This window comes from Malaclemys terrapin, chromosome 13, assembly GCF_027887155.1.
Source record: "Malaclemys terrapin pileata isolate rMalTer1 chromosome 13, rMalTer1.hap1, whole genome shotgun sequence".
Lineage (NCBI taxonomy): Eukaryota > Metazoa > Chordata > Testudines > Emydidae > Malaclemys > Malaclemys terrapin.
Genome location: NC_071517.1, coordinates 13815390 through 14061555, shown reverse-complemented (window position 1 = coordinate 14061555; position 246166 = coordinate 13815390). Strand labels below are relative to the sequence as shown.

The window sequence follows — 246166 nt, the reverse complement described above, 5'->3', positions numbered from 1 at the left end:
GCATTAGACCCCCAGCAGCTGATAGATGGTCATACGGCAGTGGTGACCAGGAGTGTTTTTTACCATCTGTAACTCAGCAGGAGATTGCTACCATGGATCCAGGCCTTTGTCACCTCAAAGTAGGATTATTACAATATGCTCTGTGTAGGGTAACAATTTAGACCAAACTGAAAATTTAAGGTAATGCAGAATGCTGACGCCCTTTAAGCTTTGCTTCTTGGTGGCAGCACATGTCACTGGTGCTTCATGAACTGCCCTGGCTTACTGTTGGTTTCTGGATTGAATTAAAGTGCTGGTTTTGATCTGTAAAACCCTAAATGGGTTCAGACCTTGTTACTTAAGAGACTACCTCCCTCCTTGTGCTGAACTACCACAGATGCAATCAGTGGGGATACTTGAGTTGGCTCGCCCTCAGTTTAAAAGAAAGGGGGCTGGCACTACAGGGTTCTCTTAGAGGGCTGACCTTCAAAGCTTGGTGCAAGGCCCATTTGTTTATATGGGTAGCTGTGATGGTGAGCGATTGAGAGAAATCAGGCGGTCTAAGGATGTGCAGATGATATATTTCCCCCCTGTAAATTTGTCAGGAGCACTTAGAGCCTGGGATCAACACCTCTTTTTTGTTTTGTAAAGAAATCTAATAATAAATCCTAAAGGCCAACAGAGTTTTGCCGTTCACTTCAATAGAAGCAGGATCAAAATCAGGGCCTTAAATAATAGTAAGGACTGATTAATCGATCTACAACCTATCCTGGAAAATGATCCCTCACTCTCACAGACCTTGGGAGACAGGCCAGTCCTCGCTTACAGACAGCCCCCCAACCTGAAGCAAATACTCACCAGCAACTACACACCACACCACAGAAACACCAACCCAGGAACCAGTCCCTGTAGCAAACCTCGTTGCCTACTCTGTCCCCATATCTACTCTGACGACACCATCAGAGGACCCAACCACATCAGTCACACCATCAAGGGCTCATTCACCTGCACATCTACTAATGTTATATATGCCATCATGTGCCAGCAATGCCCCTCTGCCATGTATATTGGCCAAACCAGACAGTCCCTCTGCAAAAGAATAAATGGACACAAATCGGACATCAGGAATGATAACATACAAAAGCCAGTAAGTGAACACTTCAATCTCCCTGGTCATTCTATTACAGATTTAAAAGTCACTATTATTGAACAAAAAAACTTCAGAAACAGACTTCAAAGAGAAACAGCAGAACTAAAATTCATTTGCAAATTTAACACCATTAATCTGGGCTTGAATAGGGACTGGGAGTGGCTGGCTCATTACAGAAGCAGCTTTTCCTCTCCTGGAATTGACACCTCCTCATCTATTATTGGGAGTGGACTATATCCACCCTGTCAACACTGGTTCTCCACTTGCAAAGTAACTCCCTTCTCCCCATGTGTCAGTATATAATGCCTGCATTTGTAACTTTCACTCTATGCGTCTGAAGAAGTGAGATTTTTACCCACGAAAGCTTATGCCCAAATAAATCTGTTAGTCTTTAAGATGCCACCAGACTCCTTGCATCTTGCATCTGAAGAAGTGAGGTTCTTACCCACGAAAGCTTATGCTCCCAGTACTTCTGTTAGTCTCAAAGGTGCCACAGGACCCTCTGTTGCTTTTTACAGATTCAGACTAACACGGCTACCCCTCTGATACCAGACTCCTTGTTGTTCTTGTAGATACAGACTAACACGGCTACCCCCTGATACTTGATTAATCACTGTATATTGCTTTGAAGATGGAAATAACTACCCTTACTAAAATCCCTAGGAAAGATACAATCACAACTAACAAGTCATATTCCTTATTGAAGAAAAAACTTTATGTTCTACGCTGATGGCCTAAACCCTGTGGTATCATCAGCATGCCAACTTTATAATAATAATCACAGGACTCTGCATTCCTATAGCACTGTCAAGCTAAGGACCTCAAAGCCTTTTATAATAATAATGAATTAATCCCGGGGCCCCGTGATATATTGTTATCCCCATTGTACTCACTAGGAAACAGAGGAACACAGATTGTCAGTTATGGAACATGCACCATTCCCATTGATGCTGGTAATACACAGACGTCAATGGGACATTGCAATTGATTTCAACGGGAGCAGGATCGGGGCTAAAATCAGGTCAGAAGCATGCCTCCCAATGGTCTCAGGATTTGTGGGTCTGTCCCGCTTTGACCCCTCCAGACCACCCTGTCCCAGTTGAAGGAAAAATTTCCCACACTGACAGCTGCCGGGGGAGGGGACATGAAAGGGCCCCTAAACCTAGAGGCATTATGTTCTGGCACAAGTATGAGCTTGCAGTGCCACTCATAGAGGGGGTTGGACAGGTCAGACCTCGGTGATGCTGCATCCTACTTTAGCCACTTGAAATGTTAGGAGGCTTTCCCAAGGTCAAACAGGAAGTCAGTGTCAGCGACAGAACCTCAGTCTCCTGATTCCCAGCCCCATGCCCTAGTAACAATGCCCAGGCTGGGGATTTAGGGGATTTGTGTGCCTAGCTATGTGGGACAATCAGGGTGATCCTCCCCCATGTGTGGGAGGGGAGGTGAAACTTGCACTGGAATAAGTGTGTTTGGGACCAGTCCCCTCTGGCTCCCACTCCACCACCAAACAAACCAGCCCGCCCCACTGCCCCGTCTCTATGGTTCTTCCTAGCTGGGAGAGAGCGGCAGACGCTGCCTGGTTATATGTACTGGAGGATAAACCATAGAGACGGAACGGCCTGGGAAAGGGCTCTTCCTCTCTAACAGGCGGTGTTCCGGGTGGGCGTGGTCACGCTAATTAAACCGTTGCCAGGTAATTGGTTCGTGAGTACGTGGGGGCGGATCTATGCTAATCAAAGGGGCTTTCCGCCATGTGATTGGCTAACGCGGACGCAGGGCGGAGTCGCTTTGCTGCCTGGCCGCGGGGCCGGCGGGGTGGCGGCAGAGGGTCTTGTCTCCAGGGGGTGGGGTGCTCCTGGCGCGCTCCTTTAGCATGGGTTCGAGCTGCGGCCGCGTCTGCTGGAAGTGGCGGTCTCCCCTCCGGCGCCTCGCGGGTAAGGGAGCTGTCCGCTCGCTGGGCTGGGGCTGGAGAGCGGGTGCATGGGAGCCTGGCTATAGGGGAACTGAGGGGGAGGGTATGGGCCCCTGGCTACAGGGGGACTGGGCTGGGAGGGCATAGGAGCCTGGCCTGGCTATAGGGGAGCTGGGGTGCGGGTATGGGAGCTGACTTTAGAGGGAGTGGAGGAGGGCATAGGAACCTGGCTATAGAGCAGTGGCTCTCACCCTTTCCAAACTACAGTACCCCTTTCAGGAGTCTGATTTGCCTTGGTTACTCCAAGTTTCACCGCTCTTAAAAACAACTTGTTACAAAATCAGACATACAAATACAAAAGCGTCACTGCACTATTATTGAAAAATTGCTGACTTTCTCGTTTTTGCCATATAATTATAAATAAATCAATTGGAATATAAATCTTGTACTTCCATTTCAGTGTATAGTCTATAGAGCAGTATAAACAAGTCAGTGTCCGTATGAAATTTTGTGGTACTGACTTTGTTAGTGCTTTTTCTGTAGCCTGGTGTAAAAGTGGGCAAATAACTAGATGAGTTGATGTAACCCTTGGAAGACCCCTGTGTACCCCCAAGGGTATGTGAAACTGTGGTTCAGAACCACTGCTATAGAAGGACTGGGGAGCCTGGCTATAGAGGGACCTGGGGGGGGGGGGGGAGATGGGAGCCTGGTTAGAGAGGGACTGGGGAGCAAAAAATGGGGGGGGAGGGGATTGTTGGGGTAGGAGCTGAGCTATGGAGTCAGTGACTTGGAAATTTAGGGGTGCAGGGGAATGGGGATTATGTAGCTGAGGGAATGCAAGGAGCAATGTGACAATGAGATGGAAATGGGAAAGAAGAGGCGAGAGAACCACCTGACACTTTGATATCCAGGCCCTTAAGAACGTCATCTGGTTGTGAAGCCTGGGAAGTAACTAAGGTGAAGCCTGTGTTCATGAAAGGTGCTTGGGCCGATTCCAAGGATGCCTGAGCCTTCACTCAGGGAAGTGATAGTCCAAGGGAAGGACAGAATAGAGCTACACTGAAATGGCCAAAACACAGATCCTGTCCCCCAAATAAAGTTGTGCCCTTTAAGTTATTTGCTCTCGGAAAGAGTTAATAAAGCAGAGCCCCCCCTTGAGGCCCCTTTGGGCCTGTTTTTTTTTTTTTTTTTTTGAAGAGCTGAACACCTGCAGCAACTGTTGATTTCAGCTGGAGTTGTGGGTGCTTTGCACTTCCATAGTCAGGCCCCATGTGTCTCAAGTTAAGTAGCCACAGTCCCTCCTGGAAATGTGGTCCTCCGTGATGTAGGAGTGGTTAGCAAGACTGCTGATGACATTAAATTGTTTTAGCTGATTAAAAACAAAGCAACCAAAACCACTGCAGACTTGTGAGATGGATTTGGACACAATGTGGGGGAGTGAGCAATGTAAGGGCAGATAAAGTTCAACTGGATACATATACAGCAATGCATATTGCTAAAACTACCTTAAACTTCTCATCTGCGGTTAGGCTCTGAACTTGCAAGACTTTTTCCAGAAGAAGATTTGGAAGTAAAGGGAGACAGAGCTCAATGCAGATATCTGTCCTGTGTTGAGTATCGATCTAATTAAAAACAATAATACTAAGACGCTCAGTGTTCTGTTGAAGGGAGGAGACCTATTTAAAAAATATTGTATCAAACGATACATGCTGTGCAGTCCAGTTTATTACCTCAGTTTATGAAAAAAAGAGCAGAGATGGAAAAGATCCAGAGGGGGTAAAAGAGAGAGGTTTTGAGGGACTTTTATGCAATGAAAAATATAAATACTAGAAGTTAGCCATAAACTACAGTAGATTTAACTATGACTTTCAAAGCTATGATCAATTCTTCCTTTTATTCCTGTCCTGTAACTTGAGTGCAAAAGACCACTTTCTTTAAAGTAACCCTGTCCAATAAAAAATAGTGTTGTAAATAAACCACCAATTTCCTGATGTTAGTAACATCTGGGGTGACTAGAAGTAAAAGTATTCTGTAGTGATGCCTGTTTGAAAGACTCCACCATATCCGTTAGCCTTTGGAGAGTGAGAGCCCCCTTCCTTGTTAAACACATGTACATTTGGACACAGGAGTGTGTGCCTTGGTGGGTTGTTTGTTAGTAGGATACAGAGACCCATTGCTGGTTTAAGATCAGGTCGATAGTGACTAAATTGTTGCCATCTGACTACTGCTGAAAGGCCTTGGCAGAATGAGCTGGGTTAGTCCAGTACACAATGAACAAATAGCCATGATGGTGGTTTTTGAGATATGGACAATACTAAATTGGGGCCCAGGTCTGCAGTTTCAGCAGAGAAGCCAAAGTTTGAATGGACCATGGAAACTGAACTACTTTGTCCTTCTAGGTCAGGGTGGAATGGGGAGGACACTTGCATTGCCATTGCGTGTGCCATAGCTGTTTTGTAGAGAGAGGATTTCAGTCTCCAGGGACATCTGGCTGCCGCCATTCACTAGGCGTAGATTCACGAAAAATTACCCACCCCTGCAAGCATATACCCTCCTCCTTTCTGAGAAGAAAATTCTGTTCCTATCTTACACTTCTGTCATGCCATTCCTCTGAAGTCATCAAAGTGCTTTAATTAAAGTATTAATTAATGAAGTCCCAGTTCCCTTGTGAGGTAGACAGGAATTGCCCCACCTGATTTACAGGTGGGCGAACAGTGGCACCAAGAGGCAAAGTCCCAAGGCAAGCCAGTGTCGGAGTCTGGAATGGAATCCAGGACTCTTGACGCCTACTCCTCTGTGCTAACTACCTTCCCCAGACACACTCCATTTCTAAAAGAGTCCAGTTGACTCTACAGGTACAGTGTGAGTGGAGCTGGGTAACTGCTTCCTAAAATAGATATAAATATCAAGGGCACTGAAGAAAAATATCAGGGTTTGGCAGGGAGTTGTAGTCCCCGGCATTTGACCCTGATGCATTTTTGCTTTGAATGTCTTTGTACTTAGTGGAATAAAACTTCTCAGCTGACTGCCAAGGCTGTGCTGGACTATGACTGAAATCACTATTGTCTCCAGCCCTTCCGGTTGCTGTTTAATCGGATCACGTTAAACTTTATCGATGACCTGTTCTCTGAATAGCCTGCAGTGTGGGGAACGCGAAGCGCTAGATTGCCGTGACAGCGAGATCTTTTGTTGGGCTTGTCACTCGGGAAGAAAATCTCAAGTGGCGGGCAGCAGGATACTTTCCTCCTAGCCCCCACCTGATAACAAAGTCAGAGGTGGGAGGGGAAGTCATAGTATCCAGTCCGCTGTGCAGAATGGAGTGCTGAAAGGGACTTAAAAGATGAAATCATCACAAGGGGAGGAGTCCTATGCCCCCTTTCAGTAAAGAGTCCCTTTGAAAGGGGAGGTCTGTTACCTAGCAGAATCCCTGGGCACATCCCTGATGTTTTCCTGTTGGTGGCTTTTCTTTCCATGGTATACGTGTTCCTAAGGGTAACTTCTACCCTTCCGTTTTAATTGGTTCTAAGTCCTGTGTTTGCTTAATGCAGAAGGACTAGCTCTTAGAAGCCTTTAGCACCCCTCCCAGTTCTGAGGTCCAGCCAGCGTGCATCGGAAATCCTAGCAGGATAAAGGCATTTGTGTCAAGGATGGTATTTTCTCTGTTCACTGACTCTGCTTTTGTGCTCTTTGCTCAGGTTTCAGCAGGCTGCTTTCGACAGCTGCTCTCGCTCCTCAGATATGTGTTGTGGGGAGTGGACCTGCTGGGTTTTACACCACCCAGCACCTCCTGAAGGTAACTGGCTTCCGTTCAACATAAGAGGAGATATTCAGCCTCTTGCTTGCTGGCATATGGGCCGTAGACATCCCATAATTCAGGGGACGATTCTCTGGTGCCTGCACTGTGTTGGGCTGTCTCCATCAAGCCTATAAGGCTGTCACTATAAATTAAGGCAAAACTATGCTTCTGTAATAAGATACACCACAAATATCTATCTACTGGGCTTTTAAAATTTTTAATCCACAAAATGCTGGTAACATTCATCTATAAATATATGGACACCAGGGAGAATTGCTTTAGGTCCTTCTCCATATTGACTAAGCCAAACAAATGAACAAACAAATGTCACGTAACAATAAATGTCAGAACCTTAGTCGATCAGTTATTGGTCTGGCGATGAGAATAGACTACAAAACCTGCAGAAAGTGCTGCTAGTGATAAGTCACATCCATAGTTGCTTAATCAAGTGAGGTCACTTGCTTTTTGCTGTCTCTGAAGTACCCTTGAGCATGCTGGGGTATAATACTCTGCATGTTAGCCATTAATGAACTTCAAGGACAAATTTCAGGGCTACTTAATCTCCACAAATAGCATGAGAGAGAGAGACGCTATCTCAAAATACTAGCTGCTAACGAAGTACTTAAAGCAAAAAATCTGACTAAAATACATACCAGCTACAAACCTAAAATGTGTTTTTAGGATCTCGGCCGGCATTGTTAACTGCTGTTGGGGGGGCAAAAGGGGTTAAATCTGGGGCATCTTTCACCCAATATACATCTGCAGCAATTGCTTAAATCCCCAGTGCCAAACTCTCCATGATGGGCTGGTCAGACATGGATCTCTGCAGGCAATGTGTTGCAGCATCTCCTATTCCTTTCACTGACCTAGTGGGCATGTCCTAAGATAAAATAGTTATTGCACAAAAAACAAACCAGCCACAGTCTCTAGCTCAGTATGGTGTTCCTATTGGTGCGAGTTAATGAATCTTCAGGTCAGAAGGTAGATTCTCTTGTTAAGTTTCTTTAAATAATTCCTTTCCTCTTTCTATTGGGGCAGGCTGGCAAAACCCACAGTATCCCAACCTGAGAATGTGGTTTAGAAGAACACAGGAGAGTTTTGCTTGCAAGCCTGAAATATACTAGAAACATACAATATTTTGTATCTGGTGCCCACATACTAATTTTTTAAACATTCAACAGGGATGGGAATAGACCGGCCGGTCTAATTTCCTTTATTCTGTGCCAGCACTCTGTGCATTTCAATTTACTTTTATTTAGGTGATTGTCTAGAAAAGGTGAGTGTTATTGTGGCAGCTATTCCTATACAATCAGCCTGTTTTTGTCACCATTGTATGCTCCTCCTTGCTATCTGAATGCAACACCTTACAACCAAAATTAAACTAAAATACAGCTGCGCTGATGTGTATGTTCTTGCCCCAGCTGGATTTACCAGATGTTTTGTGATCTGTGCATTAAAGTAAAAGAAGACCCTTGATAAAGACTGTAGAGGACACAGAGGATAGGCGATATCTTGCCTTCCGTCCCTGCATGATGATGATCCCAGTGTTCAGGGAGTTTAGCTGGGTGCCACTGACCTACAGACTCCCAGCACGTCTCTCCTTGTTTTTTCTCATATGCCAGAGCTCTCTCCTGAATTGTTTGCTGTGCCTGCAGATTCAAGAAGATCAGTGTCTCTTGATGTACAGCCAGTTTCCGCAGCAGACGGTTGATGTTGGGCCCCTGTTGTTAGCCACTTAGCTTGTGTGCTTTTGTTCTCGCTTGATTGCTTATATTATAACTGTGAACTTGCTCTTCTTCTCTAGCACCACAGTCTGGCCCGGGTGGATATTTATGAGAAGCTGCCAGTTCCCTTCGGCCTTGTTCGTTTTGGAGTGGCACCAGACCACCCTGAAGTCAAAGTTAGTACTGGCTTTCCCCTCGCCTCGCAGGGTCAAGGTAGGGTGACCAGATGTCCCGATTTTATAGGGACAGTCCCGATTTTGGGGCCTTTTTCTTATTTAGGCTCCTATTACCCCCCCGTCCCCTGTCCCGATTTTTCACACTTGCTGTCTGGTCACCCTAGGTCAAGGGGTGGTGGAAATGGAGAGTCCATGTTGATAGCTTTGTCCAAGAGTTGTGAACTGGGTGTGGTGATCCACTTACACCACTGTGAGCCGAGGCAAGTCGTAGGTCCTCTCAAGAGAGGTATAAGAAATGCCAGTGTTGGGGTGCAATTCTTGTTTGTAGGGGATTCTCTGTCATGGGGCCTGTTTTCTGTTGCCAGGCCAGGTGTGGTCAGGCATTCCAAGGACAGAAGTGACGTTTGCCGAATAGACAAGGCTACTGGGAAGCAGAGGCGTTGGCGACTAAAGTGAGGGGGAAAAGTTTGGAAATGGGGGGGGGGGGAGGTGCACAGGGCCATCCTTACCCATACGCAAAGTATGTAGGTGCGTAGGGCACCGGGAAATTTGGGGCACCAAATTTCCTGGTACCCTACGCAGCTGTGTGCTGCTCCAGAGCCTCCGCCCCAGCCCCATCTCTTTCCGCCCCTCCACCTCTTCCCCAAAGCCCCCACCCCTGCTCTGCTCTGCCCTGCCCCTTCCCACCCCTGCTCCACTCCAGCTCCGCTCCCACGCCCCTGAGGACTCCAGAAGCGGTCGGGCTTACCCGCACCGGTAAGTAGAGCGACCTGGCCCCAGCCTGCTCCGCTTTCCTGGCTCCCAGCCATGCCACTGGCGAGTGCTGGGGGGCAGTACCCCCTGACCCCCCCAAGCCTGGGAGCCAGGGGAGTAGAGCAGGCTGGGGCTGGGTCACTCCACTTCCCGCAGGAAGTGGCCAGCCTCCCCATGCAGAGGCCTGGGGCCAGTCTCCCCCACCGTGGAAGCCTGGGGCAAGGCCCCACACAGCCCCCACTGTGGGGGTGGGGGGCTGCATAGGGCACCAAAATAGCTAGGGACAGCCCTGGAGATGCATATAAGAATGAATTGCTGAACAGTCTGATTTCAAGAAAGAGCTTTCATATTAAAAGCTGGGAGTGTCAGGCAAGGATATCTGCGGCAGAAGGTCAGTGCTGGGATTGTTCAGTAGCACTGAACATAAGAACGGCTGGAACTTTGATTTGTTCCTCTTGATGTTGGTGAGGGCTGTTCAAGGGGCACAATTCAAGTTAGCAAAACTTCCAGCCAAGTGTTTTTTCAAATGGGCAACTCGTACTAGCAGTGAATGGATCTTTTTTTTGTTTCTATTTTTTGCCATTTGTCGCTTCCTTTTGACAAATCTGACTGGTGTGGTGCCAAGCCGTGGATAACTGTGTTTATTTTAAAATGAAATATTCAAGCCTTTGTCAGATAAGAGCTATGCGTCCCGGAACAGCCAGCATGAATTAGAGGGAGACACTGACTTATAGCTTCAAGGCCACATGGGGGCGTTGGGGACCTGTACATCCCCAGACCATGCCACTGTCTCCTCTCTGGCTGGGCTTTGTAGGACGTGCTGTGTGGCTGTTAAATTTAAACCCTTTAAAACTTCTTTTGACCCAACAGAACGTAATCAACTCATTTACTCAGACGGCGCATTCCGATCGCTGTTCCTATTATGGGAACATCACTATCGGAAAGGACGTGACGGTGAAGGAGTTGCAGCAGGCTTATCACGCGGTGGTTCTGGTGGGTTAATGGTCTGTGTGTCTAGTGGGGAAAGGACTGGGGTGGTGTCGCGATCAGATCCAGCACGCTTCACTCCTTCCTTCCGAGTTTTGGTGTTTAGCCCTTCCTGTCAAGTTTGGTTTTTAAGGGAGAAGGAATCTGTCTCTCTTAGGTTTTTATATGTTCTCCATCATTGTAGTGTCTTAGCTCCTCACAATTTTTTAATGATTTATCTTTACAACACCCCTGTAGGGCAGTGCTGGTGGGAAACCAAGGCACAGAGAGGCTAAGTGACTTGCCCAAGTCACACAGGAAGTCTGAGGGTATGTCTTCACTACCCGCAGGATTGACAGGCAGCGATCGATCCAGTGGGGATCGATTTATCGCGTCTAGTCTAGACGCGATAAATCGACCCCTGACGCTCTCCCGTTGACTCCTGTACTCTACCACTGCGAGAGGTGCAGGCGGAGTCGACTCACCGAGGTGAAGACACCACAGTAAGTCGATTTTAAGTACGTCAACTTCAGCTACATTATTCATGTAGCTGAAGTTGCATAACTTAAATCGATGCCCACCCTAGTGTAGACCAGGGCTGAGGTAGAGCAGGGAACTGAATCCCCATCTCGCTGGTTACAGATGAGTGTCTTAACCAATGAACTGCCCTTTCTCCTGAGCATGAAGTGAACAGTGTCAGGTCTGAGGTGGTGGGGGATGAAATTCGCTCTATTTCGGCTAGAAAAGAGGGTGTTTGAATCTGTGAGTAGCTGTGCTGGTGAATATTTCCTGTAGTCATACAGCCTGATGTGTACATCCCATAGCGTGTTGCTGATCTGGGGACGGTTTACCTCTGTGGTGGACTGTATCCCGTCCTGTCCTGTAGAGAAATGGCTGAGCTAGTAGCAGGGAAATGTCTGTTCCTTGTTTTCCATCGCAGAATGGAAAGAAACTCCCCTCCTGACTGGAACTATTGTTCTGAGTCCGGTGCCCTGGGGAGCACATGTGTCTGTGGCATAGTCCACCATAGTTCTCCTTGCTGCCAAGACGCTGGAGAAAATAGCTGCTAGTCTAAAAAGCAACAGGCTTTATGGCTATTTGGGCAGCGAGAGGCGGTTCCCAGAGGAGGAGATGCAGTTACCATTTCTTCAGGTTCACGTTGCCCTTGCCCTAAAAAAGCAGCTTGAAAGCCCCGCTCTCCCTCGCCACACCTCTGTGTCTGTAGTCCAGCCTGGCTAGACTAGTGTGATGAGCAGGGCGTCCTGCAAGCCGAGAAGAGCCGATAATTCCACAAAACTCACTAGGGTCTTTGCTGTGCTGATCTGCTATCCCAGGAGGTGCCCGGATATTATGGTGATTGGCAGCAGTACGTTATCCAAGGGATGCAATGGCTCCTCTGTGTTGTGTTTGTGGAGCTGGAGATTTGCATGGTGTGTGATATTTGTCCCCGCATCTAGTGGCATGTGTATGACTATGGGAATGTTGCTTCTGTCTCTGCAGAGCTATGGTGCTGAGGATAACCGGATCCTTGGAATCCCAGGGGAGAACCTCTCTGGGGTTTATTCAGCAAGAGCGTTTGTGGGCTGGTACAATGGACTGCCTGAGAACAGAGATGTAAGGGTTTGTTTTTTCCTCTCTAAGCCTTTGCACTCTCCGTGCATCTATATGCAGTCCTCCAACTCCGGATTAGTGCCTGCCTGAAAGGCTTGCAATTGAAAAAGATTAGCAGACGCAAAATTAAATCCTTCTCAGATGTTAAAAATGTGAATAATTTTCACGTCAGTAAGAGAGGATTAGCCAGCTCTGTAGATTGGCAGCACTTCTTGAAGAGGACATAAGGAAGCCCGAAAGGGACACTTTTAGGGCTGGGGAGATTAAGCTGGCTTGTCAAAATAGTAGACACTCAGAGATTCCCTTTGAGAGATATGGGAATCCAGAAGACCTACAGGAGTGGGGGCCCAGGATGCGCTGAAAGAGATGCAGGCTGGGGAAATAACTGAATGTGTTGTAAACTAGCCATTCTGACAAAGCCACACTAGGCAACTGCATCTGAGGGAGTGACTTTTCAGCATACCTGGGCCCTTTTACCTGGGTTAGAATGGCAGCTAGAGTGAAACAGGAGGCCGAAGAAAACTTCTGCCTTTGTAACAAGGAGGGGATGGAGAGAACCAGCCTTAAGTGTGGTGAAGATGCCAGGATTGACCGGGTGTCGAATGTACTATTCAGTGGGATCTCTCTCCCCATACAGCTGAAGCCCGACCTAAGCAGCGAGACAGCCGTGGTCCTGGGGCAGGGGAATGTAGCTCTGGATGTTGCTCGAGTTCTGCTGTCTCCACTTGATATACTCAGGGTGAGTTGAGGAGGCCTTTAAAACATAGAATGCAAGGTGCAGAGTTTGTATGAAGGGCCAGAAATCTACTTCAAATTCATTAGGGTTTGATGTAAGAGGGAAACCCAGACAAAATAGCTGATTAAAACAACCACATGTAGACTCATCTGTGGGTCTTGTTTTCAAGCAGAGCCTTTCTCCCTCATAGCCTGCTTCCCCTCCTGCTCTTCCCTGCAAGGGAGTCCTAGTCCTAGGTTTGTAATACCCAAGCGTTGCTATGGGAGTGATCGGGGGAGTCACGGATTCAGCATTAGGTTCTGGCTGATGGCACCAGCAGCTGGGCTGGTGGAAAAAGCATATTTGGTGCTTTTAAAAAAAAAAAAGGCAAAGAAAGCACCATGTTCTAATCCAGTCTACAATGCTCTAGAGCTTTCCCCAGTAAGAAACGTTCTCCTTACGTACCCGAGAGCTAGAGAATGCAGAAATAGGGCTGGGATTCTCCCAGAACCAGCTGGCCTCTTCTGTAGCACTCAGGGCCCTTCATGGCATGGAGTTCATCACTTTATTTTGTCCCACACAACCTCAAACTCAGTTTTTTAAAGGCAATGAATGAGGTTCTGGCCCTTTCTCCTTGTAAGCGACAAAGAGGGAACTGCAGCCTGCCCCCTGCTGGAGCTGCTGGGTGGTCAGAAGTTTAGCCTGGGTTTCTCTTTTGGAAAGGGTGCGCCTCTTCCCCACGCATCTCTGCTTCCCAGGGTCTTAGTGATAGCAACAGCCTCAGCAGTACCCGATGTGCCTGCTCTCCAGCCTCTTAGATCTTTTCCCTACCATGCTCCCAGTTCGATAGCTGGAGGCTTGTTGGCAGCAGCTGCTGCCCCAGATGTTAGCAGCAAGGACCTCCCAGAGCTTTCTGTCCCTCCGGAACTGAAAAGAGGCTGATTGAAACTCAACTACTACCTCCAACATTAATGGCTAAATTTAAAAAAGCTTGGGACTTTGCCAATGTTTAGAGGCCTTACATAGTTACACTGATTGGGAAGTGAGAGCTGTGCTTCAAATGATGTGGTCTTTGGGACCAGAGGCGGTACTCAGCCCCGGTACAAGGGGGACATGGCACTTGTCTATGAAGTGCAACGTTCCCAAAGCCGACTCTGTGCCTTTGTCAGATTTGCTCCTTTTTTGTGCTGAATGTAGGTTCTTCCCCGCTTTTCTCTCTGTGGAGCTAATCCCGCTACAAGCGAGTGAGTCTGGAAGTTTGTTGCACCTTGGGCATCATCAGTAAAACTGTCAGCGAGTTCTGTTTGCAGAAGCTTTATCTGAAGGGGGAAGGAAGAGGCAGAAAAGAACCCTGCTGAGCTTTTCACATTGTCTAGCTTGTGATGCTGACGGTTAGGGAAAACAACGTGTTTTGACTTCTGAACTGAGCAAATCAGATTTGGAACCCTTTGAGGTATAGTCCAGTGGAATCTCTAATTAGTCTGCCCTCCTGAGTAGCATGGCCCTTCTCATTTCTTTTCTGTTGTAAGGAGGCTTCGCTGAGCGTTTTGGTCTACAACCCTCAGCCACGTTTTTCAGTGATGCTGGTATAGATCCCATCACAGTCTAAGTCAATAGGGGAGTTTCCTCCATTGCAGGGAAGAGTAAAGGGGCAAGTCACAAAATGCCCCTGTGTGAATCCCTACAGCGGAGGAGATTAGAAAGGTGAGGTTCCTCGCGCTGTTGGCCCCAAGCTTTAAATGGCTGACTGGTTTGGGGTTGTGTGTGTGTTGTTTAATTTTTTTAGCATCCTCTTAAAAGGCTTTTAAAGAAGCCTTGCATCTGAAGAAGTGAGGTTCTGACCCATGAAAGCTTATGCTTCCAGTACTTCTGTTAGTCTCAAAGGTGCCACAGGACCCTCTGTTGCTTTTTAAAGAAGGGAGATTTCCCTTTGAGCCTGCTCAGTAAGGTGTTACTTTGTTAACAGTGTAACGACTGCAGACAGTATTTTCAGTGAGTGCTGTGTTAAGGCATTAGCTGTGAAAACCACCTCATGCAAAGGGAGGTGGCTTTGCCTGGGCAAGCAGATGTCCCGCTGTTTGCAACTTCCTGCGCTGTGCCTTCCTATCTCTCCCACCACCCTCCTTCATGGTCCCATCTTTGTCTTGCAGAAGACTGATATCACTGAAGGCTCCTTGGCAGCCATAGCCTGCAGTAAGGTCAAGCGTGTGTGGCTTGTTGGGCGGAGGGGGCCCCTCCAGGTAGCTTTCACCATAAAGGTAAAACTTATTCGTTTGAGCTTAAGGATACTGTAATGTAACAGGATTCGCTGTGACTGTAAATCTAACCCTAAGCCCCTCTTCTGTGGGTCTAGTTAATTCAACATGAGCTGTTGAATCCACTAATTGTGGCTTCCAGGGTCTACAAGAAGGCACGTGAATGCCGGCATCCTGGTTACTGTGCCCACATGCTGAATTCAGCCTCCCGCCTGTAAAGCAGGAGTTGCTAGCCTGTGCCGCCGGTATGGTGGGAATGGCTTCTCTTTTGGATCTGTGCTGTTCTTATGGCTTCTCTGCCTTATCCACACACGGCACAGTGAGGCATCACGTCTTCCTGTCTGACGTTCCCAGGAGTTGCGGGAGATGATAAACCTGCCCGGTACCAGACCTCTCCTGGCCCCTGCTGACTTTACAGGCCTTGGCGATGTTATTAAAGGTGAGGAAAGTCTGCCCAGCACAATGCAGGTTGGATGGTGAGATTTCCATGGTGGGGTAAATACCCATGGGTTCTATCCTGGGGAGCTCTTGGAGATGAAGGACGAGGCCAGGGGGCCTTGCCCTGCTTTCCAATCCAGTTGCTAAACTAAAACAAAACCAGTGGACAACTTTACCCTCCCCTCATCGCCCTCGCATCTTGGAAACCAGTCTCTGATTCCTGCCTTGCTCTGTGTTGTTACCTGATCGGATGCAGTTGTTATGGTCTATTGGGTTGTAATGAGAGAGATAATTTCTTCTTCCCCTTTGTCCTCACTCGCTTGCTAGACCATAAGACTTCAGAAAAAGCCTTGCAATGCCCTGATTGACTAGCACATGAGTTCCACCTGGCTGAGCCACAGTGACCAGAAGGTCAACGGGCTGAAACAGCAGCACGGTTGTCCTGGTGGCGAGTATTCAAGGATGGCTAGTAGCAGGAGAGCTGCAACACCACCTGTATCTAGAGGAAATGGACGTTCAGCTCTTACCTGCTGCACGTTCCAGCGTAGTTTGTCTGCTCAGGCTTGTATCAGCATCACATGGGCTGTTGGGGAGATGGATCGTGAAGGGCAGGGTCAGTGTGTGACTTTCAGTGAAGGAGAATCCAGGTCTGAAAGCCCATGTTCCGAGCTAAACTGGAAGGAGAGTTGGGTTCTAAGGTGCCCTTGGACTTTCTTCTCACTGTTGAATTCAGAGGCTGTGGCTTTTGGAAAAGCTGTTCCCAATTGTCCTGCTGTGCCTGGCACCAGCTATCTGCCTTATTCATGGTTTAGAGCAGGGGTCGGCAACCTTTGGCACGTGGCTCGCCAGGGTAAGCACCCTGGCGGGCCAGGCCGGTTTGTTTACCTGGCACATCTGCAGGTTCGGCTGATTGTGGCTCCCACTGGCCTCGGTTCGCTGTCCCAGGCCAATGGGGCAGCGGGAAGCAGCGGCCAGCACATCCCTTGGCCCGCGCCACTTCCTGCTGCCCCCATTGTCCTGGAGCGGCGAACTGCGGCCAGTGGGAGCTGTGATCGGCCGAACCTGCGGATGCGGCAGGTAAACAAACCGGCCCGGCCCGCCAGAATGCTTATTCTGGCGAGCCGCGTGCCAAAGGGTGCCGACCCCTGTTTTAGAGGCTTGCAAATGCTGAGCATTAACTGTACGTTGGTCCAGACTCTCTCCTCCTTGCGTGGTCCCTCTTTAGAGACTGATGGACCTTTGTTCAGGGTTCCTTAGGCTCCTGCTTTGCTCCTTTAATTTTAGATGTTCCCAGACCCAGGAAGCGTCTGACCGAGCTGATGGTCAAATCGGCCCTGGAGAAACCTGGTGAGAAAGAGGCCAGTCGTTGGGCCTCAGCAACCAAAGAGTGGGGCTTGAAATTCCGGCGCAGTCCGCTGGAGGTACTGTCCACTGCTGACGGGAAGCAAGCAAGAGGCATCCGAATAGCCGTCACCAGGCTGGAGGTATGGACTCAAAGTTCTCTCTTTCGAAGGATTTGCCCTCCCCATGCTTGGCTGTCTGTGTTGCTGGGAGATGAGTAAAAGTCTGTTGCATCCATTTGGATCTGGAAATCTCTGGGGAACCCTTCTACGTTAATCTAAAGACAGCTTGATACTCCTGGTCTAATTAGAACCAGCAGAACTGCCTGCTGTCTGAGCAGCTGGAATGGCAGATTCTTGGGAAGTCAGCCCAAGGGCTCCCCCAGGAGCTGTTTCTGATACAAGGGGAACTTTCTGTCCATTGGTATTCATCGTCGCAATTGGAGAACGCGCCAATAACCCAGCCTACGAAATATTCAGTAACGGGATTGCCGGTGAATCCAGGAGGGAGAAGGGAGATGTTGCTGTTTCTCCTGGGAGAGAAAACTCTCGATTGCATTTGCATTACAGGCTCTTTAACTCCTTTTTTTTTTTTTTTTTTTTTTTCTTTTTTCTTTCTTCCCTCTCCCTCCCGGGGTTATGTAGGGTTCAGGCGAGTCTGCCAGAGCTGTCCCCACTGGAGAAGTGGAGGAGCTCGAATGTGGGCTGATCCTCAGCAGCATTGGCTACCAGAGCCTCCCACTTGACTCGGCTATACCATTTGACCCCAAACTGGGGATCATCCCCAACAGCCTGGGCAGGGTTCAGGGGGAACCAGGTTAGTATGAACACTCAGGGTTGAGGTTTCCTCATGTATAGTGTTTGAGTACCAGAGCTTACGAGTGTGTGTGAGCGGCGGGGGAACATGCCTATAGGAAGATGGAAGGGTCAGTGGCCAGGAGGTTTGTGTGGATAGGAGTGAATGGGAGGGTATGGGCTTGTGTAAAGAACAGGTCTGGGAACTGGGTTCCATCCCTGTCTAGCTCACAGGCTTCCTGTGTTGACCCCTCCTTGGGCAGTTCAGTTATCTGTGCGTCGGTTTCCCCATCCATAAAAGTGGTGTAATGCCCGCGTTAAAGGAGCGTTGTGAGGCATAAGTCGTCAGCATCTGGAAAGCACTTTAACATCCTCGGACAGAAATTGCTATTGACTTGTCAAGTATTGTAGGACTTGGGCCATTTTGTGTCCTTACCAAAAAACCAAAAGGTTACAGTTTTAAAGACCTGTCTCGTATCTTGTAACGTTAATAGCTCAGATACATAAATGATCCAAAAGCATGCTGTAATTGTTATTAGTTTATTAAAGAGAGATGGCAGCCAGCAATGGCTTCTTAGGGGTAACATTCTTGAGTCACTAGAAACTCCCATAGCAGCTCTACAGTGGGGAGGACAGCAAGGTTGAGACGATGCACTCTCTGCTACGGGGAGGGTAGATACTACCCGAATATACCCCACTGAGCAGATGCTACAGTGATCTTGGTAGTGATCTGAGTGTGACGTATCTTGGTGTCAGCTGTTGTTAACAGTGGCCAGCTACATCTGAGAGGGTGTGGGTGTAAAACTACGGTGGATAAGGAAATACAGATCTATATCAGGGGGTAGCCGTGTTAGTCTGTATCTACAAAAACAAGGAGTCTGGTGGCACCTTAAAGACTAACAGGTTTATTTGGGCATAAGCTTTTGTGGGTAAAAAAACTCACTCACCTGAAGTGAGGTTTTTACCCACGAAAGCTTATGCCCAAATAAATCTGTTAGTCTTTAAGGTGCCACCAGACTCCTTGTTGTTTTTATAGATCTATATCTAACTCTTGAGTCCCTTCAAGCTGAAGAGACAACTGTTGGGGAGTTGGCTGGACCCTATCCCTACATGTGTACTGGGGATTGCGTCGGAGCATGTCAGACTTCGTGTAACATGCTGTTACAGGTCTGTACTGCAGCGGCTGGGTGAAGAGGGGACCCACAGGGGTGATTATCACCACCATGAACGATAGCTTTGACACAGCCCAGTCCGTGCTAGAAGATCTCCAGACGGGGGTGCTGAACCTTTCAAGCTCCAAGGACGGCTTCAAGTCTGTGAGGAGCATCCTGCACAGTCGAGGTCAGTGAACGTGCATACATGAGTCCTTGTATGTGAGCATCTGTAGCAATGTGGGAGCCAGCCAACCTCCTTCCAGCAAACTCACGCCAAAGTTCTAGGCTGGGACAATGGGTTCATGAACTGTCTCCTGAAATCTGGAGCATGGGCTCTAATTTGACTAAGGAAAAGGGTTTGATCTTGTCTCAGTCTGTAGTGGACGTTTCTCTTCCCCTTATCTCCTGGGGGGCGGTGGGAGAGAACAAATGCCACACGCGCTGGTCTGACTGTCAGTCTCTGCATGGGACGTGTGCACTAATAATAAGATCACAGTGCTGAGAGTCAGGATTTAATTGCATGGGAAAGGCTGAGTGGACAAAGTTTGCACAGCGTGCTCTCTATTCCGGGTGCTTTTCATTTGCGTGGACACTCCCATGCAGGGCCGGCTCTAACTTTTTTGCCGCCCCAGGCAAAAAAGAGCGCCGCGCTGCTGAAATCCCCGCCCCCCCAGCACCACGCAACCCGAAGCCCCGCCCCCCTTCCAAGTGCCGCGCCGCCCAAAGCCCCAGCCTCCCCTCCGAGTGCCGCACCAGCCCCCAAGCCCCCGCCCTCCCTCCGAGTGCCGTGCCGCCGAATCCAAAAAAATAAAAAATAAAATAAAAAATCGAGCGCTGCCCTGCCACAAGGTGCCGCCCCAAGCACGTGCTTGGTCGGCTGGTGCCTGGAGCCGGCCCTGTACCCATGTTTAAATTCCACCCACTCCCACTTAGCATTCGTTTTTGTAAAGTCTGGGTTAGACGTCACTTGCTGATTAGACATATGAAGCATTTCTCGAGTCTCTTTATCCTTTTCACTTTTTGCTGGGAACAGTCTTTTAAATTAAAAAAATAGTATGAAAATTATATGATGCATTTTAATTACAATTTACAGCACTCACTGAAGCAATAGTAAGGTGGACTGCCTAATGGTGCAGAATATGGAGAGACCTAGCTGGGTGCTTGCAGCGCACCTAAGGATTGCTATTTTGAGCACCTCTGCTTATTGTTAACAAAACGAGGAACCTTGTATATGAAGTTTTTGAGCGGTTACAGTGAATATATTGCGGAGAAAGGTGACAGTCCTGGGTCTGAGATTCTGTTACCCACTGGTCGGTTCAAGGACAGCACGAGCTCCCCACCAATGCTGCACTTCCATAATGCTTCAGTCCTAATCCGGAGGAACCACCTCCAAGAATGTGAGAGGAGTTCGTTCCATGGGCTGCTAAACCCTTCGTTTCGCTGCTGAGGCGACCAGAGAGGGTGCTGGTTGTGCTGCTAGATTCCTTGGTGTGAATACAAATCCATTTCATAGATGATACCCGATAGTCCTCAAATATAGCTCCCGCTTTCTACTAATCTAAACCATATTCAAGTCAGCGATTTAGAGAGAAATTTCTACCCTCGGCCTGTTCTCAAAGTCTTTCCTATGACAGATCTCTCCTTGAGCCCTGTTGCACTTAGGCTCATAGGAATGATCACACCAGTTCAAGCCAGTTATCTTACTCCAGTACCCTGTCTCTTGCAGTAGCAAACACCAAATTGTGCAAGTAACCTCCTACTAGGCCATTCCATAACTGCCTATCTGGAGGAAAATTTTCTTCCTAACACTTTGATTTATTGTTGACTTAGAAACCCTCATACTTCAGGGCATATCCTTTAATTTTTGCATCCCGTCTAATGTAACTATAAACAGTTTTTATTCTTCATACGAATGATTAATCTCTGTTTGAATCATACTAAACTCTTAGCCTCTATCTTGTCAGTGATTTCCACAGGGTATTTATGGGAGCAGAGTGCGTAACACAATGTGTCTCCGACCCCGCATTTTATTACTAAAAAAAAAACAAAAACCCCACAGGTGGGGGACTGCAATTCTCTTAATTTCAATGTACCAAGGTTTGAAAGTCGTTGCAGGGCAGCGCACGGTTGCTAGCCAAGGGCCATTTAAAAGCAGCACGGTCCTTGGGTAACATGTCATTGTCAGCTGCATAAACAGCTATTGAATGGCTTTCCTAGCAATCCTTCCAGGCACATTTGGGGACAGATTAAAACACCCCAGAGGGTCATTTACGGCTGCTGTATTTAAAGGCTTTCGGTTCAAGTGTGCTTCCCTCCAACAGTTCAAGACGTTTGAAGTGAACCAAGGCCGTTTCCCCTACACGAGTGCTGCGCTGAGTATTGTTATGGCTTGCAAGTGTCTGACTAGTTAGATTGGACTGGATCTCTGGAGCCTGTCTTTTAACTGCCTTCATGCTGCTGAGTTTTGAAGGTGCCTGTGTTTGCAAGGTCCTGGTTCTTCTGTTTGCTTGCATGTTTCATTCTTGTTCATTTGGGAGAGATGGACCTGTCCTTTCTCTTTTGTTGTAACACCAGGGGTCCATCCGGTTACCTTCTCAGACTGGGAGAAGATAGATGCTGCTGAAGTGGCAAGAGGCAAGCTGGCTGGCAAACCTCGGGAGAAGATAGTGGATCTTCAGGAGATGCTGCAGTTGATCAGTCACTGAAGATGCCTATGCACAGCCCTCTGGGTCTGAGAAAGTGACAGATCCACAGTGTATCCCCTGCATCTCCTCGGCAAGTTCCATTCGCTGCTGGCCATGCCTGCCATGGAGGATTGGCACAGTCAGAACTGATTGATGTTCTTGGAGGCATGGGAGAAGGTGGGTGGCTCCAGAGGCCTGTGGAGCTGTCCGGTAGTGAGCTGGAACTGACTCTGGCTTCTCAAAGCGAACATGAGTTTACACAAGGCCACGTGCTATTGACTGACTCCAGGTCTTTACAGCCTGCAGTCTTGTCTCCAGCCACCTTCCCTCCTTGGGTCAGCCCTATAGGGGGGTCACTGCAGTCATCTGGGAGCTCGTTGTAGATTGAGTCACTTGGGCGTTAACTGCTTAGTTGGACCGGGTGCCGCTTAGAGTGAGAGGCCCTGGCTCGCTGCTCTCTGATCATTACAAAGAAATTTTACTGCACCTTTGAAGCCAGTGAGAGGGAATGAGTGACTGTCACCTTTCCATTCACACCAAAAGCCTGAAGCCAAATGGCTTTATTTCCTTGTAACCTGCGTCAGAGTCTGAGCAAGTTTTCTCTCTTTAAATCACCTATAAATAAGCCCTTTCAGGAAGAGGAAGGTGAAGTTGGAGCTACAGTTTGAGTCCAACCTCTTAATCTCTGTCTGCATTAATCTTAGGGCTGGCTGGCCAGCCTAGGCCTGCAGATAGCCTAAGAGCTGTGCAAATGCAGGGTCGTGCTTCTCATCCGCTGAGTGAGTGTTGCTTTCTGTCTGTCTGCAAACTTTACTAGGCAGTCTGTGTCCATAAATCCTGCAGAGTCCTCATCTGCTCAACAGCACTTAATAATGGAAACCTAGACCGGGCCCGGGTTATTTTATTTTTTTAGCCGTGGGATGGGAAATTAGTAAATATATAATTGATTTGTCCCAGAATATCCAGAATCATCTGTGCATTAGTATTTCAGAGGTGCAGCCTGCCCTGATTGTGACTAGCACCAACCTCTTGGCCTTTCTGCTTTTTTATGTAGTCTGTATGTTTTGAAGATTATTAAACTGTCCCCTTTTCCTCTTTGACCAAATCTATTATGTTTTAAATGATTCCAGGTTTTACTGCTAGACCGAGAGCCCCTAATATCCTCTGTTTAGCTACAGAAGAAGTATAGCATCATGCAGACTTCCTTGCTGCTCTGTTAATGTGCTTTCTCCTTGACCTGTAGGGCTACCTGAATGGCTGAGACTGCAGTTGTCACATGTAAACTGTTCAGATCCGTTTTTTTATGACAACATCTGCAGATCCCCCTTGTAAATGTGTCTATTGTAGACCAGGCCTCTGGGTGTTAGGGGAGTTAAATCTCTGTCCTCATGCAACCCTTGGTGTCTCTGCTAAAATGTATCAGTTGTGGTGCTGTTTTGTTGCAATGTGGACACCTGTCTGCTGGGAGGTTCCAGATTGTATTTCCATGCTCAGCATTTAGCCCAATTCTAGACAAGACAGATCTGGGCCTCATCTCTTTTTAAATCTCATTTGCAAACTCATTAAGAAACTCAGGAAATGTGATGATTGCTGGAAACATCTATGCAAATTAGCAATAAAGCTTGTTGAACAGCTGTTTGTGCGATGTGACTCCTGTTATGTCGTAAGGATGATGCATTTCTAACTCTGAGCTGGAGATTACGTGGATTCTGGATTTGGAAAGGTGATTAAGCTTTTTTTTGGCAAGGCTGTTGACTACAAGGTAATGAAATTGCTCTCTGTCCTGCTGGGCATACAGGGACATAACAATAGAGGAAACAATTGAAATGCATTGTGAGTGATGTATTTGCCTGCGACATGATGTGATGGGCCAGACCTTGCTTGTCTGTAGTGTGTGGTGGTAAATGCTTTTTGTTCATGTCAACAGAGTTCACCTTGAATATTAATCCCAGAGCACTGTGCTGGCTCTGTACATGGTACGGGGAGCACACACTTGCCTGTAGGATGGGTGGCAGTAGTCAGTTCTGTACAAGCAGGGCTCCATGCCAGTTTTTAGGAAGGGACAAATAACTGAGGGGGATTGAATGCTGTTACTTAGATAGGAATTTGGCCCAGGCCTGGGGCTAATGCCCTCCGGGAAGTGCCATAGGACCATTAAGGATGCACAAGAGGTCAAGATCTAGGTTTTAATATCTTAGGCAGATGAAGGACTTTTACTGAAGATTATGTCAATTCCTCTCATGTTCGCTGTTCCTTTGAACTGCCCGTTCCATAGCTGGCTGCATGTCATCTGTCCCTGACCGAATTAATTCATCTCAGGATGGAGAGCTGGCTTCCTTTCCCCTTGTCTTCACTCCGCTCTTTCATCTCTGTCTTCAGGGACCAGGGCAATTAAATGTCTCTGGTAAACTTCATTTCCCAATTACAGTCTGTCCATTAGGTGGCGCTGTGATGCCAGTACCGTAACTCCTGAGAAGTACAGCAAGTGCAGTAGAGCCTTCCTAGGGCTGAGTGACAACCTACATTTGATGAATGGTGATGGCTGGCCTGCAAGAGCAAGTGGCTCATTAGCCACCTTTGTCTCTACTTTGTCTGCCGGGAGACTCACCTCTCCTGCGGAATTAGGTGGCCAGCCTAGGAGAGATGATTAAAAGATTTTCCTGTGTGCGGGGCGGCTGCCTCCCTCTGTCTGAAATGATGCCCTGTCTGCTTCTGCTTTCGTCCCCTGCTTTCTTGGTGCTTTCAGCTGTTCAGAGTTCAGTGCTGCACTTCAAAGGAGCTCACCTGCAGTGAGGTACAGTGGCCTGGTTTCTTACTCCTCCCCTTTCCACCTCCCACGCACCAGTAGCCATCTCAGACTCAGTTAATTCCCAGGTTTTAAAAATCCCTTCAAGATACCGTTAAAGTAGGGAGTATTAATCAATTTAAAAATACCCTTATTAGACCATTGGGATCATAAACCTTTGAAAGCCTGGACATTTGAGGGTAAGAATCCACAACCAACCTTAGCTCTCCCCAGATATCTCTGTCGTGTCTGTCCTCCACTTCTAGCTGGGTACCTGAGTCAATCACGTGTGAAGGGGAAGGATGGTTCAGTGGTTAGGGCGCTGGCCTAGGAGGTGGGAGACCCACATTCATATCACTGCTGTGCCACAGACTCCTTGTGTGCCCTGGGGCAAGTCACTTGATGTCTCTGTGCCTCAGTTCCCCATCTGTACAATGGGGATAACAGCACTGCCCTGCCTCACATGGGTGCTGAGGATAAATCCATTAAGATTGTGAAGTGTTTTGAGATGGGAAGAAAAGCACTAAATGAGACTTATTTGAATAGCTAAAATAAAAATATCAGTAATACAGGAGCGTGGGGTCAGGCAGATGGGGCTCCGCATTCATAGCGGAATGGTGGCTGCAAGCCAATTTTCTGCAATGTGTATGTGGAAGGATAGGAGACAAGCTAGAGATGTTTCTCACTCACTGTGGATGGAGGAATGAACGTACGACTCACCCACGTCCTCCCTCTGCTCGGAACAGGGTGGAGCTCTGTAGCAGAGTTCCCTTTTGTGGGTTGGTGCCGTGTGGAACTGGTTTTATTGGTTCTGGGCAGAATTAACCTTGCAGATACTTGCCGCTCCAAGTAGCAAGTGCCATGGAGGAGGCTTGAGCTACACCTCAGAGAAGGGGCTACGTGATAAAAGCTTTAGAAAACCTGTCCTATGAGGAAAAGTTGAAAATTGGCCATGTTTAGTCTTGAGAAAAGAAGACTGGGTGGGGGAGACCTGATAAGTCTTTGAATACATTAAGGGCTGTTATGAAGAGGACTGGGAACAATTGTTCTCCATGTCCACTGAGAGTAGGACAAGAAGTAATGGGTTTAATCTGCAGCAAGGGAGGGTTAAACTCTGGAATAGGCATCAAGGGAGGCTGTGGAATCCCCATCACTGGAGGTTAAGAACAGGTTGGACAAACACCTGTCAGGGATGGTCTAGGTTCACTTGGTTCTGCAGCAGCACCGGGGGCTGAATTAGATGATCTCTCCGGGTCCCTTCCAGACCTACAGTTCTGTTCTATGATTCAGATACCTCCCACCCTTGCTGCAATGCTGTTCCCAAATGTGCGTGACATGAGCAGTAAGAAATCCTGCTGCTATGTTTGAAATGTTTGCCCAGCAGGTGGCGATGGTGAACATTGCAGGAGAGTTGCCCCCTGCTTCTTCCTCTCTTGAAAGTGGCACTGAGCTAGCAAGAGAAGCTACTGATACAAAAAAAGTTAGTTTCCTTTGTCACAATTATGTGTAATGGATAAGAAGCCAGGCAATGCAAAGCTGAGCATGACGCACCTGCCTTTCCCCTCCTGCTTCTGAAGGGGGAGAGAACTGAAGAGCTTGAAGTAAAGATAGTACTGGCCTTTAAGTTAAATTTCCCTGCGTTGACAATTTGTGTCATAGCTTAGCCTCAGTGAAACAGGATAAAACAGCTGAGGCCGATAAAAGACTAGAATGTGGAGAGGAATGTCCTTTATTTTAAGAGCCCATCTAGATGACACAGCCCAGGTCCCCTCACCCAATTACACCACATCTGTTGTTATGTAGGCCAAACCATGGCCCTGCTCTGGAAACTGGCTAACTCTCTGGGCATGTCTGAGTGTTCAGTCAGATTACACGGCCCAGTTACAACAGTGAAAAGTCCCTTCCCTGCAAGATGCTGTACATTTTAAAGTTGATGCATCCCGGTCCCCTGACTCAGTTGTGTTTTGGGATGTAGACAAGATAATGCCACTTTTCTAGTAGAGGAGAAAAACAACTGGCTAGAGCAGGTTAAGATAGCTGGTTGCTATTCCTGGGTACTCCTGAGCAAGTCATATAACCTCTCCGTGCCTCAGTTTCCACATCTGTGAAATGGGGAAGTTGCTACATTTCCTCTGCCATTTGGCAGCATCTAGAAGGGGGCTGCGTTCTCGAGCTGTTCTTGCTTTCAGCCTCAGGAGGGATTTGCAGCTCTGATATCATCCCCTGGAAGACATGCTGTCACCACGCCTAGTGCCCAGGAAGTGACGCCACGTCCCATGGAGGATGGTCTTTCCTTTGTCATGGGGCTGCTTGGCAAATTGATAAAGATGCAGCATACGAAAAAATCAAGCAGGTTCCCAGAAGCTCCTGCCCCAGTTGGCCCTGGTGGCACTCCTGCCATTCCAGGGTCATGCTTTTCCAGGGTGGGGCATGGAACTGTCAGCTGGCACTTAAGTCTGTCGCTTTCTTAGCACTGTGTTTATAAACACATTTTCTTTCTCATGAGCATCAACTGGGCAGCCTCCTGCCTGCTTCACTCACACACTGTTTATTGAAATGTGTATTTAAAGTGACGAACCACCTGAGGGCAATGCTGCCTTGAAACCTGGTTATTTAATATCCATTACAGCCGAAGGGAAAGGTCCCGCATTACATTTACATTCCAGTGGGGAAGAGGAATGGCATGATTTAAGATCGAGTTAGCGAGACCGGAGAGGCATTGTTTAAAAAGCTATTTGTTTAATGAAATCATAAAAATGGATTTAGATGAATTTCCCCAATTACTCTGTCGGCCGAGGCAACGTCCCACTTTGAAAGTTCCCCCGACGTTAATGCATATGAATCACCCCGGGCAGCATCCCTTCTTCGAGGCTGCGTGACTCTCTGTCTTTTAATGGCTGTTGGTGTCATCTGTTCCCAGACCCAAAGTGTGCTGACTCCAGCAGCAAAACTTTCTGAGAACATTGGACGCAGCCACGAAACCCTACTTGTCCTTTGGGAACCTTGTGATGTTTTTCTAGCAAAAATTACTTGCTGTGCATGGACTTAAACCCACCTCTCTCAGAATGCAGGGCATGGGATGGCCTATGGCCAACATGACCGTAAAATTGGCTTCCAACCGCCCTGCCCCGAACTCTCTCAAAATGGGGCCATCTGCAGGGCTAATTAGATGCAAAATTTTGATTCAAGGGTCAAAGCCACTTTTGAGTTGGAACAGTGTGGGGGGGGGAAGATGGTGAGGCATGAGGGGAGGAAGGAAGGAAGATTCCACATTCCCTTTGCATCCTCCACGTCACCAGTTGGTCTCTCTACCAGATGCTTGCTGCTCTCCTGGGATGTAGCTAAAGTGGTCAGGGGTAGCTAACCCCAACCAAACGTCAATCTGTAAGTTAACATCTTTAGCCTCAAGTTAGCTGGTTGAGGACCACTCTAGAGGGAAGCTTAAATGCCCTGTGTGTAACACACCCGTAGCACTATCAGGTCAGGAAAAACTTCCATTAGGAAAATTTCATCCCTTTGGCTTTCAGTGGAGCTACAACTCTGAGGTGAACCCCTCTATCAGATCAATATATATTTGGTTCTAGACACCTAGTATGGCTGAATGCCTCAGCTTCTCTCTATGCCTGGCCCTGATGCCCAAAGCCCTCCATACTCTGCTCTGATAGCAGTGGAAGTGCATTGTGCACCTTATCAACTCTCATCTCTTCTTGAGAAATCCCAAATGGAAGCAGAAGGGGGCGCTATTGGCTCTCACGTGCAGGCAAGAGTGCTCCATAGCTCCAGTTTCCATCATTGGCAGTAGGTTTTTTTTCCTTCATGTGTGATAATTACTTTGGCATAACAGGGCCTCCTGAACAGGTTTCCTAAGGCTAGAAGGGGAATAGGATAGAGTGAGATGTAAACCTGCAACAGCTGCTTTGAGGAGCTATTTAGGGACGTGATGAAAAGCAACAAATAAAGTTGTCCAGGTTGGAGTAGCTTATTTTTGTTGAGTAACTCGCTATTTCTTCCCTCCGTGGGAAATTTCCCTTACTGTGATTAGAAGGTTTTTAGTTGCCTCATCCCCAGCTTACCCAGTGAATATAAATGAATGCAGGGCACTGTGTCCATGGATCAGATGGTCCCTATTCATTTCACTGGGTCGTTTCTTTTTTCAATTAATGTAACTGGACACTGCATTTCCGGCATGTGCCATAAGGTGCGTACCATTCCAGAGCTGAGAGAGAGGGAGGGGTACAGCAGCCTTGTGCTGTATGTCCAGCTCTCATGGACATGGTACTTACCCTTTCAGATCTCAGTCAGCGGCGCATTTCTTTTTGTAGTCCTCTGTTTTGCCTCAATTGTTCTCTCTCCTGGGTTTCTTGCCTACATTTCCATTACGTGCTCACCTTCCCTACTCTGCCTGTCTGCTCACCTGCTTCTGCGGCTAACGCCAGCTGGCACTCCCTCCATGCTATGTTTAGTGGAGGATTGCCGCAGCTGAGTTGTTTGCTGGGGTCATGGACAATCGACTCCATTTTGGGGCTTGCAGGAGCGATGAATGAGGGGCATTTACATAAGCATTGGCCCTTCCTTATGTGGATCATCCTCCCCCACTTAATCCCCCATGAGCAGCTTGAGCATATTTGTGTGGATTTGTTGGGAGACTAGGGTGCAATTCACACTTCCCTCTCTAGGAGCAATGACTGGATGTGTGGGGTGAAACCCTCGCCCCATTGATGTCAATGGCAAAATTTCTTCAACAGGGCCAGCATTTCACCCAGCATGCTTTGCTTGTCACTGTGCCCAGGGTTGAGGTTGGCACTGATGACTCTGAAGCATGGTCCTGACCAATGTATGTCAGGGGGACAGGATAAGGGGGGGAAATCATTGTGGCGTGTCTGCCATCCCTGCCAGAGAAGGAAGAATCAAAGGGAAAGGATTTGACAGGCTGCCCGCTACCTCCGGTAGGACTCAAGTTGGCACTTGGAGGCATTGATTAAGGATTGGCAGTGTGAGGCCATGCTGTTGAAGGCAGCAGTTCATGACCGGGAAGATGAGACTGATGGTAGTTTAAAGGGACACTGCACAGGTAAGTTAGCCCCAAGGTAGGAGGGTTCTGTCTTGCAAGTATTTTTGCCTACAAAACCTCATATTAACAAACATTTTTCATAGATTAAAACCAAACAATCAAAAGGATTTTTTTTTTAAATGAATCCTTGCAGGATTCGCAACCCAAAGGCTGGAACTGGACGCTAAATCGAAGTTGACTCTAGAGTCTAGTTTCATTGGCCATGCTGAATGAATTGTGCAAAACAACCAAACCGCATAAATGATGAAATGCTAAACTAGATGTTAAACATTTTATCCGGTTTAATTCTTGAGTATTGTTAGAAACGTGGACAAGGGAAACAGCGTTTGGTTTTAAGTAGTGGGCCAGATTCTCGACTTTGCTGGAGCTCTTCCAGCTTCACACTGATTGAAACGGAGATCAGAATCTTAGCCCCTGCTTTAGGATGTAGTCGGGTTAAAAATCATTTGCCAAGATTCCAATCTCTGTTTCCCTGGTGACAATACAGAGCAGCTATCCTAATGTCAGCCGAGTTACTTGGGATTTGCACTCCGGGCTGGAGATCCGAACCTTGGCCCGCGATTTTTAACATGACTGCTTGCTTTCTAAACAAATGAAAGCAACGTTGTATTTGAATTGCACTCTGACGCACACAGGACTCTGCGCAGGAGGCATGTCCGATCGGAGGGAATGATTACAAAAAGTGAAGGGTGCTTTTGTAACCTTTCCATTTATAGGTTCCTTGCTTCAGTTGTTTAGGGGATCTAATGTAATTGAACCTCTGGAAACTGTTCTGTTGTCTTCTAGAAGGACTTGTCTGCTGCCTGCACTTGCTTTGTGAATAACTGCAAATATAAAATATTACATTGTAAAGCCAATCACTGGTTTGATCTGTCTGATGCAGCTAAACCCTGGATGTAACCACTTCCCGAGGGAGGGATGCGGTGTGTAAATGCAGCCCTTCTGCGTTAGGTTGTGAGCTAGCAGGACTGGGACATTACTTGGCTGGCAGGCCTCTGGGAAGACCTATCAGATGATAGAAGTGGGATAGTGGCACACTACCCTGGGAGTCAGTATTGGATCACTAGCCACCATGGTGTTGGAACACTGTGCTGCTGGAGACGGTGTGTTTCTGATGTGAAACAGAAACTTGACAGCTTGCTCTTTTCCGAAAGAGTAACCGAGGTGTCCTGCCCAAGTTCTAGTGTTGGTAATTACATCCTCCCTATCTACGCCTGCCCCTGTATTTTCAGGTGAACAAAGTATCCTTATGGTCCTAAACTCTCCTGTCCTGTTCATCAGCAGCTGCTTTGCATTCCCAAAGTGACTTGCGCATCAGGGAACTCTGTTACACTTTACAAATACTGTTGGAGTCTCCTGGATGAAAGGCCCCTAGAAAGGTAATGTTAATATCAAAGCAGGAGCTGTCCTTTTGGTGGAGCCATTAGAAATATGGCTCTTTTACTGAGCAAGACGTGTGAAGAGTCCAGGCATGGGTGTTGGTATCTAGATACTATGGTAATGGATACCTTACAAGTGCCTAAGATAAACAGACAAGGTGGGTGAGGTCATATCTTTTACTGGACCAACTTCTGTTTGGTGCAAGAGACAGGCTTCTATGGGTCATGTGGGGAAGAGCTCAGTGTGGCTCGAAAGCTTGTCTCTCACCATCAGAAGTTGGTTCAATAAAAGATGTGACCTCCCCCACCTTGTGTCTCTAATATCCTGGGACTGACACAGCTACAACATAAGATAGATAAAGCGTTTGGAGGTGCTGGCTACCCACAGACTAGATTCACTCACTCCTGCAGGTGGGTACAAATTGCTGGCTTAGACTTGCTGGGGCCTGGGGCTAAAGCCAGAGCCAGAGCCCCACCGTCTGGGACTGAAGCCCAAGCCCTGGGGGCCGGGGCTCAGGTTACAGGCCCCCTGCCTGGGGCTGAAGCCTTCGGGCTTTGGGTTTGTCCCCCGCCCCAAGGGTGGTGTTGGGTTCGAGCTTTGGCTTTGCCCTTCCCCTCCCCACCCCCACCCAGGGCAACACGGTCTGGGCGGGCTCAGATTTCGGTCCATCCTGCTGGGGCCGTGTAGTTATTTTTGTTGTTAGAAGGGGGTCACAAAGCAATGAAGTTTGAGAACCCCTGATCTAGTCTGACGTCCTGTATACCACAGGCCACAGAACTCTGAAAGGGACAGATTTTGACTGAAAGCGACTTGATGTTTTTGTTTTGATTGCATTCCCAAACTGGGTGTGTTACGCTCTCATCTCTGCCATCCTCTGCCTTCCCCAGCTCACACAGAGCAGCAGTAATTTAAAATTCAAGTTCTCTGAATTCATTGGTGGAAACATCTGTATAAGGGACTCGGGCACTGTATTCACACTAACAAGGAGAAGGAACCGCCCCGAGAACATCTAGAAAGTGTCTCCATTAGACTCCCCTGCTAAAAATCAAACCTTCAAAGTGTTACTTTGGGACAACACTTTGTTGTCTTGGTAAGTGAATAATGCTGATTGGGGTCACTAGGAGTTATGCAGGCAGCAAGGAGATGGCATGAACTAGTGTATAAGGCAATGAACCAAGAGTCGGGAGACCTGCATGCTCTTCCTGACTCTGCCACGGCGTCTGTGTCTGTTTCCCAGTTGCAGTATATGGCCTGGCTTTATTTTCCTTCCACCTTTCCCCATCTGTTTCTCATGCCATGTCTACCCTATAAAATGATGTTGGCCTAACATATGTCGGCACACAGCCACTACAATTATTAAATCGCTTGTGTGTGCGCACAGTTGGCTCCTTGTGTTGGCGGCGCGGTCCTCACCAGGAGAGCTTGTATAGATCGTATGGTCAGTGCGGGATGGCTCCTGAAAGCTGGTAGCAATGCAATGTCTACACTGACACTCCATCGACCTAATAATATTGATCGTGACCCTACGCCTCTCGGCGAGGTGGTGGTGTTAAATTGGCGTAGAGAGGCACTTAGACAGACAAGAGCCAAATTTAAGTGAAGACACTTCCACAGCTAGGTCGATGCAAGGCAGCTTACGTTGACCTAACCATGCAGTGTAAACCAGACCTTAGTCTAATTTCTCCTGATCTCTCAATGTCCCTTTTCTTTCTCCACCCCTGTATCTCTTTGTTCTCTTCTCCCGCGTCTGTCCAGTCCCATTAATTCCTTCCTTCCTCGACTTCTCCATCTAATCTCTTCTCTACCTCATGGTTGGCCCTTGCTTCTTCCTTATTTTCTTCCCCACCCCTCGGTCTCTTTCAGGAATCTCCTTTCCACTCGCTCTGTCACTGCTCCCCCTAAATCCATCCGATTCCTCCCTTCTCCCCCATCTCTGGTCCCTGGCTGCTAGACACCCCCACACGTGTCCCCTCCAGTATCTGTCCCTCCCTTCCCCACCTGCTTGCTTGCTGGGTCCTGGAGGGCAATGCCCCTTTCAGCACATTGGCTGCTGGATGATAACGCTGCTTCTCTCCTTACTTCTGCACTTTGGCTGTTGGCTGCTTTTCCCACACCTTGCACTTGCTGCCTTGTATACACAGCCTGGGTGATCCTCTGTTTGTTCCCCTCAGGGAAGAGGAGCAGTACAAGGGCCCAGTGGCAGTGTTGCCAACTTTCACCATTTTATCAAAAGTCTCGGGATATTTCAGGTCCATCTTTCTTGAAGCTGCAGCTCCGGGAGTCATGTAACTACATGAACATCTCTGCTTTCCTCTGATTTTTAAAAGGAAGTTTCTAGCTCTCATGGTGGTGGAGAAAAGTTTGTAAATGTGACCCGGGTGCACCTTAAAGGCTTAGAAATCACAGGGCAAAGAAAAAAAGCCCCAAATGTATTTTTAAAACAAAGCTTCTTATTTTAAGCCATTCTCATGATTGTAGGGGGGCTGATGAATATTTGAACAGCTGCAACTGGCAAAACAGAAGTAGAGTCTGTTTTCAGCTCTGGCAAGGTCAGCAGCTGAGTGATGGTAGAGGGAACAGGCGCAGCAGCTGAGGGCCCGGGGTGCCAAACCTACAGCCCACTGACTGGATCTGACCCCCCAGCACCCTTCCCTCCGCTCTGGAGATCCCTTTGGAATGAACAGAGGGATCCAGCCTCTTGCCACACAGCCTGGAAGAGCTGAAGCTTGAGTGGGTGGAGCTGAGGAGGGAGCTGGTGCCTGATGGGCGACAGGCACCTGAGCCCCTCCCTGTCCAGGCTGCAATGCCGCAACACACAGCGTCCTGGGGACCAGAGGAGGCTCCGTCCTCTCCTGCTTCTGCCTCACTTGTTGTCCCTGTTGCTTTAACGGGCTCCTAGAAGAGGGGAGGACTTCTTTCCAGCCCCATAGTGTCAGGAAAAGGGCTGCTGCTTTCCCCTCCCAGGGATGGAAACCATCCACAGGGGAGAACCCCACAAAGGATAGAGGGGAAAACAATGTTGAGAAGCGGAAGAGGGTGCCCCAAATGGGGCAATGGTGTAGGGAAAATTCACCATAGGAAAGGAGGTGACTGGTTGTGGGGGATGCATAGAGGGGTGTGATGTGGGGGAAAGGGAGGGGTCTCAAATGCATTTATTTGGTAATGACTAGAGCTGGCCAAGAAACTGTTCTCCTGCCCTTTGAGAATTTTGAGATTTTTTTTTTTTTAAATTGTATCCTGAATCTGGAGGAAAAGTCCATCTCCTATTTTTGCCAACTGATCTGATCAGAAATTTTGGGGCAGATTTTCAATCAAAATATTTGGTGTCAATTTTTATTTTTTTAATTTTTCCCTTTTTGCTATAAATTAACTTCAGCTTAAAAATAGTCATTTTGACCTGAAAAACAGAACTCTTTTTTGTTTTGAAAATGTCAAAACATTCTATTTCGGCAATTTTGAATTTCAAAATATTTTAGAATATTTTAGAGATTTGTTGAAATGGGCCTTTTCCCATGAACGGTTTTAGTTTTGGTGCATTCACATTTTCTGATGGGAAAAAACGTTTGGCTGAAAAATTCCTAACCATCTCTAGTTACTAAGCCCTTAATTGTCTTTAACTATAGGGTTTAACTCTGGTACTCGTGGACAGGGCCGCCGAGAGCGGGTTTGGGCCCCAGTGAAAAAATTTTTTCAGGCTCTCCAGCAAGGATAGATCAGCTAAGCAGGGACGACGAAGCCAGGCCCCGGGTCCCCTTCTGGACCGCCGGGCCCTGGTAATTTGTACCGGTTTCCTTCCCCCCCCCTCGTCGGCCCTACTCACGGACACGCACTCTACAGCCAGGCAAGGCTGCACAGTGCCTCTTGTCTGTGAATTCCTTACTTCTACCCCAGGGTCCCTGACTGACACTGGTTAACTTGACCCTCATCTCAGAACTCGCTTGACATCCCTGTGTTAGGGGGGAGACTTAGCAAGAGAGATGAGGTGACAATTAGTTTTGTTGCCGCCTTGGTCTCCCTGGCTGTCTGCTAGCTGCCTCACACTATTCTGTTCTATAGAGGTTCTTCTAGTGTGATCATCAATATAGCATCTGAGTGCCTTCCAGTACTCTGTTAAGCAATGTAACATCTGTGATGTGATTTGTTCTCTCACCCTCTCCCTAGGGGGAATGGGTTGGACAGTGGGCTCGCCTCATAGAGCCAGACTTTGGGCCAAATTGTCTGCTGGTGTAAATTGGTGCCTTTCAATGCCAGTTTGCACTAGCAGAGAATTTGACCCTTTGAGATCACCTGAGCTCTTGTCCATCTTGGGTACAGAGCTGCACTGAATCTGCCCCTATAAAGTATCTGCAGTTAAACACACCAATGATATTGCATTAATAGAAAGTACTTGCATTTAATGTGAAGGTTGGGAAACCAACAAAAGACTGGGGTTTCCAAAACTGCCCCTATTAACTCTGCCATGTGGCATCACAAGCAGCATTTTCTGTACCTGTTGTCCTTTTTTTAAATGTAGACAGTATTGTATTGTGTTTGATTGTATATGCCTTGCATTCTCAACCAAGGGGTCGCAAACAGATGTCAAGGGGTCACAAGCACCCCATATTGCTAAATGTGGAGCCTGGCTTTCTGGTACAGAAACGGGGAATCTGACATGGAAAAGGTAAATATTTGGTATACACTAAGAACATACAGTTCCTAGGATATGCTATTTGGGAAGTTGAAACCCTTGGGGACTGACTCCACCATGTGACAATGTCCAGGTTGCCAACACCACGGGGGAGCGCAAATCCAACCAAGAAACAATGTTTTCATTGAAATAAAATAAATCATGAAACCATTTCATTTGTAAATTTACTTTTGCAAAGATTTTAGGCACCAATGACCCATCACTGACCCCTTTAAGCTTATTCCTTCGTACAAGTAAGAAAGTAAAGAAAGAAAATAGGATGCAGCAGCATCAGTTAATCTGGGTGTCTCATGTTAGAGGAATCCAGGCCCATGCAATAGCCAGTTGTAATATGCATAACAGGCTTCTATATTCCTTCTAACTGTTAAAATGAAAGACTTTTTACATTTGTCCTGCTCTATAAGTAGGGCTCCTGGGTAGTATGATAACACAAACCATCACTTTGACTTTAATGGGATCAAGCCCAGTTAGCCCGAGTGTCAAAGGTATTTAGGCACTCAAAGATGTCTAGTGAGATGTTTTACAACAATACCTAGTCCACCGCTGTGAATTAAGGATGGAGTGAATGCTATTTCTCTCAGTGTTGATGGGTTTAGCTCAGAGCTTTTAATGCCTCAGTAACTGTTTTTAACTTGAGTTGACTGGTGTAAAGTCCTGAAACCATTCAAAGGTTACTGTGGCTAGTCACAGTTCCTCCAGGTGTTACAAGCAGTTTTGTAACAGCAACAATTCCCCAGGAATGGGTCGTTTCCCATTAGAGTGTCAGAGTATAGTTTAGACAGCGAATAGTTAACTAACAAAGTCAGGGTCATTACATAAGCTGCTGTCTCTTGAAATGCCAGGTGTCACTTTCAGAACCCAATGATGTTCTCAATAGTCTTCTCTGTGTGTTTTCCTTATCGGTTTTAACCAGAATAGAATCTCATTTTTATGAACTGGTGTGTGACTGAGAAATGTAAGTGAAGCTTGGTTTGTGCACAATACCAGCTGAGATTATGAACCTGATCATATTACATTGTATTTGTACATTTTTATTGTCACAGACTTCACATATATAAGAGTTGGGTGGGTGGATTTTAAAAAACTGAAATAAAGTATATTGGAAATCTTTGTACATCTTTTGAGATATTAAAATGTTGTTTCATTGCTTCAAGGCTTTAACCTTTTGTTTTTAAGCTTTCTCTCTTAGAAAGGCATGAGGGCATTATTGGTAACACCCTCAGGTGAGAATGAGTCCCTATTGTGCTAGGTGCTGTACAAATATATAGTAAGATGTAGTCCCTGCTTTCAATAACTTACAAATCTAAATAGATGAAACAGAGCCAGGATCAGAGAAGGAAGTATTAGCCTAATTTTACAGATGGGGAACTGGGGCCCAGAGAGAGATTAAAGATGACATTTTCAAAAGGGCTCTGCACCTACAAGTGGGGCCAGATTTTCAAAAGAGCTCAGCTCCTACTTAGGCACCAAACTCAATGGCCAGATTTTCAGAAGAGCTCAGCAGGTGTGGTGCATGGTGCATGCTGAGCTCTTTGGAAAAGGTGGCCGTGCCTGGTTTGCCCACACGGCCACACAGCAAGCCTCTGGCAGAACCAGCACATGACCCCAGAACTCGTTAGTTCCAGGCCAATACCTCAAGTGAAAAGCTATGATTCCTTTGTAGGCTGAACCCTGGGTGCTCCTAAATTCTATACCCTACTGGGCCAGGGATTCACTGCAATCTGATCCTGAGAGGAGGGGCCCACCCTCTGTTCCTGTTGGCATCAGCTCCACTCACAGTCAGACTCAGGCCTTCTGGAAATTGGCCACCTAGGGCCAGCGCTGTGAGGTGATGCCACCAACAGGGGTGGCAGGTACTCGCTACCTCTAGCCCACAGCTCTAGTGTGGGGAATAACACTGGGGAGAGGGGCGATGTGAAGGTTGGCAAAGCCCCCTCCCCTTCCTAAAACTGCCCCTTCCCCTCTCTCACACAGAGGAGCAGGGTTTATTTTAGAGCCTAGTAAAGCTTTTTTAAACCAGAAAGTTGGGGTGATGCAAACCCTGAACACCAGCGAAGGGATCCCTTAACCTCCCACCCCAGTGGGGTTTTTCCTTCCTTTGCAGGATTTCCCCCCGTGGTTTTTATTATTTATTTATTGGTAAATATTCTCTAAGTTAAGCACTGACCATTAATACTGGGCCCAGGCCACAGCTGGAGGCTGCGGGCTGCCAGAGCTTCACTGCCTGTTACCCCTTCCCAAGCTGCCCCAAGCCCCGCCCACTAGTGCCACCCCCCACCCCGGCCGGGGAATGGGGCTCCCTTAAAGGGCCAGGCTCTTGCCCTGTCGGACTCCACTGAGTTGCTGGCATGGAGTTTGGGCCAAAGGGGGGGGGGGGACTGGGAGCAGAGGGAGTAGGGGCCAGTAGGTGTAGGTAGAGAGGGTGGGGAGTGGGGCAAGAGGATGGGTGCAGGGACCATGAAAAGAGGGGGGCAGAACTGGGAGAACTGGAGCGTGGGAAGGGAGGCAGGAGCGCCCCGAGGGGGGGACCACCCCTCACAGCCCCCCCCCCGACTGGGATGCTCCAAGCCCCCCTGACGGCGCCTGCTCCTCCTGCCCCCGATCTCGTGGCTCGCCAGGACGCGTGGGGCGGGGGCTGTCCGGTCACGCGGGGAGTGGGTCCCGCGCGGGCTGGGGCGGGCAGAGTCGCGCGGCTTAGGGCTGGAGGCAGGACATCTGCTCCGTCCACCCCCCCCCGGGTGGGGCGGGGACACCTGCTACAAGCCGGGGCTCGCCGCCACCCCCGTCCCCGCCGCTCTGCTCCCGTAACGCGGCCGGAGCCGTGGGGCTCTCCCCCCACCTCCGCCATGAGGAGTCCTCCGGCCCCCCCGAAGGCTGCGCCTGCTGCTCCGCCGGGGGGAGCCGGCAGCCCCAGCGAGCCCTCGCCACCAGCCCTCTCTGCCTGAGCCCTCTCTGCCTGAGCCCCTGCTGGGGAGGAGGGACGGCGAGCCCGGCACTTGCTCCCAGCCCAGGAGGAGACGAGCCACGGGGACAGAGCCCGGGACCCTGGAGCGCCCAGACCTGCCTTGACGAGCCGGGGCTGCCGCCTGCCCGCAGTTCCCCTCTAGTAAGTAGCCGCGATGCCTTTACACGGGCCCCCGCTGACCCGTTTCTCTTGCCTCGACTCAGGTCGGCAAGCGGGGCTGTAGCTGGGCGAGCGATCCCTCGTCTCGTCGCAGGCAGGGAGGGCTCCAGCCCCGCGAAGGGGACTGACACCTGAGGACGCAACTTTTGTCGGTGGAACTTAGCCTGCAGGGCTGGTGGTCCGTCTCCAGTGATCTCCCTTAACCTTTTCCCTCCAGCCGCCCCCACCCCGGCACTCTTGCTCAGATCCCCTCTGCCTGGCGCTCCAGAGCACGGGGCTAGCTTCCTTCCTCGGCTGAATCCCTAGCACCATGTTGAATGCGTTGACAAGAAGCGATTAAGTGGACGAAAATGAGGTTTTAATGTGTCCTTTAAAAATGACTCCCGCTGTCGATATTTACATCCCCATCTAGCACCTTGCGTAACATAGCATGAGGCAGGACACTTTGCATTTATTTTTGGTTAATCCATATTTGACCTTTTTAAGCTGCATATTTCTGTGTGTGTCTGAGCCCGAGCCTGGCAAAGGAGGCGCCAAGCCTCGGGGAGAAATATGTCCATGTTGCCTCTGCACTCCTGGCATTTGCCTGGCAATGATTATTGCTCTGTCTTCTAATTGTTATCGAGAGGCTCCCCGTCTCCAACTGTTGCTGCAGGAGGAGCTAGGCAAGAAAGGGAAAAAATGTATGTCGGATCAAGGTTGAAAGGAGACATAGCTTGACTGAGAGGAGTCTATGAATTGCAACTCATTTTCCATCTGGAGTCCCAAGAGAGGGGGGAAAGGAGTGGGGGGACTGGAAGAAAATGGCAAAGAAAGTAAGGGGGGGCAGGAGGGAAGTTGGAATATCTTCCTTTTGGGAAAACTTACAATCCATTGCAGCTTTTTCCTCTTTTTGTCTCAGTCTAGACTCCCATCATTTGCTCTGCTTGATAGATCCCTCTCACTCATCCATGCAATGACAAACATATAGTAATAGTCTTCCCTTCCTTCTGGCTTTCCCCTTCTCCTCTTCCTCCCCCAGTCATGCTTCTGTTCAGTATTTCTCACCTGAGGGTTGCATTGATTTCATTACTTTAAATATATCAACAACTCTCTATGTTCCCTCTCTCCCCCCAACACTGCACATTTTTCACTTGCATTCTCAGGTTTGGAGGTTTCTCTAATTAAGATTTTTTTTAAGTAGCAGGACCCTTTTTTATTTAATCCCTCAAGTCAAAATGTCTGCAAGAGCTTTTCTCCATGTCAGACTCCAACATTCAGCATTTGGGGGGGAACAACAGGGAGGCTTAAAAAACAAGTAATGTTCACCCATCGCATCAATTAAAATAAACAAACAAACCTGTATGACTTTAGGATGTGGAAGTATAAGAAAAACTCAATAGATTGTTGCTTTTAAAATGACATTTTGCAGGCACTTGGTCTATAACTTGCAATGAAGGCATTTTTTTGTTTTGTTTTCTGTTAGTTTAAAAGCAAACACCAAAGCATTAAAATGTTTTGTTTGCTACCCTTCCTCCATTCATCTATTTCCATATATGATGATGTCAACCACACTATGTTCTGACAGTATGGTAAATACAAGTTTTCATGGCAGACCCTAAGGAAATAACCATTGCGGACTTTAAGCTCAATAATGTGATCATAAAACAACTGTTTGCAAGAGTGGGTTGGAAAAATGTTTGGAGCCATATTGTTTCTTAAGGCAGAGCTGACAAGAGAGAGAATGCGACACTGTTTATTGGATCAACAGATAATGCAGAATACACTGAACAAGCTTTCGGGTCTCCGAAGGCACCATCAGTACCTTAAGCAGGACCCAGAGCTTGCGTGTTCATGATACTTGGTATTTATATAGTGGTCTTCATCTTCATAGAATCATAGAGTATCAGAGTTGGAAGAGACTTCAGGAGGTCATCTAGTCCAATCCCCTGCTGAAAGCTCAAATCTTCAAAGTGCATTAAGCTCAGGCTTTCTCCCATTGCAATCTGTGGCAAACCTCTTGTTGGCTTCCATGGAAATGGACTCAGGCCTATTCATTCTCTTTCCCCCCGCCCCTTCCCCGGTAGGAGGTAGGCGTTACTACCCAAGTTTTACAGATGTGGACACTTATTCTGTGGTCCCCCAGTCTCTCCTTGTCCACAAATGGGCCACATGCTTTGACCTGCCACCCATCACACAGCAGCAGCCAGCCTCCCTCAGGCTGCTAATCTGCCTTTTAAATAATTTTCCTAAATAAGTACTTATGTGATGCTTATTTAGAGGCTTTTTAAAATGTGGATTAGAGGGACTACGGGGTGTGTTTGTGTGTGTGTGTGGGGGGGGGGGGGTAGTACTAACAGAAAATCCACAGCTTGCACCAAACCAAAAACTAGCCAACTGAGCAAAGATGACCCTTTTCTTTCAAAGATGACCCTCCTCCCAGTGTAAATAACCATAAGGATGAGGCACAAACTGACCCAAGATGGGAAACTATCCTTGTATTCACCACTCTGTGCCTGGGGATGCAATCAGATCTATCTGGGATGTAAACACCCGAGCACAGGGTCTTGCCAATGCCAAAGAGCGGAGCCTGAACATTAGCTTTTAATTTCCTGGGCTTTTCTTAGCTTTGCTGCAGCCCTAGATGTTGCTTTGATGCAGTTTTTTCATAGTTCAGTTTTGTTTTGCCTGATTTCCCCCCCCCCCCAACCTTTCTACCATCAGTCTTTTTAGTGTGTGCCATTCCTGATATCTTTTATTAATTCATTCTCTCCTTCCAACAATGTTTCCCCCCCACCACATCCTCTCATGCTGGGGTACATACTACTAAAACTAAACCAAATGAGATGGGTCTGACTCCTTTCCTGTTTAAAATAAACATAATTAGCATTTATTTCACTCCTTATATGGAGAATCTCAGAGCACTTTACGATCAGGAAGTCTTGCAATATCCCTGTAAAATAGGTAGGTACAAGCTGGTATTGATGGGATAAAGAGATCTAGCTCTTCAGAACAGGGACTGTCACATATGTGGTGTGTGGATAGTGCCTTGCACCAAGTAGCCCTAATTCCTGATAGGGGACTCTAGATAATAGTGAATAATAATAGATCAAAGTATTCCTATATACATTTTACAGATCAGGAAACTGAGACAGAGGCCAAGATCACATAGCGAGTCAGTGACGGAACCAGGCATAGAGTTTGAGTCCTGATTCCTTCCCTTCATGCCCACCGAGATCATCCAGCGATTTCAGTGATTGATCTAATTTACTCCTTTTGCTTAAAAAGCGTATTTCCTGGGATACAGTGATGGCATCTGCTAAGTTTACACAAAGTTGGCTTTGGAGGGGGGCAGGTGGGCAGGAGATGCTTTTGCCTTTAAAAAAAAAAAAAAAAAAAGAGTACATGTGTCACCTCTACCGGCCCTGGGAGGGGCAGGTTATGGAGGTGCAAATTCAGACTGGGGGTGTTTGGTGCCCTGGTCAGAAACTTAAGTATCTCCTGCTCCACAACTCTCCCCCTGCAAGGCCCTGCTGTGCCCACCCTGTTGGCTGCTGGCCCCTTACACTCAATCCAGCCACTGAAGCCAATGTAGTTTATCAGTGCCGCTACTTTATCACCCAGAGGAGTGGCTGTTGAGCAACGCCAGCCAGTCCCCTGGACCACTTCCCCCCCCCCCACACTGAATTTGCACCTCCATAACCTGCCCCTCCCAGGGCCAGTGGAGGTGACACATACTTTTTCTTTTTTTTAAACGAATACATTTTTGGGCGAGATTTGAACTCAGTGAGATTCATTTTGCTGGCAATGCCTGTAAAATTGGCAAGAAGAGGCTCCCTGATGAGATAGGCTTCGCTCAGTGGCTCTCATTGGTTTGGCTGGAGGGAAAGCTCCCTTTTGGCTTACTTGGGAGAGCTGCTGCTTCAGGGCCTAGGGTCTCGGCTGCAGTCCTGTGCAGGTTGCATGGCCAGTGAAACCTCTGGATGGGGGAATGCATTCATTCGGTTAGCCCCCTTCCACTTGGCAGGCACAGCCAACAGCATGTAACCAGCCTTGTAAGTGGACGCTTCTTCAAAATAGTAGTATGGCTGTTCCCTTCCTTCGAAAACTTATATGTGATCACCAGGGAATGACAGGAGCCATTGGCTGAGAAACTGCACCATAAGCTAAAAAACATCCCTTTATCCTGGGGGCTTCAATTGTTGGTGGAGGAACCTAGAGACTGTTGCTGTTGTCTTCATTACCAGACCCGCGGAAACAGGGTTCTAGGGAGTTCTGGCAAGCTAAGCAGGGTTGGCCCAGGTCATGACTTGGAGGGGAACCCTCCTCTGGTGATTCACAGGGGGATGCTCCTTTCCCTGATGTGGCTATGCTAGATGGGGCTGATTTTGTGAAATGGCTTGTGCAGTGGCTCACCCACCTGATGGCTTAGTGCATCTGCACGAGGACATTTTCCTGACAGATCCATTTCAGCACCTCCTCCGGGCACCTTATCGCCATGGTTGTCCCAGTGCATTCAGAGACTCCTGAAGCACCAGTCCCGTCATTCTCCGGAACTGTGGTTGGGAAGAAGGGGCTTTGGGGTGACTTCCAAGCATGAGGCACTGCATTCTGAGGGGAGGGGCTAAACCAGGATAGCTGCAAGAGTCGGGGGATGCCGCTCATGCTGTGGAGAAACCAGTGCAGATTGCACTGGTTCAGCTGGGCCTACAGGAGGAACCTTCTCCTTGGCGTTGAAGACAGATGGTACAGCAAATGGTCCTAAAACGCCAAGGATGGCAGTGACATGGTGTTGCAAACTCCAGGTGTTCCAGCCAGTGGTCAGGAGAGGATGAATGTCCCAGTGTGAGGAGGCATGTACCATTCCCCTGTGTCGGAACTGAATCCCAGTTTGGGGCTTGAGGTCCCCTCTTCATAGGAGATGTAAGAGGGGAGGAAGGTCCTGCCAATTACTGCAATTAAAGATTCCATAGCACTTGCCTTGTAAGAGTAAGAGTCTGGCCAAGTTCCAGTTGAAATCATTGTATTCTGCTGACCTCAATTTCCCCCTGCAGTCAGAACTGGAGAGGGTATTCTCAGTCAGAGTCTGTCCTTGGCTTTTAAGCAGCTGCTACGTTCCAGCCTAGCCCTGGATGCATTTCAGCAGTGGGTGAGTTAATTCCTGTGTTTGTGTCAATCTACCCACCTTTATCATCTCAGTCAGGGTGCTAGCTGTGGGGTGGTGGGAACATTTGCCACTTTAGGGCTCCATCCTGCAAGGTGCTGAGCACTTTGGACCCTATCCAGCAAAGCACTTCAGCGCATTCAGCAGGTGAACAGTCTGTTTAAAGTCAATACTTAACCCACCTGCATAAGTACTTTGCTGGATTGGGATTAGAGTGCTTGGCACGTTCCGGCATTGCCAATCAGGATGTTGGCTTTGGGGAGGATGCTGGAGCAACAAGGAGGGGTCTGCTACCAGCTCAGGCAGGGTATCAGCCATGGAGGGAGAGAGAGGACTCCTTCCACTGCAGCCAGCCCACAGGATGGAGGGGACTTCGACCATCTGTGGGGCTGCTAATGGTTGAGCCATGATGAGAAGTTGATTATGTGTTAGTGATGTGTCAGGTGCAAACCAATCTGATCAGCAGCTGTGAGGACAAAGTGCTCCCTAAAGTATATTTAAATGTCCTTGAGGAGAAATTAAAGGGGCAAATCACTGTTTTTAAGAAAGGCTTTTTCCTCGGCTCAGGTAGTTGATGCCATATTCCCTATGAATTATTTATTGCAGGACTAAAAATACCTGAAAATTCACAGCAAGAGTGTAAGAGATTCTTCCTCCTCCAGCCCAGGCGGGTGGGTGGGGAGACTGGGTGGGTGGTGTGCTAGGCTGGGGTCAACTATCTGTTTTCCTGTGGCAATGAGTGTAACGGTGAACCCTAGAACTGTGGGAGAGTCCTAGGTTTCCATAGCCAGGTATTAAGGCATCACTTTGTTCCTGCCGTTCCCTCCGCCTAACCCTTAAACCTCAGCTGTTACTGAGCCGTGTGGGTTATCTGGAGAGGGTTTGGGGATTCAGTCCAGTCCTGGCCTGAATACGAGCAGATGCTGGAGAGAGTTGAGTGGGTGAGTTGGTTCTCCTGCTGGATTTGACCTAAACTTCTCTTCGAGGACAGAAAGCAGATTTGAGGCAAACTGCTGTTCTCCTGTTCTCCATTGGCTCCCTAGCAAGGAGAAAACTGCAGGGCCTTCCCCCCCCAGTCACTGGATGGGGGTAATCAATGATCCAGCAGTGCTCACATTGTGCCCATCACTCTAGTCTAAGGACAGAATCACTGGCTTCCCTGTCTGGTCTCGCTGCCAGGCTGTGAGATTGGGCCACGCATTAGTGTTGCTTCTTGACACAGGACCTTACGCTTATTGGCAACAGCACACCAGGTTCCCCTGCTAGGTGGGGAGGATGGGGCTGTGACTGTACAGGTTGCTGCAGGGGTCACTGTCCTGCTAATGCTTAAAGCCGACCTGGCTTCTCATTCCCAGAGGAGATTCAGGAGAGTCCAAGGGGGCGAGACCTTTTGCATGTTATTCTGTAAGAGCCGGAGATGAGCCCTGCTCTAGCCTGTGGTGAGAGAACGAAGATGAAATATAGTATTTGTGTTATTGTAGGGCCTAGGAGCCAGGCCTGGCCCAAGACCCTGTTGTACTAGGTGCTGGACAAACACAGAACAAAGACCGTCCTTGCCAGAGCTGACAATCTTGACCAACAGCTGGTGCAGCAGGGGTGCAATTCAATAAGTGCCTCTGTTAAAGATGGCTCCTCCTCTGCTAGAAACCTTCCAGTTGGGCTTTAATTATATTAGCTATTGTAATTATGTGGAGCAATTCTACAAACCCGAATCCTCCCAGCCATCCTCTGTAACTTGACTCATGCCCCTTAACTGGAGGGAGAAAGTGTATTTACATAGTCCAGAGGTGGCGCAGAAGTTAAGTGACTTGCCCAAGGCTGCAGAGGGAGCCAGTGTCAGAACTAGGAGTAGAACTTGGGCAGTCCTGTCTTCTAGGCCTGTACTGCAGGCTCCGCTTCCCACCTTTTTTAACAATGAAACAAAGCAGGGATGGAGTGCGAAAGGAGAGGAGTAAAAGCATGAGGAAAGGGAAGGGCCTGGGATGTGAAACAGTGTGTGCAGCCCAGCAGGCTGCAGGTCCCCTGGTGGGAGGTGCTCCTCCCTGCAAAGATGCGTTGGGAATTACAGCTTTTAATTACAATTGGCATTTCCAAGACTCCTGCTGGCAGCCAACATCTTGCTGCAAAAGTGACACCAGCGTTTGTGTCAGTAGCAGGGTGGGAGGCTGGTGTCAACGTGTAAAGGAGCCTCCCTCTTGCTCCGTTCCTGCTCTTAACATCAGAAGACGGTCAAAGATCTCCTTTCATTACTCAACCATTAACGATCCTCTCTGGATTGGTCAGTCGGCATTGCATGTGGAAGGGAAAGGTTCAGTGGGGCAGCCTTGCACTTAAAGCATAGCGCACAGGGGTTTGGGTTCTGTCCCTGACCTGCTGGGTGACCTGAGGCAAGTCAATCCATTACCATGTGCCTCAGTTTCCCCTTTGTGCGAGGAGGATGATATTACTGACTGACTTTGCAGTGGAGGGTGAGAGTCTTTGCTAAGGTTTGCAAAGCATTTTGACGTCTTCTGATGGAAAGTGCTACAGGAAGGCAAAGACAGACTGGAAGCTCTTTGAGCCAGGAACTGTGTTTTGTTCCGTGTTTGTACAGTGCCTAGCACAGTGGGGTCCTAGGCTCTACCATAATCTAAATAACGCAGTGACATAATTGGATCCAAACACCCCAATGTGTCGGGGGAGGGGAGGACATCTGGCATCTAGATCCAAATGTAAACTTTGCACATGGGCCCAACCATGTGCTAACCCTCCCTGGTTAGCTGAGTCACTAGCTGGCGTCTGTTGTTTCTATCAGGGTGGGGCCTTCGGGTCACAGGCCCAGTTGGGATGGGCACAATACACCCACATATTGCAAAGACAGTGCCTGCCCCAAGAGCTCAGTCCCCCACATGGGGCCACTTCTCAGCAGGATGCACCAGGGAACACCTGTCGGCGTGGGAGCAGGAGACTGTTTTGGACAGTGCAGCTAGAGGCCGGATGCCTGCTGTGTTGCCCCATGAGAGGGGGCAGAAAGCTCAGCAAGGATCTCTCCAGCCATCCTGCTGGGGTTGCAGCGTGGGAGTCTCTGCTCCCCCCCCCCAGCCCAGGACGAGCTGTGGGGCCAGACCCCAAACCCTGTGGCTCCCCTGGGATCCACATGGGTATGAGGGGTAAAGGGTGGGAAGAGAGGGGTTAATGGAGATGGCACTGGAGATCCAGAGCCCCTCAACTGCTCCCCTGCAGTGCAGCTGCATTGGCACCATGCTGCCTTTGGGACCCCCATTAAGCCGTGATTCCCTGCCACAGAGGGTGTATGTAATGTAGCCTCCAGCCAGGGAATTTCCACTCTGAGCACTATGGGGCTGATGTGGAAAATGATGCACATCCCTCTCCCCACAAAGCCAGCCTTCTCCTCCCCTGGTGCGATTCCTGGACCCCCAGAGTACCTTCCTCAGAGTCTGGTGAAGGATGGGCTGGTGAGTGGGGAAGTGCTGCTGCAGGTGTGTTTGAAGCTCCTTGCTGTTTGAGAGGTAGATCTAGGCATGGAACCTGGAGGCATAATTGGGGCCTTCAGTGACTTAGGACCCAACCCTGTTTCCATTGCAAACCATGTGGCTTCATTGGGAACAGAACTAGGCCCTTATAAGCTAAGCTGTTGCCTAGAATTATTGTTCTATATCAGATGGAAACCCAAGAGCAGCTCCATACGTTCTGCGTGCACATCTCCTATTAACTTCACCCTGGAACTGCTTGGAGGGGTGGGGGAAGCTGCCATCACTCAGAGGTCTCCCCACACTAAGACTGCCAGTTGTAAGAATCTTTGCAGGTTTGGCTGTGTGATTCATGGGTGGAGGGGAAGGATACTGTGGAGCAAGGGACCAAGGTAAATAGTGCATCAGAATCAGAGAAGACTCTGAACAAAAGCCCCAGAGCTGACGAGCCCCAAGGAGGCAGGTTCAGATTTTGATCTCTTTTGACTCAGCCTTGTTTCTCGTGGAGCCCTGGGAACTTAATGGATAAGGCACTGGCCTCCTGAGCTGAGGATTGTGGGTTCTAGCCCTATGTAGGGTGGAAGATGCTTGTAATCCCTCTTGTTTCAGTGCATAAAATGACTTAAGTGACTGGGGTTAGAAGAAACTTCCCTTCTGGACAGGCTATTTTATAATTCCCCACTTTGGAATTTCTTCCTCAAAAGGATCTGGCTACTGTCAGACAGGGTACTGCATCAGGCTGACCACTGGCCGGATCTGGTGCCAATCAAAACCTATTTGGCAAATAATAATGAAACCAACATACACAGGGCAGGAAGGGAAGAGGCAGTCCCTGCCAGACATCAATGGGCCCTTAGAGCCAAGGATGGCTAGTTTTGGGGGAGGGATACTTAGCTTCCTGTCCTCACCGATAAGTTCCCTAGGTTTAGCCCATGTGTCCAGCTTCCAGCTGAGCTGAAGTTCACGGGAATTAGAATCTCCCTGAACTTTGCAGGGCTTTGTCACATGTCGTCGTTTTGTGGGATTAGCTGCCTAAACCTCTGCCTTCTCCAAAATACTTACAGCTCATTTTCTTCCCCTCAAATGTTTAAATATTTTATTATTACCCTGGGTACTTAATCTTTGAGTTGATGGAACTGAAGGTGCCTATCAGCCTGTGAAATACATTTCTTTTTTTAAATTTAAAACGGCAGGCAAGCAGTTCTCTGGTAACTGACAGCCCAGGGATGGCGGGAGCTGGGGATGGGGAGGGAATGGGAAAGTGGAGACAATATTGCTGCTCAAGATCATTTAAAATAATATAAAAACGTTCGAGGGCGCCTGGAGCCTGAGTTGCTGAGGAACAAAGGGCACCAGGAGGAAAGGATGGAGACAAGGAGAACTGTGCTTTTATTTAACCCCTTCACCTCTGAATTCTCTAACCACATGCAAAATGTACCACAGGGGTGTGTGTATGTGTGTCTGTCTGTCTGTCGGGGGGCTAACGTAGTCTATTGTCTGACTGAAATATGAAACTCATTCCACCCAGGTGGGCTCTGATGTATTGATCTAGCAAGGAAGCGGGGGGGATCAGATGATTATAAAATCCAGCAAGGAGAGAGAGCTGCAGGAGGATCGGGCACTGAATGGGGAGTCCTTGACTTCCGCCAAGTCCCTTCCCCTCTTTGTGCCTCCGTTTCCCTCTCTACAAGATGGAGATGATGACGGTTCCTGCTCAGCTTTGCAAGGTGCGTTAAGAGCCACCCGTGAAAAGCTACAGAAGTGCTAAGTGTTCCTGCATACCATCGCTGAGACTGCAATGCTCTAGATAGGAATAGCATAGAGTAGAAGATCAGAGAGAGCTTTCAGGAGGCCTGTTCCATACAAGGGACATGGGGACTGTGAGGCTGTAACGAGTGTGACTGTGTGCTGCATATATGGCACCAGTCCAACTGCACACCTAGCATTAGGGCTAAAAATTGGGGGGGTTGAGCTCCCCAAACTCAGACCTCTGCCATGTCAGCTAACGGGGCTGGAGGCTGCAGGCCTGCCTCCCCAGCCCAGCAAGGATTCACACCATGCCCAGAGGCTGTTCAGGCCCTTTTGCCCAACAGTCTTCAGTGAACCCCAGTTCCACGTAAATCCAACAGTTGCTTTTCCCCAGAGCCAGTGGTTTCCTTGCCACAGCCTCCCTGCTCCTCCAGGCAACCTGCCTGAGAACCGTCCTGCTCCAGGGCCTGTCACAGGGCAAACCTTCTTTCTCCCTGCAGCTCTCTCCCCCAACTGGCCTCCTTGTTGGCTTTTATAATCATCTGATCCCCAGCTGATCAGTTTCAGCTGGGAGGTAGCTGATCCATCACAGGTGAGACTGGGCCCAACTTCCCCTTAAAGGGCCAGCCACCCTGTGACAGGTATCATCGCTTAGCTCAGAGTAATACAGTGCTAGAGTTTTTATACTCTCTGTGGGTGTCACAGTTCAGGGCAACTGCACCTGTATTCCTCCTCCATGGCCCACTAAGGGCACCCACTGTAGGCTCCTGGCTCCTCAGCCATCACCTCTCTTGGTCGGAGATCCGCATTTCTCTCCCTCCTGACCAGGGGCTTTTCAAGGCTGCACTGTTCCATGTCTACACTGTGATATTCCCAGCAAGCCAGACTGCCTAAACAGGCCAGCGTCTGCGCTGTGCTTTCTCTCCAGAGGCTATGCCTAATGTATTGCCTGCAGTTATAAATTACCACACAGCTCTTTGTAAGCAAGCACATTTATTCTTAAGGTGAAAGCATTATAGAAAAAACATATTCGAAACAATAGAAGAACTTACACATATGGTAAAAAGCTTAGCAGAGGTCACCCCAATTCCAACCTAGAGCAGGTGTCAGTCCTTCAACTCCCCAACTTGGTTTTCCCCATGGAAGTTTATGACTGTCTCAGATTCAGAACCAGGCTGGACAGTTCATCTGTTTCTTCTACAACTCAGGCCTTTGATCTCGTCTCCAGGAACAGGTAATCTACAGACAGTGATCCACTCCTCAGGGCATAGCTTTAAAAGACATCACTAGAGATGGGGGAATTTGCAGTAATGTCTCCCTGGGCATTCCCCAAGAAATCCACTTCATGCTTATTAGCCCAAAAGTCCATTCTCGTCTGGCACATTTTCAGTGTAATCTTTTGGACTCCCGGGCCTCACCTCACATCTCCCCCAGAGAGGTCACATGCAGTCCTGGCCCACAATAATACACAAGCTTTGCAATTAATACAATGGACCCCAAAGACAGTTAAGCTTAAATCAATAAGTTTTCCCAAGGATATGCCGGAAATTGCCCTATCTGTCATAGTGGGCTTCTAATCTGATCTTCCACTCAATCTAGTATGGGGAGAGGAAGCCCCAGCACCGTGTGAGGCTAAGGGCACCATTCTCCTGCCAGCAGTGTCAGCAAGTGTGGAACGTGCCGTAGAGACCCGCAGTGCAGATGAAAGAGCTGTTGGATGGATCGGCTGGGAGAATGTTGACTTTAAATCTTTGAAGTGATTGTCAGGTGTACAAAGAGCCAGGCAATGTAGCCTCCAACTCTTTGCATCTTCTGCCTCTTTGTCCACCCCCTCTTCATGTGTGATAAAACAAAGCTATGAAAAACTGGGGAAGTAAAAGGAAATAAAAAAGGAATTTCACAGCAATAGTAGCTTACAGAGCAGCTAGGGAGCTTGCACCCAGAGTGAAAGGAGCAAGCAAACACTAGAGCTATGGGGTGGGGGGTAGGCTGGAGGGAGCGGTGGGGGGGGCACTGGGAGATTGGACCGGGGGGGAGCCGTGGTAAGGTAGGGGCACTGGGATGGGTTGGGGGTTGGGCTAGGAGCAGTGGGAAGGGGGTCATTGAATATCAGGGATCTGATCATCCCATACATTCTGCATGCACCCGTCCTATTGACTTCAGCCAGTGTGTGGGAGGGCATTGACCCACCGTTGATGGGAAGGCATCGGTTGTTGGCCTTGAGTGACACCCTTTCCCAACCCCAGGAGCTGGGCTGACAGGCTTTCTCAGGAGCTGCTTCCACCCCCTATGGCTGGATGGTGCCCAAAGAGGGGCATTTGAAGGAGTGCGGTGTGACTGACTTGCTGAGTCTCTGCTTGGCTTTGGCGTGCGGGGTGCAGAGCATGCCAAGCAGGGAGGGGCTGGAAACCTCCCTGCTGAGGATACACTCAGCCCAATGCATGGGGCTTCAGCCTTTCATCTCCTCCGAGCGCTCGTCAGAGCCGCGAGATGGACGCCCCGTGGGTCAGCTCAAGAAAAGTGCCCCACAGCCAGGAATGCTTCAAGCCAAGTCCAGGCCCCTGGCTTTGACATTTCTGAACAGAAGAATCCAGAACTTCCTGAGCTTGGAGCTGCCCCTCGAAGGCTGAGCGTGGGGCTGATGTGCGGAGGAGAGCTGGCCTGCAGGAGTGTGGGTAACTCATGGAGCACAGGATCCCAGGTGCTAGCCGTGTTCCTAGCCCTCTTGCCAGGGCTTCTGCTGGCAGGCCCCTCTCTCCCTGTTACCAGGCTCTAAGCCCCTCTCCTGCTAAGTTCTTGTTCTTTCTCCCTGCTCCCTCTCCGGGCCTCCCACCCCCTCCGCATTCAGGTCTGTCTGTTGCCCATTCCCACCCTGGTTTCTGTTTGCTTTGGGTTTCAGGGACTCGGTGGTGGACATGGGCAGAGCTCTGACGCACACTCTGGTACTGTCCATGGTGCTGGGCTGTTCAGCTGTCATAATGGATCTCCTGCTGCCAAGCCCTGGGGAGCCAGTGGTAAACGTGGCCGTGGTATTCGGGGGCTCCTCATACCCTCTCCACATCCGCAGCCGTCTGACTCACCAGAGCTTCCTGGACTTACCTCTGGAGATCCACCCGGTCACGGTGATTGTGAACGACACCAACCCCAGCACCCTCCTGACCCAGATCTGCAACATCCTCGCCAGCACCAAGATCCACGGCATCGTCTTTGAGGACAACATCGGCACAGAGGCTGTGGCACAGATCCTGGACTTCATATCCTCCCAGACCCAAGTCCCCATCATCAGCATCAGCGGGGGCTCTGCCGTGGTCCTGACCCCCAAGGTGAAATCTCTTTGTTGGTTATTTCTGGATACGGTGAGCGGGAGGAGGAGGGGGAATTAGGGAGACTCATGAAATCCTCTAACTATATAGGCCCAAATCCCCAGCTGGTGTAAACAAGCACCGCTCCATAGAAGTCAACCAATCTGTGTCAGTTGACATCAGCTGGGGATCTGGCCCTGATGTGCGTATATAAATTTCCAATCATTTTATTTTCAGGAAAGAACAAATCACTACAATGTTGTCTAAAGTGTCTGCAATGCTCAATAGGCAAGGAGCTATCTGGTGATGGGGAACTCTTTGCCAGAGGATGTTGTGAAGGCCAAGACTATAACATACGCCTCTACCCCGATATAACGCGACCCGATATAATACAAATTCGGATATAAAGCGGTAAAGCAGTGCCCCGGGGGGAGGGGGCTGTGCACTCCGGCAGATCAAAGCAAGTTCGATATAACGCGGTTTCACCTATAACGCGGTAAGATTGTTTGGCTCCCGAGGACAGCGTTATATCGGGGTAGAGGTGTAGTTCAAAAAAAGAACTAGATAAGTTCAAGGAGGATAGGGCCACTAAAGGCTATTAGCCAGGATGATAGAGGGATGGTGTCCCTAAATTCTATTTGCCAGAAGCTGGGAATGGGTGACTTGGGGTGGATCACTTGATGATTATCTGTTCTGTTCATTCCCTCTGGGGCACCTGGAATTGGCCACTGTCGGAAAACAGGATTGTAGGCTAGATGGACCTGTGGTCTGACCCAGTATGGCCGTTCTTATGTATTTTAAGACACAAGAAATGCAGACCAGAGTTTGAATGCATGGGGAAGCAGGAGAGTGTCATGGTGATTGTAAGAGAAGATCTATTATTATTATCAGTTTCTGGTAGTGCCCTCTATGAGCAAGGTGCTCTTCAAACATTCAGAAAGAATGGTCCTGGCTCCGATTAGCTCACAATCTAGGGCAGGGATCGGCAACCTTTGGTACGCGGCCTGTCAGGGAAATCCGCTGGCGAGCCGGGATGGTTTGTTTACCTGCAGCGTCCGCAGGTTCGGCCGATCGCAGCTCCCACTGGCTGCGGTTCGCTATTCCAGGCCCATGGGGGCTGCAGGAAGCGGCATGGGCCGAGGGATGTGCTGGACACCACCGCAACAGAGACTGTGAGGACATTGGAGGGGTTTGTTAAACACGGTTCTGAGAACTCCTTCAGTGGCTGTGTATGTGGCGGCCTCTCGGAATGTAACTCACGCAGTGCAGACAAAGTAGGCCCAGCAAGGCAAGCTTGGAGCCTGGCGATAGTAGCAGATGAAACTCCTCTCACTCAAAGTGGGGAAGTCGGGGCCAACCCTGCCCACACCGAGTGAGGGGGCTCCACTGAACTAGTGCAGCTTTCCTTTAGGACACTGGTGCTGAGAAATGGTCACTGAGCCCCACAGAAGTGTCTCAGGATCAGGCCCTACAGTCCCCTCTTTCGGGTTTTGTATAAGTAATGACACCCCCTTGGCCTGCCATGGGTGTCAACAGGGTTTAAATCTGGGAACTTCAGCACTAAAACATGAATCTCCCTCACCTGAACTAAAGGAGGAACTCAATTAGCTGGCAGCAGTAGTAGGCTGGTATCCTCTTTGGGTGTGTCGTATCGTCTATGGGTACATCTACACTGCAGCTAGGAGATGTAACTCCTTGCTCAGGTAGAGGTCTATGTGCTATTTCTGATCGAGCTGCCTGAGCACAGTCCTGAGACCCTATGCATGTCTCCAGGTGACGAGTCCGAGCCACCACCTGTGCAGGTGTGGCCATGCCGCTACTTTTGGCTAGCTTGATCAGAGCTTGTGTGTGTATGTCCACACGACTGGGCGCTACAGCTCCAGCAGCAGTGTAGACATAGGCTATGTGGAGAGGGCCCAAGAGGGATACACATCGTGTGTTATGTGTGGTTAGGGGAGTGTGCTGAGAAGGCAGAGTTCATTGGAGGTGTAAGGAGAAGAGCTGGGGAGAGGGAACCGAGGTTCTGAGTGACACACAAGCTGGTAGGAGATGGGAAATGGAAGGTGCTGAGTGGAGCTGAGTGAAAACACAGCCATCCCTTGACCCTGCTGGTGTATCTCTGCGCCCTGGGGAGCCAGGGGAGGGCAGGACAGTCCCAGGGACTGGTCCCTGAAGCTCTCCTGCCAAGATCCTGGTCCTGCAAGTGCTGAGCACACACTGCTGACTCCAGTGGGAGTTAAAGGTGCCCAGCACCTCGCAGGATGTGGTCCTAAGTCACCACAGTCCACACAAAGGCTCCCAAGACAGATGGTGTCCCCGCCAGGCCCATTGGGATTCAGCTCAGGCTGGTGAGGATGGAATCCAGCCCCATGTTTCATGCCAGCAGCGGTTGTGTCTTAAATCACCAGCCCAAGCTGGCTGAACATGCATTGCCTAGGCTGCTGCAGGGCGCTGCGATTTCTTACAGGTGGACTGCATGCTGGGTAATTATTTTTAGCTTGTTTGCCCATCGCTGGGTGTCAGACGCTGTTACTGTCATCTGCTTGCAGGGAAATGTGTAAAGATTTCCCTGAGCCTGGTTCACTGCAAATGCGATCATGTTTGTTTGTGGAAGTTTGATGCCAGGTTCTCACGGGCAGTTTATGTAATCAGCAAATCTTTAAGAGCCAATAAAAAATACATCATCGTCCCATCGAAGAGTTGAGGGAGGAGGAAGAGCTTGAGAAGAGACTGTGCCCAAGTGCTTCTTTATGGGAAACACTGTACATTATGGGTCCTAGCCTGGCCTGCCCAGAAGCAATGTCTAAAATCCAGATCTTGAGCCCCTTCACCAGCCACAGTGAGCTTGAAGTTTGGTATTAACATGCCCAGCTCCATCTGGGAGAGATCTACAAGCTAACTCAGGAGAGGCAGCAAAGAGCGGCCAGAACCCCTGACTGGAGGAAGTGGCACTATGATGCAGGGCCTTAGAGGCGGAGAATAGGTTTGGGGGAGGGGGGTTAGGGCACATAGGAAGAATGCCCCCCAGGCTGTTTTTAGTGTGGGAGATCACGACGATATAGCTGTGTTTTTATTTGGGACAAAAGACAACCCAGTCCAGTTCTCAGCACTGGCTCTGTTACTCATGCAGCCAGGACATGGGGTGTTGCAGAAGGAGGGGCTCAGCTCTTCGGACAGGGATGTGTAGGTCCCCTAACGCTGACATTTGGTTTTAAGGAGCTGTACTGACAGCGTATGAATGGAGTCCCATCTAATCCTCTTCGTCATGGACCCAATTTCCAAACCTTCCATGGCCCTGCTCCAAACAGTCTCCTGTACCTTATCTCTATCTCCTAGGGTGACCAGATAGTAAATGTGAAAAATCGGGATAGGGTGGGGGGTAATTGGCACCTATATAAGAAAAAGCCCCAAATATCAGGACTGTCCCTATAAAATCGGGACATCTGTTCACCCTACTATCACCTCTCTTCCCTCCACTCTTCATAGCACCAGCCTCTCTGCTCCACTGCATGCAATCTGGCCGCTCTTGGTGCAATAGTCTCCTTCAAGGGTCCTTCCATGTCAAACAGCCTCCTTGCATCTCTCTGCCTCGTCTGATCTTCAACTGATTTCACAACTCCCCGGTGAAACCCCTTTCTCTGCCGGCTGCACCTCTGAGCTCCCCTCTGCTCATGTTTATCATACCCATGTAAGTCTGGAAGGCGTGTTGGGATGCAGTTTGTGTGAACGTCATCTCTGTGCAAAACCAGGCCCTGATCCTGCTAGCCCTCTGCGAGTGGACTTCTCTTTGACTTCAGTTAGAGTTCTGTGCATGGAGAGTTTGCAGGATTTCCCCCCTAGAAATGCATTGTACTAAGTGGGAAACACAGAACCCTAGAGCTGGTCTTGATCTATTCTAACCCTTCACATGTATTTTTTTTTAGCAGTTTGGAATCTCTTTTTGGGCCTGATGTTCAAAAGGGCCTTAGCCTGTTTTCCATTTCTGTGGGTGCAGATTTGTGCCTGCAGATCATACTGCCTGAAATTTTGTACCAGGACCAAATGACCCTGTTTGCATGTGTAGCTACCTGACTTATGGGTGCCATCAGAAAGCTTTGTGTGTGTAACTTGCACCTGCAGTACATTGTGGTGCAAATTTATGCCCACAAAATCATTAACCATTGAGTTTGATAGGACTGCTAGAGTGTAAGATACTACTCATGATTAAGGGTATCAGAATCAAGCTCCAAATGATTACAAATGGGCCTTGAACTTGCTGTGCTCTGGACCCGGAGGGCTGCAGCACTTTCTCTGCTTCCTCCCATCTCCTTCTAGTGGATTCTCTTTATATATTTTACAGAGGGTTTAATTCCTGCAGCAGTGCTAGGGTTCTCATTCATTTGCAGGGATGTCCTCCGTTTCCTCCTTGGAGCAGTGCTAGGGTTCTCATTAATTTACAGGGATGTCCTCCGTTTCCTCCTTGGAGCTGTATGTCTCTTGGTTGCAAACTCCTCTACAACAGGCTTCTCAAATCCAGGGTAGTCTCCCCCAAGACAAAGTATCTACCTGACAACTCTGAGTTTACCTGGGAATTCATCTCCAGGGGGACTGATCAACGTTTCCCTGGAAAAACAATTCAATGGAGATTATGGCAGTTTGCATCAAAAAATCCCACTGCCTTCTCTGTGACCTTCTGCAAATTCCATTTGATAAACCATTTAAGATGGAATCAGATCAATTAAGATTTGCTAATGAGGGGGACAGATGGTTGGGGTGGTGTGGGAGAGAGGGAGCCAGCCAGTGGGATTCTTGAAAAGGTAATGTGGGTATTGGACAGGTGTAAATGAAGTTTAATGGCATTAATTCACCAGGCAGATTTTTTTACTCCAAATGTTTCATTTTTTCATAATTGTAAAGCAAAATGTTGGTCTCTTCTGAAGTTGCAGAAAAATTAAATTGAGGATGAATTTTGGTCAAAGGAAGAGTTAGTCAGAGAAACTAAGAATAAAAAAGGCCTTTTCTGTCATCTAGCCCATCCCTCTCAGACAGGATAAAGCATCAGTGACTATATTATAGGGGGAAATCCTAAACTGGCTAATTTTATATATCCCAAGCAATGGGGTTTCCACCACCTCCTGGCACTGCTGAGAATATCTCTTCATACTGACAAACTTTAAGGCCTATGGGATCATAAATAAAATGTAGGTTTTTGGAATGGGCAGTCTGGGAGATACAGGGCTGAAAATGGAAGGGCTCAGAATGTACAAAACGAGGCATGAAATATAATTGAGAATTGGAATTGTGAAAGTTGGAGATCCCTGATCCTGTTGGATTGGGAAGCAGATATTCAACATCCAGAATCAGGAGGGGAGATGAGTGATAAACCATGGAAGATATGATCCCAGGGAAAGGTATATAAAGACGGGGCTGAGCAGATATGGGATAAGACTCAAACTATCATTTGTAGGCCACCAGTGGTCTGTGGGGTCCTCCCTTGCTCGGCAGAGTGAAGCAATTTGAAGAACCACAGGAATAAGAAATGGGGGCAGGGAAGGGAGGGTTGGGAATGGAAAATACTTGACTTGGAATAGCAGATAAGTGTTTGATGCCGGACTGCAAATAGCAGCAATAATAATCCTCGGCATTTCGATAGCACTTTTACAAACATTAATTAATTCATCCTCTTACCAGCCCTGGAAGTTATGTAGCTGGTTTTTATCCTCATTGTACAGTGTGGGGGTGGGGAAGAATTGAGACACAGCAGGATGAAGTAATTTATCTGAGGTCACCCAATAAGCCAATGACAGAGGTGGGGACAGACCCGGTTTCCTGACTCTTAGCCCTGAACTGTGAGCACAAGACTGGGCAGTCTGTCTATGCCAGTCATAGGGCTGGGAGCTGGGATGCTGGATTGGTGGTGACCTCTTCAGCCTGTGAAGGTTTCTAAGAGAGGAAAGGTGAGAAGACTGGCACCCTGGGGCTCTTTGCACTTAACCAGTTGCTAATCCATTTTCTCTATGGCGGGTGGCTTTCTCTTCCAGGAGCCCGGCTCTGCCTTCCTGCAGCTGGGAGTCTCCATTGAGCAGCAGATCCAGGTGATCTTCAAAGTCCTGGAGGAATATGACTGGGGCTCCTTTGCGGTCATCACCAGCCTGTATCCAGGGCACAACATCTTTGTGGACGTTATCCGTTCCTTCACAGACGCCAGCTACTTTGGTTGGGAACTCCAGGACGTCCTGACCTTTGAGATGACCCAGGATGGGAGCAACTCCAAAACCCAGCGGCTGCTACGGCAGGTCGATGCCCAGGTGATGATTGTGTACTGCTCGCGGGAGGAGGCTGTGTACCTCTTCCAGGTGGCGGAGCAGGCGGGCTTGGTCGGGCCCGGCTACATCTGGATTGTGCCTAGCCTGACGGTGGGGAACATGGAGATCCCGCCTGTCTCTTTCCCCGTCGGCCTCATCAGCGTGGTGACTGAGAGCTGGAAGATGAGCCTGAGGCAGAAGGTTCGGGACGGCGTGGCCATCATAGCCACGGGGGCTGAGAGCTACTTCAGGACCCACGGGTACCTCCCAGATGTGGGCAAGGACTGTAAGACGCCACCTACCACCACCGCTAACAGCACTTTCTACAGGTCAGCCTGGGAAAGCTGCTCCTGGGTAACCACCAGCAGTGCTGGGACTTAGCGATCTGCATAGTGGGGATCAGGAAAGAAGGGGATAAAGCTCTCAGAGAGGCCTGGAGGTACCCTCCCTTGGGCGGGGGTAGGTTGGCAGTATCCACTCAGAGATACTGAACTCTACCAGTTGGGGAAATCCCCCCCTGGACCTCCTGAAAGTGTTTGTGTGGGGGGGGAATCACCATCAGAGAGCTTGAGGGCCCAGTAAATTGATCAGCTTAACGATGCTGAGCTCCACCTCCTGGCTGATAGAGGGGTGCTTCCTGTTCAGCTCTGAGCTGCCGGGACCGCCCTTTCCTGGGGGTGAGAGAACTCTGTCTCCTTCACTTTTCCCCATACCCCTTAAAGTCCTACAGCAGGGAATGTTACCTTGCCCAGGGTCACCGACAAGGTCAGAGCCAGGAAGAGAACCCAGGTGTCCAGACTCGAGGGCCAGTGACTTGCCCATCGCGCCCCACTGCCAGATAGACCCTAGAGAGATGGGTCTAGAGGGAAAACTCTCTCTCTTCCTCCAAGTGCTCGCTCAGGGCAAAAGCAGCAATGTGGTCACCACCAACATGGAGTGTGCAGCAAAGGAGGAGGACGATAGACAGAAGGAAAGTGCAGGAGGCAGCGGGCACAAAGGGCAAGAGGAGGAGATGGAGGGCCAGGCTAGAAAGCCTGAAGGACCTGTCTGAGCGCAACATTTTTTAATTAACTCTCCTGGAGTGTGACCCTTGGCTAATTGAGCAAGGGGCTTTGGCTCTGGGTTTGGAAAATCCTGTGCTGCTTGGGTGATATAGTCCCACAGAGTCACTGACTCACCGAGCGGCAGGGGAGGGAGGGAGGGAGCTAGGTAAAGGGAGGAAGGAGACCGAGGGGCAGAGAGTGTGCGATGAGAGGGAAGGGCGCCTGTCTGAAGGAATGACACCGAGGGTGAGTGATACCAGTCACCAGGCTGCTCTTGTGCGCTACAGCTGAATATGCCAGCACCCGGCTCGCACACGCAGGCATGGTGCCAATCCAGTGACCTTGCTGCCGCTGCGTGCCCAATGCTCCCCTCCCCCATGCACCTTGTTAACTGATTTGGAATGTTCTGTCCGTTTAGCTCGTTAGCCTGTTGGCAGACCGCACTCTCAGGGAAAATAAAGGGGGGGTTTAAGATCCTGGGATGTCAGCTATGTTTTGTGTGTCTCTAAATCGCTGGAGCGCTGTCTGGCTTTGCCTCTGTGCCTCCCTCTGGTTCCTGGACTGTGAGGGAGTGGGGTGTAAGCTCTGGGGGGGCTAACTTGTCGATCAGTCACGTAATGTACTGCCAGTATCTTGGGACTGTGGTGATAGGCTCGGTGTAAAAGTGTAAGTCAGGTGGAGCTCTCCCTCGTCTCCCGCCATCCCAATCCATGCAGACTCCTTGCCTTTGTTTCCCTTCAGGTTGCTTTTGTCTGGGAAGCCTTGTTGCACCCTAGACCTGGGACTTATAACTGTGGCCCATACTGAGGAAAGGATAACAAAGCTCCACTATGCCACTTGTATAGTGCTTTCCGGCCCTACATCTCAGAGCATGCTGCCAAGAAAGGGGATCATTATCCCTCTTTGACAGGTTGGGAAACACAGGCAGGCAGCGGTGAAGTGACTCTCCCAAGGTGACTCAGCTAGTCAGTGGCAGAGTCAGGCATAGAATCCAGATTTCCTCAGTTTAGGGCCTTGTCTGCTAGACCAGGCTGCCAGATGGTCCTAGAGGCAGTGATGGGAAGAGAGGCCAGGCTGGAATCTGAGCTCTCTGAGTTAGCCCATGCTGGTGATGACGTCTGTGGGAGGGAGAGAGGTTGCTAGCCCTATTTGGGAAGCTCCCACCTTCCCGGGCTACAGTGCTTCTCGTTTCCACCCACAGACACCTGCTGAACGTGACGTGGGAGCACAGGGACTTCTCCTTCAATGAAGGTGGCTACTTGGTGAGGCCCACCATGGTGGTGATCTCACTGAACCGGCATCGGCTCTGGGAGATGGTAAGGGCTGCTTTTCCCTCCAGCACCCACGGTCGTCACCCTCCCTTTTAAGACGTGGCCACTCAGGAACACCTCCCCCTGCAAAGCACAGCATCCACTGGGTGCTATAGGTTAAAACCAACATGGGAAGGGGCCGGGGAGAGAAGAGGCTGCTGTACAGAGATAACATCCTACTAAAGAGTTACGTAGGAACCGTACCACACTTTGCTGCTCTGTCTGCTCCAGACTCTTTACGACTTCTGAGCCCTCCTCATGTCATGCCTCAAGACAGGGTTCCTCTGCCTCCCTGGACACCTTTGAGGAGCAGAGGGCGCTGTCCAGGGTTCTCTGTTCCATGTCTCCCTTTGGATCCATGATTTTATCCCTGTGACCTTCACTCCCATCCCTGTTTTTCATTAATCCTGTGGATTTAGTTCATGCCTGGGTCCTGTGGCAGCTCCTCCCCTTACTGTGGGGGGCTTTAGCAATGGGCAGTCTCACACCCACCCATCTCCAGTGCCTCAGTATCTCCAGACTCTTTACCCGATGGCTTCTCCCCCTCGAGGTTCCAGATCCCCTAAGACCTGTGACAAGCTCTTTTATACTCCTCTCCCATTGGCAACCAATCCAAACATCTTCTTTAGGCACCCATAGTGTCCTTAACACCCCCATCCCCAGGAACACCTATATGCACTTCTTAGGATCCCTCCACCATGTGCTCTGGAGACTGCCACAAACTAGCCGCCAAGCCCCCTAGCTCCTTTAGAGGTCCCATGTTCTCCTGCTCCTCTGCTTGGAGGCTTCCATGTGCTTTTACTTCTCCCACAGACTCTCGGTTGGCTCCTACGCCACCTTGACCACCCCTTTAGAGACTCCCCATACTCCCGTTAGATAACCCCTTCTATTCTCTCCGTCGAGCCCCCTGGTGCTGCTCCTTACTCCCAGTTATGCTTCTGCAGCCTGAGATCCCCATTCTCTGGTTGCTCCCATTAAATACCACTGACAACTCCCCCTGTAGGCCTCCCAGACCCACCCCGAGTCCTGCTGCTGCTATTTGAAGTTTTATTTCCCACCAGCTGGGATACTGGGGGATTCTCGCTCTGAACTGCAGTGTTTAAAATCAGGCTAGCATTTGATGTGATTAGTATTGAGAGTTCTGTTCCCAGCATTCAGGGGTTGGAAGCGCAGGAGTGTGTTTGCACCTGGGTCTGATATTCTTTTAGACAGGCTGCTTTCTTCTGAGAGGGTGAAAAGCACCAAGGTAGGAAGCAGCCTTCAGGCAAACCCGACGACAGCCCAGCCCAAGGTGGTGTGGTGAGCTCTCAGGGAATGATCAGGGTCAGAGCTGGAAATGGAGCAACTTAAGAAAACCGAGAGGCTGCAGTAAGTGGCTTTAGTGATTTAGGAGGGATGCTCTTCCCTCTAAGCCACCGCCCCAGCATGGTTTGGGGCGGGGAACATGCCGTCTTTGGCATGAGCTGTATAACAAAGAACCACTAGAGATCACTAAAGATCCCACAGATCTTTTTGCAAGAGCCGGGGAATTAACTTTGAGATGCTGACCGAATGTAGCTAATTACATTCAGCCTTCCTAAAGTAAAGCTGCAGGATAATTGGACGTGGTGTTGCTGCGTGCTGCATCCCGCCCCAAAGGTGGTGAGCAAAGCAGCTGACTGGTTTGTAATAGCGGATCGATCCAAGGGGGTCTGGATCTGTTCACAGGCAGAGGGAGAGGCAAAATGGGTCATTTGTTATGTGCTGTTTGCCTATCAGAGCTCTACTGTCCATTCAGGGCCAGGCTGCCCCGATATCCAGACCCACCTGTAACTTCCCCGACGTGCTGTCTCTTCCTCTAGTTGAACAGCAGTGCTGCGAAGGTGGTGATTGTGGGAAGCCAAGGGCCTGCATTGACCCTCCTCCCCAGGAATAACCTCATGTTCACCATTGCCAGGCAGTCGCGGGCATTTCCCCTGTTGCGTGGACAGTAACGCTGTTCTCCGATCTTGGGCAGGTGGGGAAATGGGAGAAGGGGATCATCCACATGAAGTACCCAGTGTGGCCCCGCTATGGCTCCTTCCTGCAGCCCGTGTCGGACAATCGCCACCTCACCGTGGCCACCCTTGAAGAGAGGCCCTTTGTGATCGTGGAGAACACGGACCCGGCCTCTGGCGTCTGTGTGCGCAACACCGTCCCCTGCCGGAAGCAAACCAACTACACCGACAGGTAAGCAGGCAGGCAGATGGGCTGCTGGAGGTGCCGTGCCGTGCTGCAGCCCTCATCTTCAGCTGCCCCAGGTGTGCTGGAGCAGGGTTAGACATGCCCGTGCTCTGCTTCTCACAAGGCTGGTAGAAGGGAACGTCAGGTGTTCCAAGCCCTGCCCAAGAAAGGAGCAACCTCACTATAATATAGTGCTTTCTGCTCGGGTAGTGCTTTCTGAGTGTTTGCAAACAGGAATGTGGCTGGTGTGGGTTTAATGTGGTGCCAAGATTCAGTACAGGAATTTTAGGCAGGATTTCTTATGCTGGCTGTAATAGCTCTGACTTCAGGCCTGATGCTCACAGCTGGGAGATGCTGCATAGAACTGGGCTGCAGTCCAGTCCCGATTGTCAGAGCTGGGAGCCTCTGGCTCACGGTAGACTTTAGTTCCGACACAGCGAGAAGTCCCTGGAGCAGACTCTGAGGCATCAGTTCAGTGTCTATAAATGCTGTGTTTTCCCACCAGACTGGCTGCTGCCTTGGCCCATCAATTACAGTTTCAGGGCTGTGTGTGTGGAGAGCCAGCCTGTATATCCAGAGCTACGGCCCAGGCTCCCTCGAGACAGCCTTCTGAAAAGGTGGCCAAGGAGATTGGCCTGGAAAGTGCCCCCGGAGGGACATAGCCAGGCAGGCCTGTGCACGCTCATTAATCACTTGCCTATGGCTGACCTCTGCAAGTCTCTGATCAAGTTTGTGTCAGACAGCCTGTTGGAGCGTCTCTCTCACTTCCCGGCTGGAGCAGCCCCCCCTGTTGCCTTGCCATTTCCACAGTTCCCTCTCTCCATCCCTCCTTCCTTCCTTCCTTCCTTCCTCAAGTGGAAGGATACACCCTCCTCCCACTGGGAATCGGGAGGTGGGGGGGGCTATTCTGCAGCTAGGTTTCCCCACACAAGGGATCACAGATGTTACTCAGAAGCTTCCCTCACCCCCATGTGGAGAGACGTGTGCTCCTTTCCCAGGGGAGCAACAGGTATTCTGCAGCTACCCTCTTAGCCCCCTGGGAAGTTATTCTTCCAGCTGACTGGCAAGGCCACCTCTTTCCTTGTAATTTGGACTTGGTTTGTGGTCCTGATTCCTCACTGCCTAACCGTACATTGGGTCTAATTCCCCACCACCCTGCCCCTTGTGCAGTCACATACACCAATGCAAAGTTGAGTCTAGAGTGGGTGTAAAATGCTACCAAGTCAGATCAGACCAGTAGCATATCGCACGTACTTTGCATCAATTTTAACCTCTACATGAGGGGCAGGGCAGCAGAGAATCAAGCTGCTTATATTGAGATTTTGCTCTTGTGAAAAGTGCATTTGAAACATCATGGCTGGTGGCATGTGAGGGGAGAATTCTGGCATGGTAGCATTTTACACTCACTTTGCATGGACGTGAACGATGACCCAACATGCAGGGCTGTGAGAATCAGGCTTAACAACCCTACTGCTGCTTCCTGAGCACTGTGTGGACTAGTCAGGCCCTGCATTTGCCTACAATGCTGCATGAGGTGGCATAGGTGGTGGAATGGCCTTGGCATTACCATGGAGATCCTCTGAAGGAAGTGACCGATGTCTGTGTTGGTTTTTATTTTTAATGTCCTGGTTCCAGTGGGGATGGACCTGTGGACCCCTACACCAAACTCTGCTGCAAGGGCTTCTGCATTGATATCCTGAAGAAGCTGGCCAAGGCAGTGAAGTTCTCCTACGACCTCTACCTGGTAACCAATGGAAAACATGGGAAGATAGTGCGTGGCATCTGGAATGGCATGATTGGCGAGGTAGGGGGACAGGTGTGACCCATTCCCACAAGGCACCTTTCCTCAAGGAGGGCCATGCCTGCAATCAGTTTACCAAAATATTTGCAGGAATGATCTGAACTAGGAGTCTCCCATTTGAGTTGGGTCAGAATTTCAGTGTTTGGAGGCAGTTTCTGATCCTTGGCCATGCTTGGGTAGGGCACAATATGACCTGCATGATGCTGGGGCTGTAATTGTTGGCAAAGCTGGGAGTACTGCCTAACATTTTGCATTATGATTGTTTTCAGTTGTTTATAACTTTTCCAAACTTTAACCGTGTGGGCTGAAATTTGGGTGTCTGCCTTATGCTGAATGTTTTGGGGGAAATTTTAGCTAAAATGGTTGAGATGTTTGAGATTAGGGAAAAGTACATTGTTTTGTCCAAGTTTAAAAAATTCATACTATCATTGAAGCGCTAGTGCCTGCGTGCTTTGGAGCAAGACATTTACCTTACCATCAGTGATATGCCTTGTGCTGTTCCCATAACCTGGACCAATCTGGGTACATTTTTATTAGCCTCAAAAAAAAATCTCAGTTAGCACATGCTCACGAGAGACCTGTTCGTTTGGCAGCTAAATTCTCCAAAGATTCCATCTGTACTGAGCATGTTCCAACCTGGGGCTCCATTTCCTGCAATTGCTCCTCCCATCTGCCAGAGGCCACTGTGGTGCCAAGCACCAGAAGTGAGAGTAAGGAGACTCTCTGCATGTGCTTTCAGTGCTCCCCTGGTAGTTCCCAGGCAGTGTGGGGGAGGATGCACCTGAAGGGAATGCAGAGGGGTGGGGGGGACAATGGAGGAGTAGGATCAGAGGAGGGGTAGGAGCCAGGGTGATATGGGGTGGGGGGCAGGAGTCAATGTAGGGGAATGCATAGCAGCATGGGATGGGGGCAGGCAATGTGGGGGTGCAGGAGGTTGGATAGGAGAAGAGTGGGAGGGAAAAAGGAGGCAGGCTATGTAGTGAATGAGGCTGTTGTCGGTAGATCCTCTGCTGTGTTTGTTGCAGACATTGGAAGGTGTGTAGTGAATGAGGCAGGGAACTGAAGGAAGAGAAAGGCTGGTCTCATGGTTAAAGTTGAATACTGGCTGGAGAACTGGATTTTGTCCCTGCCTCTCTGATGCTGGGCAAACCACTGAAACCAAAATGTTCCTAGTTGGTCATTGTACGTTCATGATTTTCTGGGTGCCCGGCAGGCCACCTGGAATCAGCTTTGCAGAAGTGCTGAGCAATCACAGCTGCAGCTGAAGTAGATTGAAGCTGTGCTGTGAATATACAAATTGCTATAAAAACGCTGAGCACTCTGAAAAACCAGGCCCTAGATGGCTCAACGTGGCCACCCAAAATTAGCGGGCACTGTTGACAATTTTGGCCTTAATGTCTTTGTGCCTCCATTTCCCAGTTGTAAAATGGGGACACCACCAACACCTAATTTCCTGGGTGTGGTGAAGATACATTTATTAATGTTTGTGAAGCACTCAGGTACTATGGTGAGAACATCATAGTCATGCCCAGGAGGACATTTTGTATTCAGTATGGAGTTTGGATGGTGTGCCTGGGGCCACACGTTGAATGAGGGTAAAAAGACATATTGAATGACTATCTTTTCACTGACTGAGGCAGGAGTTTTGTGGGAAAATAGGATATGCTCACATAATCAAGCACAGTATCATAATGCATATGCACAAGGGGGCGAAATTAAGGTTGCACAGGTATCCTTAACTCTGGCATTTCCTAACTTTTAAGTGCTTGATTTTGCAACCTTAACTTTCTTTAACCTAGTATGTGTGTGTACTATTTACATTTATTGGGCCCGATTCCCTGGTATGCTCAAGCTGTTTTGCATTGATCAGCAAGGCCAAGTAGTTGTAAACCTGGCTAAAATAGATTTAAGCTGATATGTTTCACTGAAGCAGCACCAAGCAGCCAGAGCATGCTGATGCATATGGTCTATCTTTTTTCTGGTGCAAGAGGAAAGCAAGAGGAGCTCAGAGGTGGTGGTCAGTCTATTGAGGCTGCCTAATTGTATAGCTTTGCAGCCATGAGTCACTGATGTTGTGTTCTTACTAATTTCCAGAGCAGTGTTATTTTCATGTATTTTTTGTTTATTTTATTGGATACTTTTGCATTAGCAGGAAATAAGCTCCCTTTCTCCCAGACAGGTGTTATCTGAAAGAGCTGTTTGGGAATTTTTTTGTCTAAATAGTTTGTTGGAAAATGCTGTTTTCACAAAATGGAAATTTTTGGCAAAATCACATCAACTTCCATGAATTTTGTTTAGGAAAAAATTCTAAATGTTATGTCAAAGCTAAAATTGCATTTCAAAATGTATTTTGTTTGCTTGTTTTTCCATTTTTTTTATTATTTTGACAAGATGTCGGGACATGTCAGGCATAGTAGCGCATAATATGACATTTCCCGACATAAGGTCAAAATTATAAAAGTAATGGAAAAGCACAAACAAAATAAATGTTGACAATGTAATACAAAATGATGGGGTCTAAATTAAGTGTTGCCACTCAGAGAGCTTTAGTCATTGTGGATAGTTCTGTGAAAACATCTGCTCAATGTGTAACGGCAGACAAAAAAGCTAACAATGTTAGGAACTATTAAGGGACAGAAATATCATAATGCCACTATATAAATCCAGGGTACACCCACACCTTGAATACCGTGTGCAGTTCTGGTTGCACCATCTCAAAAAGATATATTAGAATTGGAACATGATTAAGGGTCTGGAACAGCTTCCATCTGGGGAGAGATTAAAAAGATTGGGACTGCTCATCTTAGAAAAGAGACAACCAAGGGGGGATATGATAGAGGGCTATAAAATCAGGACTGGTGTGGAGAAAGTGAATAAGAAAGTGTTATTGACTCCTTCACATAACACAAGAACCAGGGGTCACCCAATGAAATTAATAGTCAGTAGGTTTAAAATAAACATAAGGAAGTACTTCTTCACACAACGCCCAGTCAATCTGTGGAACTCATTGCCAGGGGATATTGTGAAGGGTTAAAAAAAAGAATTAAATAAATTCATGGAGGATAGGTCCATCAATGGCTATTAGACCAGATGATCAGGGATCAGGGATCAGCAATCCCATATTCTGGGTGTCCCTAAACTTCTGACTCCTAAAAGCTGGGACTGGACAACTGGGGATGGATCACTTGATAATTGCCATGTTCTGTTCATTCCCTCTGAAGCATCTAACACCATCCATGGTTGGAAGACAGGATACAGGGTTAGATGGACCATTGGTCTGACCCCCAGTATGGCCATTCTTAATTTTAAAGCAAAACTTCAAAATTTCTGCTTCATGGGATGTTTCAAAAATATTTAGTCGCTCTGATTTGGAACAAATTAATTTTTTTAAAATGTTTGAAATTTCCTGCAAAACAGAAATTCCAGTTTTTGACCAGCTCTTGTTATTTATCTGGGGTCCGAGGTCCCTATGTACATTCAGTCCAGACTTTCACTGACTGCTGTGGACCAGGGCTCGGCCCAGTGTGTCGCAAGGCAGGAATCCAGTGAGTGGGAAGGAAGGAAGGAGGTAGTTGCGGAGTGTGAGTCTGACCTAGAGGCCAAGGACCTGAGTCTGTTGCTCCATTCCTGTGCTAAGGGCTAGGGAGGGGCAAAGGTAGCTTGTGCAGGGGCCTTGCTGCCCTGTGGTACCATTGGCTGCTCTAACTCATATGCTGTGCATCCCCTTGGGACTCCCGGCAGCAGAGGAGAGCTGTTGTGCAGTGCGCTATAACCATGCCCCCAATCTGCCCCCTACGTCTGGGAATGGTAGCAAGGCTGGCCTAGGGCCTTTATCCCAGTTCTGCAACAGCCAGGGTGGCCCTGTGGGGGCCGTATCCACCCATTTTGTGTTGCCAGAATGGAGTCAAAGGGATGTGGGGTCACTGAGCATCAGGCCCTGAGCTTCTTAGGGGAGAACCAATCGGGAAGGGAGGCATCTTTCCTGTGCAGCCAGTCTCTGAAGCTGGGATGGGGAAAGGGGGAGTGGGTCACCTTGGGGCCAGTCTCTCTGCCACTCAGCTAGCAAAGGGAGGTGGGATTAGACTGATGGTTAGCCATGCTGGAGCTGGGTCCCCTGTGAATTGCTGGCGTGCAGTTTTGCTCGCGTAGCTCCAGACTCACCTGGCTGCTTCCTTTGTCGTCCTCTAGGTGTACTACCAGCGAGCGGACATGGCCATAGGGTCCCTCACCATCAACGAGGAGCGGTCTGAGATTGTGGACTTCTCTGTGCCCTTTGTGGAGACCGGCATTAGTGTCATGGTGGCTAGAAGCAATGGGACAGTCTCGCCTTCTGCCTTCCTAGGTGAGCAGAGCCAACCTGGTGCCAGGGTGGATGCTTGTTCTATGCGTGGAGCTGCGGGTGAGCACGGTGCGTTCAAGGAGGGGAAAAGCATAGAGTAAAAATGGAGGGTTAAGGCAGGCCCAGCTCTGGAGTCTCGGGTGAATCTCAGTGGGTCTGGGCTTGGTGAGGCCATGGGGAGCCTAGACTACGCTCTGTGTAAATGTGGTGGCTGTGGGCCATTTTGGTACCAAGGAATGTGCCTGTCATGTGGATTCAGATGGTGAGGAGTACCCAGAAGCAAGGCTGAGCCAGAGAGGTGCTTGATTTCTCTGGGACGAGACTTACTGCTGATGCCATCAAAGGGCTGATATTCCTGTCTGGGCTCAACTCCCCTCCCCGTCATGTCGGGGTATTTCCATTCTAACCTGTCTCTTGCTAGGTAGGGGGATTGGGGGCATTCTGGACTTGTGGATTCTATTCCTGGCTATGCCACAGACTTGCTGTGTGATCTTGGGCAAGTTACTCAATCTCTCTGCCTCAGTGTCCCCATTTTGTAAAATGACTATAATGGCACCCACCCCACAGGGGCCTGGGGAGGCTGAACTAATTGTCTGATGGGGCACTTGGCGTTCTTCTGATGAAAGGTGCTATGAAAGTGCAAAGAACTGTCATTACTACCCATGCATAGGAATAGCTCTCCAAACTTTTTTTGGTGGCTGAGCTCCTTGACAGCTGCCAGATGAACTTATCATCCCGTGATTTTGATAGGACATTGGCTGTGCTGCGTTTTCTGTGTAGGATCAGCAATGGAAGAGTTAACTTATGAGATGCAATTCATTTTATCTTGGCAAAGCCAAGAGTGTCCTCTGCATACAAAGTCGCTGCTTGGCCATGCATTGATTGAGGGCATCACTTTCAGTCAGTGTCAAAACGGAAGCTTAGATTCCACTTCTCCAGATTCTGACGGGTTGTGCTCATTTCCTGTATCCCATGGGCCTTCTTCTCTGTGTCCCTCTAGGCTCCCCCTGGAACCTAGGGGAGACTGTCTGGAGTTTAATATATTGGTGTTATATTGGTGCCTGTGTTATAGGGGCTTGTAGATGGGACACTGATCGCAAGACCAGGAAACTTTGAAGTCCAATGAACCAGTGATTAAAATGGAGCAGGGTAGTTTAAGGGCTAAACTGCTATAGAGACTTTTACCACTGGTTTGACTATGGGCCAGATCAGTGGAAGTCAAAGCCCATCACTGCTGGTGGTTTTTCACTGGCCTTTGTGAAATGAATTGGTGAGTCTCAGACAAGGTCCCAGGGTATAAGGGTCCATGTCACAAAAGTCACCTCCACAAATTGGCACTGATCAGTCTCCCTGCTGGTGATGTCATTACAGGCCAAGGTCTGGGCAGGCCCCAAGACTGAATTCCTTTCTTGCTCTAAGCAAGTGGCTGAGGTTGTATGCAATAGTTATTTTATTAAACTGAATCAGGGACTTGTTAGGTGGAGGCCAAGCTGAGCATGTTCTTGGGGGGGTTCGTTCCACAAATCCAGTTCTTGCCTCTTCTGCACTTGAATTTTGTAATTACGGTTAAAAAAAAAAACGAAGATGATTGATTTTGAAGTGCTTTCCAGAAAAATAACCTGTAAGTTTAAATAAGACAAAAGTTTGTGTGTGGATGGATGTTTAATGCTGTATGTGAGTGTGTGTGAATTTGATTAGCAGTGCATGTTGCATGTTTGTGTTTACGTGAGGATGAGTGTGTTTGCAGTTCATGTTGTGTGAGTCTGTCCCTGTATGTGCACACGTGTTTCACATGTGAATAACTGGCTAGCCAGCAGTATTGTAGAAAGGGATCTAGGGGTTATAGTAGATCACAAATGGAATGAGAATCAACAGTGTGATGCAGCTGGAAAAAGGCAAATGTCGTTCTGGGGTGTATTACTGGGAATGTTGTACGAGAGACATGGGAGGTAATAGTTCTGTTATACTCGGCACTAGTGAGGCCTCAGCTGGAGTACTGTGTCCAGTCTTGGGCACCACGCTTTAAGAAAGATGCAAACAAATTGGATTCCAGAGAAGAGCAACAAGAATGATAAAGTTGTAGGAAACATGACCTATTAGGAAAGGTTGAAAACATGCCCAATTCTTAGTCTTGAGAAGAGAAGGTGGAGGGGGGACCTGATGATAGTCTTCAAATATGTTAAGGAATGTTATAAAGAGGACAGTGATCAATTTTTTCTCCAAGTCCTCGGAGGGCAGGTCAAGAAGTAATCGGCTTAGTTTGCAGCAAGGGAGATTTAAGTTGGATATTAGTAAAATCTTTCTAACTATAAAGATAGTTAAATACTGGAACAGGTTACCTAGGGACGTTGTGGAATCCCTGTCATTGGAGGTTTTTAAGAACAGGTTAGACAAACACCTGTCAACGATGGTCTAGGTTTACTTAATCCTGCCTCAGCACAGGTGGTTTGCATAGATGACCTCTGGAGGTCCCTTCCAGCCCTACATTTCTGAGTCTACATCTGTGTTTGTGTTCAGTACGTGTATGTGATATGCAGGAGTGTGTATTGCATGCATGTGCCAGTTTCGCTCTGTGTGTGTGTAAAAGTGTGAATAAGTGTGTGTAACTATATGTTGCTACACGTATGGGTACGTCTGTGGTGATGTATTTGAGTGTGCGTGACAAAGAATTCATGTCTTCATGTTGCGGAGGGTATATTTGCTTTGTGTGTGTGTGTACATATGCACCTTTTGTATGTGAGTACCTGCTGTTAGGAAAGTGTGCGTGTGTGAACATGTGGATTGTTGGCTGCATGTGTGAACTGTTCCATATAAGTGTACATGTATGTCTGTGTGTATGTACAAGCTTGCATGTCAGTGTGTGTATGCAGAATGTCTACGAAAGGGCATGTGTAGCACAATGTGTCTGGGTATGCCTGCTTATGTTTGTGCATATGTCTGAGCTTGTCCTTGTTCTGTATGTTTGCACACATGTTGGCATAAGCCTGTATATGCTTTGAAGGCCTCTTTAAACTGTGCGCTGTCAAGTCAAAGCCGTTCTGCTGCCAGAGGCTACGAGTGTCTCCTCCTCCCCAGAGCTTCCTGTCTCCTGTGCTGTGGGATTGCAGGAGAAATGTACAGGCTCCCCGGCACTTCATAGTAGAGTGTATCTGCTCCAGAGGGAGCCAATGTCACCACCTTCACTGGAGGACAGATAAACTCAGTGCCAGGACACTGGAGTGAGCTTATGGAGACAGAGGGGCAGCAAGCCCCCCTGGCTCCGCCCCCCCTCCAGAAAAGTGTTGCTGTCCCCTAACTCCAGCCGAGTCACCCTCTCTGATTTCAGTTACTTGAAGAATCAGGCCCCTGGACTTTAATTCTCTGCAGTCTTCAGATCTGGGCCTTCTCTTCCTACTGCACAGTCATCTCACCAGCAAACTGTGTGTAGGAAAGCTAAGCCCAGGGGGAAGCCAGGGTCAAAGGTTCCTTCTCTCTTCCCCCGCACCCTCCCCGCACCTCCCCCCCCACCCCCCCCACCCCCGCTCGCCCAGCTCCCTCCACATGCTAATGAAATGCATCTGATGCCATCAGATAAAGTTTTTCTCCTCCCTGACAGGGAAGGACATGCTGACAAATGGGCCTCTGCTGCTGTATTTTGAGGGCCTGAATTAATCCCATCCTTCAGCCTGCCCTTTAACGACAGAGCTCTATCACTCTGGGTGTCTGCTGCTGTCACCCAGCAACTGCCACTGTCTCTTCCGCTTGGTCTCTCTCTGCCTTGAGTGCCTCTTTCTGTTCACACCTCTTCCTGCCTTCTTGATGTCTCTGTCCCTCTCTTAGCGTCTCCTCTTCTTTTGTAAAAAGAAGAACAGGAGTACTTGTGGCACCTTAGAGACTAACAAGTACTCCTGTTCTTCTTTTTGCGGATACAGACTAACACGGCTGTTACTCTGAAACTCTTCTTTTGTGTTTGCCTTGTTCTTTCTCCACATCCCATTCTCTCCCTCTCTCTATATATCTCTGCCCTGGCTCAGTAAATTTAATAACGTATCTGATGTATTTTGTCCTTTTTTTTCTGTTGGTGAATGTTTCAGCCATGAGATTGATTATTTGCAGAAATTATTCAGGAAAGAATTCTAGACAATGAGTAAATTCCAGAAAAATCAGCGTTCTCAATCTGCAGCTGGTGTGAGAGCAATTCCTCCCAAGTATTGACTTCCTGAGCTGTTTTGGCTGGACATGTAGGTTACATGGCATGTTTCTGTTCCCTGACTGGATTAAAGTAACTCTTAGGATCAGGTTTTTGGAGTGAATACTCGTGATTACAACTTAAAAATTCACTTTTCACTAATGTTCTGCAATATCCACTTAAAATGTTTTGTTTCCACAAATGTTCTTGCCTGGAAGCTCATTCACTGATGAGAAAATGAACACACACAGGATGTGAACACTGTTTCTTGAATAAATGATGCATTCAAACAAATATTCATGGACAGATGTTTGCAGTGTTCACTCAGTTCTAAACTCAGCCTTGCAAGATTCTATTCCACTCAGATTAATTTTAGATTGTGAACTCCTTTTGTTCTGTCTTTGTACAGCACCTAGCACAATGGGACCCTGGTCCTTGAGTAGGGCTCCTACGTCCTATAGTAATACAAATAATAAACAATACTTAAGGCCCTACTTTGGATGATTGTCCAAAAATTGCAGCTCAGTTGGGAGAAGCCATGGAAAATCACGGAAAAGTAATAATGGACCTTATTACCGCAAATACGTTTCCACGATTTTCTGCCGTGGGCTCTCACTGTCAAATTGCAGCGGAAGCCTAATATTGCGGGATCCACAATATCACAAATGAAGTAGGGCCTTAACAATACTACTACTAATAAACATACACCTGTTCACCCGTGCTACTTGAAAACTTTCTGACAGGTGAGTAATGTCTCATTAGTTTTTCCTGTGTCACTATGTTATGATCAGGGCAGGTGAGTAGATTTTATGCCTGGGCTGGTAAATTTTCATGACGGTTTTACACGGCTGGTTTCTCTCTCTCCCAGCTGCCCTTGGCTAATTTCTCAACCTGCTTACATCAGGTCTGAATTTAGCTCTTTCTGTGAGTGAGACTCTCCCTTTTACTTCCCTCTTTCTCCCACTCTGAGTTACTTAATAAATAGCAAGACAGGAGTATTTAGCGTGTGCTCAGTCTGTAGATGAGGACACCCAGGAGCTATCGGTCATCTTTCAGTGTAATCCTGATGCCCTTTAGATCCAAGGGCACTAATAGGATCACCACAAATGTATTGTGTTGGGAAGGGTATATCTGTCTCTATAGGGTCACATGATCCTGTGTGAAGCTTGAGGGGGATTTTCCCTGAGGCTCTAGGTTTGGGTCCTGCCGTATTACTCGGTGGGAGGGTCCAGTCGCCTATAGTGACACACGCATGGGACCAGATGCAGCACAACTGGAGTTGACTGCCTCCCTCTTGCCTTGCAGAGCCCTACAGCCCGGCTGTGTGGGTGATGATGTTCGTGATGTGTCTCACTGTGGTCGCCATCACCGTCTTCATGTTCGAATATTTCAGCCCCGTCGGCTACAACCAGAATCTAACCAGCGGCAAAAGTAAGTTGCTTAAAGGAACCACGAGCAAATGTTGCGTAATGGGACGGTGCCCTTTGTCACAAGCACCCTGCCCCTCCCCACCCCCCACACACTTAATGCAGGCAGCTGCAGTCTGTGAGCTCTGCTTTATGAGGGGGAAGGCACCATAGTAATGCCATGGGTTCTTACAGCCCCTCACGTCCTGGGGAAGCATTGGCTCATCCCAGGGTCATGTTTCCAGCCACATCCGTGGGTTACAGTGCGGGGGGGGGGGGGGAGGGAACTGATTCCCAGTCTCTTTCAGCAGAGCTTCAGCCTTTGCAAAGCAGACCCCAGCCTCCATCAACTGGGCCTCATCCACTCCCCAGCCTCTGTTATTGGGGGAGGGAGTCTTCCTTTCCTCAGCAGGCCTCTGAGAGTCTCTTTGCCTAGCACCAGGTACCAAAACGGTACCTGCAGTGTCTTCTACTTCAACATCAACATGGGAAACTGAAAAGCCATAAAATACCCCTCTCCTTAACTGTGCACACGCTTCTGTCTTTTCCCCCATTGCTCTGCAATACAGGATGCCAGCCGGAGATTCCTCGGGCCACTTCAAGTTGACGTGGGATTTTTGCCAATGCCCATTGTGGAGATAGATTCATAAATTCCAAGGCCAGAAGGGTCCATGGTGACCATCTAGTGAATCCAATTCCTTCCAGACCTGTTGTCTGTGGCTGTCACCAGCAGGACCAATCAGCCTATTACTTTGCTGTCTGCTCTAGCTAAGAGCTCCCACATCCGAGCTAGCTGGGGAGATTTTTCTCGCATTTGTTTTGAGGAGCTGTCAGCCCCAGGCCAGGGTGCCATCTTTGCCCTTGATGAATGTTCATTAAAGCACATCCATCCTGACGGGCGCATAATGAAAATGCTTCTTGAAGCAGCATCAATGACTCCCCTGTGCACCAACACTCCAGGACCAAACCTCTCCCTGCTCTAGTTTCAGAGATCCCGGACAGTTTCTCAGCGTCAACCTTGGAGGGTTTGCCGTTCAGTCAGGGATTAGACACTGGGAGGAAAGGAGAGTGTCAGAAGGAAGCTGGTATCTACCAGGAGGGAATAGCCTAGAGCCCACAGTAAAAATACACAATCTATTTTTAGCTTTCATCTTCCAAATGAAAAAAGGCTCCAGCAGAACTCGGCCAGCCGGAACCCTGCTGCTCCATTCCTCTCACCAGAGAGCGCTGGCTTGTTCTCGAGTCTCGTGCCTCATTTCTCATTTTGTCTCCTTCTTTCCCCCTAGTTTTAATTTTTTGGTACGTTGTTTGGAGGTGGCAGGGCAGCAAAATGCATTTCCATTTCACTCTCTCCTGCAGAGAGCGGCAACCATCCAGCTATTTCCGGAGGTGAAGTCAGAAAAGCTGCTACATAGTAGGTCTCTATGTCTCTGTGCTGAAGTCCAGTCTTGGATCCTCACCAGAAATGGGTCTGGCAGATTTCCTTCACAGCCCAGCCAGAACCTGCCTAGGCCACATACTCTGTCCTGGCAAGATTCCTCTCGCGCTTTCTCACCAGGACTTTGGAACAAAACAAGCACCAAAGAATCTCTACCAGGTTTTCTATAAGACTCAGTGCCTGGATGCTGCAAGGACTAGCGCTATAGCAATATCTACAACAGATCAGATGTTGGGACAGGCTCGTGCTGAGATGCTCAGTGTAGGTCGGGAGAAGCTCAGTGTTCAGACTGACTCCTGTTGAGACAGAACCGGCGCTTGTTGGGACACGGCCCCGAGATATTTTAGTTTTAGGTGAACAGCCAGCTTTTAATTGGCTCCACTCAACAAAGCAGGTAGATCTTTACATTAATAGGGAATCTCTGACAGTCATTTGAAGGTCCCTGAAACACAGCCAGCCTTACCTGCTCCATGTTAGGGGTAGGATGTGGGCCCAGAAAGGGTTACCCTGTTTGTGGTGTCTGGGCTTCAGGCAATACTTCCTCTCTCCATATACCGAACCCACCAGTGAATGCAGGAATTAAGGAAGGAAAAAAAAAAAACTTTCCCCAAAAGCAAACCTGGGCCCATGTTGTTTGGTGGTGAGTTACACGTATAAAAAGGCAGTAGCATAACTGAAAATCTCATTTATCTACAGCTCAAGGCTAAAAGCCAGGAGGAATCGTCCCTAGTTGTTTTCCAGGAAACATAAGTTGGGGCAGCAGCATGCCTGAGGTTGGAGAGCCGTGTTGTGTTTATCAAAAGGCCCAGGTTCATTCTGAACTACCCAAAGCCTCTCTCCTTTTCTCCTCCCAGAGTCCGGCGGGCCCTCCTTCACCATTGGCAAATCTATCTGGCTGCTGTGGGCCCTGGTCTTTAATAACTCGGTGCCCATTGAGAATCCAAAAGGCACCACAAGTAAGATCATGGTGCTGATCTGGGCCTTCTTCGCAGTGATCTTCCTGGCCAGTTACACAGCTAACCTGGCAGCCTTTATGATCCAGGAGCAATATATTGACACCGTCTCTGGGCTGAGTGACAAGAAGGTGAGGAGGACTCGCAGAAAATAACCACAGTTTGGGAGGGGAAGCGTGGGGGCATAACCATGGCTGGGTATGGAACACACAGAATGAGTAGGGTAGGTATGTTAGGTTAATCAAGTAAGGACTGAAGAGAGCTGACTTGCTTTGCCTTCTGAACAAGTCAGGCTTCCATAGCGTGGACTGCTGGTGGATACCAGCAATAGGAGCAATGTGTAGAATCCATTAAGCGTGGTTACTGCTTACTCTGAATGTGTGTGCCTCAGTCTGACAGTCGTGACACCCCTCCGGGGCAGAGCGGGACTAGGAGCCCATGGTGTACATCCTGAACAGGAAGAATATGGTGGGATAAGTGTGCGTTGAGAGGGCGAGGCGAATGGATGGGGTTAGGGCACTATTCCAATGGTGGTTGGGTTGAAGATGAGGAGTTTAATGGAATCACAGTCTTGAGGGAGCAAGAACTCCTTTTGCCTAAGGTTGAACAGATTTGAAGGCTGAATGGTCGGAGTGTGGGGTGGAGGGGGAAGGAACAAAAAAGAGGCTGAGAGAAGTAACCTGGGAGAAACCAAGATGGAGAGCTAGCAGAGTGACCAGCAGAGAGAGACTAAAACCAAAGAGAAGAGCAGAGAGAGGAGAGCAATGTTCTAATGCAGAACCTGACTTGTGGGCCCTCTTCTCCCACCACAGCATACAAGTATTGCCCACAGAGGTCAATAGGAGATTCTCGTGTTCTATGATAGAAGTGGACCCAGTAGCTTTCCTGTGTGTCCCTTTCTCCTCTCCACTAAGCCAGGCTCTTGCTAACAGAGCACAGGCAGGTCTCCAGCTAGGAACACCTATTAATAAATCTAATGCCTTTGGGGGGCAAGTGCCAGGAAATAGGGTTCCTGCACTCAATGGCTAGGGTTTGTGGGACTAAGGGTCACGAGGCCTGGGTTTGATTCCCAGCTCTCCCATGGACTTGTTCCACCTTGGCCAAATCGAACCAATTTTGACAAAGTGGGAAACTTTTTGTGGCAGCATCATCCCACTTTTCAGCCAGTGCTGGTGCTGATACAGGTTGACAGTGACAAGGTGGGAATAGATAGAAGGGGTAGAAATGGAGTGGAAGCTGGGCTCAAGGTGAGGGTGAAAACAGAGCCTGGGTCTATCACTGGGCTAAGTAGAAAATCCAGGAGGAGGCCCGGAGTGCAATGCTGGGCCTGTTTGTTGGACCAGGCAATTGATTGTTGTTCGTGGTGATTGCTGTTCTAGTTCCAACGGCCCCAGGAGCAGTATCCCCCATTCCGCTTCGGCACCGTTCCCAACGGCAGCACGGAGAGGAACATTCGGAGCAACTATCCAGATATGCACACGCACATGGTGAAATACAACCAGCGCTCGGTGGAAGATGCCCTGACCAGCCTCAAAATGGGGTACGTCTCCCTTTAAGAGCAACTCTTCTGAAACAGGAGTGTGCCTCCATAGCTGGAGCATGCATAGGCTTCTACCCCCAAAATGCCTGGGGTGGGGCAGGAAGGGACCGTCATCCGGTATTTACGTTATCAGAAACGTGGGGGGATGGAGATGAAGTCAGATCAACATGCCTGACTTTAGGAGACTACTCCAGGTAAGAGCTCCCACCACCTAACACAAGCATACAGGGCCAGGTCCTCCACTGCTGTGAGGGGGGTGTAGCGCCATAGAAGTAAAGAAGGAGCTGTCCCAAGATCTCCATCTGGCACCTGGTGCGTGTGCGTTTTCGATAGTGAATCAAGTAATTTAAGAATGCCTCATCCTCTTGCACGATAGCCTTTAGCTTTCAAAGGGGATGAGTGGGTAGGAACTAGGGAGTGAGAGAGAGAGACACAGATTGTCCCTGCAGAGAGCATCAGGTAAGAAATCCACCCTCTCTTTGGGTATCTCCTGAGTACCTATTCCCTCCCGGCACTACCATCTTCCAGATGAGAGGGCAGACTGAGGTCCTGACCGCTTGTAGTCCTTACTGAGCCTATGGCACTTCTCATGAGCACAGGCGTGTTAACAACTGTATCCTGCTGCTGCCAAATTTTAGCTCAGGCTTGTCTACACAGCGGCACCGCTGCACCACTTTAGTGCTTCAGTGCAGACACCACCTATGCCAAGATGCGGGGTTCTCCATCAGTGTAGGTGATCCACTTCCCCAAGAGGCAATAGCTAGGTCAAGAGAAGAAGTCTTCCATTGACCTAGCGCTGTCTACACAGGGACTTTGGTCAGATGAATTATACTGCTCAGGGGTGTGGTTTTTTTACACCCCTGACCGACCTAGTTAAACTGACCTAATTTTCTAGTGTAGACCAGGCCTCTGCTGATTACAGGCTGTTGACCTGAGGATATGCCTACACTGCAGTCAGAGGTGTGACTGCTGCACATGTAGACACACCCAAGGTAACTTCGATCTATCTCCCTTGAAGAACAATAGCAGTGAAGCCATGGCAGAATGGACTGTACAAGCCTGCCTAGACCCTGGGTATGTAACTCTCGCAGGTAGCCCATGCTGCCGCCCTTACTCCCACAGCTTCATTATGATTGTTCTTCAAACTAGCCAGATCAAAGCTAGCGGGGGTATGTCTACACAGACTGCCGTCATATCTCTGATTGCAGTGTAGACATCCCCTAGATCACCTCTTCAATTTCAATGGAGGACAGGGTTTTTTCCCTTCATTTTGTGTCCTTAATTGTTATGAGTGTTGCTATGTGATGTTAAACAGCTGCCACCTTTTACCTCAGAGGTGGCTGCCTTTCAGTGGTGTGCAAAGTGATCTTTATAGATATGTCACTGCCTTTAAAATGATATTGGCCTGAGGAAAGCATTTTGTTGGGGGTAGCCTTCTCCCATTTGGAGCCAAAACTCTAGTTGAATCTGGGCTTGTTGACCATTTAGCTGCTGAGCCTCAATACCATTAGCTGCTCCTCCTTGTTTAGAAAGGGAAGCATCCAAGTTTCCTCCCCGGCTGTCTGACATGAGATGCTGAATCCAAAGCCCCTGTGGATACTCTGTTTCCTCCCTTCCCGGTATCTCCTCACCCTTTCCCTTCCCCAGCCACTCCTTTCCCATCTCCTCTGTTGCTGTCCTTGCCCTGAACTCTCTGTTTGGTTCCAGGAAGCTGGACGCCTTTATCTACGATGCTGCTGTGCTGAATTACATGGCTGGCAAGGACGAGGGCTGCAAGCTGGTGACCATTGGCAGCGGGAAGGTCTTTGCTACCACCGGCTATGGCATTGCTCTGCAGAAGGATTCCAAGTGGAAGAGGCCAATTGACTTGGCCCTTCTGCAGTTCCTGGGAGATGGTGGGTATTTCTTTCCCCGCTCAGCACTGGGGAGTGGTGTCACTCCTCTGACTGGGTGACCGTGTTAGCCTAACCCTTCCCTTCTTGCACTTCTTTCCTTGCAAAGCTGGGGAAACAGCGTTACCCAAGAATCAGACACGCACAAAGGTGGCTCTCCTATCTCTCACCTTCCCTTACTTATTTACTCTTCCCTTTTCCTCTCCTGTCTCTCTCTGGCACAAACATGCTGCTGTTTTATTTAAAAATGTATTTATCCATTAAAACTGGAAGAGGATCAGACAGTCCATCAAAACCAGCACTTACGTTGCGAATTAACCCAGACATCTAGGGCTCCATCCCTGTAATCTAGGGGCCAGATCCTCAGCTGCTGTAAATGTATACCAGCTGGGAATCCTGGCCCTAGCTTTCTCCTCCACCTGCCACATGCAAGTCATCTATGGCACGCAGCTTTGAATCTCTTGGTCTCCTAGTACCTTAGGGAGCCCTGGCTGGACTCTGTGTAGTCAAGCAGTCAGTCTGTGGTCTGAGCTGTGCATTAGGGGAAGCATCAAGAAGTATTCAGAGAGCTGTTCTTCTCTGTCAGGTTGTTTGTGGTTAACATTCAATTGGGCCCAGCCTCTCCTGGATGTTATTCTCTCTGCAATCTCTCTCTTCCCGCTAATAGGCAATAAAACTCTCCTGGCAGCTTTGAGACCTTAAGTGATCTGTGTGCAAAGTATAAAGGCATGCGGGGGAGAGGAACGGGACGTTCAGGAGTAAAACCTAACAGAGCTAAGGGGGGAAGAGAGGGGGAAAGAGGCAGATCAGGACAGAGGAAGAGAATTATGGGGAGAAAAGAGATGGGTGTGGAGGGGAAGAAATCAAGGAGTCAGAAAAAGGCTATCACACGTTCAAATCTAGGAGAGTTCGGTGAAGGCACAAACTGGGGAGAAATCCTAAAGGCTGACTAGAGGAGAATTCTATTAATAACTTCTGGGACGCAGTGGATTTCTTTTCTGCTCCTAAAACAACGTAGACATTAGACTGTGAAGTGAGGGGGTCGGTGCCTCATGCTGCAAGGGCACAGGATGCATCTGGCTAGAATCTCAGTCTGTCCCTGTGTGTGTAATTGTTTCCCAGGGGAAACCCAGAAACTGGAGACCGTCTGGCTGTCGGGGATCTGCCAGAATGAGAAGAATGAGGTGATGAGCAGCAAGCTAGACATTGACAACATGGCCGGGGTCTTCTACATGCTGTTGGTGGCCATGGGGTTGAGCCTGCTGGTCTTTGCCTGGGAGCACCTGGTGTACTGGAAACTGCGCCACTCTGTCCCCAAGTCGCACAAACTTGACTTCCTTCTGGCCATAAGCAGGGTAAGTGCCCTCCCCACACGTTTCCACTACGTGGCCATGTTCCCCCCAAGTCGCTCTTTATTGAGCTTATTTATTCAGGAGGGGCTAGTTTGTCACCAGGAGCAAGGGCTGAGTGGGTGTCTGGTAATGGGATGCTGAGTATTTTGCCTCCAGGCTACTGATCAGAATACGGTCCTGATGAGTAACCAAAAGCTGCCAACGTCTGCTGGCTCTTTGGTGGCTGCGTGAGAGGGATATGTGGGCTCGGTTCTGCTCCTTGGGGATAACACTCTGAATCAAAGATCCACTTTCACAACTGGCCCAAGAACTGACTGGGCCTGGCCTCTCCCCCTTAGAGATGTCCTTCCAGATCAAGTCAGAGGCACATTGCTGGGGCAGGAGGGAGGAAGCTTGTGCTTCCCACAGTGTCTGTGTTCTGTGGATAAAAACAAGCCTCTTGTCTGAATGGCTGCGGGGTTCTCTGGTGGGAGCCTTTTCCCAGCCCTAAATTCACATGAAACAATCGAGCACCAATTAAAAGCGCACCAAAGAAATGAATAATGAATGGATGCGCCAGTCCCTGGCCTTGTCACTTTCACATTCCTAAGCCAAGATAGCTTATCGCATGTGAAATGCCTTGAGTTTAGTATATGGCTTGTGCTCCAACAAGCCCTCACCTCATCTGGTGTGAAACCAAAGTTAATGGGGATGCTGTTCAAAGCGAGGCTGGTGAGTAAGTGAGAGAACTGAGGGAAAGACTAAGGTCTGGGTTTCTCTAGGCAGGAGGAAGACATCGTGGAGACATGCTTGTTGGCTAGGCCTGGGGATGGATGGTGTTCTGCCCTCAAGTTCCACTGCTGATCAAAGTGCTTGTTCTGGGGATGAGTCCACTGGGTCACTAGTGGGAGGAAACTATTCTAAAAAGGGAAGATGTTTGGAATCAGGGTATTTGGAAGTAATACAGAGATCTTTGCACAGTAGACAATACTCCTGGCCCACAGCAATGTGACCTCAGGCCAGTCCTGGGCTGCTCTCCATCTCAACTATGGGTGTTTATCATTGTTCTGTAATTTATCCACTTTATCCTGCATGAACATGGAGCTTGTACATGAGTGATTGCCCTGGGTCATCCCTTCCAAGGACCCAAGATGCACTGATTTATCATTCTTCACCTCCCTCCCTGTGCCCCCTGCACTCAGGGTTGCTCTGCCCACTTTCTCTCTCTCTCTGCTTTTCAGGGCATTTATAGCTGTTTCAATGGAGTCCAGAATCTGGAGAGCCCTGTTCGTGTTCGCACTCCCGATGTCACCGCTAACTCTGCCCAAGTCAACGTGCTGAAGATGCTGCAGGCTGCCAAGGACATGGTGTCAACAGCCACTGTTGGGAGCTCCCTTGAGAATGCCACGCGCACCATCGAGAACTGGACGAACCGGAGCGAAAACCTCCAGACCACGTTCTCCCTTAGAACTCCTCAGCTTGTTGTCCAGAACACCAGTGTGTCCAACAGGCCACCCTACTCCTCCAATATGGCCACAACAGAGAAGCTTGGGCGGGACTGTGCCCAGAGGGCTGTTCCACCACCCATCTCTGTTCCCCAACAGCCCTTTGTGGACTCTAGGCTGCCAGCTAATGAAAACTGGAGGGCAGTAAATGAGCAACCTCCAATACTTCACCCCTTAAAGTTTAGAGGAAGCTATTCTGGGGATAAAGTTCTTCCAGGTTCCACCGTGGGTGGCTTTCCGCACCTCCTGGTGAGGACCATGCCTCCATCCCATTTCGGGAGCCGCGTGCCCCTGGGAAACCATCTTAGCACTCCCCTCTCACCACTGAAAACTCAAAGGGAGCTTCCCCTCCCAGACATCTACAAAGAGCACAAGCGCCCTGTTTCCAGGGGAGAGGAAAAGGAGAAGCTCCCACCAAATGTTCACCTGGTGTATGGGGAAGGAGGACACGGGGGCCCAGCCCAGCTGGCAAAGCTGTTCTCCACTTCCGAGAAGAGCCCTTTCTTGCCTCCTGACTGCATGCACAGCTCCTTCTCAAAAGCCGACAGGCCTTGCAGACCTTTAGTTACTGTGTTCAAGGAACTGGAACCAGTGGAGCTACCCCTTCTGGGCAAGGAGAAGCCGAACAGGAGAGCCAGCCTGCTGAGGTCTGCCTGGGAGCAGAATGAGAAACACCGTTCCCTAGGCATCCGGAGATACGACGGCAAGTCTTCCGCCCGAGGAGATGTGCCAGATCTCTTCCCCAAAGCCGGTGTGGCACTGAGGCAGACACCAATGTACTATCCCACTGAAGCCCTCAGGCCCAGTGCTTTGTGCAACAGAAAACGCGTAGAGGCAAACTCCAGGCTCCCTTGGAAAGGACAGCGGCTCCTGCACTCTCAGGCGGCGAGGCTGCCCTCTTACGGGGAGGCATGCCTGCAGAATGCCACCGGCGTGCACCGGGCCTCCTCCACTGTGGTGCACAAACAGTACGCCTACATGAACTCCTATACGAACCTGCCCATGTACTTGGGGCGGCTTTACCAGGGGCCTCCCCCGCTCTGCGAACACTCCAGGACCAGCCAGCGCTGTGTCAGTCAGGCTCCCTGGGCACCCAGGAGCAGGGACTACTTGGTCCAAGAGGACAGCCGGAGGACCATGTACTTTGACAGCATGTACAGAGACTGTACAGAGCGAAGCAGAGCAGAGCCGTCCTTCCTCCAGATGGTCAATACGGAGAGGAGGGACCTCCTGGCAGCCCAGAGAATGAACAGTCCTTACGCTGCCCGGTCCTGGAGACGAATCTCTAGCCTAGAGTCCGAGGTGTGAGGGTACAGAGGGGGGCAGGGTTAGGGCTATCGTTACTTGGCCTATATCCATGTTACTGCTGTCACACACCATCTGGAGATAACCACTTCAGGTGGAACTCTTGGGGATTGATCCCATAAGGGAGACTCTAAAATCTCAGTCCATGAGTTTCCCCTGCTCTTTGGCACCAGCCAGAAGATCTTTTCCCATTTCCTCAGCTACTGACGGACCAAAAAAATAATAAAGCAGCAGCTATTTGATACGGGGCACAAATCTAACTGTAGAAAGCACTTTAATGTGTGAATTCTGAAGTCTTCCATTGCTGGGCACTGGGACTTAACATGGGCAGTGCGATGCTCTTGGTTGTGTCTTGTCCAATTGAAATGCTCAGTCATATGTGGCTATAGCTATAAAGTATCCAGTACAATGTCCATCCATTTATTTTTGGTTCCAGTTAACTGGGGGCGCATGCCCACAGCTTTGCTCTCTGTGAAAAAATGGGGACATCTTCCAGCCCTGCTCTCCACCCCCCAACTGTGACTGTCACAGCTTGAAATGGTCTGCTAATGAATGGGGACCACACCAGGGCCAGGAACACCCCCATTTCTTAGGATAGTTTTAATAGTTTTCTTCACATTTTGGTTTCTTAAAGCGAGAACTCACAAGGCCATGCCCAGGTCATTAAAGAGATGTTTTAAATCTTATTTCTCTAATTCTGCCATCATTCTGAACCAAACTCAGGGTCATTTTTGCCAAGGTTTCTATTGCTATCTAACATGCAGAGAGCCGCCTTGTCATCCGGGAGGCCTGCAACTGGTTAAGTAAATGAGTCAGATTCTCAGCTTGTGCAAATCAGCTGAGCTCTGGTGAAATTGGTGGATTTACTCATGCACACAAGCTGAGGATTCAACTAGAATCCTGCACTTGAGTCTCTCCAGCCCGGTCCTGGGGCCTGCACCTACCTCCACTGACTTCAGGAGCAGGGACCAAGTCTCTGGTTTCCTGGGGGAGGGTGTGTGTGAAATGGTAACTGGGATACAAGGTGGTAGCCGTCCAACAGGAAGCTGTGCCAGAGGTGCTGTCTTTGAGTTGTCAGGGGGAGCTCAACCCCCGCTCTACTCCAGGTCCCACCCCCACTCCACCCTACCTCTTCCTGCCCCTGCGCTGCCTCCCTCCCCTCCCTGGCTCCTCTCCTGCACTCCACAGAACAGCTGATCACCGGTGGCCAGGAGGTGCTGGGAGAGGAGCTAATGCGGGGGTGGCTGCCGGGCTGTGTGTGTGCTCCATCCCCGTAGCACCCATGGAGTCAGCACCTATGGTGTGCAATCGTGTTGCTGGGTGCTACTTGCCAGATCTGGGCTCACTTGGTAAATATGCAATGAGGGGAACTCCTCTGGAGATGCTACACTCCCTGATGGGTTTTTAACTCGGTGTAAATCCTCACAGGCACACTCTATTTGCCCATGTTTAGTTAACACGATAATTCAATCCAGCCACTGCCTGGCCTTTTTTCACACCCAAAGCTTGATGCGAGGAGAGTGGAGCTGTTGAATAGAAATCAGGAGAAGTGTATTTAATTTAACTCCAGAGTGTTTAGAAAAAGCCCTTTGCTATTCTGTATCTTATTTCTATTAACTCCCTTGTGTTCAGTCACTTGGTCTCATTATAGTCACAGCAGGATCAAAGGCCTCCGGAGGAGACATCACCTACCTGCTAATTTTTCATTTACTGTCACAAGCTAGCCAGGGGTTGGCGTGACTAATGCGTTTCCTCATTTGCCTTCTCTCGCTGAGCTGCCACTTCTCCCGGCTCTGGCAAAAGAACAGTGAGGTGTTTTGTGCAGAGAGAGATCACAGCTGTTGCCCTGCCCAGGGGCTGCTGCGGGAGTGAAGATGCTTCAGGCCTAGTCTCATCCCTGCCTCTGGATGGCTCATGTACTAACCTCAAATGTTGTATCTACAGCGACTAGCAGGCAGGGTTCCTAGCACAGCAACTGCACAAGGAGCCCAACTCATCTTCCTGGACATAATAAATGCAGTTACTACTTAACCCTCTTCAGCACTAGATCTTGGTGCCTTTTCCTGGACAGAGCGGTGAGGTGTCATAACAAGTCACTGGCAGAGGTGGGAATAGAACCCAGGCGTCCTAGTTCCCCACCCCTCCACTAGAGTGCAGCTGTTTTCAAAAACTTGGGGAACATTCAGAATCACACCAATTTATTTTTCTCTTGCTGATCTGTCTGTCAGGTAAAGGGAACGGTACGGAATCTTTCCCCTAAAGGGGTGTGGCTTGATGTCTGCATGGGCGGAGGTGGGCTTTTTTTTTATGCCATGCATCAGTGTGGGCATGTGCCGTCTCAGCAAGGGTTTTACAGAGCCCCAGTCAGGAAAGCAAGCCTACCCCCCCTTCTCCAGTAAACACAAGTGTCAAAATGCCTGGGTAGCAACTGAGAGCATGTGGGCCCTGTACTTGTTCTCCTACCTGAGGCTACAGCCAGTTAAATACAACAAAATGAAATCCCAGGGAACTAATGTGCAAACAAATAAAATGCTGTGAAGGAAAAGTACAGGATTAATATGAGCCTCTGGGACTTATGGGACATGAAATTAAATCATCATCACTGAAAATTTAACTTTGGCTGGGGCAGGAGGGCAGAGGGCATGAGCTCTGCCTGTTCTAGCCTACCTTCTTTTCTCCAGGCCATGCTGCACTGCCTGTGCTCCCTCCCCTACGACCTGAAACAGGAGCAACTAGCACTTAATTATTTGCCCTTGGGAACAGCTACTGAGCCATAAGAAGGTAAACACACACCCACACACACTAAAGCCAAGAGGAGATGTTCTGGTTGGTATTGTTTGCTAGGTTCCCAAGCAGAGCTGTTGTCTCCCTGCCAGATCACCCCACCATCCTCCCAGGAGCAGTCGCTAGAGTCTTCTGACCTGAAACTGCCGACGTTTCATTTCTTCCGTTAAAAATCAATTGCGCTGGGGGTTGCAGCCAGCTGAAGTGGTTATTTGTACTGGCCACTCAAGGTTCTTTTCCTGGGCAAGGGCACAAGTGTGCAGAGCTGCTTGGGCAAGGCGGAGGGGAATAGGGTAGCAGCGCCTGGGTGAACCTCTGCCCCTACTGAAGTGACTGACCAAACCTCGCTAGTGGTGGGATTCGCTCTGGCTTCCGATTTTTTGAAAGTGCATGTGGTGCTGGAGAGAAGTTAGAGCCCTGCTGCCTGTGGGCCGATCCTTACCTATGCTATTGCCCTGGGACCATAGAAAAGGTGTCATTGACCCCTTGAGAATACTCTTGGGCCAGAAGGCTCTGCCAGGAGGGGGCAGAGCAGGAGCATGACAGGAATATGCTGTGCTCTTGCTATTATCTCCTGCCCGGGGCCCTGGGAAGCAGAGTAAGCAAGAGCAGCCGTGAGGGCCTGGTCACAGGATCGAGGGACCACCAAGGTCTCTTAAAGATGCTTTTCTCCTGTTCCTGTGTGAGAGAGGAGAGCAGAATAACCGGGAATCACTCCCTGCAATTCTGTTGCCCCTTAGAACAAGTTGACCATAAGTACCCTCTACTCTGCTGATGGGCCATTGTCCTGCCCTGAAGGGACATCTACCAAGCTATGCTCCGGGGTGGAGTTGTGGGGGAGGTTAGCCTCCCCAAAGGGAGCGTTCATGTGCCGCTCATGCTAACAGTGTTAATTTTCTTCTACGTGCTAAGGCCCAGAGCCTCAGAGGTATTTAAAGACTCTTCTCCCCCCGCCCCCCACCATCCTCCATTGAGTTCAAATACCTTGGGGAGGTGATAATGCTCTGAGGCTTATTGATAATTCATATTATTCTTATCCTGACCCACGGGTCCTATTTCTGCCTGGCTCACAGCTCGCAGCGCTGGAAAATACACCGTGTTGGTCCTAGGCTATTAGAGAGACAAGGTGGCTGAGGTTACAGCTTTCACTGGCCCGGCTGTCGGTGACAGAGCCAAGCTTTCAGGTGCACACAGAGCGCTGCCTCACGCCTGGGAAAGTGCTGGACCAGGTGCCCTGGGGGAGCTAGTTCTCCTCCCTTTTCTGCCGCTGCCCCCACCATCTTCCCCCCCACCCCAAGAGCCACACTCAGCCCATGGGCTTTGCACCTTAACCACCCCTTGGCCGGCAATGGGGTTTGGCATCCACGTCCCACTGCTGCCATGGGCCCGGGGGGGTTTAATGTAGTCGCTCCTTGGATAGCGTGCGGGCCCTCCCTCGCCCCAGTATAGTCCATTATTCCAGTTCCCAGCCCTGTTGGGCCCATTTCGCCCAGGGGCTGGTTTAAATTGCTTTTTGTTAACGGTCAGGGCTGTTACGCCTCGTTCTCATGGGCGGGAGGTGAAGTTTCCCATTGGGGAGGCGAGCCCTGGTGCCCCATCTCTTCCAGCCAAGGCCCCGCCTCTTCTGGCTGAGGCCACACCCCTCACTGCTCTCAACCCCCCCCCACCACCATAGGGGCGAGGAGCTGAGTGCTTGGACCCTTCCCCCCACCCCCTCCATGGCCCCGGATGGGGGTTAGTGGAGGTGGTGCTGAGAGCTCAGCCACAGCTGGGGTCGAACTATCAGCCTCAGCCAGGACTGCAGCGGAGCCACCAGCCCTGACTGGAGCCCCTCTTCCCACTGCCTCACCTCTGTGGCGCTTATGGCCTCGCCCCATTCCACCCCCCCAACCTGTTCCCCCCCCCTCAAAGCCCTGCCCCCTGTTCACTCCTTATGCTGCTCCCCCAACCCCCCTGCAGCCCCATGACCGGAAAAGCTCTGTGCCCCCGCGGTGGCCCTGGGGCTGTGGTGGGGAGTGACAGCTCCTCCAGCCCTGAGGCCATGGCGGGGGGGAGATTTTTCCAGGGGCTCCAAATCCACCTCCGGGGGGGCTTATCCTCCACTACGCACTGCCTGTGCTGGGTCTAGCATTCCCTTCCCCACCTGGATTTATTCCCACCTCTTCACACTACAGGGTGCTCTCGCACCCCCCCCCCACTTCTGTGCTCGTGTCATCTAGACCTACAGCTTACACCCCCTTGCCTGCCTCTGTGCATGGACCATAGGTTCCATCAGCGCTCACAGCTTCATAAAGACCGTGAAGCAGAAGGATCCAACCATCCAGGGCTCGTTGGCTGCTACATCAGGGCTGATATACTGGGTTATGCCTCTCTTAATGGGCACATATAACATTGTCCTCCTCCGCTGACATAAGTAGCCTGTTCCCTCGGTTAGGAGATGAAAGAGACTCACTGAATTGATAGTGCTAGGCAAGCAAAGGGGACTCTATGACCTGGGAGTAAAAGGAAGGGGCCGATGGATTCACACGTTGCCAGGGAACAGCAGGAGCGCACAATAGTTTTGTCAAGGATCAGGTGTATTTATCGAGGCCAGCGGGTGTCCTTGTAGCTGCTTCCCCATTGAGAATCCCTGCCTTTCAACAGCTAGCCACGCTTCTCCCAAGGGCATTGGCCCTGCGGGTATGCCAGGAGGTAGCGTCCAAGCCTTGAGTCCTTTTCAAACACGGTTCAGCAGCATCTGCTTAGCTAAATGGGCATTCCCAGTGGGTATCCCAGGCCATGTTGTCTATTTAAGACTAGCCCTCAGGCTAGTTGGAGGCATCCTATAGCAATCCCAGCCCTGGAATGGAAAGCTGCTGCCAGCTCGTTCTGACACCTAGGGACAGTGCTGTCACCTGTGTGGTGGGGTGAACACCAGAGAGAGACCAGCCCTTGCCAGAGAGACTGGAGAAGACTGACTCTGGAGGAGTGCGAGGCTCCTGGGCTACTCCACACAGGTTCTTGTACTGTACTCATCCCTTCCAGGAGTGCATTACACACCATGGCCAACAGCTGTCCGGTGTTTGTTCTCCCAGCCTTTCCTCAGAGAGGCAGCGGGCGCAGTGGTTGTAGAGGTGTTTTGGTTTTTAAATCTACAGGTGGCTAGGTTAGAGGCAGTGAGGCTCAAAGAGCCACGCCCTGCCTGCGGCTGGGAAGGGTTGAGGTTTGTGATAGTGCTGCATTCTTGAGGGGGGAAGGGGGAGTGTCATTCCTGAGGCAGCGCTGCCTTCCGCACGGACAAGCTTTGCCCTTAGCGTAGCTACCTCCTGGGCTGTAGCAGGAAGTGCTGAGCCCACCCCTGCAGCTGTGTAAAAGAGTTTTTACACCCGGCTGGGCTGATTGTACAGTCAGTTTGCTGTCAGAGGACTGACCTGCGTGTGGGTGGACCCCTCAGCAGCCATGGATAGGGGCAATACATTTTCTGTCTGTAATTAGAACATGAGAACGGCCATACTGGGTCAGACCAAAGGTCCATCCAGCCCAGTATCCTGTCTACTGACAGTGGCCAATACCAGGTGCTCCCAAGGGAGTGAACCTAACAGGTAATGATCAAGTGATCTCTCTCCTGCCATCCATCTCCACCCTCTGACAAACAGAGGCTAGGGATACCATTCCTTACCCGTCCTGGCTAATAGCCATTAATGGACTTAACCTCCATGAATGTATCTAGTTCTCTTTTAAATGCTGTTATAGTCCTAGCCTTCACAACCTCCTCAGGCAAGGAGTTCCACAGGTTGACTGTGCGCTGTGTGAAGAATTTCCTTTTATTTGTTTTAAACCTGTTGCCCATTAATTTCATTTGGTGGCCCCTAGGTCTTATATTATGGGAACAAATAAATAACTTTTCCTTATTCACTTTCTTCACATCACTCATATTTTATATATCTCTATCATATCCCCCCCTTAGTCATCTCTTTTCCAAACTGAAAAGTCCTAGCCTCTTTAATCTCTTCTCCTATGAGACCCGTTCCAAACCCCTAATCATTTTAGTTGCCCTTTTCTGAACTCTGAATTACGCTGCAATATGATCCTGGTAGTGAGGGCCACAAAAGCGACAGCGGAGCTGTAAAGGCACGTGGGAGGGCTAAGGGGAACGCTATGAACCGTACCCTGAGTTCCAAGCACCCTAGCCCCTGCCTGAGCTTTAAATGGAGTTTTAGAGGCAGCAAGAGGTCAGGGGAGACTATAGCTTGGGAAAGTGCAGCCTTCACTTCGAACTGCTGATAAACATTCAGCCCCAGCCTACACGCTGAGCTGTAGATCAAACAGTGTACGTTTCTTCTCACTGGAAGTGAGCTGGCTCCCATGTGGTATCAGAAACCATAAACTGAGAAGAGGAATGAAGCAGCAGCAGCCCTGGGGGAAATGAAGGGGCAGATTACCTGCGGGAGCTGGGGGCGCGTTTCTGATCTCTGGGAAGGGGAGGGGAGGCTTTCTGACGGTCGTTCTCTGATGGAGTCAGTGGTTTCCACTTTATGCTTGTGACGAGACACGGCTGGGGCTGTGCAAGCCAAACCACTCTCAACTCTTTTAAAGACTGATTCCTGGGAAGTACAACTTGGTACTGGTCTTCCATTTCTAGCCTGAGAAGGAGCAACACACCCAAACCACCACTGAAACAGTGCCCTGGGCCCTGTTAGGACAGGAAGTGACAAATACTGCATCCAGCTGAAAACTACAGGGAGCATAGATGAAGGCAGAATGGAATTCAGCCAGGTCAGCAGAGTTGACACTCCTACTCCTATAAACTGCCATAGGTTCTTCAGTGACCGCATATGGTCGGGACCTCCAGCCTGAGGCTCGTCTTCTCTCCTCCAGCAGGAGACTAGACCTAGTCTGGGCACTTGGTTCATTGTGGACTCAGGGAGAAGGCGGCTGGGTAGTGAATCATCAGCACCATTGTCTCTAGCAGCTGGATGTTCCTGACAGGGTTTCCCTGAAAGTACTAACCTAGCTCAATGCTTGTGTGGGATCATAGCATAAGATGGCATGTTCACCTTGAGCATGTGTGAGACCTAACTTCCTTAGTAATTCACTCAACAGAGCCGATGCGGCTGGTTTCTCCCAAGAAAATACCTTTTCACTCTCAGTCCTCCAAGGAAACCCCCAGCAAACAGGGAAGCTATTTCTAAGCGCTAAAACACATAAAGTTAGTTTTCGGTTCTTCTTTATTCAACTCTATTTATCTCCCTTCCCCCCACGTCACTTTTTACCGTGATCTAAACTGACGCTATTGAGTAAGATGTGCCTCAAGGCTGGGAACGAAATCAAGCTGGTGGGAAGAGGCGTCGGGATGCTAAATAGTGACTATGTTTTTCATTTGTTACAATCCATCATTCTGCCTCAGAGAACTTCATAACAAAACACCAGGCACCTTTTTCCGTGGCACTCACCACAGATGTGTCCCCTCCCCTGCGGCTTGGTACGAAGGGTTAACTCATCCTGCAAATGCCTGGGGCCCAGCAGAGCCCACTGATGCCTGGATGGCTGCAGAAAGGCACAAGGGGCGTGCCTCAGCAGGACAGCTCAAAGTGTGTGAGGGAAGAGGCACACATGCCTACTGGCAGCCTGGCTGATGATGCTGGGAAGCAATCCAAAGACAGGCAGACGTCACCGCAAACGAAGCGGGAAATAATTGAGCTTCCTTTGCCAAATGGGAACGGACCACAGTGGTGGGAGAAGAGCCAACAGGTTAATGCCAATGACCGAGTGCTAACAACTAGAGATGGGCCCACATCCCGGTCTTTGGATGTAGATCCAAGCGTTCCCCAAATGTATAGGGGGCAGGGACTCGGTATTTTGGGTTGGCCCATGTCAGAGAAGGGTCTGAGTATCAAATTCAAGGTTTACAGCCCTGGGTGGAAACGGGTTTGCAGCAAGGCCTCGGGTCTAAAACCAAGTAACTCCCACCCTTTCCATCTCCCTGGACTCCTGAATGGCCACCTACTGGGCCATTGCCCATCAGCACCCGCTGGTTAATTCATATTACTTATCTACTGCTGCAGTTCTCTTAACGGCTTCCATGTCACCACCCCAAACATCTCAGTGAGGGGGAGGGGAGAGCATGCTACAGCCAGGAAGGGAATACAGAAAAATCAGCATGATTGTTTTAAAACAGAGGGGCACATGGGTTGCTGGGTGGGGCAGGCCATTGGCCCAGTCAGCTCTTGTGGTGAGAAGCATGTCTAGCATCAGCTAAATACCGAAGGCATCTATTTAGCCAAGCACTTGAGCACCTGCTTAACTGCACGCGGGAGACTAATCCCCTCTTCAAGGCTTGCTTATATCCCTGCAGAACTACGCACGTGCTTAAAGACGCGCTCAACGTTTTGTGCCTTGCTGAGCCACAGTCTAATACATCTTCTCCAAGGGGAGTCCAGCGGGTCCTGGCAGGGGGATGGACTCAAGGAGCTAATAAGTAGATTTTCCCCATCACTCAGCTCTATGGTCCTCCTAGCTGGAGCCAGAATCTGATATGTCAGCGGATGGGGCTCTCCCTTCCAGGTGGACCTTGATTGACTTCTATGGTCAGTTTAGACCACAGACAGGGCCCTAGACAGTGGTTTAGCACCGGAGCTGAAGTGGAAGGTTCCTCCCTGACACTCCCATCCCCATCTTCAAAGTAGCCGCTGAAAACCTCTAATTAATTCATTGCACTTTTCTTACAACTCACACCCAAGCCTAATGGATTTGCATTGTATTTTATTCATCAGGCTTTGCTTTGGGGCTCAGCCTGAGACTGCCGCAGACCAAACCCTGCCTGCCATTACACCGAAGTGAATCCAGAGTCGAGCTGCGGAGCTCAGTCGGACGATGCTGGGTTTGTCCGGAGAGGATTTTTCTTTCCATGGCGCTAAACACCTTGGAGATCAGAAAAAGGTAGCACTGCCCCCAAGCCACAGCATGCAGACTGAGCGCTCCACCCACCGTGGCCATGGCCCTCACCCCAACTGGCTTCCAGCAGGGCCGACTTGGCTACAGCTCCCCCTTCCCCAGGCGGCCGGCTTGTTGTGGTGGCGACAGAGTGGTGACGAAAGGCTGGGGCTGGAGCAACGCTGGAGTCATTTGCATATCTTATTTATATGCTAATTGGGCAGCTTGTTTCCAGGTCCTCCCGTCCTTGTGCATGCGTGATAATTAGATTCATCTGGGTGAGGACTGGTGTGGATGAGAGAGCAGCTGCGGTCCCTGCAGGCCTGCTTGCTTCCTGGGAGATCAGTGACGGGCAAGTTTCTTGAAGCCCCATGTCCCTTACTGTGTTTTATTTCAAATTAATGACTCGCCAGGCTACCAAGGAGCCCCTGTGAGCGCTGGATGAGGAGACAGCTGCCCGCGGTGCCCACTACACATGTGAATTCACTGATTAGCAGGGCAGGAAATCCCTTCCTCATTAATTCACAGCGAATGCAGCTGGCCTTATGGGTAAGGCACTGGACTGGGACTTCCGAGATCTGAGGTCAGGTCCCTTCTCCGCTACAGCCTCCCTGTGTGACCCTGAGCAAGTCACTTCAGCTGCCTGACCTCAGTTCCCCATCTTCAAAGCAGGGATGGTGAGACACCGTCTCAGCCACGCTGTGTGTGGGTCTCGTCTATTTCAATTGCAAGCCCGTCAGGACAGGGGCTGGAGTACGGCCCAGAGGCTCCAGCAGTCACAGAAGGAGATGAGGCTCTCAGCTCCCATGCAGTAGTAAGGTTCCACCCATCTGGGTGGGAAAGAAAAGCTTGAAAATGTTGACCTGACGCAGTGAGCTGGAGACGACAGCTCGGAGAGGCACAAACTACCCCCTTCATGTCGACGGCGGTGGGGAATAACCCACAAGACCCACTGCTCTGGGGAGTCCCTACCCCAGCAGGGGACTCTGAGGTATGTCCATACTACACCCTAAAAGCCCAGGCTCCAACTCAGGGTTTTGCTGCTCGGGGCGGGAGGGGAAAGGGGGAGATGTGGGTGTGTGATATGGAACAGACCCTCCCCTCTCCCCCCATCACTGCTGCTGACATCTGCCTCGCCAGGTGGGGATGGGGACATGGCGCAGGGATGGGCCACGTCTTAGGGCCCTGGACTGCATTAACCTAGCCCTGCCCTGGCTCTTTGCAAACACAACAGGGACCTTAGCCCAGCTGGCCCCACAGGCGCTACCGTAATACTAAGAGTCATCGCACGCTCGGCTTTCTAGGGGCTTAGGAACCTGTTGGGTGCGAGGGGCCCATAGGACAAAACCTCGGGCCGGGCTGGTTTTCCAGCACTATCACAGGTGAGCCTCTCCTCCCCATCTGCAAACAGGGGCTTAGGATACTAGTCAAGTGATTTCCATGACTGCCGGTTTGCAGCACCCATGGCAGGGACAATGCGGCCACCCAGGAGAATATAGCCTCTTTTGTGCTGGCTCCTGCACCCAAGCAATTCTTTCAAGTAGCCACAGTGGCACTGTCGCCCTTGTGCAAAGTGCTTTGAGATCCTTGGCTAGAGTATAACTATCCTAGTGATCTGGGCCCTAGCTTCACTCCGCCAAACCAAAGCCCCCCCCTTCCCCACAGCAGAGATGAAGGATGAGGAGATTGTCTGAGTCACCAGCAGGCACTGACAGCAAGCACCTGGGGAGACATCAGGGCCATATCATGCCTTGGATGTGCCAAGAGAACTCCCCAGCCCTAGCAGAGCATTCCTGTTAAACAGCTCTATTAGGTACTGGCTTTTGAGGGTGGCATGGGGCTGAAGGTTTGAAACATCCCCTCTGCACCTGGGCTTGCTCTTCTGCATACAGGGCCCCTACCTCTCCCCCTCTGTGGGGCTGGCTTGTTTCACTCACATCCTGAACCAGCTCTGCAGCATCTCCCCCCACCAGCAGCCCCCAAACTCTTTCGGCTCACCTCCCGCCCTCTTAAAACATTGATGTTGGAATACAACATCCTGGTGTGCACATTTCTTTTAGGCCTTAAGAGGCTTGATTTAAGTATTTATGTGCTCACAGTGAGATAGGTGTTGAAGCTGGCTCCTTGGAGGAAATCAGGAGAGAAGGGAGCCTGGCTGGGGAAGTCCGGTGGAAGTGGTAGAGGACATGAGGTTAGGAACGGGTCAGGAATTTTTCAAGAAAACAGGAGTTGTAGAAACCAAAACGTTTTGCAGGAATGTTCCTGTTTCAAGGAAGCTTTCACTGGGAGAGATGGCTGAGGTCCAGCCTGGGAGCTCTGGCCAAACCCAGAGACCCACGCAGAACAGGCTGGTGGTCAGGGGATGCACCTGAGATGAGGGAGACCCAGGTTCAATGATACTGAAGGACCATCGGTGCTGGGCAGCGCAGTGCCCAGAGGGAAACGAATACAGAAGAGAGCCAGCCCCTTTCCACTGGACAAATGTTGGGCTGGCAGGGACCTTGAGAAGTCCTCCTGTCCAGCCCCCATCCTGAGGCAGGACCAAGAAAACCTAGAGCATTCCTGATAGGTGTTTGTCCAACCTAGGGGCAGTGGGGGCACTGTGGTGAGTGATAGGAGACAGCCCCCGTGCACTGGGGGATGGAGGGACAGTGGAAGGATTATTGCAGCAGGCATGGACTCTTACCAGACAGGGGCTTGGGGGTTAGGTTGACCAATTCCTGGTGGGTAATGTTCATGGCCATCCAGGCACATGGGGTTAGCTGATCCCCTGCCTGGGCAGAAATCACAGTATGGGGGTAGGTGGCATAAGTAGGTGGCAGGAGAGCACAGGGCAGCATCCTCTTGGCCAGGCTGGTGCCTTGCGGCCTGAAATTTTGCTGCTCAGAGCCGCTCCCCTTGCTTGAACACAAACGCTGCCATTCAGAGAGTTAAACCCGGACCTCTTTGGCAGCAGGTACGTGGCTGGTTTCAGCGTCGCACTCCTGTCAGTAGATGGTGATGAATGCCTCGGCCTCCGTTTCATTTGTCAAATATTTTCCCCCCTTCTCTGTGACAGGCCAGTTTATAACAATGGCTGTTCTGAGACGTTCTTACGGCACAGACAGATCCAGCACCAAGGAAACTATTTGCTTCTCCCTCTCTCCGCTTCAAAACTGCTATATTTCTTTCACTCGTACAATGAGTTACTGCACGGATTGACATGCTGCCTGCGTTTCCCCCTTGGGTTTAATGGAAAATCGCGGCGACGCCTGGTGCTTCTACGGCCAAAAATGCCAAAATGACAGAGCTGGACACGAGCTCGGTGCTGTCAATACAGGAACGTAGGTGACGACATGGGCTAATGTTCTGATCCGCTACAGCAAACGCCTGTGCCCACTGGACCAGACCAGACCCTTCTGAACAAGGACAGCCAACAAACAGTTGAATAACCCCCCTAGCAATCTGTTAAAGACAGTGACTGAAAGCCCTCACCCAACACCTCCAGCCTTCTTGGCACTGCCTAGGGGAGTGAGGAGAGTCCGGCTACTGGGGTAAGCAGAGCAAGATCGTGGGCCACACGCTTTCCCTGCCTCTTCGGTGCCGTTGTGCCCTCTGTGAGGCGAGCCGGCCAGTTCCATGGCGAGCAGGCAAGGCTGCTCCTGGCTCACTCAGAAGGGGGCTAATATAGAAACTAGGTGAACTGCCCTCATTCCTCAGATCAGTCACAGCCCCAATGGACCTGTTCAGGTGGGTCCCCGCTGGCCACCCAACCAACTGCTTGACCAGATGAGATCAAAAGAATGGGACTCAGCCCCCTTCCCCCACTCCTGTTGGGGCCAGTGGGCTCCCAGGGCTTAAAAGCCCACAGCCAGGGCAGCACAGCAGTGGGAGTCATGGGGCTAGAGGCAGGAGTGAGAAAGGGGAGACAGGTCACTAAATGAGCTGCGACAGTTCACTGACGCAGGGAGACGCTCCCAGGATAGGGAAGGGCACGCTTTCCCCAAGGGGGAATTCCTTGACAAACAGCAATAGCAGCCAAGCGCAGGCCCCTTCCCCTGCAGATAGTCCGTGAGCTTTTTCTTTCTTCCTTAGCCAACGAGTTAAACAAAAAATCGCTGCCTCCTTCTGGACAATACGGTCACCCAGCCCCACCCAGCCGCGGGAGGGGCCCGAGGCAAACGGCAACTCTCAGAGTGATGTAGTGGGAGAGTAAGGCCAGAGGTGCAGGTTGGCTGGTCGCAGGCCTTGCTGGTGTGTGTGCATGCTAATGCAGAATGGAACGATGCCACACCTGGGCCAAGCGAGGCAGCGGCAGGCCGGTGCGTGTTTGTGAGGGAGAGGCGGCTGTCTCCATCACTGCCTCAGTATGCTGAACGCGGACGGATCAGCCTACGCTGTGGCCGAGGGCTTTTTGAAGTTAAATTGGCTGCGGGTGCCCTCTGACTCCTGAGAAGATCACTCACAGGGGAGAAGAACATTGCTCCACCTCCATCATCACTTATCCTCATTATTCAAATCCCAGTTCTGGTTTAACCCCTTCATGCCCGGTGGCAGTGACTGGTGGCATAGGGTGTATTAGTCAGACAAGGAGGTCCAGGCCCGCAGAGCATCACGGGGTAAGAGGAATTACACACAGCCCAGGAGTGGCTTGGTTAGGACTCCATGGAGCCTGTTTACATTCAGCCTTTTGTCCTTTCTGCTCCAGTGAAATGGTTGCTAAGCACGGTGATGCTTCCTCAAGTGGACACAGGTTCTTATGTTGGTTCGTGCCCAAGTGATGACTGTGATCATGCAGGGCTCTACGTTCAGTCATCTACATCAGTGTCTCTCAACGAGCGGTCCGTGGACGGGTGCCGGTCCCTGAGCTCTCCCTGACACAGCTTAGGAAGGCAGCAAGCCAGTCCCTGGTATCAAAAAGGTTGCGGAATACTGGTCCGTTAATACAGGCCCACTGCTACCAGGAGCGGAGGGAGCTTTGCATCCAGCAAAGAGTGTTGAGCACTTTGCAAGACTGATTCCCATCGATGTTCAGGGACATCTCAAGACAGAACTCCTGCCAAGCCTCAAGATCGGGGAGGCTTGGTGTCTGTTAGTCTCTAAGGTGCCACAAGTACTCCTGTTCTTCTTTTTGGTGTCTGCGGTGATTCAGGGCAAGGCAGCACCGCAGCCCACAGCTGATTTGATCGGTGGAGGCAGGCAACTTGCTGAGCGTGACCTGCATTACTTCACTTGGGAGGAAGATGAAGGATTTGGGCTGGAAGACATAAGAACGTCAGGCAGGCCTAGGGGGGGAAGAGCATGGCTGCACGAAGCTGGAGTGGGAGGAAGAAGATGTCTAAGGAATCCCCTGGGATCCATTTAGCCTCATGCTCCCTTAATTCCTTTACCATTAACTGCAGAAGCAGCTCAAACCTCCGCTACACCATCCCATGCACCACTTGGTGTAAAAGCATCACTCAGGTCCAGATCCTTAAAGGTATTTAGATGGCTGGCTCCCACTGAAATCAACAGGAACTGGTCACCTAAATACCTTGGAGAATCTGGGCTTTAATAAATGCTCCATTATAAGTCGGCCTTCACCCCAGAACCATCGTTTCTAGCCATGCCTCCTCCTAGTGGTAGGGAACGTACACACCATCTCTCCCTCCATCCCCAGTGCTGCGAGGCTCCAGGGAGAGGAGGCAGTGATGGGCGCAGCATTTCTAGTATGCTGAGTGCAGCGGGGCTCCCCAGCCGACTTCACCAGGCACATGGTGAAGCCCAGTCCTGGAGAACCCCATGGAGCATGGACTTGGGGTCAGAGCTCAGCTGGGCTGTTTTCCTTCCGAAAGGGAGAGTTGTTTCAGGGTTGTGTTGTCCCCTCATGCTACAAATTGGATTTTTCTGCTCTGACTTCTGCTGTTGGCAGCGCGAAACCTGCCAGTGCCAAGGAACAGAGTCATTAGTATAAGGACCAAAAATCCTCTGCCCTGGACTCTTTGCCATTATCTCTAGCTCGAAGCAGCTTGGATTCCTAACAGCCTCTACGGATGTTTTTCGAACCTACAGCTAGCAGAGGGCTGTCGCCCAGCGCCCCCTGCTGAAGCTGTGTGTGAGCACGCTCACCCCCACACCACGCAGCTCTTCAACAATCATTCCTTGCCCCACTAGAGGGCCTCTCATGTGAGGCGCTCACAGCGTTTCACACATGAATTAAAGCAGGCAGCACCCTGGTGGCGCTCAGTGTCACCAGCCTCCACGTTACAGATGGCACCGCGTGAGTGACTTTCCCAAGGTCACACAGCAAGTCAGTGACAGAGCTGGAGAGATAACATGCCCCCCCCACCCAACTTCCCTGCACTAACCTCTAGGCACCACTGCCTGAGCACCAGTTCCGTTCTAGATGTGTTCAGACGTCCAGCGTAGTTTCTGTGTGTGTGTCAGTGCTGTCTCCACAGCCCATTCCACTGGGCCACAGGAATCCAGCTAATGGTCCTTTCCCCAGACGGCTTACCTAGAGTCTACCCTGGGCAACCACAGAAATCCAGCCCAGCAAACTAGACCATCCAGAAAGAATCCTTGGAAAGGAAAGAATCTGGACTGGATTTCTATAGCCACGCGGCTGAGGTTCTGCTCCACTGGCCAGCTGGGCGAGTTGTGAGACAACGCTGCATTGAGAACATTGCAGCATTTTGCAGCTCCAGCAGCAGATTGGTCGGCGCAGCCCAGCAAAGGGTCACATGGGGAAAGCCATCTCTAAGCTGCTGCCTCATTGGAAACCATTGCTTTTTTAATATTGGTTCCCATGCCTCTAAATCTTTAATCGTCACCATGCAGTTGTCATTGACCCTGAAGGCAATTCATAAAACTCATTCCTAGAGTCATGTTTGAAATGCAGGTTCCAGAGAAAATAAACTCCCCCCCGCCCTTACTGCAAAAGTTCATTAGCAACAAAGAAATTGAAAAATAATAAAAAAACCCACAAAATGAATCAAAGCACTGAAAATGCAGGATGCTGTCTGGTACTGAAACCCTGAGGTACTGACAGTCACAGCCTTGGTTTAATCACCCTGCGTCAACGGGAGATGGGGTTTGTTAGTTAGCTACCCAGGAACCTCTTGATTCAACACCACACACACAGGGCAACACCAGCCCTGGAGCCAACAGCCCCAGCTGCAGCTTGCAAAGAGGAATCATGATACTTTTGGCCACCCAAGGTAGGTCTACAAGGGGAGGGGAGGCATGGGGGGAGGTGCATTCTTAATGCAGGTTAACTAACTCAGGTTAAAACAAGAGTGAAGACACAGGAATCCAGCTTTTAACTGGAGTTAGCAGCTTGAGGCTGGAGTTGAACCTGAGCTGCTAACCAGAGTCATCCCACCTTCACTGTTATTTTAACCCGAGTGAAGAACGCTTTATTTATTTATTTTGACACAAGGAGGACTGGTCTGCTCTAGGGGACGGGGGGGGGGGGGGAGATCGATCTAAGATGCACAACTTCAGCTACGAGAATAGCGTAGCTGAAGTCTACGTATCTTAGATTGACTTACCTCGTGTCCTCACGGCGCAGGATAGATGGCCGCGGCTCCCCCGTCGACTCCGCTTCCGCCTCTCGCCCTGGTGAAGTTCTGGAGTCGATGGGGAGTGTGTTTGGGGATTGATTTATCGCGTCTAGATGAGACGCGATAAATCGATCCCTGATAGATCGATTACTACCTGCCGAGCCAGCGGGTAGTCAAGACGTACCCTCAGGGCTGGTCCACACTAAGTCCCCAGTTTGAACTAAGGGCTGGTCTACACTTAGTCCGGACTTCGGACTAAGGTACGCAAATTCAGCTACGTTAATAACGTAGCTGAATTCGAAGTACCTTACTCCGGACTTACCGCGGTCCAGACGCGGCCGGAAGTCTCCCCCCGTCGACGCCGCGTACTCCTCTCGGCGAGCTGGAGTACCGGCGTCGATTGTGAGCACTTCCGGGATCGATCCGGGATCGATTTATCGAGTCTTAACCAGATGCGATAAATCGATCGCAGAACATCGATGGCGTGCCTCCGGACCAGCCGGTAAGTGAAGACTAGGCCTAAGATACGCAACTTCAGCTACATGAATAACGTAGCTGAAGTCGAAGTATCTTAGTTGGAACTTAAAGGTACTTACCGGGGGTCCACACGCAGCAGGCAGCCTCCCCCGTCAACTCCACCTACTCCTCTTGCGGAGCAGGATTACCGGTGCCGATGGCGAGCACTTACGGGATCGATTTATCGCATCTAGACAAGACGCGATAAATCGATCCCAGAAGATCGATTGCTTGCCACCAAACCAGTGGGTAAGTATAGACGTACCCTCAGACTCCAGCAGAAGCAGAGAGAGGTGAGAGGTCATATTTGGTCAGTGGCAGAGCCGGGAATAGAACCCAGGAGTCCCTAGCATGCCAGCCCCTTGTTGTAATCATGGGAGTACACTTCCCTCCTAGTTTTGACAAGTTAAGGGGTAAAGCCAATACCTTTTTATTAACGTTCTCTATAAACGATTTGTCTAGGGTCAAAAATCCATACCAACAACTCAAAGGGGATGAACATCTTTGATTCTTACAGCTACAGCACCTTGGACTGGGTTTCCAACAAACTCTTTAAACTAACTTTAATGCAAGAAATGTAACGAGAGAACACAAAAGAAGGTTTGTGTTTCAACACAACAACAAACGCTTCCTTAGTTCTCGTCCCCTAAAGCCCCTACTCTACTTGCGCTACATTGATGACATCTTCATCATCTGGACCCATGGAGAAGAAGCCCTTGAGGAATTCCACCATGATTTCAATAATTTCCATCCCACCATCAACCTCAGCCTAGATCAATCCACACAAGCGGTCCATTTCCTGGACACTACTATGCTAATAAGCGATGGTCACATAAATACCACCCTATACTGGAAACCTACTGACCGCTACACTTACCTACATGCCTCCAGCTTCCATCCAGGACACACCACATGATCCATTGTCTACAGCCAAGCTCTAAGATATAACCGCATTTGCTCCAATCCCTCAGACAGAGACAAGCACCTACAAGATCTCTATCAAGCATTCTTAAAACTACAATACCCACCTGCTGAAGTGAAAAAAACAGATTGACAGAGCCAGACGAGTACCCAGAAGTCACCTCCTACAAGACAGGCCCAACAAAGAAAATAACAGACCACCACTAGCTGTCACCTTCAGCCCCTAACTAAAACCTCTCCAGCGCATCATCAAAGATCTACAGCCTATCCTGAAAGATGATCCCTCACTCTCACAGATCTTGGGAGACAGACCTGTCCTCGCTTACAGACAACCCCCCAACCTAAAGCAAATACTCACCAGCAATCAAACATCACTGAACAAAAACACTGACCCAGGAACCTATCCTTGTAACAAAGCCCGATGCCAACTCTGTCCACATATCTATTCAAGTGACATCGTCATAGGACCTAATCACATCAGCCATACCATCAGGGGCTCGTTCACTTGCACATCTACCAATGTGATATATGCCATCATGTGCCAGCAATGCCCCTCTGCCATGTACATTGGCCAAACCGGACAGTCTCTACGCAAAAGAATTAATGGACACAAATCTGACATCAGGAATCATAATACTCAAAAACCAGTGGAGAACACTTTAACCTGTCTGGTCATTCAATGACAAACCTGCAGGTGGCTATCTTACAACAGAAAAACTTCAAAAACAGACTCCAACGAGAAACTGCTGAGCTGGAATTGATATGCAAACTAGATACAATCAACTTAGGATTGAATAAGGATTGGGAATGGCTGAGCCATTACAAAAAAAAGAACAGGAGTACTTGTGGCACCTTAGAGACTAACAAATTTATTAGAGCATATGCATCCGAAGAAGTGGGCTGTAGTCCACGAAAGCTTATGCTCTAATAAATTTGTTAGTCTCTAAGGTGCCACAAGTACTCCTGTTCTTCTTTTTGCGGATACAGACTAACACGGCTGCTACTCTGAAACCTGTGTTTCAATTAAAACTCACTGGACAATTCAGAAGGTACGAGCTGACCTTGGACAAATATTGAAATTTCTATCAAGTATGCTGCTTAAGTGATCTAAGGGTTTATTTGCATACAAAAAAAAAAAAAAAACCTAATTAAAGCACCCCTTGGAAAAGTCAGACTCCCTGTCCATGCATACAGATGCCATTTGAGCCAAAGGCAGGTTGACACTGCTGTAGTTTCACAAGCACTGGGGACCGTAGGCCTCTGAGCAGTTCTTAGAATGAGCTCATGTTAGACCATCTTTTATCACAGAGACCCTGGGAGAGTTTCAGAGTCAGCATGGTCTCCAAAAAAGGGCTGTGATAATATCCTTTTCCTATGGACCCTGGGACCAAGGCATCTGCACATTAGACTGAAATGTCTGTTCCGCGGGCAGGAGATGTTGAGAGGGGCTTGGCAGTGACGAGCTAAAGCACAGTAGAATGCTTGTAGCTGAAAACCACAGTTACCAACTTTCACACGGTAAACAAGCACCCCGGCTTTCACAATAAGCCAGAAATCAAGCCAATCCCTAAGAACCCCAACACTCTATGTGACTAGATCCCCCCGGTGTGCAGTCTGGGACTGTGGTGGGCCCACTGTGCACCCCGACACTCCCCCCGCCCCGCCCCATGCTTGCTGGGAGCCAATCAAAAAAAAAAAGAGGTAACAAGCAACAAGACACAAGCCAAACAAGCTACAAGCAACTCAAGCCAATTAAGCCAAAACCAAGCCCAATTTCTGTGTTTTTTTCCACGGGTTTGGCATGTCTGCTGAAAACCTCTTGGTATGGAGGAGGAAATGTGCATTATTCTTATATCGCTGCACACCACTATTCTATGGTTACAGCAGGAGGCAGGACTCCTGGGTTCTTTTCACAGCTCTGCCACTGATTTGCTGTGAAGCCTTGGCTAACAATGTGCTGGAACCTGACCTATTGGCTGCTCTCTAGATTGTGAGCCCTTCAGGGCAGGGGCCAGCTTTTTGTTCTGTCTGTACCATGCCTAGCACAATGGTCTCCTGATCCATGACTAGGGCGCCTATGTGCAGCCATCATATAGAGAATTAAGAAGAATAAAACACCACCTCTTGGCTGGAGAGAGGAGAACGCTGCCAGGATGGGGCTGGAGCACTCATCTCCCGAGTCAGTGTTCCTCGGGACTAAGACGGAAGAAGCAGGAAGTAAAACAGTAGCGGGGAGGACAAGGGTAACACGGATTTCAGATTTCTATTCAATACAAATGCGGTGGTTGGATAGTAAGTAGCCCTGCCACATAACTAGAAACCTGCTGAGGCACAGAAGGTCTGAGCTAGAAGGAAATAGGGCTGAAAGAAGTAGCAAAGAATGAGTGGGGAGCTGTCGGGAGCTGTAAGCCATCAGAATGACCGTGGCAAATTGCATCTATTTGGGGAAGTTGGCCAGCTGCGTGAATAGGAAGCTGGCCTACACCCGCCAGGATTTCTCTCTGGGCCATTATGAGTTCACAGATACGAGGCGCTTACCATTGCTCCCCAACAGCAGTAAACCTCGATGGAGCGGATGCGGTTGTAGATGGCACCTGGAATGAAAGTTAAGGGGAGGGCCTTCAGCGGGAGCCGTCTGGTATATCCTGAACAACCCGACACCGCATCGTGAGCTCTGCACAAGAACCGGAAGGCCTCACTCCCACCTCAACTCTGCTGCTGGCTGAAGTATCATTTCATCTCTCTTGAGCGTGAAGTGGGGCTAAGTCCTTAACTGCCTCACATGGGAGCTGGCAGAACGAAGATGCTTTGCAGAGGGCTTTGAAGATGACAAGAGCTAGTGTCCGCCTCTATCAATTTCCATTGCTATCAGACTAGGCTTGTTTAGGAAATCATCTCCTTTCCCTTGCGACTCGGATTGTACCTACAGATCCCTTTGAAACCTCCAACCCCTGCTTCTCTTTCATCTCCTCTTCCAAAGCTCCACCTCTGAAGAGCAGTAAAGTCCTGGCACAGTGCTACCGTTAACCACCTGGCATTGGCTGTCAGCTACCTTCTGTCTTCACCTGCCCCCTCTAATTAACTTTTATCCCTCTTGCCTTCAATGGAGGAGGCTCCGGCAGGTTTTTGTTATTCATAGGGAATGAGAGCGTTAGTGGAGAAGGTTCTTGAGAACTTGCTAAGCTGGTGCTAACGAAAGGAAACAGGTTTGTGCGACAAGGCACTAGTTCTGCTAGGAAGTAGCATTCTAGCATTTTTCAGGCACTGCAAAACGGCCCTTGTGTCCTCCCCCCTTACACCCTCTGCATTTATCCAACTGCTAAGGTCTTGCCTTGGCCAGGATAATGGCCAATGTCACAGGTAATAAATGCAGAGTCCAGCTGTGCTGGCTTCCAGCTAACAATCCAGCCTTTTGGACTGTTCACCGACCACTGAGAATGCTCCTTGTGCCAAGTAGCTTGGAAGTTAAAATGAATCATGCATCTGTGTGAAATGTATCGTAAAAAACAGTCTCCAGGGCCAGCTCTGAAAAACGATAAATGCTTCTGGAGCGGCAGCCGGCTTGCAAGCGGCTGGGTTAGAACAGGACCATCTGTACCTAAGCCATGAGCCGGAACATCCAAGCACAGGAACAGAGTGAGGGTGCAAGCAGCTGTATATCTGTGACTGGCATGAAATACTCCGTCAACAAAAGACGCTTACAGGTCATCGCAGACTGTCTGATTAGGGTTATACCATAGGGGTTTACAGCCAAAGGAAGGAGGCATTATCAGACCTGCTAAAATGAAGGAGGGGGGGGAGAAACAGTTATGGGAAATGAAGCTTATAATCTCTAGGACACTGGTTCTAATCTAGTCCTGGTTAGTAGGGGCTGTAAGTCATTTGAATGTAGCATCTGTTCAGTAGCCTATGTGAAATGCCTTGGTCTCATGCTTGTTGCTATAGTAGAGAAGCATCCACATCACAAACACTGCCACAACTGGCATCTTCTACAGAGAAGCCAGAGATTAAATGGCCATGGAGACTAAAATACCCTCTGATAGTGGTTTCCCCAGCTCAGGGCTGAGGCAGATTTGATGGTCCACAGGAATGAAGCTTGCACTGCTGCTGATGCCCATGCCATAGCTACATGGTGGAAAGAGGACTTCACACTCCAAGGCTGTCTAAGTAGCACACAGCATTACATTTATTAAAAAGGTAACATTGTCTCAAGCCTGTTTGATACTTCAACCTCCCTCCCGCCTCCTCCCATGTTGTTGTTGCTCTTTGAAGCGTGGCAGAAGATTGAATCCATCCCCAATGCCACTTTGATTTTAGATTTACAGTCCAGCCAAAAAAAATCCTCCACTGTCTGTTGAGTCCTTAGAGAGAATCAGGGGAGGAGAAAGTGTTTATTTCCATCATAAAGATGTGTTCTAATATTTTCAGATAAATCAAGCTGGGTTTTATGACGCTAATAAATTTGCCAGCAGAAACATCATTTGCTGCCAGAGGCGGTGGAATGATTCAATTTGTTTAGTTTTAAGCGTAAGGGAATGTAATTGAGAAGGGTAAAGTACAGATGTTTTAATTGAGTTTTCAGAGAACATCTAGAGATGCAGGAGGCTAATAAATAGGGACAGACTAGGGCTTCAATTACTCTCTGAGCTGTCACAACCGCCCCTGCCCTCTTTGTCTGCCACCTCCCCGCCTTCTGCTGCTCCCACGGACTGATTAGAAGTAGCGCCACCACCAGGAGAAACCATTTCTTACGCACACAGGAAAAGGCCAAACCAAGAGAGATGCAGAATGTGTGTTTTATTTGTATACCTTTTGGAGAAATAATTACACACTGGGACAAGCGGAGATCGGCACGGTGAGGATACAAATAACCCACTGTCATAATAGCCATTTAAAAATCTCATTCTTAAACCAGACAGGAGACGAGTTATGCCACACCAAGCCAGTACAGCAACTGGACCCCTTCTGCCCCCTGCCGGCTCTGCATCTAATGCGACTGGCAAGGACCTAGTGGAGATATTTGCTCTGGCTTGATCCATCCAACTCCCCGTTTTCCTTCAACTTTTTGAGGCATTTCTCGTTTCACATTTTAAATGGAAAACGTTCTGCCCCCCTACCTCACCTCACTGGGGAGTTTCTCCCATTAGGAGGGTTGATCCTTTCACCAATCGAGGATGGCGGGTGTCTGGAAAATCTCTCCGATGTTGCTTTTCATGCGTAGAGAGGAGAGAGTGTTCCCTGGTGGGGCACCAGGCAAGACACCCATTCTACAATGAGCCAGACATCCCTCGCTGCTGAGCTACATCTCAGATCACAGCTGTTCACAGGGATCCCACGGAAACCACCCTTGTGCAACGTTCCAAAGGAAGCTTCTCATGAGGGGAGTTAATCTAAGCCTGAGAAGAAAAGGCACATTGTAATTGAAGTCCATTAAAACCAATTCTGCCTGTCAGAAGGCAGAGAGCTGTGGAATCTCAGGTGCCCATGCAAGGAGGGGTTAGTGGGAAAAAGGGAGGCAGTACCATGGTCAGACCTTTTTGGGCTGGAAGGGGAAATTTCCTGGTGGTGGGAGGGTCACTGCGCTTGCCAGGAGATCATGAACCAAGCTATGCTGCCTCAGGCCCAGTTCCCAGGCTCCGGGCCAGCAGCATCTGCACACGATATGGAGCTTGATGTTCGCAGCTGTACCAAGGTGCAGACTGGCTCACTCTCAGAGCCGAGGTCTGCTAGCAACTCTGCTCCCTGACCTGGACAGGCCAAGGCTGGGCGAGCGAGGGAAAAGGACAGCAGGGTCTTTGAGCATTCGGCAGCCGTGGAGCAGAGAAGGAATAAACAGCTGACTAAAGTTGCCTGTTAGCTTCTGGACACTTGGGGATGTGGTCTGGTTTGGTGCTGTCAGTGGGACACAAGGTGAGAAAATCAGCTCACTGCTTTGAGGGATTGAGATGGCTAGAAAGACCCTCGAAGCCTGTTACCAAAGGGAGCCTTGTGCCATGTAGCATTTCCATCCATTCTAAGGTCCTTCACAGGCTCATTTCTTTACTGCAAATGTGCAAAACCTATTCCTACCAGTGCCTGCCCCTGTGCTGTACAAGAACAGAAGGGCCCAGTGTGCCCTGCCACAGTGTCTGTGATCTGTCCCATTCCTGGCTGTCCTTCATAACAGCCGTGAGAAGGAGCAACAGAAGGAAGCGGGTGCAAACTCCTGCACTAGTCCCAGCAGGTGGCTCCGAGCTCAGCTGTACTACGGATTTGCCCTCCAAACTGCATCTGTGCTTTTGTTCTCCCTACCCCAGAACAGAGAGTCGGACTTAGCAATTCACTCACACAGCCCACTCCGTAACCTGGCACCAAAAAAGCCAAATCAGCTTCCTCGTAGCACTTAGGGCCGTGTAGATAGCTGAGTGATGCACCAGCAAGGGCTGCCAAATCCTGTTTATGATCGGGAGGAGAGGGGATGTCAGGTTTATTATGCTGGAACCAACTCCCCTCCACCCAACTGGCACATCCTGGTTTATGCAACGTTCAAGGACATCTTTACATTGCTTACGGGGGTGAGGGGTTCTCCCCCCGGCTTTTTGAAGAAAGCTGCTTTTGCACAGCCCCTGCCACCTGAATGTTTCCATAGCAGGAAGTGCTTCATGTCCCGTAGAAACCTGAAACTTGTATTAAAAAGAAAGCTTGATTAAAAAAAGAAAAAGACGGCATGCCCAAGCTCACCGTTGGTGAAAAGTGACATTTAATATAGCATTGGGAGCAAGGATATATAATGCCAGAGACTGGCAGCTGTCTTTGAACCTGGCTTAATCACAGGGGGGGAAATGTCTTAAAATATTTAAGGTAAAACGTTTAACATTAAAAGTTCTGCCTCCTGTTATTAAAGCCTTTATTTTATGACCTTTGACCCTGGGCCCTCAGATTGCTAGAGTAATAAACGTGTCACTTTGCAATAAGAGAGTTAGCAGCCCCAACAGCACAGATTTAATCAAAGACTGTCGGTGACCAATACAATAGACAGTTCTCATGCAAGAAGAGAAGTGTCTCAGTCCATAAGCTGGGGTAAGGTGTGCTAAGCGGAATTTTTGGAGGGTGGATGATTCTTTAACTCTGTCTTGAACAGATGCAAGAAAAATTCTTAACCCTAGGCAGAGGGAGAAGTTAGAAGCAGGATAATAGTGTTATGGACCATTTCCAGAGCATCTTCCATGTTTTTCCTCTCTCTGCTTATACTTCTGAGCTCCATTTCTGAAGTGAGACAGGCACAGTAAGTGGGGCAGTGCTGAATTCTCCAGCTGGCACTACATTCTCCCCTGAGTTAACACCCAGCTTGTTTCAAAGCTAATTACCCAGAGCAAGAGACTGGAAATGTCAGTATGCCCAGCAAGTGCTCGAGGGTCTAATGCATGTCACCGACAGGTAATTAGCACCTCCCAAGGCCACACAGATCCTGACTGCTGTGGCCATAGTCTGCCCTGCTGCTCCAGCACCTGTGAGATCTGTTCTGACAGTTGAGGCCACTTAGCAGCACCAAAGAGCTAACAAAGTGAGGAAGAGACTGGGATCCAGAGCCTCACAGAATGGGTTTGCCTTGGGAGGGAGAGTTAAGGCAACCAAAAAAAAAAAATGGCTGGAGCAGAACTCCAGGACAAGGGTTGGTGTAATCTTACCAAATAGGCAAATGAGCTAATCCAGACCCATTGAATCCACCCATTCTACTCCATAGACCACACAGCAAATAAAACAAAGGCCAATGTTTTCTGAAAAGGTAGTAACAGAAATGGAGAAACCGTGAGAAAGATTTGTAACAGGACCAGTCATAGTAACCACATAGAAGCCCATTGCTTTCTATAGTCTCCTGACCCATCCTCCAGACATGCCACCAGTTGTCATCCCTAGTTAACCGGCTCCCTCACCGTGCACCTGAAATTCTTTAACAGAACCAAAAAAGTCTGCTACTTCCTTGGTGAGGGGTAAGTGGATCACTCCAGAGAACTGCTGTTGGATTGTATTAGCAGCTATAACAGTTCCCTGTCTCTGGCAGATATTTGTCCAGCTCTCATGGGGAGCAGATGCAGGCCAGACAGCCTTCCATGTGCTGAAACCTGCAGCACCATAAGGAGGCTGCTCCTGGACATAGAGGAAGATGCTCTGTAATGGAGCGTCCTCAACTCAAGGCAGAAATGGTCAGACACTGTATAACCATGGAGGCCTTCTGAGAGCTCCCCACCCTGGCTTTGCATGATCAGTTTGAGAACCAGAATCAAAAGGAGGTTGAGCAAGTTACATCAGCACCCAAGGTGAAGTGAAGAGGGGATAAAAAGTCCTCACATCCAGATCAAACCTGCATCAACAAGCCGATTGCTTGTGAAGAGCAGGTTGTTGGGTTTTTGTTAACTGAGTCTGAAACAGGAGTTGAAATCCTGGAATCTCCCCCAGAGCCCTGGATGAAGAGTGCTGCTGCCCCATCATCAGAGCTTTGTCTCACTCAGGATGATATTTGCAGTCACAAACACAAAGCAAAAAAGACTCCAGAGCAGCACAAACCAGATCCAGAAGATGTGCCGGAAAGGGGACAGATGGTTATTGACTGTGCCACTGCCGAAGACCAGCTGAGTGTCCTTCCGACTACAGTAGGCCAAGAAAGCTGGGATGATGTACTGGATCCCATTGCCAGCATAGGCTCCCGTGATGCCCACCAGGGACTCCAAATCATGTGTGCAGACAGCCACCAGCACAGGGGGAATCAGAGTGATTGCTGGAAAGACAATCCTATCCACCACCCATGGGTACGTCCCACCTTCCCGGTGGAAGAGGGTCTTCCAGTTGTTCCGCAGGGTCACAGCGATGATCGGGAAGTTAGTGCTGATCGTGAAAACAGGAAAGAGGCCCAGGAAGTAACGAATGAAGGCGATGTTGGTGATGTTACTGTTGGTGAAATTGAGCGTGTACATGTCCATGAGGGTCTCATTGCGGAAGCAGTAGATGGCCGTGAAGGACAGGAGGCTGTAGAAACCCAATATTAAGATGTAATCCAGCAGCACCAGCTTGTTTACATGCTGCTTCTTGGAGATTGGAGTGATGAGGGACGGCAGTGAGTGCTGGCACATGAAGGAGTAGACACACACCCCAAAGAGATTGGGGATCCCCGAGAGCTGCGCCAGAGGTGGGTGACCTTCCCCTTCACCCTTGCCGATGTGGATGAGGGCCAAAATAATCATGATGACAAAAGCTGCAAAACAAGAGAGAGAGAGAGAAAGAATATGGTAAGTCATGCCAGCGTCCAGGCTCCCAAACACAGCTCTCCTCGGCAGCACAATCTCTGCACTAGATCTCGCTACACGTCTACAGCTTAGGAGATAAGGAAAACCACTTCCCTGTGGAGAATGTGACACTGCATATCAAGGAAGAATATATACAAGGGAGTTACCACTTTATTGGCTTTCAACAGGAGGCTGTACATCAGAGAGAATCCATATGGGAACAGCCTTCTGACTTAGTCTTAAGCAAGTATATCTAACCATCACCCTCTCTCAGGAAATGAGCCCGCTGTGCTCTGCAAAGTCCAACACTGCTGTCATTCATCACCTCAGGGTCCCTCTTTCTATCCTCCTTGCAGAGGTATGTGAAACACCTTCCCCACCTATGAAGTTAGCCTAAAGGATATTTGAGAGAGATTATTTTGTGCAGGAGGCAAGATCCTTAACCTGGCCACAGACACCAATGCCACTGGTATCACTTGCTAGTTGAGGTCCCTGAAGCATTAGCCTACGGGGTGTGTGTTGGGGATAGGGCAACTCACACAGCTGCTATCACCTGGGAAGGTGGGTGGCTATTTCTTGGGCAGGAAGAACAGGCTGTCTACTGCTAATCCCAGAGGAGGGAGCGAGACTAAAGCAGCACTGAAAAAAATACATTAAAATTCATCAGTTCCAGGCATAAAATCCATTTGCCTGCCCTTTCCCCTGATAATGGGAAAAAACCCAACTAATGATATTTTACTAGCCTGTCAAAACAAGGTGCTTGCTATGGACAAGAAGAAATATGAACGGCTGGGTTAAAGTCTAGGCAGGAAATGAAGCCTCTCTCACACTCCAGCTGTAGAACCTGGGCTTAAAGCAGTTAGCCACGTACAATGGACAACAGCCTATCAATAGGCACAGTAAGAACCAATCCTGACGTTATGGAAGTCACCGCAAGCCTGGGAAAGCTGGTCACTGGCTGAGTTGCTGAAGGGTGAAATACTCTGCCTGCTTGTCAATGAAAGACGGTATTTGCAATCTGAGGGAATGTCTACACTATCCGCCGGATCGGCGGCGATCGATTTATCGTGTCTAGTCTAGAGGCGATAAATCGACCCCCGAGCCTTCTCCCGTCGACTCCTGTACTCCAGCGCTGTGAGAAGCGCAAGCAGAGTCGAGGGGGGAGCGGCAGCAGTCGACTCACTGCAGTGAAGACAGCACGGTAAGTCGATCTAAGTACGTCGACTTCAGCTACGTTATTCACGTAGCTGAAGTTGCGCAACTTAGATCGATCCCCCTCCCCCCGCCCCAGTGTAGACCAGGGCTTAGATTGGTAACGACTGGGAAGACACGATTGCCCTGGCTCTTGTCCACCTCTGTCTCTGGCTGAGAGGCAAAGCACAGCAATGAGTTACCAGGTAATACAAAAAAATGCTGACATTCCTATTAGACAGCTTCGAATGTCATAAACAAACAGCAGACAAACGAAAGCAGCAAGTCTCCGTGTGGAGCATCCCATAGCAGGTAGGCCATGTGTGTGCTAAAAATGTTGGGTGCCTGCCGTAGGGGAACAAGGATGCTCATTTGTTCAGCAACTGTAATGGCTCCTACACCCACCCGCGCCTGGAGATTGTGCGGTGTTGTAGAGGACCCCTTGGTGGGCGTAGATCTAAGGAAATATTTGATGTTTACGGAATAAATTCACAAGCGCTCTGCTTTATCCAGTCCGTAGAAGGGAACAGATCTGCTTCATCCAAAGCCTCCACTGATGCAGAACTGTAACGTCTTTTTTTCTTAAGCCAGGGGCAATTGTACTTCCCAGCATCCAACACACTTGGCACTAAGTGTGCCAGTAACTGGGCCTAGCACCCCAAAACATCCATTTACCCATTTCACTGGCCAAACTCTGATACGTACCCTACTGCAGAGAGCCTAATGCAATAGACTCATTACCCAAGGATGATGACTCCTAAGCTCATAGGGTACACATTATCCATTTTATCCCACATCATAAGCAGTTACTCACACTCATCCCCTAACCCTTTATCATACCTAGTTACCCACCAGCTCCACCCATTACCCTACAGCACACCCTTTCATTCCCTCTTTAAGAGTGTCCCCCTGGAACTGATCCTCTATCAGTAGGGTCCTACCAAATTCACAGCCATGAAAAATGTGTCATGGGCTGTGAAATCTGGTCTTTTGTGTGCTTTTACCCTATACTACACAGATTTCACAGGGGGAAACCAGAGTTTCTCAAACTGGAGGTCCTTCCCCAAAAGGGAGTTGCAGGGGGGTCACAAGGTTATTTGGGGGGGGATTGTGGTATTGCCACCCTTATTTCTGCACTGCCTTCAGAGCTGGGTGGCCATAGAGTGGCAGCTATTGGCTGGGCGCCCAGCTCTGAAGGCAGTGCCCCCCTGCCAGCAGCAGCGCAGAAGTAAGGGTGGCAATACCGTACCATGCCATCCTTACTTCTACGCTGCTGCTGACGCCGGCAGCTCTGCCTTCAGAGCTGGGATCCTGGCCCGCAGCGCAGAAGTAAGGGTGGCAGTACCACAGCCCCCTACTATAACCTTGTGACTCCCCACTCCCACACCACCTTTTTGAGTCAGGATCCCTACAATTACACTACCATGAAATTTCACATTTAAATAAATAGCTGAAATAATGAAATTTACTATTTTTAAAATCCTATGACCATGAAATTGACCAAAATAGACTGAATTTGGTAGGGCCCTATCAGACTCCATGACACATTTCAATCCACCCCTCTGCAGTTAGCATTTTATTGGCCGCATGAGCTACCCACTTCAGATTTTTCATCCCCAAGTGAAAGACGACAATGCTGGCTGATAATTTTGCAGGGGGTCTAGAATATAAACTGGCTGTTACACCAGACCTATTATATAAAGGCATAACTGGAGCAAGATCACATTTGGAGTATCAGGCACAACATCCATCCCCGAGACCGGACATAGTGGAGAGAGCTGGCAGTCAGAGCTCTCTCCCCTCTGGGTATTTACACACTTTCTCCAATTCTAATCGGAGCCGAAGAAAAAGATACATTACAAACCCGAAGGCAATCATCACAGGAAGGGCCTTTCTAGTTCTCTGGTAAAGTGTTCTCTCCCCCCAAATTACCACTGACAGAAAGACTCCAGAATGCTTGTTAGCCACTCTAGCAAAAGCAGAAAGACCTTCAAGTCATCCAGATCCTGCCTCGGGACACGGAGTATACTCAGCAGGGCTGAGAGCGAGCTTGGACAGACTGACAGGAACAAGAAAGGAAACGCAAGACAGGAGAGGACACAACACTCAGGAACGAACGAGCCAGACAGGTTACACTGCTTGGGAAATGCAAATAGAGGACATTTATTTCTCTCTTTTGGGAGAAGCGTTCGACTCATGAAGCCCAGTCTTGTATCTCTGTCATATCTTAACTATTTTTAACTGCAAGAGCCCTGCACCTCTTTCCCCGCTGAAGAGAGCACAAATCTCTACCATCTCTGCTCAGTCAAGAGCTGACCTATCAGCTCTCATTCAACAATGCACAGCGGGATCAGCTGAACGCCCTGGTGATCCTCAGAGTTTGCACCCCTTTTCAGAGACTTTGTATGGCAGATTGGTAACCTTAGTCAGCGGCTCTGTGGGGACTGGAGCACCAGGTGCTTTATTCACACGCGACTCTAGCAGTAGGGCCGTGCAGGCTAGCTTCTGTTTCCAATATACGCTCTTACAGCAGGGGAGCAGTGCAGGATCACATTTCCACTGCGCAACCTGTCAGAGTCAATCCCCCCGGGTACTCCCGCCTCCACACTCCATGCCTGTTATGGAGATGGGCCACATGAGACCTGGCACAGCTTTCTACGCAGGTGACCTGCATGCACACAAACACCAAGCTGTGGAAGGAGGCTAGGAGGCTGCTTCCAATTCAGAGACAAAAAACTTTCCATCTTGCTTCTGGATTAGAATAAAAACTGCTGGAGGCAGACCCTGAGTCGATTCCCTACTTTTTTAGGGTTCAGTGCACAGCTCCCCACTTTCACATTCTGCCCATGTCAGCCTACTCCAGTTATTCTGCTGTTCACCCCAGAGTCCTCAGCAAGACCAGGAGAAACTGATGACTTCCTTTATAAGAAAGCCATGCTTTGTTATGCTGGGAAGTCGAGGGCTTGATCTAAAACAGTGTCAATGAAATGGCCCTTCACTGACTTCAATGGGCCTTGGATCAGATCCCTAATGGGGAATGATGGGATTCTCCAGCACAAGGCCACCCACAGTGGAGATTGTAGACTACAGGTGCAAAGTTTCTAACGTGTTCTGAGAACCTGGGATAGAAGACTGCAGAGAAGAGCAAGCTATTATGTTCTATAGAATGGCTGTATTGCCTAAATGAAATCTCTTCCTCACACGACTATCCTAATGAAGCAAGTCTAACAAGAGAGGTTAAAAATCTAGCAATATCTTGTCAAAGTAGAAGTGCTACTCCTCTGCAAGAAGCTCTCAAATGAAATGTTTCCCTAGCTTGGTGGTGGCAACATGTAGGAATGCTATCCTTTTCAGTGGCTCATAGCGTGCCCATCTCCCATCCTTTGAGGGGGATGGGGCTAGCTGGGTGAATTGGGAGACTCCCCTACTGAAGTCCCGACCACAGATAGATCTCTATAGCAATGCTTCCCCAGCAGCTGTATTCTCTCTCGGCCGTTGGGGTGGAACAGTGTCTCTCCCCTGTCCTGGCTGCTGAAATTGGAGAATTAAATGTTCATATATTAGATTTATTACCTGTCCCTGGGAGGAAGCAAGCCAGCCACAAATGCAAACTCTGAAACTAGTTATGCCCAATGATAAATCAAGATGAAAAGAGGATGACAGCCTCTGACTGACAGGCAGTCTCGAGCAGATGAGACAAAGATCCCGTGTGTATGCATGAAGCTTCCTGTTCACATCCTTCTATTCTTGGGGTAGCAGGCTGAAGGCAAAGCCAAAATACTCCATTAAAGTAGCCTACGGCTCCAGCACTAACATTTCTATGGTGCTCCTGCACCTGGAGGGAACCTGGTTAGCAGAGAGAAAATGTGTTAAGAAAATTGCTCATGTGTAAGGAATAGGTTTGGGCAGGAGGGACTGAAATATGAAGCAGGGATGGAAGAGACTTTCAAACACCACTTCAGAAGGATGAGAGCCAGAAAAATATAGAAGACAAATATAGCTCTGGTCCCGTCCACACTAGCTAGCAGTCACCAAATAACAAATGGTTGATGACAGAAATCTAGTACAGCTTCTCCAATCAGCATGGACTGGGATTATTTTTCTGAAAACTGCACTTGTCAAACCATGCTATAGCCTATACCATCCACACCCCACCCAAAGTAGCTTACAGCTTGTCTTATGCTGATCAAGGAAACTATGCTAGAACCTTGTTTAGAAATTCAATTGCCGCTAGCATGATTTTCAGTTGTTGCACAGACAACGCCAAAACTGCAACCATTTCTCCAGGGAACATAGGAGATAAAAGCAAGAGGATCAGACACCTTAATAGTTGGAGACAGGCCTCAAGAATGTCAAGGGCATATATAAGGTGCTTGTACACCACTGGTTCTCCAGTTGTGTTTCATGGAGCACTCCTGGTGATCTCCATCATGAAACATTTTGAGACCCAAGCAGTGGGAATTAAAAGTGGGGGGCGGGGAGAAGGATGTCTCTATGAGAACATTTCTTAGTAAGTGCATAGGAGAATGAAAGGAGATGGAGAATGCCCCCTCTACACCATGTGATGAGAACCATATAGATAAGCTACCAGAGGGGAAGGGGTAGAAGAAAGGAGGGAAGGCCAGAAAGATCACGAGAGACTATGAAAAATGAAATGCAACTGTAAAGTGATGGTAATATGATGCAGAACCCCGCCTCTGCTTCCTCCCCCACCCCCCGACACTCATGTGAACTGCAGTTTCCTTGGAAAACAGTGTTTATGGCTGATGGAAACAGTTACACTAGTCAGAGGGGCAGATTACATGGTTTCAAGGGGTTATTGGCAGGTTACGATCACCTCATGCACTTGAAACTTATTTGAATGTTTAGAAATAAATAAAACAAGACCCTGTACAAAAGCAGTGTAAGAGACTAATTCATACACGCCCCAGACAGCTCATTTTCCACTCAGCGAGACAAGTGGTCTGGGAGGGACATGTCCGCATCCCATCTTCTCCCATCCTTACTGGTGAAGGATAGAAAAGGGGTGACAAAGGAAACACAATATGACTTTTTAATTAGCACCCCTGACTGAGATTTTCTGTTGTTCGTGGGGAGAGGACACCAGCTCTCTAACCTGGAGGACACAGGCCTCTTCTGAGAGGAAAGCTAAGGCTGCCTGTCCTCCTTGACCAAAGATGTTGATATTAGAAAGATGACTGCTCCGCTATCAGGCTCTCGTGGCCAGACAAGGGAGGAATACACATGAGCCTATATCCAAAAAGGCAGCACTGATGGATATCTGGGAGTCTAGGGATATTTAACATTCCATCTGTGCTGGCTCTAGTGGGTCGATAACACAACGCCATACAGGGAAGCGAGAAAATGAAATCAGTCTCTCTAAGCTCACCATTTCCTCAGAGCCCGACTGGGATCCCTCCATTAGCCTCATGCTTGCCCTGCATTCCTCCAGAGGGGAAGGGGTGCTGGGCTGGGCTGATCTCGGTCAGCCATCCATCCCGAGCACAGACAGTAGAGCAGGAAATCAGGACGTTTCAGGCTAACCCCATGCGGGGAGCTGGAGGCACCAAGAGGGTGTTCCCCAAGTTTGCTCTCCATCCCCCGGCAAGATGCAAGTGCTGGAAGACAGCAGTCTCAGGTTGGCTCCTTGTCCCAAGTGTTGAAGATGTTCCTTCCCATTCTCCTTAAAGGCAGAGGGGTGAGAATGGGGTATGCTCAGATGCTGTCCTCAGTGCATGGGGAGCAGGGACAGAAATGCAGTTTTCCCTTCCTCTCTGTGCTAGGAGCAAGTCTGGGACCTGGATCTCTGTTGCTGAATGGTGGTGGGAGAACACAGCCCTCCCATGTTCATACTTCATCCCTCCACATGGAGTGAAGTGGACAACGTGACAGTCTTGGGTCACCCTTCTCCACCACCCCAAGTTTGCTCTTCACCCTCCACAAGGAGCAGGTTGGAAACAAAGCATTCACCAGCCTCCTCCTCCTCTGTCCCTGCCACATCGCCGATGCGCAGCAGGTAGCAGCTTTCACCGGGGGACAGGACCTGGGTCTCTCCAAATCCTGGATATTTAAATTCACAGCTGCTATGAGACAGAATTTAGGGAGGTCAGAAGAAAACAATGTCTCCGTTTTGCCATTAAACTCATTATGAATATTTGATGATTGAGGCAGGGTGTCCTGGAGTCAGGTGCCTGGAGTGCTTTTAATTTTACTTAGTTGCCAAGGAAGGCTTTCAAAATTCATAATAATAAATACATAAAAATCACAGCTCCCAAGAATCCAATTCCACTGGTGCTTTCATAAGGCAACAGAAACCCCGTCAAGCCTGAAAAGCCAAGGATAGCCCCCCCCCCCGCAATATCTGCCCTTTAGCAGTAAATCCGCCCCTCTAGAGCTGTTGCCCCAATATCGTGCTCCACAATGATTTTCTGACTTCACCTTTCCTTGTAGCCCACCGGTGCAGCTCCGCGTGGTAGGCACTATTTTTAGAAGAGTTTTGGAGAAAAAGGTTTTGCCTGGAAGGTAGAGAAGTTGCAACCTTGCCTCCAGATCAGCCTTACACAGAAGGAAACAGGAAGGCCCCAAGTCAAGATGTGCACGAGAAAAAGGAAGAAACGCAAGGAGATGTGTCAGTCGCACTGTTCAGTAACTGGCCAGGACCATGCTGCAAGTTGACTCACTCTGCAAGCCTCATTGGTGCTAGGCGACGGAGCATTTGCTCTCCCAGTCCTTTGATTTCTCCAGTGAATCTGAAAGGTGCTGTGCTACAGACTCTCAGTGTGCACAGGTCCCCCATAATGCCCGGGCCAGTGGAGCGGACTAGACTTTGTGCTGAACTCTGACTCCAAACACTGTTCCTTCCTCAGGCACTTCCAAGCAGGAATGTCTTAATGATCTTGGGGAACTGCTCCCGAGCATTAGCAGGCTGCAGACCAGCGGCAAGCAGTCATACTTTGCAGAGCAACCTCCGTTTCTATTTTCAGCCAGCATTATCCCCTTCGTGGAAGAGAGACTGCAACAGGGATACAAACAGTAAGCGAGACGTGGATAACTGCATATATTTGCTGCAGCTCATGAGTTGTGCCCTTTCCAACATTATCCATTCCCTCAGCCTGGAAACCATGATTAACATTAAACGAGCATCACCAGGTTACGCAGACATCTTGCTCTACATGTCATCCTTTCTAATGAACCGGAGCAGCGCTGGGTGCAAAATGCTGCCACACCATCTTGCTATAAACGGAGGCTCCCCATGCCTCATTGCCCCCATCTGCCCATTTAGAACTGTTTGTTTAAGCAGGCGCCCTGTTACAGCTTTGACACATTTGCAGCAGAGCCATCCGTCAGCGCTGGCTGACGGTGTGACAGAGCTTTCCTCTCGAAGCAGAGAATCAATATGCCAGGGGATAACGATAATGAATCACCCTCTCGCAATGCACACCACTCGCTTCCCATCTCATACGCAAGACAGCGCGATGGATTCGGGGAACGAGGTGGCACCGAAAGGGGAAGAGGATGGGAGTAGGTATAGTCTCCCTGGGCCGGCTCCCTATGGAGATGATTCCGGGAGAAGAAACCACCTCCTTTTTCTAACTCATCTACTGCAGTGATCTCCTGGACCTTTGCCAATCCAAAGCACATCATTTTATGCAGAATGAGAGCACACTGGCTGGGAGCCCCAGGGCGGCTAGGTTGTCCTAAGGGGCTTAGTGGTAGCAGGCAAACACTGGAGTTTGGAAGGGCTCTGTCCCATTCCAGCTGAGAAGTGAGAGGGAAGTAAACTGAACAAAAGCAGAGGACGGCTAAGCTGCCTAAGCCTAGGTTCTGAAGTACCTAGATACATTGGCAAGACAAGGTTCAAGTCACTTCATCATTCCCAAGTAGAGTCATTGAGTTGCACATAGCTTATGGTGTGGCTCTTTGGGTGGAGATATTAAAAACCGGAGGTCTTGTCTGCGCCGTGTGGACATACAAAATCCCAATGGCACTTTTTGAAAGGGCAAAGATTTGCCTTGGGAGGTCCTTACCCAATATTGTTGCTTACCCATTGCCACAGAGAGCACTAGCCACCTTGTTATTTCCCTTGACCTGAGGAGGTGGCTGCCTTTCAACCGTGCTCAGTGTGATTAAACCCACTGACCCTTTGGGATCAGAAGATGCTAGAATTGTACTATACATGTAAGCTGTTAAGATAGCTCACTATTACCAGTCACGCTGGTAAAACAAACCTCTGAAATAAGCCCTGATCGGACTCCTATTGACTCACTCTGCATTAACCCATGTGTCCTCCCCAGAAATTGTATGATCTCGCCCAATCAGAGTTCATGAGCCCCAAGCCTCTTGGAGCTGAAATGGACAAGCTGCTCTACACTTTAGTGAACAGTTCTGTATAAGAGGATGACAGAAACAATGTGAGGTGGAACCATAGTGGTCTAGGCACAGTGATAGAGGCGATGAGTGGATCTGCCTCTGTGGAAGTGGGAGCTAGGAGGCTGTCGCGAATCTTTGACCTGTGTGATGGTGGAGCCTTGAAAGCACAATGAGGCAAGAGAGTGTCCCTATCTCTGGGGAGCCGTGGGGGCTTGTAAGGAATACAGATGGGCACCTGTGATGAAAACGAGTCTAAGCCATTAGGGGGAAGGTGGCATCTCTGCTTCTGGGAGAGTGTTTTACTGATCTCAGAGTAGGAGGGGGAAGGAAGAGTTTTTGGCTCTAGAAAAAGTTACAGAGCAGTAAGAAGGGCTCATGGCCTGAGCGTGGACGGTTCATACAAGTTAAAGCAGGCCTTTGGCTAGAGGACAGTTATTTCACTAGTTTGAAGTCTGAGGCTCAGTCTACGTGGCATGGAACCGTTGCTCACCCAGGCAGCAAAAGTACAATGACACATGCTGAACTTCTCAAGATCGTACAACGTGGAGTGTAACTTGTGGAGAAAGGCAAAAAAAACAGAGGTCAGAGGAATAGTGTCTCTCATCCGTAACACCGATCACCCGGACGTTCCACCCACGCTGGCAGCTTTCACTAATACCCTCTGCCACCCTGCCAGAGATTACTGCTGCCCTGGCCCTGGCCCAGGCCCAGATGCAGAGACTGTTTCACTCACAAAAACAATTAAAAAAAAAACGAATCAAGTCTTTCAGCTGTCAAAAGCTCTAGGATAGGATTTTACTGCTGGAAAACACCAACTCTCTGCTCCTTTCTTCCCTGCTCATGGCAATGTTTGCTACAAGATAATTAAGCAGACTTACAGTAACCTCCTCCAATCGCAACTCCTGCCATTAACTCTGTCATTCCTCTCTCTGATCCCATATCAGCTGACATGCTGTACACATGCTGCACCTCGGGGAGAGAACACACTGTTTTGTACTCTGGTGTTATCACTGCTCCTTCATCTGTACACATGGGAGAGGAAAACCTAGGCAGCAAAGGGACATTCTTCACTTCCACTGGAAATCACATGTCAAGTTATTTTCTGCCAACACTCCTTGGATCACCGATGGCAGTGTCCTCAAGCCATTACTCCTGGCAGCTAGTCCCAACTCTGCTTCTGGTATCTAGACTCCTGGTATCTAGTCCCTGCTCTGCTACTGACTTGCAATGTGACCTTGGACCATCCACTTCATTGCTCTGTGCCTCAGTTTACCATTCTGTAAAATGGGGATAATACTTTCCTACCTCACAAGGTCATTGTGAGGTTCGATTAACATTTGTACAGTTGGAGGCGCTAGGGCAGTGCAGAGTGTCTGAAGCCAGTGAATCTGTCTTGAAGCTCAACAGCCGCACCTGCTCTGGTTTACTTGGGTCACTCCATTTGCCAGTGATTTGACGTCTTGTCTGAATAATGCTCTGTATTAAGCATCCTTATAGACTTGGTGGAATGCACAGTTGCTCTCACTGTTGATGTTCACTCTCTCCATCCCAAAATCTGCACAGGTGTCCTCATTCTGGATGTCTTCACAGAATGGGGAAGTGGGTAGTAATCTGCTCCAGTATGCGCCACAGATCTTTCCAAACTGGCTCTGCACCCCATCATAGGCAGCCATTGCTTTATCTCCTCCTGACTGGAGATGACGTTCTTTTCAGGAACATTAACCTCTCTGGCAGGATCTTACCAGTCCCATCCAGCACTGTGTGTCACTCTCAATTTGCATCTGAAGCTATCAGGGTGCTTTCACTCACGCCGGCACCATTTCATTCCATCCCACCCTGCAGACAACACTGAAACAAGCTTCTCAGATAGGTTTAAAAGCAGGCACAGAAGAGAAGCATGGCCTTTTAACTAACTCTTCATAAATATATTCGCTTCTTAGTGAATTATTTATCCCAGAGGGCTCCTAAAGCTTCTCTCTCCTCTCCAAAAGGGACCAAGAAAAGCAGGAGGACTTGGTGAAAGAATGACAGTCAGTGTCCTTAAGGCAATCAAAAATGCAATATAATGTCCTGATTTATAGTTCAACTCCCTCCTTCCCCCTCCCAATGGAGGGTGTAAAGAAGAGACTAAGGGCAGAGGTCTAACTGGTCCTTCCTTAAGCTGTCACAGTAAGCTCTGTTTTTAATCACCAGAAGAGCAGCTGCCTAGAGGACTGTACAGTGGCAAACTAATCTCCTTGCAGGAGATTGAAAATATAAAAACTTCAGTTATTGTCACTACCCTTACACCAGCCATGGCTATAAGTCTTGCAGTCTCCCTTCTTCCCCATCTGCTAGAACTCGTGTTAAAAAAAAATAGCAAGCTAGCCTAAGGATTTTAGGGTGGATGACCTCCAGCTTGGCCGGTTTAAATTTGATCAGGACAGCAGTGACCAAAAGTCACCACAACATCCGAATTCCGTTCAGTGGTCTACGGGACATGATCTTGGACTAATTCCCAGAGGACAAATGTCCGGTATATAAGCCTCCATTGCAATTGTTACACCCTTGGCAGTCAAAGTGGAGATGCCAAGGGATGGAATTGGTATGGAAAATGACCTACCCTCTTGGCCCTCAAAGCATGAGGAACATTGGGCAGGTTATTCTTTGCTGCCTAAGTTGTATCTGTTCTGTGGATACAGAAAGGACTTCAGTGTCCAGGGCTGTGAATCAGGCATCTTGCACCAGCACTAAATTCAGATGGGAGAAAAAGAGAAAAAAACCCAAACAAACCCCACAACCACCACAAAACAGACGAAATTCCATGGCTCCCAAGGACAAGAAAGGGATTTTTTTTAGGTGGCTGAGAGGTCAACTGGAGGCCAAAGTGTCAGATGCCGGTTTTGAAAGTGAAAGGTTAAGCTATTTCAAGATGAGTAGAGTCTATTTACAACACAGCTTCTTCTGACAGCTGTGCTAGTTTCCAGTACGGTTTGACCAGCAGAATTCTCAGAAACCACCACCCTAACCAAACTGGTCTACAGCCCTGCCAGCATGGCTTCAACTGTATTTTGGAGCTAATGACAATAGGAGACATTCCTTCAGAGAAGCCTGGGCCTTCGAGGTGGGAGAGGATGGTGGTGGTGAGAAATTAAATTCTGGGCAAATGACCCTTTGTGTTATTGTTTAATTACTTAAAGTTATGGAAGCAGGTAAACAGAGAGATATGTAAAGCAGTATGAAAAATTACTTTTTAGCAATGAAGTGGAAGAAGGCAGGTTATCGAGAGACTGCACCTTTCTATAAGCAGGGCAAATTTAGCAGAAGGCAAGTCTGCCCATGAGAAGATAACGTAAATAACTGAAATTACAGATGGAAAGAATTTATGAGATCTTAGTGCATGCCCTCAAGTCAATGGAAGATTGTTCCCTACAGTAAAGCCCTGGCATTTGGGATGGGAACAATGGCAAGCCCTGAGATAGCATGTAGGGATTCAAACAGCATATCGGGAGTCAGGACTTTTGGGTTCATTCTTGCTTCTGCCACTGATTCATTGTGGGATCTTAGACCTCAGTTTTCATATCTGTAATAAAGGGGTTAAAACTTACCTGCCTCACGGGGGTGTTGGGAGGTATCATTAGTCAGGGTTCCTAACGCGGTTTGAGATCCTTTAGCTAAGGTATTTCTAAGACACCTATCACCAGCCTATCTAAGAACAGGAAAAAAATTGGCGAAGGATCTCTATTGCTGAGAGCGGAAGCTGAGCAGCAAAAGTGATAGCTGGATATTAAGTGTCTGTGTGAGGTGGAGGCAGTGAAGGGAGAGGCAGCCGAGGCAAAGAGAAAGGGGGAAAGAGATTTAATTGATGATCTCAAGTTTATCCCCAGAACTTGGGCCAGGATTGTGACTGACCCACTTTAAGAAGTGCAGTGACCAGGACTGATGTACTAATTGTCTGATCTGAACGCACCGCAAAGCATAATGGGTGAGGGGGGAGAAAGAGAGAGCGAGAGAGAGAGAGAACACTGCAAGCCAGCAATAGCCAAAACTGAAGGAAGTTTATTCCTCTCCAAAATGGATCTTGATTAAAATGCAATACTTTCTAATAACTACAAATGGAGCATCTGGAGCAGAGCATGCAGAAAGTGCCCCGAGTGAAAGTTGTCTGGGAACATTTGCCAGTGATGATGCAATAACCGAGGCAATACTCAAGCTGCCAATCTTTAAAGCCAGAGGTCTCTGCTCGTAAAGCCGGGAGTTCCAGGCTGTAACAGGTTGCAATTAAATCGGTTTAGCTGCTTAATACACAATAGCTCAGTGTTTGCCACTGAGCTTCAGCCCACCAAACGCTGTCCTTTCGTTCCCTTTCCTAATCCATATCCTTCCCATGACACTGCTGGAGATAATCATCATCCAACAACGCAAAGCACTGCTGCGTGCACTGGCGTGCCCCATGGTTCCCACTGGTGAAACCCCTGGCATTCCCCTGCATGGCTTCAGACCCAGAGATTTTTGTTCTGCCTTTGCCAGATTCTGAGCTGTGCGCTGTGGTACCCAGACAGTCACCAGTAACCAGGAGAGCACGTGGGATATTGCTGAAGAAGGTGGGGATAGGGTGCAACCGTGGCACTGTGAACCTGGCCTCCTTGACTGCTCCTGGGTAAATGATGGGCTGAGGCACTAATTAGGTCACTGAGAAGTGCAAGTGTGGGTGGAAATACCCCATCTAAGAGAATGCAGTAGTAACAGGTCAGCTCTAGAAGTAGAGGAAGAGAAATTCTATGTGGTCATAATTTTGGGGGACCGAGTCAGGCCACTGAGTCCAACCTAAATCATTGCCTCCAGCCTCTGTCCTCTATCAACACAGAGGAGGAGGAACTACAGACTGAATGAAGAGCAGAGTATTTCTTTGGGATATTCTGGGCATTTTAAATAAAAATCACATCTCTCAAGGTTGATTCTTTGACCAGGGTGTAAAAGTGATATTATTCCAAGAACTGGGTTAACCAAACTGCATTAAAGGATCCACTCCAAGAGTGCTTTAACCAGGCTAGGGAACGATCTTCTTGTCCTGCTCTGATAATTTTACAACCGTTTTACATTACTTTGGGGGCGAATGCGTATAGGAAAGGGGAAAAGGATGTTACAATACAGTTCCCGGTAAAGAATCCTTGGCCAAGCTGATGCGAGAATTCCTACTAGCATCCTATTTGCAACAAACACATTTCAATGTTATAGCTAGCAAAGTTTTGACTGGCAGTCGTCTATAAAAGTAACAATATTTGAAGAGTGCTATGGCCCAAATATTAGAACACTAGCATGCTGGCAAGATGAAACAGTGTTCATTATTCTACAACTGGCTTAGAAAATAAAAGTTTTAAGGTTAGCCCAATTCAAGACCTAGGCTAAAACACTATAATCAGAACCTGGATCCTTCCTGCACTATTGGATGTCGCTTAGAGCACAAATAAGGCTCCACTATCCCAGTCTATTTTAATAACATTCAAACGGCCATACTGGGTCAGACCAAAGGTCCATCTAGCCCAGTATCCTGTTTTCCGACAGTGATCAATGCCAGGTGCCCCAGGGAATGAACAGAACAGGTAATCAAGTGATGCATCCCGTCACCCCTTCCCAGCTTCTGGCAAACAGAGGCTAGGGACACCATCCCTGTCCATCCTGGCTATAGCCATTGGTGGACCTATCCTCCATGAATTTATCTAGTTCCTTTTTGAATCCTGTTATAGTCTTGGCCTTCAAACCTTGGGCCACTCTTTGCATGTCCCCTTTGTTGCTAAGGGCAGTAAGTTCTTCCTCTAAGTAGTGTTCCATGGAGGGATTCTTTCAGTTGGCCCCTTCTGGCTGTTCCTCCAGCTTCCCAATGGCATGGACAGGGAACAGAAACACATTTTTCTGTATATACTGGCAAAAAAGAGCCAGGTTATACCACAACCATATCAATAGCACAACCAGGCCTTATGTTAGGAATTTTTTTAGATAACCATCTTATAGCCTACTAGCTTCCTACTCGGTTTATTAGATACTGCATCTATGTGGAGCACATTCAGAAATTCTCCGAGAGCTGGTCTACAGCCAGTGCAACTCACTGGCCTTAGCAACAGTGAGAACACTAATACAAACTGGGCTACGGGATTTTTAACCACTGATACGTAACCTGTTCAGAGCAGGACTAGAAAGCTGCTAAAAACATCTGAGCTTGGTTTATGCTACTGCTCCCACCATGGCTAGCACTGGTATTCGGCCAATTCAGGAATTTCTGAAAATGACAAGGGTAAACAAGTGTTAATTATTTTATTCCTATTCATAAGCCCGGTACTGATCTGAAACAACGCTTACAACTTTGTAACAAGCTGTGTTTAAGACGTGGCTCTTGAGAGGTGCTAACACGGTTTCAGGTCTCCATATAACCCGAGTCTTTAGCCATTGCATGGTCTACTCCACCTGATGAAATGTACTTGTGCCCTCCTTGCTCTTATCAAGGTAACAGGGAAATGCTTCTCCATACTAGTCTTTGTTTTCAGATGAGTTCTTTGGGCCCAGCAGGCCCAACCAATAGATTCCCATCCGTTTATACTTCCGGGTCGGCGCCGTGACCTCTGAGTGTCAAGTACATTGCACTTGTACTTTCAAGCAATGTTATTGCACTTGTACTTTCAAGCCGCAGATCATTTCAAGGATTCCCCATGCCCCTTGGCCTTCTGGGTGCTTCAGTATGTGTCCCCCTCAGCTGCACACAAAGAGCTTCCGCAACATCAAAAAAATAAAGAATGCTTCAGCTGGATGCAGCAGCCCAGCCAGAGGAAGCGGACCCCAGGCCTGGTTGTTCCTCTGAATTCTCTGACGTGGACCAATTTTTCTTCGTGATGCAGGTGCTAGCGTTCTCGAGGTAGCTTATTTTTCACGGAGAGATGAAGTCTTTACATCTCATGGAGAAAAATGACCGCTCTAGACTTTGTTAATCAAAATATTGCTTCTGAGAGCGTATGGGTCTGTGAAGAGGCAAGTGACATTTGATTATCACTCAGATCAGAAGGAGAAAGAGAGGAAACAAGTTTCAAAGGCAAGGATGACGCCGTTCCAAACACAAGCAGAGACGACCTTCACATGCAGCTCTTTCTCTCCGCTGCCAAGAGTCATCCTTTCCGCTACTGTCATCTTAATCTTCAGTACACCTGGGGCAGTGCAGACTGATCAGCCACTGCGGCTGGGAAATCCACAGGCTTTCACGGAATGGGGGAAAGGGACAGTGTACATCCTGCAGCAGACCCATTGGAGGCCAATATTAACTGCTAAGGACAGAGAGAGTAGAGATGGGCCAGCTGTGCAGAGGACTGGCTTCCCGGCAAGCACAAGTTCATGCACTTGTCCAAAGGGGCTGTGTAGCGAGGCGGTGGGATACCCCACAGCCCCACTGAGGGCCGAACCTCCCCTAACACCAATGTGGGCGGAGCCACCGGTTCCGGCGCCCGCCCCTCAGAGGTCACGGCGCCGACCCGGAAGTATAAAAGCCCGCCTGCCGAGCTCAGTGGAAAACAAGCTGGCGGAGAGAGCAGATGTCTGTGGCTGGGCTTCCGCTTGGGAGACAGCAGCAGGCTGCGACCGGCCTGCTGACTCACCAGGCCAGCTGAGCCTACCCCTCGCCCGTTACCCTGAGGAGGACTGGCCAAGCCTGCCCCTTTCCAGCTACCCCGAGGAGGAGCAGAGCCTTCCCCTTTCCTGCTATCCTGAGGAGGAGCCGAACCTACCCTTCGCTACCTAACCAGAGGAACCGATGCTGGTGGAGAGCACCGAGGACACTAGTACGGCCCAGGTACCCTACGAGGGGGAGTGTGGAAGTAGCCCGGGGGCAGCCGACCCCAGTCTGGCTGCAGCACTGCCAGAGTCTATGTCAGTGTGTTGCGGCCAGGATTCCTACTGACAGCAGCGAGTTTCCACCGCTGCTAGGGCCCCGGGCTGGGACGCAGTGGAGTGGGAGGGCCTGTGTCCCCCCTGCCACCCACTCCTTGGGTGGCAGACTCCCCCTTTCCCTGGCCTAGAGAGGCTGGGACCTGATTGCCTATTTGATTGCTGCCCCTCCGTGACCTAGGGCCTGGGCTGCTACAAACATTGACTCAGCCCCTGCTTAAGGGCCTGGGTTCCTGACTGCCTATTTGATTGCTGGCCCGCCCTGACCTAGGGCTTGGGCTGCTACAAACATTGACTCAGCCCCTGCTTAAGGGCCTGGGTTCCCGAACTATTGGCTCAGCCACTGCTTGAGGGCCTGAGCCCCTAACCGTGTGTTTGCTGTCCCACACTACCGCTGGACCAGGACTGACGGCGGACCAGAGCGAGGCGGTGGGATACCCCACAGCCCCGCTGAGGGCCGAACCTCGGCCGAGACTACTACAGGCTGGCTTGGTCAGCCTATCTGAAAGGGGAGGTGAAGCACAGACAGCACTTTCTGAAAGAGGAGAAGCAGATGTGTCCCCTTAACTGCGTAAAAGCCAATGTGGATCGGCCAGCCTGGTAGAGTTGCAGAGTTTGGCTCTGGTGCTCAGGATAGGTTCTAGAAACAACTTCACCACCACTCTGCTAGAACAGGACAGGAAATGCAGTCACAGATCCTGGAGAGAGGGAGCGGTGCCTGGCCTTAGGAGATCAGAAGGATACAATCAGCACACCAAGAAGCCCAAACTAAGCATAGGGGCTTAATCCTTCCCTCAAGCTTTGTTTGCAGTTCCCCCTCTCCTACAAGCTCGGCAATAGGAGCCTAACCCCAACCCAAGTGCGTGGATTCATCCCCTCCCCAAGCTGTGCGGCAGAATCAACACCCCAAACCCAAGCCCTGCAGCAGGACTATTGCTCTTTATTTACTGTATAAACCCACTTTCCTTTTAAGAATCTTCTTTTCTAGTAAATCTATTATTCATTGAATCCATTGCAATAAGTAGCCACTGCGGTACCACCAGGGCTATTAAACATCATTATCTGGGACAGACATCCCCTAATGGCCTGACACGGGACTCAAACAGGCTAAAGCATAAATTTCCCCTACACCTTTCCAAACACTACGTCTGTCAAGGAAAGAAACTTTGGGCCAAGGTTTAATGATCACCCTCCCTATACTGGAGGCAGATGGCTAGGGACAGACCAATGGCAGGCCAGCCAGGTTGTCTCAGAGACAGGAGGCTTGACTGATGCATCTGCAAGAAAAGAGGAGACTGGGTGATTGGAAATGGGCCAGTGAGAGGAGAAGGGATTATATTTTTTTGCTACCTTTAATACCCCTTTAATGAGATAACCCCTCCTTCTGGGGAGCATGGGGCTTTCAAACCTTTCATGTGCTCAGGCAACAAAGGAGAGACACTGACATTCGAGATTTTCACACCATATGGGGTCAGTGTTCGTTATTTCAAACGGCTCAACATTTGAGGTTCTGCAGCTTAATCTCATCCACCATGGGAGCTTCATTTCCCTAAGCAACACGACTGATAAACCTCAGCTCAGATATTTTCATCCAGCTCCCCTTGAGTACTGCTGGGGGTTTCAGATCAGGATCACAGGCCTTTGAACTTGGCTAACCGAAATTGGCCTTTACTGCATACAGAGGTAATACTGAACAGGTGACCTATCTCATAGAACTGGAAGGGACCCCAAGGGGTCATTGAGTTCAGCCCCTTGCCTTCACTAGCAGGACCATGTATTGATTTTTGCCCCAGATCCCTAAGTGGCCCCCGCAAGGATCAAACTCACAACCCTGGGTTTATCAGGCCAATGCTCGAACCACTAAGCTATCCCTCCCCCCAATCCCACAGGCTGAACTAGGGAAAGTCGTTTTTCCTTCCTGACATGGGCTGATGATAGGTATCAGTTCTCAAATCTGGGTCTGGAGTGGATGGAGATAAACACTCAGAACTATAAGCCTGGGCAAAACACAGTGTGCAAGTATGCAACATCTTCCTGAAACGTATGCAAGTGGCCCAGATTCACGGCAATTAAGTCCTTGGATGACTGACAAGATTCAGGGTGCGTTCTCCATTAAATGTATCAGTGCTCCAAAGAGCAAACTAAAGTAGTCACCTCCTGCCACAATGAACTCTGTCCTGATGGAATGGATTCATCCCACTTATTTCCAAGACCTGGACCCTGAAGAAATTGACCTGATGTTCAGGAGGGTCCATTGGGAGAACCGCCACGCCAAGCCACAAAATCCAACAGCCTTATCAATGAGAAACATCTTAAAATGCCCATCCTCCCCTGCTTTAACACTGGAAAATCCAACTGTTGGTGTTCCAGTTGCGAGATGGACAGTTGGTCAACATGGATAGTTCTCTGATCACAAGAAGCAGAATTTTCATGCATCCCTTCAAAAAAAAAATCCTTTTTAAGCTTCACTTTTTAGTGAGATACTATAAAAGACACACAAGGGGCTTGGGGAAGGAGGCAGAGTGCCTACTGAAAACAGCTTGTGTTAGTTATGAAGTTTCTGAGGCAGCCTATGGTGCGCCAACGGCAAGAGACTTGGGACTCAGCACCATTTTAGCAAGTATTCACTTATAAAACTTGTGTCTAAAATGAATGTAACCCTGGCTCAAAAAAAAAAAAAAAATTCTATGGTTGACTCAGGTCTTTGAGAGGGCAGGATGTGCAGGCCATGACAGAGTTACTCCAACATCTATATACAATACCCGTGATTCAGTTTCCATCAGTAGCGATGGGGGTGAAGGCTTGCTAAAACTGAAGAAGTTCATGGACTCACCTATCCATCTCATCAGGGATGTCATGATCTGCAGATACTTAGTCTTCTGGACATTAAAAAAGGTGAAAGGACCCAGTAGTAGAATAAATGCTGCCTGGAAAGATTAAAAAACAAACAGGAATCAGGCTAAAAACCAGAATTTTGCTAATAAGGCCAAAAATCGGCTTCTGTTTGACACCAAGATTTCTTCACTAGTTAGTTTTAAAGCTGGATTGGCTGAGACACAAGGAGGGGACAAACTAATTGCTCGATGTCAGATTATATGCCTCAGGCAAACAGAGCTCAGGATCCTCCTGGCTTCCTGACACCTGTACAGCACGCTGTTACTGACAAATTTCAGTGCAAGCTATCAGCATAACTTTACAGAACATTAAATATTAAACCTCTTTGTCTGGGTACATGCTCAGTTTAGGTCTTGATAGCTGTAGCTGTGACCAGTCTGGTTGAATTAACATTGATGGGCCTGCCTTGAGGTGTGCTAGCCTGAAAAACAGTGGAACCTGCCAAGTGACTAAGGTGAACCAGCTCCAGCTAAACTAAGCCCTGATGTGCTACATTTTCACTTTTACGATGAAGCATTAACAGAAAGTGACATATGAAAACCACACCCATGAACTGAAAACTGTGAAGATAAAGGGCCCCCCAGCGCCTTTGCTATTAAGGAACTCTCCATGCAAAGGGGGAAACCAAAGCTACCACCAGCAAGGGCCCTTATTAGGCATCCAGCAATTTTAATCACAGCTAGCAGACAGACCGCAGAGGGGTCTCTAAAGGCTAAATTGGGGGACATTGCAGTACCAGGATCTGCTGAATATCTTACAGCTTCCTATCGCACACCCATAGTCACTTGGCAGAAAGCAGGACTAATTGAGAAGACTTGCATTTCCTTCGACATCACATTTCCCCCTACTTTTCCTCCCCAGTGCAAGAGAGACTAAACAGGTGACAGAGCCGTGACCTCTTATCCAACCTCAGTGGCACTGAGGAGGGGCGAGGGGGATGAGATGCCTATTATCTAACAGACTAATTAGCCAAATCAGATAACAGGAAGCACTTTCAAGCCCTTGACATTCTGTGTGTTAAAGAGTTCTGAGCACCCACTGGGCGAAGCTAATGTGGTATCAAGAGAGGTTGCTTTTATTGAAAAGGTTGAGGGGAGGAGGAAGGGAGTGATACAGGAGGGGAGCTTTGCACACCCTTTGTTTTTGTGGGGGGTGGAGAGTGTGACAATCAATCAAGGACTGACTCAGACTCTCATCAGTAACATGTGCAAGCAGTAGGATACAAGACAAAGGCCCAGAAGATACTAGCACATGCTGTGTCCATTTGCTTGGCAACTAGTAAGATTTTTTAAAAATAAACAGAGCAATAAATATTTAGCATTTATACAGCTCTTTTCATCCATACATCTCCAAGCACTTTACAACGGAAGGTAGCACTCCACTTTACAGATGGGGGAAACTGAGTCACAAAGAGGCTATATGACTTACCCAAGGTCCCACAGTGAACCCGTAGAAGAGCTGGGACAGAACCCAAGTCATTTAAAGACATGCACAACTCCAGGAAACTTTTCTAAATCCGTTCCAGAAAATGTTATGCAACTGGAATAATTTCACAACACAAATATTGCCAGGTGGCCAAAATAAACCCAGGGAGGGGACTGGGAGTCTGAACTTTTGGTTTTTATTCCCAGCTCAGTCAATGATTTGCTGCGACACCTGGGCAAACCACTTACCCTCTCTGTGCCTTGGTTTCCCTGTTTGCAAAATAGGAATGCCAACGGGTGTGTAGGTGAGGATTAAGGTTTAAGAAATGCTACAAAATCCTTTGGATGAGATCACCCAGGAAGCACAAAAGGTATTTCAAATGTAACTGACAAGTCTTAGACAGCAAAAAGAAATATCAAGGACTTTTCCGTTCTAATACAATTGAATTAAAAGGGTTATAGAAATTAGATTTTTTTCTCTGCCCTTTTCCTTTGATCTCCTTTTTGCGTTATGCTCCCTGAATTCCCTCCATCCCCACCCCACCTGCAGCCTCCTTTCTACTGACTGCCATTCAGTCCCAATGCAGAATGCAACCTCCAAGGGTCAGAAAGGTGGGGATATCATCATCATCATGAAGGATACAGATGCAGCCCAATGCACATGTGTAGAATGCAGGTGAAAGACGACTATCATCAACGAAGCAGAAGCCAAATCTACCACCACTGAAATTACAGACCCGTGCCCAACTAGCCTCTCTTAGAAACACACGCTCAAACTGTTAACATAATCCCCTTTCAAAAGAGATGATTAGCTCATGCATCACTAAGAGCTGAAACAAAACGACAGACGAGGGATGGTGATAATTAAGGAACAGGTGTCCTCAGCAAATTAGAGTACACCATAACCAACTGGCAAAAGAGCACCTTCATCCAACGCAAGGACAGACAAAGGGTCTCTAGGTAGCAAAGAGGGAAGGTTTGAGGTCTGTATCTGTCTCTGAGCACAACTGCAGCTTTGGTGCTTAAGTAGAGGATGCAGGGCCCGATGGGTGTGTCCATCTCTAGACACACTTGTAAACTGAACCTGGAGAGGAAGCAGGGAACTGAATTTTGTAACAGTTGTGGGTAAAAATATAAAAAGTCCTTTTGGGGTTTTCCCCTCTAACTTCTGCACGGTTATAAATTCTCCAGCTCCCAAGCAATCTTGATCTACTAAACCCATTGATCAACTTCAGAGAACAGCTTCAAGCTCTCCCCCTCTCTCTCAAGGACTCTACTCCTCAACTTATTAGGAGTGAGATGAACACAAATCATCATGCCTGGAGGTATGGATTTCCCCCCACCCTTTTCTAACATTGTTCATCATAAAAGCCTGGTTTCAAGGAGCGAGGTGTGAGATGAATTCAAGAGCAGTCTAAACACTACATTACCTTCCCCATCCAACTCCCATCAATGAACCACATTGGGCTTCCAAGGATCAATAAGAACAAGGCAATGGGTTTGACTGAGATGAATCAAGTTGCGCAGATTTGAGAGCAGACAGTGCTAAATGCTGAATGGTCTTTAAATGAGAAGCAGAGAGTAGTGGATGGCATTAAATAGCAAAAATCATAATGGCCATCAGTTCCAAACCAGAAGCTCTTCCATTTAACTGGAAAAGGAGGATCAAGAGATCAGTTTTAGTCCAGTGACTGGACCCATCCTGACTAGCTCAGAATTGGAGAGTTGAAGAGACAGACCAGCCTTTTCAAAGATGTTTCAGATACAAGGCCTTGCAGCCTATTGGAAAGGTGTGTGTAAGAGAGGAGGAGATAAATATGAACATGTAGGCCAAGATTTCCAAAACTTGGTGTTTAAAAATAAGCGCTCCGTGCCACCCCATCCCACCCCCCAAAATAAAGATTTAAGTACCTACATAAGTAGGCAGTCGTGTTTCTCTCGGGGATGGGAGAAGTCAGCCATATTTTCATTCCAAGGATTTTTCAAATCATTGTGTCTTCATCACAAGCTGCCAAGTTCACACTGATCCAGCTTCTCCTCCCCAAGAAGTTAATTAACTCCATAATTGCCATTATCGGTTTTCCCATCTTCCTGAAGAAAAGATGAGCCTAGACTGGCATTTAGGACACAAGCCACCTCATCTGCCAAAAACATTTTCTAGGCTCAGTTCTTTCTCTAAAGTGAGCTGTTTTACAAACCCTGACTCATTACATGCGACAGTCAACAAAGCCTAAGTCTGTTCAGAAAAACGGCATCCGCTACCCTCATGGAATTCAAACGGCACTACTCGTTACACACTAAGGAAGAGCTCTTGCATTTTCCAGTTCAACTCCCCTGCTTTCTATCTTAGAAATATCTAAGGCCTCGATCACCCTGGCTAATAAGTTTTAGCAAAATAACCTGAGGCAGAAGGAACAGGCAAATCTTTAACTGAAGTGGATTATTGTACTCTGGTGGTTTACAACTACAGACAACGAATGGAAATGGAGGCTCGTTCAGTTCAACCTGAACAAGGAAGAAGAGATGTCAGCCTTTCGGCTAAGATGAATTGCTGTGTCTAAGAGCTTCTACATCCCCTATGGGTGTGGGAGAAGGGAATCCTTACCATGACCTTGCAAGGGATTGGCTCAGTTTTCGGAGGGGGTCATTCCCTAATCTCTCTCCTCCAACCCCTTCCATTACAAAAGAAAAATTAAAAAAAATATACCTACGCCTGTTGCAGTCACTAACAAGAAAATGAAAGCCTCTTCTCCTTGCAAAGTCCTGTTTGTGTTGAAGCCAGCATGACCCAGTACATAACTAGATGGCAACGTGTTTGTGGCTTTTACTGAAGATTATGTTTCCAGTCAGAGAAAATTAGAAGCTTGCTAGCACAGAAGAGGAAACAGCTTGTCTCTCTGAATTTTGCTCTGCCCTGCAGGCCAGCGAACTCGATAGTTGGGCAGTTCTTGAAGTGTTAGGATGCCTCCTCCCTACCCCCCCCCTTTTTTTTTCTGGCTAGAACACTGCCAAGGTTTGGGGGTTACAAAGAAACAAACAAACAGGAATCCAGCTGTCAGTGGCTTCCTAGCCTCTCCCTCTGTCAGCTCTTAATACTTCAAAATGAAAGACAGGCCTGTTGACTTGGAACCTTCTTGCTGCAGGGACCAAGATGGGATTTGCTGTTATTGCTAGAAACACACACAGCAACTGAAAAAGAAATACAGTCTTTGTATTGAAATGTGCATGCCAGGTAAGAAGAAGACAAGCCACTTAGGATAAGATTACACTTACAAAGAAAGATCACAAGAAGGAAAGGTAAGTACTAATGTGGTTATGTAAACTGGATGGCTGTAGTGCCTCAGTCAACATCCACTTGTGACAATCAGCTGAGATGCTCCAAGAGAATGTTTCCAGGTATCAGACATATTGATCAAGAATCGAATCAGTGTAGAAGGTGCCTTATGCCAGAGGCAGAGGGTTTTGTTGGCCAAACAGGCTCTTTATTGGATCTGGAGGACGCGTACGTCGTCATTGCTTATTCTGAACACTGAGGACTTGAGCAGACCACATTTTATTGAATTTGGCTCTTCTCTCACAGCTTTTTATAAAGCAATGGGTCTCAGGGACTAGAACTAGCACCACGCACTCCGTAAGTAAATGTCTGTGTGCTGAGAGTGTGAATGCACATGCCTGCCAAGGGACATTGAAGAAAACAAGTTTCATTCACAACTGCCATTGGAACTTGCTTAGTTGCCTTCAAGATCTAATCTGCAGAAAAAGCATCCACAATGTTTAGCATTTACTGAGAATTAACCTGAATAACTACTGTACCTTTTTGATTCAGAGCCTGGAGGATCCCCAAATTCTGAGCAATGTTTGCTTAATATGAGAATTAATCCCACAACCCCAGCCCGCTAAAACTTGACCCAAAGCAACAGCCAATCCCAAATCAAATCTTTGCTCTGAGGCTCCTGGTTCTGACTGGTGGCAGAAATGTGGACATCTCACATGCAAGGTTGTTCTCATGGTAATTCCCACCCAGCGTCTCTGACATTGGTGACTGCACATCACAAGTTCCGAGCAGCCCTTTTCTTCCCACTGAAAGGGGTGAGGGGATACAAATAAACTTACTCTAAACATGGAGAAATCTGGCACTTACAAGCATAAGGACTTGAGATTTAGATCCACTGGATCTCTTTGGTAAACTGCTTTGCCTCAGTTGGCAGGCTAAACTGGATGCTTTACAGACGCTGCAAGGCTATAGATATGGAACATTCCCATAGCAGAGCAGACGTTAACGAAGTGACGGCTCCGAGAGGAAAATGGTCCCTGCTAAGATTAGTTGTTTAGAAACAGAAGCAAAGAGTCTCCTTGAACAGAGTAGAAAAAGCAGTCACTTCATAGCTGTGTCAAATGAGTAGTAATTCTGATGCCAGCTCTGCCTGGGCGAGATGTCCCTGAGCACATCAAGCTACGCCGGCAGCCTAGGTGAATGCTGGAAGCGATGGAGACAAATGCACCATGGCTAAGAACAGCCTCTGACAGCCAGCTGGCCTAGCAGAAACACCTGATGAGCTCTGTGACATCTGGCCTGCTCGGGAGCCATGGACCTGCTCCAAGGTGTGAGGGCTACGTAAGAGCCCCTGCTCTGGCCCCTGCCTGCATCAGGTTCTCCCCTATAAATGACATTTAGAGAACAACAGGGGAAGAGGAACTTGAGTTTTAACACTGACGACACAGGCAGAAATATGTGATTTCATCCCCTGATCTGGGGCCTGATCCAAAGACTATTGAAGTCTACAGGACGAGTCTTTCCACTGATATCACGGGGCTTTGGATCAGGCGTTCAGCGAGCGAAAGGACACTTCTGGAGCCAGTCAGAATGGTTTAAGCCACACTTCTGCCTGAAAGAACTCACCAGGTTTTAGGCTCCCCCCAACATGGTGTTTCTGTTCATTGTCACTGAGGCTAAAACAGCCCAGAGTATTTAGCCACTAAAAATGTTACCACTACTGACTTACACACACCCATTTGCAGCCTAGGTAACCGCCACAACAGCCCCACCACCCTAATCCCCACACCCCAGCAGCCTTAGCCAGTCATACCACAGGTTGCAACGCTTATAAGGACCAATCTGTTACAGATTTCAAGAAGAGAGGCTTTGTGGGGCTCACTTCCTTGCAGTTCCCCATCTCAGACCTCCTTCCAAGCCTCCTCTGCTGTCCCCCCTCGTGACAGAGGACACACTCGTCCCTCCTGCGTGATCTCAGCTCTCCAGCTAAAGTGCCAGATGGCACTTTACTTAGGGCTGCGTTCCAAGCTTCATCCTTCACCATCTATGGTAAGATATAATATACGAAAAAGGAGACGGATTGTTCATACAAGGTTCCCTCCAGACCCTCTATAAAAGCTTAAAGAAGAAAGATGGAGAGACAGAGCCCCCAGCGGCTGGCGTGTGGACCATGACTGTTGCTGTGCACACTGGCAGGAAGTTATCAGGAAGCACGTAATTATTGACTCGCTTACTTAAATTGGTTAAAACGATAACCCAGCAGCAGAAATGGGATTGCTCAAAGAGGCTGAGAGGGTTTTTAACCTCTTCTTGCCCCCTCCGGGCAGTAATGAAGTTCCACGGAACAATGCTGCCTCCATTAGACACTGCATGAGTAATACTTATGGATAAAGTGTAACTGGCCTCAATTCTACCCCCCAGAGTAAAGGAGAGCTACTTTGTCACAGACATCTGCTGCCAAAGCATTGCTGGTAATTAACATGCAGCTCTCAGGATACAGCATGGGGGTTTTTACAGTCATAACTCATAGGGAACATATTGCCTGTACAAAGAGCAATCTTCACAGCTGGCATTCTCCTTCGATACACAGGGTCTACACAACATGGCTGGGTCAGAGGTTGAATATTCTTCTAGAGCCAGAGCGACAGCTGGTGAAAGCTGGGATAGCGGCACTGAAGTAAGGGGAGCGATGCCTACGATGCCAACTGAGGACATCGTCCCAGTGCGCTGAGGAATAGAGCCAGTGGTGGCATTACTGCCTAATGGCTGGTCAGTGGCCTAAGTTAAATGCATCTGCTTGTTTAAATCCAGCTCCAAATGGACAAGAGTTCACCCCACGAAAAACACTATCACAAGTCTTGACCTCGTTGGGGGTCTTAGAGAGACTAAGGACTGAATGGACCAGAGACTGAACCTCCCCTGTGGCCCCTAAAGCCCCTCGACATTAAGGCTGCAGCACATTGAAAGGGCAGCGTGGTGAAGTTGGCATGGTGCTGTCCTAGCTGTACCTTTGATGTGGATGAAGAGAGGGCTGTCAGAATCCTGAGCAAGCACATTTCAGTGAGCGCTAAGTTCACTTACCCTCCCCCCGCCAAAAAAATCCAACACCCCCTCCCAAAACCAACCACTCAATTCCCTCCCCTCCTAAATTAAACAATCCAAACACGGCAAAGCGTTTTCAAAAAGTCATCCTATACAAAGATTGCAGTCCCTGGCACACACAGCCAGGACTGGAGCCAGCAGCAAGCTTGCAATCTCTGGTGTAAATATGCTTCCATAGTCATTTTTCACGAGCAAGAGAAAGATGGAGACCAGCAATCTCCCGAGGTGACTGCCGTCTAATTCTCCATCGATGGGGTATTTATGGTACCGTCACCTGCAGTGTCTTGTAGTCACTTTAGCGCATCCTTGACCCCTGACCTTCCCTACTCTGCATCTTCTAATTGCATCCGAATGGAGCGGGAGGGGAGCAAAGAAGCTGATGGCAGTGGGAGAGCAGAGTTTGAAAGTGGAATGTCAGGTGCGTGATACATGGCAGCCCCGCAGAGTGAAGTTGCAGAGCTGGGCCCGGCTGTGCCCTCCACAGACTGACCTCAAAATGGATCCGAAATAGAACAGGAGCCTTCCTGACACGGAGTAGCCTTGAGGATTTTTTGCAACATTAGCGAGCAGTGCTATAAACAGATTAATGAGCTTCATCTAATAAAGTGTGAGAACATAGTCATTACTACCCCCCCAACAGACACTGCCCTACATCTATGCAGATAGTGGAGTATTGGCTGCTAACACTATCTTTCTATTTAATATAACCCCCCTCAGGTTAGATAGCATTAAGGTGGGAGAAACAGATAGGCAGCAAGGCATATAGGCATGGAAGACCCGCAAGCATGCCGCTCCATGAGCTTTTCAGGGTTAGGAGGTCCCTGGGGATCTGCCGTCATTAACTCTTCCCGCTTAGCACTTCATCACTAAGCTGTAGTCTTTGCCTCCTACTTTCCTTCTCCTCACTTGCACTAAATCTCGGTATGGTTTAACATACTCTGGCCCCTGAAATGAAACCCTCCAGGCAATAAGGGAGTCTCATCCCAATTCACTGTTTGGTGAGTCATGGGACAATTGCCTGGAGGCACATTAAGGGTATCCCATGCATTGTAATTATAACTCCTGCTTTTATGCCGCAGTGCTAGGGGCTACCTGTGGAATTCACTCATGCTGAGCCTTCTTCCTCCCCTACTTTGTCTAGTGCACACTACACAGACTGGTGTAATAAACCCTCTGGATCACTTCAGGGATCATTCCTGCCCAGAAAGGTGACACCGATCACAGTTTGCTACAGGACAAATCTGGCCCGTCTTGGGTTATCTGTATTTATGGTAGCGCCTATAATTTTGTCATCAGTAGCTTCTGTTTTGGTCTAAAGATCACGGCTTTGGTCAAGATAACATCAAATATTTCACCCAAACAAAAGCAACAGTTCACAGGATCATAGAACTGTATGGCTGGAAGGGACCTTGAGAGTCATCTAGGCAAGTCACAACCATCTTCGGAGCACTCCCCTGAACAGTGCTCCCAAGAGGCTGAATAGACAGACGCTCCCCTGCTCAAAGGTCACTGTCCCGGTCTCCTCTCATCGCAATGCTCGCAGAGTGGCACTACCTTGCAATCTTATGGCAAGTTTGCCCTGGGGCTGACTACCCTGACAATTCTCTAATGAAACTTTTGGGGAAGGAAGAAGAAAATATCGAAGTCACTGTCCTACTCAATGGAAATGCTTGTATGTGATTAGCCAGGCCAATAAGGTCGCTGTTTTGTTTAGGAGTAAGATCTGTTATTTCTATTTTTAAAAACAGTGGAAAAGTATTAGAAAATATGCTGTTTAGGAAGTCTTGTACCGACCCACTCCATGGACAGCTTACCAACTTAGCCGACCTACCTCTTCCAGCTTCAGTTTCTATGATGCTGTCACTACAATATGAAACTAAACCCTTAACATAGCAAGAGTATTTAGAACTTATGTTCCATAAAATGATTCAAAGAGACAGACCAGTGGAGTCTCTTGAAACAGGCTGGCCTGAGAAGAGTCTTAAAGGCCATTTTGAAACCTTTGATTTCTGCAGTAAATTGGTGATCGTGACTAGAAATCAGTTCTGACACCTGCCCAGTTCAAGAGAGACAGGTCTCCAACATCAAGAGAGAAGGGTGTCATATTTGGTGTCTCGCTGCCTGATCAAGCTCTGTTCCAACACAGGGCTTTATTTAGAGAAGGACCTGTCCTCCTCCTGACTTGTTGCAGGCACAGTGCTTACTGAGTCCATCTACACTGCATACAGAGGTGTGATTGTAGCTCAGGTAGGCATTATTTATATTACCATAGCCCCTAGGAGACCTAGTCATGGACTAGGGGCCTCACTGTGCTAGACGCTATACAAAGGCAAAATAAAAGAAGGTTGCACCTTCAGTTGCAGTGTAGACATACCCTTGGGAGGTGAGATTTCCACAGAGTTAAGGGAAGTGCTTAGAGAGGAAGAAGGGTGATCCCCAAACCCATTTTCCCACTCTTCTTGTTCAAGTCAGCTGCTCACTAGCCCAAAACCCCTACAAATCTTAAATCCATTGTTTATTGTTATGGATGCTATGACACGGGCAATCAAATCTCAGGCTTCAGAATATAAAATGGCTGCCATAAGTGGTCAGGAAGGAGTCTCCCTTCCTTCCCACAATACAACATAGCACAATTGGCCAGCTGTTTTATGGGAATCAAAAGTATTGACCTTCATCTGAAAAAATCTGCCATTCCTGGAGGCAAGAGACTAGACTTGGAGCAGTGCAGTTATCCCATCTGGCAAAGCCTAGATTCCTAACAGAGACTCCAAAAGAAAATATCCTCAAGTGGGACAGTTTGAACTTCCAAAGCAAGCCAGGAGCAGACTGAAGGCAGCCACACTGCGATTCCAGTTGCCTAAAACCAATGACATCCCACACTAGTCATACCAGCCAGAGCACTTCCTGTTTGGGGTGGGCAGCCTTTGGCCAGCAACCGTAGCGCACATGCCCAGGAAGGGATCAGGCAACCACATGTAGGATACAGTCTGATGCCTTCACTCTCTGCACAGCCCTTGCTAGTTGGCTGGAGGGGGCTGAGGGAAGGACTCATTATTAAGGCCCTTTGTTAGGAGCGCTCTGGAAAAACTCAGTGTCAGGATGAGTGACAGTGTAATCCAGGCTTCATTTAAGAAGAAAAACCACTTCTCATTGTGAAGCGAACAGACAGCTCTTTGCAAAAAACACATTCCAGTCCCCTGCACTATCGATTTATCTGTAATAAGAGACAAGCTAATCCTTTAAAGCCAGTCACTTCAATCCACGTCCTTGCAGTTTCTTGGAGTTCTTCCACTATGTACCAAAGGATCAGTCTCCTTCCCCGAGTCCTGGCATCAGGGTACATCCGCCTTCCATTTGATACTCCCCTTGTCCTAAGGAAAGCGAGGCCGCAAAGGAAGCTAGCAAATCCAATACCAAAAGCAGAACTTTAGCGCTAGGGATACTGACATGACAAGTCTACATCCCGCTTGTGAAATGCTGCACAGATCTCTGCCACTGTGTGAGCCAAATCAATTAAAAACAAAGGCTAGGCAATTAACCAAAGTTACTTTTTTTTGTTTTTGGTTGGGAAACATTGAGGGGAAAAAGCCTTGTGAAACTGCCAGGTTATCTGTCAGACGCATGATGAGCAGGCAATAAACTGCGACAGAGACAGAAATTAATGACAAGACCGAGGGAAGAATGGCCAAGAAAGGAGGGGTGAATTCAACCTTATTAGTTCCATGACAAAAAGCAGAGAATAGCTTTCATTTCCCAGACGCCGTTTAGTTTGGTGGAACTCGGCCCCCAGTTTTTGCAGCAGCTTCAGGGCAAACTGACTTCACTCTTTAAAAAGAGTATGAGATGGAGACCGGAAAGAGACCCAGAAATCAGCCCCTCGGACTGGGTTTTTAGTCAAACACTGCTGCATTATCAAGGCATCTGTCGCAAAAGTTAGGGTTGCACTGATTAGTTACACTTAAAACAGGACTTCAATCCTTCTGTTTCTCACATACCTACGTACGCTGCAGTATTCCAGAAGACAACGACGCTGCAGTGTTCTGGATCACTAATGTAGGTTCTTCCGGGCTTCCAGTACTATAATCGCCCACAGGAGTAATAACTGCCATTCTTTTACGCTGACAGTCATTTGTTTTTATTTCCACATTCATTTTGCAATAAAAAGCACTGGAGTGTTTGTCGTTAGGAACAACATGCTCGAGCGTTGGCAAGAGAATCTTGCTAGGACACAGCCCTTCTGAGAAAACAGCCCAGGAGGATGCTACAGCAGCCCTGCTGCAAGCTGTAGTGGTTTGGAATGTTACTACAGAACACTGCTGTATGAGTGTTCTGGGTGATTGTTGTAAAACAGGCGTGCTGGCTTCACATCAGCACAATAAACTTCCCCCAAACTGTTTTCCTCATGATCCTTCTGTGCAGGCTTAGGCTTAGCGCACCCAGCAGTGGATTCATACCCCCTTGGGAGCAGTGCTAGTTTCAGGTGATGACGTAGAAGGTCAATTCTCCCTTCCACAGACACTTATCCCTTACTTGCTGGCTCTGAAAGTCTCTAGGCCACTCTTAGCACGGAGACCGGCAAGAATAGATACCCGAGACAGCAGCTATGATTTACTGATTGCTGGATGTGACTGCTGTGGGGCACAGTGGTGGAAGGTGGCAGAACACAGGGAAAGTGTTCTCAGCTGCAGAAGGAAGCGTGTCTCGCCTCAGAAGATGCACTCAGTTCAAAGCACCACCTCTCAACTCAAGGACTGTTCCCAGTACCAATGGACTTGGGGAGAAGAGTTAGATCAGCTGCTCATGCTGGAACATCATTGCTACTAATCCCTTACATCATATAGAGCGAGTGAGAGCTGTATATGGGGCCACCTCCACCAAGGGTGGACACCCCTGCTCCCTCCCCCCTCTAGAAGACTCACATTTTTGTGTGTGCCTGTCCTGAATTTTTGCGTAGCATTTTTGAGTGCTACCGAACAGCTGACACGCTCCACCACACAACTGGCTGCACTTCAGCTCCACCGCGTGGTGAAGTGATCCTTTATATATAGTTTGTAAGGCAATTTGAGATCCTTTCGGCTCAAAAGGGTTTGTGCTAAGTGTAAGCTCTTGAGAGCCAGCTGGGGCTGCCGCTTTGAAAACCTCTCTGGAAAGGCTTTATCCACCCAGGGTTGCATTCAGCACAGGGGCCATTTGGGTTAAATAGTGGTAATGGCCACTCCAATTGGCATTAGCATGCAAGGAAGGCAGGCTGTGGACTCAGGTGCTCGCATGTGGAAGGGTTTTGGCTTAATGGGGGATGCCCTTCAGTAAAACCCTCTAAACAGGGAGGCTGCACATTGTTTCTTAACAGTAGAACCTACAGAAAGACGGGTATACCAAGGGATCCAGCCCTACAGGGGGGTGAATGAGGGCACACAAACTAACAGAGATATGGGTCTATAGTGAGAAATCAAAGGCACCTCTATGCCCAGATGAGAGGGACAGATTCCCAAATGCAGCCTTATACCCACATAGACAGACATGAGGTTACAGTCAGAGCTTGGGGGGGGGGGGAGGGGGGAATACCAAGGGGGCAGCTCTAGAGCCAGAGAAGGGGGAACAGGGAGATGAAGAGACAAGAGAAAAATAGCCCTACAGATTGCAATCAAAGAGAACCCAAGCAGGAAGTACCATGCTGAGACAGGAGAAGAGGGGAAAATGCATCTACATAAAATGTACTAATTCAGTTTTAGCCCTTTCAGGTTAAATTCTGCATCTAACAAGAAGATCTTTGTTCCCCTTGATTATCTCCCCACCCTTCTGCACCAGACACTCTCAGTTTCAGACAGACCCTGCTCTGGTTGCTCATTATTCTAATCAGAACGTCAGGCTGGGGTGACATTGTCCCTTCCTGAAGAGAGATGGTGAGTGCCTGAGAGCCCGCTCATTTGATTCACCGCACAAGCACGTTTCCAACTGGGATAATCTCCATTAAACCATCTGTGCTCCCATCTTCACTCGGCCCGCACCCGCTGGGCTGCCTGCGATACTGCAGCATCTGTGAACCTGTAAAAGTGGATGCCATGAACCTTTCCCAATCAGCCAAAAACCAACACATCCTCCCATGGAACAAATATACCCGATATCCTTAAACACTGCAACGCCAGGCTAGGGAGAGGATCTTTTGCAGCGCCTTCCTCCAAAATGGCATTTGCTTCCCCCACTTGGGAATTTCAGTCTGTTATGGGAAGACACTGGGCTCCTGAGTTACCAGGAAGGGAAGGCTGATGGAAGAGAGGAACACGGTCATGTTTGATCAGACTCTCCAGATGGCTGGTGAGTCCCACGATTTAACCCCTTATTTCTTTTATGAGTATTAAATCAGCCAACTTTTCTCTAGCAACAAAATCATTATTTCACCATATCACTAAAGGGGGGGTAACATCAGGACTGTAACAGGAAATAGGTACAAGTCCAATGCAGAGAGGGTTAAATCTTAAATCCACTGTTCCTTCCTCCAGTCCACACAGAAGACATTTGGCTGGCCTTAAGGAAAGTGTTATAAAAGGAATTGCAGCAGGGCTCGATGACCCTAAATCTGTAGGCTAACTGCACTATGAAACACACACAACAGCAGAGACTTAGATCTTACCTCCCTTTATAGCTCATTCCAGGCTGCCCTTAAAAATGGGCATAAAACAGCCAAATGACCCAGAAGTCACTCTGGCTGCGTTGTGACTAACTGATTTGAAGGGAAGAGGAAAAGTTACCAATTTGCTTCAACGGCAATCAACGTTTGCCATCTACAGGACATGCACCCCATGCCTCCCTTACCAGCCGATTCACCCTGCATGCTGCACCATGCCGTGCCTTTCATAACCCCAGCTTTCAAACCCATCCGGGCCTCCCAAATGTCCAACTTAAGGAGGCAAATGCAAGCATCAAGTAACAGGACAGGAAGGAGGGAGTACAACTGAGTAAAAGCAACATTTCCCACGACCTGTTTATATCACAAGCCACCCGTATTTTGGGATGCAATTTACGACCAACAACACTCAGTTTATGCAGGATGAAGGTTACTGTGGGCCTGGTAGGCTACGTTTCGTCCCTGCAGCCACACATAGGTGTGCTAGATTCTGTAGCAGTAATAAAAATGCTGCACAGGCACGCAAATCTCCAGAGAGGGACTTAATCAGTCTAAACAGTCTCATTATATACATGGTGCCAAACATCCACTCCCCAAAAGCAGGAATGGAGCCCATTTCCAGAGGAGTTTTTGGACATTAAACCAATAAATAGGATTTTACGTCAATCATTCTCTCCTCCCTTTTCCCAGCCTAAAGATTTGGCGCTTGAAACAGTGATTACTGCAATTGAGAAAAAAGGGAAGGGAAAAAAAACAGAGTCCTTGGGGGAGAGGCAGGACTGACCGACCGTCTGCTGACAGGTGGCATTTGAGGTGAAAAAGGCCCAATTGGTATGATTCTTGCAGTTGCCACAGATTCCGCAGAAAACATTACCTTGACCATTTAGCCTGAAAAAAATGGAAGTAAAAACGTTGCCAGTAATTTGCTGGCTGCGTACGCACCGAAAGAGGTGGGAGCTAAGGGGGATTCATTCTCACTGAGGGTAGGGAGCAGGGTGCTGGCTATGGTGGGACCTTGGCTGGACTATGCTGACCTGCTTAGACTCCCTCAGAGCTGAGCTGCAGGCTCCGCCATGGGGAACAGCCAGGAAAGATGGGAAAACTAGAGACAAGAGCTCAGGAGACAAGAGCCTGATGCTCCCAAAGAACAGTGCTGGTTTCTTTGGAGGACAGTGTGCCTTTCCTTCTAAGTTCTTGTGTTGTCTTTTTCCTCCTTCCCAGACCAGGATTTAGTCTGCAGGAAAAGCTTCTTGGTTTCAGCTGCTTGATTCAGAACCCACTCACAAGTGGGAGCGTTAGGACTCCAGAACAAAAGGGCCCTGGCCTCTATGGACATTTCTCATGCTAGAGAGGAGGAAGAGGTCCCATTTGTTTATGTTCTTGAGAGGTTTATTCCCCTTCTCCACTTCTAAATGGCTTGTTTCCCCCTTTGCACAACCAGGCTCTGGCTATCCTGCTGATCCTAGAGGATCCACTTCTGTACACAAACTTGACCGTTTAAGGTGATAGTTATTCCATGCTGAATGTAAAGTGTTGTGGTAGAGAGACACACACACACACTCACTCTGAATTAGGAAACCTCTCTGCCAAATTTTGATCTCTGCAGTATAAAACATTTCACATGACGGCTGATGTCAAGTTTTAATTTTGTACTACATACAATATTCCAATTAAGCTTGGGAAAAAAACCCAACACTTCAGGCAATAGTCATCTCAAAGCACCATCATGTTTTGAGAAGAAAAAGCTTGATTGCACTACAACCTGCTCCGTGGAAAAAGAAGTGACTACAGAGTTTGAAACAATGCAACAAGAGACAAGAACAGCAGCCCTTTTTCATTTGGTGGAAGCATTTGCATCTGAGAACGTGTCACTCAGTACTCTGATCTACCCAACTCTGCCTTACTGTTTGGCCACAAAGCCTGCTTTCCTATAGCACAAATTTCAGACGGTTTATGCTACTTTATTGAAGATTGTTGTGGTTTTGAACAAGTTATCCTTTCACCCCTGGTGTTTTTCAAAGTGAAATTCCAACAAAGCAGGGTGGATAAAAATCAATGATTTAAAATAAATAAATAAATCCTATTTTGTTATTTAAATCAGATTTTTTTGATAAAATGCTTTTTGAGGACAAAACCTATCTAAAGATAGTTTTAATTAAGATACATTATAGCTCAAAGATATCTCCCCATGGAATAGAGATTATAAATTCTAATTCTATAGTATGAGACAATATATTCATGTAATGTTTAAGAAAAGTTTTGTAAATAAGTTCCAACAGTTCATGGATTAGGGATCCCATCTTATGGGGTTCCACAGGCTTCCGTATAGATTTAGGTTAATCTTTCTATCTACCCAATGGGACTCAGTGCTCAGTCTAGAAGATACCATTAGAGATGTTTAGTTTTGCAGATCTCAAACTGTGGATTTGTCTCTCCAGAGGTAACATACTTGTTACCAGCAAAGAAGTTTTAAAGTAAAATAAAGTAAAGTAAATAAATAATATATAGAGGTGAGAAGTAACAGACCTCAACTCTACTGTCCCTCTGCAAATCTGTGTACAGAGTCAATCCCTTACCTCTCTCTAAAAGTGCAAAGTTTCAAAAAGTTCAATGAATAGAAGATTGTTGGGGGCGGAATAGATCTGGACAAGGAGAAGTCTGGAGATAAATGTGAGAAACGAGGGACATGAATTGAAGATAGTTCACCTCCCAATGACTTCATAAATATCTGCTTCGATTACCTTTGGTAAATGAAATGACCAAATAATCATTCATTTTCTGATACAGCTGTAAAACTAATCTGAAAAGTTTTCAAAATAAATGACTGTTTAAAAATGTATAGTGTGTACCTTCTAAAAATGAAACCTACATCTACCTCTGAAGAATATGTATTAAGGTTATAACAACCAACACATTTTTATGCAGAAGACTTTTATGTAGAAAACCATGATTAAATCGAGTTTTCCTGACTAGTGATTTAAATCAATTTGCTTTAAATCAAATCCACCCTGCAACAAAGCTAAAAAGGGAGAAGAAAACCTGTGTTTCATCAGGTCTGTACTGAAGCATTTCTAGCTCCTTACAAAGTAACATCTGATTGACACTGGACTGTTAAAATGCACATTGCTATAATTTAATGATACCCTGTGAAATCTGCCACTTTGCAACACCAAGGAGAGACATCTTTTTTCCCGGACAAATATAACACCGACATATCCATTGATCACCTGTTGTCTACGAGTTAACAAAACAGTGAAAAAGATTCACCCAGCACCAAGTCAGTTTAATTTTTCAACTCCCTTCAGAGGTGTGCCTTATGAAGAATAGTTCTCCTGACCTTGACGACACCACCACTTTTTGCAGTGGATCTCAATGTGCTTCATAGACAGCTAAGTGTCAACACTCTTGGAGCTTTGTTAACATTACCCTCCTTTTACAGAGGGGTAAATGAAGACAGAGGTTAGGTGACTTGCTCAAGGTCAAGCAGCAATTGAACTGCAGAGCTGGGAATAGGAGTCCTGATTTGCCCATATGTTTATCTAGTGGGAAATGGTAGAGATGTTAGTGAAGATGTAACTGAGCTCAAAGGTTGCACTGACAGTCTGGAGCTTTTCTGTATGTTCACCCCATCGCTTGAGCAATTCCATTGCTTACCTAACCATATCTCATAGCATCACACAGCATTGTTCCCACTGAAGGCAGGTGGAGAAAAGCACTGAAACCTTCTTCTTGATTACTCAATAGAGAAAGGGTTAATCACTGCCACAGACGTTAGAGGATAAACTGACCTTCAAACCTGAACAAAGACAACCAGGGGGAATAAAGTTCATGAAAGTTGCCCACACAGACAGCAGCAAGTAAGGTTTTTGTTTGTTTGGGTTTTTTAAATTTTCAATTATCTTTCTGAGTTATAGGTGTAATATCTGGGAGACGCAGTTAGTAATTAATGCATTTCTGCCTTTCCTGACAAGTTCCTTCTGTTCAGTCAAAGAGTTATTGAAATTCAGAGCGAAAATCCTCCATCATGTAGGTTTTCAAAGAAATAGGCCAACACGCAATTTAATAAAACAATAATATTTCTTTTAAATAATTAACCAGGCTGTGACATTTACTAATATTCCTGAGATCTAGTTCCTGTTCCAGGGTTATTACTGCAACAGTGAGGAGTGCTCTGGCATGTGATCCAACCACCACACTCTCCTTATGATGGCAACTGAAAGTCTTGCTTACGTTTACTCCTGCCCCTGGGTTTACCTGCTGGCACTGATGATCTGATGCATCCTTCCTCTATCTCTTTTCCAATCTGCTTTCTATTTAAACCCCCAGCTAAAGTTCCAACAGGTCTGAGATTCAGGCTGCTTTTACTTTCAAAGCTCTTCACCTCCTTCTCCCCACTTCTTACGCCAAACAATGGTTTCTGTCTTCATGTGTAACTCCCACTGAAGTCAAAGAGAGTTTGATTCTGCCATGCAACAGAGCCAAAACATTTGGATACTGTGGTGATGGGCTAGAAAATCCTAAGCTAGCCAGCCATGCTACTGAAACGGTACATAACAGAAACAGAACAATGTCTCCTGACATGTTCCCCCTCAAAAAGCAGAAGTTTGTATAAAACTACAATATTTCACACACACAGAAGTTGTTGCAATACAGGAACAGATCTAACACTCATATACAGCTTTGCATCCAAAAGGATCCTAATACACACAGTAAACTTTAAGACTCTATATAAAGTCAAAATCATTTCACCAAGCACTGAAGTGCAGCCACTTCTGGGTTGCAACACAACAGCTGTTTAAACAGTACTGAGATAGACAGCATGCAGGACGGAAAGTGAAGAATACTGTATACTAAAGAGAATGCAGGGGAAATTTCGCTTAACACAATGTAGTTAGCCAAACTATAATGTAGTCAGGCTATCAAGCCGGCAGTGAGAGCATTCAGCAAATCAGAGGGGGCTGAAGTCAGAATTCCAGACCTTGGCTGTTCATCTGAACACATTATGCCATAGAAACCTGTGTACATCATTTCAAACCAAATCTGATATAGGGACCACACCAGTCATCCAGTTCTGATTACTCACCAGATAGAGTCTGTAAGCATCAATCCGCCTGATTGGCCCCCAGCACTTGTCTGTATCGTTATACTTTGTGCCATCTTCAACACCGCAGGAGTGATTGCCAGTTACACTGCTGAGAATGGGGTGGCGGGGAGGGTAAAGAGAGGGAAACAAAAGGAAAACAGTAATTAACATCCCTCTGAATACACTAATTGCGTCTTCCTCTCCCCTCTAGTCAAAGAGAATGGGGCATGGTGGAGACACAGACATGCAGAGACTTTCCCCTGATCTTGCTGCTCTATCATAGGCCCCAGGAAACAAACCACTCAGAATTATGTAACCATAGATAGATTCTTGGACTCTTTGCAATTATTTAAAAATGCAGGTGATGGGACTAGATGGTTGAAGTTACTAATAGTGGGATATAGAGACTTGCATCTCTAGGACACTATTTCAAATTGAGCCCAGAACGAACTTGAACAAATGTCATTCTTCTTGGATAGTTATTGTTGCTTATGAGGAAGGAATTGGTCTCAGTCCAATTCTTAATGGACACCTATCCATATCACAAAAGGACTCTACTGTCAGCCTAGCTGGCCACCTCAACCGACAGGCCAAGAACTTAGTAAGGATCAAACCTGGGTATGGTCCTTCAATAACAAGCAAACACATGGGTGGGGTCAGCGCAGTTCACACTGCTGCAGCCAGTGCTGCATTAACCACGTGGGTAAACAGGACTTAGGTCTGTCACCGAAGTTGAATCTAAGTCAGGTCACGGGACTCTTCAGCCAATTAATGCCAGCTTAGCTGTCTTCAGTAAAGGAGGCGTCCAACCTCACTGCCCCATCTGTAAATGCCGATGACCTATTCTTGGGTCCTCTCTCTCTCTCTGGCTTTCAGAAATCAAGGGCAAAACCAGGTCCACTGTATATTCGTTAGCCCTCCATCGCAGAAGCACCCAAATGCAAAAAGATCTGTTCCATCCTTTATCGTTAGTTCACTAGATCCCTGGGCTTACAAAGAACTGCCACCACTCACCAGGTCACCTGCATGAGCGAGACTGGCACAGCAGCTGCGTAGATCGCTAGGTCCCCATAGAGGTAGATGATTATACAGAAGTAAAACAAGTTGACCCCCACTGTAAGAAAATGAAATGCATTAATAGGAGGGCTGGGGCCAGGTGGGTCCTTGAACTCTGCTCCTAAAGGAGTCAGCGGTTCACATCACCTCCTTGCCAGGGGATTTTATTATTATTTAATTTTTGCCATCAATGTATGTATTTATTTGGTGATAAATTTCATGCAGGTGAGAGGTGCCAAGCTAGCTGCACTGGAGACTGGAATCTTCTGCCCACAGGAGATGTATAGCATAGGCAGAAACAGTACAAGCTTCCTCCCACAGCCCTGTCAAAGCTTACGTCTGGCCCATTAAATCCCTGGCCTCTCCACTAAGATGGCCCACAAGGGAGCCTAGTGACAATTGTGATGATGGCTTTGGTGCCACGGACACCCACTTGCTAGAAAGTGGACTGAGTGCAACCAACTCCTTTCACATAAGCTACACGTCAGGTGATGAAGGCCCTCTGAGATGGGACAGATATAAGCCAGAAACCTGAAGGTAAAAGGTGCCCTATTCAAGTAGGAACATCAAAGCCCATCCAGTTCTCTCTTCATTCTCCCCCACTCTTTAAATAAACTTATTCACTAGTGCCAGTGGCACAATTCCTGTGTGGAAATTGTCTCACTGGAAAGCGAGAAGTGCCAAGTGACTGGTGAGGGAGGGATAGCTCAGTGGTTTGAGCATTGGCCTGCTAAACCCAGGGTTGTGAGTTCAATCCTTGAGGGGGCCACTTAGGGATCTGGGGCAAAATCAGTACTTGGTCCTGCTAGTGAAGGCAGGGGGCTGGACTTGATGACCATTCAAGGTCCCTTTCAGTTCTAGGAGATAAAATAAATTCATAGATTCTAGGACTGGAAGGGACCTCGAGAGGTCATCAAGTCCAGTCCCCTGCCCGCATGGCAGGACCAAATACTGTCTAAGACCATCCCTGATAAACATTTATCTAACCTACTCTTAAATATCTCCAGAGATGGAGATTCCACAACCTCCCTAGGCAATTTATTCCAGTGATTAACCACCCTGACAGTTAGGAACTTTTTCCTAATGTCCAACCTAGACCTCCCTTGCTGCAGTTTAAGCCCATTGCTTCTTGCTCTATCCTTAGAGGCTAAGGTGAACAAGTTTTCTCCCTCCTCCTTATGACACCCTTTTAGATACCTGAAAACTGCTATCATGTCCCCTCTCAGTCTTCTCTTTTCCAAACTAAGCAAACCCAATTCTTTCAGCCTTCCTTCATAGGTCATGGTCTCAAGACCTTTAATCATTCTTGTTGCTCTTCTCTGGACCCTTTCCAATTTCTCCACATCTTTCTTGAAATGCGGTGCCCAGAACTGGACACAATACTCCATCTTAGGCCTAACCAGCGCAGAGTAGAGCAGAAGAATGACTTCTCGTGTCTTGCTCACAACACACCTGTTAATACATCCCAGAATCATGTTTGCTTTTTTTGCAACAGCATCACACTGTTGACTCATATTTAGCTTGTGGTCCACTATAACCCCTAGATCCCTTTCTGCTGTACTCCTTCCTAGACAGTCTCTTCCCATTCTGTACACGTGAAACTGATTTTTCCTTCTTAAGTGGAGCACTTTGCATTTGTCTTTGTTAAACTTCATCCTGTTTACCTCAGACCATTTCTCCAATTTGTCCAGATCATTTTGAATTATGACCCTGTCCTCCAAAGCAGTTGCAATCCCTCCCAGTTTGGTATCATCCGCAAACTTAATAAGCGTACTTTCAATGCCAACATCTAAGTCATTAATGAAGATATTGAACAGAGCCGGTCCCAAAACAGACCCCTGCGGAACCCCACTTGTTATGCCTTTCCAGCAGGATTGGGAACCATTAACAACAAGTCTCTGAGTACGGTTATCCAGCCAGTTATGCACCCACCTTATAGTAGCCCCATCTAAATTGTATTTGCTTAGTTTATCGATAAGAATATCATGCGAGACTGTATCAAATGACTTACTAAAGTCTAGGTATACCACATCCACACTTCTCCCTTATCCACAAGACTCGTTATGCTATCAAAGAAAGCTATCAGATTGGTTTGATACGATTTGTTCTTTTCAAATCCATGCTGGCTATTCCCTAACACCTTACCACCTTCCAAGTGTTTGCAGATGATTTCCTTAATTACTTGCTCCATTATCTTCCCTGGCACAGAAGTTAAACTAACTAGTCTGTAGTTTCCTGGGTTGTTTTTATTTCCCTTTTTATAGATGGGCACTATATTTGCACTTTTCCAGTCTTCTGGAATCTCTCCCGTCTCCCATGATTTTCCAAAGATAATAGCTAGAGGTTATTAATGGAGATATCCTATTTTAAGCTGAAATGCTTTGAGAGTTGCACCCCTGGATGCAACAAAGCATCGAGGTAGTTTAAAGAAGACTGAAGACACGGAATATTCTGAATACCTGATCATTGCACAGTGGTCCTTTAGCATTGCACTGACTTGAAGCTCTGCACCTACAAAGCTCCTGAACTCCTCAAGAACTTAGAATCATAGAATATCAGGGTTGGAAGGGACCTCAGGAGGACATCTAGTCCAACCCCCTGCTCAAAGCAGGACCAATCCCCAGACCCCTAAATGGCCCCCTCAAGGATTGAACTTACACCCCTAGGTTTAGCAGACCAATGCTCAAACCACTGAGCTATCCCTCCCCCTCTTAGCCATGAGAGATTAGTCACGCAGAGCTCCCAAGTTCTGCAGGGCTGAAGCTAAGCTTCTCTGGAAGGCTCCTGCAGAGTTTATAAACTTTGAGCTTAGTTTCAACCCTGTGGAGCGTGAAAACTAATTCTGCAGCACTTCTGATGATGTTAAATCTGAGTTTTACAAAAGTTTCACACCTTCTCCCCTGCCCACAAAGCCCTTCATCACAACCAGGTTTTACCTGTCCTGCATTCAGCCGGAAGAAGGAAGACGAAATAGAAACCCTCTGCAACAAAGCGAGTTTTATGCACACAAAAAATCTTAATAGGGCCACGCACAAGAAACTCTGCTGCTACGAGCGGAGGATAAAGAGATGCCAAATTACAGTGCCCCAACTTTGAAGAAGTGGAGCCAAATGCCTCAGTCTAAACAATACAAAGTGAATCTCAACAGATTTTAGTTCAAAGGCAAGTGAGCCATGAAAAAGCATGAAACTGTTTCACTTTAGCAGGAAAAAAGAAAGCAACAAGCATTAGAAGAGATGAGCGTGAGAACACGATGTTTTGACAAGTCTGTGCACAGGACTGGGCATGATGAACTCGAGTTCAAATCCCCGGGGATGCTAACTCCCCGTGGCTTGGGCAAGTCGCTTTATTTCGCTGTCTCACGTACGCTATCTGTAAACGAGGCTGGCACCACTGACTACCTTGCAGGAGGGAGGATTAATGCTCATACAAGGCTTTGTAGTTTAGAAGCGCTACCATATATTTAGGTAATTCCACTGCACTCATCTCTGTGGTATTTGGATGCTACATTCTGTACATTATTTCTCTTTCTCCCTCTAAACCAAATATTCTAGGTTTTGTGGCTCACTTGATTAATGACCTCCTGTTTGGAAGGCACCTTCTCTGCTGAAAGAAATCAAAATATGGTCTCTATGTTATTACAGCACCAGCATCCCCTACTCAAGTTTAAAAATCCCCCCCTCATATCACTGGATCCTCCAAGATGGTACCTCTCAGGGGACAGCTAAAGGAGAATGTCAGACTCTCTCAAGATATATATGGGGGAGCAGAAGGGAGGGGACTGGAAGAAAGTGGGGGGATGTGTATCTTGATGATATGCCTGAGATACACTAGTGCTGAGATTATGTCCATATTACAGAGCCACAGAAGCAACCTCCAACCAGCTTTTCATTATAAACCTGATCTTGACCTTCTCTTCTAACTTCCTTAAAAAGCTTTTTCTCATACATGTTCTGTAGCCATGGGAGGTTAGTTTTTCTTTTGGCAAAGTTTGAAAAATGAGGTCCTTCTCTCGGAAAAGTCTTCCCTCCCCCCCCCGGTCATATTTATTAAAGGGGAACTGCAGGTGCTCAGCCCCTCAGAAAAAGAGTCAGGCCATTATTCTAGAAACTCCCAATTTGGGTGATTTCCCCCTCCCCCCCGTCGTCCTCAAGGAGAACTAGTGCCTTGGGGTATTTTTAAGATGGTCACATAAGGACAATCACTGTGTAACTTTGAAAACCATCAGATTCCAGGAGCGGGGAAAGGGCAGTTAAAAAAATAGTTAACCCTTTAGACAGAGCTGCTATTCCAAGATGTCTCAGTTTTTAAAAATCAGTTTCCAGCCCTTTGTGTTGAAACGAGTCTTTAAAATGTAAAGAGAAGGTTAGGGCTCAAAGTCTGATTTTCCTAGTAATCCCTCCACTTCTTCCCCATTCCGTTTCCATCCAGTGCAACCGTCCTAGTGGAGGAAGTGCCAACTCCCGCTTCTGGTGACTGCCCATGCAGTAGCTTTTCTGCAGACTTTGTACTTCGTTCAAGAAACTTATGGGAAAAAAGGGTTAAGAAGTTGGTGAACTTGAAACCCCAGATCCTCAAAAGTCTGACTTGCTGATCTCTGGGATGCAACCGTGCACCATCCTGGGTTCCTTTTGGTGCCCTGTGTTGTGCTCAGGCGGCTCAGCTCAAAGAAAATGCAGCGTTCCCAGCTTGACTTTCTAATCAGCGAAATTCAGGCAACAGGTTCCCCCATCTTCCCTGACTGCAGGCGGACTTCAGTGTCAGTTCTGTTTATAAACTGCCACCGACCCTCCCTGATCGATACTTTCATTACTGGACACAAAACGGGAAGATCAATGACTTCCTGTAAGGACGGAGAATGATGAATGTGCACAGAATCTATTATGATGATAAATGACTCCCGGATCCCTGGCAGAGAGAGCTCAACATTGTGACCAGAGAGAGACATGCTTCAGAGCAGGCTCCTTTAAAAGGAAATTGGTGGGGGCCCTTTATTTTTCCTTGCAGCCCAAACGTAAGTCAGCACCCTTCAGAAAACAGATGGAGAATCAGAGGTGGAAGATTTATCCCCGGCTTAACTCCGAGGTTTGCAGATTCACATCCTGTCAGATTGTTAAACCAGTCAAGGGAACTGAGCAGAGAATTCATTAGCAACAACGGGGTTTTTCCTTTTAACAGGCCAATGAGTCTCATTGGTAAGAATTTGTGACAACCCCCCACCCTCTCTCCAATGGCCATAGAGCCCCCCGACACCTCATCTCTGCCTGTGCTACACAGCATCTGGATCCAAACATCGGAGACAGTTGCTAATGGTACAATCGCGGAGGCTAATGCTTTGAGCGAGTATTTTCAAACTCTAGCTTCTGACAGCCTAGATTTCTCATTCCCTAACCAATAACCAACTGCTCACTGCACAACCCCCTCATTCAGGGCCCTTTGATTTCTGTGGAGCCTTTCAAATGACTGGTGTGCTCGGACAGTCTACAGAGAGGCATGTTTAACTTGGCTCGTCTCTGATCTCTTAGGTTTGAGCTTTTCTAGCAAAAACAGTGGGGCACCTTTGAACAGGAGCTGAGCAATAGTACAGGATCAAGCTAGGACTTCTGACCAGGGAGGGAAAGCAGCAAATGAGTCACGGCTCCCCCCTGAACAGTTAACTAGGTCGATCTCCTGTCTTATCTGGAAGTCACAGTGTTTTCATGCTGTGTTCTGTGGCAGCACCACCTGACTTCCTGAAAGAGCTCTCATCCCATCATAGGGACCCTAAATATTTTTGGAAGGGGCCCTAGCATCTAATTCTGATAACGCAAACTAAAAATAAAACTTTAAGAAAGGGGATTAAATGTAAAGTATTAAGCACGTAATACGGCATTGCTAGGAAATTTACGTGTAGTTTTTCTTACTCGGGTTAGAAGAGAAGTACATGTACACCCAGCACCCTCTACTGGGAGACACTGCCTCTAACATCAGTGATTACAGCTTAAGATCAGCTGCAGCCTGCTAGAATGTAGCCTCCATTATAAACCCCCCTTCTCCAGTACTAAGTACTGTAGTCACCATCATCTTCTCTCCAATACACTTGAAGAGGTTTTGCCAGCGATTTGAAATTTGCGCATGCACTGGCTGATCTGCTGCCCCCTTTCTGCAACATCCCCTTAATCTAACAGGCTACACCTGCCAATATAGACAAGGATCCAAAACAATACTGCTAGGCAGCACGTACACAGCACTCTTCCTCTTCAAAGCGCTTTACAAATATTAATCCCCAGACCACTCCTGTGAGGTAGGTAAGTATTAGCCTTGTTTTGCAGCTGGGGAAACAGCCACAAGCAAAGAGACTTGCCCTGAGGTGCAGCAAATCAGTGGCAGAGCTGGGATTAGATGCTCCAGGGCCAGGCTCAGACCACACCGCTCGTCCGCCACCATTAGAGTGGGGGCACTTAGAGATCTAAGGTGGGAATTTCAAAATAGCTAAGTGAGCTAGGAGCACAAGACCCGCTGAAAGGATTCCCATGCACTTTCAGTGGGACTTGTGCTCGCAAATGACTCTGGTGCTTTTGAAAATGCTCCCCACCCCCGATCCTGATTCTCCGTTGAACTCAATGGAGTTACATTAGCATAAAACCGGTGTAATGCAGTGGAAAAGGCAGCCCATTGTGTGCTAACAAAAATACTGGTGAACAAAGGAACATGCCATTCACAAGACATTTGGCTGCAAGAGATTAAAACTGTACACCGTGGCATCTGTCTGTTTTCAGGCTCCGAATGGTATTTCTTCACTAACACACTATGCTCTGAGTGTCATCACTCTTGTTTTCTATGGCTTGTATCTCTATAATGTGAGATTGCAATATAAAGCTATATTAGCTACCTTTGTATGGTTTTCTTATTTCATTCTAGTTATAGATGTGTCTTCTGTCCCACAATAAAAAACATTTAATACAAAGACAAGATGTCTGCATCCATCAGGTGTGCACAGGGACCCATTCGGACTGAAGCTCAGGATCAGAGAAGCCCTAGAGATCACTTACCCAGCCACAGTCAAGTGCTCTCAGAAATGCTCCTCACTGACCTCCTTCCTTCAGACTGAAGCTAACTGAGCGGGGAAATGTTTGGTGTGCTGCATCTTAACAGTGTCACCAAAGTGAGAGCAGCGCACTTGCTGGCTCTGCTACTGTGGACCACGTTTGCAGAGGATACAGAGAGAGGAGGCGGGCACTCAATGCGTGAAGAGTCAGGGCCAGAGCAGTCATGCTGGGCAGAAGCAACTGTTACTCCTACAATCTTTATACTCTCCTGTGGTAAGCGAAATCTGCCCATTATGCTTCAGGACTTTTTTGGCTAAACCTATTTCAGCCTCTCTGCCCTCCCTTACCTAGATTCTGGTGTAGTTCCCTTGGCTGGGTTGGAAATGAGTCCATAACATCTCATTCTTTGCAATTGCAGTGGAGGACAGGCAGTAACAAAAATCCTACAAAAAGGGGTTTGGGGACGAGGGCCATGTTTGGCTGGAACTGTCAAGTTGTCAGAATCAGGTGGTTTGGAGGGACCTCAGAATTGACAGCAGCAGCTGCTTCCACCACCACGTTACAAGTGCCCAGGTTTAAGGAACTACTACCCCATTCAGGAAGATCTTTGGGAACCCTTGAGAAAGTGAGATAGTTACCTTTATTGAAGAACATAGAGGCCATCTGACCCATTTCCACCCTCTCGGTGATTTCAAAGATACTGGGTGAGCCACGTCTCTCTGCAAGTTGGAAAAAAGAAAGTTCCACTCAGTCTTCTTGATGAGCCAAAGGAAAGACAGGCACCATCTGTGGACATCTCATCTATCCTGGTAACACCATCCAGGATACATACACCCCTGCCATACAGTCTCCACACAGTTTATAGGTTTCCAAAGCAAGACATTTATGCCTCGGTGACCAGATGGAATTGTTCTAGGTAAAAGGGGAAAGAAAAAGCTGCTTCTGTTTGGAAGCAACAGAGTAAAACTAGTCCATCTTGAAAGTCATAATGGCATGAATTAGAAGAGAGCTCATGAAACGTGGAACTCATCTGTCACTAAGGGCTTGTCTATTCCAAAATAACTGTTCTTGAACAACTCCATGAGTGGATACTCTTGAATGTCTTGTTCCTGTTTAGCTTAATCCATTTTCCTGGAGCTGTTCAGGAATGGTTATGGTGCTTTAGATTCACACCCTATTTTGATCCAAATTAACTTTCACCCTGAGGGCTAGTCTACACTTGAAAGGTGGAGAAGAGTCTTACTCCACTTACAAAAGGGCAGTTGTAAAGGGTTTGGTTCCCACAGAAGTGGGAGAGGCCTTTCCTTCCCCATTAGCGAGCAAGTGGCAGCAAAAGCTGGATACTTACGAACTGACAGGATAGGCCGCGTCTCTGATCGTGCATAGCCATCTGGGAGGAGAACATCACTATCAGAGACCCCAGAGGAAGAATCTTCATCGTCGTCTTCCTAGAAGGTAGGAAAACGAGTCCAGCTCTGCTCTGTTATGTCTGCTACCTGATGCACAGCTTGTGGCAACAGTACAAGGAGGATGAAACAACCCGATGAAATAGCCTCACTTCCATGTGCTTATAGCTAAAGAGAGGGGGACTGGAAGGTACAGACCAGTGAGCACATGGGGAGATGGCAGGGAACCATATTTCCTGGTCTTGGAATGTGGGGTGGGCACTCTGGGGATGGAGGACAACACTGGCAGGGCATTATGAGGTTAATGACGAAGTGAGCTACTCTTTTTCTGGGCGGGACATATACACAAGAGCAGAAAGTCCATTCAGTGAAATCATAAAGGCACTAGCAAGCTTGATGCAAGGAGTTTGTAGATTTGGTATCCAGACTCACAGTGTGGGCACCAGATTACATTTTCTTAAAAACCCAAACCTTTGCATTTCTCTCACTAGGCAGAGCCAGAAAACCCACTCCACAACTTCACCCCACCTACTGACCGCGACTGAAGTCTGACCAAAAAATTATGCCTTGTACAGCGTCAAGAAGGCCACTAAACCCAGGAGCAGACAAACCCAGAGAAGGAGTAAATTCTACAGTCAGGACAGAGGCCAGAGAGAATGCCCAGCAGGAGTCCCTAGAATACAACCCCAGTGACTGATAACAAGAGCATTCCAGCTGGATCAACGGTGGCCCGCAGTGGCTGGATCTCACATAATTTATAGATCTTAACGCACCTTGAATGATGGATTGCTCTCCCCAACTCCTCTAAAGAGCATCTCAGGCCAAGACCAGTAGTATGAAATTGGGAGACATATGGGCAGGGTTGGGGATTTTTAAAGCAGGAAAAGAAAATCCTGGGTTTTATGAGCAATACCACAGAGAACGACCGTATTTTATATGAAGACGTTAAGTACAGTGGAAATTTATTCCTTTATTAGACTTACTAATGAGGCGAGGCAGAGCCAGCACAGTAATCTGAGGAGAGCCTTTAGGGACTGAAGAATGATAGAGATTGGAAAATAAAAGGCCATGACACAAACCTTGTGCTTTTCCATTCTCTTCCAACGCAGCTGGGCGTTAGCAGCGGCCATGGCTTCCATCACAAATGTTGTAGTCATGTAACTAGAAGGGAAATTAAATTTAGCAATTACTAATGGCTAACAAGGACAGCAGAATAGATCACTGCAAATTACTTTGACTGGGCTTTCCGAGGGCGACAGGCTATCCATAGCTCTGGGTACGTGCTGCAGCCTCCAAGCTGTTGCCGAGTAAAGAATGAAGAAGTGCAGAGGAGATTTTCTAGGGTTTGGGGATTCTTACATTTCTTATGTGAAGTTAGTGTTGGAGAGATGCTGGACTGACAGCTCTGGGAAATGAAGCATCTTTTGTATGGAACAGAGAACAATGCAGACAGTGGCAAAGCAAGATTCTGCACTATCCCGCTAGTACATGGGACCATATGTAGAAGCAAGCATCTCCGTGGCCCATTCAGTCCTGGGACTCTGATGAGAGTGCCCCACAGGTGTCAATTGGGATGCTGTTCTGCTAAGAGCTGGACTGAGACAGAGTTTAACAACTCTAATCTTGTAACCTAGAAGTTCTCAAGCAGTAGTGAAAACAATGGCACAGAGCCCTAAGCATCGAATTTTGGACTCCTTATACATCAGTGATCCCCAACCTTTTTTGTCTGGCGGGCGCCGGACGACGAGCCACCGAGGACCGTGGCCGGCGGACGAGCATCCGCCGAAATACCACCGAGAAGCGGCAACGTCCATAGGCGTTGCCGCCGAAATGCGGCTGACAAGCAGCGGCATCCAATCAGCGGCATTTTGGCAGCGACGCCTCTGGATGATGCTGCTTCTCGGCAGCATTTTGGCGGATGCTCGTCCGCCGGACAGTATGCGGGCGCACATAGATGCCCCAGCGGGCGCCATGGCACCCGCGGGCACCGCATTGGGGACCACTGCCTTAGATCCACAGGCAGGATTGAATCCTGACAGGGATGACCCAGTTCTTCACCTTTCCGACTCAGATAAATGAAGTATTGTGTAGTTCACTGTGTGAAGGGTCTCTAGGGTGAGACCTTCTAAACCAGAGTCCTGTCTGTTATGTGTAGCTACTAAAGATCCCCTAGCATGTTTTGTAAGAGTAGGAGTTTGTCCCAGCGCCCTTCACCAGCATTCTCCCCTTCCTCTTTTTGTACAGGGAGTTCTACCTCAGTTTGCTGCTGTCTTTCAACCCAGAGATGGTTGCATTTCAGTTGTGCTGTGTAGGCACACAGTATGATGCAATTTGGGATGTAAGGCACCACACAGATGTAAAATATTCATAAGAGTACTTCCTTATTCCTGTTTTGCAAGAATAGAAACAGGCAAGAGTATGTTTTTTCTTTTGTAAACTAAAAACCTGGAGACAGTTGTGGTGGCTTCATGGTATATTATCACATCCAGGAGACGATCTCTTTTGCTGTTTGTAAGTATTTTTGTTTAAGCATCTAGGGCCTGGTAGACCCATTAGTCTCACCCAAAATGCTTGTGTAAAAACATCTTAAAACAGCAAAATAAAACCATAGTTAGGTGCAAATATCAATAAATAACAGGAGCCTTTTATTTCTAAGATTATGTCAGAGGTGATCAAACTTTGACCAACCAAAAATGCACTGGAAATTTGTCAGGAGCATGCAACTAATTCGCATAAATGGAGCAGGCATCTGCCTATATCTCCAGTATGGGTATGGCCCACAGGTTACATGCTACCCCACTACAATGGGGGCAGGCTTCTTAGAGGAAGATGGAGCATCACATGGTAAGGTTTGTAATCCCGAGTCAGTTTCCCCCATCTGCAAAGTGGGAATAATACATACTTCCTTTCCTCACAGTACTGTTGTGAGGCTTAATCTTTTGGTGGCTGTAAAACACTGCAAGACCCTCAGAAGGAAGGTGTTACTGAAGGGCAATGGTTTATTATTGTTGCAGATTTCAGAGCAGCAAGCAAATCACAGGACATACACCTCCAATTTTGCCAGTGACTGTAGAAGAAGGAGTTAAATAATGAGGGGGAACTTTTTTTAACCCAATGCCAAGGAGATGGCTAGAATCACTCGCCCATCGAAGTCCCAGTTCACCATTACAATCTGCTTTGCCGCTTTCAGGAATGGATTGTCATTGTCTCAGCTAAATGACCATTTTAAGGTTTCTTTCCCCGTCTACCGCCCTTTTAAGTAAAACTAAAATCAATCTTATTTAAGGCTCAAAAACAGTTTCTTACCGCTTCACGGACTGAATTCATTTATCAAGTTCAAATGAGAAATTAGGTTTGCAAGGATAAAAGTATTGCAGACCCTTCCTGGACTTCACATAATGATTGCCCATGTAGACTCTCACTGCACTGAAGGTTCTCTAGAGGTTATTAGGGAGTCAGAAGCGCAAACGCAGGAATGAAAGCAACAGGGGAAATAGGCTCACAAAGCACTTAGCACCAGTGGGCGACATTTCAAGGTTGGCACAAGAGCATCATGGATGAGCCAGCAAAATTTGCACCCCCTATTGGCACTAAGATATAAACGGAGGAAGAACCAAAGCAGATGGTAGGGAGCTCTGTACATGGGCTTCATGCTTTGGAAATAAGGTTTTTAAAAACAGATTGCATCTGAATCCAACAGTCACTTATACTTCCAGGATTTATGTCTGTCAATAATAATTAACCAGACTTTTATAGAGCCTTTCTTTCTCAGATTTATTGCAGTTTACAAATATTAAGCCTCAACACACCTGGGGGTTTACAAAGATCATTTTATTCACCACTGAAATGGAGTGAAACATGGACTCTGTTTAATAGCCAAACAGCACAGGGCAGGAAAAAGTTGTATCCAATCAAAACTGCAGAAGGAATTTAGATTGGCCAATGGAGTTCCCCGAAACAGAATTTGGCCAGGACACCAAGATTAACATCCCAATACTCTTACAAAAGTGAGAGGGGACCTTTCATGAGCACCAGTGATCCAGACAAGGCTTTACATCTCATCAGAAAGATGACACCACCAACTACTGGAGTCTCCAGGTTGAATGTGTAGATCACACAACTATAGCAACAGCCCTTAGCTCCACCTCCTGTGCTGCAACTGCTGCACCAGTGCAGTGGAAACCAAGCTGAAGTCTGGTCAGCCTCAAGTCAGCCTCAGGGTTTCCAAGATCCCAGACTGGTGAAGGGGAGGAATGAGGTAGTCTTAGTTTTACAGGAAGTTACTTCCTCCTGGTAGCAAATGGGAGATTCAGCAACTTGCAGATTGTGTAATCACTACCTAACTGCGCTCCTCTGCAACTCTACTCGGGCATCTGCTTAAATTGCTTGTGCCCAAGAGCCATGGGGTAGATGGGTGTGAAGGACCCAGGTGATCTTTTGATTATTCTAATATCTTCTCAGTGCAACATACCTAAAAGGTTATGATCCATACACAGAAGGGATTGACATATATGGAATTTCTAACCTGAGTCAATCCAGTCCAGATTCAGTTCTAAAGCCAGAGCATGCGGACTCTGCAGACTCAGAGCAAAATTTGAAAATTCCATTTGTCTGTGGTGAATAAGTAGCCTTCCCTGTTAAGCATGGGTGCCAAAGACTGTGACGTTAACCTTCCAAATGGAAGTCAGTGCAGAGTTGCCTCCCCGAATCTGCAGGCAGACAGAGCTCCAGTGCCCCTTGCTCAGAACCCTGCCAGGAGCCAAAGTGAAATTGACATGACAGGTCAGTTTCACGGCCACCATTCAAAATGCAGTCAGCAGAAGTGAAATTGTCAGGAATCACATCAACTTTGTGAGGCTCCTGGTGATTGGGAAAGATTCACTAGCAAAGAGACAAGCGCTGGAGTTATCCCTGGGGGAGGACGACAACCCCAAAAACAGAGGCTGGTGAAAGGGTACAGTAGTGAAGCTCATGCTTCAGGGTTTCAGCTGCCCACCTGCAGGGGTCTGGAGGGGATTTCCCTGCCCAATATATTCTGGAAGCCTCAGGGATGGCCATGGCTGGAGATGGGAGATTGGGTGTAGCAGGCCAGAGCTCTGATGTGACATGGAGCATTCTCTTTCTCGGGTACTTTGGCTGGCTGGTTCCTGCTCAAATGCTCAGTCTAACTGATCACCGTATGTGGGGCTGGGAAGGTATTTTCCCCCCGGTCAGATTGGCAGTGAGCTTGGAAATTTTTCACTTTCCTCTGCAGTGTGCGGGTATGTGTCACTTGCCAGAATCATAGTTTTCCTGCTGGGGGTGGTGGGGGGTGGGGTGGAGGGGAGGCCTTGGGCACTAGCGCACCTCAGTCTCTCCTAGTCTCTTCCTGTAGCACATAATAAACTAGACTCCCATGGGCTGTAATGATTTGGTCTAATTTGAGTTGCTGGGTGGCATTGGTGGCCAGTGATACACAGGAGGTCAGAATACATGACCTGGTGGTTCCTTCTGGCCTTAAACTCTAGGAAGACCCTCTGCCATGCAGCAGCCAGAAGGCTCTAGAACGGGCAGTGGAGACAAAGTTCTCTCCCTTCCACCAGCTAGAGGAGATGTAGCTCCACGTTGCAGACATCCATTAGCCAGAAAGTTAATATTAAAACTACAGCCTCTAAACAGGATCCAGGTGCTGCATAATTGTGAAATCCCAGCAGCTGGGCTCCTCACCAGCATGCTGCTCCCAATTTCTTACATGTCACCCTTAGAATAAAACCAAGCCACACTCCCAGCATGCTGAAGACAGGCAAAGAGAGACACCAAAAACCTACCTCATGAAGCCCAGGAACATTATGAGAATGAGGCTGACGAGCCAGCCAGCGGTGGCAAAGGCCTTCGGCATGGTTAGGGCTCCCGTACCAACGATAAGGTTGAACATGTAAACCAGGCCGACCTGCAATCATCCAGATAATCCGCGTTAGAGTCTGTAGCCGCTCTGGGGATCAGCTAAGATAACTTGCTGACATGGCAGGTTGTGTGTGGGGAAGGTGATCTGTGTGCATGTCTAGGAAGGATAAGCACAAGGTAAAAGTAGATACAGGTGGAGGGGAATACTCAGAGCCAGAAAGGTCATGCAGTGGATTAGTGCACTAGCACAGCACAAGTCGGGGTTGATGCTCCCCCCAAATTGGTTCTATTTGCAATTTATGGAATGTTAAAAAAAAAGAAAAAAAAAGAAAAATCAATAGAATCTTGAATAGACATTTGACTACATCACAATCACCCCACATTACGACAATTTAGTACCCCAATCTCCTCTGAGGAGAGCCCCAGGTCCATACATGCAGGAGTTGCTATGGGTAAGGAATGGGATGAACGGATAGACTTGTATGGTAGAAGTATGCACTCCTGCCTGCACTATGCCTAGTTGAGGCCAAAACGATCCAACCTGATTTTTCATGAAGCATGAAATTCATTTAATTATATTTTTTAAATGAAAGGAAATAGGAATTTACTGGCTGGATAACCAAGCAGCTAGGGAGAGAAGGCACCTTCCAGCCACCCTGGGCAGAGTCAGGCACTGAGACTGTGGGGTTACATACAAGTCTCATAGGCTCCAGGGATTAAATCTTTGCTGACTAGCACGAATGCAAGAGGTACCATCACCACACACAGGTTGCCATAGTGAAGTCAGTACTTAACCTGAAACCGAAAGTCTGGAGCTGAAATAGCCTGAAGCACTAGACACTTTCAACTTCCATTGTCCTACCACCATTCTTCGTAAAGTATGGCTGAGTCAGCAAAACCAGATCTGCTGACCAAAGGAGACTGGCCTCCAAGCATCATGTGACCTATACTATTGAACAATCCTTGTGGTTGGAAGCCCTCAGCTTGGTGCACATAATTCTCTCACTCAGCATCTTTGTGCTTGAAAGCCCAGAGAGAGAGGGGCCTTTACAACAAAAGAGAATGGATTGTGTCATGATGTGGTCTACTCATGTTTCCTCAGAGTCAAGCACTTTCAAGATACAAAGTGCATCTGAGGCCTAATCTAAACACAAAGTTGCACTGGTTTATCTAAAGACGCAATTTTAAACTGATTTAGTTAAAACGGTGCAACTCTGTGTGTGGACACCCTTCAATTGATTTAACCTGGCTTATGTAGGTGTAGATATAGCCAGTTTTAAATCAATGTAAGGGTGTTCACACAGGGATTTGCACTGGCTTAACGTAGACAAGCCCTGACAGTTGAAAACTGGTCAAGGTGACTGCCAGATTGGAGGCTAGGAAATAATTTTCCTATATGCTACATGACTGAGGAGTTCTGCCTTCTTCCTCTGACGCACTGAGCAGGGATCGTAGAAATGGTGGACAATTCCTCCACAACCCACTCCCTTCCACTGCACAAGGACTGGTCTATCCTATTTCCTGTTTCACTGTTTCTGTTTTAAATTGTTCCCACTTCACAGTCACATGTAGTGCTTAGGGTCACCACAATGCAAGTGGTGGAAAAGAAACAGATCCCACCTGCTCTGCTAAAAGAGGAAGATGAAGACTGAGCAAAGGGAGGGGACTCTGCCCCTCCCATTCTTAATGCAAACATGGTATGGGACACACCCCGAGAGTCTCCACGCTTCCTTGTAAGATCATATGAGAATTTTTGTGCAAATGAGGGAGAAATCCATATGTAGTGCTTGGGGTGGCCAGAGATCATAGGAACCAAGCTTGGAGACATCATACTAAACACAACGCAAAGCCTTTTTTGTTATGCTCAAAACGAGACACTACACCTTTTCACTGTTCAAGCATGAACATCACCTGGTCCCCAAAGGACTAAAATGCAGCCTTCCCGGTTTGCAGAAAGGATCTTGTCACTCAGTTGGCAGGCTGTCATTTCCTGCATACATCCCCTTGTGTTCGGAGTGCCCAGGGGCCTGACTCACTCTGCAATGAAGGACTCTTGGACAAAAACCCAGGTGATTTTTCTTGGTTTTGGTTGAACGGATGCCAAGACTGGCATCATGTTACTGTCCTCAGACTCTGGGGCAGTGAGAGTCCTGCATCCTGAGAGGAAATGAGATAGCTATAGTTCCCTAGAGCTCAGACTCCAGGAGATTTCTGCAACACTAACATTTTGAACTATGCATGTAGTCAGAAAAACAAACATCCCAGGGTTCCATAATCCCTCTCAATGGCAAAAATCAAATTGGGTTGGCTTACTAGTCAAAAGATGATTTTGCCAATGTCAGTACTGAAAATTCACTTAAAATGAGGAAATCAAAACCCATTAAGAAGAGAGTAGATTTCCTTCTCAACATTGGTGAACCAATACTAAAGCTTTCAGGACCTAAATGTTTCTGCTCTTGGAAAGTCACAAAATACTGGACCTTGGAAGTGAGCATGAGATAGCAGTTTTCAGGTATCTAAAAGGGTGTCATAAGGAGGAGGGAGAAAACTTGTTCACCTTAGCCTCTCAGGATAGAACAAGAAGCAATGGGCTTAAACTGCAGCAAGGGAGGTCTAGGTTGGACATTAGGAAAAAGTTCCTAACTGTCACGGTGGTTAAACACTGGAATAAATTGCCTAGGGAGGTTGTGGAATCTTCATCGCTGGAGATATTTAAGAGTAGGTTAGATAAATGTCTATCAGGGATGGTCTAGACAGTATTTGGTCCTGCCATGCGGGCAGGAGACTGGACTTGACCTCTCGAGGTCCCTTCCAGTCCTAGAATCTATGAATCTATGACAACTACTTTATTAGTGAGTTTTTTAAATGCTGACTACAAAAAAATGTCAATAGTTGCAAGACAAACATTTAAAAAGGTACTTCTGCACCAATTCCCTATGCTAGCAATGTCTGAGAAATTCATGCTATTAGTGCCATTTGTAGTTCAAGTTAAAAAAAAGTGACTTCATCTTCTCTCACATATTTTCTTCACCTGAGTCAACTGGAATCACTTGGACATGAAAATGCTTAAGACTACAAGACTATGCAAAAGCACAAGACAACAAAAATGATCAAAAAATTGTAATCAGACAGGAAATGCTTTAAAATCAGGTTTTTCTGATTACTGTGTTGCTGCCCTGCTCCCTTCACCTGCTTTTAGCTGCCAATTCTCTTATGATCATAATGCCCAATTCTACCCTCAGTTTTTGAGGGTTCCTAGACTCGAGATTAATGTTTTTAGCATTTGAAAGTTGAGATTCCTGGATCTCAGGTGGTGGAAAGCATTTGTTCTATCTTTAATGGGTCTTGAGATAACCACTAAGATCGCGTCAGAAATGAAGCTCTGGGGAAGTAATATGGGGTAGTGACAATTTTATGAACCCCATTAGATAAGAAAAACAGCATTTCTGGTGGTATACAGAACTAATTGCTAGCATTGTGGGTTCATGAAATATCTGATCTTAAAATGGTCACTAGTGCCTCAGACTAGCCAGGCGTTTTTAATATGCAGGAGTTAATACAGCAAATCCCACACTTCAGAATAGTATTTTAGATTCCTGAACTATACTCTGCCATTCATATCATCACCATAATAAATCAAGAAATCCAAATTTAACTACTAATTTTGAGATTATGCATAAGAAAGAACAGACTCTAGCTTATGCTCACATAGCTGTATTGTCTTTGCAGGGCCCAGGCTGAAGAGAAGTCAGGTCTAGTGTTCTGAGCACAAGGCTGAGAGCCAGAAATACCTGAGATTCTAATCTCTGCTCTGGTAGTGACTGTCACTTTACTTCAATGCCTCAGTTTCCCCATCTGTAAAATGGATATTATACTTATCTACCTCATAAAGGATGTTGTGAGGACTGATCATTTGGGACATCCCATTGAAAAATCATGTGTGTCTGAATTTTTTTTTTTTTTAATTTATCATTGTTACAATTAATATGTAAGATGACTAACAGACAGATCAGAGGAAAAAAGGTTTGCCCCCTTAAGCTTTCAGTTTGTTTTTTTATATTTGACAATGCTTTGTAGATAGTGAATTTCAGTGTCCCACACAGCTGAACCTATTTGTGCAAGTCTTTCACACAGGATCAGGGGAGAGGAGGAAAACTTTTTTTAAAAATGTGGATGTAAAACCATAAAAATGGGCAAGAGGGCAGGTGTAGTATCAAACTACCTGTAACTCATTTTTTCAATCAATTAAGTATCAGGTTGATGGTGTCCCTTTAAGATTAGTAGAGTAACTGGCGATGTAAAACAATATGCAAATACTAAGCATTCTAACTGATTATTTAAAACTAGTTTGTATCAGTGAACAGATGCGTCTCAAAAGACATATGGACCAGAGACACGCAGAAAGGTGATGCCTTTTTCACATTTCTGACCATAAATACAGGTAAAAAAAGGACCAAGCCAAACTTAACATATAAAGTCTGAAAGACAGGATGAAAGTTCTCTAAGCTAACTCACCAAACTCTAGATACTTTCAAACTCTCAAGTGGCCCTTGTTGTGGTAATTCAAACCAAGGTCCCTTGGGCAACAAGCTAAACATGTTCTACTGCCCTTATCCTAATATCTTCTAGCATTCCTTGCAACTTTGCCATTGATTACCTTGTTCACTGGGAATCAGGAAGATACAAGTAACAACATACCCTGAGAGTAAACAGGTTGTGAAGATAAGACACTGAACAAACAGCAGTGGTGAATCCCAATGGTAATACTCACATAAGGAGAGTACAGCTCCCCTGTGTCGGTAATGCCACCCGCCATGTTTGAGGCTAGAGGGGCCTGGAACGGAGAAGCAGGTATCTTCTGTCTCTGCTACGCCTGGCCTAAAGAGACAACATGTCCAAGACTGGTTATCATTATCAGCAGCAGCTCATGATGCCACTGAAAGACCGACGGACAACCCATTACTGTAAACAGAGGAAGATTTGAGCAGAATTGCAATTGGGACTCTGTCCTGCCCTGGGATATGAGCACACCTCCAGATGCCCCCTCCTCCAACACACAGTCCTGACACCTCCATTCAAAATTCTTTACTGCTTTGACAAAGTGCACAAATGTTATCAGATAGCCCTACTCTTTTCCCCTGCACATCAGATACCTACCAGTTACCAACTTCAAGAAGACAGCAGTGCAAGACAGGAGCAGATCATTCCATAATTGTCCTGTTCTGTACACTCCCCCTGAAGCTCTGCTAGGGACAACTATTGGACACAAGATACTAGGCCTATTATGGCAGCTCTTATGGTATGTACCAACCTTACTGAAACAGCCACCAAACCTGGGATTTCCACTAACCCACTCAGTAGGAAAACAATGGTTCTATAAAGGATCATCTAATCATACTATCACCCAAATAATAATCAATATGCTTTAGAAATATACTGCTATCACATGAGTTATTCTGCAGATTGCTACACCCACAACCCCAATCTCTCTCCATATACTTTCCAAAAAACAGCCAGCCAACATTCTGAATGTAGAAACAGAATACATTGAATTATACATACCTAGGCCTCCCAAAATAAAAACATTTGGGGAACTTCACAACAGCTATAAAAGCATTTGAAAAAAAAGCCCTCTAAAGAATTTAAAAGCCATTAAATAATTACAATTTTCCAATAAAATCACTATTCCAGTTACTTGAGAACTTAATCTAACTCACCTTACTATATAGGAGAAAAGGTTTGGGTCCTGTCTTTAACAACCAACTGCACCAGCTGGCAAAAATTATCAGTACAAACCTCCTCCTAGCCCAGGCACAGAAGAATATTCAACTTCTGGCACCACCTCAATCACAACAGTAAACATCCCCTCCTCCCCCCACAGCAGCAGAGTAGTAGAGGATGAAAAGCTAAAATCAGCTAACAAATATAACCCACTCTTAGATAATGATCCTGTTCTGGACATGACAATATTAATCTCCAGTTAAATGGAGCAAACAAACCCACCCAAGATAGTGATGCTAAAAACACTACAGCAAAGCCTAAAACAGAACAAAACCAAGGGAGACTGCTACAGAGCCATGCTCAGAATTATCAGGCCAGCAGACATCTCATCATAGAAGAATGTACAAATCTAAGGCAGACTCTCCTCAAATGCCCAATGACAATAAAATAGAGGTGGGAACAAGGAGAGACAAAGCCAGGAGAAAACCCACGTGACACAGACTGATTTGGAGACACCTTCTACTCCTTTGTCCAAAATACAACCCAGGAGGGGGGAAATGAAAGGGAAACATCCCACTGACAAATATCGGCACAGCAGACACACCCCATTTCACCAAGAGAGACCCCACCCCTTATATCCCACCCCCAACCCTCCACACGAGACCTCCCACCCCAGAGCCCCCACAATACCCAACCTTCAGCTCCCACCCCAGAGGCCTCACGCTGCCCGAGCCTCCCACCTCTCACCCCACTTCCAAACCCCCACCTCCCACCCCAGAGCCCCTCCACTGTCCAAGCCCACTTTCCCCCCAGAACCCTAACACTGCCGGAGCCCCCCACCTCCCACCCCACTTCCAACCCCCACCTCCCATCCTAGAGCCCCAACACTGCCCGAGCCCCCTCAGATCCCACCCCACTTCCCAACCCCCCAGCTCCCAACCCACTGCCCAACCCACCTGAGCCCCCACCTCCCACTCCAAACCCCCCACACTGCCGAGCCCCCACCTCCCACCCCAGAACCCTCACACTGCCCGAGCCCCCACCTCCCACCCCAGAACCCTCACACTGCCCAACCCCACCCGAGCCCCCCTCCCACTCCAAACCCCCCACACTGCCCGAGCCCCCTCAGATCCCACCCCACTTCCCAACCCCCCAGCTCCCAACCCACTGCCCAACCCACCTGAGCCCCCACCTCCCACCCTAGAGCCCCCACACTGCCGAGCCCCCTCAGATCCCACCCCACTTCCCAACCCCCCAGCTCCCAACCCACTGCCCAACCCACCTGAGCCCCCACCTCCCACCCTAGAGCCCCCACACTGCCGAGCCCCCACCTCCCACCCTAGAGCCCCCACACTGCCGAGCCCCCACCTCCCACCCCAGAACCCTCACACTGCCCGAGCCCCCACCTCCCACCCCAGAACCCTCACACTGCCCAACCCCCATGTCACCAGAGCCCCATCTCTCAGACCCTCTCCATACCACGCCCCCACCCCACAGGCAGCTAGCTCCGCCCGTACCTGCACTCCCAAGGACCCCGCCGGCACACCCCAGACACCACCCTCATACCGTGGAACGTACAGCGCATGCGCGGACTCACCACGCAGCAGTAAGGCGTAACGAGGCCCCTGCTCCGCCGATTGGATGCGCTGGATCACGTGCGGGAGCGTGGGCCGTCCGGCCGCACTCGACTCGGTGGCACCCATAGGCTGGAAGCGGAGTAGTTTCTGCGCATGCGCTCTAGGTGAGGCACCCGAAGCACTTTTTCACACTACAGCGGCCCGCAGCGGGTCGGACCGAGACAAGAGGTGCCTTGTAGCCCCGGGACCCCATGGGCTGGGGAGACCCCGTTCCCTGCTAGGGCTAGATAGCCCCTCCCCGGGCTGGGCGCCCCTCATTGCCCCCACCCGGCGCTGGGTGTCCCCCTCAATTGCCTCCCATCCCCAGCCCGCTGGGGGTTGGGCGAGAGCGGGGCTGGAGGCTGCCCATTTCCTCCCGCCTCCCCTCCTGGCGCTGGAGCAGTGGGGTGGGGGTAAATGGCTGCTCAGTGCTGACCCCTCGGACTAGGAACGGTTTGGGTGTGGGGCTCGTCTCTTGCATTTCCTCATTGGTTTGCTTCTGCCGCACATCGTGGCTAGTCAGTTTCACAGCTCACCTCTTAGAGCAGTCACTTCGCCAGTGTTTCCTGTGCTGAAAAGACCAGGATAAAACCCATTAGGGGAGCAGAAAAATGTGGTGGGGGGAGGGGAGTTGTAAGGAAGTGTAAAAAAAAAAATTGGAGCCCATTATTTAAAGGGGTCTCTATGAGAAAGTGAAATTCATTGTAGTTACTCAGTTTCAAGGAACTGCTGTTGATGGTGTACTTTTCCCCTGGCATCTTTAAAAACTTTAGTAAGTTACTTTCTGTCTCTCTTTCAGGTTGAAGACTATGAAGATTAACCAGAACACAGTCTTACAGGGGAAGAAGGTGACCCTGGTACCATACACCTCTGCTCATGTATCCCGGTATGTCGCTTACACCACCTCTGACATCTGTTTCTGTCAAGGCTGCTTCCCCACTCTGAACTTTAGGGTACAAATGTGGGGGCCTGCATGAAAACTTTTAAGCTTAACTACCAGCTTAGATCTGGTCCGCTGCCACCACTCCCAAAGCTTATTCCTTTCCCTGGGAAGCCTTGAGGAAACTCTTCACCAATTCCCTGGTGAATACAGATCCAAACCCCTTGGATCTTAAAACAAGGAGAAATTAACCATCCCCCTCCTTCCTCCCACCAACTCCTGGTGGATCAAGATCCAACCCCCTTGGATCTAGAAACAGGGAAAAATCAATCAGGTTCTTAAAAAGAAGGCTTTTAATGAAAGAAAAAGGTAAAAATCCTCTCTGTAAAATCAGGATGGAAAAATAACTTTACAGGGTAATCAAACTAAAAGAGCTCAGAGGACCTCCCTCTAGCCTCAGGTTCAAAGTATAGCAAACAAAGATAAACACTCTAGTAAAAGGTACATTTACAAGTTGAGAAAACAAAGTAAAACTAACACGCCTTGCCTGGCTATTTACTTACAAGTTTGAAATAGGAGAGACTTGTTTAGAAAGATGTGGAGAACCTGATGTCTGGTCCCTCTCAGTCCCAAGAGCGAACGAACTCCCAAACAAAGAGCACAAACAAAAACCTTCTCCTCCCCCCTCCCCCCAAGATTTGAAAGTATCTTGTCCCCTTATTAGTCCTTTGGGTCAGATGCCAGCCAGGTTACCTGAACTTCTTAACCCTTTACAGGGAAAAGGATTTTGGAGTCTCTGGCCAGGAGGGATTTTATAGTACTGTATACAGGACAGCTGTTACCCTTCCCTTTATAGTTATGACAGTTTCTATTTTTAAAATTCAACTTTATTTTTTAAGGGAATGTATCACTCATGGAAGGCTCTGGCTTACCAGCCCTGGGGACTGAAATGATCTCATTGTCTGTGTAAGTGGCACAGCACAAGCGGCAGCAGTATGGCTTTGCCTATGTTGGCTTGCCCATATTCCTTGGTTCTGCTCTGTAGCAGCCACCTCTAGGTGTGAGAGGGCAGCTCGGTGTCCTTGAGCCCTCTGCCGAGACTGTCATCAAAGACGGACAGCAAGTGTCAGTGGTGATGTTTGTTTATCCATGTGGACTCTTGTCCAGTTAGAAGTGAGCTGGACCCACTAGCTCATTTCACGCTGGCCACCAAACCGCCATCGGCTGTGCTGCTGTTTCAGTGCTCGCTATAACCTTTTCCCAATCGCTTGTGAACAGGGAAACTTCAACTCATGAAAACTGAACTCTCTGAAGAATTTAAATGTTAAGCCATGAGTTTGTAAACTGCAGACTTGGATGATTGCACTCTCAGTGCAAAGCAGACTCAAGGTGAGGTGTCATGCACGCCTGTACTAGTCCCTTCATTTGTGTGCCTGTGTGAAGGAGATTGTGTACTGATTCTGGTGTTGTTTCAGGAAGTTAAGTGAGCCTTGCAGCCCCTGGCCAATGGGGCATTTATAGCCATTTGTAGTCTCCTGAATAGGTTCATGGTAGGGGGACAGTTTGACCCTTAAAGGTTTCAGTGGAACACAACAGGTGACGTTCTAAATAGGTCTGCATTCTGTTTGTGGCACTCTCCATCAGGTACCATGAGTGGATGAAATCGGAGGAGCTACAGCGACTGACTGCATCCGAGCCACTGAGCCTGGAGCAGGAGTACGAGATGCAGCGCAGCTGGCAGGAGGATGCAGATAGTGAGGCATTTGAATGTTTTGCAAAAGTGGGAAGGTGTAGTGACCACTTCCGTCTCACTGTTGTTAGGAGTTTCTGGCAGGTGTGATTCTGCAAGCCTGTACTGTAAGGGGTGTGAGCCATTATTGCAGGGCAGTAGCCCCCCCTAGAGTTAAGGGTGAGAATAGCTTACTGTTTAATTTCCAGTTTTGTTCTAAATGCTCTAAAATCCACGTGCTTAATCAGATTGTCTTGAAAATGGATGCCTCTCAGGAGGGTGGGGAGTAGGGTTAGTTGTTCAAATTTGGGGTCATTTAAGGAATAGGTTCTCAGGATATAACCCTCCCTCCCTTAAAACTTATGTAACGTCAACATTTTTGGATCTCTCTGTCATCACCTGAACCTCTGAAAACCAGTAAATGCAGAGTTAAAGTATAGGTCCATTTGATATTCTGGAAGATATGAGGTACCACCAGTCAAACTTATCTCAGCCTTAATGAAGTTTTTGGGCAGTGAATACATATGGATCTTGTGTATGCACACACTTATTCAAGGGATTGGAGGAACACAGGGGCTGCTGAAGTTTTGCTGTATCCAGCTGTTAACAACAAGAATAATGTAAGTTCTTAATATCGCTTGAGCAGCAGCAATCCAGTCAACTTCTGTAAAGAGCAGAGATTTGAGAACTCAATCCTTGTAAACGGGTGAGGGCGGGGTTGAGTTCTCCCCGTGGAATCTGACAATTTATAATGACAAGGTTTGGATTCATTGGCTGGATTGTTTGCCAGGCTCTATTAAAGGTCGGGTGAGTGACTGCCCATAAAATCCAGTACAAATGTATAGTCACAAGACACTGAGGGTGGGACATACCCGCAGTTAACCCTTGTCTTGGTCAGTGGTGACAGCACGGGAAGACATACTGAAAGGAGCAGAGGGATAGACTGAGTGACTCAACAGGTTGCTTCAGTCTCTTATGTTCACATTCAAGGTTCTTTGCCTGAATTTACTGTAAAAGGCGATGAAGTGGGGAAAGCTAATCCACATTAATTTTATATATTGCATCAAGTTAAAGTATCTGTGTGAGCCCTGGGTCCATGCAAACTGAAACCAGCATAGATTTTCCGGGGTGCTGCTGGTATTGGCAGTTGTGGTAAGCATGTCTGTCTAGCCCAGGAGCCCTGATTACTGGTCATACAGGCTATTAATATGTGCAGGATGTTGCTTCTCTGCCCATTGTTGCTTCTCTGCCCATTGTCCATCTTTACTGTCATACTTCAGTAATTTGTGAATGATTCTTAAACATACCCTGTAAGTTCTGCTGATGTCTCATTTTCCCCAGAATGCACGTTTATTGTACTGGACACTGAGAGGTGGTCAGGGCAAGCAGGTACCGAGGAGGACTGCATGGTGGGGGACGTGAACCTGTTCCTCACAGATATGGAGGATCCAACAGTGGGAGAGATTGAAGTCATGATTGCAGGTACATTAAGCACAGCCCCAGGCTGCTGCCGCCACTATCACCCTAATGCCACCCTCTGCCCTGCAATAGCTGTTAGGTACGAAAGCACCTTCATGAAAATAGGTTCAGGGGGATTCTGACGACTCTCCTCATTTGACAGTGGTAGCATTGGCTACAGCTAGATGGAAAGTAGGCAGATAACATACAAGCTTCCTGCGTTCAGAGCTCTACCAGTGCAATTCAGTCCTCCTCTGCAACCCCCTTTCTGCTAGTCCAGCACCTGACTGATTACAGGGTTTGTGTTATATAGATGGACACCACCATCTGTTCTTGTCTCTTTTAGAGCCCAGGTGCCGTGGCCGAGGGTTTGGCAAGGAGACAACTCTGATCATGATGTTTTATGGTAAGGATGGCTAAATGTGGGAGGACGGAAGTGATGTGATGGGGAGACACAGGCACACGTGCTCCCATTGTCTGCTCTGCATATGTGGAGAGGGTGGTGGATGTATACCAGCCCATGTATTTAAGGAGCATGGGAATCTTGCCAGTCTGCAGCTATGACATAATGCAACATTATGGAGATACATGTGTGCAGCCAGGGGTTCTTATCTCTCTTTCTCGCTTCTCCTGTAGGAGTAACAAAGCTGGGAATTACCAAATTTGAGGCTAAGGTCGGACAGGAAAATGAAGCTAGTATCTGCATGTTCAAAAAGCTTCATTTTAAGGAGGTGAGGTACAGCCTGTTCAGGAGAGATAGAATTCTCCCCTTTTGAAGCTGCATTTAGCTAATGCCTGAGATCGATCCGCGTTGTTCTCTTACCTTGTATATAGGTTGCCGTGAACAGGGTCTTCCAGGAGGTGACATTGAAACTGGATGTGAATGAGCAGCAGAGACAGTGGCTCCTGGAGCAAACTAACCACGTGGAGGAGAAAAATTATAGTGTGTTGAACCTACAGACCCGTGCCTCTGAGACTTGACACCTCTTCCAGAAGCAGGCAGGCCACACCCCTGCTAAGTCTCCAGGGAGGAAGAGTTTGACAACATTACTGAGTTCAAGTATGGAAAACACCTTGGGACCAAGAGTGAATCAAACAACAAACTGTTTTGTTATTACTCCACATACCTGTTGTACCACCTGTGAAATGTTGATCTTCCACTGCAATCCAGACAGAGCATCTACAGCGGCATTCCTTTGAAATAGTGCCTGGAAGCTGGGATGGATGAACAGATGCTAACAGGTTAAGCATAGAAATACACCTTGGCTGGGAATGGCCCTTTTAGCCACAGAGCTCCCTCTACCCTGTTCTAGGAAGGGACTCTCTACACCTCCAGGGCCTATAAACATTAGTGAATTGGCCAGCAATGCTGTCAGTCTGTGGATGAGCAGAGTAGATTGGGTTCCTAGCTAAAACCCCACCATCCTTAGCAGAGTTCCTAGTGTCACAAATGAAGTCTGAGCCACAAGAGACTCTGGCCTGCTTTGTCACACAAACTGATACATACAATGTGACAACATGATCTGGTATGCAAAGTAGCTCCATTGCCATCCTTGGCTGGTAAAGTGGTGGTTACAAGATTTAAAAAAATAATAAAATACATAAGACTTAAACCAGTGGGGCTGTCCGTGGATCTGCTAGACAAGGTGTTAATATTCCAGGTACTGCAGGCACCAGGCTTTCCCCTCCTGGCCTCTGTGCTTAGTCCTGGGGTGCCACCATTGGCAGCTGCCCCGCCATCCATCTGTGCATGCTCAAACCCGTTGTGTAGCTCATCACAGCTCTTGGTTAGTGTGAGCACAGCTTAGTAGGAGAGGCCGGGACAACTAAGATCTGAGAGGGATTGAGTGCCCTCCTCTCCCATTGAAGTGAATTTGACTTGTGGGTACTTCATAAGGGACACTTGGCTGACTTCCCTTGAACCAGCAATGGTAAACTATTACATTTCTAAAAGGTTAGGAACTAATGTGCTAAACTGCCAGCATGTAAAAAGCGGGAAATCAAAGAGGATGGAATGAGAGTACTAAATTACTTCTGTGCATCAGACTTCACCAGATGATGATTTTTGATGGGTAGAAATGCCTGTCTCAGTGCTGCTTGGTACAGGTACTGAAAAAGGTCATCGCTGTGATGGGGTATCCATAAAAAGGTGAATGAGGAAATTAAATTGCACAGAGGATGTAAAGAATAAAGCAGCTGATCTGCTACTATGCTTATTTAAAACCATCTACGTTACAAGTCCACCAGAGAATGGCTAACCCCCTGGAACCCAGCCTTTAAGGATGCAATAAATAAAACCTGTGGAACTGACTGCTGCATGGTGGCGTTGACACCTCTAAAGTCTCAAAACCAGGATTTGTGCTCAGGTGAATAAGAACATGCATTCTGATACCGCAGTAGTCGCCTCTGGAGTTGGGAATTTTTCAACAAAATGGTTTTTCATTTAAAAATGCCAGTTTGTTGAAACCAGAACTTTTTGTGGAAACATCCACTTTTGATAAAACTGGAGTTGGCAAGGTTTGTCAGATCCAGGATGGAATTTCTGGTCAAGAACAGACACCCCTCTAGAACGAATCAATGAGAGCAGGGCCTCAAACTTGGGTCTCCCACATCCCAGGCAAATGCTCTAATCGCTGTGGAGGGGTAGGGGGTGGTGTGTTTTCATGCTTTTTTTTGAAAGGTCTCAGTTCTCTTCTGCATTAGAACAAAAACAAATTTTGAAGCCTCAGCTTTTTATGAAATGGAAAGGATGGGTTCTGACCGCCCCTCCTTGCCCCATCAGTAGTGATAATGGGTTTCACCCTTTGTATAAAACTGCTTTTCAAAGTGGGACAAGCAGTCTTGGAAAAATAGTCCCATTCTCAAAGGCAGCTCAGTGCTGAGCCGGGAACCTCTGCTTACTGTGCTCTGATAAGATGGATGGGGAAAAAAAATGCCTCATACTTTGAGGTGGTGTCCTTGAGGGTAAATGTTGGTAGCAACCCTCCTCCATTATTTGACTTTCTGAAAAGAGGCCTGGGGCCGCTGGACATTGTTATAGAAACGTAGTGGGGGAAAACCCCTACTTTTATTACATTGCATGGAGGGAAAGACTTCGAATGGTGCTAATTTTGTTGTTCCTCTGTGATAGTGAAGTGGACTAAAGCCTGTAATCGGGGTCTGGAAGCTAGTTGAAGTCAAACATGACATTCTAATGGAAATAAGTAACCCTTGTCTGTATAAATGGAGCCATTTCATCCCCTCCCCCGCACGTTCTCGGTGTCAGGGAATTAGTAAAATGAAACAGGCTCCATAGTGGACAAAACCAGGGGCAATCTGCTGTTCCCAAAGACCCATATGGGGGTGCATATAAACAACCTACCCCTGCACCCAGCCTTCTACCTTACAACTGTTCCTTGTGCTGGGCCTGAAATGGTGCCGGACAGGGAGTGAGAGAATGACCTGCGGTTTGGTATGTGTGTCACGGGAAATTCTTTCCTCCTGCTCACGGGTGTCAGATACCTGCTGCCCTGTGTTTGAGTAGTTCAGTCCTCACTTCTTGCTGGACTGAGGGGCTGAGAACACAAAAGACTAATGGATCTGTGTGGCTGCTGGTAGCTGGGTTCCCTTAGCCGTAACTCACCCTGTCTAGAAGCGCTAATGAGGCCCAGCCCCTTTCCCTGACTGAAGGATGTGACGTGAATCATGAATTTCCCCCGCTGACTCCTGGAGCCCTGCAACGCTTCACAAAATCATATCCAAGTCAGAGTTATGAGCAAAGAGATAAACTCTGATGATATCCTCTCCTGCCCAAACAAGTGTTTTCACCCCACTGGAAACAGAGCTGCAGAAACGTAACTGGGGATGAGGGACAGATGCAGTTTACAGTCAAGGGGAACTCAGACGGTTGGAGATCTTCCATTTCAGCTTCCTGCTGGGCTTCATCTAAGAGGTACACAACAGCCATCCCTAAACACACTGCCTCTAAGTGATGGGACCCAAACCGCAAGGCCTATAAATCAATGAAGGATTAGGGATCAGGGTTCTTTGTATTAACAACTGCTATGATGTGTCACACCAAGAAAGTTAGCTGGGGCAGTGGGTCGTTCGGGGTAGGAAATTCTGATTCCTAGATAAAGGCGTTGAGCGAGGATAGGGAAGGCCTCAGAAAGCAACCCTGGAAAAAACGGGAACCGCAGCCACGGCACAACCACTCCAATGGCCATGCTTTAGTGTCACAGGAGGAACAGAGCGGGGCGCGCACAGGACACCGTTCACAAAGAGAATGAATGGGCACTTGGCAATAAATACAGGAAGTGCGACAGCCACGTGCAAGTAGCTGACATAAAAACAGCTGTATGGACAGACCAATGCATTCAACCATTCCTGCCTTTATAATAAATCTTTTAATTTAGTTAAATACACTGCATGTTTATGTGTCTATAATGTGTGTGTACTACAGCTGGTGTGAGTGATTAATTCAAATAAACTCATTTTCCACACATACTTTAATACCATAAAAAAATCATCCCGGAGTTTAGCCCCAGGATGGAATTATTCAAGGGTAGCTCCTGCACCTGCCTTTGTTTCAGCCCGTTCAGGAGAGTGTTCCAGAGGGCTCGGATGGAAGCAACTAACAAGTCTGAGTCTGGGGGAATCTCAGCAGCAATATGGGGAGAGCTTCAGGGGTGGTTTCTCCAGCTGCCTTTCGCTTAGCCCATTTCTGTGAAGGGGAGGCCGTCAGCACTAATACTGTGAAAGGGATGGACGTGCTACTGTATTATCAGCCATCATTTCTCTCGCGGCGCTTATGAAACTGCCCATTATTGTTCCCTTCTGATGGGAGCACCGCCACGTAATGATTTTGCCGGGATTCAGTTCTGCCCCAGCAACTGGCATCACACGCCCACTGCCGAACTCTCGGAGGAGTTGGGAACAATGGCATTCTGGCGCACTGTGCTGGAGCGGGGTGAAGGCCTGAGCTAATGCAAAAATTTGTCCTTCACAAGAACAGCCTTTGCCCAGCAGGGTAGATGCTGTGAGTGAAACACTCTTTGGAAATGGAGAAGACTCCATTTCCGGGGCTGGGACAGGAGTCTGACATGCCCTCAATGACCTGATTTCTATCTTTGTCTCATTACATGTTCCCAGCACCTTCTGCTTGCCACGCTCTTCTCTTTAGAGGGATCTGCCTCTGAGGAATTTCATGGCACAGACAGCCCTGCCCCTCCTCACTCTTTGGTCTCCACTTGCACGAAATGCCTGGTGCCTGGGTAAGCCTTTGGCAGAGATCAGTTGATATTGGAGGGCCAACCAGCCAGGATGTGCACCCGGCCACTGGGTGAGGTATCCCATCTGCTGGAGGCTGCTGGACCAGCTTGTGCCCATCAGTGGCATTGCAGTTGGAGACCTTGGCCCTGTGGGTCCTCAGTCTGACCAGGGCAGACTCTGAGAAGGTGCTGTAAGTCCTCGGTAGCTCTAGCTGCTTAGCTGGTGTCATCTTCTCCCCCTGCAGGCTCTTCTGTCCCTTCTTGTTGTCATTAATTCTTTTCTGAGCCTGTTCCAGACCCCTCTCCAGCTGGCATACATCCTCCATGACTCTAATGACCCGGTCAAACTGGTCCAGAAGATTATTGACAGCAGAGGGTAGACGGTCCAAGTAAAACTGTACATTGTACGGCTCCGGGACAGGGCTCTCCGAAAGGGCCAGCTCCTCGGAGTTGGAGGAGATGGTGGAGCTGGCACAGCGGAAGATGGTGCCAGCAGACAGGAGGTGGGAGCGTTTGGAGTTCCCAGAGGAGCGTGAAATCAGGGAGTCCATCCCTTCAAACTTTACTTTGTGGCGGAACTGAGTGACAAGGAAAAAAGAGGAAATCCCCTGAGAATCCCAGAGTCCAGTGTTGCTACCTTCGGTGGGGGTAAGAGGGCCCATGAGCCACAACAGTGCACTCTTTCCTGCAGTGTTAGTTATAGGCTTTTCCATCACACTTTATATTAAGGTTCTATTTATAATGGTTTAGGAGGGGTTAATGGATGGTTTAAAATTTGGTTTAAATCATTAGAGTCCAACAGGTTGCTTACAGCCATCTGTTCCTCATACTAGAGACAAGGTGTGGGGGGGTAATATCGTATTGACCAACTTCTGCTGGTGAGAGAGACAAGCTTTTGAGCTGCACAGAGCTCTTCTTCAGGTCCCCTTGTCTCTTTCACCAACCTAAGATGCGACCTCACCCACCTTGTCTCTCTAATATCGTGGAACCAACATGGCTACAACCTTGTAAACATACTACTTATCTCTCTAACATGCTTATAACTTCCATTAACCATTTATAAATGGAGCCTTCTTATAAAGTGGGACTGGCTTTCCCATGGGACTCATTACTGTAACATCCGAGCCCCTCGTAGCACCTACAGAATTTATTCTTGCAACACTATGAAGCATTATCCTCTTCTACGGATGGGGAAGCTAAGGCAAGTGATTTTCCCAAGGCCAGGCAAGAAGCCAGCGCAGAGAAATGAACCCAGATCTCCCTTAGCCACAAGGCCATCCTTCCCTTCTCCAAAGAGAAGAGCAATCCAAGATCGCTTTGTGTTATATGTCCCACTCTCTGCTTCTTCCAAGTCTTGACCTGCTAGGATCAAACCACACCCATTCAATCCCATTGCAGCCAGTAGGCAGACAGGGATAGCAGCTGGGTAAAAGCTGAGCCTTATTGTCCAGAAGGAGAGGAAGGGGGGAAAGTGAGCCCTTTTACATGGAAGCTACATTCCCTTCTGTTCCTAAAAGGCTGGTCACTCCAGGGCAGGATAGAGGTTAGGGAAGGATAGGGGACTGGAGTACAATCTCAGTAACACTGGTGTAAAGCCAAGGGACCCCATGGAAGGCGTTAATCCAGATATACCCTGCTGTAAGATCAGACTCTCCCCCAGCCTAAGAGTTGAGGGTGGCCCCTCTGTGTCAGGGTACGGGCCCATGAGTAGAATAGTGTGAGAGCACTCGACTGAACCGGGCCTTTGCATTCAACCAGTGCTTAATTTGTAATGAAAGAGGGGCCAGGGCTCAAACAATTTTTTTGCATTCATAACTGGTGCAGCAAACCCAGAGGTGCCGGGGCTCCGAACTGCCAGGCCCTGAGGTGCTGGGGCTCCGAACTGCCAGGCCAGGCCCAGAGGCGCCGGGGCTCCGAACTGCCAGGCCAGGCCCAGAGGCGCCGGGCACAAAATTAAGCACTGGATTCATTTCACCTTGCTCTGACGCTGCAGCACTAGACTCTGGATTGCTGGCTGCTCTACACCCAGGTTTCCTCCTTTCTTACCTCTTTAGTTTTGCTGAACCCCATCCACAGCTTGAACCTCTTCACGAAGAACTCGATCATCTCGTAGTCCTGCGGTTCAATGGCGGGGCGGTACATTTCGGCTTGGACAGTGCGGTAGCCGTGAAGGATGACAGCACAAAGGAAACGGCTGCCAACGCAGAGCAAGCTGACCGTGAAGCTGAGGACGTAGGCAGTGCCGAGGGTGGGGAATTCCTGGATCACAGACAGGAAAGCCACTTTCCCGTGGAGGGCCGAAAGCAGCGCATAGAAGGCACATCGGAATGTTCTGAACTCCTCTACTGTAGCAGAGAAGGCCTGGGAATGAGAGACAGCGTAGGGGTTATCGCTAGGAAAGGTGTCTTTACCCTTTCCTGTCTACATCATCCTTAGCCATTGCACAAGCCCCCTTGTGGGGTGGGTCGCTCCCAGAGAGCTTTCCAGTTCACTGCTGGAGCAGTGCAAAACAGAAGGTGTGAACGCAAATGAGCACTAGAATCTGATCTCAGCAGTGAGTGGGTCCCTCTTGGGGACCAGTGGAGAGACTGACTGAGGAGCTCTGGGGAAGGGTGGTCCTCCTCTGACAGAGCTGATGCCCAGCTGCAGAGTAGCAGGGAGACAAACGCATTGCATCGTCTTGTATCAAGCCTATGGATAAATACAGGAATTCACTGCATAGTGCCCTGTACAGGTAAGAGTCATGACCATCCTACTCTCCACACGCACTCCCACTACTGAGAGCCAGCCTCTGCATAACCTACCAGATATCCACACTGCGCATAGACAAGGAGCAGCAGGAGGAAGAGGAGCGTGGCAGCCACTAGCTCTCCCAGTGCATGCTGGAATGTCTTCCCAAATGCAGACCATCTCCGGACAAAGCGCAGCTGCCGTACAATCTAGGGGGAGAAGGTTCATGGGTGAGCAGGAAGCCTGGTTAGATGTTATCAGAAAAGTGACATTTCAAACCGCCCTGAGTACATTTACTCTGCTCCGTCTCACAAGAGGTGTCTGCGTGTCCAGGTGGCCACATCAGGTACTCGGTGAGGGAAGCCGGGCGGAGCAAGGGCATCGTCTTTCTCAAAGGCCCAGCCTTCATTATGGCCATGACTGAGTCAGGGGCCCAGTTGCAATGTGGCTGTTAAGAGCTGCAGCCTGGGCAGAATCTTCCATGTCCCTGTAACCAATCAAAAGCTAGCATCTGTTGAGAGTTCTAACCTGGTCATGGGGTTAGGTCCCATCTATGCTACATTTTAACCATGTTGCAACCAGGTCAGAGGACCGTGGTACCGTAGTTGGGGGCCTTATGTGCTAGTGCATTACTCCCTGAATGAATTATCCAGGCACACACAAGCTAGCTGGTACAGAGGGTCCCCGGTATACATCTCCCCCTTATCCGTCATTTCGCATATCCATCATTCATCAATAGGGGAACATGTTCCGATTGACGTCGGTCCTGATCCGCATATCGGTCGCTTCTCCTTTTGCATGGCTTTTCTTTGGGTGCTTCCCCTGGCATTCAGGAGGCGCTGGGAGGGAAAGGGAGGAGCAGGGATTGGACGTGCTCGGAAGAGGGGTGGAACTGGGCAGGAAGAGGCGGGGCAGAGGTGGAGGGGGGGGCAGGAAGAGGCAGAGCAGGCCATATTTCTTATGGGGAAAAATTCCCCAGTATCCGTTGTTTCAGTATCTGTCGCCCTTTTCAAGAACGCAACCCTGACGTATACTGAGGACCCCCTGTATGCACTCATCTGGCACGCACAGTCCATTAAAGCAGTGTCTCGGGAATGGCCAGGTCTCTGATGTGATCTCCTGTGTCAGAGATCCCCATCCTCTCAGCTCTCCAGGAGGCTGCTCCGGGGGTCCCTTTCTCTTCACTGACTCTCCAGCTTTGGCTCCCAGCAGCCTTTATCTGTTTGTTTGCTCACTCTTATTGTCTATGGATTAAGCAAGTAACGGTCAACAGTGAACCATAAATACAGCAAGCCTGGAAGACAGCAGCCGGGCCACTTGGCCAATTCATTAGGAAGCGGGAGAAAGGAACAAAGATGATATTACATCTCAGCAGCAGCCCCAATGACAATTATAAGGTCATTGTGGTATAATTGAATATGTGCATGCTAATGAGAAGGTATACATCATCCACGCTGTTAGCAGCTCAGACCTGACATCGTCTCACACCACTTGCCACCATGCACAAGGGCTGCTGGATGAAGAAGGATGTCCTACTTCCATGTGGTGGTGAAGATCAGCAATTGATGTCTGGCCAGAGACTGGGAGACAGACTCACCTGATTTATTTATGAGAGAGAAACCAGTTTGACTTCAATTTCACCCTGTGATCTGCTCCCACGTAACTCTCCATTGGGGTGAGCAGTGGGGACTGTTACCCAAGGGAGTTAGGGACAGCTGGCAGCAAGGGTTGTGATTACTGAAGGCACCACGTGTCCGATCACACACTTCTTCACATAACAAGAACCAGGGGTCACTCAATGAAATTAATAGGCAGCAGGTTTAAAACAAAAGCAAGTACTTCTTCACACAACCTGTGGAACTCATTGCCAGGGGATGTTGTGAAGGCCAAAAATATAACGGAGTTCAAAGAAGAATTAGTTAAGTTCACACAGGATAGGTCCATCAATGGTTATTAGCCAAGATGGTCAGGGACACAACCCCATACTGTGGGGTTCCTTAAAACTCCAAGTGACAGAAACTGGGACTGGATGACAGGGGATGGATCATTCAAAATTGCCCTGTTCTGCTCATTCCCTCTGAAGTATCTGGCACTGCCACAGAAATACTGGGCTAGATGGACCATTGGTCTGACCCAGTATAGCTGTTCTTATGTTTTTCATCTCTTTCCAAATCCAGCCCATTTCCAGGTGCCCTCTCATGCTGGTGATGGCAGATGAGAATCTGGAATGTGTTTAGGCCATGCAGCCTGGCAATGATAAAATTATTGAGGGGTTACACCGATGTAACGGAGATCAGGATCGGCCCGGATTTATTCCTATGCACAACACCCAGGTGGCTTTGAAGCAATGGGTGTTGAGTACATAAAATGTTTCCCACAACATGTGAACTAGGGAGCAGACTGAACAGAAAGCCCGTGGAAAGGCTCCGATTGAGATTTCAGTGGGAGATGGGCACGGCTGTTAATCAGCAACTTTGGAACATTGGGAATGGGGAGATGTTAGAGCTGTGGGGAGGGAGGGGAGTGGAAGTCAGGACTCCTGAGTTCCATCCTCAGCTCTGCAACTGACGTGACACGTGACCTTGGGAAATCACATAACTCTGTGCGCTCACTCACCTTCAGCGTGGTGATGGTCAGCAGCAGGGCTGAGAGACAGATTTCCATCCGAGCCAGCAGTGCCACTTCATAGAAGCTGGTGAAGGCCTGGCGGTGTCCCCAGTAATGCGCGAGCTGCACATCTGCCAGCCAGATGTGCGCAAAGTGCAAGGCGCCGACGGCAATGGAGAGCAGCGCCAGAAGCAGCTGGAGCCAACAGCGGCTCTGACCCAAACAGGAGGCCCCTTCCCGAGACAGGAGCGACAGCTCCGGCAGGAGAAAGGCCACACTGAAGACGAGCAGGGAGATCTGAAAGAAGCCAGAGCAGGCGAGAAAAGAATCTGCCTTCCTGCTGTGCATTGGGTTAGGTAGCAAGAACAAAGGTGGATACAGCAGGGACGTGGTAGCTATGGTGCTACTTCTGAAGCCTAAATAAACAGAGCAGATAACTAGCATCATCCCAAGGGATACAGAGTAGCTACTCCACACAGGAATTACTCTGTTGTGTGCCACATCACAAGGGACCAGAGAGCCAGGCTACACCACCCTGTCACTAGGAAGCAGAGCCTTGGATAGATCCCCCTGGAGTATCCATTGGAAATGCACTCCTGGGATTCATCTAATCAGAGACTGTAACCGCTACAGACCCACATGCAGTCAGGCAAGCATTTATTTGGACTATAATTAGCTACCACTGCGGAGCTAAGGTTGCAAACTCCTCCTGCTGAGACTGTGTTTGTGGCACAATCTCTGGAGAAAAAGCGCCCACTGGGGTGGGTTAAACATTGGCTGCATTCTGCTGGGAGCCAGCCCCGAGCCTTGGATGCATCTCTCAACGCAAGATACATACCACTAGGGCAAGTGGAAGGTCCAGCCTCGTGCCCAAGCGCAGCATTTGGCAGGGGAGGATGACGATGGAAGGAACAGCCGGTCTGACGGATGGGAGCTCGAGCAGGAGCATTACAGCCACGTACAGGTTGACATCAACGTTGTATTGGGTAAACTCCAGAAACACGGCTCTGGTCCTGTCGTGCAGGGAGAGAGCCGAGAACAGCGGGCTGAGAAGAAATATTTTCCAGGGCTCTGGAATGCTGGGTAATTGGGCCTAATTCTTGGCCCTTCTCATGGGGACATTTCAATCGGACTGCTGGGAAACACTGTTTGGACTTTCCACTTTCAGGGATGAAGTTGGGATGTCCCTAGCAGGTCACGAGCCATCAGATTCCCTAGGCTGTGCACAGACATACAATGCTACATCAGCTATCCATAGCAGGGGCAAGTCACCTGCCATCTATAAATTACACCAGAAATTCCCATTGCTGCCATTATCAGCATTTATTCAGCCTCTCTCATGCCATTTGGATAAGCAAGGTTGAACTGAACCATTTCTGTGGGTGATCTCAGCCTTACGGTGCAGAGGACCTCAATGCCTACCCCCAAATCAGGGTCTTGGCCATGCTGCCTTTGGGCCCCCTGGCAGCCAGACTCAGAGTCAGGGACCCCCAAAATGATGCTGTGAAACCTACTGACCTCAGCCAATGGTGTATATCTAGCATGTGAGCCAGCCGCAGAGTTATTGGATCCCAAGGAGACCCAGATGCAGTGGAAATAACAGTGCATTTTGTCTTCACAAACCCTGATTTTCCCATCCGGAGGTGCTCCGTCCCCAGGGGTTTGCTCCCTTATTCTAAGTAGCCACCACTGGCAATGTGCCCCCAACCCCTGATTGGTTTTGGTTAAGTTGACAACCAGCCTGCTCTCCGGCCCATGCCAGTCGGTGGCTCAGCAGTTTTGGCCATTGCACTGTGCAGTTCTATGGCCTGGGGGATCTCTCCCTTTCTCTGAGTCATCTGGAGTCGCTCTGCTCCACTTCAGAGAAAGGGAACGGGGGAAGTGGAACAACAATGGCCACCGCACAACGGGAGAGAACAAGTGACATCACCTTGCATTCTCAGGATGGTCATGTCCCACTCAGACGGATAGACAGACAGAGCTACTGCAGGAGAGAAGTAGCCATGCAATAACCCTCCCTCCCACAGGTAAGCACTCAAAGCCAACAGCGCATTCATTTCAATTTCCACTTCCCAGCCCCGTTGTCAAGGGAAAAGGTAAGGCCCCGAGTGACTTGCCTTTTGTTGATCCAGTTGCTGGCTCGCAGGTCAGCCAGTGTCCTTCGGGCTTCGGCAGAGCTATTTCCAAGCTCCCTCCAGCAGCCAGTGTTAGTGTGGTAAACTCCAACGTGCCCCCAGATCCAAAACCTGCCCCAAGAAACGGGGATGGGGAGACCAGAAAATGTAGTTGTGAAACACAGAGTGGGCGAGAGGCTGGATTGGGAGCCCTAACTCGGGCGGTGATCTGGTCAGATCCCAAGCGAGAACAGAGACGGGCCAGCCTCCATTTAGATGGGATACCCCGAGTGAAAACCCAGGGTGCTGCAGACAGGAGAGCTAGGGATTCAGGACGTGACCCTGTTATCTGAATCTGTAGTGACCCAGTGCTTCTGCATGGACCTAGGAGACCTTTGGGTGATGCATGAATTGAAATTCATGGCCACTTGTCATTAAAGACTGCATGGCCTGTTCAGTGACAGAAGAGATCTTTAATCCTTGCGTCCTGGCCAAATTCCAACCGGGGAGGCACACATTCTGCCTCCCTGGATTTGCTCTGGATTTCCAGCTGGCTATGGTCTTCGCCTTCACTTCCTCTGTTGTGCTATTGCGTAGTAGTTGCTGTGGGCTGTGACAGTTGCTGTGTTCCAGTGTCTCCCATGTGTGATATAGATATATCTTTCAGAGTAGCAGCCGTGTTAGTCTGTATCCGCAAAAAGAACAGGAGTACTTGTGGCACCTTAGAGACTAACAAATGTTCCACTCTATATGCATCCGAAGAAGTGGGTTGTAGCCCACGAAAGCTTATGCTCTAATAAATTTAAATAAATAAATAAATAAATAAATCTAATAAATCTAATAAAAATCTAAGGTGCCACAAGTACTCCTGTTCTTTTTATAGATATATCTATCCATCCTCGGGTCTGCTTCTGCAAGGTACTGAGCGCCTCCTGAATGGTACCAAGCAGCCGCACCACTCACTGAAGTTAATGGAAGCTACAGAGACCCAGCTGCTTGCAGGATCAGGTCCATAGTTTGTGAAATGCTTTGGGATCCTTCTGAATATTCCCCTCAGTGCAGGAGACCGGACTAGATCACCTATCGCGGTCCCTTCGAGTCCTACGTTCCTGTGATTCCACGAACAACTATGATTCAATGAACAGAAGGAACATTGCTGCTGATTGTCAGCTAACACTCAGGGAAACTGGGGATGCCACAGCCCAGGGTGGAGAGAGGGGAAAGAGGACAAGAACTGGGGTAAATCACGTCCCCATGGAGTCACTCCAGGATTGTGACACTCCTCTGGAAGAGTTTCTTGTGAAAGCAAAAGTGGAACCTTCCTGGTGGTTCAGTGTGAAGTAACCTGGGGCTACTAGTTGGGGACTCCTGAGCTGACCCATGGGATGGGGAAAATCAGGGTACCCAGAAGCAGAAATCCACAGCCAAGCGTCTTGGTTGCATAACTGCTCTGAGCTGCCAATTAGTGCCCACTCCACCCTGTGCCAGCGTTCTTACCCACTAGAGTCATGGGATGAATTCTGGAGGCTGGGGTCAGCGCACGCATCTCTGTCCACTTGGCCACTCCTGGAAACCTCTGGTCTGGGCGCTGACAAGTGGCAGAGGGGACAGGTTCTGTTAGTGACGTGATGTGTCAAGAGAGACCCAAGCCCAGGTTGGGGGAGCACTGAGGGTGCAGAAAAGCAGAGCGGGAGGACGAGATTTTGAGTTGCACATGAACAAGTTTAGATGCCCAGTTAGAAACAACACTCCTTATTTTGCTCTCCAGATGTAGGTTATCCCAGTGTCTCCCCTCTGCACCTGGCCTGTGCCCTCGACCTCCATTGTTTCCTTTCTGGTTCTCAGCTCTACCCCCTCCCAGTCCCGATTCCTTGTCTGTTTAGGGTTCAGCAGGGTGTTCCCCCATCTTCGCCCTCCCTCATTGGCCAGCAGGGCTTGCTCTAAAGCATCAAAAGGGGGGCCTGAGCCTGCATTCCTTACTCAGACCAAACTCCCAGGAAGGTCAATGGGAGGCAGGACTGCAGGATTCAGAGCAGGGCTCTCCATCATGTCCCCCACCCTCCTTCTGCAGGAGCAGCATGTGCTCCCTTCGCAGCACGCTCAGCCTCCATTGGCCCAGGAAACTCCAGCCCTGCACTGAGATTCAATGCCTGGATGTGTCCAGTGCTATCCCATAACCACTGGGATGACCCTTAGTCCCCATCTCCCTGGTGACTTTGCCTCCGCTGTGCCCCACGTCTGGACCTGTGGGCTTTCCTGCCCTTCCATTCCTCTGTGTGTCACACTTCAGGTGCCGGTTTTTAGCCTGGATCCCCTGATCACAGCCCCTTCCCTTCTTTACCAATGCTCAGTGTTTGGGGAAGTGGCTGCTGGGCTGTGACTCCCCTGACCCAGTTTTATACACAGTTAGGCTTTAACCCCGGGGACTGTAGAGAGAAACATCAGTATCCCCTAAACTTTCTCTAGTGGTTGGAGCAGTGAAGCGGGAATCTGAACCCTCGGATTTTATTGGTAACACTGCATGACCGTGAGCATGTCACAATCCTCCGTGCCTCAGTTTCCCTACCAGTCAAATGGGGGATGATGCTTCCTGTCAGGTCTATACTCCTGGCTAGCTAAAATGGAGCAGTTGACTCTCTGGCTGGTGCCATTTTGGGCCCCACAGTCCTCCCCACTCAGCTACCCTTCTCCCAGCCAGCAGTACAGGTGATTTTACCAGCCCTCACCCAGATCCAGAGGTACGTTCCCAGCAGAGCTCTCCTGCCGGAGACGAGGCACCCCAACCAGGGTCAGTCGGGGATTGTTGTAGAGGTAGCTCAGTAACACAGAGTCTATCCACTCCCATGTGTCAGAGTAACTGCAAAACAAAGAGGTCAGGGAAACAGGTGCATTTCACCCCAGTGCAGTATAACTGGCCGGTGCCCTGTGTACCCCGACATCCCACCCCTGCAGAACATGCCCTGCAGAGTGGGGTCCTGTTGTGGACTCTCGGCTTTTCCTTAGTTAAGTCAGTATGTCTGTAGCCCTGATGGTTGTGAAGATAACCGTGAAAATAGGAACTGAGCACAAGCCAACTTAGCGCCGTCTTCCCTGAGTCTGCAGAGAGCCTGACACACTTGCTCTGAAAGGGGTGAACCGCCCCCTTTGTTTCGGTGGGTTAACTCTGAAACCTAAAGGGGGCAATTTAAATAGCAACACTGTTAACCATTTCACCGCTGATCATTATTATTATTTAGTGTTTGTATTGTGGCAGCAGCTAGCAGCCCTACTCGTGGACCAGGGCCCCATGGTGCTAGGCGCTGTGCAAACTCAGAACAAAAACATCCAGCTCGAATGAGATTATCCCACAATCCCAAACTGCCTCCTCTCCCTCACCAGTTGACCCCTATCCAGCCCCAACTGTCCCCTCCCAGCTGTCAGAACCTCCAGCTTCCCCCTGGCTACTTCGACAGTGTAATTATTTGTATATTACATAGTGCCTGGAGGCCCTGTTGTGTTAGGTGCTGTACAAATATACTGTAAACAACAGGCCTTGCCCCCAAAGAGTTTACAAGTTCTGCACCAGCCATTCAAAACCTGCAGCACAGAGAAAACGAACAATGTGTGGGTGGTGTAAAAGGAATTACACTGAATAGCAGTATAAACATACAGGGGATGCTGCTTTAGGAGTCACTGTTAGTTTAATGTCAAAAAAGTTTCACATTTAAATTGCACCACCAAGTTTCGAGCCTGGTACCCCAAAACTCCACGGATTCCAGGTGATCTCACTCCAGGGACAGAGACACTGCCTTAGATCAGAACCGTGGTCTAACTAGCCCATGAGCCCATCTCCAGTGACCAGCAGCACTGCAGAAGGCAATTATGTCATAACCGGCACATGGGGAAATTTTCTTCCTGATGCCTATTAGTCATCTGGTGATTGATGCCTGAAGCATGAGTATGTGGGGTCTTCAGTATAACAACAACTCTACATACTCAGGCTTCAGGGCATCAATCAACAGCTGACTAACAGGCTACAACAACAAATCGCTGCTCCATCCCTTCCCCCGCCTGGGGTCCTCACCTGCGCACAGAGGAGAAGTTGAGTCCTCGGTCATTTGGGGCAGTGACGGCCTGTCTGACAGCAGCATGCAGGAGATGGATGTTGCGGTGGTGGAAGCAGCTCTGGTAGTTGACAGTCAGAACCACCAGGAGGAAGAGCATGTGGGTGAGACAGCTCTGGGGAGGGGGAGAAAATGGAGGCATTCAGGTAAGGAATGAATGCTGCGCAGTCAGGAAAGCTGGATTGTGGGCTGAGAAAGGGGACTGAACAGGATGGGAACTGCCATACAAGGGCAAGCCAAGGGTCAGTCGCGCTCATCTCCTGTCTCCAAGAGGGGCCAGAGCCCGATGCTCCAGAGGAAGATGCTAGAAACCCCATCATGGACAATCTTGGAACAATGAGAAGCTTTTCACGGCCCGGTCATCAGGCCCAGAGCCCTGCAGCATCACAAGCTTTGGAGACACAGCCAAGAATTTGGACTGGACCCAGCTATCCTCAGGTGCAGCTAAACGGTGCAAATCCAAACTCACACTGACATCTAGTGGCCACAGCGAGCCCTCACAGCTGTGATTCTACCTTTCAGTTCAATACATCACACACCCTCCACCCCGCCCCTTTGGCTTCTGGGGCAAAACACAGCCAAGGCTGCTCGGTGCTGGACCTGGGCATTGTACAAACATTCACACCGGCCTCCTTCTCCTGCCAGTAAGCTGGTGCTCTCCTGAGTTCAGCTCTGAGCATGGGGGTGCATTGTAACATTGGCACTGCGGTCAGAAGGAGGGGCTGGGTTCGGTTGCCAGCTGGTGCCCTTAGGCTGGGTTCACAGCCCAGCTGGGATGCGAGGGCTGCAGCTGGGGGGGCGGGGAATGGAGAATGAGGACAGCAGAAAAGGGAGGTTTAGGTTAAATTCCCCTTGGACAGTTCCTCACGGCACTCCGTGAATGTCCTGTATCCCCCCTCCGCATCGCAAGGACTCCCTAGGAGCTAAGCGATGGGAGTCCCCACAGGCTTCTTAGCAGCAGCCAAGCAAGGTGGGGCGAGTCCCAGGGGAACACATTACCCTCATCAGCGCTCGCAGCGCCCGCACTTTCCTCGCCTCTTCCTTGGCCTGGAGAAGCCCGTATCCACAGGGCGCTCGCACCTTCCCAATGCGCTCGGGCACTGGCTTTACCAGCGGCTCTTCCACCAGCCCCTCTCCTTCGCTGTCCACCGGCTTGGTGATGAGAGCAGCACGCAGGGCCTCCAGCACCACCTGCCCCGACAGGACAACGGAGAGCGTGTGAGCCCCAGGGCCAGGGGCTGTTACTCTTCTAGGGCCCCAGAGAGCAGCAGGTCACCCTGACCCACAGAGCAATGCCCCATGGGTGGAAATGGTGGATGCCCAGAGTGAAGGGGGAGGGGTGCTGAATAAACCCTCAGTGCGGGAGGGCAAAGGCCCCAATCTCCACTGAATGCCCCCGGCCTGATTCCAGCAGGATGTGCAGTAGCTCCTGGGATAACACTGCCCCCACTTTACAGATTGGGAAACTGAGGCACAGAGAGGACCAGCGGCTTGCCCCAGGTAACACAAGCGAGCCAGTAGCCAGCAGGGATTCAAACAAAGCCAATGGGCGAGTGTGAAATAGTCCCTCCTCTAAGTCCGTGTGCAGGAGGATCTGCATTGAGGTCGCCAGGGTTCCATCCCCACTGGCCACTCACTCACTTGTGTGACCTTGGGCAGGTCATTCGCCCGCTCCCTGCCTCAGTTTCCTCATCTGACAGTGGGGGCAGTGTCATCCCACCTTAAGGGTGCTGTGAATTAACTGATGTCTGCAAAATGCTTTGTGGCTCTCCGCTGGGAGGGGCTGTGGATGGGCAAAGCCGAAGGGTTATCTGCAGTGCCAAGAGGAGTAGGGGCCGTTACCTTCAGTGGCTCCAGCAGCACAAAGGAGGTGATGAAGGAGAATATGCAGGAGATGAGCCACATTAGGGCAGTGTGGTCATGGAGGGAGGAGCCGTAGAGGATGGTGACGGTGAAGCAGCCTGCTAGAAGCAGGAAGATGAAGGCATAGGTCATAGGCAGCGCCCAGCCAGGGAAGAGCCACTCCAAGGGTCTGCGGGACACCCCTGCAGGAAAAGCAACCAGAGTTGTTCTGTTTAAACCCGCATCATCACTTAGACCCCACAGACTCAACATTACCCTCCCCTGGCCACAATACTGGGGCAGCCCCACTGCCTCCCCTTGCACAGGGGCAGGGTTGGCATTTCTAGGGCTATAGAAACCAATCCAGCTGCTTTCAGTTAGCTTCCCTTCCTCTGCGCTGGGATCCAGGCTCCCCTCTCCTCCCTGGCTGCTGCCTCTCGCCGGAGATGCCGCCGTTTCAACCTGTGTTTGGAGTTATTCCTCTCGCCAAGCATATGGCGGCTCAGCGGCAGGCGTGTGGGCCGCAGCTGAGAGACTTGGCTTCCCTCCCCAGCTGGTGCTGTGGGGCAGGAAACAAGGATGCACCATCACTCCCCAGCTGGTGCCGTGGGGGAGCTAGGGGCAATCCCTGCCTGGAGCAGTCAGAGAAGAACGGGAGAAAGAGGCATTCAAACCATGACCCGCGAGTCGCCAACAGATGTTAGATCCCTGCAGTGACCCAGCCTTATGCCCCCCGCCCGATGCAAAACCATTCTCATAGGCAGGAAATCTCTTCCTTCCCCCCCGCCCACCCCACCCCAATGGTCTAGTTCAGTTTGGGTGGCGCCCCTTTCCCAGGTGCCTCACACACCGATCCGGGTGGAGAAGGATGACACCGGGGCCGACAGAGGCTCCGGATCAGGGAGCGGCGCGCTGCCAGGGCTCGTCAGGGCGGAGATGTAGGAGAAGGACTTGCGCAGGAAGCCCCAGCCGCTCCTCCCCTGCTCTGGGATGCCATCGGACCAGGCGCTGCAGGGACTTTCCATACTGTAATGGGAGAGAGATGGTGGTTCATGATCGTCAACCACTGAGCCTGGGACTGGGGAGAGGCCCCTTGAGCTGTGCCAGAGCCCTTGGAGATGGGCGGGACATTAAAAGACCCAAAACTAAAAGAAAACAGAACAAGAATTCAGGGCTCTAGTTGGCCACAAAAAACACCACCCCTCGGGGTCAGGGTCTACGGGCGTCCCATTCCCAACAGTGCAGCAGTGAGAGAAACGGTCTCAGACTAGATGATCGTAATGGTCCCTGCTGGCATTACCCTCTATGAATCTCTGTGGCCTGGGCTCCCCCTGCCTTAGTTTTTTGGGGTGCTCTGAGCAGGGCCTGGCCCGGGTACCTACACATCGGAGACCAGATCCGCCTCGGCTCGGGGTGAGAACCTGCCGCTGTCGGACGTGACGCAGTCCAAGGAGCTGCTCCGCTGAGTCTCGGCTACGATGGAGTTGAGCAAATCTTCCTCTGTTGAACGGAGAGGGAGAGGATGGTGCTCAGTGAGACAGCTCTGCGGCCGGCGCAGGAGAGGAAAGGCAGGAGCACCTTGGGCTCAGTTCTAGCTTCACTGAGCTCAATGGCAAAACTCCCCTCGGCGTCAGTAGGAGCCAGGGCCATTCTGTCTGTTGTAGCAGCAGATGCATTTATCACACTAAAGCCGGACCACCACACTGTGAATCCTGGGCTGGAGAATGAGGATGGAAGACGGGGGCTGGGAAGAGGGAGTGAATGAGGGGAAGGATGGAAAGAAGAGTGGAGAGTTGTGGGTTACCAGAGCGGGTGAGGCGGTGGCCACGGCTGTCTCTCCTGCTATCCTCAGAGTCCCCTAAGGAGAAGGACAGTGGGTCATCATCAGAGCTGGATGCAGACTCGATTCCCAGCTTCAGCAGGGCCTTCTTCCTCTTGAGGATCCGACTTTGGCTCACCAGGGGGTCCAAGTTCAGAAGATCTGGGACGTCGAAGATGCTGTCGCAGGAGGGCCAACGTTTCGCGACCCTGCAGAACCAAAGGGGCGACACGTTCCTGAGCTCTGGTCCTAGTGCAAAGGAGGTCCCTTCCTGGCTCGGACATTCAGAGTGTGACAGTTCTGTGTTTGGACAGGAACCGCCCTCCTGCCTGGCTGGTCGTTGGTAATGAATTTGCCATCTGTGGTCTAACCATCAGACCAGCCTAGAAACATAGACCCCGTGTCCCCTCTGCTGCATGGGGCTTGCATTTGTCACCTATTTCTTATGGGCCTGTGCAAATTCCTCAATCCAGACATCAGCTGGAGAGGGTTTATAGACCCTCTCTGCCCACGGAGAGATCTCCAAGGACTTGTCAAAGCTCTGAGGAGTCTCCGCATCTTATCTGCCTTGTAGTCTCCCCACCACGACCCTCCTTGATGTTCTGCATTGCAGCCCCATCCTTCTGGCCAACCCCTCTACCACCCTGGCTGGCTGGATTACTGCTATCAGGCCAAGACACTTCCCACGCAAGGGGCCGACTTCTCTGCTAGGTCACTATTTTAGCTCCCCCAGCGTGGGGCGCCAGGCACTGGAACGGAGACTCAAACCTACATCTCCCACACATTCGTCAAGAGCCTGACTGCTAAGCTGCACCAGCCATTCCAGTGCCACTCTGGGCCTGCACAGCCAGCGTTACTGTATCTGCCGGATGCCAGCCCAACTGCAGATTCGTTAAAGCACAGAGGCTGAGCTCTCCCTCGCTGTAAAGCTGACTTGGGGAGTCCTCCCGTGAATGGGATGTAGTCAGAGCTGGTGGGGCGCTAAGTTACAAATGCCTGAATGCAGGTTTTTCAATAATCTTCAGTTCAGAATACAATGGGTTAATTTTCTCCAGCAGCTGAGACCTGATTCTCTCTTGCCAGCATGGGTGCGTTACTAGGGCTGTTCTCTCATCCCCATCTTGGAAGAAAGGAGAGGGTCACCCCATCAGCCCCCTGCCTGCATCTGCCTCTCTGCAGCCATTTCCCCTCTAAAGAACTGATTCAGAGTGGACACAAATCTCTTTCAATTCATCCCCTTGTCCAGCCCCCTTTGGTGTACCTTGCGTTGCCCACTTTGGTGAGATTCTCCTGGGTGGACACTGGCCTCCTACTCCCAGGCGACTCCTGAAAAGAAAGGGATGAGGGGGGTGCAGATGAACTATGAGGGGTGACAGAAGCCACATGGTCATCAGGACTCCTGGAGGGTGTCCCCTGGCACCCGTTCTGCCTTAGAGCAAGATGGCTGTTTCCCTTTGGCTTCCAGCCCCCTATGAAGCCCTTTATATAAATGGCCATTGCCGTTTAGGGAACACACCCTTCCTTGCATCCAACCAAAGAGAAGCTCTCAATAACAGAGAAAGAGAGGGTGCTGCTGAGATTGCACCCCATTTTACTCTAGTCCAGCAATGAAAGGGTTAAGAAAAGCCTTCAGGATGAAGTGGGATGAGCTCTCCCCTCTGTGAGGACCTGCCTCTGGGAGCTGGAGACACTGGATCTGCCCCCACTAGACCAGTGAGGGTGGCCTCTGAAAGCAGAGGGGTCAGGGATGAGGGCTCTGCAGGGAGAGTTAAGGAGTCTCTGCTCTACTCAGCAGATAGGATGAATGGGGCTGGCCTCCAGAGAGCGAGCAAACCTGCCCCATCTGCAAACCAGAGAGTCCTGACTCCTGGCTCAATCACCCTTTGCTGGGAGTTCAGTTTTCAGAGAAGTTGTCTTTTCCAAAGCCCAGGGGTAGTGGCGTGTGTCTAGAAATACAGCGCTCACCTGGGAGGGCAGCAAGACAGAGACAGACATGTAGCCCCTCACCTCCCAGGGCCTTTTCTTCACAGGTCCCCAAAAGATGCCCATAGAATGGCCTTTCACTTACACCACTGACAGAGCTCCCATCCATGATGGATTCCATCCCCCCTGGGATGGACAGGAAGGAGGAACTGCCCAGGTCAGCATGCTCCAGGCACACATCCATCTCCACAGTCTGAGAGTCCTGCACGGGTGGGTCGGGGTCTTCCACAACCACCTGTCAGAAACAGAGGAAAGAGGAGTGCTCCCAGTCTGGAGGCTGTGACCGAGGGCGTGTCTAGAACCAGGTTCCAACCAGGTCCCTTTGCGCTGGCGCATTGCCCTTCCCGCAAGATGCTGACATGTGTTAGAATCTGTCACCTGCATATGCAGAGGCTAGTGTGTGCCCAGGTGTCAGTCAGCACATACAAAGCAGCACGTGCACAAATAGAGGCAGGGGTCTGACAGCTGGACCCTAAGCGTTACTACTGCAATTTCAGTTTGGCATCAAGAGAATTCCCCTAAGAGACAGACAGCTGTCTAGTGGGCTGTGCACTGAACTGGGACACGGGAGACCTGGTTCTATTTCTGACTCTGCCACTGACCTGCTAGGTGACCTTGGGCAAGTCCCTGCCTCGCCCCGTGCCTCAGTTTCCCCATCCGTAAAATCTGGAGAATGATACTGGCCTGCTTTGTAAAGTGCTTTGAGAGCTAGTGATGAAAAGTGTTGTATAAGAGCTAGGTACTGTCATTACTCCCTAACTGAGCCTCTGGAAGTCAGATCGTGTGGAAGAGCTTGGCAGCTGTGTGTGCTCACGGCAGAATATCTTCTGCAGAATTTCCAGTTCTCCTATTATTATACTCAGATTGTAAGTTCTTTGAGGCAGGGGCTGTCTTTTTGTTCTGTGTTTGGACAGGGTCTAGCACAATCGAGTCCTGGTCCAAGACAGGCTCCTAGGTACAGTACAAATAATAATAATTATTAATGATAATATTATAACCCTGTTCTAAAAACAGCCCTAAGTGCTTGTATGTAAACCTGGTCAACATTTTTGAAATTCTTCATTTTGATGAAGGTTTTTTTTTAATCAAATTTTGAATTTCTATGAAAAACAGACACATTTTTGCACAAATCACACCCGATTTTTTGACCAAGTCTAATTTTCCACTATTTTTGGCTGTATATTTTAGCCTTGTCTTCCCACCGTGTCTGTAAAATAAGATGGCAACATTTCAGAGAGCATCCTTGAAACTATTACATGGATTTTGTGCCGGTGAAAAGGGATCTGACTGACAACCCTGGATACTGGCGTGTATTGTCAATATTTATGCACAAAACAGGCACTGCAGAGGCAGTGACAATGCAAGGTCCTTCATTCTGATCATGCCAAACTTCCCGCCCCTTAGGATGGGGACGGATGGACCTTGGTGGGGTTGTCGCAGCAGGTTCAGTGGGTGATGTAGCTGGGGGGAGGAGGTTGACTAGATGTTGTGTGTGGAGGGTAACTACTGTAGTACCTTACTGCGAGTTTTCCTGAAGATGAAGGTGAAGAGAAGCTGTATCGGGAAGACCACCACAGCCACGACCATCCCCACAGCAATGCTCTCTGCTGTTACTGAAACCTGGCTTCCCAAGGGAACACTACGGGAGAGAAACAAAGCCAGAGGACAATGTGGTGACTTGAAAAGTCCTGTGTTAATGGGGAGTTCTCGAGGTCCCTTCCAGCCCTACAGTTCCAGGGTTCCAGGACACTGGGACATTCATACTGGGTAGGGGCCTACATTCTGCACAGGCCTCTCTGGGAGCAGAGCCATCACACAGACTGCGGATCTATGGCGAAAGGTTAAAACCACCTGGGCATGCTTAGTCGTGAGAAAAGAAGACTGAGGGGACCTGAGAACCTTCAAATATGTGAAGGGCTGTTCTAAAGAGAACAGTGATCAATTGTTCTCCATGTCCATGGAGACAGAACAAGAAGTAATGGGCTTAATCTGAAGCAAGGGAGGTTTAGGTTAGATGTTAGAAAAAGCTTTCTAATTCTGAGTAGTTACGTTCTGGAATAAGCTTCCCAGGGAGGTTGTGGAATCCCCATCACTGGAGGTTAAGAACAGGTTGGACAAACACCTGTCAGGGATGCTCTGGGTTTACTTGGTCCTGCCTCAGCACAGGGGGCTGGATTAGATGACCTCTCGAGGTCCCTTCCAGCCCTACAGTTCCATGAGTCTAAAGCATCAGATACTTCCTCAGCACCCATATCACCATTCAAGCTGGGATTTTCAAAGGAGCTTAAGGGAGTGAAGACATCCAAATCTCATTGCGATCCAGTGGTATTTGGGTGCCTAACTCCCTTGAAATCATTTGAAAATCCCAGCCCCAGTGGCTTTTCCTTCCCTCACTCACTACTTTCCAACCCTCCCTCCCTCCCTCTAGCTCTTTCTCTGTCTACTTGCATGAAACCCTCCTGTAAGAGACAGAGATGTAGGGGGACCCACCTGTAGCCCTCAACTCCGATGGCTCCATACCAGAGCACACATATAGCCAGGAAGAGGTACACAGCAAGCACGCAGCAGGTAATCCTCTGCACCCGGGTGAAGCGGCTGTGGGGAGAGCGGCCCCAGACGGAGAGCCACACATGCCAATCAGAAAAGCCAAGACGCAGCTGGGCAGGGAAAACTCGAGAGAAGCATCTCAGCTCCTGTGGGCCTAGAAGCGGCATAATGCAAATGATCAGCATTCCCTTCTCTTCCTCCTCGGGGATTCTATCCCCAATCTCCTTCCCCTCCTCTGGGCATTTCCCTCTAGCTGTCACCTCTGCCATCACCAGCACCTTCCTTCTCGCTTGATCACCACCATGAGTTCTTTCCCCGTTGTCTTCTCCGGGGTCTCCATCGCCACCATCACTTAGAGAACTCCTCCCAGTTAGTCTGGGCACCAGCGGCACTCGCGCTATCAAAGATACCGTCATTCCTTGCCCCCTGCCACCCTTCCTAGTGTCCTCACACCCATTGCCATTGTCCACCCAGATCACATTCAGCGTGTGGCCTGGTGGACAGGGCTTTGGACTGGGAGTCAGGAGATTCCCTGCTGACCTGCTGTGCAACCCTGGACAAGTCATTTCCCCTCCCACCCTGGGTCTGCCTCGTCTATTTACATTGTCAGACAGGGACTGTCACCTACTATGTGTTTCCGCAGCATTAAGCAGAGTGGCTCCTGACCTGGGTCAGGGCCTCCTGGTGCTCCTGCAGTAATAATGCTAAGGGAAGCTTTGGATTGTCTCCAGGGGGCAACACTCACATGCAGCCAAGACTTCCTTTTCAACCAGTCCTTCGTTTTGCTCATTTTCCACTGACAGCCAGTCGTCCACCAGGAAGAAATACATATGGTCTGTCTGTCTGTCCCAGACAACAACATGCTGCAGGTACCAGGAAGGGTCCAACCCTGGGGACACAGAGGAGGAGAGAATGACGCACCTGCGTTTCTAATGACTGCGTTCCCAGGACAGTTCCTAATGGATTTACATCCTTGCTGCTCACTTCTCTGCTCAGTCGTCCTCCGATGGAGGGAGATGGAGAGGAGAATGCTAGCCTCCATCCCATTCTCACCTCAGGCAGAAGTCCATGGACATCTTGTTACGATACGTGCTTTGCAAAGGGCTCGAATCCAGGAGCTAAGGAGCTGATTAGTTCTCAGGATGGATGTACAGAGGCTAACCTACTTTATGTGAGCTATTGAGTTCCTCTTGCTCAGAAGTGCTTGGAAACTTAGTTTGCGAGTTCTTTGGAGCAGCAACTGCATCTCACCCAATACGTGTGGGACAGCAGCTAGTGCGTTGTTGATGCTACTACCATGCAGATATAGAATGACGATAACAGTAAATGTTGTAATTAACGTTCTAGCTTGCAACTGTCTTTTGTTGGGGCTGAGCCAAAGCTGTGTCTGTAGAACTGCTGGTGAGGGATGGGCTGGCTTACAAATTAGTAAAACCACCGCTGCCTTTGATCTCTCACCCTTCTGTGTGTGTCATTAAAGTGAAGCATTTGGCTCTGAAATGTGTGTACCGGACGATTCCTCGTGATGCACATTGTGCAAGCCACAACCAGGGAAGAGAAAGCGTGAGGGAGTTAAACACAAAAACGTGTCCTGATGCTATGGGTCGGCTCCAAGACACCAAATCGGGGTAACGCAAGGCTAAAGCTAACCACTGTTCACAATTCCCCCGGTCTGCACATGGCTTGCAAAGAACAGAGAACCGGGGGCACCCCTTTATACTAGGCACTGTTAAATTATAGGTGCAGAGAGACAAATTAAGGATTTCAGCTTTACCTCTGAATTGCCTGGCTTCAATTTAAAGGAAACTTTATTGGGTCGGCCCCTCAGCTGGTGGAAATCAGCACAGTGCCCCTGAAGTCAATAGAACTACACTGATTGATACTAGCTGAGGATCCGGCCCCTTATAGTTGGGGTGGCCAAGATTTTTTGCAGTGACTTGAGATTTTGGGTACCTAATTGGAGATCCCTTAAGGGGGCCTCCGTTTCTGAAGGCGGGTGCTCAGTGCTTCCAAACGTCAGGCTCATTTAAGGGCACCCCAAATCTCTAGTCACTTGGGAAAAATGGCGCCCTGGGACATAAAGGCTAGTCTGAAAATTAACAGAGTTAATCACTGCTAATGAAACATTAATGACACATAAAGAGGCTACGTGTCTCCCATTGACCCCAGAACACGCCAGCTCCTGATCAAGACCAGCGCAGAGTTTATGCGGAGAAATCCACGGCCGGGGTGTGCGCTGCACCTGAAGTCCTACGCCAGCACTCAGGGTGCTCCTGCAGCAAGCCCATCTCACCAATGCAGTGAGTGCGTCACACCTGCGTGCTGGAGCTGTGATGCAGCGGAAGCACCGGAAGCAACTTGACATCCAATGATCTAGATTTTCCTTATAGAAACATAACCCCTGAGCTATGTGCCGTACCGGTGTTGTCATGCCAGATGCGGATCTTCCAGATCTCTCCCAGGTTTGCATCAGTCTCCACCTGGAAAATATCCTGGCTGTTTCTCTGGAAGGCCCAGCCCTTGTCCAGGTGGCGAGAGCCACTTTTGTTCAGCCCATATAAGCTGATCCCTACGTGGGCAGTGGTACCTAGAAGAGACGTGTAACGGGATAGCTGACGTTGTGTCTATTGTCCCCAGCAGAATTCACCAGCCTTGTCCCCCCACAACCCAAGTTGGCTGCCAATGGCTGACACAACAGATGTTTCGGCCTTTAAGTGCACACCATTGGATGCCAACAGAAGTGATGTTGAAGACGGGGTGGGAGAGGGGCGTTGGTCTAGCTGCCTGAAAGAGGAGCAAACTCAAACAGGCATTGGGGAAATGTATTGTTTCCAAATTCATTCTACCCTGGGCATCCCCTTTCCTTTCTATCCCCCTAAGGGTACCAAACACAGCTCCACGAATGAACCCCATCCTGGCTCCAGAGACAGCCCACCGCTCCTGGGGCGAGGGAGGAACTGGGCTGGAACGATGGAGCACGCAGAGCAAACCCTGCTCTCCAGAAGCTTTCTAGGTCAGGGCCTTCTGCCCCAGGGGTTCACGTAGCTCCTCCCAACCCCCTGCAACCTGGCCCTTGACAGGAGCAGAATGGGCTGCTAGCTCTCGCCTGCCACTCTACCTGATCCTCTTTTCCAGCCAGTCTTCACCATTACCCAGTACTTGTACCGTCCGGGCTGGCCGCAGCGAGGAATGATGCCCACCCGGGTGATGTCAATGTCGTCCAGCTTGTGGGCGATCAGCACCATCCCCAGGTAGATGGCGAAGAGCACGCAGCAGGTAATCACCACCAGCGGAGCCTGTCTGGCGCGCTTGCTCTGAAACCCCAACACAGGTGAGGGTAGAAGCAAGCGGAGGGGGGCTCCATCGGCCGCTACCCACCCATCCACCCGTGGAGACGCAAGAGGCAGGAAGCGTCAGTGCTCCCCTCATTGTCATTACAACAATTCCAATGTGGCCATCACCCTGGCATCTGGGCACCTGAATGCCTTCCGATTAATTAATGAATGGAGCAGCTGCGGATCCTCCCTCCCTGTTAGAGGGAGATCTGGTATGCTGGGAGCACTAAAAGGAAAACAACCCCAAAGGACCAGGAGGGAATATTTCCTCCAAGTTCCTACCTTTGACCACTTGGAAACAGAAGCTCCTGGGGGGAAGGATAGCTCAGTGGTTTGAGCATTGGCCTGCTAAACCCAGGGTTGTGAGTTCAATCCTTGAGGGGGCCATTTAGGGGTCTGGGGCAAAAATCTGTCTGGGAATTGGTCCTGCTTTGAGCAGGGGGTTGGACTAGATGACCTCCTGAGGTCCCTTCCAACCTAGATATTCTATGGGGCAGTGGGGAACTCTAACCCTAACAACACGACCCCAGAGCAGGCGGGGCTAATGCACGTCTCTGCAGGTGACGTGGTCAAATAGGAGACTCGTTATTCCCCAACTGACCAAACTGACTTTGAACCTGAGTCTGGTGGCAACAGAATCGGTCTTTATCTTCAAATCCTGGGGTGCGAACATGGCAGACTTAGCTAGGATCCAGCCGCTGATCATTGAGCAAAGGGGTCTTGCTTTCCCTTCATCATCTCCCCTGTCCCTGTCTTTGGTGTGGAAATTCACCGGTGGTGTGTGTGGGTGTCACAGCCTAAGACCTGTTATGCACCATTTAAGTCTGCCTGAAGCCTTCAAATCAGGGCATACGTGGGCTCAGGTGTTGTCTAGCCCTTGGCCTAGTCCCCTCTGCACAGGGGAGAATTTCACCCCCCTACACACACCAGTTCTAGACCCAGGTGAGCCGGGTCCTTCCGCGCTGGGAGCGAGCAGACAGTTATGGGATAGCACGCTCAATAAGGCTCAATTGATCATCGAGTGTGCAGTGTGGAGACCAGACTATCAGCCCAACTCCTGCCACTGGCTCTTCGCACTGGGAGCCCCCCTTGCCTTTGAAGGGCATTCTGCATGCAGCGGGTCTCAGGCTGCTGCTAATGGAATCACTGGTCCGTGTGTGTTCCATGCGCCCCATTGTAGCCACAGAGCATAGGAGCTGTGACAGCCCCAGCCTGGCTCGTCAGCTCAGTGCTTTAGCTCTGGAGGTCCCTCGGTGTTGGCCAAGACGCCAGCTGTCACCATTACACTGACAGGGACAGTAACCAACCATCGCCTCCTTGCATGCCCAGACGGCCAGGCCCGGCTTACCGGGGGCAGGAAGAGGATGCTGTGAGGCGGCACAAAGAGACTGGCTCCGAAGACGGTGAGATGTTCTGTCAGGCACACAATCTCCTTCCGGCTGGTGGCGGCCGTCGGCCTCAGACCCTCTGTGCTCCACTGCATGCTGGGGAAGTGGAAGTACTGGCAGAGGCTGGCAAAGACCGTGACCGCGGCGCTGACGGGCGCCTGGGAGAAGCGGTTGGTGATGTTGACGTGATAGTCTCGGAGCGTCCCGTTGAAGCTGTGACTGGACGGGAGAGGGGACAGCATGGGGTGAGCTTACGTAGCACCACTCAACACAAAGGATGCCAACGCCCCTCTTACAGACTTCACACACCACTGAAGTGCAGCCCCCGCTGGGGTGGAATGCAGCCACTGTTTAGCATGACAGATACACAGTTTAGGACAGGAAGTGAAGGGCAGCGTATCTAAAGCAAACTACAGGAGGAATGTGGCACAACGTAGATCTCCAGGGCCGGGTTCGGCCAGGACACTGGGCTATGATCAGGCAAGTCCCGCAAGCAGGGCTGGCCCCAGCCATACTCCATGTGTGGGGCTGCATGGGGTTCCACACCGACCCCATGCTATGATCACACTTTCCCTGCCTGCTGTGCCTGTGAGCTCCCCAGCCTGCTGGCCTGGCTAGCAAACGTTAACACAGGGATCCAACCTTCTGACTCTCGTCCTGCACCTCCAAACCCCAAGCGAAAAGCCCCTGATCCAGCTAGGGTGACCAGACAGCAAATGTGAAAAATCGGGACGGGGGTGGGGGCGGGGGGGTAATAGGAGCCTTTATAAGAAAAAGTCCCAAAAATCAGGACTGTCCCTATAAAATCGGGACATCTGGTCACCCTAGATCCAGCTGCCAGGCTCCCCCAGCCCTGCCCAACGGCAGCACTCTCATCTCCTCCAAGCCCTGCTGATGTCTCCCTGCAGCAATGCCAGGCACCCTGACTGGCCACCACCACACCCCAAATGTACCACACTGTGGGCATCTGCCTTTCCCCCAACCCCACACCTGACTTTGCACAGGACCCTGTCCTCAAGCTCCACAAAACCAGTGAAAAGGGGTGCACCATGCAACCCAAGCAATGCGACATCACAGCTGTGTGCACTTAGGACGTTGCCCTGTAGTGATTAAGAACTACAGATCTTCCCCTCTCCCCTAGCTCCCAAATACCCTGCTAATCCTTCCCGGAGAGGAAAGATCTCCAATGAAGCAGTGTCTTTTCGCACAGGGAATGGATTTTCTTTGCTGCCCTGGACTGGGTCACTGCACCCCCTGTGCTCATCCCCTTGAGAAGGCAGGCTCTGATGCTGTGTGGGGAGGCACTGCAGGAGTCAGCTGTTTCTCACTGACACCCATTATTCCCCCTCGCGCCCATAAGGCAGGTGGAGCCCTCAAACCCCAGGCAGCAATGCTGCAGGAAGTCCCAGCACAGTGGGTGAATGGACACTCACGGAGATGAAAGCAAGATGGTGACCTCCCCGCTGCTGCCTCCTTGCCGGCTGTCAAAGAGCATTTCTTCCTTCCAGGCGTAGTGGAACTCATTGGGAACCGGAGCGTAGTGCCCGTAGAAACGGATCGAGGGCTCTCTCTCCTGGCTAGGGTCAAAACCTGTAAGGAGATGGACAGTCACTCCCAGTTTGCAACATTCAGCCAGGTCTGGCGCTTATTTACCTGGGCCTGGGGAATCTGTGCTTCGGAAGGGCGCAGCAGCAAGGAAGGGGATCTGATCTGGAAGGGTCACTTCCTTCACCCGGATGAGAATCCTGGGTTTGTGATGCGGAGAAAGCAGCGAACTGAGCTAACTGGGAGTCATTTGTAGCCTCCATTTGCAGTCCGGCACGCACCAGAGGGCGTGCGCGTACAGGAACAGGTGTACCCCTGCCCTCTGCTGATGGAGGCTTGTTCCAGGGTTTGTGGCTACGTCGCCCCCTAGTGGCTGGCCTACAAATGGGATCTATATGAGTCCTAAAGGGCAGCTCGTGGTGAGTCTCTGGCGATCCCTCGGATCCCTGTTATCCCTCAAACTGTAGCTGAGGGTCATGGTCTCTCTACACAAGAGGCAGAGGGAACCCCAGTGCTAATCCGCGTCGAACTGTCCCCCATCTCAAACCACGAGCAGCTCTGACTCCTGCTAACGACTCACCCTCCTGCACGGTGATGCCAATGTGGATGTGCACCCCCTCGGCCCGGCTCCCCGCCAAGGCCCTCACTGTGAAGTTGACCGATTCCCCAGGAGGGAGGAGGATGAGTGTCGGAGGGGAGCTCTGCTGCTCCTGCTGCCCCGTCGGCAGCCTCAGCCCGATAGCCCTCTCCTCGGACAGGTTGGAGACTGGGATGGGCACCCCTCTGGGAGTGGTGAACTCCAGCAGCGCCAGGCGGGTGGAGATGGAGGAGTTGGCGTAGTAGTTGAATGGGAAGGGGTTGACGGAGATGTCCATGAGCACCTGCACCACCTCCTGGCTCCCCGCCAGCTGCCTGGCCACCGTGCTGGGCACGGAGAAGAGACACCGCTCAGAGGGCACCAGGCACAGCAGGTTGGGGGAGTTGGCCCTCTTGCCCTGCGTGTGGATCTCCGAGACAGACAGCAACAAGGTCTCCTCATTCAGGACCCGGGACCTCATCAGGGACTTCATCAGGGCACGGGTGAGATTGAAGGCGGTCAAGGCCGTGCTGAGACCAGGGGCCCCAGACAGAGGCAGATGGGGGGCTGTGTCCAGTGCTGATAACGTGCTCCCTGGGAAAGATTTCACACCCCTTGGTTAGAGTCCTGCTGCTTCCCCCGTTCCTGTCCTCACATCTCCCTTCGTTAGGGCAACAGCCCCACTAGAAGCACAGAGCCCCTCAGTGTCAGACTTCACCTCAGGCCTGGCAAGGCTGCTGAGAACAACAGGCCGGGGAGCAGAAGGCTGCGGTGTTCTCTGCAGCACCAAACTCACTGAGCCGGACTGTGGCACTGCTACTGGCTGCCGAGTCAGAGAGCTGCCCAAGACACTGGGGGAGTCGGTGGCAAGAGGGCAGAGTCATGGATTGCAGCTCCCAGAGACACGGCTCTGCTGCCTCCCATGCCCCAGTCCCGCCCTATCACACTGGGGTGGCTCGTTGCTTACCCAGAATCCCCAGGATGCTGTTGCCGGCGGAGGTGGGCGTCTCGTGACCCTCCTCTGTCTCCGAGCTGATGACTTCGATCATTCTCTGGGCTGCTGCCAGGGTCCTGGCCTGGCTCTCGAGGCTGAGCTCTCCTGGAAACGCCTGAGGATGGGAAAGGGGGGGCCCCGGGTCACACTCCAGCAGATCTGTCCTACCTGCCTCAGCCTTCCCCCCATCCCGGCCGTATCCCGCAGACTTTGCTCTCCCTTGACTCCCATTCTCCGTCACTGCCACAGCCAGCCGAGACCTGCCAACCTCCCCACTCCACTCCACTCCTCCCTTCTTCCGTCTAATCCGGGGAGGCATTGAGAGAGTGCCCCTCCCTGTCCCTATAACCCTACCCAGCCCGCCCTCCCTGCACCAGGGCGCCCACAGGACGTGCTCACTTCTCTGTCTCCCAGGCCTCTCTCCGCCTCTCCACTGACCCAGGCAGCAGAAGCCATCACCGTATACTCTCTTGTTCCTCTTCTCCTGCCCCCTGCTCTTTCACCCCAGTGGGAGGCATTTGGGGGGCACGGGGCTCCCAGATTCCCTCTCGGCCCATTCTTTAGGCAACTGTCCCAGAGGAGGCCCCGTCCCCACAACAGAGTCCCATAGCCTGGAGGCTTTGCGAGCACAGGGCATGGGAGGACCAGGGGGCTATTCACACCCACCCAAAGGGGCAGGTTTTCAGTCTGGTGCATGGGAAAACGGAGGAAGACATCGAGGAAAGGGAGGGCCCTTCGGCTGATGAGATGGGGCTTTCTTCAAAGCAAGGAGCCTGTCTGCCACCACGGGAGTGACAGGCCAGGGGAAAAGAGGTAAGAGCCAGGTCCTACCACACACTGCTGCAGCGCCGCGCTCAGCTGGGCAACTTCCTTCACACTGGAGATATTGAGGGAGGCCAGGGCTGCGGTGACGTTGCTGCGGATGGAGATCCGGTCCCTCAGCTCCTCCTCATTGCCCTGGCTGCCCGAGTTCTGGAGCACACACACACACACGAGCGCTTGTGAGAGAGACATTTCTGTTGGGAGAGGGGGTGGGCATGTGCATGCACGTTCACGCCCGTGTGTTTGTACGCACGTGCCAAGGTCAAGTGCATAGGTGTGTGTGCGCACGTGTCAGGGAAGAAGGGGCTACCGCAGCTGAACCCTTTACCTGATTCAGCACCGTGATCAGGGCCAGGGAGTATGGGATCACCTCCTGGGGGTTGCCCTGCTGGACCACACCCCACAGTTCTGATTGGCTCTTGTTCTTCAGCCAGCTGGTGACAGTCGGGAAGCCTGCCGGGAGCACCGGCATGGCAAGAGTCAGGGTCCTGGAAGGAAGGAAGGAAATAAAGTTATCCCAGACAGTTCTAAGGGCCTCATTCCTCCCAGCAGCCGGGGACAGTGGAAGCTTTGGACCTGTCAGTGGAGCCATGTTCGAATTCGAAGCATAGTCCAAAGACACCACTAGTTGCCTCTCTGATCTTTCAGCTTCCAGGACGCACGTGTGTGCCGAACACCGGCCAGGCTCATCTCCTCGTGCACGCCCATCCTGGATCTGCCCATGCTCACCGATTCAGGGCCAGGGTCTTCGCCCCCTGCGAGTCCTCCAGCTCAACCAGGACATTGACAGTGCGGCTGCCGCCCGTGGCCGCAGGGAGGAAGGTACTGAAGGAAGATTTGATCCCTCGGTAGAGGCAGAAGTGCTGGCAGTGCCTGCCGCCGGGGGAACACCGTTCAGCAATCAGGGTGTAAATCAGCTGCACGGGGCTGCTGTCTTCATCCACCCAGCCTGAGAGAGCAGGGAAGGGAGACATGGACGGAGGGAGAGCGAGTGTGACTTCGGTGGGAGTCCAGAACACGGGCACCCACCCAGTCACTGCCTCTTCGGCTCCTTCAGGCCATGGCTGCATGCGTGACTTGCCAAATCACCCGGCCCACAGCCCAACTGATTCGTCCCTCCTCTCTTGGCAGGACTCTCAGCCTCAGGCATCCCTGGTGTTCCCAGTGCCACGTCTGGCCCTGCAGCAATTGCTAACATATGTTGCAATACGGAGCACCGAGAGCACATCAAAATCACCTGGCTTAAATGGGTGAGGGCAGAAGGCTGGCAGCCAGCCCCAGAGACTCTGTCACCTCCCGAGGTCCTGAGAGTCTATCGTTGCCCTTGTAAACCAGACATCTATTATTGTATGCACCGAACCCAGATCCACACCTTGCCATCATCACATAGTTAGCCAGGCCAAGTGCATCGTCAGCATGTCCATTTACTCCCACCCCGGGGGGCTTTGTACCGGGGAGGGGGGACGGGGATTGAATATCCCTCTCACCCTCCCATGTACATTGCACTGGGATGGGAGCTTCTCCCTTTTCGATGGCCCTGTGTACTCTTTGGTGTCCAAATGACCAACTTCTGCCCTGTGCGTGTGTGGGGCACAGCTGCCCAGAGGATGCCCTGGCAGAGTTACCTGTGCACTGGTATGAGACCAGGGTCTCCAGGAGGTAGAGGTTGTGTTCAGGTGTCAGGGTGCAGACTCCTCCCCTGGGCGGGTTGTTGGGGGTCAGAGTGATGCTGGATCCCCCCTGAAGCTCCCCTCCAGGCTGGGAGGCTGACAGCGTGAAAGAGTAATTCACCCCGTCCTGCAGGACCCCTTGTCTGATCACCAGGTCCCGGTTCGAGTCCCCGGTAGAGGTGGTCACATGGTCCAGGGTCAAATTTTGTCCGTCTGAACTCTGAGCCGTCCACTTGTACTGCAAGGGTCAAAGAGAGGGACATGGTGAGAGAGCAGCCCAAGAGGGGTGCCTAGAGAATCAGGCTGGCCCTTCTGTAGTGCCCGTCATCCGAGCCTTTCACAGAGCTGACAAATCCCAATGCTCGGAGTCTCACAGCACCCCGCTGGCACAGGTAAGCAACATCATCCCTAAAATTATAGATGGGGAAACTGAGGCACGGAGCGGTTAAATGACTTGACCAAGGTCACCCAGAGAGTCAGGACTAGAACCCAGCAGTCCTGCTTTCCAGTCTCCTGCTCTAGTCACTCAACCCATTCCTTCTTCTGTAAGATTTACCCTCTCTGAGTCATCTCCCGGCACCTCTTCCCCAGTAACACCCCCTTTCCTCACGGGCCGGGGCCCATAGAATACTGCAAATCAGAGTCCACGTTCCCTCAAGCTCCACAGATCAGCTGAGGTCCCACCCTCAGGATCCCAGCTGGCTATTCCGGTCAGTGCAGGGTCACTCGTAAGTGTAAGCTCAAAGCAGCACTGGGAGGCTGTGGGTATGAGTGGGGATGGCAGGAAAGCAGTGTTTGGAGAGCGGGGATCTCTCCACTGGGATGCGCGTTAAAGTCAAACCACCAAACCTCCTCCCAAGCAGCAGGAGCTGGGTGTGTGAGCAAAATACAAGTGGCTCCGTACTGGACTTTTCATGCACCAGCAAAGCAAGTCTCACCATGGTCCTGTTGTCACAGCTCTGGCACTGTCCGGCCAGAGTGACGTGGACGCTCCTGCTGATTTCATAACTCGACAGGGCACTGCAAGAACGGCACTCGATGGTCACAGGCAGGATCTGGCCGGGCTCGATCCAAACCTGCAGGCGGATGGCAGGATCAGATTCAAACCACACAGGAAAACAGCCCTCCCCTAACGTACACCCCTGTGGAAATGGAGCAGTCCCAATGCAATAGAGGGGACAAGCCCCTGGCACACAGGGGTGAGCCCTTGGCGACAGGTGAGGGTGCCTGGCACCCAAAGGAGACACAAGGCCCACGCACTGGGGCTGGGGTCAGGCACCAGGCGTCAGGGCGTCAGCATAACCACACAGATCCTGGCTGGTATCTGGCCGGCACTGAAGGCACATGGACCAATCCACGCACTTCCAAGCTATAACCCCATTCCTTGTGCTGCCCCAAGGCTTAGCGAGGGGTCACGGCCCACACGTTCCTGCTGAGAAGGCAGCAACTGCCTCCTTGTCTGGGCTGGCTCTGTGCCCAGTGAGACTGAGGGTCTGGTCCCTCAGCCTCCTTCCCAGACTGACCCCTCTCCTGGGGCTCCCCACCCCGCTCAAAGCTCACCATCTGGGCCACGGAGATTGGTTCCTTCCCCAGCTTCTTCACCGTGAGAATGAAGCGATAGCCAGTGCCTCTGCAGAGCGCAGTGCGGGGAACGGTGATGCTGGCACCGCCCTGCAGGAGAGGTGGGGCACACCGGGGCGAGGACACATTCTGAGCAGGAGAGACACAGAGAGATCTGGTTAACTGGCTATCTGTCCCTGTCCCACGCCTGAGCGGGAGGACGGACCCGGGACAGCAGGCTGCAGATTGAGTGATCAGTGGGGGCAGGCATGGGACTGAGGTGGGGGGTCTGGAATTATACAGCATCCTCCAAAGACGGCACCTGCCCTCTCCTAGACTCTGATCCAACCCCCTCTGCCCCAGGGCACTCAGAGCCCCAGCCCCTCCCACAGGCGAGCCGGGGTGAGTGTGGACAGGCACTCCTGCTGGGTTCCCTTTGTTACCTCACAGCCCCAGTGATATTCCAGGGAGGGGTCTGCGTCCGTCCCCACGTCGGGGTCATAAGACCCACTGCCATCCAGAACCAGGTCCAGTTGGGCAGACCAGCTCCTCCACGACCCGCCTCGGATGACAGGAACCAACTTGGTGGGGATGATGGTGATGAGCAGGGAAAGCGTCCGGGCCAGAGGGGTGTGCTGGAGAGAGGCAGTGAAGCGCAGGCAGTGGGTGCCGATGTCCAGTGAGAGCTTGGGGAGCGTGAGTGACGGGGTGAGCAGGTCCGCGTGCTGCAGGGGCACCTGGTCGGTCTCAGCCAGCTGCTCACAGCTGGCGCTGCTGAACACCTCCCAGAGATACAGGGCCTTGTAGGCCGTGCAGCCCTTCAGGTCTATGCTGGCCTCGAAGTAGCTGGTGAGGGATCTGGGGACAGAGGAGGGCGGCTCCACCAGCCTCACCATGGGGCTGTCACACCCCAGCTCCCGCACGGTGACTGTCATCTGCACCAGAACAAAGCTGACCTCATTGTAGATCTTCACCTCCACTAAGAAATCCCCAGCACGGCCATAACGGTGAAACATCCTCTCGTCCCCGCCGCCGGCAAACGTCTCCTCTGAATCCCCGAACTTCCACTCGGAGCGGAGATCACTGCCACCCATGACCGCCACGTCAAATGCCACCGTCTGATTGAGGAAAGCCCCAGTCCCATTGCTGGACAAGGTGGCTGCCTCTATGGGCACCTGCAGGGCCACGGTCACCGTCAGAGACGCGGCACAGAACGGATTACTGGCCTCTACGTGAATGGTCAGGTTACCTGCTCCGGGTGGCATGTACCCAACCTGCTGGCCTGCTGCTTCATAGGCAGGGTGCCCAGGAAGGTGAAAGATCCAGAAGAAGGTGACATTCTCCCCGGCTCGCACCTGGGCCGTGAGCGCCAGCTCCTTGTTGGACTCCACGACAGCCGGGCAGCAATTGAGGATGTGCAGCCCCCGAACCTTCTCCAGCACCTGCACCACAACGGAGGCTAGCTGCACACTGACATTGTTGGAGGCCGACGCCAGCACCCGATGAGAACCCGCCACTGGGAAAGAGAAGTGATGCGTTCCTCCGCGGACATCCAGGCTGAGCCCCAAAGAGGGGACGGTGAGAACAAAGCTCACATTCGTGCCCCTCTGGGTGTGCAGCGTGAAGACTACCCTGTCGTCGGTGCACACGTCCTGCCTGTCCACTTCCACTGCCAGCCCAGCCACGGGGTCTTGGACGGCCACGGGATGCTGGACTGTGTCCTCGCTGACATCGTTCCAGGCTCGGAGGTCCACCTGGTAGACTCCAGCCACACTGAATTCGCAGGAGACGTTCTGTCCACGGAAGAGCTGCTGCTTCTCCTTCCCCCGCAGCTGCCATTCCCACGCGACATCAGAGCCTGCAGCCACCGAGCCCCAGAGCTGCCTAGAGGTGTCTGACATCAAGAAGAAGGGGGGAGAGCTTCCTTCCACCGTGAAGCTCACCCTGGAAACGGGCTCCTGGACTCTCAGCTCTGTGGAGCCGTTGCTAGAACCGAGAACGTTGGAGACGGTGACGAACACCAGCTTGGAGCCCAGGGTGGAGTAAGCATAGGACAGAGAAGAGGAGTTGGTGAGCATGGGCTGGGCATTTTCCTCCGTGTGCCAGGAATAGAGCAAATCAGTCCCAGAGGCCACAGAGACAGACAGGTTCACTGGCTTTCCCACAGCCACACTGTCGCTGGCTGCCCGGACCTTCACACCGCAGGCTCTCTCCACCACCTGCAGGGCAAGGCCAGTGGACGCCTCTCCCAGCATGTTCCCAGCTCTCACCTCCACCAGCAGCTCCCCACTAGCATTGTAACAGTACGTGAGCGACTGTCCCGTTGCGGTGAACACTCGGCGCAGCCCTAGAGAAATCACCCAGTGGAAGGTGAGGTTGGAGCCCTGGGTAACTTCGGCGGTCAGCATAAAGGGCTCGGCAGATGCCAGGTACCTGCCCTGCACCACGTTCCCGCTGTGGATCTGAACTCCCTGGGCTCGCTCCTGGACCTCAATAGTGATGTTCGCCTTCTCCGTGCTCACTGCATTCTCAGCTGCGACAAAAACCACGAAGACGCCGGCGGCAGGGAAGGCGTGAGAGAAAGTGGTGGCCCCCTTCTGAAAGCCACGTGGCTCTCCAATAGCCCAAAGGTAGCGCACCTGGTCTCCTGCCGCCAGAGAGGCGTGGAAGGTGACCTCCTGCCTGACTTCACAGACTGGCCTCTCAGTGCTCAGAGCCAGCAGCCGCACTGGGGCCAGGACCGTAATGTCAAGCGAGGCGTTTCTACGGCTGACCTGGTTTTCTCCGGTCACGGTGACGGTGATGTCTCCAGCTGTGTGGTAGGTGTGGGAGGCGCTCTGACCTACCTGTGAGGGAGAATTGTCTCCAAAGTTCCACAGGAAGGTGGCCACACTGTCCCAGGGGACCTCAGCCGTAAAGAGGTAGGAGGTGCCCAGTGCCAGAAAGCTCTCTGTTTCACCGCTGTGGAGAATGGAGATGGTGCCAATCACCCTCTGAGCCAGGATATCTGCTGAGGCATTTTGCCGGCTCACCGTGTTCCACACAGTGACCGTCACCCGGTACGATCCTCCCTCCAGGTAGGTGAATGTGATTTCTGGAGACCCTGAGGTCACTGGGTCCTCACCAACACCAAAATCCCAGTGGTACTGATATTGGTGTTGGGGGTCTGGCACTGGAACCACTTCAGCCTGGAAGCACGTGGGTTCCCCTAAAGCTAAAACCAGCGTCGGTGCCGTCAGCTTAACCGAGCGGATCCGATCCTCTACGCAGATGGCCAGTTGGCGAGAGGTGGTGCTTACTGTGCCACGAACAGTCAGGTTCAGCTTGTAGCTCCCCGCCGCTGGGTAGCTGTGAAAGACTGTGGGGTCCCCGTCCCCAACAGAAGGGGGGTTGCCATCTTGGAAATCCCAGCAGAACTGAACTCCTTCGCTCGGCCCCGTTACCACTGCTTGGAAGGGAGTCTGTTCCCCACTGGAGAGACAGATGGGTGCTAGGATGTTGGTGATCTGAAGCCGGTAAACCTCTGCAATGGTGGAGACACGGGCAGAGGTGGCGGCATTGTGAGCCATCACCGTCACCGTGTAGTTGCCTTCTTTGGCGAAGGTGTGAGAGACGAAGCTTAGATTCAGGTTGCTGTAAACGAACCCGTCCCCCATGTTAAAAGTCCACAGGACATCTGTGCCAGAGGCCAACACGGCATTGACAACTGTGGCTGAACCCAGCTCAGTAGGTCCGCTGGCCACCACACGGAGACCCGTGACACCTTCACTGACCATCACAGCCATGTCAGACGGCACCTCACTGAGGCTGTTGTTGGCCCGCAGAATCACGTTGTAAACCCCGCTCTTCTCAAAGCAGTGGTGCACCAGCGAATTCACTCCCTCCTGCGTGGGAGAGCCATCACTGAAGTTCCAGGAGTAAACAACGCCGTAGGGGGAAGGGCGGGGTAATGCCTTGAACTTGGTCACCTCGTTCACCAGCGGGGAGGCTGGAGTCACCAGAATGGTCACGGAAGCTATGGGGCAGACCGCACGGACTTTGGCCACCCGCTCCACTCGATCGTATTTGTTGACGGCCTCTGCGGTCACTGAGTAGTCACCTGTGGAAGCAGAGAAGAAAGGCATTGTGGGAAGGAACCGGGGTTTCTAGGACTCTTGTACCTAGAGAGACAATGTGTCATTCCCATTGTGCTCAGGCTGTTCCTCTGTACAAATTTGAACAATAATTGTGACAGTGTCTCTCTCCCATCGTCCTTCTGTCTTCCTCTCCCATTCTCTCTCCCTCTCCAACACATGGACTAAGAGCCCTTCTGAGCTCAGGTGATCCCTCACCATCAGCCCCTTTCTTACCTGGTTGAGTGTACGTGTGGGTCACTCTGGCCAGCACCTGGACCCTCTCTCCCTGTGGATCTGGACGTGACAGCTGAGAATCATAGGGGGGAGACAGCAGGCTCTCCACATCCGGGCTGCCATCCCCAAAGCCCCACCTGCAAAGAGAAACAGCTCCACCTCACAGACAGGGGCCTGGTTCAGAGACTGGGTAGTTGTGTGAATATCATGAATACCCAGCATTAGAACAACAAATGCAAATATACATTTTGGAAGGGACATTAAAGCTCACGTTTCGAGGCTAAAGCCAGTCTCTAACTATGAAGGATCAGAAAGAAATCCAACACTGGGGGAGGAAACAGATTATCTCACAGCTGCTACAGTGGGTTTGGGTTTTCTGCACCTTTCTCTGAAGACTGGGCGAGACGGACCTCGCATCTGATCCAACTTGGCAATTCCTATGTCCCACTATCAGAGCATCTTTTCCAGCTCAGTCTCTGCCTCGTTGTGGCGTGGGTTTTGCGGAAAGTGGAGCACTCTCTAGGCAACATTTTGGCATTTACTGACCTAGCTGGCCAAGGCCCTCCAACGCCACATCACTTGCAAACATTTCTCACCGGAGCCTCTGGTAACTTAAGCCCATTGGGGGTGGATTTCAAAGGACTCCCATCAGAGATCACACATAAAGAGGCACTGGTACAGGATGTCACCAGATGATACAAGGAGTGCTGCCCATGAAGGCTGGTCTCTCTAGGAAGTTCCTTGGTGATCCGCTCTGGGATCAGACCACATTAAATAGACCTCATTAGTCTGTGGGAGGAATTCTCCCTCCTTGGACTCCATGGGACTCTCACCTCACAGTGACTTCCATGGCAGTGTCCACTTCCACCCTGAACACCAGAGTCTGGAGGGTGTCAACTTCCACCACCTCAGGGAGCCCCACTATCTCGGGGTTGGCTAGTGGATTCATAGCCTCGGCTGTCAGCGCCACTTCCACCACCTCCGAACTCACAGGGTTCTCAGCTCTCAGCTGTGCAGAAGAAACAGAAGGGCATCAACCACGCAGAGAAATTTGAACAGGCGGCATTCCCTTCTTCTGACTCCCCATCTACTCCAGACCTCTGGCCCCCCCGCCCACTCCACCAGGACTGTCGTTGCCCACCCTCACCCCACAGTACCACGACCACTGATTCACCTCCCCGCTTCGTTTGTCTCACAGACCCTGGCTGCAACGCATTCCCATGCAACTCGCTCCACCCGTGTTACACGCTCCACTGATTCCCAGCACAGTGCATCCTGCCACCCACGTTGGGGACAGAGGTCCAGGGAATGGCAGCGCTACGGTGATGTTCTCATTGGGAGCACAGGGAGGGTGGGGACCGGAGCCAGGAACAGACGTTGGCCTGACAGTCAGGAAAATGCAACACATGGAGATGTCCAATGGGCTAATCACTGCCCAGACAGCAGCCTCTGGCAACTCAGCTGCGGCAGAGTGGAGCGTACAACGACTCCCATCAGGAGTTACGGCTCCATGGGGGAAAAGCAACTGGTGCAATTGGGTACAGTACAGAGTCCTGAGTCAAGCTGCTACTATTTGACGGTGGCTGTTCCGTGCTTCTGCCTGATGTGTATGGAGTCCTGCCAGGCCTTCGGCTGAATTGGCAGGTTTCTACACCCTTATGTTTTGATTTGAATAATAAATAATCATAATAATTTGCATATTTGTCTGTCATTCCTCCCAAAAGTACCCATCTGGGGATGGGGAGTAATATGGTGCTCCTGACTGAAGGGTCTCCAAGCACTTTATAAATATTTAACCCCTTCCAAACCGGCCTGTGAGGTGGATATGGATTACCACCTCCCTTTTACAGGTGGAGAACCTAAAGCACAGAGTGTAGGTGACTTATTGAAGGTCACACAGCGAAGCAGTGGCAGAGCTAGAAAAGGCACCCGGAGCCCTGACTCCCCAGTCCCTTACTCTGACTCCTAGACACTCTTCGCTTGCTTTCTGATCTGTGCCACAGCTGAAGGAACCTATGGTTGGTTCTCACGCTTGCTCACCTTCAGCTGGTATGTGGCAGGCCTCTTGAACTTGACGCTGTAGGTCTGTCCGTTGTAGGCGAACATGTCCATGTTGTCGATGACCCAGCTGTAGGAGACAGAGGAGCCCTGGGTGAGCTCTGCAGAGAACACCTGCCAAGCAAAAGAATCAGTGGTTTACAGCAGACCTATGGACTGGTCTCAGATTGCTTCCTCCCGGTTGTGTTGAGTAGGGCTAAGGGGTGGAAAGTTCCAATAGGCCTAAAGCAAAGAGATGGAAGACTTCACCCGCATGGAACATCGGCATTCGCCTGCTCCCCAGCACCCATGCAATGGATGTAACACCACACAGCCGGCTCACTGACAGTGGTGCAGGAAGGTGAGAGACACAATGCCCCATGCTAGCCTGGCTTTTGGGGCCCCAGTGCATCCTGAGGGAGGGTAGGATAGGCTCCGGGGCTACCCTTGGAAGTTTCTGCTGGATGAGGGCACGTTCATCTTGCAGCTGCGTGACCACAGGTTTGATGTTATAGTAAAACCATCAGGCAGCCCATATGCCAGCATCCAATAGGGTGACGGAGTGGCATGAGGGCCCGAGATGTTGGAGGGACGCCCTTGATGATAACCCAGACGTGATAACTGCAGCAAGATGACCTACCTGAGACACATCCACTAGCATCCTGCGGGGGCCAGGCGGCACCACCCGGAGCCCCTCGATGGCATTATATGACTGGATCTTCACCGACAGCTTCTGGGTGCTGATCTCATTGGACACCAGCACATTCAGCGTCTCCATTCTCGGCTCCTCCATGCGAAGCAGGGCGGAGGAGAACCAGGTATCTGCACTGTCTCTGTGGCAGGCGGGGACATGTGCTACAATGCTGCCTGGGCAGGTGGCCTCAAATGACACCCCAGGCTTACCCACGGGTGCCATCCAGTGAGCCACGGCATTACAGCCGGAGACAATCTTGATGACAATCAGAGTCTCTCTCTGGGTGGCCACATTGAGCTTCCCGCTGACCGGCGTCGGGTGGATAATCTGCAGCCCACCAACCTTGGTCTGCACCTCCACCGTGCAGTTCATCTGCCTGCTACTGACCGCATTCCTCACCGTTGCCGTGTAGGTGTATGCCCCGCGTTCTGAACGCCTGGCCAGCGGCAGCATGGCAGCAAAGCTCCGGGGCTTGCCCACAAAGGTTACTCGGAGGTCACAGACGACATGGTCCACCCAGGTGGCGTTGGTAAAGTTGCTGACGCTTCCCTCCCACCAGCCAGCCTTCACGAGGCTGATGTAGCTCTGCCGCCAGGGGGAATGGGACTGCTGCAGGCACCGGAGGAGGGAGCTCCCCTCTGCGTTATGCTGCATTCCGATAATGTCATCCGGATACACACTGATCTCCTCTCTGGGCAGGAGAACCTGAAACACATAGAAAGAGTCGTCTCCCATTGCAATCACAGCCTCTGCTGTAACCAGACCCCAGTCTGTCGTCTGCGCCTAGTCTCCATGAAACATCCTGCCTCCCCACGCAGTACCGGTGGAGAAGAGAGCACAAAGAAAGGAGGAATCAGGGGAGGGCAGGAAAGGAGAAACCAGGGGAAGGGGATGAAGGAAAGTCACAGGGCTGCCCAAAATTCCTGGGACACTCCTTCATTTTCCTGGGTCCGTCCCAGAGTTCATTTCAGGCATCGCAACGCACAAGTGTGAGCGTTGTCTCTTCACGCCACCATGTGGTGTCGACTCAGAATGACGGTGCATCTCAGCATGATGATGTGGACCAAATTACACATCACCACAAAGCCCTGGCTGTCACAAAGACTCATAATGGTGTCACAAGGGGATTTACACACACACACACACACACATACACACACACACACACACAGCAGGAGATGACCAGGCAGTACAAGGTGGGAGAGAGAAGGTGCAGCAGAATAACGTCCTGAGAACACTTACCTGGACATGCCTGTTTGCGCTGCTGGGAGCGAGTAGCAGGGGGAAGTCAGCCACTGGCGAGTAGAAGGGCGGGGTCCCGCTGTAACGTGGGGGGTTTTGGATGGGCAGGATGCTGGAAGTCACATTCTCAAAGGCATAAGAGCTGCAAGGACCGGAGATGTTCAAGCAGCCTTCACTCAGTGGGCACCACTGCTGCCCGCTGGGGCACCAACCCGTGGTGTTGCAGAGTGGCCGGGGGTGACAGCAGGCGAATGGCGTGTGAAGAAGTTCGCAGCCTGGGAAGAAGCGCACATGCTGCAAGATACGCTGGACTTGGAGAGCTCAAAGAGGGCACAAACTGGGTTATGGTTTGTAACCGGCATGTGTTCCCCTAGACACACGTTCCAACAAATCATTTATAGTGTAGTGACATTTCCAAGCCATGCAACTAAATTAGCAGGGCCAAGCAAGCAAGGACAGAAAGGGACCAGGCCATGTTCTGGAACCAGATCTGGATCCACATCTGGATTTCGAACACCCCAAAGTTTGATCTGGACAAGCCAGACTGAGCGAGAGTTTCCTAAACTGGCAGGCAGCATAGTCTGGTGGACAGGGCACTTGACTGGGAGTTAGTTCTATTCCTGGCTGTGCCACTGACTAACTATATGGCCTCTGGCAAGTCACCACCTGTCTCTGCCTTGTTTTCTCCCATCGGTATCAAAGGGATAACAACGCCAGACCACTGCCGCACAGCACTTTGCTGTCTGTGGATTCAGGAAAGTACTACATGTGTGTTTATTTTTACTATAAACCAGAAACAACCAGTTCAGACTGAGCTCCACCCAAGCCCAATGTGACAACACTCCCAGCCAACGGGACACCAGATAAAAGCACAACATCCTACTCAGGACATCCTCACTGAGGGAGCATAACCTAATGGCAGGACACTGTTGATCGTTTCCCAGCAACCTCTGCGAGATCATTAACCCTCTTCTGGGTGTCAGATACAACCGTGTCAGCAATCAGAGCGCTGGGAACCCTGGTTTTGTCTCATTTCAAAAGCATTCGAACCTCGCGGGTTCCAAAGGCTGGCACCAACTTGAATGGTAGGCCAGGTCAACACTAGAAATGTTTGCAGGTGTAGCAGCATTGGTTAGGGAGTGATTTGTGTGTCTCGTTTCTCTACTGGCAAAAACCTTAGTGTAGATGCAGCTATATCAGCACAAAAGTGCTTTGGCTGGTGAAGTTATTTTGCTCACCAAACTGGTATCAGCTATTCCGTCAAAAGCACATTTTTGCCAATACAAGCTGTCTCTCCATTTGGAGGGTTGCTGGCAGAGCCCACTAACAAACCTTTTCTAACATAGATCTGGCCTTACTGAGCTCACAATGCACTTAGGAGATACAGTGGGGAGGACAGGGGCAGAGAAGGAGAAAGAGAGAGGGGAAAATGGGTGTGAAAAGGAGGAGGTTGAAACACAACTACAGAGAATGGAAAAGGAGTAGAAAGGGGAACAGACCAATGAATCAATAAATGTGGCCCACACAGTGATTTCAGGGCACTAGGGCAGGAAATGATCTTCCTGTCACATGAACATTTTCAAGATATGGGTCCAAACTGGAAGTTTCGAAAACTTCCATGAACTGAAAATCCATTAAAAAAAATGGAAACATTTTATTCTGAAAATTTCAAAATGCTTCATTTTGAGTTTGACCTTTTTTCTCTTTAAATTGTATCCGCTCAAAAACCCAAACCTTTTGTTTTGAAAAAATTGAAATGGGAAGTTTAGACAATTTCAAAACTTTTTTCCTCCCCAAAATGTTTTGAGTTGGGAGATTTGTCAAACCGGATCCAGTTTTAGTTTTGATGAATCTGCATTTTTCAGTGAAAAAACAGTTCACCAAAAAATTCCCAACCATCTCTACAAATCACCTAGTTGCGGGAGACTCGCTTATCAGGGTTCTTCTGTCCCTTCCATGCAACCCAGAGGGGCAAAGTACACGGATGAAGTCCAGAGGGAAATGTGAGGGTGAGCCACCAGTCTATCTTAGCATCCCACCAAGAATCAAACAGAGCCAGAGGCTTTAAGCATGGAGACTATCAAGCAGTCATAACCCCTCCCTGCCCTTTTATAACGTCCACCAACCCATCAGCACAACCCCATTGGTCTAGGCAGATTAGGGTGACCAGACAGCAAGTGTGAAAAACTGGGACGGGGGGTGGGGGTAATAGGAGCTATATAAGAAAAAGACCCAAAGATCGGGACTGTCCCTATAAAATCGGGACATCTGGTCATCCTAAGGCAGATGGGCTGTAAGTATCAGAGAATAAGAGACAGAGGCATAGATGCTGAACTCTTACCGGGAGGAACCAAGTGCTGGTTGGGGTTGCAATGTGGGCGGAGGATCTGGAACCGGATCAGAACGGGCTTCTTTGTTCCTTGTACCCCGAAGTCTACGGAGACTAGAATACCAGCGTGGCTGAACCAGAGGCCTGGAAAGAGCATCAACTACAAGACACAAGACCAGGAAATAAACATGTGAAGGAGGGAAGTCCAAAGATGCCTCCTGGAAGGAACTGGCAGGGGAGGTTGGGGGTGAGGTGGTAATGGAGGGACCTGTGCTGTTGTGATGTTCCTGTGTAGTTCAAATAAGCTTCCTGAAGATCAGTGCTTTACCCGAAGTGTGGCCGCAGTTATCTGGTTTGGGAATACAGAGCCAGGCTCTCCCTGACGTTTCCCATATCCCATGGGCCAGAAATATTGAGAGCACAGCCTCATCTGACACGGCGGTGCTCCTGGGTTGATTTGTGTTTTCTTCCCATGGGTTTGCCCTTTCCCAAAGGCTACTCAGCAAGGTATATAGACTAGAGAGGGAAGGGAGAGGAGGTCTCAGACAGACCCCTCCGGCATTCATACACACCAGCCCTGTTTGCACGCTACCTCAATTCTGTCATGCCCCAGGAGAGGAGGCAGCGGCTCGGTGCTAACGTTCCTCACGTCGTAGACTCCGCTGAACACCGGCACGCCCGTCAGGAACACATCTGGGCTGGGCAGGGTGACTGCAAAGACAAAGCACATGGACCGTCACCTCCTAGCTTAAAGGCCAGTCGGGCTCTGCTGCAGGCTTGCATCACGGATGAAGTGGCAGGCTACTAGGAGATCCACCTGGCTGCGCCAGGGCCTTGACTCAGCAAATCTGTAAGCATGTGCCTTAGCTGAACTGGGGCCTAGATCTGCCAGGGTGGGGGCTGGAAGGAAAGGGCAGGCGGGGGGGGAGCAATAGAGCCCATGTGAATGGGCTGAATGGACACAGAAATACCCATGTGTATATTCAGAAACACCCATGCCACTGGCATACACCCACCATCAGAGTACACGGGAGTCTGCCAGGGTCCGGGGTAGAGCACCACAGGGCGTCAACTTTCAGGCACTAAGAAGAGGAAGAGTGGAAGAGAGGAAGAGTGGCCTTGTGGTTAAGGGACTGACTTGGCGCTCAGGGTTCTGTTCCCAGCTCCTCCACAGACTCCACGGGTGACCCTTGGGCAAGTCATTTAATCTCTCTCTGCCTCAGTTCCCCCTGTGTAGAACAGGGATAACAACATTTCTTTCCTCCCACCCTTTGTCTGTCCTGTAAGCTCTCCAGGGCAGGGGCTGTCTCTTGCTAAGTGTCTGTACAGTCCCTAGCGCAATGGGACCCCAATCTCCATTGGGATCCTTAGGCATGATTGTAACATAAATACATATTAACGACAGGGCCCTCCTCACCGGGAGTTGGGAGGCACTCAGCTTCTCCTAGCATGGGACCATGGTTTGGCCAGAGCATTGGGGTCCCCCAGGATGAAAGAGCAGTATAAAGCAATGGGTTATTATATCAGCCCCCCTTAGCACTTGGCTCCTCCAGGGGCTGCAAGGAAATGCCTCTTTATTCCTGTTGGCAATGGTCAGCAGTGTAACCTTCCAGTCCAGTCCATAAATACATTCCCACCCCAGGTGCCGGCAGGACGTATGGTACCTCCAGCTCTCCTCTCGCAGAGGAACGAGGACTTTGCAGAGCACGGGCTACTGCTCCAAACCCCTTCTGGGTCGAGGAGGTGCATCTGAACACAGCTCTCCTTGCCCTTGGGCCGACCAAAGGGGGTCCAGTTCTGGAACGAGTCCACAAGGCTCCCATCGACCCAGTGCAAGGAACCCAAGGAGCTGAGCCCAATCCAGACCACACCGGCACTGCCAGGGAGAAAGAGAGAAAGATCCTCTGCTTAAAGAGAAACAGCATCGGCAATGCAACACAGACCGCAGGGAGCGGCTGGGAAAGGGAGCAGAGCTTGGGGCAGGGGTGGTGGTGCGGTTAGTGCCTTTGACCCCTGTCAGCAGAGGAAAAGGTCTGACATGTCAGAATGGGTGGCCATGCTTCGGTCTCCATCAGGGATACCCCAAAACCACAGACCCCCATTTCCTGGAGGCTCCTCTGCACTAGAAATGGCTCCTATTGCAGCCTGCCCTGGTGTGAATGAACTAGTGCCTGCTGTAAAGGCCCGAGCCATCTTGTTTTGGGTGCTCCACATTCACTCGCAGGGCTCCCGGGTCGTTACACCTCGCCCACAATTCCCAGCACAGCTGCCTAGAGGATCCCTGAAGTGTGTGCATAAGGTTCGATTCCCAGGGGTGCTAAACTCCCGCCCAGGGATTTTAAATGGAGTTGTGGGTGCTCAGAACTTCCGAAAATCCAGCCCACCCTGTCTAGGGCTCAGAATGGCTATTGCACTTGTTCTGTTGCCTGCTTTGAGTGGATCTATCCTATACCAGGATCCACACGTGCTTTTTAAGGGTGTGAGCTTCATCCAGGTATGTCCTCACACAACCACACCTGGACTGCAGCACACATTGCCTGACTGCCTCTAGGCCTGGTTCACTGTAATGTACCCAACACTGCCTTCGGGCAATGGGGCTAGGGGAGACAAGGAGCTGGCCTGTATTATTGCCATGGTGCCTGAACAACAATAACCTCTGTAGTAGTGACATCGCCATTGTCATCAGAGCAAAGACAATGGGGCTGGAGCATGATACGCACCCAGAGAAAGTCTCCTGCAGGAAGCTCTGCACCTCCTGAGTTCTTACAACTGCCAGATCTCCACCGGGGATCCCCTGGCAGAGCCTTCTCGCATCCTGCCAGGTCTCCTGGGCATGGCTGAGCCAGTAGCAGTTCAGATTCTGTAAATGGATTCGTCCACCTTGAGGGCAAGAGGATTCATCTGAAGATTAAGAACAACAGCTGAGAAGGGTCCCCGGGCTGCCAGGACTTCCACTGTGAACCCTTCCGGGCTCCGCCTGACAAAGCACTCGCGGTGGAAGGCGAGTCGCATTCCAGAGAGCCCAGCACTGCCAGCTCCTCCAGCTGATGTAGACCGAGGAGACGAGCCCTGGCACAGTCACATGGACTGAGGAAGGTTACCAGCCGCTTTGGGAGTGCGTTCCTGCAGGTCCTTATTCCTCCCCGGAACACTTGGCTGGTGGAGCGTGTCAGGAGGTGGCAACTAACCCAGCACCTCTTGGGTTTCCTTCCCCAGCACTATGACCTAGCACCACGTCGCCATCTCCGGTGTAACATTCGGCAAGGAGAGACCTGCACCATGGCATGAGCCTCTTCCCCGCCCAACAACGCCCCCTCTGCACAGGCAGCGCCGAAGCCTGAAGGAGCGTAGTGAGGATACCCTCCATAGCAGGAGCTCCCTTCCCTTCAACACCCCATTAGCTCTAGTTGTCCCAGTGCTGAGGTAGAAGGATCAAGAAGGGCCAGCATTGCTAATGCCCTGGCTCCCCTTCTCTGGCAGCTCTCCAGAAGCAGATGGAGGCCTGGGATAAAGCTCTTCAGGTGACAAACCTACTCGCCTCATAGAGGATGCAAAGAAATTGCAAACGGCAGCTCCAGGGGGACTGTTTGGTGTGAGACAGGAACAGAAACCCAGAGCCTCACCTTGAGGTGCTGCCATCCAGCTGGCCCTCAGGAGAAAACAGAAGGAACTGGGAGTAAAAGGACCTTGTTCTGTAAGAAGTGACCCTCCCTGGCATAGGAGATGGGAACTTTTGCAGCACATAAAATCCTGGGTTTAGGAGGAAGGAAAACTAAATGATACCGAGTGTTACATCGAGTTAGGATCCTTCAGGATGAAAGATGCTAACACACTTTACAGATTTCAGATACAGGAATCACTTCAGCCACCACTGAAATGCAGCCACCTCTGGGGTGGAACATGACTGCTGCTTAAAAGCCCAAAGGAGTAACTTAGGCAGGAAAGTTAGAATATCCAATGGAAACCGCCTGGGGAAGGTCGTTGCATGAGCAGAAAACTAGGCCAAGACACTGGGGCTTTAAATGGCCATCTATGGTCAGTAGTAGGGTTGATTACAAAAGAACCCTCAAATGTGGGGGCAGTGGAAGCCGGCGGTAACCCATAGGAGAAATCCTGCATTCAGGGTTTGAACTAGTGAGCTGCTCTCTCTCTGCCTTTCCCTCCTATTCCTTGCCTGTCTCTGCAATTCCCCCACTTACTCTGCTTTATAACGCCTTCTGCGGGTAAGGACCCCAGAACTCATCTCCTATTTGCTGATGTCCCGGCCCAGACTCCAGACTCTGCGTTTTTCTTGGCCAAAGCCCAAAGCCTTTTGTTCTCTTGTCCAAAGAGAATGTGTTTAACCTGGAGAGAGCTGGGACAAGCAGGACTGGGGAGAAAATGGCATTTGATATTTAAAGCGCTGCATCATAAGGGGTAGGAGATGACGAGTTTGTTATTACCCCAGTGTCGGGAACTTAAGCAATGATTGGCAGGCCTAAGCGCCGGCCTTCTGAGCCCTCACATCCCTCTGATGAGAGCACTTACATGATAATAAGAAAAATCCAATCCAATCAATGAGACCGTCACAGTATCCAGCGTGGTTGCCCGGGAGCCAGGGAGCACCCTGTCTGGCATTCCTGGGTCTCCTGGCAACAACCAAAATGCTCCTTCCACAGGAAGCCAGAAAAATCCATTGCCGTGGCAACCCTAAACAAAGTTTGATCTGTTCCAGGCCCCCATCAATTCCTCCAGCGAGGGAGAAACCTCTCCTGGCTCCCCCGTAGGGTGACCAGACAGCAAGTGGTGAAAAATCAGGACGGGGGTGGGGGGTAATTGGAGCCTATATAAGAAAAAGATCCAAAAATCGGGACTGTCCCTATAAAATCAGGACATCTGGTCACCCTACTCCCCCGTCCTGAGGAGCTGCATTCACAGGCTGCTGGCAGTGCTTTGGCTGGGCCTTTCTGATAGACCTAGATCTCTTGAAAAGTTTGCTACAATGGGGGGGGGCACTTAGTTTGGATTCCCCCCCAGCAGTGGTTTCTGCTCCCTGTCTCCCACTCCTCCCTGACAAGAGGGGTATGGGATGGAGGGCGACTCAGAGGGTTCTGCCTGCACCTGTAAGAGTAGGATCAAAAAATCCCCTCCACTGTCTGTCCTCCCAGGAGGCACAGCTCCCTTCTCACCTTCAGGCAAATACAAAATCACACTCCCACCTGCAACACACACATTTCCTCCTCTCACACCCACTTTCTGCTCTGCACCTTCACTCATATTGTCCCTTGCATGTGAAATGTCTCCCAGCTCAACCCAGGAAGCTGCATGACCCCATCACCACAGTACACAAACACCTCATCTACATTCCCAAACTTCTCCCCACAACATCCCTGTGGGAGCCTGAGACACAGAGAGAGAGGAAGTGACAGGCCCAAGATCACACAGGGAATTGGCAGCAGAGCCAGGAACTGAACACGGGTCTCCTACAGCCCAGTCCACTGCTTTAACCACAAGACTATCCTTTCTCTGGGTCCAAAGCCCTCTCTCTCCTCACTCCAATCCCTCCCCAAAGCCTAGTCCCTCAGGAAACCTTTCGGGGCTGGTCTCCTCAGCATTCAGCTCTCTGCACTCTCCCCTAACTGGACGGTTGCCCTGTGCTTGGTCTGGTCTGTGTTGCCTCCTCAAGGCAGAAATGGGGGGTGAAATCCCAGCCCCGCCGAAGTCAACAGCAAAAGTTCCATTGAGGCCAACAGGGCCAGGATTTCACTCGGTGTCTTTTCTGTGCATCTCCAGCACTATATAAATAATGCACCTGCAGGGCGCAGTGCATGGTCCCTCCCGCCCCATTCTCCAGGGGCGCTCTCTTCAAAACCCTCCTGCCACAGCCCCACACAAACAGTCCGGACACCAGGAGATTCCGTGCAGGGGGAGGACAGAGGAGGCGAGGTCAGTCTTTACTGCAGGCCTTGCAGCCATCTGGGATGCCCCAGTTGATAGATTGCTACGGTGGGCTTGCTCAGCCTCCATGCTGGTGCTGACACGATCTGTGTGTTCACATCTCCTGGCGCGATGCTGAGTCTTCTCATTCCCATTGCCCCACACCAGTTCCGGGAGCACAATGCCAGCTCCCCGAGGTCGGATGGCAGCACTGACTGCCCTAACGCCACAGGCTCAGCCTCTCGTGGCCTGGGAACATGGAACTGGCATCCAGCCCCCAGACAAGATATAGCAACTTGTGGTACCTGTCTCCCCTGCCTCACATCAGACACACTCAGCACAGCTCTCTTGCCCCATACCAGGTATAAAGACAAAGCATTATCTTCCAGGGCAGGCTTCCCTCACCTCATATTGGCTACAGGGACTGGGCAGCATCTCCCCTCGCCCCGTCCCTACACCCCTGGGCACAGAGAGTCAGCTCACCTTGTTTCCCAGAGGAATGGTGCACCAGTTCCCGCTCTGGGCACACTACACGCCTGGGACATCTCCCAGGACTCTCTGGGGTAACAAAGGCTGGGGAGAGGGAATCCAGCCAGTGCTGTATTAACACAGCAAGTAGGTCACAGTGGCAGTGGACTCCCCAAACTCTACACTTATAGGGCCAGGTAGTGGCATGTTGGGGGGCAGGGAAAGGTTCGGAGGTTTGAGCTTCCATTGTTGAGATGGAGGAACAGCTGCAGCCCTGGGGTAAGCAGATGCAGCTTCCCACTGACGTTAATGGGAGCCGTGTCTGCTTACGCCAGGACTGAATTTGGCCCTAGTCTGCCTCCAGTGAAAGACGCCCGATGGGTCCTGGGCAGGACACAGCAGCAGCTGCGGTGGCTGTACAACTAACTCTAGCCACCTGGGTTCCACTCCACACACATGGCCAAGCCTGTCCTCTCTGTTTCCTTCCATGCCGGGAAGGAGCTGCTGGGATAAGGTGACTAGATACTCCTTTTCCTCGAGCCTCACTAACCTTCTGCCCCAGGGGCCTGGCATCAGCATCCACCATGGAGCTGCAGTCACAAGAAATACAAAAGCAAACACACGCACTGGCTAAGTTCCCTGTTAAGCCCCTCACCGGGGCTCAGGGCTGCGGCGGGGAAAGATGCCTCTCCTCCAGCACGGACCTGTCCTGGATTTACCACCGCCACCGCCGTGGGAGAGGAGCCCCTCCCCTGACCTGGCCCAGGCCCATCGGAGCTGCCGGGGAGAGGAGCCCCTTCCTTGGTACAACTCAGCCCCACCAGAGACAGGCGCCTCTCCCCCGGCCTGAGCTGCTGCGGTGAGAGAGGGCTGGGGGGGGGGTTAGTCCTCGCTCCCTGCCGCAGCCCCGGGACAGCCTGCACCCCCAAACCCCTCATAACCTAGCCCCACCCCAGAGCCTGCACTTCCTGCACCCCAACCCTCTGCCCCAGCCCTGAGCCCCCTCCCGCACCCCAAACCCCTCATCCCCGACCCCACCCAGAGCCTGCAACTCCTAGGCAGAGCCCTCATCCCCCCCACACCTCAACCCTCTGCCCCAGCTCTGAGCCCCCTCCCACACTCTGAACCCCTCGGCCCCACCCCCACCACATGAATTTTGTTAGGTGCACCAATATGAAGGTGATGTCTCACACATCACCTCCATATTGGTGCACCTAACCAAATTCATTCCGCACATGGACATAAACAATTAGAGGGAACACTGGGAACTTGTCCTGCAAAGCACACAGAGCCAGAGAGCCCAGGGCACCGGAGCATTCAGCCTGTCCTGCCCCAGAGCCCCTGTCCCAGGGACACTACAATGGGATGATCTAGTAGTAAATGTGAAGTACATTGGCCAGGTATTATTTCTGTACAATGGGCTTGCACCAATGGCTTGCTCCATAGTTCTGACCTATGCTGCTGGGCATGACCAAGAACCTAGAGAATGCCCATAGCCCAGTGCCAAAGGCATGGCCAGAAGCCCATCACCAAGGCAGGAGCCCAGTGCGGTATCTACAACGGACTGCACGGAGCTGCTCTCCCAGTGTGAAGAGTCACCGCAAACCAGATGAACCAGAAAGAAGAGGGGTCAGTGCTCAACCATTACGAGGAAGACTCAGGCAAGAAAGAGGCGCTCAGAGCCTTCCACGGCTGGGCCTGCAGAGCCAGACAGTTGCCAGCTACCACTGAGCTGTTGCAAACCAAGAGCTTAGAGCATTTCAAAGAGAGAGTAGGTGGAAGATTAAGAAGCCACCTGCAATTGAACAAGCTGAAGACTCCAATCTCATAGGCTATCAGACCCTCTACTTCAGGGCATGACCTGATCCCCAGGTGAGGTCAGGAAGAAATGTCCCCCTTTGCAACGTACAGCACAACGAAGTGCATTGTGAAGGGTTCCTCTCTTTCTCTGAAGCACCCAGCGTTGGCCACTCTTGAAGAGAGAATATTGGAGTCACTGGACTATTGGTCTGCTCCCCGAGGGCTAAGAGGGGACACTATATTGGCATCATCTTCATCCACAAAGACCCTATTGTCTCACCCTGGCTGCTCGTGCTGCCTCTTCACACGGACTGTCTCCTACAGGCTGCACACACAAGATGGCCTCAGTCACTCTGGTTTTACAGAGAAGGAGAAGGAGAACAAGAACACAAATGCAAGGGGCTGAGGGATAGCTCAGTGCGTTGAGCATTGGCCTATTAAACCCAGCGTTGTGAGTTCAATCCTTGACAGGACCATTTAGGGATCTAGGGCAAAAATCAGTCTGGGGATTGATCCTGCTTTGAGCAGGGGGTTGGACTAGATGACCTCCTAAGGTCCCTTCCAACCCTGATAGTCTATGAGGTCCAAGATGCTGCAGGGCAGAATTTGACTACAGGAGACGACATGGCAAAGTCAATCTAAGCTCTTGTGTTCTCCTTTCCATTTGCTTCAACGTGAACCAACATTTAAGCTTAAACATGCCAGGTGCCTCCGCCCAGAAGCCCCGTGACAGCTGCCAAGCATACCAGAGTCACCGCTGCGCTCTACTGTGAACCCAGCCGAGTAGCGATAGACCCACAACAGAGATTCTGCACCAGCCATCCTCTTGCCTCCTCACCCCTGAGAACCTTTGCCCTACTCACGTGCCACAGACAAGGCCCCACGTACCAGCAGTCCCTCTGCCCAGCAGGAGGAGAAGCAGCCAGCCCAGCTGCAAGCCCTGGCTCAGCATCACCCCTGCCATGCAGCTCCGCAGGGCATCACAGTCTCCGAGAGAAGGATCCACACAAGGGCCACGGAAATGACCTGTCTGTTTAGGGTTTCATACTAGGCCCATAACTGTAGTATCTGGGCTGAGGCGATGCTGAGCTGCATTCTCTCTCTCTCTGTGGGAGTTACCCCTTCGCTGTCCCGCCGAGCCTCTTCTCACTCTGTCTCTGTGTCCCCGGTGCCGCAAGCTCTCGCCCCTCACTGACTTTGCTGTCTTCTGCGGTACGTTCATAGCTTTTATAGGGCTTTACTCGGCAACTATTTTTTTAAAACCCTTTCTTTGTGGCTGCCCCAAATCTCCCTGGATACGCGGCTGCAGCCCTCCCTTCTCCAAAGGTCTGCGTGGAGGGAGCTTTCCTCACACAGACAGGCAGCTGGTTTTAACCTGATCCTCTTCCCTGTGCCCCTCTCCCTGTACAGCAGAACCCACCAGGTCCCCTCCACTGCTTCCCTGACTCACTGAGACCAGGGCACTCCCTCAGCCATTCCTCTCCACTCCCTGCGATCGCAGCACCCCTCTCCAAGCTGTCTCTGTCAGCCTCCTGCTGCCTCCTGCACCTGTTGCTCAGCACACAGCACCCCTGGGCCTCCAGGATGCATCTGGCATTTCCCCATCTCCTGAGACTGACCCTCCTTCTCCAGACTGCCCTGGCACGCCCCTGCTGCCACGCCCCCTTCGGACTGCCCTGCCACGCCCCCTCCAGACGGCCCTGGCATGCTCCCTGCTGTCACACCCCCTCCAGACTTCCCTACCCCTTCCAGACTGCCCTGCCACGCCCCCTGCTGCCACACCCCCTCTGGACTGCCCTGCCATGCCCCCTGCTGCCATACCCCCTCCAGACTGCCCTGCCACGCCCCCTGCTGCCACACCCCCTCCAGACTGCCCTGGCACGCCCCCTGCTGCCACGCCCCCTCCGGACTTCCCTAAAACGCTCCCTGCTGCCACGCCCCCTTCGGACTGCCCTGCCACGCCCCTTCCAGACTGCCCTGCCATGCCCCCTGCTGCCACGCCCCCTCCAGACTGCCCTACCCCCTCCAGACTGCCCTGCCACACCCCCTGCTGCCACACCCCCTCCGGACTGCCCTGCCACGCCCCTGCTGCCACACCCCCTCCAGACGGCCCTGGCATGCTCCCTGCTGTCACACCCCCTCCGGACTGCCCTGCCACGCCCCTGCTGCCACACCCCCTCCAGACTGCCCTGCCACGCCCTCTCCGGACTGTGCTGTCCTGGCCCTGCTTTTATGCCCTCCCCAGGCTGCCCTGCCAGGCCTTGTGCTGCTGCTCTCTCCTCCTTTCTAGTGTGCAATCCTGGGGAAGAAGGGAAGGAGCAGGAAGGACAGGGTCACAACTTGCTATTCTTCCTCCAACACCCAGCACTGCCACATGCCATGGAAGTTCCCCGACCAGTTCCCCATCTCAGGGCGGAAAAAACAAAACAAAAACCACACTGATCCCAAATAAACGCCTTGCAATATCTCACCCAGAGTCTCTTGTCCACTTGGCATCTTCATCCTCCAGAGGACGGAGAGGTCAGTGCCCTGCTGGCTGTGGATCCAGATGTTGATGCTCTCTCCTCTCCCCACTGCCCTGGGGCACTCTATGCCCACCGGCCCCACAGGCAGGATCACGCTGACAGCAGCTCTATGGAGCAGGGACCTCCCCCCAACCTGAGCCCTGACTGTCACCGCATAGATGCCAGGGAGGGCGTATGTATGCCGAGCTCTCGGGCTGCTGCTGCAGAACTGTTCCCCTCCGTCTCCGAAGTCCCAGGTGTACAAGGTCCCCGGCAGCAAGGTCTCAGCGGTGAATTCAATCACCTCATGGAGACTGTAATGGGGCCGAGCAGAGAGTGAGAGACTCACCTGGCAGAGGGGAGAGAGAGAACCAGATGCAGAACTACATGGGTATTGATAACAGTCACATCTCAGATCCCCATCCCCCAGCATGCCATGGGAGGGCTCTTTTCCATCTCTCTCACTCCCACAGCCTCTCTGCCCCACACTGGATGGGGCCTGTCTCCAACCCCTTCTGTCAGGTGGGGGCTTCATACAACACCCTCAGCCCCCATCTGGAGCTCCCGCTAGCCACCTTTCCTTCTACTCTCAGAGAATAGAAGGCGTCATAAGCCCACATCCAGCTAAAACCCTCTCCCAGTGCCAGCTGTCGCAGAGCAGCGGCCTGTCCCCACTGGCTGGGGAAAAGAAATACTTCACACACAGGGTCTGTCTACCCAACAAAAGCTGTACACGGCCTAGCCTACCAAAGCTAGCTTGGTAACAAAAGCAGAGAAGTCAGCACAGCTCACGTCCAGCAGGACACGCCTGGCACAGACCCTGGGTACCTCCTCAGCTCCCAAGCCCGCTGCGCGATCTTCACTGCTATTGGTACCTGTGCCGGCTGGATTCAAGCTAGCTCAGGCAGACCAGCCCATGCAGAGCTTTTGCTGTGTAGATATACCCGCCGACGAGACCCGGTCCTAACTCATGGTGCGTTACCTGGACAGGATACACGGCATGGACAACCGTTCTATTGCACACACGACTCCGGATTTCATTGGAGCACACTTTCCCACAGTCCACGGCCCCTTTGCTGCCTAGTGACCCACACAGGCAGCAGTCCTCCAAGTCCAGGCCATAATGGGTATGTGCCTTTTGAGAGCAGAGCGCGTGGCAGGAGGCCTGACTGTGTGTGCCAGGGTGGAGGTAGGAGTAGAGCAGGACTGTCTCTCTCCTGGTCTCTGGGTCCTTCACACAGGAGATAAAATCATCCGCTGAAAGGGAAACAGAGCTAGGTGAACCCTTGGCTGGTTTGTTATTAGCAAAGGTGTAGAGAGCTCAACATGGCGAGGAGCTTAGATCACATGAAGAAATTGGAGCCCAAATGCAAACCCTACACAGAGGCACTAACCAAAACTGCGAAGGTGAGTAATTGCAAAGGCTTTGCTGGAAACTGACCCCTGGTTCTGCACTGCCTGGAACTTCGGGTCACTCTTTACACCTGCTCAGAGTGGGGGGTAAATTGCTCCCACTTGGCAAATTTGGCTTTAGTGGCATTTTATACCTAGTATCCGCTCCCTCAGCACAGATGTAAAGACCACCACGAAGTGCCAGCACTGATGAATCAGGTCTGCTGCCGTTCCCTTTGAACTCCAGATAGGCCCATTCCAAATCCCGCCCAACCCTGGACTCCAGGGGGTTGGATCCTGTGGTTCAGGGCCATCTCTGTTGCGAACCACTGGGTCCCTTCCTTTCAAACTTCCTCTACAAGTTCCCTTCTGGGTTGAAATGTCTCATGCTTCCTTTTACTCCAAAGGTGATTTTTCTTTTAAATTAAAGCTTCAGCAAAACCTGGTGAGCTATTCTTTAGTTTATATCACAATAGCCATGGACTTGCTGCCCTGGGAAAACCAAGGCCTTTGGCGGGTTTGGGGAAGTCAGCTCGCCTCTTAGGCATAACTCGGCAACTGCACGGGCCTTTGGTGTGTTATTCTCCTAATCCCCTATTGCTCGGAGGACTTTCCTTTTGACATTTGTAGACCCTGTCAAAGGGTCAAATCCTGGCTCCATAGCAAAACTCCTGGTGATATAGGTGGAGCCAGGACTTCGCCCTATATTTATAATAAGCCACCCCTCATCACACAACACTTTGCACATGGAGTTGGCTTCCAGCACCTAGGCTATCTGGGACCTTAGGTGACCTTCTGGGTCATCTCTTCTTTCTTTAACCCTGAAGCAGTTTTCTGGTCTGACCCAGCTTTCCCTGTGGATTCTCTCCCCTTCATCCACCCCTCTTACTCTTCTCCAGCTCCCTTCTTGGTCTGAATCAGTATCCGGTGTCTGTATCAGTCCACCAGGCCGGCTTGCCGAGCCACGCCCTAGCGTGCTTTGCTTTGCGGCAGAGTCTGGATAGCTGTGCTTGGCTGATGGAGGGATGGTCGCTATGGGAAGGGGCATCCTGACCTCACATGGGGAAAACTCCCAGAGCCTTTCCAAAAGGGGAACTAAACGGAGACAGACGAAGCGTCCCTAGAGCTGGACTGATGACAGCCAGAGAGGCCGCACACGTTGGCAGCCTGTGAGTTACACAGCTCTCGGTTTTCTCAGGTGCAGTCAGAGAGTCCAGAGATACAAAGGAGGGGCTGGACGAAGGCAGCTCCCTCACTACCACTGAGCACCAGAGGGGACAGTCAAAACACTGTGTTTATCTGAGGAATTCCGCCACCCCCCTAAATTCATAACACATGCTTGGGATGCTCCATCGGGCTCGCATGGGCTGAGGGTTGGGGGGGCAGACACCTCGCAGATTTGTTCCGTGCTTGGAATTCCATCCCGCAGCTGAGATCTTCCCTCCCCCACCAGCCCAGCCTCTCCATCAGCGCAGGAGGTGCCATGGTGGTGGTGGGGTCACTCACCACAGGTCAGAGCTGAGAAATCCGCACTCACTAGCCCGATGCTGCTGGAGCCTGCTGGTTGGAAGCAATGGAGCAGCTCCGCATCGCTCACGAGCGGCCCCTTCTCTCGCACCCAGGCCCCGAGCCAGCGCAAGGAGCAGCTGCACACGAGGCTGTTAGAGACGAGCTTGCTGTGGGAGGAGAGCGGAGGAAGGGGAGGACAGTGAGGAGGGAGGTCGGGGACCTCTAAACACCTCCCTCTGTTTGTGCAGAGCGCCCCACCCCCAAAAGGGGAGAAACGCTCATGATACCAAAATGGGGGGGGGGGGCGAGGGAGGGGGTCAGCGGCATACAGGGATGGAGAGAGGAGGGACAGGGACAAATACACCCAAGGCAGGGTGACAGAAGAAACGGAGACAGGTCTGAAGGAAGGCACATAACCGTACAGAGACTGCAGTCTGCCCAGGTGGCGGAAGGCTCCTTCCTCTATGGTGCGGATACAGTTGTAGCTCAAATCCCTGCCAAGGAGAGACCAGAGAGGAGACCCCGGTGAGGGAGGGGAGATAGCTCTGGGCCCAGATTCACCCTCAGGATGGAGCAGTGGGGGATGGTGCTGGAAAGCTCGGGACTAGCACGGAGCATGCATTGGGCTGCTGCAGAGCTCAAGAGAAGCACAGCCTGTCTGCCGCCCCCACCATAGCCAGCAAGCTTTATTAGGGGCTTCACCATGCCCAGCTGCAGATACTGGTAGCATCAGCCTCGTAGGCTGTCAAGCCTCTGGGCTGAGAACATTGCCAGTGGGGAGTCACACCTGCTGGACCCTTTCTTGTCACCAAAATCAGACTGTGAACCGAGTGATGCAAACTGCTGGGGAAGGTGTTGGGGTTCTGGCTAGGAGTTACTTACAGCACCTGGAGGCTGGGGTATCCAGCAAGCTCCTCCGCTCCGACTTTGCTCAGGTGGTTGTGGGACAGGTCCCTGCATTGAAAGCAACGAGTTATTTGCATCCAGCATAGGCCCTCGCACTGCTCCTTAGCGACGCCTGGCTGTATGAAACGTTCACAGGGAAACCCCGAACCACATGCCCCTCACCCAAGAGGACGCACGCGCTAATAGATTAAGCGCCAGATGGGGCGTTGGGAGGCTGGGGGCGGGGGGAGTCTGATCACTGCTCTGCCACTGACTTGCCATGAGGCCTTGGGCAGGTCATTTAATTTGACCGTGCCTCCGTTTTCTGACAGGGGATTGAGAAACCTGCCCTGGGGTCTCTGCAACCGCCACACGGAGACGAGGGGGCTGGGTCACCTGCTCTGGGTTCTCCAGGACCCTGAGCCTGCATTTTAATCAGCTCCAGAAGCCACCCCATGAAGGGAACCTCGGGACTGTGCTTAACTATCCTCCCCGCATGTTTCCCTGGGAAGCCGCTGACTAAATGCTTCTGCCGTGAGATCTGACGCTCTGCCAGGTTCCTCATCCATATGTTGGGCAGGGGCAGCGAGGGGTGGGGGTTGCTTAGCGCAGCTTAGCTGGATGTTTTTAATAAAGTCAACATTCCTTTGCAGCAAACATCCACCCCCTGCTGCCGGGAGACGCTTCCCTCAGAATCCACCAGGAGAACATGGGGTGTCCGGGGGAAACCATAGTTACATTGGGAGGAAATTTAACTAATTAAAGCGCCTCACCCTTCAAGTCATCAGGCCCCAGTCGCTGCCATAGGGCCCTCCAGGGTCTCTCTCTTTCTGGGGGTCCCTGCAGTGGAACCAACCAGATTCCACGGGGAGGAGGCAGGGGTCTGGGCCAGCATGTTACTGGGGTGGTACTGGAGCATGCTAGGAGGATGCAGACTAGCAATATTCAGACCTGGGTCTCCAACAGGCCCTAGTCCGAGGTGGGGGGGGAGGAGGAGGGAGATCTGAGCTGTTGGTTTGGCCTTTATAAGTAGAAGCCGTTTGCACAATCTGGCTTCAGACATCAAATCCCCGCACCCTGCACTTTGGGGGCGCTTGGATCTAGGGTTTTGGATGTCCCCCCTTGGTTATAGGCTGCACTGGAGGGAGTTTTAATGGGAAACCCCTTGAGGCAGGAGGGGAGCTCACACTATAAGGTCATTTGGTGAGGTAAGGCCAACTTGACTGGGTGGAGAGGAACCCTCTGAAAGAACCATCTCCATGCCAGGACATTGCAGGCCTGCCCAGCCACCACCTGCAGGGTGACGGTAACAGGGCTGTCCAGGCGACCAGCCCCAAGTCTACTGCAGCCAGTAGGGATACGAACAGCCTGTTCTGTTGTCTCAGGATACAGCTTTGTGCCTGCAAACTGTGGGTGATCAGGCCTCATTGCCATGGTGATTGATGGGAATGAGGAGATAAACATTGTTTTATGGGTTTCATCCCGCCACGCTGACAGAGCCTGAGGAGCCAATGAGACTGGAGGGCCAGTAGCTGGAGCTCCTTAGTGACGCCTGCCACAGAACCATCTCTTCTGACAGGGCCCCCCAGAGGCCCATACCTTCTCCATGGTAGTCCTTTTCTAAACCAGCCCCTCCCTTCCCTTCGGCCACTGGAGGCAGGAAGTGCCAGACCCTGATAAGAAATAAAGAAATGCTCCAGCCTGCTGTAGCACTTGTACATCAGGACATGTTAGGGAAGGCTCACAACCCCGCCTGGGGAAGTATATAACATTCAGGGAAACTGAGGCACGGAGCAGTTAAGTGACTTGCCTGAAGTGAGGGATAGAACCCAGCTCTCTTGTCCAGCAGTTTGGGGCTCAGACTAAGCTACACTCGCTGCTTTAAATTAAGGACCATCCTTCCCCCAAAATTACCCTGCCTTTGAGGTTGGTTGGCCGGCCACCTAATATGCATCAATGGGGGCAGGGTCTCTCGGGGTGGGGGAACTGCCTGAGCCACTCAAGACGCTGACTTGGGCCCGTCTGCTGAAAAGCTCAATCGATCTGGAAAGCAGTGTCATTGGCAAGGATGTTAACGAAAGCCGTGCGGCCAGCTAGCTTACTGCAGCAGCCCTTGTCCTCCAGAGAGAGGGCAACGAGAACTGTGATCGAAACCAACCCGCTCGCCAACCTGCACAGCGTGTGGACGCCGGTCGTGCTGCTCGCTTTAAACTGGTATCATGAACGTGGGTGCAATGGCCTTGGGACGCTGACGTCACTTTATCCTACTCTACAGCTCAGAGGGGCACGGCTGCCATTAAAGAACAATCACTAAAGATTAACACTCTACTTATATAGCATGTTCCTCCCAACAATCTCCATGTACTTTATAAAGGTGGGTGACACGTTATTACTCCTGTTTCACAGCTATGGGAGCTGAAGCATACAGGAGTTGTGATGGGCTCAAGGTCACTCTGAGTCAGTAGAAAGGATGGGTCTACAAACCAGGCTTCCTGAGTCCCAGTCCCATGCTCTAACCACTAGGCCCCAGTGCCTGGGAGGGCATCCCTGGGTTAAGGGCTGACATCCTGGTGCAGGCATGTGGGATTCTTTGGGCAATGCAGTAATTCCCTGGCCGCCTCTGAGAGGGTCTGAGAATGCAGCATCCGCCTGTGAAGCAGCTTCAGGAGAGGTGTCTAAAGCGCTGCTGTCTCCCTGAGATCCTGCAGGCCCTTTCCCCAGAGTTCAGAGGCCAAAGGGAGCCAACGGAGGAGTGCACATTCCTTGGCAGGCCCCCAGGATCAGCTGGGCAGAGCCCTGGGATTTCATTAACATTCCATCAAAGCAGCCTCCCCCAGGACAGGCGCTCCCCCGCCTCGTGGGGCCAGCACTGCAGAGCACCTGTAAACACACTGCAGCCCTCTCCCTGCGTGGGTGTTCCTCCCCTCCCGAGAGCACAGGCTGGAGACACAAAAGCAGCACCCCTTCCAGGCAGGGACCCACGGCGGCGAGGTACTCACAGAACGGTCACTCTCCAGGAGCAGGGCTCTCCCGGAGGAACCTCTGCTAGCCCCGAGCGAGAGCAGTTCACTGCCAGGGAAGTGCAGACACAACTGGCTAGGCACGGCGTGGCTTCTTCCAGCGCTGGGCTCTGGCATCCGGCTCTCGCTGCTATGGACATCTTCTTCCCACCTCCAAGCCCCTCCACTCTTGCCCCTTCTGAGGCCTGGGTCCTGGCCCCTTCCTTGTTGTAGGCTAAATCCCTGTCATTGCCTGTCCCTGAATCTGTCCTGCACCTTCCAGCGCCCCCTTGCTCCTTCAGGCCCATCATTGCTGGTTTTACTGCCGGGGCCCCCTCAGGTTTGGCCCCGGTGCTGAGGCTGCATAGCAACAGCGCCCCAAAGAGGAGAGCAGTGGAACTGCAGGCACCTCCATGGGCAGACTGACACACCTGCTTTGCCCAGGAAGGGCAGAGGGCTCTGGCCTCCATGACCAGCCCTGAGAGGCCAGTTGTTAAAGCAAAGCTGTTGATTCTCCACTTGCAAACAGGCCCATCTGTACAGCACCAGCTAAACAAACCAACACCCTTCTGCTGCATTTACATTGCAGCCTGGAGCGCAGGAGTGAAACTGGCTAGAAAACAGAAGTGATACTGACTAGTTTGATTTTTCAGACTCTAGAGAAAAAGAAAAAAAAGGGGGGGCGAAATGCATGTTTCTCTCAGCCGTGGTAAACTGAGGTGTTAGAGGTAACAAAGAAGGGGGAATTGGAGTTGATAAAAATATATAGATAAATTTGTAGGCGGGCAGCACCGAGGTAGCTAGTGCATTACAGACCATGTTGGCACCTTGTATCGTGGTAGTGCCGAGTGATCCCAAGCAGGGATCAAGGCCCTTGATGCTGGGTGATGTATGCTCACAAAAAGTCCCTTTCATAGAGAGTTAATCATTCAATAATAAGGCAAGACCCAGCAAACAGGCAGCACGGAGACAATTATGAGCAGTGTGAAATGCCTCAGTCAGTGAACACTTGCTGCCTGGCCATTGGCACTTCCTACATAAATCTCACTTCTCTGATCCATAAAGCAGCCCCCACCCCCCAGCAGTCTCACCCCACTTCACCCCCGCAGAGATTTTTTTGTAGCAGCAGAGGCAGGCAGCGGCACCCGCCTCCTGTCACTGACACCTTGCTCCTTCCTGCAAGACACCTTGCAGTACGTCAGCTAGTGAGCTCGGAAGACCCAGCAGAAAGAAACAAAACGGAACAGCGGTTGTCAAAACAAAGGCAGAGTGCGTCAACATTTGCTATTGTGCTTGTTTGCTTACTCACTAATTTGCAAAACGCATCAATTCTCCAGGGATTTTCCCAGTCTAGTTCTAGTTATGAACTAGGGAGGTTTTGTTGCATATCCCCAACCCAGCTCGCCCTATCCTCAGTCTACAGCTCCTATGGCACCTGCCTGAAACCCTCCATCTCCTCCTGTGCTTCCTCCACCTAGGACACCCAGGACCCTTGTCAACCACCTCAAGATTCTCTCCACCTCGTAGCGCCTTCCCCTCACCTTCCCTGCTCCGGTCATCCACGCTTCCCCACTAGCATCGTCTCCACCCAGGTCCAGAGCACATCGGGCACTCACTGGAGAAGTTGCCATACACTGGAAAGAAGGCCTCAAAACAGTTAAAAAAAACAACCTGGTATCTCCTGGTTGACATGGGTCAAGGGAGCTGACCTGGTGGCTCTGGCATTTGCAGCTGGCCTTGGGAACAGTTTGTGACTCCTCAAGGTGGGGGTATTATTGCAACCTTTGTTTCCACCCTGGAACTCAGCAGCAATTCAGTCCAGTGTCTGGGGCCAAGAGTTCTCTAAACACACCCGCTGGCTGATTTCTCTCTCAATTCCCACCCCACCGCATTCACCGAGCAGGGCCCCCCAAGAA

The 246166-nt window shown here is 49.8% G+C and overlaps 5 protein-coding genes across 12 annotated transcripts; 3 read left to right on the top strand and 2 right to left on the bottom strand.

Annotated features, from left to right (window-relative positions):
* The first annotated feature begins 2960 nt into the window (after window positions 1-2960).
* FDXR (ferredoxin reductase) lies at window positions 2961-23087 on the top strand. 2 transcript variants are annotated; one of them, XM_054048365.1, is made up of 12 exons: window positions 2961-3066; window positions 6740-6837; window positions 8645-8740; window positions 10364-10486; window positions 11960-12073; window positions 12708-12809; window positions 14936-15043; window positions 15395-15479; window positions 16763-16962; window positions 17464-17635; window positions 18781-18954; window positions 21342-23087. In XM_054048365.1, exons 1-12 carry the CDS (start codon window positions 3006-3008, stop codon window positions 21470-21472), a joined length of 1464 nt encoding a protein of 487 aa, XP_053904340.1. In that variant the 5' UTR covers window positions 2961-3005; the 3' UTR covers window positions 21473-23087. The 2 variants fall into 2 exon arrangements, with proteins under 2 accessions (XP_053904340.1, XP_053904341.1); XM_054048366.1 differs by lacking the exon at window positions 2961-3066 and having other exon boundaries at window positions 6748-6837; window positions 8645-8777.
* A 15252-nt stretch (window positions 23088-38339) lies between these two features.
* Window positions 38340-85092, top strand: GRIN2C (glutamate ionotropic receptor NMDA type subunit 2C). Its single transcript, XM_054047492.1, has 13 exons — window positions 38340-38480; window positions 51760-52183; window positions 58183-58775; window positions 60691-60805; window positions 62796-63007; window positions 64637-64805; window positions 68991-69144; window positions 74615-74740; window positions 77008-77237; window positions 78486-78646; window positions 80354-80541; window positions 81661-81893; window positions 83111-85092. Exons 2-13 carry the CDS (start codon window positions 51776-51778, stop codon window positions 84680-84682), a joined length of 4161 nt encoding a protein of 1386 aa, XP_053903467.1. The 5' UTR covers window positions 38340-38480; window positions 51760-51775; the 3' UTR covers window positions 84683-85092.
* Window positions 85093-108115: 23023 nt separating this feature from the next.
* TMEM104 (transmembrane protein 104) lies at window positions 108116-175132 on the bottom strand. Of its 2 annotated transcripts, XM_054047608.1 has the most exons (11): window positions 173555-174150; window positions 172995-173093; window positions 172609-172715; window positions 167762-167883; window positions 163034-163115; window positions 161897-161996; window positions 161187-161267; window positions 153479-153578; window positions 152465-152573; window positions 132895-132988; window positions 108116-112564 (listed from the first exon to the last, which is right to left on the bottom strand). In XM_054047608.1, exons 3-11 carry the CDS (start codon window positions 172651-172653, stop codon window positions 111804-111806), a joined length of 1494 nt encoding a protein of 497 aa, XP_053903583.1. In that variant the 5' UTR covers window positions 172654-172715; window positions 172995-173093; window positions 173555-174150; the 3' UTR covers window positions 108116-111803. The 2 variants fall into 2 exon arrangements, with proteins under 2 accessions (XP_053903583.1, XP_053903581.1); XM_054047606.1 differs by lacking the exons at window positions 172995-173093; window positions 173555-174150 and adding an exon at window positions 175076-175132.
* Window positions 175133-175280: 148 nt separating this feature from the next.
* Window positions 175281-181551, top strand: NAT9 (N-acetyltransferase 9 (putative)). 4 transcript variants are annotated; one of them, XM_054047309.1, is made up of 7 exons: window positions 175281-175299; window positions 175974-176060; window positions 177699-177808; window positions 179125-179265; window positions 179588-179647; window positions 179878-179972; window positions 180076-181551. In XM_054047309.1, exons 1-7 carry the CDS (start codon window positions 175289-175291, stop codon window positions 180220-180222), a joined length of 651 nt encoding a protein of 216 aa, XP_053903284.1. In that variant the 5' UTR covers window positions 175281-175288; the 3' UTR covers window positions 180223-181551. The 4 variants fall into 4 exon arrangements, with proteins under 4 accessions (XP_053903284.1, XP_053903287.1, XP_053903285.1 ...); XM_054047310.1 differs by lacking the exon at window positions 175281-175299 and adding an exon at window positions 175313-175363; XM_054047312.1 differs by lacking the exon at window positions 179125-179265.
* A 2458-nt stretch (window positions 181552-184009) lies between these two features.
* On the bottom strand, window positions 184010-244922 carry LOC128847694 (polycystin-1-like). Of its 3 annotated transcripts, none has more exons than XM_054047308.1 (47): window positions 244251-244922; window positions 241249-241320; window positions 240789-240860; window positions 240364-240533; window positions 238448-238722; window positions 237433-237814; window positions 229498-229678; window positions 228442-228653; window positions 227370-227488; window positions 226790-226937; window positions 224449-224723; window positions 223153-223911; window positions 222516-222647; window positions 221309-221484; window positions 220476-220612; window positions 216570-220225; window positions 216127-216276; window positions 215505-215642; window positions 214522-214804; window positions 213626-213845; window positions 213225-213384; window positions 212906-213046; window positions 212048-212189; window positions 211084-211674; window positions 210392-210548; window positions 208919-209177; window positions 207354-207549; window positions 206655-206822; window positions 204981-205124; window positions 204179-204389; window positions 203204-203327; window positions 201774-201923; window positions 200967-201031; window positions 199691-199914; window positions 199269-199386; window positions 198737-198912; window positions 197887-198089; window positions 197044-197235; window positions 196005-196159; window positions 194668-194798; window positions 193439-193529; window positions 191945-192073; window positions 190666-190840; window positions 189837-190124; window positions 187295-187429; window positions 186537-186851; window positions 184010-185068 (listed from the first exon to the last, which is right to left on the bottom strand). In XM_054047308.1, the coding sequence occupies exons 1-47, from the start codon at window positions 244826-244828 to the stop codon at window positions 184358-184360; spliced, it is 13686 nt and encodes a 4561-aa protein (XP_053903283.1). In that variant the 5' UTR covers window positions 244829-244922; the 3' UTR covers window positions 184010-184357. The 3 variants fall into 3 exon arrangements, with proteins under 3 accessions (XP_053903283.1, XP_053903281.1, XP_053903282.1); XM_054047306.1 differs by having other exon boundaries at window positions 193439-193607; window positions 244251-244921; XM_054047307.1 differs by lacking the exon at window positions 240789-240860 and having other exon boundaries at window positions 193439-193607; window positions 244251-244920.
* Between the last annotated feature and the right edge of the window lie 1244 nt (window positions 244923-246166).

Excerpts from the sequence above, each read along its gene's own strand:
- FDXR (XM_054048365.1), top strand. The coding sequence starts at position 3,006 with ATGGGTTCGAGCTGCGGCCGCGTCTGCTGGAAGTGGCGGTCTCCCCTC. Across the intron at positions 12,810-14,935 it reads CTCCACTTGATATACTCAGG|AAGACTGATATCACTGAAGG; the intron begins GTGAGTTGAGGA and ends TTTGTCTTGCAG. Across the intron at positions 18,955-21,341 it reads GAGCATCCTGCACAGTCGAG|GGGTCCATCCGGTTACCTTC; the intron begins GTCAGTGAACGT and ends TTGTAACACCAG.
- GRIN2C (XM_054047492.1), top strand. The coding sequence starts at position 51,776 with ATGGGCAGAGCTCTGACGCACACTCTGGTACTGTCCATGGTGCTGGGC. Across the intron at positions 58,776-60,690 it reads GCTAACAGCACTTTCTACAG|ACACCTGCTGAACGTGACGT; the intron begins GTCAGCCTGGGA and ends TTCCACCCACAG. Across the intron at positions 60,806-62,795 it reads GGCATCGGCTCTGGGAGATG|GTGGGGAAATGGGAGAAGGG; the intron begins GTAAGGGCTGCT and ends GATCTTGGGCAG.
- TMEM104 (XM_054047606.1), bottom strand. The coding sequence starts at position 172,653 with ATGGCGGGTGGCATTACCGACACAGGGGAGCTGTACTCTCCTTAT. Across the intron at positions 161,997-163,033 it reads AGAGAATGGAAAAGCACAAG|GAAGACGACGATGAAGATTC; the intron begins GTTTGTGTCATG and ends CCTACCTTCTAG. Across the intron at positions 161,268-161,896 it reads GCGGCCTATCCTGTCAGTTC|AGAGACGTGGCTCACCCAGT; the intron begins GTAAGTATCCAG and ends TCCAACTTGCAG.
- NAT9 (XM_054047309.1), top strand. Across the intron at positions 179,648-179,877 it reads TCTGATCATGATGTTTTATG|GAGTAACAAAGCTGGGAATT; the intron begins GTAAGGATGGCT and ends CTTCTCCTGTAG. Across the intron at positions 179,973-180,075 it reads AAAAGCTTCATTTTAAGGAG|GTTGCCGTGAACAGGGTCTT; the intron begins GTGAGGTACAGC and ends CCTTGTATATAG.
- LOC128847694 (XM_054047306.1), bottom strand. The coding sequence starts at position 244,828 with ATGCAGCAGAAGGGTGTTGGTTTGTTTAGCTGGTGCTGTACAGATGGG. Across the intron at positions 209,178-210,391 it reads ACCATCTTGCTTTCATCTCC|TCACAGCTTCAACGGGACGC; the intron begins GTGAGTGTCCAT and ends TCTCCCGTCCAG. Across the intron at positions 194,799-196,004 it reads AACTTCTCCTCTGTGCGCAG|TTACTCTGACACATGGGAGT; the intron begins GTGAGGACCCCA and ends TTTGTTTTGCAG.